Source organism: Salmo salar, chromosome ssa29 (assembly GCF_905237065.1).
Source record: "Salmo salar chromosome ssa29, Ssal_v3.1, whole genome shotgun sequence".
NCBI lineage: Eukaryota > Metazoa > Chordata > Actinopteri > Salmoniformes > Salmonidae > Salmo > Salmo salar.
The window spans coordinates 7,198,258-7,473,788 of NC_059470.1; the positions used below are offsets into that span (position 1 = coordinate 7,198,258).

Genomic DNA, 275,531 nt, shown 5'->3' on the forward strand with positions numbered 1-275,531 from the left:
TGAGATTTGACTTCAGTACAGGTACAGAGTGTGTTGAGAGGTAGTGTCCCGTCCTCTTAGGCCGTTGGCCTGGGGTAGGATCAGATAGGGTTACAGTAGTGGAATAAGGTGATGGGTTTTAATGAGTATAGAGTTAGTTGGTAGGGTAATTAAATATATGTATATTTTTATTTTATTTTTCATATTTCCCGGTTTCCCTTTCGTATCACAATGTGTAATAGAGCGATTGGGGGGCGGTAATGCAACAAATTGGATGCCTTCAAACCTCACAGATGAAGAAGATGAAGAAGAATTTTAAATCCTCTGCCATTCATAAAGTGTGTTCCTATAGGCAAATGTTATCATTACAATTAACCTCTTGGGGCTAGGTGGGACGCTAGCGTGCCACCCGTGGTGCACTCCATCAACAGCAGGTGCATTTCAAGAGCGGCAAATTTGAATCCAAATAAATGTCAAAATTCAAATTTTTCAAAAATACAACTATGTTACACCATTTGAAAGATAAACATCTCCTTAATCTAACCACGTTTTACGATTTCAAAAAGGTTTTACGGCGAAAGCATAAATTTAGAGTATGTTAGGACAGTACATTTACAAGAGTTGTGTGTAATGTTTTGTCAAGTCAAAGACAGGGTCACCAAAACCATAAAACCAGCTAAAATGATACACTAACCTTTTACAATCTCCATCAGATGACACTCCTAGGACATTATGTTAGACAATGCATGCATTTTTAGTTCTATCAAGTTGATATTTATATCCAAAAACAGCGTTTTACTATGGCATTGATGTTGAGGAAATCGTTTCCCTCCAATAACCGGCAGTCAAGTCAGCGTCACAAATTAAATAATTAAAATTAGAAAACATTGGTAAAATATTATATTGTCATTTAAAGAATTATAGATTTACATCTTTTGAACGCAATCAACTTGCCAGATTTAAAAATAACCTTACTGGGAAATCACACTTTGCAATAATCTGAGCACTGTGCCCAGAAAAATACGCGTTGCGATACAGACTAGACGTCATGTTGGGGAGATCTAAAATCGAAAATACTATGTAAATAATCCATTACCTTTGATTCTCTTCATCAGATGTCACTTCCAGGTATCACAGGTCCATAACGAATGTAGTTTTGTTCAAAAAAGCTCATCATTTATGTCCAAAAATCTCCGTCTCGTTAGCACATGATGTAAGCCAGCCGGACTTCTCGTCATGAACGAGGGGAAAAAATATATTTCCGTTCGTTCAAACATGTCAAACGTTGTATAGCATAAATCATTAGGGCCTTTTTAACCAGAACATGAATAATATTCAAGGTGGACGAATGCATACTCTTTTATAACGTATTGGAACGAGGGTACCCAACATGAAGTAGCGCGCCAGGTGTCTAATGGGACATCATCGTTCCATGGCTCTTGTTCGGTCAGATCTCCCTCCAGAAGACTCAAAACACTTTGTAAAGGCTGGTGACATCTAGTGGAAGCAATAGGAAGTGCCAAAATATTCCTAAACCCCTGTGTTTTTCAATGGGATAGGTTTAAAGTCAATACAACACATCAGGTATCCACTTCCTGTCAGAAAATGTCTCAGGGTTTTGCCTGCCAAATGAGTTCTGTTATACTCACAGACACCATTCAAACAGTTTTGGAAACTTTAGAGTGTTTTCTATCCATATATAATAAGTATATGCATATTGTAGTTACTGGGTAGGATTAGTAACCAGATTAAATCGGGTACATTTTTTTTATCCAGACGTGCAAATGCTGCCCCCTAGACCCAACAGGTTAAACTCTTTACGAAAATACATTGCATATCTCAAAGGCCTTATTTTGATGCCTAGTTTCACCATAATACAGTGGCCTGAAACTCATGGTTTACAGGCCACATCAGGCATCAATTCCAATGACTTTCCCCAAATTCCCAGATAAAAACAAAAAGGCGTTGTTTGCTTGAACATTTGCTTCATTGTGGAACGGTTTGTACTGAACGACACATTTCCCCAAAACATTCTTGTGCGTACCTGAACAGACTTTGAGGTACTTGGTGGGTGTGGCGAGGTGTGGCTTGAAGCAATGATTGCCTTATTTAAAGGATAGTGGCCATGCTGACAGAATTCCATAACCCAACCCCTCCCTGTTTTTGAACTGGTCGTTCAGTACAGCACCATTTCAAATCAAATCAAATTACATTTTAAAAACACATACACATATTTAGCAGATGTTATTGTGGGTTAGTGAAATGCTTGTGTTCTAGCTCCAACAGTGCAGTAGTATCTAACAATCCACATCAATACACACAAATCTAAAAGTAAAATAGCGGAATTAATAAATATATAAATATTAGGACGAGCAATGTCGGAGTGGCATTGACTAAAATACAGTAGAATAGAATACAGTATAAACATATCAACTGAGTAAAGCAGTATGTAAAGTGACCAGTGATTCCATGTCTCTGTATATGGGGAAGCAGCCTCTAAGGTGCAGAGTTAAGTAACTAGGAGGTAGCCGGCTAGTGATGGCTATTTAACTGTATGACGGCCTTGAGATAGAAGCTGTTTTTCAGTCTCTCAGTGCCAGCTTTGATGCACCTGTACTGACCTTGCCTTTTGGATGGTAGTGGGGTGAAAAGGTCGTGTCTTGGGTGGTTGATGTCCTTGATTATCTTTTTGGCCTGTAGGTATCCTGGAGGGGAGGCAGTGTACCCCCAGGGATGCGTTCGGCAGACCACACCACCCTCTGGAGAGCCCTGCAGTTGCGGGCGGTGCAGTTGCTGTACCACGAAGTGATACAGCCCGACAGGATGATCTCAATTGTGCATCTGTAAAAGTTTGTGAGGGTCTTAGAGGACAAGCGAAATTTCTTCAGACAGTGTGGGTGGACCATTTCAGTTTGTCAGTGATGTGTGCACCAAGGAACTTGAAGCTTCCACCTTCTCCACTGCGGTCCTGTCGATGTGGATAGAGACGTACTCCCTCTGCTGTTTCCTGAAGTCAACGATCAGCTCCTTTGTTTTGTTGACATTAAGGGGGAGGTTATTTTCCTGGCACCACTCCACCAGGACCCTCACCTGCTCCCTGTAGGCTGTCTCGTCATGTTGGTATGTCAGGCCTACTACTGTTGTGTCATCTGCAAACTTGATGATTGAGTGGGAGGTGTGTGTGGCCACGCGGTCATAGGTAAACAGGGAGAACAGGAGGGGGCTGAGCACACACCCCTGTGGGGCCCCTGTTTTGAGGATCACCAAAGTGGAGGTGTTGTTTCCTACCTCCACCACCTGGGGGTGGCCCGTCAGAAAGTCCAGGACCCAGTTGCACAGGGCAGGGTTCAGACCCAGGGCCCCGAGCTTAATGATGAGCTTGGAGGGTACTATGGTGTTGAAGGCTATAGTCAATGAACAGCATTCTTACATAGGTGTTCCTCTTGTCCAGATGGGATAGAGCAGCGTGCAGTGCAATGGTGATTGCATTGTCTGTGGATCCAGGGATGCCGTCTGGGCCGGGTGCATGGCGAGGGTTAACATGTTTAAATGTCTTACTCAAGTCGGCCATGGAGATCAAGAGCCCACAGTCCTTGAGAGCGGGCTGCGTCGGTGGCACTGTGTTATTCTCAAAGTGGGCGAAGAAGGTGTTCAGCTTATCCGGGAGCAAGATGTCGATGTCTGGCTGGTTTTCCCTTTGACATCCATGATTTTTTGTAGACCCTGCCATATATGTCTCGTGTCTAAGCCATTGAATTGCAACTCCACTTTGTCTCTGTACTGACGTTTATTCTATTTGATTGGCTTACGGAGGGAACAACTGCACTGTTTGTATTCTGACATATTCCCATTCACCTTGCCATGGTTAAATCTGGGTTGCGCTTTAAGGTTTGCGCTTTCAGTTTTGCACGAATGCTGCAATCTATCCACAGTTTCTGGTTTGGGTAGGTTTTAATAGTCACAGTGGGAAAAACTCAGTCACCGTGTCCGTGTATACTTCAATGTTAATTCTCCGAGGCTACTCGGAACATATCCCAGTCCGTGTGATCAAAACAATCTTGTAGCATGGATTCCGATTGGTCATACCAGCATTGAATAGACCTTAGCGCGGGTACTTCCTATTTGAGTTTCTGCATATAGGAAGGGAGGAGCAAAACGGAGTTTGCCGTGGGGATGGCCTTATAGGCATCCCGGAAGGGCTAGCAGCAGTGGTTGAGTGTTTTTCCAGCTTGAGTACTACAGTCAATATGTTAATAGAACTTTGGTAACATTTTCCTCAAATTAGCTTTGTTAAAATCCCCAGCACAAGAAATGCTTGTCTACTTTATAATATACTCGGAAGCAGTGGATGGTTTGCACGCCTACTGAGTCAGACTAGAAATCCACTCCGAATAACTCTTCTTGGAGCAGCCTCTGAGAAAAGGTCAATTGACCTGGGGGGTAAGAACAAAGGATCCAATTTGGTAAAATCGTATTCCTGGTCGTAATGCTGATGATTTACCATCGCTCTGATATCTGAAGGTTCTTTCTGGCTGTGTGTAATAACACAACAAACGTTCTGGGCTAATAATGTAAGAAATAACACACCAGAAAACCAAATACTACAAAGTTGCTTAGGAGCTAGAAGCAGAGCTGCCATGTCTGTCGACACCATCTGAACATTCAACTGAACGTTCCAGAACAATAATATTTACGGAACGCTGCTGTTTGAAGGATTTCCAAGAATCTTCCAACGGGATTTCTGGAAAACCTGGGATATTTACAAAAACAATTACAAACATTTTGCAACCCTACCAGAAAATCACATTATTCTGGCGTGCAAAGTGATGTGAAATTCCTATTGAAATCCAGCCAGAGTTAGGATATCCCACAGTTGAACTCTTTATTCACCTTCAACCAGCAGTCATAATGACTGTCAGGGTTTGGAATGGGGGTTGCTACTACCTAAGCCATTTAAACTGGAACAACCATTTCTGTGTCAGATGCAAGAAATCTAAATGGTTGTATTAATTTAGAAAAATGTAGGTCATTTATGTTTGTGTAGCATAAAATGTATCAACCAATCACTCAATGTGCATGCAAAATAGCTGATATTAAAAACAATTCCAAAAATTCTACTTGCGGTAGATCATGCAGGGAAAAAACTTAAAAGAAACTAGAGTTGATGTGACTTCTCATTTAGTTTTGAGTTAGTACCACAATAATGTTTTAAGTGCTAACTTATTTTTAAGTAATAATAAACGTACTAGACCTATTTGAGTAAAACATGCCTTGGGGTTTACAGTGTAGGGTTAGGTTTAGAGTCTTCCTGTCTGTCTGTGAGTGGATATGTCTGTCTTCCATGGAGAGGGAGAGAGAGGGAGTCAACAGACTATCTATCTATCTACATGTCTATCTACGTGTCTATCTACGTATCTATCTATCTATCTATCTATCTATCTATCTATCTATCTATCTATCTATCTATCTATCTATCTATCTATCTATCTATCTATCTATCTATCTATCTATCTATCTATCTATCTATCTATCTATCTATCTATCTATCTATCTATCTATCTATCTATCTATCTATCTATCTATCTATCTATCTATCTAAATCGTCATCATCGGTGCCCGAGGAGCAGTTGTTGTTGTTGGGGGTTAACTGCATTGCTCAAGGTCAGAACGACAGTTTTTTTCCACCTTGCTGGCTCAGGGATCGAGCCAGCAATAACTGCTAGGTTACCTGCCGCCTCGACAGGGAGAGAGAGAGAGAGAGGTGAGAGAAGTGGTAGGGTAGGAAAGAAGGAGGGAGAGACAATGGAGGGGGAAAGGGGCAAGAGAGCAAGGGAAAGGGTGAAGGAGGAAGTGGTAAGAGAAAGGGGGGAGGGAGACAAATTAATGAGGAGGTAGAATGAGAGAGCTAGAAGAGGGGGAGAGAAGGAAAGAGAGGGGGGAGATGGTAGAGGGGATGAAAGAAGGGGGCGGTAGAAAGAATAAAAGGAGGGAGCATAAAGCGGAGGCAGAGACAGAGGGAGAATGGGAGATATAAGGAGCGGGAGAAAGCGATAAAGAGGTGGGATTAGAGAATATATAGAGAGAAAGACATGTCTGTCTGACTGAGTTTATCTGTCCTGTCTGTCTGTCTGTCTGTCTGTCTGTCTGTCTGTCTGTCTGTCTGTCTGTCTGTCTGTCTGTCTGTCTGTCTGTCTGTCTGTCTGTCTGTCTGTCTGTCTGTCTGTCTGTCTGTCTGTCTTTCACCAATTTACCCATAGCATCTTTATCATTAACTTTATTGCCTTGAATGAATGCAATGTATTGAGTTATGTGTCAACTGCTTGAATTGAGTTATGCTTCAATGTGTTCAACCTTGACGTACATCTTTTCACATTGAATACAATGTGTTGACTCGTGATGCATATCTTTTTGCAAAAGCTTGACAGACTGCCGCTTATCATTTGATACCAGGCTGGCAGAGGAGGGAAATCCCAGAGTACCAATTTCATCGCAGAAGCCTAATCTTGATGGACAAAAACACAAATGTCAAAAACAGCACTGACATTGTATTGTGAAATTTATTGAAGTGTGTAAATCTAAATCATTGCTACAAGTGTGTCATCCCAGATTGAAATTAAGTGTATGGAGGACAATAACAGAGACTGAGAGGAGAGGGAAAACAGAGCAGAGGAAAGGAGAGGAAAGATGGGGGGTGGAGAAGAGAAGATAGGATAGGATAGGAGAGTGGAAAGGAGGAGAGGAGAGGGAAGGGTAGTATAGATGAGTGGAGCAGAGGAGGAGGGCTCAGCTGCTTCATTAGCAGTGACTCTCAAGCACAGCTGCATCTCACCTTGGCAAAACCTGCACCACAGAAACCTCCACCTCCTCCTTCTCGTCCTCCCCTTCGTCCTCCTCCTCTATCTCCTCAATGCTGTGAAATTTAAACATGGCTACTATGACCACAACCTGTGGGTTTACAAGTAGCCTACAGAGAATAGACAAACTTACATGCAATGGAGTGAAAAGGGGCAGAAAGATGGTGAAATGAAAAGTTGAAGTTTGGTTAATTTACTTTAGGTCTTACAGATGTAGATGCAATGAAGTACAACACTGGGCAAAAAAAATAAATACTGAGAATATTATGTTCGTTTCATTAAAAACCCAGCACGCTCAGACTGGTGAATATGAACAAACAGACATTGAAAATAATAAGGGACCCCACAGCCCTTAACAAATCCAAAGAGTAGACTACATGCAGATTGACTCGTTCATTATTTAAATACGCTCCATCCATGCACAGTAAAAACCAACCAGCCATCAGGTTTAGAACAAAAAACAGGATAGTGTCCCATATGGCACTCTATTCTCTATATACTGCACTACTTTTTACCAGAGCCCTATGGGTTCTGGTCAAAAGTAGTGCACTATAAAGGGAATAAAATGTAATTTGGGACAGAAACAATGAATCACAGTTTTCTGGGATTATTCATGGCTACAGACCAATTAGGCTGGTAGACAAGTAGGCCACATGTATTTTGCCTTTTGTGTCGGCTGCAAAACACTAACAGCCTTAGCAGCGGGATGTTGCAACAAAGGTGAACTAATCAGTTAATTAACCTGATCTTTTTCTCTGAACCACAGAAAAGCAAATATGTTTCAACAACTCGAAGGATAGGGGGATGAAAAGAAAATAGAAAAATAATAATAGTCTTTGTTAAAAATTCACTTTGATATCATTGCAAAGCAGTCAGCCTGCTTATTTAAATAAACATGTATTTAAGGTACAGAGCTATAACCTGTAATTCAATTTTACTCTTTCTAAATATGGTGCATTCAAAAAGGTTGAAATTATTCAGCTGACATTTCCTAATTAGAAATGCACCTGTAGAAGAAAAGAGTGAACAGGCATTCCCTCATGCAACTGTAGCATGTAGCCTCCCAATCCGGCCAGGTTTTAGTACCCCACTCACCATGAGCAAGTAATGGGATTGATTGTTTGAACCACAAAACCAAAGAATGCCGGCATCCATGGATCAGTGATGATAATGACTTCAAGTGTCAGGGAATGTCATTTTACAGAGTGAAGATACACTAGCTAAAACCAGCTCATCTAAACTAGTCCCATCTCCTTTTGACCCCCTCCTTCTTTTCGGCCAGACAGTTATGTCAACTGAGCTAACTAATGTGTATTTCTTAGCTAACATATAACTACAAGGGTTGAATATCAATATTTTGACATATTCTAATGATACCATGTTGCTGATAGACATCCTGGTTATTGCACCAATGTAACAAATACTTCTCCTCATGGGGGCACCATGAAGTAGTTAGAGCGACAATGTATCCAACATTGTCACGTTAGAATATGTTAAAATAGAGACATTTAACCTTTTTAGTTATACACTGAGAATGCCAAACATTAGATACACCTTCCTAATATTGAGTTGTGCTGAAAGGTGTCACTTTATCTGTTTTTTAAACCACAATTGCTGTTAATTTGAGCAATATGAGATGGAATGGAGTTCCATGCAAGAATGTCTCTATACTGTACACAGTGCTTTCGGAAAGTATTCAGACCCCTTCCCTTTTTCCACATTTTGTTGCGTTACAGCCTTAATCTAAAATTGATTATCAATCCACACAATAACATATCATGACAATGTGAAAAAATATATATATTTGTTTTGCAAACATAAAAAAACAAAAGCAGAAATACCTTATTTACGTACAGTAACAGTCAAAGTTTGGATACACCTACTCATTAAAGGGTTTTTCTTATTTTTTTAAAACTATTTTCTACATTTCAGAATAATAGTGAAGACTTCAAAACTATGAAATAACACATGTGGAATCATGTAGAAACCAAAAACATTAGCATGTGACGTTCAGAACTAGCATACCCCCCGCAAACTTCCGGGGAATTTGCTAACAATTTACTAAATTACTCACGATAAACGTTCACAAAAAGCATAACAATTATTTTAAGAATTATAGATACAGAACTCCTCTATGCACCCGATATGTCCGATTTTAAAATAGCTTTTTGGTGAAAGCACATTTTGCAATATTCTAAGTACATAGCCCAGCCATCACGGGCTAGCTATTTAGACACCCGGCAAGTTTAGCCTTCACCAAAATCAGATTTACTATTATAAAAGTTTGATTACCTTTTGTTGTCTTCGTCAGAATGCACTCCCAGGACTGCCACTTCAATAACAAATGTTGGTTTGGTCCAAAATAATCCATCGTTATATCCGAATAGCGCCGTTTTGTTCGTGCGTCCCAGACACTATCCGAAATGGTAAATAAGGGTCGTGCGCATGGCGCAATTCGTGACAAAAAAATTCTAAATATTCCATTACCGTACTTCGAAGCATGTCAACCGCTGTTTAAAATCAATTTTTATGCCATTTTTCTCGTAGAAAAGCGATAATATTCCGACCCGGGAATCTCCTTTTCGGCAAACAGAGGAAAAAATCACAAAGACGGGGAGGCCAGGTCACGCGCCTAAGCCCACAGTCCCTTGATCGGCCACTTGAGAAAGGCGATAATGTGTTTCAGCCTGGGGCTGGGATGACGACATTCAGGTTTTTCCCGGGCTCTGAGCGCCCATGGACGACGTAGGAAGTGTCACGTTAGAGCAGAGATCCTTTGTAAAAGATAGAGATGGCAAAGAAGTTCCAGAAATGGTCAGACAGGCCACTTCCTGTAAAGGAATCTCTCAGGTTTTGACCTGCCATTTGAGTTCTGTTATACTCACAGACACCATTCAAACAGTTTTAGAAACTTTAGGGTGTTGTCTATCCATATGTAATAAGTATATGCATATTCTAGTTACTGGGTAGGAGTGGTAACCAGATTAAATCGGGTATGTTTTTTATCCAGCCGTGTCAATACTGCACCCTAGCCCTAACAGGATAACATAATGTCCTAGGTGTGTCATCTGATGAAGATCATCAAAGGTTAGTGCTGCATTTAGCTGTCTTCTGGGTTTTTGTGACATTATATGCTAGCTTGAAAAATGGGTGTCTGATTATTTCTGGCTTGGTACTCTGCTGACATAATCTAATGTTTTGCTTTCGCTGTAAAGCCTTTTTGAAATCGGACAGTGTGGTTAGATAAAGGAGAGTCTTGTCTTTAAAATGCTGTGAAATAGTCATATGTTTGAAAAATTGAAGTTTTTGTATTTTTGAGGAATTTGTAATTCGCGCCACACCTATCATTGGATATTGGAGCAGGTGTTCTGCTAGCGGAACGTCTAGATGTAAGAGGTTAAATGACGAGCCTAGTTGTTTTAGCCAAAGAAAAAGACATGAACCTTCCCGCTACCCATGATTGGCTGAGATAATGAGTGGGCTGGACATGCCGAGAGATTAGTTTTAGATTGGTCTGCGGTGTAGCATCTTGTGTCTATAAAATTATCTGCTCGTTATGCGTAGATAATCTTTTCTATTACAGTTTCTTCAAAAGATATAACATTAGCGATGGAGAATTGCAAATGTGTTGCTATTGCTCTCAGTAACATTACTGCCCTGTATTTATCAGCGCTATCGACAATCATGGAGGACAATCATGCCTTGTTGACTTTTATTGACTCAGAAAATGAATCAGACGATTAGGAAATCCCTGATTTAGGTAAAAACATTTTCATTGAAGAAGTCATTGTAGGGTCTTCTGATGACAGTGATGGGGAAGAAATGGTGATCAACAGTGTTGTTGTCACAGAAGAAGTTGACCGAGTTTTGAAATCAGTGAAATATCTGGTAGAAGCAGAGTATGATAAGGAGATTGCAAAGGCATTGGGAGTCGAAAAGATAACACTGAAGGCTATTGTATAAAACAGCTGTCTCCGGATTACACCTTCAAAAAGATCTGATGATTTTTAGGGCATTGCACATGGTCAGTGTGAACCAGAGTGACTTGACACAATGGGACATGCAAGCTGCGCAAACAAAACAACACAGGACTTCTTATTTAATGAAAGGAGTTGCAGTCGTCCGTGAAGCTTTCATCCATGTATACAGGTAAGAGTCTCGCTCCAGTTTCAGATATTATACATTTCAAATTTTGTTAGAAAGTTGTTTTCATTGCAAGTTAAAGCTTGCTGATAGCTAGCTAGCTGACGTTAGATGGCTGGCTTGCTAGCTAACATTTAACCTATTTGGATAAATGTTGCTAGCTATGACAATTGGTTTGCATTGCTAGTACTCTATGGATTGGGATTATGGTTCATTGTTTAGCTAGCTAGCTAACGTTAATTTTACATGTCTAAACAAAAGACCCCAAGTTAAAGCTTGCTGTTAGCTAGCTAACATTAGCTTCCATTAGATGGCTGGCTTGCTAGCTAACATTACGTGTATGAGTTGTGTGTAACGTTAGTGATGTATTCTCAGAATGCCATTTCACATTGCTAGTTATAGCCTAATGTTAGCTAGCTAACGTTGAACCTACTTGCTTAACTTTAGCTAGCTATGACAATCGGTTTGTATTGCTAGTACTCTATGGATTGAGATTATGGTTCATTGTTGGCTGGCTAGCTAGCTACATGTCTAAAAAAAATACCACAAGAAAGCTTGCTGTTAGCTAGCTAGCCTCTTGAGGATACCCTAGGATAGGGGGGCGCCACAGCGCATTTTGAAAAAAAAATCGTTCCCATTTTCAACGGCCTACTAATCAAACTCAGAAGATAGGGCATGCATATACTTATTATATATGGATAGAAAACACTCTAAAGTTTCTAAAACTGTTTGAATGGTGTCTGTGAGTATAACAGAACTCATTTGGCAGGCAAAACCCTGAGACATTTTCTGACAGGAAGTGGATACCTGATGTGTTGTATTGAGTTCTAACCTATCCCATTGAAAAACACAGGGGTTTAGGAATATTTTGGCACTTCCTATTGCTTCCACTAGATGTCGCCAGTCCTTTCACAGTGGTTTGAGCCTTATAGAGTCAAAACTCAGTGAATGACAGGAGTTTGAAATTGGTCACAGGGGATGGGCCATCACCATTATGACGCCGGCGGCCATGTCTGCCCCCACCTTTGGAAACGGTTTTAAAGGCAGTGAAATCATCCCCCTCGAATCTTATTGGCTCTCTTGGTGTTAGTGGCCCTGAACATTTATTTTATACAACGTTTGACATGTTTGAACGAACCTACACGCGCGAGGATTGCTTTCAGTATGAAGTGCAGAGCTGCGTTTGGAGAGAGCCATAGGACGCGCTACCAACATCAGGCTAATGGAACGTGAAGTATGGACTTTTTGACCGAAAATACATCTGTTGTGGACCTGGGATGCTTTCTGATGAAGACAACTAAAGGTAGGCGATTATTGACAATATTATTGAAGATGAGATGGTTCATACTGTTGCATCCAAGATGGCGCCGAGCACTGTATATTAGCTGATTTTCTGAGTATCGCATCTCCTTTTATCGCAAAGTGTGATTACCCAGTAAAGTTAATTTAAAATCTGGTATGACGGGTGTTCTCAAGAGATATTCATCTATAAATGTTAGATTGACAATATACATTTAAAAAATCGTTATAGTATAGCAATTTATTGAAACGTAGCATTGTTTACCGGGACGCTTTTGAGGGGAAATTAGGTAGTCAACGTCAGACAGAGATGTAAAATGCTGTTTTTATATATAAATATGACCTTTATTGAACAAAAGAATGCATGCATTGTATAACATGATGTCCTAGGGGTGCCATCTGATGAAGTTTGTAAAAGGTTAGTGCTACATTTAGCTGTTTATTGATAATATGTGATGGAAGTGGTTGGTCGGGAAAATGGCTATGAAGCTGCTTTTTACGATGGACTCATCTAATATAATCTAATGATTTGCTTTTCCTGTAAAACCTTTTTGAAATCGGACGACGTGGGTCGATTCAGGAGAGGTGTATCTATAAAAAAAAAAAAAAAATATTTTTAATTTTTGTAAAAAATTATGATAATTTTTTAATGCTAATTGGCGATATGATTTTTCGCTGGATTTTGATCCCGCTAACGGGATCAGATGCTCAAGAGGCTAGCTGACGTTAGATGGCTGGCTTGCAATCTAACATTGCGTGTACGAACTGTGTGTAGTGATGTTATCTCAGAATGCCATTTCGCATCGAAAATATATGGTGGTGAACTTCATCAACAACTATGCAGAAGATAATGTAATTTTTGGTATTTAGTATTTTATTAGGATCCCCATTAGCTGTTGCAAAAGCAGCAGCTACTCTTCCTGGGGTCCACACAAAGCATGAAACATGACATAAAACAAAACATCAGTAGACAAGAACAGCTCAAGGACAGAACTACATACATTTAAATAGTATTACCGGGACACCACCCAGTACACACATTGGTGGACAGCTGCTGCCATCCCATGTGACAAAAGCAGCAGTGTGGCGTCTCTACAAGCACTCGATGACAACAATTGGTATGTAAATCATAAACACGTTTTGATTATTTAATTGACCTCCAACATGATTGGTACTACTTTTATTCATCTCACATTATTTCTGTATTTTCCAGAGGTACGTGTAGTCGGGCTGTCTTCCATCAGGTATCTGTGGAGAAAATTGCTGCCCCACATCTCAAGCACTAAGCCCAGGCCTGAAGATGGTTGCTGACTGCAAGACCACCTGTCAAGACCTGCAGTTGTCTCTGGGGGCCACTACTGAACCAGCAAGCAAACACATCCGGATGCATTACAGCTTTGATTTTTCTCAACAAGGAAGCAACATTTCCTCCTTTTATATTGATTAAGGAGATAGATAGATAGATAGATAGATAGATAGATAGATAGATAGATAGATAGATAGATAGATAGATAGATAAACACTCAAAAACGATTTATACATATAAACTCAGAAAAAAAAGAAACATTCTCTCACTGTCAACCTTGATTATTTTCAGCAAACTTAACATGTGTAAATATTTGTATAACATTGCAAGATTCAACAACTGAGACATAATCTGAACATGTTCCACAGACATGTGACTAACAGAAATGGAATAATGTGTCCCTGAACAAAGTAACAGTCAGTATCAGGTGTGGCCACCAGCTGCATTAAGTACTGCAGTGCATCTCCTCCTCATGGACTGCACCAGATTTGCCAGTTCTTGCAGTGAGATGTTACCCCACTCTTCCACCAAGGCACCTGCAAGGTCCCGGACATTTCTGGGGGGAATGGCACTAGCCCTCACCCGCCGATCCAACAGTTCCCAGGCGTGCTCAATGGGATTGAGATCTGGGCTCTTCGCTGGCCATGGCAGAACACTGACATTCCTGTCTTGCAGGAAATCACACACAGAACGAGCAGTATGGCTGGTGGCATTGTCAAGCTGGAGGGTCATGTCAGGATGAGCCTGCAGGAAGGGTACCATATGAGGGAGGAGGATGTCTTCCCTGTAACACACAGCATTGAGATTGCCTGCAATGACAACAAGCTCAGTCCGATGATTCTGTGACACACCGCCCCAGACCATGACGGACCCTCCACCTCCAAATCGATCCCGCTCCAGAGTACAGGCCTCGGTGTAACGCTCATTGCTTCGACGATAAACGCAAATACAACAATCACCGCTGGTGAGACAAAACCCCGACTCGTCAGTGAAGAGCACATTTTGTCAGTCCTGTCTGGTCCAGCGATGGTGGGTTTGTGCCCATAGGCGACGTTGTTGCTGTGATGTCTTGTGAGGACCTGCCTTACAACAGGCCTACAAGCCCTCAGTCCAGACTCTCTCAGCCTATTGCGGCAATTCTGAGCACTTAAGGAGGGATTGTGCGTTCCTGGTGTAACTCGGGCAGTTGTTGTTACCATCCTGTACCTGTCCCACAAGTGTGATGTTCGGATGTACCAATCCTGTGCAGTTGTTGTTACACGTGATCTGCCACTGCGAGGACGATCAGCTGTCCTTCCTGTCTCCTTGTAGCGCTGTCTTAGGCATCACACGGTACGGACATTGCAATGTATTGCCCTGGCCACATCTGCAGTCCTAATGCCTCCTTGCAGTATGCCTAAAGCACGTCCACGCAGATGAGCAGGGACCCTGGCCATCTTTCTTTTGGTGTTTTCAGAGTCAGTAGAAAGGCCTCTTTAGTGTCCTAAGGCAGGGTCCTGAAAAATTGACGTTTCTTTTTTTGCTGAGTTATATATATATATATATATATATATATATATATATATATATATATATATATATATATATATACACTCTTTTTAACATGCATACTATAGACCAAACTGATCTTGTCTGTGCTTATTATCTTTGGTTGATGCGAAAAAAAAACATGGCGGCGCTCACAAACTACTTATCGTCGGATTACTTTCGATTTCTAGAAAGTGTTTTATTGAATTATTTCGATCAATGGTGAGCTCACCCTTGATGTGATTCATTATAAATAGTAATTGCTATTAGCTAATTCATCTTCTAGTTTTTGTCAGCCAAGAGCTATAAAAATATGACCGCTTGTGTTGAGTCAATCTTTCCTCAGTTAGCGCAAGGACAAATGTAGCCTACATATTCTGGTTAGAATGATTGTGTTATGCTGTAGCTACTTCTTTGAATGTCTGAACATTGCATCCAAAAATATACTGGTCACATTCTGGACATAACTTTGTAAGGACTGTGTTCGTGCAAAATGTTTCTGTGAAAAAACAGTGTAGCCAGCTCAAATGCTGATTGTTGTGTCAATCGAAACTGGACGTTCTAAATAAGCGTTCTAATCACACCAGTTTGATCGTACGCTACAGGGACCACTGTTGAATGATCTCACCCGTTTGTTGGTACGTGTGAAAAAGTTAAGAGGTTAGTAACCCAAACTAGATTACTGCCACTGGTTACAGTGAGTAGCTTCCTTTAGCAGGCAGCTTGATGAAAAGCAGTCAATACTCAGGTCCACAAGAAAGTAGAACTCTATGTTTACATCACTTACACTATCAAGCATTTCACACTTGGTGGCCTATAGCAACACCCCAATAGAATAGGCTTCAGATGAGGCAGGTGATACTGCAACCACAGCATTTCAATCACATTGACATAAGATCTTCTCTAAGCATTACAGGGATATATATAGCAACACCTCCCCCATAAGCATGCATGTCTCTTCTATTGATGTTAAATCCTTGTATTGCTACTGCTGTATCATCAAAGGAATTATCTAAGTGAGTCTCAGAAATGGCTAGTATATGAATGTTATCTGATGTTAACAAGTTATTGATTTCATGAACTAAGGCTACATATATGAATATGGGCTATTTTCAGCCTTTTCCTGTTTAGCTTTTCAGACATAATATGAAAAAGAACAAATAAAGCAAGAGAAAAATAAAATTCAGCAGTCTATTAATCAGTTGGTGTGTGTAAGTGTGTGTATGCTTCAGGGTTGAAGCTACAAACCCATAGGCTTGGCTCTCTCATCCCTTCCTTGTCTGTCATAGCAGATGTAAGCAATGTCCCCATGCGCTCTGGCAGCTTTCAAAGGCACTTAAATCTTTTGTCTTGCCCATTCACCCTCTGAATGGCACACATGTTCCCAATTGTCTCAAGGCTTAAACATCCTTATTTACACTCTCATATCCCCTTCATCTACACTGATTCAAGTGGATTTAACAAGTGACATTAATAAGGGATCATAGCTTTCACCTGGACAGTCAGTCATGAAAAGAGCTCATAATGTTCATAATGTTTTGAATACTCAGTGTATGTCTCCTGAGCTGAGAAATTATATACAGTACACGTACATTTTCATGACATGTTTCTCCTCATAGGGGACAGCACGAAGTATTAACAGCATCAATGTAGCACACACTTTCTCAACAATGCCAGGATTCAATACAATGTGGTCACACTGGAACTCTGCTCTCACAATTCTACTGTTACTTCACCTGGTGACCGCTGCTGAAGATCTGGGAGAACTGTGCACAGGGGATCAGAAATTGGGATCTCAGGGTAAACCACACTTATTATTGATCAGCTGGACCCGCCTATGATCTGAGAGGTAGCGGGCACGGGTGAATACCAGATCTCGGACAGAGGACTGAGAGAGGTAGACTTGGACATTCTATCAATACGCGATGAAATTATAAAAAAGTCGGAAGTTTACATACACTTAGGTAGGAGTCATTAAAACTCGTTTTTCAACCTCTCCACAAATTTCTTGTTAACAAACTATAGTTTTGGCAAGTCTGTTAGGACATCTACTGTGTGCATGACACAAGTCATTTTTCCAACAATTGTTTACAGACATATTATTTCACTTATAATTCACTGTATCACAATTCCAGTGGGTCAGAAGTTTATATACACTAAATTGACTGTGCCTTTAACCTCTCTAGGCGATGTAGGACGCTACCGTCCCACCTGGCCAACATCTGGTGAAATTGCAGAGCGCCAAATTCAAAAACAGAAATACTTATAATAAAAATTCATAAAACATACAAGTGTTATACATCGGCTTAAAGATTAACTTCTTGTTAATCCAACCATTGTGACAGATTTCAAAAAGGCTTTACGGCGAAATCATGCGATTATCTGAGGACAGTGCCCAACACACAAAACATTACATACAGTTACCGGCCAAGTAGATTAGTCACAAAAATCAGAAATAGCAAAATAATGAATCACTTACCTTTGATGATCCTCATATGGTTGCACTCACAAGACTCCCAGTTACACAATAAATTTTGTTTTGTTCGATAAAGTTCCTCTTTATATAAAAAAAACTCTGTTTTGTTGGCGCGTTTTGTTCAGTAATCCAATGGCTCAAAGGCATGCACAACAGGCAGACGAAAAATCCAAATACTATCAGTAAAGTTCGTAGAAACATGTCAAACGATGTTTATAATCAAACCTCAGGTTGTTTTTAGTCATAACAATCGATCATATTTCAACCGGACAATAGCTTCGTCAACATAAAAGAAAGACAAGAAAGGCACACTCTCGGTTGCGCCCAGAGAACAGACTTCCCACTATCCACTGACTCAGAGTGGTCTTACTCCCTCATTTTTCAGAATACAAGCCTGAAACTATTTCTAAAGACTGTTGACATCTAGTGGAAGCCATAGGAACTGCAATCTAGGTCCCAACCATTGACATACTGTATAGACAGGCAAGAGAAAAGCACCCACATTAAAAATATCCCACTTCCTGGATGGATTTTACTCAGGTTTTCGCCTGCCATATCAGTTCTGTTATACTCACATACATTATTTTAACAGTTTTGGAAACTTTAGAGTGTTTTCTATCCAAATCTACCAATTATATGCCTGAGTAACAGGCAGTTTAGTTTGGGCACGCTTTTCATCCAGAGGTGAAAATAGTGCCCCCTACTCTAGTGAGGTTAAACAGCTTGGAAAATTCCAGAAAATGATGTCATGGCTTTAAAAGCTTCTGATAGGCTAATTGACATAATTTGAGTCAATTGGGGGTATCTATGTATTTCAAGGCCCACCTTCAAACTCAGTGCCTCTTTGCTTGAAATCATGGCAAAATCAAGCCAAGACCTCAGAAAAAAAGTATAGACGTCCACAAGTCTGGGTCATCCTTGGGAGCAATTTCCAAATGCCTGAAGGTAACACATTCATCTGTACAAACAACAGTACGCAAGTATAAACACCATGGGACCACGCAGCCATCATACCGCTCAGGAAGGAGACGAGTTCTGTCTACTAGAGATGAATGTACTGTGGTGCGAAAAGTGCAAATCAATCCCAGAACAACAGCAAAGGACCTTGTGAAGATGTTGGAGGAAACAAGTACAACAGTATCTATATCCACATTAAAACAAGTCCTATATCGACATAACCTGAAAGGCACTGCTCCAAAACCGCCATAAAAAAGCCAGACTACGATTTGCAACTGCAGATGGGAGAAATGTCCTCTGGTCTGATGAAACAAAAATAGAACTGTTTGGCCATAATGACCATCGTTATGTTTGGAGGAAAAAGGGGGATGCTTGCAAGCCGAAGAACACCATCCCAACCGTGAAGCACAGGGATGGCAGCATCATGTTGTGGGGCTGCTTTGCTGCAGGAGGGACTGGTGCACTTCACAAAATACATGGCATCATGAGGCAGGAAAATTATGTGGATATATTGAAACAACATCTCAAGACATCAGTCAGGGAGTTAAAGCTTGGTAGCAAATCGAATAGTCCCTGCGATATGTAACTTTTCAGGAAAGTCTGGAACCAATACGCACAGACAGTTAGGAAACAAAGGCTAGCTTTTTCAAACAGAAATTTGCAATCTTTAGCTCTAACTCCCAAAAGTTTTGGGACACTAAATCCAATGGAGGAAAAGCTCCTCCCAGCTGCCCATTGCATTGAGGCTAGGAAACACTGTCACCACCAACAAATCAATGTTTATCAAGAATTTCAATAAGCATTTCTCTACGGCTGGCCATGCTTTCCTCCTGGCTACCCCAACCCCTGCCAACAGCTCCGCAACCCCCGCAGCTACTTGCCCAAGCCTCCCCAGCTTCTCCTTCACCCAAATCCAGATAGCAGATGTTCTGAAAGAGCTGCAAAACCTGGACCCTTACAAATCTGCTGGGCTAGATAATTTTAGAAAGAGAGGGTCCAGATTATCTGCCGCCATTGTTGCAACCCCTATTACTAGTCTGTTCAACCTCTCTTTCGTATCATCCGAGATTCCTAAATATTGGAAAACTGCCGCGGTCATCCCCCTCTTCAAATAGGGTTTCGAGCTAGACTGTAAACTTTCCTTCCATACTCATATTAAGCATCTCCAATCCAAAATTAAATCTAGAATCGGCTTCCTATTTCGCAACAAAGCCTCCTTCACTCACGCTGCCAAACATACCCTCGTAAAACTGACTATGCTACTGATACTCGACTTCGACGATGTCATTTACAAAATAGCCTCCAACACTCTATTTAGCAAACTGGATGCAGTCTATCACAGTGCCATCCGTTTTGTCACCAAAGCCCCATATTCCACACACCACTGTGACCTGTATGCTCTCGTCGGCTGGCCCTCGCTACATATTCGTCGCCAAACCCACTGGCTCCAGGTCATTTATAAATCTTTGCTAGGTAAAGCTCCACCTTATCTCAGCTCACTGGTCACCATAACAACACCCAACCGTAGCACACGCTCCAGCAGGTATATCTCACTGGTCATCCCCAAAGCTAACACTTCCTTTGACCGCCTTTCCTTCCAGTTCTCTGCTGCCAATGACTGGAATGAATTGCAAAAATCACTGACATATCTCACTCACTAACTTTATTAAGCATCAGCTATCTGAGCAGCTTACCGATCACTGCAGCTGTACACACCCCATCTGTAAATAGCCCATTCAAATACCTACCTCATCTCCATATTGTTTTTATTTACTTTTTTTTGCTTTTTTGCACACCAGTATTTCTACTTGCACATCATCATCTGCACATCTATCACTCTAGTGTTAATTTGCTAAATAGTAATTACTTCGCTACTATGGCCTATTTATTGCCTTACCTCCTTACTCCATTTGCACTCACTCTATATAGATTTTTCTATTGTGTTATTGACTGTACTTTTGTTTATCCCACGTGTAACTCTGTGTTGTTGTTTTTTGTTGCACTGCTTTGCTTTATCTTGGCCAGGTCGCAGTTGTAAAGGAGAACCTGTTCTCAACTAGCCTACCTGGTTAAAATAAAGATGAAATAAAAAGTAAAATAAATAAAAAATGGGCCTTCCAAATGGACAGTGACCCCAAGCATACTTCCAAAGTTGTGGCAAAATAGTTTAATGACAACCAAGTCAAGGTATTGGAGTGGCCATCACAAAGCCCTGACCTCAATCCTATAGAATCTTTGTGGGCAGAACTGAAAAAGTGTGTGTGAGGAAGGAGGCCAACAAACCAGCTCTGTCAAGAGGAATGGGCCAGAATTCACCCAATGTATTGTGGGAAGCTTGTGGAAGGCTACCCGAAACATTTGACCCAAGTTAAACACTTTAAAGGCAATGCTACCAAATACTAATTGAGTGTATGTAAACTTCTGACCCACTGGGAATGTGATGAAAGAAATAAAAGTTGAAATCATTCTCATTCTCTGTACTATTATTCTGACATTTCACATTCTTAAAATAAAGTGGTGATCCTAAATGACCTAAGACAGAGCATTTTTACTAGGATTAAATGTCAGTAATTGTGAATAACTAAGTTTAAATGAATTTGGCTAAGGTGTATGTAAACTTCCGACTTCAACTGTATATGTTGGGTAGGCTCAGAGTGAGGTCTTCCTTAAGAGGGCCACAGCTGAGGTAACTAGCAGAACTGAGTTGAGTTGATAAGAGTGTTCTTAAGTGAGGTATCCTTGGGCATAATTGTAAATTAGCCAGTTGTGGGAAACCAAAAGTCCAATCCGTGGTACTGACTTGATCACAGTAGGATTGGTGAGGTTAATGTAGAGTGAAGGACAAGAGAGTGGGTAATCTTGCGATAAAACTCAGCTTGATGAAGCTCATTGAATGAAGGACTATAGTGCAGGTGACGCCTTGCGAGGACATGTGACTTGAAGTTCAAATTTGAATATTTATGTAATTGATTAAATGCTTTGTTATATGAGTTAAACAGGTATGCCCCTAACTATTGTTAGGTGTTATTGTAAGTGTTTTGTTATTCCTGATATTTAGAAAATACGAGGTGAGGTTGGATTTTTTGGGAACATGTTACGCAATTAGATAGTAGACATGGGTACACTGTTGATAGTTTTGCACATTTGGATAGACATAAGATAATCTACACCATAGTAATCACAGTAGGCAATATCCCAGTGTGGATACATAACCCTGTTGTGGGACCACTAATTAGGCAGTATTTTCATAATGGTATGGGTTTCCCTGTTCATATAGACAGGGTTTTGAAATCTAAAAACAGCGCTAACCAGTTTTCCTTGTCTGTCTAATACCCCTCAGTTCTCTTGTTTGTGTTTTCTGTGAATGTGAATGAGAGTGTGTGAGGGAATTATGTTTTGGGAGCAGTACTGTGTGAATGTGAATGAGAGTGTGTGAGGGTAGAAATAATTGTTAATCTTACATTTGGACAATAAGATATGAGGTCTTTTCAACACTGCCCATCATAGAATATCACAGAGAGGTATTATTAAGTGCTGGATGTTATTCTATAATTTCTTGAAGACTAGAGAACCGTTGAGCATTAATCCCATAGGGTAGCGTCCGAGAAACTAACATTTTGGGGTTCCGCTGGGAGTGTATGGATGAAGGGTCGTTGGAAATGGAGTGATTAATTAATGTGAGTACCTAAGATTTCCTACATTACATTCCTACATTACTTATTGATTCTGTGAAGACATGAAAAAATGAATGAGAAATTGTTTGTGTGTGTAATCGATTACTAGAGATTTGATAAAGTAATACTGGGAATATAACGAGATGCAACTTAAACAACCCATCCGTAGACATATGTAGGGTCTTTATGGATCATTTGAGGTTAAAGGTTAAAATCATATGACTGTCTAAATGCTTATGTGATTTTTTTCCATCAGGGTAATACATTTAGAGAAAACTGCCTCTAAGGCCTGAAAATGTGTTTTTTTGCAGTAAGAGATGAGTGGCTATATTTATAGAATAAATACCTTTTCCATGAAGTTAGAGCGAAATAAGGTGGAATTTACAAAGCGTAATTTAGGGTTTTTCATCAATATATTAATACCATGAGGAGAGAAGAGCAGAAATAAACATCATAGAAGATGTACACTAAAGCAAAGCCATAAAGACACCATAAAGACATGCACAAGCATTCTATCAATTTGGCTCGAATATGAAAAAATTTAATCATGGATAAAATTTGGATGCAATTGTGACTTGGCACAATGATATAAAAGAAGAATCATTAGCTCAATACACCAGCGTAATGATGTTAGCGGTTTATCAGCGTAATCACACTAACCATACTATTTGTGAAGTAATTTGAGTATGGACATTGTTAAATGGGGTACTTGGTAAATTCGCTCAGGCTATTTTGTTTGGATTTCAGAGCACTGGTTTGAATGTACCAAAGTGCAGAATAGCTGATGAATTCATGAATGCTCAATGCCGGTTGAATATTCCCGGTGTCAGTAGACGTTAGGGAAATAACATAATTTCAATTATAGCCAGTCACACAGTTAGTCACCAACGTTTTGAATAAACATGAAAAAAGCCTAACCAGCTCTGCTAGGTGAGTAGAATGGAGAGTGAAGATGTATTCTCTTGTTTGTGTCTGGAAGTAGCATTAGCTAGCAAGCTAGCCAACTTTAGCCAGTCAGCTTGGGTGTGAAGCAAGAAAAGTATTATATTTGGTAAGGTGAGATAGTTTCGATCAACCCTGCGCCTTAGCAGATTTTGGGGTTGAATAATCCTTGTGAGAATCAAGGACAGTGGATATTAGGTATCATATTAAAATTGGCAGTATTATGTACGAGAGTACAAATGATGTTGTTTGTGAATAGGCAAACTATGTTTCACACCGCATTTAAACAATCACTAAAGAGTCTAGATTTGAAGGTTTTGTGTTGATACAATATGTAGTGTAGTTGTTATTGGTGTGAAAAGACGAAGAAACTCATATACCAAACATCGCCACATTAGTAAACTATTTGGTAGAGCAGGGTCACAAGGAATTATATGGTAAAGTACAACTGGTGAAACAAGAGAACATATTGGGGGTTTCGAGAACAATACGACTCAGGAAAACCCTAGGAGTTTTAAACTCGTGAGACTTTATTTTGTTTTATTCTAAAATAGATTTATTGAAATGATGAAAGGGAAGGATAGGTAACAGTGTAATTAATGTGGTCTCGCTGATGTTTGTTTTGACTATAATAAAAAATTTGTTCACCTGGTAACATAACATTAGACGGAAAGACAGAGGTAGAGTATAGTTGTAGAGCGCTTTCTGAGTTTAAGGGAAGAGATGTAGACCAGTGAAGGTAACAAAGGAGAGTAAGTCAATTGGAAGGTTAGAATTTTGATTTTTGAATTGTTTGGGTTGATTAAGAATTGTCTGATGTATTTTCTACATTTGGCGCATTACAGGTTAATCTTAAAATAACAGATGTTTAATGAGTGTGAAGCAGAGGTTGGTATAAAAATAGAGTAACATTGTTAGGGTAGACTACATATAAACATTTTCTTTTTCTAGTAAGGAATGAATAAGCATAGTTTGGTTTATTTTATTTTCTAAACTTACGATGGGTGACAGTGACGAAGACATTGATAAGGAGGATGGATGTAAACTTAATTAGTCTTGACAGTATGTGAATGGTAATATGCTATTAGTGTTTTTTTTATAGCACTCTAATGATACAATATTTGAGTCATTTGAAAAGCTGAGGTTTCAATACAAGGTTAAATAATGAGTAGAGGGATTGAGCCTTGAAATTGTACAAAAGATTAGCTGCTGTTGAATGCGAGAAGGCAGTGGGACATTTGAAGTAGAGGTATGAGAAACATTCTTTGACAGTTTCTGATTATTGTTGATTGGTTTTATAGTTAGGTACACCAGTGAATTTGAGCAGGAAGTTAATATATTGTAAAATTATAATCTGTTTAAAGTAGATTCAAATGAATATTGAATATTAAGTCTGTATCACATCCAGCCATGATTGAGAGTCCCATAGGACGGCACACAATGGGCCCAGCGTCGTCGGGGTTTGGCCCGGTAGGCCGTCGTTGTAAATAAGAATTTGTTCTTTAACTGATTTGCCTAGTTAAATAAAGGTTAACAGGAACAATCTAAGGCGAAACAGCTATTACAGATGTTGTTGGACATTGGTCTAGTAACGATACCAGGATAATTTTACATGATTTTGGAAAAGAGAGACCAATCATATAATACGATAAGGGAGAGAATTATTAGACTTGGTGGCGAGATACATTTTGCTCTGTCTAAGGGTAGCACATGCTAAATTAAGCACACATAAATGTTGGGATAGATTAAAACAAACGATTCATGATTTAAGGGAGTAAAGTGGGCTTATTATTATCATTTGTTTGTAGTTAAAACCTTTGGGTTGCTGATTATGATATTAGTATAGTGAATGCAAAATAATTTGACACTTTCTCTTCCAAGAGAATTGGGGTAGTCATTTTCTCTCTCTTTGAAATGTTTCCTGAGGCTATGGTGAGAGGGGTTAGTGAAATTCAGCAATTCTACAGGTATAAAGGTATCCGGATGCGGTGGTAAAGTGGAGTTACCAAATTGTTTTTTCCATATGATTTAACACACACACCAGCACGCATACACAACTTACTGGTTATGAATATGGGTTAGTGCCTAGGTATCTTAAAGGGGCACACACACACACATTGAATTTTCTGAAGTTTTAATTGAACATGTGAATTATTCTGATAAAAATATTTGTAATAAACTTACTGTAGACCTGGGATACGAAATGTATGACATGTTACACTGTTTTTAGATAATTGGTTAACAGAAAGTAACACTTATTTGAAGGGTTTGAATGATCTCTGACCTGACTTTCTAGTGTTGTTTGATCACCCTCACTGGAATACCGAGTGACATTGTATGATGATTTAAAGGTCCTATTAAATACTGATTTGAAGGTCATTTGTAATACTGATAATTACGGAGAAGTTCTATAACCTGTCAAGGTATAGGGGGCAGTATTTTCGATTTCGGATGAAAAACGTGCCGAGAGTAAACTGCCTAATACTCGAGCCCAGAGTCAAATATTTGCATATTATTAGTAGATTTGGATAGAAAACACTCTGAAGTTTCTAAAACTGTTTGAATTATGTATGTGAGTATAACAGAACTCATATGGCAGGCAAAAACCTGAGAAAAATCCAACCAGGAAGTGGGAAATCTGATGCTTGTAGTCTTTTCAAGTAATTGCCTATCTAACACACAGTGACTTAGGGTTCATTTTGCACTTCCTAAGGCTTCCACTAGATGTCACCAGTCTTTAGAACCTTGTTTCAGGCTTTTGCGGTGAACACAGAGCGAACAAGAAGGCCGGGAAGTTGGTGACTCAGAAAATGGCATGAGTTTTGTGGCACGCATTCACGTGATGAGGTATCTGTGTTCCATAATGTTTTTCAAGACATTGGAATCATCCGGTTGGAATATTATTGAAGTTTAATGTTAAAAAGGCCCTAAATATTGATGCTATACAACGTTTGACATGTTTCAACGAACGTAAATATAATTTTTTTTTACTTTTCGTCGTGAAATTTGGGCGCGCTTCATACATTTGGAGTAGCTTACTGAACGCGCTAACAACAAGGAGGTATTTGGACATAAATTATGGACTTCATCAAACAAAACAACATTTATTGTGGACCTGGGATTCCTGGAACTGCCTTCTGATGAAGATCATCAAAGGCAAGTGAATATTTCTAATTCTATTTATGATTTTAGATGAATCCAAAATGGCGGGTATCTGTATTGCCTGTTGTATTTTTCTGAGCGCCGTACTCAGATTATTGCAAAGTGTGCTTTCCCCGTGAAGCTTTTTTGAAATCTGTCACAGTGGTTGCATTCAGGAGATGTTTATCTATAATGCTTTGAATAACAGTTTAATATTTTATCAACGTTTATGATGAGTATTTTTGTAAATTGTTGTGCTGATTAACCGGCAGTTTTGGAGTAAAAATATTTTATGAACATCACGCGCCAATGTAAAATGGGGTTTTTGGATATAAATATGAACTTTATCGAACAAAACATACATGTATTGTGTAACATTGAGTCCTGGGAGTGTCATCTGATGAAGATCGTCAAAGGTTAGTGCTTAATTTTAGCTGTATTTATGGTTTTTGTGACCCCTCTCCTGCTTGGAAAATGGCTGTGTGGTTTTTCTTGTGTTGGCACTGTCCTAACATAATCTAACTTTATGCTTTCGCCGTAAAGCCTTTTTGAAATCGGACCATGTGGTTGGATTAAGGAGAGGTTTATCTTTAAAATGGTGTAAAATAGTTCTGTTTGAGAACTTTGAATTATGACATTTTGTTGTTTTGAATTTGGCACTCTGATTTTTCACTGGCTGTTGAATAGTGTGAACCGTGGGTGGGATGGTAGTGTCCCACGTAGCCCTGAGAAGATAACTGATAGGACCACGAGAAGGATTGACCTGTCTCTAGTCTATTTTTCTATTTATTGAATCAAGTTATGGGTGCAATTTTTTCTTCATGGAGTTATTATGGGTAGTAATTCGATTTTGATTTGTAGTGTTGTTGTTTTTACACATTAGTCACTATATGAATTATGTGTCAAAATGAGGGAATTACCAGTCTTTTGATGTTTTTGGATTGAAGTTTACACACCTTGAGTGATATATAGAAATGTATTGAGTGATGTATGAAGGAGTGTATTGTTGCGTTGTTTGTTTTGTTTTGTTTTGATAAATCTCACCAGATTGGGTCTGCTGGATGATAATGATAACTTTTCTGTGCAATGAGGTTGACGGTGTGATAAGGGAGTATAAGCTAATTTGAAAAAAAAATCTACAGAATGTGATGTTATTTTTTTACATGTGTTTTAGAAATCTGCATTAACTACTTGCGGATTAGTGGGACGCTACCGTCCCATTTCGACAATTTGCGGTGAAATTGCAGAGCGCCAAATTAAAATTAAAATACTATAAATATTAAACTTTCATGAAATCACAAGTGCAATACATCAAAATAAAGCTTAACTTGTTGTTAATCCAGCTAAGGTGTCAGATTTCAAAAAGGCTTTACGGCGAAAGCAAACCATGCGATTATCTGAGGACAGCGCCCAGCACACAAATGCATAACAAATCATTGTCAACCAGGGAGATGCGACACGAAAGTCAGAAATAGCGATATAAAAAATGCCTTACCTTTGAAGATCTTCTTCTGTTGGCACTCCAAAAGGTCTCAGTTACATTACAAATGGTCCTTTTGTTCGATAATGTCCTTCTTTATATCCATAAAAACTCAGTTTAGCTGGCGTGCTTCAGTCAATAATCCACTCGGTTTCCCTCGTTCAAAATGCATACAAAATGAATCCCAAACGTTACCAATAAACTTATCCAAACAAGTCAATCAACGTTTATAATCAATCCTTAGGTACCCTAATATGCAAATAAACGATCAAATTTAAGACGGAGAATCATTATTGTCTTTACCTGAGAAAAATAGCAAAGAACGCGCTCTCAGTCACACGCTTGGAAACATTACAGCCAAAATGGGAGCCACCTAGAAAAACTGGCTCATTTTTCCAAAAACCAGCCTGAAACTCTTTCTAAAGAGTGTTGACATCTAGTGGAAGCCCTAGGAACTGCAATCGGGCAAGATTTCACCCTATTATAAAAGGGCCAGCCATTGAAATCAGTGGTAGGATGAATTTTTTTTTTGGGGGGGGGATTGTTTGTCGGGGTTTTGCCTGACATTTCAGTTCTGTTATACTCACAGACATTTTAACAGTTTTAGAAACTTTTGTGTGTTTTCTATCCAAATCTACCAATTATATGCATATCCTAGCTTATGGGCCTGAGTAGCAGGCAGTTTACTTTGGGCAGGCTTTTCATCCAGACGTGAAAATACTGCCCCCTATCCCAAAGAAGTTAAGAATATTGGTAGTAGTAATAATTTGTCATACAGTAGATTATTTTGGGGGATTTCTTGAAATGCTTGTCTGGATTTCTTGAACCAGAAATTAACTGAAGTGAATTGTTCCATTCTGTCCTTTCTCATGGTTATGGTGGAGATGGTATCTAGATGCATAGGAGGGATAATTTGACCAAACAGTGTGGACATCAAAACCCCCTCTAACCGGCTGAAGAAATGACATTCACTATGGCCCTGTCCTGCACCACTTCTGTCGAGAGACCTGAGTCTGAGCCAGCAACCGGTGTACAGCATCCAGTTGAAGTCATCAACTGCCTTTTCTCTCAGGGGGGAAACAGAAGTCCACGTGGAGTGAGCATGGAGAGAGAGATCCATTCCAAAATGTTTCTCATATCACTGGTAGGCAAATGGACAAGACATAATGTGTTGTGGTGGGGTTCAGGTGAGACATTGAAATTGGGACATTGTCATGGGCCATCTATTTTGAACTGTGAAGCTATCTGAAGAAGAAAAATGAAGAAATGCCAGAAGATTGAGTGCTGGAGAAGGGAGGGGGTTGGTCAACTGTGCCCTTGATTTAGACTTGTCTGACATTTTTATTTGGGGTGTCAGGTTGATGGGGAGGTCTACACTGCTAAATGTATGATTTATGCTAAGAATGCATTGGTATACTGATCTGTAATAATAACCCTGATGAGAGAGTTAATTATGAGATTAATATATTGTATGGGCAGGTTTGATTTTGGGTGATAAAACCATTGTGAATCACTGAGCAATGTCATTCCGGTTGGATAGTTAATTGGGTTTTAATTATGATTTGGAAACTGAATGACTTCCCTTACCTATTCCTGACTACATCTCTGATGAGGACTCCCATCCTGAGCATAAGGACCCAGATGTGGAGCCCACACTGTGTGTACAAGGTGCCCAGAGAGGGGTGTCTATCATTGGTGTAGGAGGGGTTAGTTCTAAATGGGGTGGACATTTTTATCATGCTGACCCCTACCTTTGTGTATGGTGCCAGTGTGATGATTTTCCTATTTGCTCTAATGAAATTTGTGCGATTTCATTTTCTGTTCCCGATTGACTGTGTTTAGATAAGGTCTAAATCTCAGCAAACCAAAGAAAGGTTGTTTACTATGGATGAAATGTCAGGCACCAGAAATATGTACGTTGTTTGTTTAACAATAATTATGTAATGCTTGTATCCTTACATTTATCCAGAAGAAGCGTAGCTTCTTGAGGGGAATGTGAAAGAAAAATTACATACTTACCTGATTTGTTGGATATTTATTAACAATTATTTACTTAACAGTAAGATATTTCTGTCCTGCTAATGCTGTGTTTTATGGCCTCCACTCTAGCACCCTGCAGCTAATCTGGGTTTATGGTTTTACTAGATAGCTTGAGATGGATAACTTAGCGATAAAAACCAACAGTCACATTCCATTCTATGATTAGTGGTGCATGTCTCCGGTCTGATTGAGCCTGCATTCCATAGACAAGATATGGTGTATGTTTAGCCGGGAAAAAGATAGCCTGGAGGAGCAGAACAAAGGCCTCCGTATTCCTAATTCTCCTGGCATCTGGGAAACTAACAAGTTGGGGTTAAAAAATAACACCAGAGGCAGATAACCAGGAGAAGAACCCAAAGTGGCTTATGGATAGCCCTTAGTCTGCATGGGAAGGGTGCAGCCAGCCATGATAGCATTTTTAGGTCTACTATATATACACACACAACTCTGCATTTTTGTAAAAGTTTAGCACTCGGTCCGACAGTCAAGGCTGTTGGATTGACGGCTTCATTATTGCAATAATTAATCGATATTAAATAAAGATGATTGTTTGAAGAAATGACCAAGTCTATCCCAGTACTGAATTACGATGACAGCGGTCAGTCACATATACTTTGTTTCCCTCAGTAAGACAATTGTTTCCTTTATTTTGGCAGTTACCTGTTTATGATGACTAGCCCTATGGGTAGTAATGCACTAGTGTATCAGGGATCAAGTTAAGACCCAGATGCAGACACTTTGAATAAACAATGATTTAATAGCCCAAGGGGCAGGCAAGAGATAGGACAAGGCAGGCAGGGGTCAATAATCCAGAGATGGGGCAAGGGTACAGGTCATCAGACAGGCTCAGGGGCAGGCAGAGTGGTCAGGCAGGCGGGTACAGAGATGGAGCAGGCGAAGGTCAAAACCAGGAGGGCAATAAAAAGAGGCTGGGAGAAAACAGGAGCTGACAGGACAAACACTGGTAAGCTTGACAAACAAGACGAACTGGCAAAAGACAAACAGAACACCGGTACATATACACACAGGGGATAAGCGGGAAGATGGTCTACACCTGGAGGGGGATGGAGACAAGCACAAAGACAGGTGAAACAGATCAGGATGTGACATAGTGGTCTTCACTGGTCCACCAGACCCAAAATTTCAAGATCACAATGTATTTATTTTCATAGTCATTATAATTTTTGAAATTGTTATTATACTATTGTATATCATTATTTTTATTGTACACCTATTCATTCATCTAAACCATTTTTTTAAATACACAAAAAGTGTTTTGTTTCATTCTGTTGAAACATTTATTGGCTAAATTGTGATTGATATGTATTTTTCATTTTGTGCTCTGTATTTAGTTGAAGATATTTATTTTACAGCAGGCCTACTTATAACTATCATTAGACTATTGCTGTAATTTGTTAGGCATGGTAGGCTTTAGCCTTTGTTCCTAATTGCTGCAGTATAATCTGTTCAAAACTTTTGTGAAGGTTTAACCAGTTATTTAAATATGCACATGTTTTTTATTCTATTGAGACATTTTCTTTGGTCAAATTAAGTTCCATGGTTCACTGACGCTCCAAATTATTCCAACTGTAATGGCTGTCATAGAGAGGGGACCAAAGCGCAGCATGTTGATTGCTCATGATGAATATTTATGTCACGTCCTGACCAGTAAAGGGGCTGTTTGTTATTGTAGTTTGGGCAGGGGGTGTTTGTTTAGGGTGTTTCGGGGTTGTTTGGGTTATGTTCTATGTTAGTGTATTTCTATGTTATTTCTAGTTGGTCTATTTCTATGTGGTGTTTATTGGGTTGACCTTCAATTGGAGGCAGCTGCTTCTCGTTGCCTCTGATTGAAGGTCCTATTTATAGGGGTGTTTGTTCTATGGGGGTTTGTGGGTAGTTATTTCCTGGTTTAGTGTTTGTTGCACCTGACGGGACTGTTTGGAGTCATTTGTTTTTTGTATACGTGTTTATTTAGTTTTTCCTTCTTCAAATAAAAAAAGATGAGTATACATTTTCTTGCTGCATTTTGGTCCACACCTTACGACAATCATGACATCTATTTTATTTTATTCGGCAATGTAAACATATGTTTCCTATGCCAATAAAGCCATTGAATTGAATTAAGATAAAGAGAGAGAGAGAGAAAGTAATTTATTTCCCATAGAAAAAATAGAGGTATAGCACTCCTCCATACCCCTCAAAAATACATACAAAAGACAATTGCCTAAGCAGTCTTCAGCTCTGAGGTGGGTAATTTCTACTTTCTAAAGGGGATTGGTTTCATAACAGAGTTGAAAACAAGCTGTACCTTCACCTGAATGGTGTCTGTCAATAGCATGTCTGCATCTCCAATTGCACACTGTTCCCTATATAGGGCACTACTTTTGACCGGAGCCAATAGAGGGCCCTGGTCAAAAGTAGTGCCACAGATAAGGTATCGGGTGCCATTTGGGATGCATGCTAAGTGTGTAAGACCATAACAGAGAGCCATCCATAAGGTCTTAGGCTAAAAAATACTTCTGATGTACTGTAACTATAGGAACCGGTCAAAAGAGCAAAATCACTGTGCAGGTGCCAAGAAATAACAACACCCTCAAGCCTCATAGAATATCATACTCTTACAATAACCTAGGGTGTTAGTAATGCAACTGGGAAGTGAAAAAATAAATAAATTGTGAAACATTAAAACATTTAACAACTCTTCTAAATATATTCACGTCACCAAATAATTGATTAAAACACACTGTTTTGCAATGAAGGTTTAACGAAGCCTAAACAGTACTCTGTAGGGTATTACCATGGTGTAGCCGGAGGACAGCTTCTTTCCGTCCACCTTAGGGTACATCGAATTTCAATACAAAACTTAAGAGGGTCATGATTCTCACCCCCTTCCACAGACATACACAGTAATTATGACAACTTCCAACCGATCAGAGCTCTTGCAGCATAAACTGACATGCTGTCCACCCAATCAAATTAACACTTTAGTTCTATTAGCTATGTTGACATGACGTTAGCTAATATGGTGACAACATTGTAGGCTGTGTGTAGTGGTTAGCGGTTATGATATGAAGGTTTGACTTGGAAAGGTTTATTCGCCTCGTCACAGACAGCTGATGTGTTATGCACTGAAGTCCACAAGCAAAGGGAAATGGTGAGAGGAGGAGAGTGCGCAAATGCGAGAAGGAATTATACAACGATCAAAGGGTTCATGCTATTTGTATGTGGCTCCTATGCGAAATATGTTTTTGTGTGATCAGCCATGTATTAATTACGACGATTCTGTTGAAAACATTTTCTTAACAGGAAGCAAACGGAACAAAACAAGGATAAACATTCCTGAATTTTTCCAATAGAAACTCTCGTTTGCAACTTTTGGACTAACGATTACATCATAGATCAGCTAGATGCAGGCAATTTTATGCAAGGCGGTATTGAAAGTTTCAATGTCTGTCACCTTGATTAGTAAAATGTATCTCGACCTATCACTCCGTGTGTAGCCAGTTGTGGGTTGACAGAAATAATTTCCCCAAAAGCCTCTCAATTAAATGTTAACTGCAAAGTAGGCTTACCCAGAAGAAGTACAGTGCATTCAGAAAGTATTGAGACCCCTTGACTTTTTTCACATTTTGTTACGTTACAGCCTTATTCTCAGTGGGGGAAAAAGTACCCAATTATTATACTTCAGTAAAAGTAAAGATACCTTAATAGAAATATTATACTCAAGTAAAAGTGAAAGTCACCCAGTAAAATACTACTTGAGTAAAAGTCTAAAAGTCTTTGGTTAAAAATTTACTTAAGTATCAAAAGTAAATGTAATCGCTAAAATATACTTAAGTGTAAAAATGTAAATCATTTCAAATTACTTACATTAAGCAAACCAGATGGCATGATTTTTCTTTTCTTTTTTTTGTAACAGATAGCCAGGGGCAAAATTCAACACTCAGACAGACACCATTTACAAACTAAGCATTTGTGTTTAGTGAGTCTGCCAAATCAGAGGCATTAGGGATGACCAGGCATTCTCTTGATAAGTGTGTGAAGTAGACAATTTTCCTGTCCTGCTAAGCATTCAATATGTAACTAGTACTTTTGGGTGTCAGGGACAATGTAAGGAGTAATAAGTACATTATTTCCTTTAGGAATGTAGTGAGGTAAAAGTTGTCAACAATATAAGTAGTAAAGTAAAGTACAGATACCCCAAAAAACTACTTAAGTAGTACTTTAAAATATTTTTACTTAAGTACTTTCCACCACTGCTTATTCTAAAGTGGATTAAATTGTTTTTTCCCCACCTCAATCAACACAATATACCCCATTATGACAAAGCAAAAACAGGTTTTTAGGAATATATAGCAAATCTATAAAAAAAAAAATATTTCAAAAAATATCACATTTACATAAGTATTCAGACCCTTTACTCAGTACTTTGTTGAAGCACCTTTGCCAGCAATTACAGCCTTGAGTCTTCTATGTCAGGTTGGATGGGGAGCATCGCTGCACTGCTATTTTCAGGTCTCTCCAGAGATGTTCGATCGGGTTCAAATCCGGGCTCTGGCTGGTCCACTCAAGGACATTCAGAGACTTGCCCCGAAGCCACTCCTGTGTTGTCTTGGCTATGGGCTTAGGGTTGTTGTCCTGTTGGAAGGTGAACCTTCGCCCCAGTCTGAGGTCCTAATCGCTCTGGATTTCTTCATGCAACTTTTTGGTCTGTCGTGTATTAATGTCTCAGCAGTGAGCATTGCTACTTTTCCATTGGTGTTGTCAGATAATCACACAATTATTGACTTGATTCTGGGAAATTTTAGCAGTGCAGAAATTTTTGCCATAAATCTCTGGCTACAGACCTGGTGGCGTAGCAGGAAATTGAGATTGCTGGCATCCCCTTACAGAAAAACCCATGATTTTACGTGGAAAATATGTGAAATCATGTGAAAACATGTGTTTTTTAAACACTTCACATTGTGACATTCCCATACACATTATTACCTATAATACACCTCTGCACATAGCAAAAGAGTGCCATCTGCACTCAGGGATTTACAAAATGCAATTACAAAATACAATGACAAAATACCATAAAGATCAATAGACAAAATTAAATGACAAAATACTTATATTTTGTAATATATCCAAGTAAAATACATGTTATTTGCTTTTTAAAATACAATAATACATTTACAAGGAGCCGGCCCAAACAGCAACACCAGTAATGATTACAGAAACGTTTTAAAGTACTTGCTATGAATGTGATATGTTGTTGTCACTCTGGATAAGACTGTGCTAAATTACCAAATTCTAAATGTATATGTGAAAATCAACATATCAACATATCAAAATTAACTATGCCTTTTTATTTGTCTTGTTTAGGGGCAGAGCTCATTAGCATTTTGCTTGACGCCCAGTGTTACAACCAATTATGAGATGGGCATAACCATACATATTTCAAATATATGTAAGAGAAATACTGACCATCTCTGTCTGCCCTGCTATCTTAGTTATCAATTAACTATTTTCTCATCATAGTGGATAAAATGGCGCCGGAAGAAATGGCAGCAGTTTTACGGGCGCCAAACCAATTGTGCTATTATGTGTTTTTTGTACATAATGCTTCTGCAACCGTATCTTACGGTAAACAAGAGCTTCTGGATATCAGGACAGCGGTCAAACCTCGGATTAGACAAATATTTTTTCTTCAAAAAGCAGGACGCACAGGACATTCTCCAAACATCCGACAAGGCCAACATCCCAGTTATTTGCAAGAGGAAGAGACGCAGGTACAGAGGACACAGAGCGGGATGCCTCGTAAGGATCCGCAGAAGGCGAGTGGGAAAGCTGCCGTCACAGTCAATATTACTCGCCAACGTGAAATCATTGGACAATAAATTAGACGAGGTACGATCACGAATATCCTACCAACGGGACATCAAAAACTGTAATATCTCATGTTTCACGGAATCGTGTCTGAATGTTGACATGGATATTCAGCAAGCGGGAAATACGCTCCACCAGCAAGATAGAACAGCACACTCCGGTAAGACGAGGGCAGGCCATCTATGTATATTTGTAAACAACAGCTGGTGCACGAAATCTAAGGAAGTCTCTAGATTTTGCTCGCCTGAGGTAGAGTATCCTGTGATAAATTGCTGACCACAATACTTGCCTAGAGCTTTTTCAGCTATACTTTTCGTGGCTGTTTATTTACCACCACAGACGGATGCTGGCACTAAGACCGCACTCAGTCAGCTGTATAAGGAAATAAACAAACAGGAAACCACTCACCCAGAGGTGGCGCTCCTATTGGCCGGAGACTTTAATGCAGGTAAACTTAAATCAGTTCTACCTAATTTCCATCAACATGTTAAATGTGCAACCAGAGGGAAATAAATTCGAGATCACCTGTACTCCATACACAGGGATGCATACAAAGCTCTCCCTCACCCTCCATTTGGTAAATCCAACCACAATTCTATCCTCATGATTCCTGCTTACAAGCAAAAATTAAAGCAGGAAGCACCAGTGACTCGGTCTATAAAAAAGTGGTCAGATGAAGCAGATGCTAAACTACAGGATTGTTTTGCTATCACAGACTGGAACATCTTCTGGGAATCTTCCGATGGCATTGAGGAGTACACCACATCAGTCACTGGCTTTATCAATACGTGCATCGAGGACGTCAACCCCACAGTGACTGTACAGACATACTCCAACCTGAAGACATGGATTACAGGCAACATTCGCACTGATCTAAAGGGTAGATCTGTTGCTTTCAAGGTGCGGGACTCTAACCCGGATGCTTATAAGAAATCCTGCTATGCCCTCCGACGAACCATAAAACAGGCAAAGCAGCAATACAGGGCTAAGATTGAATTGTACTACACCGGCTCCGACGATTGCCTTATGTGGCAGGGCTTGCAAACTATTACAGACTACAAAGGGAAGTCCAGCCGCGAGCTGCCCAGTGACACAAGCCTAACAGACGAGCTAAATCACTTCTGTGCTCGCTTCGAGGCAAGCAACACTGAGGCATGCATGAGAGCATCAGCTGTCCCGGACGACTGTGTGATCACGCTCTCCATAGCCGACGTGAGTAAGACCTTTAAACAGGTCAACATTCACAAGGCTGTGGGGCCAGACGGATTACCAGGACGTGTGCTCCGAGCATGTGCTGACCAACTGGCAGTTGTCTTCACTGACATTTTAAACATGTCCCTGATTGAGTCTGTAATACCAACATGTTTCAAGCAGACCACCATAGTCCCGGTGCCCAAGAACACAAAGGCAACCTGCCTAAATGACTACAGACCCGTAGCACTCACGTCCGTAGCCATGAAGTGCTTTGAAAGGCTGGTAATGGCTCACATCAATGCCATTGTCCCAGAAACCCTAGACCCACTCCAATTTGCATACCTCCCAAACAGATCCACAGATGATGCAATCTCTATTGCACTCCACCTGGACAAAAGGAACACCAATGTGAGAATGCTATTCATTGACTACAGCTCAGCGTTCAACACCACAGTACCCTCAAATCTCATCACTAGGCTAAGGATCCTGGGACTAAACACCTCCCTCTGCAACTGGATCCTGGACTTCCTGAAGGGCTGCCCCCAGGTGGTTAGGGTAGGTAGCAACACATCTGCCACGATTATCCTCAACACTGGAACCCCCCAGGGGTGCGTGCTTAGTCCCCTCCTGTACTCCCTGTTCACCCACGACTGCATGACCAGGCACGACTCCAACACCCTCATTAAGTTTGCAGACGACACAACAGTCGTAGGCCTGATCACCGACAATGACAAGACAGCCTATAGGGAGGAAGTCAGAGACCTGGCCAGGTGGTGCCAGAATAACAACCTATCCCTCAATGTAACCAAGACTAAGGAGATGATTGTGGACTACAGGAAAAGGAGGACTGAGCACACCCCCATTCTCATCGACGGGGCTGTAGTGGAGCAGGTTGAGATCTTCAAATTCCTTGGTGTCCACATCACCAACAAACTAGAATGGACTAAACACCAAGACAGTCGTGAAGAGGGCACTACAAAGCCAATTCCCCCTCAGGAAACGAAAAAGATTTGGCATGGGTCCTCAGATCCTCAAAAGGTTCTACAGCTGCAACACCGAGAGCATACTGACTGGTTGCATCACCGCCTGGTATGGCAACTGCTCTGTATCCGACCGTAAGACACTTCAGAGCGTAGTGCATATGGCCCAATACATCACTGGGGCCAAGCTTCCTGCCATCCAGGACCTATATACCAGGCGGTGCCAGAGAAAGGTCCAAAAACTTGTCAAAGACTCCAGTCACCCAAGTCATAGACTGTTCTCTCTGCTTCTGCACGGCAAGCGGTACTGGAGTCTAGGTCCAAAATACTCCTCAACAGCTTCTACACCCAAGCTATATGACTGCTGAACAATTAATCAAATGGCCACCCAGACTATTTACATTGACCCCCACCACCCTTTGTTTTTACACTGCTGCTACTACTGGTCTGTGGTTGTGAGGCCGGTTGGATGTTCTGCCATATTCTCTAAAATGATGTTGGAAGCAGCTTATGGTAGAGAAATTAACCTTCAATTCTCTGGCAACATTTCTAGTGGACATGTTTTAAGTCAGCTTGCCAATTGCACACTCCCTCAAAACTTGAGACATCTGTGGCATTGCTTGCATGACAAAACTGCACTTTAAGAGTGGCCTTTTATTGTCCCCAGCTCATGGTGCAACTGTGTAAAGATCATGCTGTTTAATAAGCTTATTGATATGCCACACTTGTCAGGTGAATGGATTATCTTTGCAAAGGAGAAATGCTCACTAACAGGGGTGTAAACTAATTTGAGCACATCATTTCAGAGAACTAAGGTTTTTGTGCATATGGAACATTTCTGGGATCTTTTATTTCAGTTTATGAAAAATGGGACCAACATTTTATGTTTTGCATTTATATTTTGTTTAGTATAAATAGTCAGTTCATAGAAAAATGTGAACTTCTTTCCAACAACTGATTATGTGCAGTGCATTTGTTTTGTTTTCTTCTCTACCTCAAGTGACTGGTTTATACAATTCAGGGGGCAATGGCATGAAATAAATTGCTTTTCTAAGAATGCAGTCAGTGTATTGAGAGGGTGTGTATGCTGAGGAGGTTGGTCCGCAACAACAATAATAGTGTGTATTCCAAATGGCTCCCTATTCCCTTTAAAGTGCACTCCTTTGCACCAGGGCCCAAAGGGGGAATAGGGTGCCATTTGGGACGTATTTACAATGTGTAAGATGGAGATGCTTTGCATTGTGCATTGGTCCAATGACTGTCTGCAGATTGGTCTTCTCAAGATGACCATGGCAATTTTTTTGCCAGAGACACGTCCATCTAGCTTGAGAAAATTGAAATATTCAAGTAATGTTGTATGTCTTCCAGTGATATAAGTCGTAAACAGATGGCTATAAGACTTTCTCCAACATACAATACCTTCTGGTAGTTTGGTTCTGATTTCTATTCAAACCAACTGATGGAGAATTGTGAATTAAAACAGCATGCAGTTCCTTTTTCTTAATTAAGCAAATTATGAAGAAATACAATACCTCAAACTATTAGTTTTTTTCTTTCCAGAAATAACGGCAGGATTATTTTCTGTTTTCAATACATTTTTCTCTAGTTGACATTCAATCCAACTGCTAATTTTTCCGCCACCCTTTCTTTCTACAAACGTTGCATGGCATCACAGTAAGACCCAAGCTCTGTCAATCTCCCACAATAGAGGAAGGAATACAATACATGCCGTGTTAGAGAGGAGGCAGGTAGCCTAGCGGTTAGAGCGTTGGACTAGTAACCAAAATGTTGCAAGATTGAATCCCCAAGCTGACAAGGTAAAAATCTGTTGTTCTGCCCCTGAACAAGGCAGTTAACCCACTGTTCCTAGGCTGACTTGCCTAGTAAAATAAATAAACAAGTGTTTACAAGTAATTCCTGGAGAGAAAAAAAGGTTTCCTCTGTCTTGGAAAAACCAAACACATCTCGGTCAGGCCGGATCCTACACAGGGCTGAAAAAAAACAACATAGACCAGCATAAATTTCAAGCTAGTCCATGCTGGTTGGACTATGCTGGTCAAACTGGTCTGACCAGCATGGTCTAGCTGGTTCTGCAGGCAGACCAGCCTTCATTGGGTCCTCTGTCCCATGCCCTCCTGCATACTTCCAACATCTTGGAATCTCCCTCCTACACACTGCTGCAACATGACCATAAACGTTACACCTGAAACAACACAGTGGATTTGACACAACAGCTCTAACAGGATAACTGATATATCCTAACATGACTTTTGTAGAGAGACTGTCTCAAAACTCACCACGCTCCCCACCGGGTCTACGTCGCACAAACGAAAGGCGTCACAAACACCAGGAATTTTGAACTTCAATTACTCCACCTCCACACTTAACGCTACCTCAAAAATCACTCCTTTCAATGGTTCCCTGCGCCTAAAAGCAAAGCAAGAAAAGAGATCTTGACCGAAGTTGCGTGACACGGAGCGCCTGCTCCCTCCGGTCAGAAGAAACACAAACAAATATCACAAGTCCACTATAGATTACCTTCACTGATTCAACTGCACCCAACTCTTTTCTCACCCACCCTGAAAGCATAAATGGATCCACCAAAAGTTGACCTAAACAACCATTTCAGCAACGGCTGCAGTAAGTCCAACTAACGGATTGGATAAGTTTAGAAAAATGTATGTTATTTATCTTTGTGTAGCATAAGTTAACTTAATTGATTAATTACATACACTATTTAAAAAAAAAAAACTGTAAACATGATAATGATGGGTGTGGTTTTGCAGACCCGCTGGACCATGTTGAACCAGAATACACAAAAGTCACAACATTTTTACAGCTGAATTAATGTGTTTTTGCTGTAAAATGACAACAAGCATGCACGCACCCCAGTCCCTAGTGAATGGGCAGTCTAAATCCTAAAACTAGAGCCTCCCTCCAGACGGTCTCTCTTGGGGATGGTGTGACTGCCAAATTGAGAAGCACAAACCCCACAATCCCCACCTCATCTTCCCCCACGTCCCCCAAAACCCCTCACTCTTACCTGGGGCCTACCTCAAGTCAAGCCAACCCTCCTCCGTTCCAAGTTCCAAACTCCATCTTGGGTAATAACAGTGGGGATGAACCATACCATTCACTGCTTTCCTCTCAATCCTATTGCAAAAGAGAAGGGTTGTTGGGGGGGTTCTCTGTAGAGGGAGATTGAGATTAGAATACTGTTGGTGTGTTAATGAGATCCTATAGTATGTTGGAGCCGAGAGAGAGATCTCATATTGGACCAGAATAGGGTAGTTTGTTTGTTATCCAGATGCAGTCCACTCGTTAGGGATGAGGAGGTTGGGTAGCAGCAGGAGGGATGGAGAAACTGTTCTGTGGCCACTGCCACCTAACATAGTCCCTGTGGAGGGAGGGAATGGAAGGGAAGGGAAGGGAGAGAGAGAAAAGAGAGGAAAGAGAGAGAGAGGGAGAGGGAGAGAGACAGAGAGAGGGTTCTGATCTCCAGCCTGGGTCCTGTGTGACCATGTGTCTCCCCACAAAGGGGGCAGCTGAGGAAGGCCAGCTGAGGGCTCTGTCCCCCCCCTCACTCTCCCTCTCCTGGGGCTTAGGGCTTAGTTCCACAACACGTGCGTACAGGGACAAGACTCACATTAGAGCCGCATCACACCCAACACCCCTCCCTCCCTCCTGCCCCAGCATGCTGAGAATCGCAACACCTCCCCACCCCCCTCATCTCTGTATCATGTCCGCTGAGCATTGCTTGTGAGCGATCCGTGTCGAGTGTCGTTCCCCATGGACTCAGAGATAGGACGGGAAAAACAACCCCAAACTCCAGTCAGTCCATATGGCTTTCACTGGGGATTTATTATCAGACACAACATTATGGAAGTGAAACAATCAATTTCCTGACTAATCCAAGAAAGGCCGTGGCCATTTTAATAGAAAGTACATGGAGCCAAGGGTCTCCCATGAAAGTCAGCCTGTCACAGGCACACACGCATAGACACTGACACAGTCTCCCACCCCTGGAACGCAGCATGGCTTTGTCGCAGGCCTGGTTCTCTGTAGCAGAGGACACACCAATCAATATCTGGTGAGCAAAGCCTGTCAAACAAGGCACAAAGAAATAGTTTGTATCTCACATGGCACCCTATCCCCTACATGATGTGTTGCTTTTGAATATTGCATGGGCTAGGGTCCAAAGTAGTGCACTATATAGGGAATAGGGTGCCATTTGGGATTTTTTTACCTTTATTTAACTAGGCAAGTCAGTTAAGAACAAATTCTTATTTTCAATGACGGCCTAGGAACAATGGGTTAACTGCCTTGTTCAGAGGCAGAACGACAGGTTTTGACCTTGTCAGCTCGGGGATTCAATCGTGCAACCTTTCGGTTACTAGTCCAACGCTTTAACCACTAGGCTACCTGCCGCGCCAATGATGATGAATCATTATAAGGACTGGGGCTGGGAAGGCAAGATTATTATCACTCCATTCAGTGGAAATAGATGAATATTATGTGGTCGAATTATTAAGATTGTGGAAGTGATGTGATTAGCTTTGAGGCGACATTGAAGGAAAGTTCCACTCAAAAACTATTTTGGTATTTGTTTCATTAGTCCAATGTTCTTACATGTTGTGTATGTCAGCAATCAACTTTTCAAGATATCTTTCAAAATACATAGTGTCACGGTATGATGTGTTTTCACAGTGGACTAATGAAAAAATGTCAAAATATAGCTTTTGAGTGGGACTTTTTCTTTAAGAAGAATTTGTGTACACTATAAAAAGAAACGTGCACGTTTGAACTAAATAAGGTTATTGAGAGCGATGCCATAGGCCAGGGGAAACCTTTTAGGGTCCCCCGAAGAACCATAAATGGGATGGTTCTTTGAAGAACCATGAAATGTTTCGGCCCTCCAGGAACACAATATAATAGCCCAGGTGTCACGTCCTGGCCAGTATAAGGTTAATTGTTTTTGTAGTTTGGTCAGGACGTGGCAGAGGGTATTTGTTTTATGTGGTTTGGGGTGGTGTGTTTGTGTAAAGGGTGTTTGATTTAGTATTTCCGGGTTGTTGGTTGATGGTCTATGTGTTTGTATTCTATGGTTAGTCTGGTGTGTGTGTTTCTATGTTTGGTTAATTGGGGTTGGGACTCTCAGTTGAAGGCAGGTGTTGTCTATCTGCCTTTGATTGAGAGTCCCATATATTAGGGTGTGTTTGTGTGTGTGTGTGATTTGTGGGTGATTGTTCCGTGTTCCGTGTATAGTGTAAGTATGCCTAACAGGACTGTCAGGTTATCGCGAGTTTTGTTTTGTTATCTTGTATACCCATTTTGAGTTTATTAAATGTTCAAAATGAACTACATCAACTCTGCTGCGTATTGGTCATCTTTTTCCGACGATGATTTCGTTATATCGTCCTCCGACGAAGAAATCCCTGACAGAATCACCCACCAAACCAAGACCAAGCAGCGGAGAAAGGAGCAGCACGCTCAGGATACGGACTATGTGGAGAGATGGACATGGGAGCAGGTTATGGCCGGAGAAGGCCCATGGAGTATGGCTGGTAAGGACCGGGAACGTTTCCGAGGATCAAGACTGGCGTTGAAGCACGAGAGGCACCCCCAATAATTTTTTTTGGGGGGGGCACACGGGTAGTTTGGCTAGGCATAAGAAGAGCCGGAAGCCAGCTACCCGTGGTTATATGGAGGAGCGTATGGGGTGGAGAGCACCATGTTTCGCTGAGGAGCGCACTATCTCACCCATACGCACGCACAGTCCGGTGCGCGTTGTTCCAGCCCCTCGCAGGTGCCGTGCTAGAGCGGGCATCCAGCCTGGTAGGAGGATGCCTGCGCAGCGCATCTGGTCGCCGGTACGCCTCCGAGGACCAGGCTACCCAACTCCCGCTCTACGCACGGCTACCATCAGGCCCCTGCACAGCCCAGTCTGCCCTGTACCAGCACCCCGCTCGTACAGGGCTACTAGTTCCATCCAGCCAAGACGGGTTGTGCAGGAGGTAAGATCTAGACCGACTGTGCGCCACCATGGCCCTGGGTTTCCAGCTCCTGTCTCTCGTACGGACCCGGAAGTGCGTCAACCCAGTCCGACTCGTCCTGTTCCTGCTCCCCGCACTAGCCTTCAAGTGCGTCAACCCAGCCACGCCAGTCAACAGTCACCAGAGCTGCCCGCCAGTCAACAGTCGTCACCAGAGCTGCCCGCCAGTCAACAGTCGTCGTCAGAGCTGCCCGCCAGTCAACAGTCGTCGTCAGAGCTGCCCGCCAGTCAACAGTCGTCGTCAGAGCTGCCCGCCAGTCAACAGTCGTCGTCAGAGCTGCCCGCCAGTCAACAGTCGTCGTCAGAGCTGCCCGCCAGTCAACAGTCGTCGTCAGAGCTGCCCGCCAGTCAACAGTCGTCGTCAGAGCTGCCCGCCAGTCAACAGTCGTCGTCAGAGCTGCCCGCCAGTCAACAGTCGTCGTCAGAGCTGCCCGCCAGTCAACAGTCGTCGTCAGAGCTGCCCGCCAGTCAACAGTCGTCGTCAGAGCTGCCCGCCAGTCAACAGTCGTCAGAGCTGCCCGCCAGTCAACAGTCGTCAGAGCTGCCCGCCAGTCAACAGTCGCCAGAGAGGTCAGACTGCGCTGAACTGCCGGAGTGGCCAGACTGCGCTGAACTGCCGGAGTGGCCAGACTGCGCTGAACTGCCGGAGTGGCCAGACTGCGCTGAACTGCCGGAGTGGTCAGACTGCGCTGAACTGCCGGAGTGGCCAGACTGCCCTGAACTGCCGGAGTGGCCAGACTGCCCTGAACTGCCGGAGTGGCCAGACTGCCCTGAACTGCCGGAGTGGCCAGACTGCCCAGACTGTCCCGAGTTGCCAGACTGTCCCGAGTTGCCGGAGTGGCCAGACTGCCCAGACTGTCCCGAGTTGCCAGACTGTCCCGAGTTGCCAGACTGTCCTGAGTTGCCAGACTGTCCCGAGTTGCCAGACGGCCCAGACTGTCCCGAGTTGCCAGACGGCCCAGACTGTCCCGAGTTGCCAGACTGCCCAGACTGTCCCGAGCTGCCAGACTGCCCAGACTGTCCCGAGCTGCCAGACTGCCCAGACTGTCCCGAGCTGCCAGACTGCCCCGACAGCCTGGAACGGCCTGAGCCGGAGCCACCTCCAGAAATAGGTGGGTTGGGGAGGGGGGGTGTAGCACAGTGCCGTCGTTGACGGCAGCCACCCTCCCTTCCCTCCCTTTAGAAAAGGGGAATTTTTTTTGGTGTTGCTTGGGGTTATTTTTTGTTAAGGTGCTTCTGGGGTAGCACCTTTAAGGGGGGGGTACTGTCACATCCTGGCCAGTATAAGGTTAATTGTTTTTGTAGTTTGGTCAGGACGTGGCAGAGGGTATTTGTTTTATGTGGGTCGGGGTGGTGTGTTTGTGTACAGGGTGTTTGATTTAGTATTTCCGGGTTGTTGGTTGATGGTCTATGTGTTTGTATTCTATGGTTAGTCTGGTGTGTGTGTTTCTATGTTTGGTTAATTGGGGTTGGGACTCTCAGTTGAAGGCAGGTGTTGTCTATCTGCCTTTGATTGAGAGTCCCATATATTAGGGTGTGTTTGTGTGTGTGATTTGTGGGTGATTGTTCCGTGTTCCGTGTATAGTGTAAGTATGCCTAACAGGACTGTCAGGTTATCGTGAGTTTTGTTTTGTTATCTTGTATACCCATTTTGAGTTTATTAAATGTTCAAAATGAACTACATCAACTCTGCTGCGTATTGGTCATCTTTTTCCGACGATGATTTCGTTATATCGTCCTCCGACGAAGAAATCCCTGACACCAGGGTGCCTTTCGAGTGAATTTTAGTGTTACCATACCACCCATGACTGTGTTTGCTAATGACAGAGACATGGTTGTTACATTCTTTCATTTCAGTCATGTGGCCATCACCAAGTGAGATCCTAAGTGAATATGTTGTCATTCAATTATTTAAGATAATACATGTTTCATAAAGCCTTCTTTTGAGGGCCTAGTTTTACCCTACTACAGTGGCCTGAAACTCATAGTTTACGGGACACATCAGTCCTGGAAGTTCCGTTATGCTAGCCTCTCTGGGCTAGGCGGGACGAATTCGTCCCACTTACGTAACAGCCACTTTAAGCCTGTGGCGCGATTTTCAAAACCTTAAAAATCCTATTACTACAATTTCTCAAACATATGACTATTTTACAGCTATTTAAAGACAAGACTCTCGTTAATCTAACCACACTGTCCGATTTCAAAAAGGCTTTACAACGAAAGCAAAACATTAGATTATGTCAGCAGAGTACCAAGCCAGAAATAATCAGACACCCATTTTTCAAGCTAGCATATAATGTCACATAAACCCAGAAGACAGCTAAATGCAGTACTAACCTTTGATGATCTTCATCAGATGACAACCCTAGGACATTATGTTATACAATACATGCATGTTTTGTTCAATCAAGTTCATATTTATATCAAAAACCAGCTTTTTACATTAGCATGTGACGTTCAGAACTAGCATACCCCCCGCAAACTTCCGGAGGAATTCGCTAACATTTTACTAAATTACTCACGATAAACGTTCACAAAAAGCATAACAATTATTTTAAGAATTATAGATACAGACCTCCTCTATGCACTCGATATGTCCGATTTTAAAATAGCTTTTTGGTGAAAGCACATTTTGCAATATTCTAAGTACATAGCCCAGGCATCACGGGCTAGCTATTTAGACACCCGGCAAGTTTAGCACTCACCATAATCATATTTACTATTATAAAAGTTTGATTACCTTTTGTTGTCTTCGTCAGAATGCACTCCCAGGACTGCTACTTCAATAACAAATGTTGGTTTGGTCCAAAATAATCCATCGTTATATCCGAATAGCGGCGTTTTGTTCGTGCGTCCCAGACACTATCTGAAATGGTAAATCAGGGTCGTGCGCATGGCGCAATTCGTGACAAAAAAAATCTAAATATTCCATTACCGTACTTCGAGGCATGTCAACCGCTGTTTAAAATCAATTTTTATGCCATTTTTCTCGTAAAAAGCGATAATATTCCGACCGGGAATGTCCATTTAGCTAAACTGAGGAAAGTAAACAAAGCTTTCGGTCGACGCGGGCACGCGCCTGAGTCTCACAGTACTGTAACCAGCCACTACCCAAACGCGCTACTTTGTTTCAGCCAGAGCCTGCAAAGCCACGATTCAGCTTTTTGCCGCCTTCTGAGACCCTATGGCAGCCGTAGGAAGTGTCACGGGACAGCTAAGATCCTCACTCTTCAATAAACAGAGACAAGAAGAACGACACCTTGTCAGACAGGCCACTTCCTGCCTGAAACCTTGTCAGGTTTTTGCCTGCCAAATGAGTTCTGTTATACTCACAGACACCATTCAAACAGTTTTAGAAACTTTAGGGTGTTTTCTATCCATATGTAATAAGTATATGCATATTCTAGTTACTGGGTAGGAGTGGTAACCAGATTAAATCGGGTACGTTTTTTATCCAGCCGTGTCAATACTGCCCCCTATCCTAAACAGGCTAGCCTGTAAAGTGATATGTAATTCCTATTGGATATCCACCATTTTAAATTTCTATTCACCTGCAACCTGCATTCACAATGACTGCCAGGATTGGGAAGACTAATATATTAGACTACCTTAAACTTCTAAACTGGAACAACCATTTCAGTAACATGTGCAATAAGTCCAAGTAATAGATTGGAATAGTTTAGAAAAATGTATGTTATATATTTGACTAGCAGATTAATCAATCAATGTGCATGCAAAAACATAGATATTGAAACAAACAATTAAAAACATCTCCCTGCAATAGAGCATGCTGTGAAATATGATAATAATCAACTTGGTTTTGGTTCAAAGTGATGAGTATGGGATTCAGGCACCTGTACTAGGGTAAAACTAAGCCCTCAAAATAAGGCCTTTTTTGAAATCGTACGGCATTGTGTTAAATAGTTCTATTTTTTACAATAACATATTCCCTTATCATCTCACTTGGTGAACCAAAAATGGATGAATGGAACAATGATGTCTCTGTCACTAACAAATGCAGTCATGGGTAGTAACTCTACAATTTACTCGAAAGGCAAGACACTCTGGGAAATAGTTGAATAAGGCTTTACACTAATCAGTGTGTTAATTTAACACTGTTCCGGTGTTTATATGGGTCCACACTGAATGTATTTATTTTTAACACTGGAGAATTTGCTGTATACCCAACAACACATGCCACCAGGGGTCTAAGTCACGGCAACGCACAGTATTATACAGAACCCTGATCGCATGAAACTCCCTTCCATCTCCAATTACTCAGGGAAAGAGCAGAATTACCTATAAAAAATTATAAAACAACATCTCATGGCACAATAGGGACTGTGAAATGACACGCACACAAACACAAGAACACAGACACACTATCACAGTTTAACACACACAATCTACACACACATTATTCTTTAGTTATATTGTTTGTATAGTGTTGTACTTGACATTTTTGTGACTGTTCTTGTCCATCAGTGTATCAATGTTTTGTTACTTGTCGTGTTTTATGTTTTAGTGTCGACCCCAGGAAGAATAGCTGCTGCTTTGGCAAAAGCTCATGGGGATCCCAATAAACCAACAAACCAATACAGCCATCTTCTACAAACTACTTTACCATCTACAGAGGCTTGTCATCTACAGCTTAGCTTCTACAATCATCACCGTCGCCTCATCTCTATAGATGGACATTTGACTGGTACATTATGGTAGGAACTGAACTGAGACAATTTAATGCACTCACACTTTATTTTTATTGGGAACCCAGTTTATTATTTTGTTATTACTGTATTGGACAAAACGGTATTGTTTTGTGAATGAATGGTCATTGCGTTTGTGATACTCTGTTGTTGTGTGTTGATCTTTGAACATAAAAAAGAGAAGAAACAAACGGTTTCAACAATAGATAAACTTCAACTTCAAATGTTTATCACTGAGTCCTTGCAGTATTCCTTCAGTAGATATTGAATGTTTTTCCTTGGCTTATTAGATGACATTGCTTTAGAGACCAGTTTTCTTTTCAGACCTAAATGGACTGTATGCCCATCGTACATAGTAGCTCTAGAGTAGTCTCTACAGTGTGTTACAGTGTGAGAAGACAGACATCCAGCCTACAGATAGAGATGGCTGAGAGACTTGCCCTTCGGTAACTGTCAAGACAAGAAACTCCTCTCTCAAATTCTGTTTTGCTTTCACTCCCGATACTACATGCAGCCTACACATTCTCTGTGATGATTGGACAAGTTGTCCGTCAATCTACTCCATTTGTACGTTTGTCACTTGAATAATTTGTGTGTTTTCTGTTGGTCGGACCACATAAATAAGTAATAAAGCAACTGATCTCTTTGCTATCAGGGATACTAGGAGTTCCTCTTTCTCCTCGGGCCTTACTGTGATACTGCCAATATTCTAGATGTAATGCCAGCATGCTCATAAGACATTGAGATAGAACTCCATAATGTAAAGCATGGCTCATAATTAGCCATTTTTTGTCAACTTTGGCTGACATTTTGGTGTGACTTTCCACTCTACTGTATATAATAAACAAGAATCTCAGAATTTTGGATTCCATCACCATAGTGATGGCAGTGAACCCTTGTCAAAATTACAAAATAAAGGAGGCCACACACTCTAAGTTGCTCCTAATAATGTAATAGTTGAACTAATGATTTTGGCACACTGTGCCTTCATCGGGATTTGATGTCTGTCAACAAATGACAATCTATCATTGACAGGTCGTGGATGTATCGCAAGTCACTCAAGTGTCTAGGTACAAAGTGTCAGAGGCTGTGTCACAAACGGCACCCTATTTCCCAGGGCTCTGGTCAAAGTAGAAGTAGTGAATAGGGTGGCATTTGGGACAAAGCAGAATCATCACTGAGACAGCTGGGAGATGGCTGGGCGCGGCATGAGTCCTTCAGAGGACCAATGACAAAGTTTGTTATGCAGTCTGCTAGATGAGCTCAGGCCAAACTGTCATGGCCAAATGGCCAACCAGTCAGTCACAAAAACAACTGTCACAAAAAGTAGGGATTGTTGATAATGCAATTTCAGAGCAATCATTATAATTCAAGCACACTCATTCACATATTACATTGACCATCGGGCCAGACTGGTCAATCACATGCGCAAGTTTATTCAATCGTAATCAGTTTAGATGGTTTTCTTGTATGTTTTGTCTTTCTGTTTTTCTCGTTATCTGTAAAATCTCCCGTTGGTTGATGCATCACAGAGACTTGGCACGCCTGTCAACTTCTGGCTGGCTATTTGGCCATCACCCGCATTGTGAGGGGTGCATCTGGTGTGTCCGACTAGCTCCCTATGACTTCCAGTAAAGCTGCTGGGTCCATTAGCAGAGAGCAAAACAAAGAGGGAGAGAGAAAATGAAGGGAAGCATGCTGGGGCGATTCAGTCATTTATACCGCGCATTTGGAAAGTATTACAACCCCTTGACTTTTTCAACATTTTGTTACATTACAGCCTTATAAAACTGCTTAAATATTTTTTCCTCGTCAATCTACACACAATAACCCATAATGACAAACTGAAAACAGGTTTTTAGAAATTTCTGCTAGTTTACATTTTTTTTTATTTACATACGTATTAAGACCCTTTGTTATGAGACTCGAAATTGAGTTCAGGTGCATCCTGTTTCCATTGATCATCCTTGAGATGTTGCCACAACTTGATTGGAGTCCACCTGTGGTAAATTCAATTGATTGGACAAGATTTGGAAAGGCACACACCTGTCTATACAGTGCCTTGCGAAAGTATTCGGCCCCCTTGAACTTTTCGAACTTTTGCCACATTTCAGGCTTCAAACATAAAGATATAAAACTGTAATTTTTTGTGAAGAATCAACAACAAGTGGGACACAATCATGAAGTGGAATGAAATTTATTGGATATTTCAAACTTTTTTAACAAATAAATAACTGAAAAATTGGGCGTGCAAAATTATTCAGCCCCCTTAAGTTAATACTTTGTAGCGCCACCTTTTGCTGCGATTACAGCTGTAAGTCGCTTGGGGTATGTCTCTATCAGTTTTGCACATCGAGAGACTGAAATTTTTGCCCATTCCTCCTTGCAAAACAGCTCGAGCTCAGTGAGGTTGGATGGAGAGCGTTTGTGAACAGCAGTTTTCAGTTCTTTCCACAGATTCTCGATTGGATTCAGGTCTGGACTTTGACTTGGCCATTCTAACACCTGGATATGTTTATTTGTGAACCATTCCATTGTAGATTTTGCTTTATGTTTTGGATCATTGTCTTGTTGGAAGACAAATCTCCGTCCCAGTCTCAGGTCTTTTGCAGACTCCATCAGGTTTTCTTCCAGAATGGTCCTGTATTTGGCTCCATCCATCTTCCCATCAATTTTAACCATCTTCCCTGCCCCTGCTGAAGAAAAGCAGGCCCAAACCATGATGCAGCCACCACCATGTTTGACAGTGGGGATGTTGTGTTCAGGGTGATGAGCTGTGTTGCTTTTACGCCAAACATAACATTTTGCATTGTTGCCAAAAAGTTCGATTTTGGTTTCATCTGACCAGAGCACCTTCTTCCACATGTTTGGTGTGTCTCCCAGGTGGCTAGTGGCAAACTTTAAACGACACTTTTTATGGATATCTTTAAGAAATGGCTTTCTTCTTGCCACTCTTCCATAAAGGCCAGATTTGTGCAGTATACGACTGATTGTTGTCCTATGGACAGAGTCTCCCACCTCAGCTGTAGATCTCTGCAGTTCATCCAGAGTGATCATGGGCCTCTTGGCTGCATCTCTGATCAGTCTTCTCCTTGTATGAGCTGAAAGTTTAGAGGGACGGCCGGGTCTTCGTAGATTTGCAGTGGTCTGATACTCCTTCTATTTCAATATTATCGCTTGCACAGTGCTCCTTGGGATGTTTAAAGCTTGGGAAATCTTTTTGTATCCAAATCCAGCTTTAAACTTCTCCACAACAGTATCTCGGACCTGCCTGGTGTGTTCCTTGTTCTTCATGATGCTCTCTGCACTTTAAACGGACCTCTGAGACTATCACAGAGCAGGTAAATTTATACGGAGACTTGATTACACACAGGTGGATTCTATTTATCATCATTAGTCATTTAGGTCAACATTGGATCATTCAGAGATCCTCACTGAACTTCTGGAGAGAGTTTGCTGCACTGAAAGTAAAGGGGCTGAATAATTTTGCACGGCCAATTTTTCAGTTTTTTATTTGTTAAAAAAGTTTGAAATATCCAATAAATTTCGTTCCACTTCATAATTGTGTCCCACTTGTTGTTGATTCTTCACAAAAAATTACAGTTTTATATCTTTATGTTTGAAGCCTGAAATGTGGCAAAAGGTCGAAAAGTTCAAGGGGGCCGAATACTTTCGCAAGGCACTGTATAAGGTCTCACAGTTGACAGTGGATGTCAGAGCAAAAACAAAGCCATGAGGTTGAATGAATTGTCCTTAGAGCTCCGAGACAGGATTGTGTTGCGGCACAGATCTGGGGAAGGGTGGCCAAAATATTCTGCAGCATTGAAGGCCCCCAAGAACACAGTGGCCTCCATCATTCTTATATGGAAGACGTTTAAAACCAACAAGAGTCTTACTAGAGCTGGCTGCCTGGCAAAACTGAGCAATTGGGGGAGAAGAGCCTTGGTCAGGTAGGTGACCAAGAACCCAATGGTCACTCTGACAGAGCTCCAAAGTTCCTCTGTAGAGATGGGAGAACCTTCCAGAAGGACAACCATCTCTGCAGCATTCCAACAATCTGGCCTTTATGGTGGAGTGGCCAAACTGAAACCACTCCTCAGTAAAAGGTACATGACAGTCGGCTTGGAGTTTTCCAAAAGGCACCTAACAAACAATATTCTCTGGTCTGATGAAACCAAGATTGAACTCTTTGGCCTGAATGCCAAGCGCCACATCTGGAGGAAACCTGGCACCATCCCTAAGGTGAAGCATGGTGGAGGCAGCATCATGTTGTGGCAATGTTTTTCAGCAGCAGGGACTGGGAGACTAGTCAGGATTGAGGGAAAGATGATGAGCAAGTGAGCAAGTCCAGAGTGTTCTTTGATCAAAACCTGCACCAGAGTGCTCAGGACGTCAGACAAGGGGGAAGGTTCACCTTCCAACAGGACAACGATCCTAAGCACACAGCCAAGACAATGCATTAGTGGCTTCAGGACAAGTCTGGATGTCCTTGAGTGGGCCAGCCAGAGCCCGGACTTGAACCCGATCGAACATCTTTAGAGAGACCTGAAAATAGCTGTGCAGCGACGCTCCACATCCAACCTGACAGAACTTGAGAGGATCTGCAGAGAAGAATATGAGAAACCCCCCAAGTACTGGTGTGCCAAGCTTGTAGCGTCATACCCAAGAAGACTCTAGGTTGTAATCACTGCCAAAGGTGTTTCAACAAAGTACTGAGTAAAGGGACTGAATACTTACGTAAATGTGATTTTTCAGTTTTATATTTTTAATAAACGCACAAACATTTCTAAAAAACTGTTTTTGCTTTGTTTTTATGAGGTATTGTGTGTAGATTGATGAGGATTTAAAAAAAAAAAAATTAGAATAAGGCTGTAACGTAAAGAAATATGGAAAAAGTAAACGGGTCTGAATACTTTCCGAATGCACTGTAAATCTTGATATTCTGGTAGTCGCCTGGAAGAACTCAAAGGAGAAACCCCAGAAATGTTGACCTGAAAAATCTGTAAATGTTTTGTTTGTTTACGACTGCATTTGCGTGTTGTCTGTCCACTATGTCTTGTAATAGGTTTTCTTTCAGACTTGGCTCTCATTTGTTTCCACAGAGTATTGGTAAAGAACTGGTTCAAATTACCCTTCAGACCGAAAGTGTCTCATCTGAGAGTTAGTATGGAGCTGGTTTTGGAGAAGTACACCTGCGCCTTGGTGACCAAGCAACTGATTAATACAACAAGTCGAGACTAGTTTAGATGTCTGTGTTTTGATCTCACTATTTCTCTCTGTGATGCTGCTGCTGCTGCTCCAGCCAGTCTCTCTCTCTCTCTCTCTCTCTCTCTCTCTCTCTCTCTCTCTCTCTCTCTCTCTCTCTCTCTCTCTTCCAAAGTCTGGCTTTCTATCTCTCTGTCCATCCATATGTCTATCTACCCCCCCACTCTCTCTCTCCCTACCTCCCCCCTTGTTCTCTCCTCCTATCTCTGCTGTGAAAAAGGTGGTGATAATTGTGTTCTCTTTGCTGTCTTGCAGGGCAGGGTACAGGCCAGGCTAACTGTAGGTGGAGGTGGAGGCAAGGTCTTATTTATACAGCCTGATCCCTGTGATTTATAGCATGCTCAAACTGTTTAGCCCCTGAAGCAGAATCAAAGAAATCAATCATGATACATTGTAAACCCCAAGGCATTTTAAATACATATACTTATAGTAAGTCGAACTCAAAGTCAATGAGAAGGAATTATTACTCAAAATGTTTACGTTGTACTGACTCATAAACTAAATGATGACAAATGTACCTTTTCCCGCTATCCTCTACTACAGGTAGGTTTTTTGGATTTGTTTTTAATATCTGTGTTTTTGCATGTACAGAAACAGTCAAAAGTTTGGACACATGTACTCATCCAAGGGTTTTTCTTTATTTTTGACTATTTTCTACATTGTAGAATAATAGTGAAGACTTCAAAATGCTGAAATAAGACATATTGAATCATGTAGTAACCAAAGAAAGTGTTAAACAAATAAAAATATATTTTAGATTTTAGATTCTTCAAAGCAGCCACCCTTTGCCTTTATGACAGCTTTGCACACTCTTGGCATTCTCTCAACCAGCTTCACCTGGAATGCTTGTCCAACATTCTTGAAGGAGTTCCCACATATGCTGAGCATTTGTTGGCTGCTTTCCTTCACTCTGCGGTCCAACTCATCCTGAACCATCTCAATTGGGTTGAGGTTGGGGATTGTGGAGGCCAGGTCATCTGATGCAGCACTCCATCACTCTCCTTCTTGGTCAAAAAGCCCTTACATAGCCTGGAGGTGTGTTAGGTCATTGTCCTGTTGAAAAACAAAGGATAGTTCCACTAAGCGCAAACCAGATGGGATGGCGTAAGGCTGCAGAATGCTGTGATAGCTATGTTGGTTAAGTGTGCCTTGAATTCTAAATAAATCACACAGTGTCACCAGCAATGCAACCACACACCATCACACCTCCTCCTCCATGCTTCACGGTAGGAACCACACATGCGGAGATCATCTGTTCACCTACTCTGTGTCTCATAAAGACATGGCATTGGGAACATAAATGTTTCTTGGCCCAAGCAAGTCTCTTCTTATTATTGGTGTCCTTCAGTAGTGGTTTCTTTGCAGCAATTTGACCATGAAGGCCTGATTCACACAGTCTCCTCTGAATGGTTGATGTTGAGATGTGTCTGTTACTTGAACTCTGTGAAGCATTTATTTGGGCTGCAATTTCTGAGGCTGGTAACTCTAATTAACTTATCATCTGCAGCAGAGGTAACTCCTGTGGCGGTCCTTCCTGTGGCGGTCCTCATGAGAGCCAGTTTCATCATAGCACTTGTGTCACGCCTTGACCATTAAAAGAGGTTGTTTGTTATTGTAGTTTGGTCAGGGCATGGCAGGGGGTGTTTGTTTAGAGTGTTTTGGGGTTTGTTGGGCTATGTTCTTGTTAGTCTATTTCTATGTTAGTTCTAGTATGTCTATTTCTATATGGTGTTTATTGGGTTGACCTTCAAGTGGAAGCAGCTGCTCCTCGTTGCTTCTAATTGAAGGTCTTATTTAAGAGGGGTGTTTTTTCTATGGGATTTGTGGGTAGTTATTTCCTGTTTTGTGTTTGTGCACCTGACAGGACTGTTTAGTGTCATTTGTTGTTTTTTGTATATGTGTTTCTTTTGTTTTCCTTCTTTAATAAAATAAGAATAAGAAGAAAATAATAAGAAGACGTTCCCGCTGCGTTTTGGTCCAATCCCTACGACACCCATGACAACTTGATTGTTTTTGAGACTGCACTTGAAGTTCTTGAAATGTTCCGCATTGACTGACCTTCATGTCTTAAAGTAATGATGGACTGTCGTTTCTCTTTGCTCATTTGAGCTGTTCTTACCATAATACGGACTTGGTATTTTACCAAATAGGGCTATCTTCTGTATACCACCCCTACCTTGTCACAACATAGCTGATTGGCTCAAACACATTAAGAAGGAAAGAAATTCCACAAACTAACTTTTAACAAGGCACACCTGTTAATTGAAATGCATTCCAGGTGACTACCTCATGAAGCTGGTTGAGAGAATGCCAAGAGTGTGCAAAGCTGTCATCAAGGCAAACTTTGAAGAATCTCAAGTATAAAATATGTTTCGATTTTTTTAACACTTTTTTGGTTACTACATGATTTCATATGTATTATTTCATGGTTTTGATGTATTCACTATTATTCTACAATGTAGAAAATAGTAAAAAATTATGAAAAACCGTTGAATGAGTAGGTGTGTTCAAAATTTTGACTCTGTATTTTATATTTAGTGATTGATTGATTAATCTTATGCTACACAAAGACAAATAACATACATTTTTCTAAACTAATCCAAGCATTTAGTTAGATTTTGTTGTTCCCATTACTAAAATGATTGTTCCAGTTTAAATGTTTTAGGCGGGATTGGTACCAGATCGAATCAGTTGTAAGGGCCTTGGATTTCAATAGGCAGATACGTTTTTGGGATCTCCTATATGTGTACGCGCTTGCGTATAAAAAAAATTAAAAACGGGTGTAATTGTTTAGACCATAGGCAGATCAGGAAATTCAAGTTTGGGGAAGCTTACAATTTATCCTACCGTTTCTACTGATCTGCGTGTCAGTTGTGATTATTTTTATACTCGCATTTTCGTGGAACAGTTTAATTTAAATAATAATGTTTTTTTTCCCTCAAAATCATTGTCACGTGAGCTAGGGAGCTAGGGAGCTAGGGACAATCATAAAAATCTGAAGTAAAATTATAAAATTTGAAAAGTTAAAATTCAACTATGGTGACAGCATCAGCCTCTGCCATATGGACACATTGATACACTGTGATCCATTGTTGGCTAGAGAAATTAGAGCATAGAACTCAGAGATAGCCTATAGGCTAATGCAGCAGTAGGCCTATAACTTCCATCATCAACTATGTAAAATACATACAGTAGGCCTTAGGCCGACAAATAAAAACAGTAGAAAATATCCTGATGAATATTCTGGTTCTTTCCATCACATTAATCTCTCTACTCCTTTGTATCTGTTTTGACTGAAGCTATTGCTAGTGAGGTGCAACATTGTACCAAATCATCACTGGGTCCAGGCAGGAAGTTGTCGCTAGTGAACTTGCAACATTGTATCAACTATTCTATTCCAGGCCTTCAGAGTTTCCTGCGTCAATGAGCTAGGGACAGACATGATTTTTATGACATGAGTTTTTGCTCTTTCACACCAAGGCAGGGAGTGTTGGAAAGATTTTTCAAATACTGAGGAACTATCATTCACAGTGGATGTTAAAAAACGGACTTTGTTGACTTGTGTGAGATGAAGAAAAAGTTACTCAGCTTATTATTAGTAGAGTAGAGCCACTGCAGAAGCAAACTCTATTCTCAGTGCTGCCATCTATTATTGTGTTCATATCACAATACTATTTCACCGACCCAGGCACATGCATAATCTCTGACCATAACCAGGCACACACGCACGCACGCACGCTCGCACACTAACACAAATACTCAGAGTCAATTTTTGCTCATTATTATTACTATCATTAATGTGTTTTTGTCAATATGCTGTGTAGTAATTTTCCATATTGCAGATGGTATGCCTGTTATTAATGTAATCAGTGTAGACTCTCGAGGACAGAAGGTCTACATAACTGTATGTGGTAATCGGCATTCAGATCCAGGCTGCGTCCCAAATGGCACCCTATCCCTTATGGGTCCTGGTCAAAAGTAGTAAGCTATGTAGGTTTAAGTGTGCAAATTGGGATGCAACCCCCCAACACTGTAAACCCCAATGTGCTACCATTACGCAAAACCTTTGATGAAACCTGTTGCACTTAATATATTTGAGTACAATTACTTAAAGGGATTTTGTTGTCATTACTCAAACAGACAGAGTCACAGTGACCCTGTAGGGCACGTGTCAAACTCATTCCACGGAGGGCTGAGTGTCTGCAGGTTTTCGCTCCAACCTTGTACTTGATTGATGAATTAAGGTCACTAATTAGTAAAGGAACTCCCCTCACCTGGTTTTCTAGGTCTTAAACTTTTACTGCAGTGGGCTAAATCAGGGTCACACAGAGTGTTTCTTGGTAGTCTTAAACAAATCTACTTTGAAATAAAAGTATACACCTCACAAGCTAGGTTTCCATCAATTTGCAACAGAATTTCATGCAAATATTCAAAAATGTGCATAAAACAAGAAGCACATTTTCCCATCGGAGATGTGCTTCCATCAAACAAACTTTTTGCTGATAAATAGCTGTGCGTGATGCCGTAGTGCACGTAAAACAAATGTTGCAGTTAAATTCCCATGTAGCGAATGAAAAATACACGTTCAATGGATTTGTCACGATCCTCGTCTTCTGACGATATCGCGAAATCACTGTTGGAGAAAGTGGACCAATACGCAGCGGATTGCGTGTTCAACATCATATTTATTAAAGACGTTGACCACGGAAAAACAAGAAATGCAGACAACACGACAGGAGACAGTTTCGCAGGCTATACCTAGCAGTGCAAAAAACAACTACCCACGAAATACAAAGACAAACACACCCTACTATATAGGACTCCCAATCAAAGGCAACTCAACACACCTGCCTTCAATTGGGAGTCCAACCCCAATTAACTAGACATAGAAACACAGACATAGACCAGTGACAAACCCCATAAACATACATCAACTCCCCTCTGCCACGTCCTGACCAAACTACAATAACCAAATATACTCTATACTGGTCAGGACGTGAAAGGATTTCCATCACTTTTCAACTCTACTGATGGTTTTGTCACAAAAACTGTTGGGCAAATGTGCCCACTCTTGGAACGTGCACTCTAGCCAGAAGCTCTCAGATACAGTGTGGGTAGGCTACCTACATTATGATATTATTATGGATAAGAGCGATATTATTTGTACACTAAACAAAAATATAAAACGCAACATGCAAAGTGTTGGTCCCATGTTTATGAGCTGAAATAAAAGATCCCAGAAATGTTCCATATGGACAAAAAGCTTATTTCTCTCAAATTTCATGCACAAATTTGTTTACATCCCTGTTAGTGAGCATTTCTCCTTTGCCAAAATAATCCATCCACCTGACAGGTGTGGCATATCAATAAACATATCAATAAACAGCATGATCATTACACAGGTGCACCTTGTGCTGGGTACAATGAATGGCCACTCTAAAATGTGCAGTTTTACCACAGATGTCTCAAGGGAGTGTGCAATTGGCATGCTGACTGCAGGAATGTCCATCAGAGCTGTTGACAGAAAATTTGAAATAAATGTTTCTACCATAAGCATCATCCAACATCGTTTTAGAGAATTTCGCAGTAAGTTCAACAGGCCTCACAAACACAGACCATGAGTCATGTGGGTGAGCGGTTTGCTGATGTCAACGTTGTGAACAGAGTATCCTGCGGTAGGCTTATGGTATGGGCAGGCGTAACCTATGGACAACAAACACAATTGCATTTTATTGTTGGCAATTTGAATGCACAGAGATACAGTGACGAGATCCTGAGGCCCATTGTCGTGCCGTTAATCTGCCCCGATCACCTCATGTTTCAGCATGATAATGCATGGCCCCATGTTGCAAGGATTTGTACACACTTCCTGGAAGCTGGAAATGTCCCAGTTCTTCAATGGCCTGCATAGTCATCAGACATGTCACCCATTGAGCATGTGTGGGATGCTCTGGATCCACGTCCACGACAGCGTGTTCCAGTTCGCGCCAAAGTCCACTATGCACAGCCGATGCACAAACTATGCATAGCCATTGAAGAGGAGTGGGACAACATTCCACAGGCCACAATCAACAGCCTGACCAACTCTATTGTAACGGCTGTCTTTGGAGACATGAATTTATTGAAGATAGAACTCTATAAACACAAAAAACAAGAAACCGACAGCCAAACGGTTCTGTCAGGTGCAAAACACTAAACAGAAAATATCTATCCACAAAACCCAAAGGAAAAACATGCTGCCTAAGTATGACTCCCAATCAGCGACAACGATGTACAGCTGTTCCTGATTGGGAGCCATACCCGGCCGAAACAAAGCAATCCCAACATAGAAATACAGACATAGAATGCCCACCCAAATCACACCCTGACTAGACATAAAAAGGCTCTCTCAGGTCAGGGCGTGACGGTACCCCCCCCAAAAGTGCGGACTCTGGTCGCAAAACCTGAACCTATAGGGGAGGGTCTGGGTGGGCATCTCTCCACGGTGGAGGCTCTGGAGCGGGACGCAGACCCCGCTCCACCACTGGCTCACCCCACTTCACTGGCGACCCTGGCTGCGCCGAAGGACTGGCGGGCGACTCTGGCTGCGCCCGGCTGGCGGGCGACTCTGGCTGCGCCCGGCTGGCGGGCGACTCTGGTGGCTCCGGACAGGCGGGCGGCTCCAGACAGGCGGGCGGCTCTGGACAGGCGGGCGGCTCTGGACAGGCGGGCGGCCCTGGACAGGCGGGCGGCTCCGGACAGGCGGGCGGCTCTGGACAGGCGGGCGGCCCTGGACAGGCGGGCGGCCCTGGCGGCTCCGGACAGGCGGGCGGCCCTGGCGGCTCCGGACAGGCGGGCGGCCCTGGCGGCTCCGGACAGAAGGGCGGCCCTGGCGGCTCCGGACTGGCGGGCAGCCCTGGCGGCTCCGGACTGGCGGGCGGCTCTGGCGGCTCCGGACTGGCGGGCTGCTCTGGCGGCTCCGGACTGGCTCTGGGCGCAGGCACAGGATTCACCAGGCTGGGGAGACATGCAGGAGGCCTGGCTCTGGGCGTAGGCACAGGACTCACCAGGCTGGGGAGACATGCAGGAGGCCTGGCTCTGGGCGCAGGCACAGGACTCGCCAGGCTAGGAAGACATGCAGGAGGCCTGGTTCTGGGCGCAAGCACAGGATTCCCCCAGCTGGGGAGACATGCAGGAGGCCTGGCTCTGGGCGTAGGCACAGGACTCACCAGGCTGGGGAGACATGCAGGAGGCCTGGTTCTGGGCGCAGGCACAGGATAGACGCACTGGAGGTCTGGAGCGCATGGCCTGCACAACCCATCCTGGCTCGATGCCCACTCTAGCATGGCACTTGCGGGGGGCTGGGATGTAGCGCAGCGGGCTATGAGCGCGCACTGGAGACACCATGTGCTTCATAGCATAACACGGTGTCTGACCAGTACCACGCTGCTTCCGGTAAGCACGGGGAGTTGGCTCAGGTCTCCAACCTGACTCTGCCACACTCCCCGTGTGCCCCCCCAAATAATTTTTGGGGCTGCCTCTTCACCTCCACCTGCTTCCCCGGCAGGTTGTCGCAATGGTCAAGTAGCTGTTTCCAAGTCCAGTCTATTCTTCCCTCCAATTCCTCCAGCGACCAGGATGCCATCACCTCCCGAGCACGCTGCTTCCTCCACTCCTGGTGCTGCTCCCCTCCACGTTGCTTGGTCCGTTTTTGGTGGGTAGATCTGTAACGGCTGTCTTTGGAGAGAGTGAACCAAGGTGCAGCGTGGTTAGTTCTCATCATGAATTTATTGAAGATAGAACACTATAAACACAAAAAATAAGAATCCGACAGCCAAACAGTTCTGTCAGGTGCAAAACACTAAACAGAAAATATCTACCCACAAAGCCCAAAGGAAACACATGCTGCCTAAGTATGACTCCCAATCAGCAACAACGATGTACAGCTGTTCCTGATTGGGAGCCATACCCGGCCGAAACAAAGCAATCCCCAACATAGAAATACAGACATAGAATGCCCACCCAAATCACACCCTGACCAAACCTAAATAGACATAAAAAGGCTCTCTCAGGTCAGGGCGTGACATCTATGCGAAGGAGATGTGTCGAGTTGCATGAGGCAAATTGTTTTCACACCAGATACTGACAGTTTTTTTTATCTACGCCCCTATCTTTTTTTAAGGTATCTGTGACCAACAGATGCATATCTGTATTCCCACTTATGTGAAATCCATAGATTAGGGCCTAATGAACTTATTTCAATTGACTGATTTCCTTAAACAAACTGTAACTCAGTAAAATCTGTTAAATTGTTGCATGTTGCATTTATATTTTTGTTCTGTATATTTGTCAAACGTGTCACCAGAATAAGAACCTCGATATTTATTGGAAAGGAGCATCAAGCTCATCACCTTGCACATTCACCACCTGTCACGTCCTGACCCTTGTAAGAGGTCATTTTCCATAGTAGAGTGGTTAGGGCGTGACAGGTGGGTGTTTTGGGTGGTTTTGGTTTTCTGTTTCTATGTGGGGTTTTCTAGATTTCTATTTCTATGTTTTTGTTTTCAATGTTTTGGCCAGGTATGGTTTCCAATCAGAGGCAGCTGTCTAACGTTGTCTCTGATTGGAAGCCATACTTAGGCAGCCTGTTTTTCATGTGTGGGTGGGGGAGGTTGTTTCCGTTTTGTCAAGTGTACCTTACGGAACTGTTGTCGGTCGTTTGTTGTTTTGTTGAAGTGTTTTTTCATTAAAGAAAAGAATGAGCGCTGCGCCTTGGTCTCCTTTAGACGACCCTTGTTACACCACCCTGTGAAGTTCATCATTTATTTCCTCTGTAGCCTAATAAACTGCATTCCTTCCTGAGTAGTAATGGTAAATATTGATGTAAATATTATTACATCAATATTTGCACATAAAGGGGATTCCACCACCATAATGACTTTTACCCACATAAAATGATACCACCATGCTGAAATAACTAATTGTCTCTCAGGATTTATAAAATTGTACCAGCATCATCAGAACCAGTTGTGACTTTTTCATGTGTCAGTCAAATCATCTGCATGAAATGGTTGGATGGAAACCTAATTATGCACATGGTTATGGGCTTATAAAAAAAGAAGACACCTGTACCATGTCAGATATAGAGTTGCAATGTATTCAGTTTTGAGTTTGCATCCCAATATTACACGTTACATACATCACAGAAAACTGAAATATAACACAACCATTTGATAAAAAAACACTGGATTTTCAGCTGTTTTTTTTAAATAATGGTTATTAATTATGAAATTGTAAATAATATTAATAACATTCCACCCATGAGGCCACTAGAGGGAGATTTGGCCATTTGATGTATTTATTTATTTCACCTTTATTTCAGGAAAGGGATACGTGAAAGGATAAAACAAAAACCCGCAGACACTCGGACTTCTGTGGAATGAGTTTGAGACCCCTGCCCATGACTGTATTTGTTAGTGACAGAGACATTGTTGAATGTGTTCATTTTCTGTCTTATGGCAATACATTACAAATCTCTAAAGGCCTTATTTTGAGTCCTAGCCTTACCCTAATACAGAGACCTGAAACTCATGCTTTAAAGGCCACATCAGGCCTGCATGTAGGGTTGCAACATTCCAGTAACACACACACACAGACAGCAATAGTTAGAAAGCAAATGAGAAGGATGTGGTGATATCTGACACCATTGGGTTAGTACAGTGTATTTCAGGTGCATTTGTCAGAATATTCATGTGGCTGGAGTAGGGATCGAGATAGAGAGAGGGAGAAATAGAGAGAGAAAGAGAGAGGCTGGCAGGAGCAGCAGCAGCAGCACAGCACTGGACGAAGGTAGAGTGAGGGAGAGGGACCCTCTGGACTTGGTCGTTCGTTCAGTGCAGCTCTAAGAGGAAAGCGATCAGGAGAGAGAGAGAGAGAGAGAGAGAGAGAGAGAGAGAGAGAGAGAGAGCGAGAGAGAGAGAGAGCAGGCAGGAGCGTAGAGGTAGAGCCAGCAGCTGAGCTGATCACGAGGTGTCAGTCTTATTCTTTCCATCCATCTCCTCTATTCCTTCACTCACTTCTTCTTCTTCTGAGTGCACCAGACCTTTTACCAGAGCTGTGCGATAAGCGGGAATCCCACGTTTTGAAAAAAGAACTCCAGACAGATAGATAGACAGACAAAAGAAGAATGTAAATGAATGGAACGACAGTGACAGAGAAAAATAAGTTAACTTCTGAAGACTCATCCAGTACTGGAGGGGCTGTGGTGTGCAACACCAGGTAGGAATTGTCTTTATTTGTCGTAGATGTATCTGGTGAAATGTAAACAAGCAACAAAAAGCAATTTTTCATTGATGCTCGACCAGTGAAAATAACAAAACTGTTCCTTAAACTCAACAATTTTAGAATTGTATGCTAACATTGACATAATATTTCGAACTGTATGGAACAAAAAAAGCTACCATATACAATTGAGATTTTTTCATTTATTAGCTGTGTATTACCTATTAAGGTGGGAAGCTCTATCAAACACATGGTAGTATCAATGTACAATATTAGCTGTATACTGTATTTGTGAATACTTTATTCTCTGTGTGGAGTGATGTTGATGGTGGTGTTGTTGTCAATGTGATTGATTGTATCACATGTAATGAGAGCGGGAGAGAAAAGAGAGATTTTAAAAGAATGGTGCTGTAGATGGATTGAGGGAGATAGAATACTGTTGGTTTTTTAATGAGATCCTGTCTACTTGGAGAAAATAATAGTATGTTGGAGCCAAGAGAGAGAGAGACAGAGAGAAAGAGACAGACAGACAGACAGACAGACAGACAGACAGACAGACAGACAGACAGACAGACAGACAGACAGACAGACAGACAGACACACAGACACACAGACACACAGACAGACATAGAAATACAGAGAAGGATAAAGAAAGACAGAGAGAGTGAGGGATAGAAGGGATGTTGGGGATAGAGGGAGACAGAGAGAGAAAAGAGGTGTTGGGGATAGAGGGATAGAAGAGAGAGAGAGTGAGAGGTAGCCAGAGAAAAAGAAGAGGGAGAGTGGGACTGAGCTGCAGTGCTGGGGCTTGCTGGCAGCTAACTCTGTAACCAAGGCAGCTGACATGAAGGAAAGCCAACTGTGGACACTGGGATTTTTATTTTTCACCCTCTCCGAAACACGACCGCTCTTTTCTCTGCCAAGCCCCCTGCCATCCCCCCTCATCTCCCCTGGATAAAGGTTTCATTATAGGGCGCTATGACCGAATGAATTAAGCAGCTACATGTACGCTCTCATGGCCTCTCTTTTTATGTCTCTCTCACGTCTTCAATTTTTATTTTTAACTCTTGCTCATTTCCTCTGTCCCACACAATCCCTTTCTTTATACATTGTTTTTGCTTTTATTTAACTAGGCAAGTCAGTTAAGAACAAATTCTTATTTTCAATGACGGCCTACCCCAACCAAACCCTAACCCAGACGACACCGGGCCAATTGTGCGCCGCCCTATGGGACTCCCAATCATGGCCGGTTGTGATAGAGCCTGGAATCAAACCAGGTTCTGTAGTGATGCTTCTAGCACTGAGATGCAGTGCCTTAGACCGCTGCGCCACTCGGGAGCTCAGAGTCAAAGGACACTCCTATCAGTCTTTTTCAGGAAACAGTTTTTAACCATCAATTAACACCAGCTACACACATGAAAAATACTACAGTTTACTATGTAATACTACAGTACAGTACTTACTATAGAATGCTGTAGTACACTGTATTATCCCTTGATCATGTGTAGTACTTACTATACAATTTGTGTAGTATACTGTAGAATACTATAGTAAATAGCACAATATTCTACAGACCACAAAACACTACAGTAATTACTATAGTATATACTACAGTATTTCATTTGCATATACCCTGCCCTTTCTGCTCCCCATAGCCCAATTTGTGCCACCCGTAAGTGAGAAACCTACATGTAACCAGTGGTGGAAAATGTACTCAATTGTCACACTTGAGTAAAAGTAAAAATACCTTAATAGTAAATTCCTACATGTCTAAAAGTATCTGGTTTGAAATGTGCTTAAGTACAATGGTGGAAAAGTGACCAATTGTCATACTTGAGTGAAATTAAATAGTATACATCAAATTCTCTATATTGAGAAAACCCGATGGCCAGATTTTCTTGTTTTTTTAATTTACGGACAGACATGGGCCCACTCCAACACTCAGAAATAATTTACAAATATTTGTATTTGTGTTTAGTGAGTCCGCCAGATCAAAGGCAGTAGGTATGACAGCGCATTATATTGACAGGTGTATGAATAGGACCATATTGCTGTCCTATCAGAGCATTTGGAATGTAATGAGTACTTTTGGGTGTCAGGGAAAATGTAATGGAGTAAAAAGTACATATTTTATTTAGGAATGCAGTGGAGTAAAATTAACTTGTCAAAAAGTAAAAACTAAAAAAGTAGTTCTTCAAGGTATTCTTACTTAAGTACTTTATACCACAGCATGCAACTGCCAAAATAAAGGAAACACTTGAGTAAATGAAGGATACAAATGATATAAAGCAGGTGCTTCCTCACAGGTGTGGTTTCTGAGTTAATTAAATAATTAACATCCCTCGTGCTTAGCGTCATATATAAAAATGCCCTGTTGCCCATTATTTTGGCTACCATGGTTAGAAGAAAAGATCTCAGAGACTTTGAAAGAAGGGTCTGAGACAATGTTTTCCATCACCGTTGTTAACAAAACACCAAATGATGGAATTTCACATGGAAGAATGGCATCGCATCCCTCCAAATAGAACTCCAGACACGTGTACAATGTTAGAAAAAAGGGTTCCAAAGGGGTTCTTTGGCTGTCCCCATAGGAGAACTCTCTTGGGTTCCAAGTAGAACCCTGTTTGGTTCCAGGTAGAACCCTCTGTGAAAAGGGTTCTGCCTGGAACCCAAAAGGGTTCTCTAAAGGGTTCTCCTATGAGGACAGCCGAATAACCCCTTTAGGTTCTAGATAGCACCTTTTTTTTAAGAGTGTAGAATCTATGCCAAGGTGCATTGAAGCTGTTCTTGCGACTCGTGGTGGCACAACGCCCCAAGACACTTGGTGGTATTTCCTTTATTTTGGCAGTTATATGTACATGCCAAGTGTAGACCATATATTGTTTTTGCTCTTTGAGTATTTTTTTCCCCAGTAGTTTTCCTCAAGGAGAAAACCCCACTGCTATGTCAATGATAATAAAACAAAAACACTATAGTAAATAGCACATTAATATCCGCAAAAACACTACAGTAAATACTACAGTACCCTACAGTACGCAAAAACACTACACTAATTATACTACCATTTTTTTGTACAGTATGTATACTGTAGTAAACTGTAAATATGACATAATACTACAGTCATATCCATAACACTAAAGTAAATACTAACGACAGTCCACAAAAACACTGCAGTGAATGCAACAGTAAAGTCAGCAAAAACACTACAGTGAATTCTATTGTATTCATACCATAGTTTACTATAGTATTTCCTTATGTGGGTATGGAGAGAGTTTTAACGTGAAAGCTGTGAGTGATTCAGTTTTTCCAGAGGTCAAAAGTGAGGTAGAGAAACAGCAACACAAAGGCAGGTTGATCTGATACAAATGCAAAGACAAACTCTGAGCTACTGAAGACTGTTTCCCCTCCTAGAATGCCCAACAAACTGAATTTTAATCTGTGCATTTTCTGATGTAAATCAGACCCACACTTAAACGCCACCTACGTTAACCCTCCTGTTGTGTTCGTTTCATGTTAATTAATTCTGTGTTCCCGGTCCAAAATGATCGCCCCATTGTAGCTGATTGTAAATCCATAATAATACATATAATATCACCTAATGTTGTTGTTAGATCGTTTCATCAGCTTAAGTTCTTGTGAACATTACACGTTTTGAACTTCTATTTGCTATTCATGGCCTGTAGGCCTCATTGACCTGAGCTCATACAACTCGTTTTTTAAGTAAAAAAAGCACAATATATGGATTATTTGGACTATAACAAATACTCAGATGAAACATACTGTGCTTTTTATCACAGACTACTTTGTGTCTAATTTTAACAAGGACTCTCTCCTCCTCACCAGTGTCATGATCAAGAGCCTCACATGCAGTATATCTTTTGGTCATTGTGCTGCCACAGAATGAGTTGAGCAAGGCCTCAAAAAATCTTTATATACTAGAGCTGCGAGAAAAGTGTGAGAATGACAACAGGTGTGGTTCCCGTGGGGGAAAGATTCTATTGTGGAAAGGTTCCCGTGGGGAAGCCAAGAAGGGGAGTGAGGTGTATGTGTTCAAACACACATGCATGTGGGGGTCTGGGAGAGGAAGTGTGTCCATCTGATGAATGGGCATGTGCCTGAACTTAGTTTTATACACTAATTGCAGTCTCACCCATTCATTTCTAATGAAAGGTCACTATTGACCGGGAAAACCACAGGTGTACAAAAGTTAAATAAAACACCCAAAATCTTATGAAAATCATCTAAATGTATTTTGTGTGTTCAGATGCCCTGTGTGGAGAAAGTCATGGAACCTTATGACAATCAGATTAAATTAACTACATTTTTCAGAGAGAAAACTTAAATTGGTCCAATTCGACCGGAACACAGCAGGAGGGTTAATTTATAAGGTGAGAAATCAAAGAGAATAGAAACGTGCAATAACAGAAAAATTAGGAGGAAAATAGTTGTACAGTACAGTGCATCTATGATAAATAACCATCAAGAGAGGGGAGTAGGAAGGAAGGCAGTGGAGAAGAGGAGGGCGGAGGCAGTTGGAGGAGAGGACGGGGAAGACAGTGAAAGAGAGGGGGTTTTGGTGAAGAGGATAGGAAAGGCATTGTGGGCCGAGGAGGAAACACTGAGAACTAAAAAGTGTTGAGTTTCTCTGCATGTTGTCCATCATCATCTCTCCATCATCTCTTCATGTTGCTGACCAATGGCTTTATCCTCTCAGGTACAGTTAAAAGGCTAATAAAAACTGCTCTGCATCGTGTCTGCAGAGTTCTGACGTATTTTGATTGTGTGGAAATCAATAGCGCTGTAAATTCTTAATTGAATGAATGCAGGAGTCCTGCGCCTAGTGTTTTATGGGGTACCAGACATACAGCTCCTTTGAAAGCGTGGCATGCTGAAAGATCTCTGTTGGCATATTTTTTTTCTTGTGTGTTTGTGTGTGTGTGCTTGCTTGTGTGGTTGCATTGCATGCGTGTGTGTGTGTGTGTGTGTGTGTGTGTGTGTGTGTGTGTGTGTGTGTGTGTGTGTGTGTGTGTGTGTGTGTGTGTGTGTGTGTGTGTGTGTGTGTAAGATTTCTGTTGGCATTGTTTTGGGCTGGTGGAAAAGCTCTCAGTTAATCACTCAAAGGGTGATAGTGTACACATGCTGTGTTCTACATTGTCAACAGCTGGTTTTTGGTACAATACAATATCAATACAACAGTGAAGAGTAACTTCACCACGTTATTTGACATATTGATATGAGAGTCTTTCATCATCAGAATGCCCAGTGCCCTAAATTCGTGTTTCACACACTGTAAAAAATGTCCTGTAGTTTTTACAGTAAATTACTGGCAACACAGTGGCCAGTAAATTACTGTAGATTTACAGGGCCTTTGCGTAAACACAAAACCTGAATACAGCAACATACTGTATTTCTAGAATGTACAGTGCATTACTGGAAGCACAGTGGTTAGTAAACTGTTGCAGATTTACAATGCACACAGCTAGTGTCAACAATAAGTAGTATTTATGTTACATGTATTTGATATATGTCTTTCAATAGTTTCAATAACTTTGTGTAATTTGTACTTCACTGGCCTGAAGTACAATTCATGTATTTAGTTACCATTAATAAGTATACATGTATTTTCTAATAGAAAAGTAAACCTGTAAGTAGCCCACTTAACTACAACAACCTTACCGGTAAAGGTAAAATAATCTTTTGAATTGCTATGACTGTGGTGTGTTTAAAGGTTATGAACAGATAAAATAAAATGTTTCATTCAATTTGATATTTGGATGAAACCAGATCAAAGTATGATGATTTACATTGAAAAAGTGTGATAATAAAGTTACTGGTCCCGCGCCCATGTCAGACAATTGGATTCAGGTGGCGGGATTATTAAGGGGATAGGGTAATATCACCCTAATGCTCATTTTAATACACCAACGGTAACATGATATTTTCTTCCCTAATTTAAATAAGTACTGCCTTGTAACCAACATTGGATAAGGCATGTTCACAGAGGGGCGTGGTTTATATTGCTATATATCTACTCTACTGGTGCCAATACTTGACTGTAGGGTGTCAGCAAATATAATTAAAAGTTTACACAATTCATCTATGGCAAATATACTTGTATGTTTCTCCTTTCATCTAGCTAGGGTTGTTCAAAACGCAGTGGTCAAGTCAACACATCCGTCAGAGCTGTTGTGAATCGCGTCACAAGAGACATGCCAAATGGGAGATTTCTGAGAGAATGTACATCATTAGCTAGGTTTCCAATTTGCGACAGATTTTCATGCAAATATTCTAAAATCTGCATAAAATAATAAAAACATTTGACCCACCAGAGATGTGCTTCCATCAAACTGACTTTTCGTGGATAAAAGGCTGTGCGTGATGACATACTGCATTTAAAAATAACTTTTGCCGTTTAATTCCCATGTAACAACTGATAAATACAAGTTAACCCTTGTGTTGTCTTAAGGGTAAAAAAATGACACCCCACCATGTTTAACAGCAGAGAAAAAACCCTAAATTATATTTTTTCAACTTGAAATTTGATGACTTTTCCTGGAGTGACCCCACATTAGAAAAAGTGAAACATTCCCTTTGTTCATATTTTCATGAAACCTGTACACCACCAGGGTACAAAGATTGTCTTAGGGTCATTTTTGACCCGGCAGTTACAAAAACCACAAAGACACACACACTCACAATGAGAAATTTAGATTGTGTGCTACTGAATGAACTCAGACAAAACTAAAACGTTATTGTGCATGTGCAGCATCTCCCCTCCACGACCCCACATGTGACTCAAGTTCACAGACAAAATAAAAACAATTTCAGACAAAATAAACAACATTTCTGACAAAATAAACATTTCTTGAAAGCATTGTTTACTCATGGGGAATGCAGTCAGAGGCTATAAAGGTGCTGCAGATGACAGTCCCCCCAGTTCTCTCTTTGCTGAAGCCATGAGTGCACGTTTCAGTGCCCAACAGGTCGTAGATCAGATTTTTTCAGATGTCCAGGAGGAACAAGAGAACAATGATTTAGAACAGGAGGAGGAGGTATCAGAAGAAGAAGACGGGGAAGAATACAACCCAGAGCACAATGCATCATCTTCAGATGAATAAGAAATCTCCCAAGCTGAAAGAGAGATGTTTTTGTCAAAGAACAGCAAAATAACATGGTCTTTGTCACCATATGACAACCAAGGCAGCACAAAATGTCATCAGAATGACCCCAGGGCCCACAAGACATGCAGTTGCCCATGCCCAGGACATCGCCTCAACATTACATGTTCATCACACCAGCCATCGAACAAATCATCCTGGAGATGACAAATTTGAATTGTTTCTGGAGACAACTGGAAAAGGATGTATGAGATTGACCTGCGTGCCTACATAGGGCTGCTAATCTTAGCGGGTGTGTATAAGTCACAGCAGAACCATTCCTCTTTCAAATACATTTTACTTATCTTTCACTGTGATGCTACTTAATGGAGATACTATGACTTATCCAGGCTTCTCTCAACCTTATTAATGTATTCTCTAAGGCTTTAGCTATAGGAAGCCATATGTCAATAAACAAAGCTACAATATATGTCAATGTGTCATGCGTCAGAACTATAGCAGGCAGAATCCTCACCTGTCAGCTCACCACTCTGTATCACTCTTATAAGAGGTGTTATTCTGCAATGCCAGCATATGTGCTTGTAGGAAGATGTTTTTAAGATAGATGGTTTGTAATGACATGAATTAAAGCATGCAACACAACACTAACAGAACTCAACAACCTTGGTCCATGGCTTTTAAGGATTTTTTGCTGAAACTTGGTTTCTGATGAATCTACTGCATCTAGATGTTCTCATGCAATACAACAGGAGCACCTGCAAATCATTACATTATGATTTTTGATCACTGTGTGGCTGTGTGTGTGTGTGTATGTCCATGTGTGCAACTAAGAACGCACACATACACACACACACACACACACACACACACACACACACACACACACACACACACACACACACACACACACACACACACACACACACACACACACACACGACTTCGCACAAATAGTATTCCGAGGGCCCACATCACGCACCAGCAGATTTAGCTTGCTATTTCAATACTCCACTTCTTTCTGCAACTCTGAGACACTGAATTATTTCATCCCCTCTAGGTATTATGAAAGCAATCCTGTTTTCTCTTTCTTTTTTTCCTGTCTAACTCTTAGGCAATGAATCTATTCAAAATGACAGTAGCTTAAAAGTAATAGACAGCAACACTTCTACGAAGACTGAAATTAACTTAAATTGATTCACCCAAGCTTTTTTCTTCTCTCTCATTCCGACTTTCCCTGAGAGAAGGCTCTTGAGGAGGATATTTCAAACATGTGAGGCCACATGCAGAAATCAATTTCCTAATGAAGTTGATTAGAGAGAGATGTGCTGGAGCTGTGGGCTGTCTTTCTGTTAAGAGCTCACATCAGGTCAGACAGGACAGGGCTGGGACGTAAGGCTGCGTGAGTGTGTGCGTCTGGGGCCGAGAGAGTGCTTCGTGGCATACCAAAGCTTATGTTAATTGTTGAATGCCTCAGTTTACAGTTCATTAGTTTTCAATGTGCGCAGGGGAGATGTCATGAAATGACAGCTTTAATCATATGCATCTGTGTGCGTGTGTGTGTGCGTTCGTGCATGCGTGACCACATAATGCAAATGTAATACAATCCAACGGTGACATACTGAAACACTGCACAACACACCTGGGTTCAAATAGCATTTGTTCTATTTCAAATACTTTAAGTGTTTGATTGAGGCTTCCTGCAATGCCAGATGGGCGGGGTTTGCACTTTGGGAATATGCCATTGCTTCCATTGTGCACCATGCAGGCAAGCTCTATCAAACACAGCTAAAGCTATGTGAAAGAAAACAAATATGGCTACTATTTACAGTAAACCAAGGTCTGGAGTGCTGTCTAGCTGTTAAACATCATATTAAACTCTTAGAAAAAAGGGTTCTATAAAGAACCCCAATTAACACTTTTTTCTAAGACTGTACTCTACAGCATTCAGTGCTCTAGCTGACTGGACAGTCCTTCTTCAACAGTGGCCTGTTAATACAATACACCTGTACTAGTGTAGTTAGGGCTAGGCGTCCCGTCAGCAGGACACCTGTCGACAACATCCCGTAAAATTGGAGGGGCGCAATTCAAATAAATAATCGTAATATTAAACATTTATGAACATACAAGTATCTTATATTGGTTAAAAGTTTAAATTATTGTTAATCTAACTGCATTGTCTGATTTATAATAGGCTTTACAGCGAAAGCATACCATGCAATTGTTTGCGGACAGCGCCCCACAACAACATATTTTCAACCAGCACAAGCTTCATAAAATCCCAAATAGCGATTAAATAATCCTCTGTTTGCAATCCCAAGGGTCCCAGCTACAACATGTATGGTCGTTTTGTTAGATAAAATCCTTCTTTATATCCCAAAAAGTTGGTTTAGTTGGCGCCATCGATTTCAGTAATCCACTCGTTCAACATGCAGACAAAGGAATCCAAAAAGCTACCACTAAACTTTGTTAAAACAAGTCAAACTACGTTTCTATGTAATCCTCAGGTACCCTAAAATGTAAATGAACTATAATATTTCATACGGAAAGAAGTATTTTCAATAGAAAAGTAAAATTAGTATGTATGGGTCCTCTTCTTTGCGCACCCACAGATTGATTTCCAACAGTGACTCCCGGTACCGAAACTCAAAATTCTTCCTTGTTTTGGAAGAAACAACCCTGAAACCATGAACAAAGACTGTTGACATCTAGTGGAAGCCATAGGAATTGCAATCTGGGAGCTGGAATTGCATAGGACTCATAGCTTTCCATTGAAATTAGCATGGGATCTCAACATTTTTTTTTATTCTGGTTGGTTTTTCTTTGGATTTTCAGCTACGATATCAATTGAGTTATAGTCTAATACATTGTTTTAACATTTATACAAACTTCAAAGTGTTTTCTATCCAGTGATACCAATTATATGCATATCCTGGCTTCTGGGCCGGAGTAACACGCAGTTTACTTTGGGCACATCAGTCAGGCGGAAATTCTGAAAAAAGCACCCTAGCCCTAAGAAACTCTAGCCCTTACCATTCAGCCAATGTATATTTAACTATCTGTCTATTGGGCCCACACGTACATAAACAGCCAATAGACCTTCAGCCGAGGCCAAAGTAATAATCAGGACTGCATGAGGGAGTACGGTTTGCCCTTGGTCCTGTTTGAAAGTGATTACATTTTATTACTCTCCTCCCCACTCATAGAAATAACCCAATATTAAACCGTCTACTACTCTTACCTCATGGTAGTTGGTAGTGGAAAATGAATCACTCTCTCTCTGTGGAGTCGGAGCCCTCAAGTCAACTTTTTTCTGTTGTAGAAATGGAGGGATGAGATGTCATAAATCTGTCACACAGATCCATTAGGTCCCTGTACTCTCTCCTACCTCACAGTATTAAAGGCTTTCTCTCTCTCTCACTCGATCGCTTGCTCGCTCTCTCTCTCATTTTTTCTCTCTCTCTCCTTTGGACTGTCTCCAGCGCTAACATCTTTTAGAGCTGCATGCCGTGCCTTCCACGGGAGTGTGTGTGTGTGCGTGTTTGTGTGCCTACGCACGTACCCGCCCGTACGTGTGCATGTCCCTGTCTGTGCCCCCTAAGTGTATGCGTGTTTAGATTCACAAGATTGCTTCTGAAATTTGACCTCTGGAAAAGTTTCCTGTGAGCAGCCTCCTCTTTGAACTCCAATCCATTATCAGTGAGTATCAGTTTCATCCCAACAGGTGTACTGTGTTAAATGATAGGGGCCTCTGGCAGCCTGCCACAGTCACATGCAGAGGATAAAAGGATGAGCTCTCAGTTGCAGAGCAATGGGGTACCGTTATGGCTCGCTGTAGACAGACACTCGAGCGCACACACACACGCAGGCCACACACACACATGCATGTTTGGGCTCCCGAGTGGCACAGCAGTCTAAGGCACTGCATCTCTGTGCTAGAGGCGTCACTACAGACCCTGGTTCGATTCCAGGCTGTATCACAAACGGCCGGGATTTGGAGTCCCATAGGGTGGTGCTCAATTGGCCCAGCGTCGTCCGGTTTGGCCGGGGTAGGCCGTCATTGTAAATAAAATTTGTTCTTAACTGACTTGCCTAGTTAAATACATGAAAAATGCACACACACGCAACCTACATTGCTGCTATCCACCACATAATCTACAACAGTGGGTGAAGTTGAAAGGTTGTACTGTCATGAAGGAAATCAGAGAGATATTTCCAAACCTTTCTCTACCCAGCCATAATATATTGTAACCCTCCGTATATGAACAAACGCAGACGTAGAAAGAAGTTCAGTATAGGATGTTGTTTTGGGTAAAAGAAACTCTACTAGACAGTTTCTAACTTTCTCCTTTTCTAACCATTTTTCTTTCATATTCTCTTTCTATTTCTGGATTCTTTCATATTCTCCTCTTAATATACCAGTCCATACCACAGTAGACTTATAGTTAGAGGGGAGATTGTAATGACTGACACGGTGGAAAACAAAAAGCTGTTGGATCCCGGCGAGGAGGGAGGAGTGGAGCAGCAGTGCAGGCTTCATGTCAGAACCCATCTCTCCCTTCACCCCATTCTGAATCCCTGGTGGAGCCCCACACCGTTTGATGGGATAGGTTGAGGAAGCATATGCGACTAAGTTCCAAATTGCACACTATTCCCTATAGTGTAGTTTACTACTTTTGTCCAGGACTCATAGGGCTCTGGTTAAAAGTAGAGCACTATGTAGGGAATAGCATGCAATTTGGGACATATCCTGGGCCTATCCTCTAGCTCCCCTCTCTGCTGGGTCTTTTGATCTATCTCTGCCCCCCCTTAAGCCCACTCTCTGAGAAAAAGATCCCCTTCAACACCTACAACCCCCCTACCGCTCCAACCCCACCCATTGAGATCCTATAACCTGCCTAGTGGATCTGAAAGATCTGACGGAATCACAAAGTTGAAAGGGCTGGGGGGTGGAGGGATAGAATGAGGGGAGGAAGGGTGGAACCAGCATGGGCTCCGTACATAGCTAGATCTGTCCATGAGAATCCATTATCAGACATAAGACAGGTGGTATCTACAGAGGTGCCCTCTAAAATGAGCCTCCCGACATCCAATAACCAAGGTTTGCTACCCAGGCTATCATGTTCAGGCCTGGCCTGATACCTTTTCGGATGGATTTGATGGTTTAGTGTCCTCCTGTGGGAGTAGGGCTATGTATGTACATGTTTCTCCAGCTTAAACAAACCATACTTTATTCAGCACCTGCTCCATGAACCAGAGGTTGAAAAACACAGCTTTACTCTACTATTGTACGTCATGAACAATACAATCAATAATGCAAAAGCAAACACCTCATGGCATGTCCTCATACATTTGCTCATGGAGTTGATAGTGTAGTGTCATCCTGTTGGAGTAGATGGGGTCATGTCTGAACATGTTTCTAGGTTGAAACACACTTTATACTGACCTTGCTATAGACCATGGAGTTCAAGTGCGCAATTGTTGTTAGTTCTGGCTTTAAATATTTGAACAACAATAACAAAACATAGTCTTTACCACAGAGCAAGGTGAAGAAAATCAAGAAATGGATGCATTATATATATATAAGTGAAGTGTTAAAGTTGCGACAGTTCGTTTCTGGTATCAGAACAAAATAGTCAGCACATAGTACCTTCTGATCTAGCTGTACTTTAATTAATGCAAACACGTGTGTGGTATATGTGTGGTTCGTATATGTACGGTCTCGCTGTTTTACCTCGCAGGGCAAACAGAGAAGAGAACGACACATCCTATTGTTCTCGCTTTTATACTCTGACAGAGATAGTTCCCGCTCAATGCTGGCCTGTCAGAGGGAGGAGGAGCGTGGTTTAAACTTGCTCCTCCTAACGTTGGCGTGCAGGCAGGTCCCAGCGTCGTGACGCACTTCCTGTTGCCGGTTGTAGTTCTTCTTGTCTTCAACAGTTGATTTACCCGTAGTTTATGTACTTAGCATAGCTTCCCCAGTATATTATATAAGTTATGCATACAAATAGCTAGTTCAACCCTAACAGAAGTTACATGAATAATACATAGGACTCAAATTATTTTTGTAAGTTAGGGACCCATCTCTCCCTTCACCCCAGTCTGAATCCCTGGTGGAGCCCTACACCGTTTGATGGGATAAGGGGAGCTGTGGTTAGGGGAAGCTGTTATTAAGTAAAATGGACTTGTTTGCAGAACAAACTATATGCTGTTCGTAGAGACAAATTCTAACCGTGGTCATCAAGTTTATTTTTCACAGTGGTGTAGGGATGGGATCTGAAAAGTATTTAGCACATTACCAATTATCACCTGAGCAGTCATCAGAGCAATGAACAGAGAATACACATTTGTTTTATTTATTTATTATTTCAACTTTATTTAACCAGGTAGGCCAGTTGAGAACAAGTTCTCATTTACAACTGCGACCTGGCCAAGATAAAGCAAAGCAGTGCGACAAAAACAACAACACAGAGTTACACATGGGATAAACAAACGTACAGTCAATAACACAATAGAAAAATCCATATACAGTGTGTGCAAATGGAGTAAGATTAGGGATTACAAATTACAATTGACCTCACCATATTATGTTGTATTATCAAATACAAGAATCGCATACATGTAAGAATTGTATACAAGTACGTTACACAAAATAATTCTGAGCTAAAGAATCTTGTTTTATTTGCTTAGTAGTTTAACCTGTCACTATAATGTTGAAAGCTTTACACATTTGGCATTCTGAACCTATGGCTTTTAATAGCTGAGTGTTTTGAGCGATATAAGTCAATTACTTCTCTAAGGAGTATAGAGCAGCAGCTACCGTAATTTCCGGACTATAAGCCGCAACTTTTTTCCCTCGCTTTGAACCTCGCGGCTTAAACAATGACGCGGCTAATATATGGATTTTTCCTGCTTTCAAATTTTTTTGAAAGGAGATGACTTCAGTGGTTTCAGTGCACAGGAGGAGGAAGATAGTGACCATTTTTTTTTTACAAGCCGTGTTTCGTTAAAGCCTATTTATTTTTGTTACAAGCCGTGTTTCGTTAACCTCTATGGGACCCCTTCCCGTTCTCATCCCGGTAACGGGATTGCTTGACAAGATAGCAAAAATCTAATAATTTATATTTATCAAACAATGAACTATTTTACACCATTTGAAAGATAAACATCTCCTTATTCCAACCACGTTGTTCGATTTCAAAGAGGCTTTACGGCAAAAGCATAAAGGTAGATTATGTTAGGACAGTACATTGACAAAACATTACACACAGCTATTTTCAATGCAAAGACAGGCGTCACCAAAAGCAGAAAACCAGCTAAAAATTAGCACTAACCTTTGACAATCTTCATCAGATGACACTCCTAGGACATTATGTTAGACAATCCATGCATTTTCTGTCCTATCAAGTTCATATTTATATCCAAAAACAGCATTTTACAATGGCGGTGATGTTCAGAAAATATTTAGCCTCCAAAACTCCCGGTGGACCTGCGCTACTATTTACAAAATTACTATTCGAAAACATTGGTAAAATGTAATATTGTCATTCAAAGAATTATAGATTAACATCTCGTGAATGCAACCGCATTGCCAGATTTTAAAATAACTTTACTGGGAATTCACACTTTGCAATAAACGAGGTACTATGCTCAGAAAAATAGGCTAGGCGATACAGACTAGCGCCATCTTGGAACCATCTAAAATCAAATATACTATTGTAAATATTCCCTTACCTTTGATTATCTTCATCAGAAGGCACTTCCAGGGATCCGAGGTCCACAACAAATGTTGATTTGTTCGAAGAAGTTCATAATTTATGTCCAAATAGCTCCTTCTTGTTAACCTCTATGGGCTAGGTGGGACGCTGCGGTGCCTTAAAAATCCTATTAGCATTCAATTTCTCAAACATACAACTATTTTACAGCCATTTGAAAGACAAAATTCTCGTTAATCTAACCACGCTGTACGATTTCAAAAAGGCTTTACAACGAAAGCAAAAATTTAGATTATGTCAGCAGAGTACCAAGCCAGTTGTGAATAATAGACACTTTTTCAAGCCAGCATACAGTGTCACCAAAACCCAGAAGACAGCTAAAATGAAGCACTAACCTTTGACGATCTTCATCAGATGACAATCCTAGGACATTATGTTAGACAATGCATGCATTTTTTGTTCAATCAAGTTCATATTTATATCAAAAACCAGCTTTTTACTTATGCATGTGACGTTCAGAACTAGCTTACCCCCGCAAAACTTCCGGGAAGTCGCGTAACAATTTTAATAAATTAAGATAAACGTTGGCAAAAAGCATAACAATTATTTTAAGAATTATAGATACATCCTCTAATGCACTCGATATGTCAGATTTTAAAATAGCTTTTGGTGAAATCACACTTTGCAATAATCTGAGTACATAGCCCAGAGCATCACGGGCTTGCTATTTAGACAGCCGGCAAGTTTAGAACTCACAAAATCGATATTTACTATGTATAAAAGTTTGATTACCTTTTGTTCTCTTCGTCAGAATGCACATCCAGGACGCTACTTCAATAACAAATGTTGGTTTGGTCCAAAAAGCTAATCCATCGTTATATCCGAATAGCGGCGTTTTGTTCGTGCTTTCCAGACACTATCCGAAATAGTAAAGAAGTGTCACGCGCATGGCGCAATTCGTGACAATAAAATTCTAAATATTCCATTACCGTACTTCAAGCATGTCAACCGTTGTTTAAAATCAATTTTTACGACATTTTTCTCGTAGAAAAGCGATAATATTCCGACAGGTGGCGAATACTCCTTTTCGGCAAACAGAGGAAGAAATCCCAAAGGCGGGGCGGTCGGGGTCATGCGCATAAGCCCAGTGTCCCTTGATCGGCCACTTGAGAAAGGCGATAATGTGTTTCAGCCTGGGGCTGGAATGACGACATTCTGTTTTTTCCCGGGCTCTGAGCGCCTATGGACGACGTGGGAAGTGTCACGTTAGACCAGAGATCCTTAGTAAATGATAGAGATGGAAAAGAAGTTCAAGAAATGGTCAGACAGGTACCACTTCCTGTAAAGGAATCTCTCAGGGTTTTGACCTGCCAAATGAGTTCTGTTATACTCACAGACACCATTCAAACAGTTTTAGAAAATTTAGGGTGTTTTCTATCCATATGTAATAAGTATATGCATATTCTAGTTACTGGGTAGGAGTGGTAACCAGATTAAATCGGGTAATGTTTTTTATCCAGCCGTGTCAAATGCTGCCCCCTAGCCCTAACAGGTTAACGCGTTCCGAAGGCTACTGACAAAATGTACGAAGCCCGCGGGACTTGTCGTCACGAATGTGCAAAAAAAATGTATTTATATTCGTTCAAACATGTCAAATGTTGTATAACATAAATCTTTAGGGCCTTTTTCAATCAGAACTTCAAAAATATTCAAGGCGGACGATTGCATTGTCTTACAAAACGTTTCGGAACGAAAGAGTACCCACGGGCACGCGCATCATAGTAGTAATGGCCCTCCCCCTATGACAAACTTTTCAGGCCTCTCGTTCGGTCAGTTTTTACAGGAGAAGACTCAAACCACTTTGTAAAGACTGTTGACATCTAGTGGAAGCCTGAGGAAGTGCTAAATGAATCCTAACTCACGGTATGTTTCATTGGCAAAGGCTTGAAAGTGATTCCACAAATCAGATTTCCACTTCCTGTATAGAATCTTCTCAGGTTTTGGCCTGCCATATGAGTTCTGTTATACTCACAGACACCATTCAAACAGTTTTAGAAACTTTAGAGTGTTTTCTATCCAAATATACTAATTATATGCATATTCTAGTTTCTGAGCAGGAGTAGTAACCAGATTAAATCAGGTATGTTTTTTATCCGTCCGTGAAAATACTGCCCCCTATCCCAAACAGGTTTTAATGGGCAGGTAGATAAGAAATGTGCCATAGCTCCACAATACAGACAGGTTTTGGTGTTTAGTCTGCGTAAGCACTCAGCAGGAGACAATCTATCTCTACGCAGTTGCATGGGCTCCGGAGGAGACGATTCGACAGCCCTCGGTGACTTACGAGAGAACTCGGGTGACATCGGATCCACTCGGAAATGTGGACTTCAGGGGTTTCCGGGATTCCTCGGAGGCGAGGTGGAAATTGAGGATGAGCGGCTTGTCTGACCATTTCTTGCCCTCCTTGATCATCTCTAACAAATACAGGGGATCTCTGGCATGACGTGACACTTCCTACGGCTCCCATGGGCTCTCAGAAGGCGGGAAAAAGCTGAACGATGTAATTCCATCCCCAGGCTGAAACACATTAGCGCGTTTGGCAAGTGCTCTATCAGAGGGCCATTAGACTGAGGCTCGTGCATGAGGGGATAGCATGCTTTGACTTTCATTCTCTTTGTAATAAAAAACGATTTCCCGGTCGGAATATTATCGCTTTTTTACGAGAAAAATGGCATAAAAATTGATTTTAAACAGCGGTTGACATGCTTCGAAGTACGGTAATGGAATATTTAGACATTTTTTGTCACGAAATGCGCCGTGCTCGTAACCCTTATTTACCCTTTCGGATAGTGTCTTGAACGCACGAACAAAACGCCGCTATTTGGATATAACAATGGATTATTTGGGACCAAACCAACATTTGTTATTGAAATAGAAGTCCTGGGAGTGCATTCTGACGAAGACAGCAAAGTTAATAACATTTTTCTTATAGTAAATCTGACTTTGGTGAATGCTAAACTTGCTGGGTGTCTAAATAGCTAGCCCTGTGATGCCGGGCTATCTACTTAGAATATTGCAAAATGTGCTTCCACCAAAAAGCTATTTTAAAATCAGACATATCGAGTGCATAGAGGAGTTCTGTATCTATAATTCTTAAAATAATTGTTATGTTTTTTGTGAACGTTTATCGTGAGTAATTTAGTAAATTCACCGGCAGTGTTCGGTGGGAATGCTAGTCACATGCTAGTCACATGCTAATGTAAAAAGCTGTATTTTGATATAAATATGAACTTGATTGAACAAAACATGCATGTATTGTATAACCTGTTAGGGCTAGGGGGCAGTATTTACAACGCCGGATAAAAAACGTACCCGATTTAATCTGGTTACCACTCCTACCCAGTAACTAGAATATGCATATACTTATTACATATGGATAGAAAACACCCTAAAGTTTCTAAAACTGTCTGAATGGTTTCTGTGAGTATAACAGAACTCATTTGGCAGGCAAAAACCTGAGAGATTCCTTTACAGGAAGTGGCCTGTCTGACAAGGTGTCGTTCTTCTTGTCTCTGTTTATTGAAGAGTGAGGATCTTAGCTGTCCCGTGACACTTCCTATGGCTGCCATAGGTTCTCAGAAGGCGGCAAAAAGCGGAATCGTGGCTTTGCAGGCTCTGGCTGAAACAAAGTAGCGCGTTTGGGTAGTGGCTGGTTACAGTACTGTGAGACTCAGGCTCGTCCCCGCGTCGACCGAAAGCCTTGTTTTCTTTCCTCTGTTTACCTAAAAGGAGATTCCCGGGTCGGAATATTATCGCTTTTTTACGAGAAAAATGGCATAAAAATTGATTTTAAACAGCGGTTGACATGCCTCGAAGTACGGTAATGGAATATTTAGATTTTTTTTGTCACGAATTGTGCCATGCTCGCGACCCTGATTTACCATTTCGGATAGTGTCTGGAACGCACAAACAAAACGCCGCGATTCGGATATAACGATGGATTATTTTGGACCAAACCAACATTTGTTATTGAAGTAGCAGTCCTGGGAGTGCATTCTGACGAAGACAACAAAAGGTAATCAAACTTTTGTAATAGTAAATCTGATTTTGGTGAAGGCTAAACTTGCTGGGTGTCTAAATAGCTAGCCCGTGATGGCTGGGCTATGTACTTAGAATATTGCAAAATGTGCTTTCACCAAAAAGCTATTTTAAAATCGGACATATCGAGTGCATAGAGGAGTTCTATATCTATAATTCTTAAAATAATTGTTATGCTTTTTGTGAACGTTTATCGTGAGTAATTTAGTAAATTGGTAGTAAATTCCCCGGAAGTTTGCTAGTTCTGAACGTCACATGCTAATGTAATAAGCTGGTTTTTGATATAAATATGAACTTGATTGAACAAAACATGCATGTATTGTATAACATAATGTCCTAGGGTTGTCATCTGATGAAGATCATCAAAGGTTAGTGCTGCATTTAGCTGTGGTTTGGGTTTTTGTGACATTATATGCTAGCTTGAAAAATGGGTGTCTGATTATTTCTGGCTTGGTACTCTGCTGACATAATCTAATGCAAGCGTCCCACCTAGCCCATAGAGGCTAGAGAAGGTAAGCGGGGTTCTTGGGAAGCGGGGGTAGATTGTGGCGAAGCGCCCCTGGTAGCAGGGTAACTGACAGTCTGGGGGGTTACTCTAGTGTTGGGCTGCCTAATAGATAATCCACAAAATTTCTCCAGCAATATATTGAAGGCATGGTCATGGTGTTCCGCCAAGGTCTGGAATCCGTAACACCTTGAAGTATCTCCTCGTGTCTTCCAATGGTGGCTCCTTGGGAAGAGACGGCGTTGCGGAGCTGGTACGAGTCTGCTTGGTTAGTCATGGCCAGTTCATACTTTCAGGACTCAGGCTAAGACCCAGATGCAGACACAGGAGGCGGATAGTACAAGTCTCAGAGTTTATTATAGTACAAGGGGCAGGCAAAAGGGTCGTAATCCAAATCAGAGTCAGGCAGGTACGGGACGGCGGGCAGGATCAGCAGAAAGGTCAGTACTGGGAAGTCTAAGAAAAACAAAAACTAGGGCACAGGAACCACTGGAACACGCTGGTAGGACTTAACGGGACAAGACTAACTGGCAACAGGCAAACTGAAAACGCAGGTATAAATTCACAGGAGATAATGGGGACAAATGGGAGACACATGTTGGGGGGTGGAGACAAGCACAAGACAGGTGAAACAGATCAGGGTGTGACACACACCACATCAGGCATTCTGTCCCCTCACCCTTCCTGGACACCCATAGCCCCATATCAGGAAGTGTATTATGTCCTGCTAACAGCACAGAAAGTAATTAGTCCCATATCTTGCCCCCTTCAGACAATGTTTATAGAATAACTCCCCCTATTCAGACTGCATACCAAATAGCAGCATATTCCCTACATGGTTAAAAGTACTGTACTATAGCCCGATGAGCCCTATGGGTCCTGGTCAAAAGTAGTGCACTACCCACATGAAAAATATTACAGTTTACTATAGAATACTACATTACTTACTATAGAATTTAAATACTACAATCTGCAAAAACACTACAGTTAATACTACAGTACACTTCAGTCCAAAAACACTACAGTAAATAATACAGTATACTACAATCCGCAAAAACTACATTACTTACTATAGTATATACTACATTTATTTTACCACAGTAATTATATGAATTATATTATATTATATAATTGTAAATACTACAGCATACTACAGTGAATACTATAGTGTTTATACTATAGTATAGTCTTTTTTCATGTGGGGAATAGGTTGCCATTTGGGATGTCAATTGTCAACATGATTTATGGAGAGGAGAGCTATCTCCAGGCTGGGGCTCCTCAATCTTCCTCTGTCTGAATTGGCAACGCATCACAGGAAGATGTGTCTGCCGTTTGTTTTCCTCCGCAGCCACACAAGGACACACGCACGCAAGAATGCGTACACACACACATTCCTCTGCAGACAAGCCAATCTTCACCTGGCTGAAATATTTTATCTGCCGCTTTTTCGGTAGCAGTGAAAACACTTTTTGTCTCCTCCCTTTTGACTATTGTCAAAGTTAGATTGACTACATGGAGGTTGGAGGTATATGGAGGTATATCCCAAATGGCACCCTATTCCCTATATGGTGCACTACATTTGAACAGGGACTTATGGGACCTGGTCAAACATAGTGCACTATATAGGAAATAGTGTGCCATTTGGGACTCAGCCATTGAGTGAAATACCAGATAGAAGCTTCACTTACAAAGACTCTCCAACTGTCTGGTTTGGGAGACTGAAATTAGCTGAGATGTTTGAAATTCAATTAAATCTGAATTCAAAGCAAGAGAAGAAGTTTGGGATGAATATCAAAGCAGGTATTATTTAATAACCTTGTTATAAAGGTATAAAGCTTAAATTTACAAGGCAGCACTGACATTGAACAAAGTATAATTCTAGACATAATAGATCCTAAGGTTAATTTACAAGACAATGCATGAACAAAGAGTTGCCTACTAGAATCCTAGGAAATGAGAATTGATCATAAACTTTCCTCCAATGTACAGGATATAGAATAAGAGAGAGAATAGACCTCCATTCCATTCATAACATCTGAAGGTGTAACCTTATCAACCCAAAACCAACCACCATTGACCAATCAAATGATACCAAGTTTACAGTAACCTAATCACTCAGGCCCAATCTCCGCAAGGTTTCACAGCATCTAAAGGCTTGTGTGCTTCATAGCTGGGACCGAGAGATTGAAAAACAGCTTCTATCTCAAGCCAATCAGACTTCTAAACAGCAATCACTAACTCAGAGAGGCTGCTGCGTATATTGAGACCCAATCACTGGACACTTTAATAAATGGATCACTATTCACTTAAAAATATTCAACTTTAAATAATGCCACTTTAATAATGTTTACATATCTTACATTACTCAGATCACATGTATATACTGTATTTTATACCATCCACTGCACCTTGCCTATGCCGCTCGGCCATCGCTCATCCATATACTTATATGTACATATTCTTTGGAATTTGGGTGATCCATATTTTAAACAACCAAGTTAACTATAGTGTATATAGCCACGTTTTGAGGATGAATCCTTCAGAATGTAATGTAAATATCTGTGCAATTCCCATCAAAAAATTAATAGAACTCCATAGGGGGGGGGACTATTAAATTCTATAGGATCCTACAGGATTCCAATACAATGATCTAAGTAGAATCCATTAGAAAAATCCTAGCAGATTTGGGAACCAGTCCTATTGGGAATTCTATGCTATATGGTTTTATCTTATAGCATCCGATACGATTCCAATACAAGAACCAGTCCTATTGGACTCCTATAGGACTTTTTATGTAAAAACAGAAGAAAAAGGATATTATACTGTATTCAAGAATCTAATAGAAAATTCATATCAGTGTGTCTGGTGTAGCCGTCTAAAATCCTGACTGCGGACCACATATGCCTCCTTGGCAGTGGGGGTTTGAGCCCCGGCTTGGACGACTGACTGCCTGTGCCCTTAAACCCTCTCTACATATGTCTCCCAATCTGTACTTACATCTGTCCTGTCAAATAACATAACCCTCTGATCTCATTTAAATAATGTTTTACCTTGGCAAAAAATCCTATATGATTCCAATAACAAAATCCTATTTGAATCCCCTGTTCTGATTTTGGAAACAGTCCTCTTGCACTTTAAGTGCTATCCTACAGGATAAAATCCTATAGGATAGGTTCCAAAATCTGATAGTATTTTGTTTTGGATTCTAACAGGATTTTGTTATTGGAATCCTATATAATTTTTTGACTAGGGACTAGAATATTATATTAAATACTACAGTAATGTCCACAAATACATTTTTATTTAACTATAGTACATACTACAGCATTTAAGGTGCATATACCCTGCCCATTCCCCTCTGCCATATCCCAATTTGTGCCACCCATAAGTGAGAACTCCCCCCCCCCCCCCAATTATCTCAAGACTTAAAACTCTTTTTTTAGCATTTTATCTCTTCATTTACACTGATTGAATCGGTGGCATCAATAAGGGATCATTCACCTGGTCAGTCTGTCATGTAAAGAGCAGGTGTCTTTAATGTTTTGTGTACTCAGTGTATATTGTGTTCCATACAGGTTATAGAAAAAAGCAGAAGTGCTGAACTATCCATTCAGAATTAATTGTTGTAGTTTTAAGAAAGAAATGTCCTTTTAATTTCTATTTAATGTTTACAATCATATTTCAATGATATTCTAATCATATTATGCTTTTCAATGATATTCTGATTGAATCTCTCTGTTGGAAAGGAAATTGTTGGAACTGAAGAATAAAAATATCCAATCAGGATTTTTCTTTGGTCTCTGGGGAGGTAATCTAATCTAGCTAGCTAAGACACCCATTGGCTAGGCCATCAGGAGCTAGACAGAAGGCATCTGCCATTGAGGGGATTTGATACATCTGGCCCGGGTGCCAGATTAGGTAGGCGTGTTTTGTAACGGGTGAAAGTTTATTGCATTCATTTTGGAACTGGGCTTCCTTCTAGGTTCTTGTGAGACAAGTGCCCAGTTAAAAGCCCATGGCGAACTCGGCTCAAAACGAAAGTAACGTACTGATGCACAAAGAGTAATGATGAAACGCTTCCCTTTTTGCTATCTTTGGTTACGTGGCCTGGCCTTTGCTTTCACTGCCTTTTTTGCATTTGCAAAGTTTTGGCATATTCATTCTGTAACGTACACACTAATAATCGGGAAGCAAGTAGTGGGAATGAATGAATTAAATAAATAAATAAACATAGACCGAAACAAGAAACACGAGTAACATACAGACATGAAACATATAAACAGAAACAATAACGCCTGAGGAAAGAACCAAAGGGAATGACAGATATTGGGGAGGTAATCAGGACGGTGATGGAGTCCAGGTGAGTCTCATGAGGCGCAGGTGCGTGTAACAATGGTGACAGGTGTGCGTAATAATGAGTAAACTGGCTACAAGGAGTGCCAGAGACGAGGAGCGGGAGTAGACAAGACACATTCCGTGTAGGCGGGGTTTAGAGAGGAGGCATCGATGACATGTCTCCATTGGCTAGCTAGCTGGCAATGCTAACAGGCAACAGTGTTTTCTGCTAACTAGCCAGCTAGTGTATAAAATAGCTTTTATTACATTTTTCCATTTCAGATAAAAAGGGTTCAGTGGCTACTAGTTAGCTAGCTAGCCCACTGGGACTGACTAGCCTAGCTAGCTAACATTAACTTTACAACAATGAGGACATCATGAAACACCCTAAGGTAAGTGCCTATTTGTGTCTTGTAATTTCACATTTAGAAGATGCATTGAAACAATTAACTAGCATGCTTATATGTATAATTTCTATCTTAACCAGAAAGCAAGATACTTGGAAGTTGCTCGAGTGGTATGTGGCTATTATAGAACAAGCACTTTTCATGACTCCAGTGCTGTTTGGCCTTGGGTTCTTGAGAGGTAGGACACTACTATCGGAAAGCTTTTCAATAAAGTATGCATTTGTAAAAGAAAATGTGGCCTGGCTCTCACACTGGCTGTGTGTGTGTCCATCCATCTGTCTGTCTGTCCTGTCTGCCTGTCTGTCCGTATCGGAGTTCCAGATATGGCTGGAAGAGAGTGGTGGCAGACAACAGTGGAGGGCATCTTCACTAAGTGGCGAGAACGTGTAGGAGATCATCCTCATGGAGTTCATCTATTTGAGCTGATTCAAGTAGGTATCCTATATTAGGTAGACCTACTAGTTCTTGGGTAGAAAAAGTGGCTTGTGAAAGTATTCACCCCCTTGGCATATTTTCTATTTTGCTGCCTTACAACCTGGAATTAAAATAGATTGTTTGGGGGGTTCGTATCATTTGATTTACACAACATGCCTAGCACTTTGAGATGCAAAACATGTTTTATTGTGAAACAAACAAGAAATAATACAAAAAAATCTGAAAACTTGAGCGTGCATAACTATTCATCCCCCCCAAAGTCAATACTTTGCAGAGCCACCTTTTGCAGCAATTACAGCTGCAAGTCTCTTGGGGCATGTCTCTATAAGCTTGGTACAACTAGCCACTGTGATTTTTAAGCAATCATACCGGAGATTCATACCGGAGATTCTCAATTGGATTGAGGTCTGGGCTTTGACTAGGCTATTCCAAGACATTTAAATGTTTCCCCTTAACCTGTTGGGTCTAGGGGGCAGCATTTGCACGTCTGGATAAAAAAAATGTACCCGATTTAATCTGGTTACTAATCCTACCCAGTAACTAGAATATGCATATACTTATTATATATGGATAGAAAACACTCTAAAGTTTCCAAAACTGTTTGAATGGTGTCTGTGAGTATAACAGAACTCATTTGGCAGGCAAAACCCTGAGACATTTTCTGACAGGAAGTGGATACCTGATGTGTTGTATTGACTTTAAACCTATCCCATTGAAAAACACAGGGGTTTAGGAATATTTTGGCACTTCCTATTGCTTCCACTAGATGTCACCAGCCTTTACAAAGTGTTTTGAGTCTTCTGGAGGGAGATCTGACCGAACAAGAGCCATGGAACGGTGATGTCCCATTAGACACCTGGCGCGCTACTTCATGTTGGGTACCCTCGTTCCAATACGTTATAAAAGACTATGCATTCGTCCACCTTGAATATTATTCATGTTCTGGTTAAAAAAGGCCCTAATGATTTATGCTATACAACGTTTGACATGTTTGAACGAACGGAAATATATTTTTTCCCCTCGTTCATGACGAGAAGTCCGGCTGGCTTACATCATGTGCTAACGAGACGGAGATTTTTGGACATAAATGATGAGCTTTTTTGAACAAAACTACATTCGTTATGGACCTGTGATACCTGGAAGTGACATCTGATGAAGAGAATCAAAGGTAATGGATTATTTACATAGTATTTTAGATTTTAGATCTCCCCAACATGACGTCTAGTCTGTATCGCAACGCGTATTTTTCTGGGCACAGTGCTCAGATTATTGCAAAGTGTGATTTCCCAGTAAGGTTATTTTTAAATCTGGCAAGTTGATTGCGTTCAAAAGATGTAAATCTATAATTCTTTAAATGACAATATAATATTTTACCAATGTTTTCTAATTTTAATTATTTAATTTGTGACGCTGACTTGACTGCCGGTTATTGGAGGGAAACGATTTCCTCAACATCAATGCCATAGTAAAACGCTGTTTTTGGATATAAATATCAACTTGATAGAACTAAAAATGCATGCATTGTCTAACATAATGTCCTAGGAGTGTCATCTGATGGAGATTGTAAAAGGTTAGTGTATCATTTTAGCTGGTTTTATGGTTTTGGTGACCCTGTCTTTGACTTGACAAAACATTACACACAACTCTTGTAAATGTACTGTCCTAACATACTCTAAATTTATGCTTTCGCCGTAAAACCTTTTTGAAATCGTAAAACGTGGTTAGATTAAGGAGATGTTTATCTTTCAAATGGTGTAACATAGTTGTATTTTTGAAAAATTTGAATTTTGACATTTATTTGGATTCAAATTTGCCGCTCTTGAAATGCACCTGCTGTTGATGGAGTGCACCACGGGTGGCACGCTAGCGTCCCACCTAGCCCCAAGAGGTTAAACCACTTGAGTGTTGCTTTAGCAGTATGCTTAGGGTCATTGTCCTGCTGGAAGGTGAACCTCCGTCCCAGTCTCAAATCTCTGGAAGACTGAAACAAGTTTCGCTCAAGAATTTCCCTGTATTTAGCGCCATCCATCATTCCTTCAATTCTGACCAGTTTCCCAGTTCCTGCCGATGAAGAACATCGCTACAGCATGATGCTGCCACTACCATGCTTCACTGTGGGGATGGTGCTCTTGGGATGATGAGAGGTGTTGGGTTTGTGCCAGACAGCATTTTCCTTGATGGCCAAAAAGCTACATTTTAGTCTCATCTGACCAGAGTACCTTCTTCCATATGTTTGGGTAGTCTCCCACATGCCTTTTGGCGAACACCAAATGTGTTTGCTTATTTTTTACTTTAAGCAATGTCTTTTTTTCTGGCCACTCTTCCGTAAAGCCCAGCTCTGTGGCTTAAATTGGTCCTATGGACAGATACTCCAATCTCTGTTGTGGAGCTTTTCAGCTCCTTCAGGGTTATCTTTGGTCTCTGTTGTCTCTCTGATTAGTGCCCTCCTTGCCTGGTCTGTGTGTTTTGGTGGGCGGCCCTCTCTTGGTAGGTTTGTTGTGGTGCCATATTCTTTCAATTTATTAATAATGGATTTAATGGTGCCCCGTGGGATGTTCAAAGTATCGGATATTTTTTTTATAACCCAAACCTGATCTGTACTTCTCCACAACTTTGTACCTGACCTGTTTGGAGAGCTCCTTGGTCTTCATGGTGCCGCTTGCTTGGTGGTGCCCCTTGCTTAGTGGTGTTGCAGACTCTGGGGCCTTTCAGAACAGGTGTATATATACTGAGATCATGTGACACTTAGATTGCACACAGGCTGACTTTATTTAACTAATTATGTGACTTCTGAAGGTAATTGGTTGCACCAGATCGTATTTAGGGGCTTCAGAGCAATGAGGGTGAATGCAAATGCACGTACCACTTTTCTGTTTTTTATTTTTAGAATTTTTGTAAACATTTATTTTTATTTCACTTCACCAATTTGGACTATTTTGTGTATGTCCAATACATGAAATCCAAATAAAAATCCATTTAAATTACAGGTTGTAATGCAACAAAATAGGAAAAATGTCAAGGGGGATGAATACTTTTGCAAGGCACTGTAGGTGGAATGGCTGTTTCTCCATATGCATACTACTGTGCTTCACACTCTCATGTTCGTGCATTCTCTGAGGACATTCTCTTGAGTACGTTGTTGTGAGAATGAGAGTGTGGAAAATGCATAAAACATTACATTTCAGAGGCACTCGCACTCCCCCTATTGTATTACCTCACGCTGCACTTCGTCATTCACTTAACCTTCTTCCAGCCAGGACAATGGCAACAGTAGAGACAAAACAATATATACACAAAGCAAATGTTTACTTCAAAATGATCAGCTAGCTATAGATTATTAAGATTCACATATCTAGCCAGCTAGTTACATTTACATTTACATTTAAGTCATTTAGCAGACGCTCTTATCCAGAGCGACTTACAAATTGGTGCATTCACCTTATGATATCCAGTGGAACAACCACTTTACAATAGTGCATCTAAATCTTTTAAGGGGGGGGTTAGAAGGATTACTTTCTCCTATCCTAGGTATTCCTTAAAGAGGTGGGGTTTCAGGTGTCTCCGGAAGGTGGTGATTGACTCCGCTGTCCTGGCGTCGTGAGGGAGCTTGTTCCACCATTGGGGTGCCAGAGCAGCGAACAGTTTTGACTGGGCTGAGCGGGAACTGTGCTTCCTCAGAGGTAGGGGGGCCAGCAGGCCAGAGGTGGATGAACGCAGTGCCCTTGTTTGGGTGTAGGGCCTGATCAGAGCCTGAAGGTATGGAGGTGCCGTTCCCTTCACAGCTCCGTAGGCAATCACCATGGTCTTGTAGCGGATGCGAGCTTCAACTGGAAGCCAGTGGAGAGAGCGGAGGAGCGGGGTGACGTGAGAGAACTTGGGAAGGTTGAACACCAGACGGGCTGGATGAGTTGTAGGGGTTTAATGGCACAGGCAGGGAGCCCAGCCAACAGCGAGTTGCAGTAATCCAGACGGGAGATGACAAGTGCCTGGATTAGGACCTGCGCCGCTTCCTGTGTGAGGCAGGGTCGTACTCTGCGAATGTTGTAGAGCATGAACCTACAGGATCGGGTCACCGCCTTGATGTTAGTGGAGAACGACAGGGTGTTGTCCAGGATCACGCCAAGGTTCTTAGCACTCTGGGAGGAGTGTTATTAGTTAGTTAGTTAAATAGGCAAAAATTAACTACAACTGTTATGCAAGGTAGATGTCAATTCTTTGTGGGTAGCTAGCTAGCTAACAATTCTTTGTGGCTATCTAGCTAACCCTAGTAGCTAGCCAGGTATCATAGTAAGACAATATGGCTATGCACACTACAATGAGTATTGTAGGCAGGTAAATATGCCAACAATATTAACATGGCATGTATTTATTAACGTATCGAGATAAAATATTGTAGTCAGGCAACATATGACGTTAATAGGCAGCATTTCATTCCGAAGTCAGTGTGTATTTTCTCTCACTTCAGCTCAAATAATTGCTGCCATTGATTTAAAGAAATGTGGCTTCATTTTTTGCTTGGTTGCGTCATATTTCTGTGCAAATTTTCCATTGATGCTTGCATAGATGCATGCTTCAACATATGTACAAAGGAGGTAAGCATTTGAGAAGTGCCCTCCTGTACTTGCACACTTTCTTGCATGGATTTAGCAATCCTGGAAACTCCCCCCTGCCTATGCTTACACACCTATCCTATACTTTTAAATCCATGATGAGGAGTGTGCAAGTGCACACTTCAGGAATAGGGTGAAGAAGTGGGACATAGCCCCTATGTGCTCTCTCAACCACCTCTACGCCTAACCCTGTAGCTGAAGCATACAGCAATATTCCGATTTAAGTTCTACTCTACGGCATGGTAGTGTTCAGGGTAGAGTTAAAATTTAATTATATTCTTATTGTAGTCACATCCTCTACCCCTTAGTTCTTGTAAGTAACATTTTGTTTGTTGCATGTCAGGTTTCTGTTTGAATACAGTAGTAAATATTGTCAATTGACATTAGTGAGTTATTATATCCCACAGGGGACATCTAACAGGGCCGATTATCTATGATATTAGCTGGAATCAATTTAGATTCTTGCATTCTGATGAAAAGCCTTTTCTATATTAACTTATTTGCTCCAGTCCAGAGCCTACATTGTGCCTTTCAACTAATCTATTTTGTGTTCTAATCCTTAGGAAACTATGAGAAGGGAGTGGTTCAGCTGACTAACGTCACTGCTGTGTGCAGGCACGCCCAGCAGCTCCTCCAGCAGACTGCCCACTCCTGTCTTCCAGATGCTGCTAACATCAGCAAGCTGAGGACGCTCTCCCATGGGAAGCAAGGGTTGGAGTGACAGCAAAATGTCTGAAAAATGACTTGATGCCCTTCATGGATTTAATGCAATGGATTGCTACAACCATGGTTGGGGGGAGTTCCACCATATTCCTTATACCACCAGTTAATTCCTTTTAAGCCTATGAGGGGGATTGTATGAATGCATACTTCAGCTTATGGGTAGAGCGTTGGCTTGTGTCCTGATTCTTCACCCTTCCTCCTAAAGTGTGCACTAGTTCAGTGTTCCTCATTCTGTTCATGTGCATGTGCATGTGAAACCAAAGAGCCATTAAATATTCCATACATAGCTAGTCACCATGTTATTATAATTCTCACTTACCTACCAGACCGTCAGGTTGGTGAGTGTAACAGATCAGCTACAGTAAGTTACAGTGAACTTTACAATAATTAACTTGCAAACCCAGCTGCTATTAAGCCTTTGAAAAAGTACAGTAATTTCTTAACCTCTTGGGGCTAGGTGGGACGCTAGCGTGCCACCCGTGGTGCACTCCATCAACAGCAGGTGCATTTCAAGAGCGGCAAATTTGAATCCAAATAAATGTCAAAATTCAAATTTTTCAAAAATACAACTATGTTACACCATTTGAAAGATAAACATCTCCTTAATCTAACCACGTTTTACGATTTCAAAAAGGTTTTACGGCGAAAGCATAAATTTAGAGTATGTTAGGACAGTACATTTACAAGAGTTGTGTGTAATGTTTTGTCAAGTCAAAGACAGGGTCACCAAAACCATAAAACCAGCTAAAATGATACACTAACCTTTTACAATCTCCATCAGATGACACTCCTAGGACATTATGTTAGACAATGCATGCATTTTTAGTTCTATCAAGTTGATATTTATATCCAAAAACAGCGTTTTACTATGGCATTGATGTTGAGGAAATCGTTTCCTCCAATAACCGGCAGTCAAGTCAGCGTCACAAATTAAATAATTAAAATTAGAAAACATTGGTAAAATATTATATTGTCATTTAAAGAATTATAGATTTACATCTTTTGAACGCAATCAACTTGCCAGATTTAAAAATAACCTTACTGGGAAATCACACTTTGCAATAATCTGAGCACTGTGCCCAGAAAAATACGCGTTGCGATACAGACTAGACGTCATGTTGGGGAGATCTAAAATCGAAAATACTATGTAAATAATCCATTACCTTTGATTCTCTTCATCAGATGTCACTTCCAGGTATCACAGGTCCATAACGAATGTAGTTTTGTTCAAAAAAGCTCATCATTTATGTCCAAAAATCTCCGTCTCGTTAGCACATGATGTAAGCCAGCCGGACTTCTCGTCATGAACGAGGGGAAAAAATATATTTCCGTTCGTTCAAACATGTCAAACGTTGTATAGCATAAATCATTAGGGCCTTTTTTAACCAGAACATGAATAATATTCAAGGTGGACGAATGCATAGTCTTTTATAACGTATTGGAACGAGGGTACCCAACATGAAGTAGCGCGCCAGGTGTCTAATGGGACATCACCGTTCCATGGCTCTTGTTCGGTCAGATCTCCCTCCAGAAGACTCAAAACACTTTGTAAAGGCTGGTGACATCTAGTGGAAGCAATAGGAAGTGCCAAAATATTCCTAAACCCCTGTGTTTTTCAATGGGATAGGTTTAAAGTCAATACAACACATCAGGTATCCACTTCCTGTCAGAAAATGTCTCAGGGTTTTGCCTGCCAAATGAGTTCTGTTATACTCACAGACACCATTCAAACAGTTTTGGAAACTTTAGAGTGTTTTCTATCCATATATAATAAGTATATGCATATTCTAGTTACTGGGTAGGATTAGTAACCAGATTAAATCGGGTACATTTTTTTTATCCAGACGTGCAAATGCTGCCCCCTAGACCCAACAGGTTAACAATTCAACTCTTGATTGTCACACGTTCTTCCAACAAGTGCAGAATTGACAGTGTCAAAACAGATGCTCAACTTTCATCAACATAATGATAAAACCACTTACTGGTACAACATTTCCACTGACTGTTGGCATAAATACTCCATATTGTAGACCATGTCCCCAAATATGCTAATGAGCTGCTGCCAGTACATTTCCCCCACCTACATTACAAAGTGCTGTAATGATTGTACCAAATCCTGCATTCGTAACCAAGGGAGAAGTGGGAATTTACCACATCCACTTAAACGGCCCTCCAAATGGTATCTACTAGTGGAAAATGTGTCTATGTCACAGGTGTAGCCGTGTTGTATTGACCAAAACGCAGCCGGGATATGTATGCCCATCTTTAATTATATTTGCATAAAGTGAACACGGGAAAACAATAAACAAGAACGACTAGTAACAGTTTTACAGGCTATACAGATACTTTAGCAGTGTAAAATAAAACAACCCACAACCAAGAGAAAAACACACACCTAATATATAACTCCCAATCAGGAACAACGATATCCAGCTGTTCCTGATCGGGAGTCACACAGACTAACACAGAAACAGAACAACTAGAAACTACATACAACACACAACTTCTGCCACGTCCTGACCAAATACTAAACAACTACTCCATCTGCTGGTCAGGACGTGACAGTCTATCATCCCTGAGCTCCGACTTCTCCCACATTCTGACATCATCTACTAAGGAAATTACCTTGATAACCGCATTTTCGACAGTTAATTGTAACAACAAAACATTATTTATAAAAAGCAATCTATTAATATGTTTACTTAACTCTATCATTTGTTTACAAGCATATTAGCTGTACTTTTAATTTATGGTTGACGTAGCTTGTTGGCCATTAGCAAATTTGGCAATTCTTAACCAATTCAAAGCACATGAATGAATCCAACTGGAATTTACGACTAAACAACTGGTAAAGCTATATAAAATTGTCTTAATAAGGTCATACCAAGGATCATTTAGCTGTTTGATTTTGAATTTTAAGACACATTTCTATTTGATGAAAAATGTTATAATATATATTACGGCCTAAAGGGACACTGACCTTTCTGCTGCACCACAAAGTCTAGCAGTTACATACACGTTCATTAGCTATGCTCTTCTGCAACATAGCACTGCTATTTTAGTTATCAGTTATTCTGACTATTCTCTAGTCATTGATTTAATTTACTTATTTGAACAATTTTAAGGTTTTCTGTATAGTTGTCTAATGTTGATGTGGCATATTATTCTGTTTTAATGTTCCTCCTGAATCACTATAATAAATATATTTTTTAAATTCTTGAGTGTTTTTTTAAACAAACACCAAACAAATTTTCCAAACATCACTTGGTTTCACATGGGAAGTGTTCCAAAGACATGATTTCACATGTGAAAATCCCCATCAATACATGTGAAGTGTTCTAAAAACACATTTCACATGATTTCACGTGCAAAATATGTGGAAATGTCACATGTGAAATTGTGATTTTTTTCCATAAGGGGTTATTGTGAACAATAAAAAACAGTAATTAAGTTGTGACTAGTGCGCTTGTGCACCTCATCCCCAATAATACTAATAACTGTATCCATTGTCGCTGAGCTGTCTTCAGTCAAGTTTACAGTGTCAATTTGTTAACAGCCACTAGTCACATGTTCCAAAATGTATTCTGCAAATAGAATTACAATACAGAAATGTTCTTCTTTCGTGAAGTTCTGCCAATCTTATGTTGGAAACTCTTCCACTTTGTGGAAATTGTAACCTGCTTTTCTTTTAAGGACAATAATAATAACTGTTACTTGTAGAACAATGTCTCTATTACAGGTCTCCAAGTGTAAAGTAAGGGGTATATCCTTAATAAAATAATTTATGATGGTTAATTGTGCAGAGTTATTGTTACGGCATGGACATGACAAATCAATGAACTAATTAAACACTGTTCTCTGATTTTCCAGTCAACAATAACAAGGAAAAACTCTATATGCAATAATGTCCATGTCTTGTATCTTTAACATATCTTGCAAGGAACAACTTTCTAAATAACGTCAAGGTTATGTCTATCTACTCTGTCTATTCAAAATTGGCAAATACACATAACTTGGAGCTATTGTTACTGGTCATACAAAATATGCACAGATCCATGTTTAGAAAAAGTAGTTTTTTCTTTGGTCATGTTATCAATGATATCAAGAAATGACCACAGTGATTCAAGTGAATCGACTTGCTAGCTAGCTTCGTAGCCTGTTAGCAAGCTAACATAGTTTGGTGCTGAAGATAATACTTCAGGGCGTACAATCGCATCTAACTTCTGGAAATAACAATCAAGATACTTTATACAGTTACAAACAAGTTTCTTGCACGGTAGCACCCGGGTTGGAGTCATTAAAACTTGTTTTTCAACCACTCCACAAATTTCATGCAAACTATAGTTTTGGCAAGTCGGTTAGGACAAATTCTTTGTGCATGACACAATTAATTTTTCAAACTATTGTTTACAGACAGATTATTTCACTTATAATTCACTGTATCACAATTGCAGTGTTGACTGTGCCTTTAAACAGCTTGAAAAATTCCAGAAAATGATGTCATGGCTTTAGAAGCTTCTGACATAATTTGAGTCAATTGGAGGTGTACCAACTACCAACTACCTCATCCCCATACTGTTATTTATTTTGCTCCTTTGCACCCCAGTATCTCAACTTGCACATCTATCACTCCAGTGTTTAATTGCTATATTGTAATTATTTCGCTATCACTACGGCCTATTCATTGCCTTACCTCCCTTACCCTACCTCATTTGCACACACTGTATATAGACTTTTTCTGTTGTATTATTGACTGTATGTTTGTTTATTCCATGTGTAACTCTGTGTTGCTGTTTGTGTCACACTGCTTAGCTTTATCTTGGCCAGGTTGCAGTTGTAAATGCGAACTTATTCTCAACTAGCCTACCTGGATAAAATAAAGGTGAAATACAAATTGTAAAATTAAACCTGTGGATGTATTTCAAGGCCTACCTTCAAACTCAGTGCCTCTAAGCTTGACATCATGGGAAAATCTAAAGAAATCAGCCAAGACCTCCGAAAAACATTGTAGGCCTCCACAAGTTTGGTTCATCCTTGGGAGCAATTTCAAAATGCCTGTAGGTACCACATTCATCTGTACAAACAATAGCACGCAAGTATGAACACCATGGGACCACGCAGCCGTCATACCACTCAGGAAGGAGACGAGTTCTGTCTCCAAGAGATGAACGTACATTGGCGCGAAAAGTGCAAATCAATCCCAGAACAACAGCAAAGGACCTTGTGAAGATGCTGGAGGAAACAGGTACAAAAGTATCTATATCTACAGTAAAATGAGTACTATATCGACATAACCTGAAAGGAAGCTCAGCAAGGAAGAAGCCACTGCTCCAAATCCGCCATAAAAAAAAGCCAGACTTCGGTTTGCAACTGCACATGGGGACGAAAATCGAACTTTTTGGAGAAATGTCCTCTGGTCTGATGAAACAAATATAGACCGGTTTGGCCATAATGACCATCGTTACATTTGGAGGAAAATGGGGGAGGCTTGCAAGCCAAAGTACACCATCCCAACCGTGAAGCACAGGGTGGCAGCATCATGTTGTGGGGGTACTTTGCTTCAGGAGGGTTGGTGCACTTCACAACATAGATGGAATCATGAGAAGGAAAATTATGTGGATATATTGAAACAACATCTCAAGACATCAGTCACAAAGTTAAAGCTTGGTCCAAATGGGTCTTCCAAATGGACAATAAACCCAAGCATACTTCCAAAATTGTGGAAAAATGGCTTAAGGATAACAAAGTCAAGGTATTGGAGTCGCCATCACAAAGCCCTGACCTCAATCCTATAGAAAATGTGTGGGCAGAACTGAAAAAGCATGTGCGAGCAAGGAGGCCTACAAACCTGACTCAGTTAGACCAGCTCTGTCAGGAGGAATGGGCCAAAATTCACCCAACTTATTGTGGGAAGCTTGTGGAAGGCTACCCGAAACGTTTGACCCAAGTTAAACAATTTAAAGGCAATGCTAACAAATACTAATTAAGTGTATGTAAAATTCTGACCCACTGGGAATGTGATGAAAGAAATAAAAGCTAAAATAATGCATTCTCTCTCCTATTATTCTGACATTTCACATTCTTAAAATAAAGTGGTGATCCTAACTGACCTAAGACAGGGAATTTTTATTAGGATTAAAGGTCAGGAATTTTGAAAAACTGAGTTTAAACGTATTTGGCTAAGGTGTATGTAAACTTCCGACTTCAACTGTACCTACATTTAACTAGGATGTAAACAAACTGGATCAATGGGTGAGGCTGACCTGTCACTCCATAACCGGTTGGCAAAATTAGAGATGCATCATCTTAGCTCCCTCTTAACCTCGCCTACATGAAATGAATGCGGCAAAACTTTGCAACTGCAAAAAACGGCAGCCAAGGCAAAGGGCATGACAATATAACTAAAGATAGAAAAAATTGCAGGCAAAGAGAGAAATATTTCATCGCAATCGTGCAATCATTGAAAAGGTTTCACAGACATTTATTTTTTACAATTCATTTGTTCTTGCCTTTCCTTGCAATAATATCTAATTTGCTGTCAATCATTTTGTGTTAATGTTTTGCTTTCAATATCATTATTTTTGTTTGCAATACTAAGAATTTGGTTCTTGAATTCAAAGGTTTGCCTGATATTGTAGGCACAAAAGTAATTCCATACAATAGCAAGAGGTGACTTTCCCATGGTCTAGCTAGCTAGCTTTTTTGTAGGCTAGTGTGCAGCGACTGCAGCAGATGTTATTGAAAAGGATATTGTCACAAATGTGTTTGCTTCGCCCTTTTCAAAATTAACTTTCAACAAGAAGTTACTTTAAAATTATCATCATCTGGTGAGTGGAACTGTGTTTTTCTCTTTGAAAATAACTTGTCTGAAATGTTAATCATTGTTGCATTGAATCTTTAGATAACCAGTTTATTTGTGTGCTGAATGTAAAAAATATGTTTGCAATGGGAAGTAATAGTTGTACTTTTCAATTCGGGAAATGCTAATGGTTGTGTTTTTGTATTCTTATGATTGGGACCTACTTGCTTATTATGTTTGAGTGAAGGGGCTTCTTTTTCTTTAACATTATGCTGTGTGTTATTGCTGTTTGTCTATTGGCTGTTTGTGTTTTACAAAAGTGTTCTCTCCTACATGGAGTGCGCTGCATATTACGGTCGCTGTTCTTTAACCATCACAGGCCTGTTACACTCACATCCTTTGATATGTCACTGTTGTCGCTTTTGGTGATAGTGTTATAGTGATGGCGTCAGGCTACCATTGGTTGTGTAAGCAATGTGGTTGTTGCTGGTAGCATTACTCATGCAGGTGCTGTCTCCGGGTGAGTGGCTGCCCAAAGCGTTAATCACCCTCAGGCCTGTGATTCAGTTGGGGGCATTAAGTGATGCTATGCTTCTGTTATTTTTTCTTGATTTGTTTTGTTTGGGGCAACGTCTTTGAAGATTGTTTACCCCACTGAAGGCATAGGTCCAATACCCACATGAAAAAATACTATGGTGTATACTGTGGTAGGAATACTATAGTACTCACTGAAGTCCGCAAAAACATTACAATGAATACTGTAGTATTTACTGTAGTATATTGTAGTATTTACTGATTACTATAGTATACATACTGCATTAAAAATATTTTAGTATATACTGTAGTATTTAGTGATTTCGCCGACTGTAGTATATTGTAGTATATACTGTAGTGTTTCTGCTGACTGTAGTATAGTATACTGTAGAATTTACTGTAATGTTTTTCTAGACTGTAGAACACTGTAGTATTTACTAAATTGTTTTTGTTGAATTACCTTTGACAAAGAAGTGAGGGGTTTCTCCTTGAGGAAACCTACTGGAGAAACACAACAGTTTTCCATAACCTGTAGGTTTATCGCTGCAGAATGATGTGGTAGCCATGCTGGTTAAGTGTGCCTTGAATTCTAAATAAATCACAGACAGTGTCACCAGCAAAGCACCCCCACACAATAACACCTCCTCCTCCTCCATGCTTCACAGTGGGAACCACACATGCAGAGATCATCTGTTCACCTACTCTGCGTCTCACGGAGACAGGGCGGCTGGAACCAAAAATCTCACATTTGGACTCATCAGACCAAAGGACAGATTTTCACCGGTCTAATGTCCATTGCTCGTGTTTCTTGGCCATAGCAGGTCTTTTGTTATTATTTGTGTCCTTTAGTAGTGGTTTCTTTGCAGCAATTTCACCATGAAGGCCTGATTCAGGCAGTCTCTTCTGAACAGTTGATGTTGAGATGTGTTTGTTACTTGCATATATATTTAGGATGAAATATCTGAGGCTGGTAACTCTAATGAAATTATCCTCTGCAGCAGAGGTAACTCTGGGTCTTCCTTTCCTGTGAGAACTGTCCTCATGAGAGCCAGTTTCATCATAGAGCTTAATGGTTTTTGCAACTGCACTTGAAAAAAATGTCAAAGTTCTTGAAATGTTCCGCATTGACTAACCATGTCATAAAGTAATGATGGACTGTCGTTTCTCTTTGCTTATTTGAGCTGTTCTTGCCATAATATTGACTTGGTATTTTACCAAATAGGCCTATCTTCTGTATACCACCCCTACCTTGTCACAACACAACTGATTGGCTCAAACGCATTAAGAAGGAAAGAAATTCCACTAATGAACAAGTCACACCTGTTAATTAAAATTCCAGGTGACTACCTCATGAAACTGGTTGAGAGAATGCCAAGAGTGTGCAAAGCTGTCATCAAGGCAAAGGGTAGCTACTGAAGAATCTCAATTTTGATTTGTTTAACCGTTTTTTGGTTACTACATGATTCCATGTGTGTTATTTCCAAGGATGGATGTTTTCACTATCATTCTACTGTACATCTACAATGTAGAAAATAGTAAAAATAAAGAAAAACCCGAATTCGTCCCACCTACGCAACAGCCAGTTGAATACCGTGGCGCGATTTTCAAATACCTTAGAAATACTATTACTTCAATTTCTCAAACATATGACTATTTTACACCATTTTAAAGAAAAGCCTCTCGTTAATCTAACCACACTGTCCGATTTCAAAAAGGCTTTACAACGAAAGCAAAACATTAGATTATGTCAGCAGAGTACCCAGCCAGAAATAATCAGACACCCATTTTTCAAGCTAGCATATAATGTCACAAAAACCCAGAAGACAGCTAAATGCAGCACTAACCTCTGATGATCTTCATCAGATGACAACCCTAGGACATTATGTTATACAATACATGCATGTTTTGTTCAATCAAGTTCATATTTATATCAAAAACCAGCTTTTTACATTAGCATGTGACGTTCAGAACTAGCATACCCCCCGCAAACTTCCGGGGAATTTACTAACAATTTACTAAATTACTCACGATAAACGTTCACAAAAAGCATAACAATTATTTTAAGAATTATAGATACAGAACTCCTCTATGCACTCGATATGTCCGATTTTAAAATAGCTTTTTGGTGAAAGCACATTTTGCAATATTCTAAGTACATAGCCCAGCCATCACGGGCTAGCTATTTAGACACCCAGCAAGTTTAGCCTTCACCAAAATCAGATTTACTATTACAAAAGTTTGATTACCTTTTGTTGGCTTCGTCAGAATGCACTCCCAGGACTGCTATTTCAATAACAAATGTTGGTTTGGTCCAAAATAATCCATCGTTATATCCGAATAGCGGCGTTTTGTTCGTGCGTTCCAGACACTATCCGAAATGGTAAATCAGGGTCGCGAGCATGGCCCAATTCGTGACAAAAAAAATCTAAATATTCCATTACCGTACTTCGAAGCATGTCAACCGCTGTTTAAAATCTGTTTTTATGCCCTTTTTCTCGTAAAAAAGCGATAATATTCCGACCGGGAATATCCTTTTAGTTAAACAGAGGAAAGAAAACAAGGCTTTCGGTCGACGCGGGCACGAGTTTGAGTCTCACAGTACTGTAACCAGCCACTACCCAAACGCACTACTTTGTTTCAGCCAGAGCCTGCAAAGCCACGATTCAGCTTTTTGCCGCCTTCTGAGAGCCCATGTGAGCCGTAGGAAGTGTCACGTTATAGCAGAGATCCTTTGTAATGGATAGAGATAATCAAGAAGGGGAAGAAATGGTCAGACAGGGTACTTCCTGTACAGAATCTTCTCAGGTTTTGACCTGCCATTTGAGTTCTGTTATACTCACAGACACCATTCAAACAGTTTTAGAAACTTTGGAGTGTTTTCTATCCAAAGCTAATAATTATATGCATATTCTAGTTACTGGGCAGGAGTAGTAACCAGATTAAATCGGGTACATTTTTTATCCAGCCGTGTCAATACTGCCCCCTAGCCCTAACAGGTTAAACACTGTTTCCCATGCTTGTTCAACGAACCATAAACAATTAATGACCATGCACCTGTGGAACGGTTGTTAAGACACTAACAGCTTACAGACGGTAAGCAATTAAGGTCACAGTTATGAAAACTTATGACACTAAAGAGGTCTTTCTACTGACTCTGAAAAACACCAAAACAAAGATGCCCAGGGTCCCTGCTCATCTGCGTGAACGTGCCTTTGGCGTGCTGCAAGGAGGCATGAGGACTGCAGATGTGGCCAGGGCAATACATTTCAATGTCCGTACTGTGAGACGCCTACGACAGCGGTACAGGGAGACAGGATGGACAGCTGATCGTCCTCGCAGTGGCAGACCAACAACACCTGCACCAGATCGGTACATCCGAACATCACACCTGCGGGACAGGTCTAGGATTGCAACAACAACTGCCCGAGTTACACCAGGAATGCACAATCCCTCCATCAGTGCTCAAACTGTCCGCAATATGCTGAGAGAGGCTGGACTTAGGACTTGTAAGCCTTTTGTAAGGCAGGTCCTCACCAGACATCACCGGCAACAACGTCGCCTATGGGCACAATCCCACCGTCGCTGGACCAGACCGGGATGGCAAAAAGTGCTCTTCACTAACGAGTCGCGGTTTTGTCTCACCTGGGGTGATGGTCGGATTCACGTTTATCGACGAAGCAATGAGCGTTACACTGAGGCCTGTATTCTGGAGCGAGATCGATTTGGGTGTCACAGCATCATCAGACTGAGCTTGTTGTCATTGCAGGCAATCTCAATGCTGTGCGTTACAGGGAAGACATCCTCCTCCCTCATGTGGTACCCTTCCTGCAGGCTCATCCTGACATGACCCTCCAGCATGACAATGCCACCAGCCATACTGCTCGTTCTGTGCGTGATTTCCTGCAAGACAAGAATGTCAGTGTTCTGCCATGGCCAGCGAAAAGCCCGCATCTCAATCCCATTGAGCACGTCTGGGACCTGTTGGATCGGACTGTGAGGGCTAGGGCCATTCCCCCTAGAAATGTCTGGGAACTTGCAGGTGCCTTGGTGGAAGAGTGGGGTAACATCTCACAGGAAGAACTGGCAAATCTGGTGGAATCCATGAGGAGGATATGCACTGCAGTACTTTATGCAGCTGGTGGCCATACCAGATACTGACTGTTACTTTTGATTTTGACCCCCCCCCCCTTCCTCTTTTGTTCAGGGACACATAATTCAATTTCTGTTAGTCACACTTCTGTGGAACTTGTTCAGTTTATGTCTCAGTTGTTGAATCTTGTTATGTTCATACAAATATTTACACAGTTAAGTTTGCTGAAAATGAACGCAGTTGCCAGTGAGCAGACATTTCTTTTTTGCTGAGTTTATATACACACACAGTATACACTAAGTATACAAACATTAAGAACACCTGTTCTTTACGGGAAACAGACTGACCAGGTTAATCCAGATAAAAGCCTATTGATGTCACTTGTTAAATCTTCTTCAATCAGTGTAGCTGAAGGGGGAGAGACAGTTTAAAGAAGGATTTTTAAGTCTTGAGACAATTGTGAGAATGACCAGAGGACATTTCTCCAAAACGTACGATCTTTGTCCCCAACCGTAGTCTGGCTTTTTTTATGGCGGTTTTGGAGCAGTGGCTTCTTCCTTGCTGAGCGGCCGTTCAGGTTATGTTGATATAGGACTTGGTTTACTATGGATATAGATTATTTTGTACCTGTTTCCTCCAGCATCTTCACAAGGTTCTTTGCTGGTGTTCTGGGATTGATTTGCACTTTTCGTACAAAAGTATGTTCATCTCTAGGAGACAGAATGCATCTCCTTCCTGAGCGGTATGACGGCTGCATAGTCCCATGGTGTTTATACTTGCGTACTATTGTTTGTATAGATGAACATGGTACCTTCAGGCGTTTGGAAATTGCTCCCAAGGATGAACCAGACTTGTGGAGGTCTACAATTTTTTCTGAGGTCTTGGCTGAATTCTTTTGATTTTCCCATGATGTCAAGCATAGAGGCACTGAGTTTGAAGGTAGGCCTTGAAATACATCCACAGGTACACCTCCAATTGACTCAAATTATGTCAATTAGCCTATCAGAAGCTTCTAAAGCCATGAGAACATTTTCTGGAATTTTACAAGCTGTTTAAAGGCACAGTCAACTAAGTGTATGTAAACTTCTGACCCACTGGAATTGTGATACAGTGAATTGTAAGTGAAATAATCTGTCTGTAAACAATTGTTGGAAAAATTACTTGTGTCATGCACAAAGTAGATGTCTTAACCGACTTGCCAAAACTATAGTTTGTTAACAAGAAATTTGTGGAGTGTTCGAAAAACGAGTGTTAATGACTCCAACCTAAGTGTATGTAAACTTCCAACTTTAACTGTATATAGTATATGTAGTAGTACTGTAGTATTCATGTATTCATGTCGTTGTCCTGCTGGAAGACTCACAACCTTCAATGAAGACCCAATTTTTATACAGTTGGTTGAACATTGAGCTAATCTGCTGATTTCATGATGCTTTGCACACGTTCACGTCCAACCAGAACCAGAGGCAGCAAAGCATTCTCACAGCTAGTCACGAAACGTTGTGATGTCTTAAAATTATGTAGACATCAACCATGCAAATTTACATAGAAAAATCTTAAACGTCACGAGTGTTGAATAAAATTATGTCGATTGTCTATAGTGTTGGTCCCTCAGCTGAACAAAAATGTCAGATAAAATATCCACAGAAAAGTATTATCAAACCGACTTTAAAATGTGGGTCTATGTGTGTGGCAATCAAGATGTGTTTTGATCATGACTGAAGTTATGCGAACCATGCATACTAGTTGAAGTCTTGCAGGAGTTAACATGGTTAACCAGGTGATCGAAATTTTAACTTTTCTACCGGTGCTCTAAAAAGTCAGCTAAACAATACTTTCCTGTGGATATTTTGTCTCAAATTTCGAGTAGCTGAAGGATCAACACCACGTACAATCGGCGGAGTAAGTTTAAACATACACGATCGATCAAAAGTTTGGGGTCACTTAGAAATGTCCTTGTTTTTGAAAGAAAAGCAATTTTTTGTCCATTAAATAACATCAAATTGATCAGAAATACAGTGTAGACATTATTAATGTTGTATATGACTATTGTAGCTGGAAACGGGTGATTTTTTTATGGAATATCTACGTAGGCGTACAGAGGCTCATTATCAGCAACCATCACTCCTGTGTTCCAATGACACATTGTGTTAGCTAATCCAAGTTTAGCATTTTAAAAGGCTAATTGATCATTAGAAAACCCTTTTGCAATTATGTTAGCACAGCTGAAAACTGTTGTTCTGATTAAAGAAGCAAATAAACTGGCCTTCTTTAGACTAGTTGAGTATCTGGAGCATCAGCATTTGTGGGTTCGATTACAGGCTCAAAATGGCCAGAAACAAAGAACTTTCTTCCGAAACTCATCAGTTTATTCTTGTTCTATTTATGGAATGCGAGAAATTGCCAAGAAACTGAAGATCTCGTTCAATGCTATGTACTACTCCGTTCACAGAACAGCACAAACTGGCTCTAACCAGAATAGAAAGAGGAGTGGGAGGCCTCGGTGCACAACTGAGCAAGAGGACAAGTACATTAGAGTGTCTAGTTTGAGAAACAGACGCCTCACAAGTCCTCAACTGGCAGCTTCATTAAATAGTACCCGCAAAACACCAGTCTCAACGTCAACAGTGAAGTGGCGACTCCAGGATGCTGGCCTTCTAGGCAGAGTTGCAAAACTCTGCCTAGAAGGCCAGCATCCCGGAGTCGCCTCTTCACTGTTGACGTTGAGACTGGTGTTTTGCGGGTACTATTTAATGAAGCTGCCAGTTGAGGACCCCAAATGTGACCCCAAACTTTTGAACAGTAGTGTAATTTTATTCAACATTCCGGCTTGTAGAGGACCTGAGAGGGCCATTTCCAGAATCAAACACTGTCATGTTGAAGACGATGTATTTAGAAATTCACTGTTTCGTCTCCAGGCAAGATCACAGCATTATCAAACCTCCCCCATCTTTTCATTGAAAGCTTAATTTTGTAATCCGTAAACACAGTGCAGATCTGTATTGCCAAAGAGCTCTAAATGTATTTAATTGGTCCACAGAACATTTCCCCCAGAATTTAGGCTTTTTTAGGTGGGTTTTTGAGAAACTTTGTTCTGTCTCCTTCAGCATTGGGGTCTTTCTATGTTTACCAATGAACAAATTGAGGGTTAAAAGAAAATAACATACTTCCTGCAATCAACTATGGGGGAGGTTCGATAATGCTGTTCGGTTGCTTTTCTACCTCTGGTACTGGTACTCAGGGCCTTGAATGTGTGCAAGACATCATGAAATAAGTTGATTATTAAGGTGTTTTGAAGCGCAATGTTCAACTCAGTGTTCAAAAACTGTGTCTCTGTTGAAGGTTGTGGGTCTCCCAGTAAGACAACAACCCCAAACACACATAACAAGTGCTTACTTGTATTTTTGTAGAGCAACATTTTTGTGGAAGGTACCACACAGTACACAGACCCCCTCACGAGATATGTTGATTTTCCTTGTAGGCTGGCTATTGGTCGAGGAAACTGTGAAGCCAGCTCTATAACCTATTGACTATTTATGAGTGTTTTATTAAAGAATGTGAAACAATGTTGTGTCTGTTTGCTCCTTTTCATTAAATCATGCATATTTATATAGTCTAAATGAAATGTGTTCATATGGGCAAAGTATTAGCTATAGGCTAAAGCATACCAAATTGTGATCAATTATGAAAACAGAACATTCCATGTAAAAAATGTATCTGGTATAAGGCTGATATTTGGACGTTTCAATTGAAAAAGACTGTCACATGACTAGAAATCGAAACATTGTGATTTTAGAGAGACAAAGTAACAATAGCCTATGATTAAAGGGTTAGGCTATACTGGGCTCTCACCATCATCATCATTATCATTATTCGCATCATTCCAATTTAATCAAGTTACTATTATCAACCTCAGTATTAACGTCAGTGTGCAGGCTATCGAGTGAGGAAAGACACAAGGGTTTGGCCAATGTCGTTTCATTTAGTTTCATTATGATACCGAACATTCTGGCTATATTAAAAGAACAGAATACCATATTTTAAGTTGACTCTACAGGATATTATATCTGAGATTCAACTTTATAGCCAGGTCATCTTTTAAAGCTATTTTGATACTAGCTTCATGTCTTGATAATATGAGTAAGAATGTCATCCATTTTGTTTTGAAATCAGTATTTGGCCATCTCTCCCATTGTTCCCATTTGCAAATAAAAGGTATGCATGAGAGATTCACGAGACTATAACATTGGAATGTTGTAAAGTGATGCCCTACCTTGGCTGGCGAGGACACAAAAAAACAGACAGACAGAGACATGAGAGACACAAGGGATATTACAATAATATTTTTTTCATACAACAAAAATGACCAAAATGACAAGATACTCCTAAATTAATCTGAGAAAAAATGTGCGCCTAGTCTTATTAGACACTTCTTTATGACACATCAATTTCAACCCTTTCAATGACTCCAAAATCCTTATGAGACCAGAACATTAAGCACATTCTTGAAATATATTTTTCCTGAAGTTCTTTTTAATTTGAATTCATTGTCATGTAGCTTACTCTTATTATTTTTAAAATATTTTTTGCCCCATAATTTTTTTGTATTTTGCTAAGCTTCTTTGTTAATACGTAAAGGTTTTATAGTGAATGGATGTTGTAAAAAATAGATAAAACAAAACTACATTGTAGAAACTAGATATTGGCTGTTTTTTGCCTTCAGCCTTTATATAACCATGTGAACTAATATACTGCTCAAAAAAATAAAGGGAACACTTAAACAACACAATGTAACTCCAAGTCAATCAAACTTCTGTGAAATCAAACTGTCCACTTAGGAAGCAACACTGATTGACAATACATGTCACATGCTGTTGTGCAAATGGAATAGACAACAGGTGGAAATTATAGGCAATAAGCAAGACACCCCCAATAAAGGAGTGGTTCTGCAGGTGGAGACCACAGACCACTTCTCAGTTCCTATGCTTCCTGGCTGATGTTTTGGTCACTTTTTAATGCTGGCGGTGCTTTCACTCTAGTGGTAGCATGAGACGGAGTCTACAACCCACACAAGTGGCTCAGGTAGTGCAGCTCATCCATCCATGGCACATCAATGCGAGCTGTGGCAAGAAGGTTTGCTGTGTCTGTCAGTGTAGTGTCCAGAGAATGGAGGCACTACCAGGAGACAGGCCAGTACATCAGGAGACGTGGAGGAGGCCGTAGGAGGGCAACAACCCAGCAGCAGGACCGCTACCTCAGCCTTTGTGCAAGGAGGAGCAGAAGGAGCACTGCCAGAGCCCTGCAAAATGACCTCCAGCAGGCCACAAATGTGCATGTGTCTGCTCAAACGGTCAGAAACAGACTTCATGAGGGTGGTATGAGGGCCCGACTGGCCCGCCCGATGCTATGGACTGGCCCGCCCGTTCTCCAGACCTGAATCCAATTGAGCACATCTGGGACATCATGTCTCGCTGCATCCACCAACGCCACGTTGCACCACAGACTGTCCAGGAGTTGGCGGATGCTTTAGTCCAGGTCTGGGAGGATATCCCTCAGGAGACCATCCGCCACCTCATCAGGAGCATGCCCAGGCGTTGTAGGGAGGTCATACAGGCACGTGGAGGCCACACACACTACTGAGCCTCATTTTGACTTGTTTTAAGGACATTACATCAAAGTTGGATCAGCCTGTAGTGTGGTTTTCCACTTTAATTTTGAGTGTGACTCCAAATCCAGACCTCCATGGGTTGATAAATTGGATTTCCATTGATCATTTTTGTGTGATTTTGTTGTCAGCACATTCAACTATGTTAAGAAAAAAGTATTTAATAAGATTATTTCTTTCATTCAGATCTAGGATGTGTTGTTTAAGTGTTCCCTTTATTTTTTTGAGCAGTGTATATATACACACAACATTCTACCCATATGAAGGAATGTATATACAATATTTGTAGGCATAATTGATTTAATGAAAAGCAGTAAACATTTAATAACAGACTCATGGACACAATCAGGCAATAGATAACATATACAACATTGTTTCATATTATTTTTATAACAGACTCATAAACACAATAATGCAATAGTCTCAGATGGCTTCACAGCTTCCCCAGTGGTTCAAAGCTTAGTGGGAAACGCAACTTATTGTAGCCTCACACAGATGAAAGAGTTGCGGAGGAAGGAGTTTGCTCCTGCTGCAGCGTTTGCTGTAAAATATTACACGTTGTGGTGGTGCTTCGTAAAAAGCACACTAGAATGGTTATAAAAGACACACGGGACTGTACTGGAGTGGCCAGTGAAGAGTGTAGATCTAAATCACATCCATAACCTATGGCTAGAGCTGAAAACAGCAGCTGGGTGAGGGCACCCCTCAAACATTCAAGAATTAGAGCAGTTTGCTGCTTAAGAGTGGGCCAAGTTGCCAGTAGAATGCTCATTGATGGCTACAAGAAGAATTTGCTGGCAGTTATGCCAAAGGCTGAGCAACCAAGTAGCTACTAGCGCCGGCGTGACAATAATGTTGTCCATGGCATTTGTCTTTTTTTTTCAAAACTTAAGATTACAATTGGTTCTGCAATGTTGAAAAGCCAACAACAAGGTGTGGAGACAAAAACTTATTTTAGCTTATTTTAGAAGAAATATGGAATTATTTAACCCTTGTGTGGTGTTCATGTTTTTGTTATTCACCCAATGTTCGCGGGGTCGGATGGTTTTTAAAACAATACAGCCATAACAATTTACATAAAAATACTTATTACTTAATCCTTAGATGTTGACTTATATCAATTACAAGCAATATAGACAGCACACAGTTAATATTTGTCATTTACCTCATTTACCTAGTTACAGAAGGCCAAGGTAGGAGAGTCAGACACACACACATGCAGCAACATCACTCACACTTACTATTGGAGTTGTTGGTGCTGTGGGTCCAGCATCCTCCTCCTGAATCCTCCTCATGATGGCTGCAGAAGCTGGGGTCCTTGGGATTTGTTGCCTCCTCTGGATTTGAGGTTTTTCCAATGCCTTGCCCAGCTCCTCAAGAAAGAGCCGCATCCTCTGGAGCTTCCCACTATTCCAATCTGGGTTCAATGCCATCCAGATGACAAACATGTTTTACGCTGAGATGTCGAAGATGTTGAAGAATATGACAAGTGGCCAGCATAGGGTTCTTCTTTTGCAGCTGCAGCCAGTCACCAGCTTCGTCTTCAGGAGCTCCTGTCCCAGCCTGTGCAAAGTAAAAAAGTTATTGCATGTGATGTTGACAACCCGCATCCCTTGGTTCTTCACAGGGGCTCCTCCATCTGGCTTCCCTGTATACACTTGCGAGTTCCACGCATATGATGAAGCAGCATCACAGCCAGCCCAGATCTTGATTCCATATTTTGCTGGTTTAGACAGTATGTACTTCCGGAAGTACATAAATGGCATAAACTGCTCATCAACAGTAACGTTGTGCCCAGGGTTGTCAAACAGGGGAAGGCGGTCCACTCACTTGTCCCACACTGACCTGATTGCAGTTAGCTTGCCTCTCTGCCACTGAGCTGGTCTGGTGCCTCGGTTATCAAAGTGGAAAATCCTGGAAATAATGTGGAAGTTTTTCAGAGACATTATTGCACGGAAAAGTTCTCTGCCATTGTCTGCATCCCACAGGGATTTTGTGGATTCGCCATTGGATCTGAAAACACCAGCAAGGATAAGAACCCCAAAGTATGTAAATGAGTTTGGTCCATCTCCTTCCATCTCTCTCCAAAAACGCGCCTTCCCTCCAAATTAGTGCAGTCCAGAATTATTTTCTGGATGGTGTCTGGGATAAACAGTTCAAAAGAAAAATGTATGTTCTGCACATGAGTAACCACCATCCGCTTCGGCCCTGGTTGCATCCTTATCACATTGGCAGCCATGCGGGTTGGCTCATTCCTTGGGCAAGAAGACCATTACATCCACATATTTCTCCTCCTGCAGGCTGCTGATGAGCTGGTTACTGACGGGCTGGTCCTGGGGCTGGCTGCTGATGGGCTGGTCCTGCGGCTGGCTGAGGGTCAATTTTATCCTCTTCTTCCAACTCACTGTCAGACTCCGAATTGACAGAGACATTCTTCATCTTCCAAAGTGGAAGACACTCCTTCCACACTAGCTTCTCTTGCTGCAAAAAAAATGTCTAAGGCCCTCTGAGCAGAGATTATTTTTGCCATACTGATTGATTGTGATAAGGAGCCACACATGCAAAGCTATTTATTTGTTGTGTCCCTCCCCCAATTTGCACCTGGCTGGAGTAGAGTGTGGGAAAATTCTGCATTTTTTTACAATAATGTATTGTAATAACATTGTGCAGGTTCCCGCAAGACATTGTGTAGTTTCACACACTACAAAGTGTAAAGAGTGTGAGAAAAGCGGGAGACAGTCAGGGAGGCAGGGAGACAAACAGGGTCTTGGTGCTATGTTGAAACAGCAGGCCCAGGGAGGAGAAAGACAGAGTGAAGGCACACAGCAAACAGTTTTGTTTCATTTTTACTTGTTTTCACCTACAAACACATACACTTGATTCACCCTCGGGTCCACATAGCGGGGTGCACTCAATTTAAATATGTTATTTTACATGTTCTTCACAGAAAACAAGCCAAGGAGTCTCAGGTTGAAAAAATAATTCATTGTATCATTTTTCTTTTAGTAAACATTGAAAATGGGTTCCACAGACCCGAACACCACACAAGGGTTAAGAGAAGTGACACGGTGCCAATATATTTGGCCGCAAATGTATTTCAACATGAGATGTACAGCTTCTTCTTTTTGTGAGTGCATAGCATAGTATGCATTTTTGTGACAGGTCAGCTGTCAAAGCAAGGAGAAAGAAAAGAATGGGCAGAGGATGTTGGTAACGGCGTAGTCATAGGTTAAAGGAGAAGGTACAAAAGGTGAATTATATTGACAGTCACATATTGAACATATCATACTCTAAAATACAAGGTTAAGTATGATGTTCATTTCAAAGTGACATCTTGTTCTTTCTTTGGAACGGAGATGTGTAGGCTGCAGATATAGGAAGACATGAGTCACAGTGGCCATTGCCGAAATCCAGCTTGCCTACTACTTACTTACATTAAACTTACTTACTTAAACTGCATACCGTGTACTAATCATACTATTTAGAATGTACATTTAGTACAAACATATGCAGTATGTAACAAATATCAACATACAAATCATCAATACTGAGGAGGTGTAATCACGCTTCTTGCCTGCCATTCGTTAATTTTTGTAGAGCGAATTCCCTATTGAGATTGTCAGAATACAATTCTCTTCCTCAATAGTGTGCAGCGAAATCTACTAGATGAAAAGCAGGGGCGGAAATCCCGGGGGGGACGGGGGGGACACGACCCCCCCATGCTGGAAAAAATATGATTTGTCCCCCCCAATATATCACTGAAACATAACTATGTAATTTAAATAATATTAATAATACGCAATGAAAGCAATTGTGCTGATTATAGACACTTAATAGAGCATTTTTAAGTTTCAAAAGATTGCGACCCCCCCACCCTTTGCCTCACAATGGTTTGATCCACTGCCAGTTCCTTAGCTTGCTAGGTAACAGAGAGGTCGTATCTACTGTCTGAAAGGCACTCAATGCACGTAACTGACGTGAGGTTAATCCAGTCAATCGCGCACACACACTAGCTGAATATGCAGAGCAAGCGCGCAAATATTAACTATTAAGCTAGCTAGTACCTATTCCATTTATGTGGCGTCGTCAAAGATGGAATCTTTGCTATCATCAATTTATTCCAAGATCAGCATGCAGATTATGTAAGTTAGTGCTTCAAAGTCCCTGTGATAAGGTTAGCGATAAACTGAAATCCAAACTGAACAGAACTACACTCTCCTCTACGATTGTCTTAAATATATTTAATGGTCTCGTTGCAAAAGCTAAATTGTCGCAAGGGAACTTTTATTTATTTATTTTATTTCACCTTTATTTAACCAAAGATTATAGCAAACACCACTGAAACTGAATTGGTGCTCGCTAGCTTTGCAAATTCAGCTATTGTTGGAAGCCAGCCAATATGAAACAAACTATTAAAATTACAAAAGGTTGCAGCATATGTTGTGTAAATGGTGAACTCATACAGCTGTCAACTCTTGTCATTTTAAGCCGTTTCACATTTGCTAGCTACCTTTTAGATCTAAACCCAAATTGAATGATTGAAGATGATAGAAGCCCATCTCCTACTGTAAATAACCTACACACTGTGTGTGTAGCCAGCCAGCCAGCCAGGTAGAAAAATGGCAGAAAAATAAAAGACGGACATCAGAGTATTTTTCAATACACCAAAATGCATAGTAAGAACCCTAGTAGCCTAATATCTCAAAGACTAGTTGATAAAATGTTCATAAGAAAGAAATGAAATTCTAATGGAAATGTTTCACAATGATGTCATTAGGCAGAGCAGGCAACAGATGGCACACAGACAGCAGAGTTGGGGACAGATATGCAGGGACAGACTGGCAGAGACAGGGAGTCTCAGGTAAGTTTGTTGAGTCTTTGTTTGGCAACATTATGAAAGGTTCTCCATTTTTTTGACTTGTAAAATAGGAACATAATTGGAAAATGCCATGGATACCCCCACTCTCAACTTAAACTGGTGACTGAACTAAGATTTGTTAAAGGCAATGGTATTGCTGTTGTGATTAGTTGTGTAGTTTTGGGTACCGGTAGTTAGGAGTACGGCAAACACCTTATTTCTTTGGTTCCTCAATATACATTTACCATATTACAATGTAGGCTATGTGTTACAGCACTACTTTTGGTGTCCCCCTCAGGAATTGCTCTTGAGAAAATTTCATGTAATTGTCCCCTCCAAAGTTGATATCAGATTTTCGCCCCTGATGAAAAGCCGAAATTAGTATGACATCCATGCATTTAAAAATGTCAAACACTTAAAACTAAATTTTTACGCATACCCAAAAAGTCTACCACACCCTACCAAAAATCGAATGAAACCAGTAGCAGTGTGGGTAAAACAACTGGGAAAGCCAAGCCAGGAAAACATTGCCATATTACCACCTATGTGTTGTGATAATTGCGTTGTTTGCTCTTGAACCTGTTAGTTCATCGAGCCTTGCCCCCGTGATATACTGTTTAGGCCTAAGGCTGAGACAATAAGAAGATACAGTGGCAGAACAAATTCAACCACACCTGTGTTTCATCACAAAACTATAGATCAACATCTGTCCGGTGAAGTCCATAAAGCATATTGTGTGTAACAAAAAGTTACATGACCTACAGCATGGTTAAAACATTTTCAGACTACTAAACAACTATTGATTTCGAACCATGGAGAGTTAGGCTACCGGAGGTTGCAAAGAAAACAGGAATTAACTCCACTATTAAAGCACAATTTCAACTTTAACATTTCAACATCATCAAATCACGTATGCTTAGTCAAATAGAGTGACAATTAAAAGATATCAAAAACAATTTAGTCCAATAAACCTAAGCTAAATATGATGTGGCTGTCCATGGCACTGATTTCTTTGTGTGTGTGTGTGTGTGTGTGTGTGTGTGTGTGTGTGTGTGTGTGTGTGTGTGTGTGTGTGTGCAAGTAGAAACATTTGTTGACACCCTACTTGTAGAGAAACACCAATGTCATCCTCATCTCTTTCATGTTGACGAAACGGTCTATGACTCTGTCATACAGTACACAATTTTACTTTTTTTGTCCCAGGCTTGCTCGCTAGCCTAACTTCCTTATAGGCAACGATGAAAGGGACAATTTTTGCTAGCTAGATGTTTTAAATGTTTTATCAAGGGAGGTCAAATTCTCGCTGGTTTCCCATTCATTCAATGCTACAGGCAACAACATCATACTCTTTTTGACTACGCAGCATCAGATAGAGGGGCTAAACATGCAGAGACAGAGGGCTGCTGTTTCGCTTGCTCTGATGCTTTCTATGGTGAGATACATTCAGCCTCTTGCGAATTGAAGGAAGATTATGAAACACAGGGAGACGAAAGGTATATTATTTTATGTTTTTTCTTTTGTTATTTTTTTGGGGAAGCCTGGCTTCTCTTGGCATCCATGAGTACACACAACCTTTAAACCTGAACATTTTTACATCACCAAATAACCTTCAATTCATTACGTTTTCATATCTTATGAAGATTAAAAGAAACCAATACATTCATTTCAAATGATCTTTCTCAAAAAGGTTTGTATATTGTCCCATACAATAATCTATACTCTTAATTTTTTGTTCCTACATTTTGGCGACCCCACTGAACTACTGTAGGAATACATCTTAAATGGCACCCTATTCCCTAGCTCTCCGCTCCGGCCCACCCCGTTGTCGTAGTATTATTTTCCTCCCTCTATAGTGGTTGCTCCACTAAAAGTTTTGCAATTATGCTGTGAGATTTAGAGGACATCTGTGGTTTAGTACGGTACCCTGCATCACCACTTCATTGCTCCAGACCAGCGCAAGGGGGAGTTAGAGCACTGGTTATACTTTTGGGTCCTACTGTGTCTCTAAATGACAATGAATGGGCGACATAAACCTAAATAGAAACGGATAATTGTGCACGACTTCAGTATTACTTACTAAAACTTTTATTACACTAAGGTTTTTATTATTTAATTTTGTTAGGATTATTTTGCTCTTACTGTAGCCCACTCCCGACCTGTCATGTTTTACAGCGCCTGAGTGGTGCAATGGTCTAAGACACTTCTTAGCAGTGCAAGCTGTGTTGCTACAGATGCTGGTTCAATGCCGGCCTCGACTGGGAGACCAATGAGATGACTGTAGGGTTTTGATTTCTCTCCCTCTAAAAACAGATATAAATCATTCTAAATAGCAAACTGGCTTTATTTACAAATTATTAACAATGTCTCAACCCATTCTCAAGAATGGTGTATTTCTCACTCATTTTACGTTATTTAAAAAATCATATCCAAAATATTGTTATTTTTTTTAAACAAAGCAGTTATTATTATTATTGATTTAGAATTATATAAAAGCACCTTGGAATTTCTCACAAATATATTATTAACAGTGTTATTATCAGGACAAAATATATTGGTCGTATTGGTCATGGCTCCCAAGTGGCGCGCAATGGGATTGCCTTGCAGTTCTCCAGTTGTATCCACTGAACACGTGCGAGGTTCAAGGCACGAGGACAGGGGGCACGGGATGGGCCCCAGAGCCATGCACAGAAGACAGACCTAGCCCATGGGGAAGAGAGAGCAACACTCTAAGGTGCATTGCACTAATAATGATGCTGCCAAGGGAAAAGTTCCTGCTGTACTTTGTGCCATCTGCACGTTCAAACTAAAACAATGTAACTAATAGTGGCATCTTTATGCTTTCATTAATAAAATAATGATAAAAATACTCTTTCAAAATGCCGATGTTTATTTAGTTATGGATCCATAACGATTTATTATGGGAATAAATATCACTGAATTACAGAAATATCCTCCAACCCTCCAATCCTCTATATGTAATTATTGGTGGAGAGTCACGTCATATTTTCTCGATATACTGTGGGCCTACCGTGGGCGACATGAGTCTCACTGGTGTTGAGTAATGTGCTGTTAAAAGTGAGCATATTGAAGTTAGAAGCGATAGGATTTGAAGCAATAGCCTACAGCTATTTTAGCACCATTGTACAGCGCCATATTTTAAATTCCATCCGAACGGAAATCCAGAGGGGTTTTGCTTGTCTTTAAATAGAAACACCATAATATTAATCAAATTAATTAAGCAAGTACTGGTCAAAAGTTTGGACACACCTACTCATTCCAAGGTTTTTCATTATTTTTACTATTTTATACATTGTAGAATAAGATTGAAGACATCACAACTATGAAATAACACATATGTAATCAGTTAAGAACAAATTCTTATTTACAAGGACAGCCTATCCTCCCCGTCTGGGAATTGAACCCCGGTCTCCCACATGCCCCCACGACATGGGGATTCGTCATGTTTTCCGTTCCATCCTAATGTGTTTTTTTCATTTTTCTTGAAATATAAACACCATAATATTAATCAAATGAATTAAGTAAAATTTCCTAAAATCAATCCCATATACTGTGTTCTTACAAAAAAAGGTTTTAAATTCTCCAGTACAGTCACTATTAAAGGCTATCAAATGCTTCTCAAAGATGCCCTCTGGTGGTCAAACTAGCACTAACTAGCATTAATGGCACCAGTGCAAGCTGCGCCGCAGTATGCTGCAACTTTTAAAGGACGAACCACTGTAGCTGGATGGCTGCTCTCCACTTTGTCCATTGATACCACTGATGTCTGAGGAAAAGGGGTAGGGGAAATGGAGAACTAAGTGTTTGCCAAAAACATTTTCCAAAATATTACAGTGCCTTCGGAAAGTATTCAGACCCTTTGACATTTTCCACATTTTGTTACGTTACAGCCTTACTCTAAAATTGATTAAATAAAATAAAATCCTCAGAATTCTACACACAATACCCCATAATGACATAAGGAAAACAAGTTTTAGAAATTTTTGCCAAAAAAATGTAATACCTTATTTAAAAAAGTATTCATGCCCTTTGCCATGACACTTGAAATTGAACTCAGGTGCATCCTGTTTCCATTGATCATCCTTGAGATGTTTCTACAACTTGATTGGAGTCCACCTGTGGTAAAGTCAATTGATTGGACATGATTTGGAAAGGCACACGCCTATCTATATAAGGTCCCACAGTTGACAGTGCATGTCATAGAAAAGTCCAAACCATGAGGTCGAAGGAATTGTCGTTAGATCTCTGAGACAGGACTGTGTAGAGGCACAGATCTGGGGAAGGTTGACAAAAATGTTTTGCAGCATTGAAGGTCTCCAAGAACACAGTGACCTCCATCATTCTTAAATAGAAGAAGTTTGGATCCACCAAGACTCTTCCTAGAGCTTGCCGCCCGGCCAAACTCAGCAATCGCGGGAGAAGGGCCTTGGTCAGGGAGGTGACCAAGAACCCGATGGTCACCCTGACAGAGCACTAGAGTCCCTTTGTGGTGATGGGAGAACCTTCCAGAAGGACTACTATCTCTGCAGCACTCCACCAATCAGACGGAAGCCACTCCTCAGTAAAAGGCACATAACAGCCTGCTTGTAGTTTGCCAAAAGGCACCTAAAGACTCTTAGACCACGAGAAACAAGATTATCTGGACTGATGAAACCAAGATTGAACTCTTTGGCCTGAATGCCAAGCAACACTTCTGGAGGAAACCTTGCCTCATCCCTACATTGAAGCATGGTGGTGGTAGCATCATGCTGTGGGGATGTTTTTTCACTAGACAGGATTGAGGCAAAGATAGCGGCAGGTAGCCTAGTGGTTAGAGCATTAGGCCAGTAACTGAAAGGTTGCTGGATCGAATCCCTGAGCTGACAAGGTGAACATCTGTCATTCTGCCCCTGAACAAGGCAGTTAACCCACTGTTCCCTGGTAGGATGTCATTGTAAATAAGAATTTGTTCTTAACTGACTTGCCTAGTTAAATAAAGGTAAAGAAGATGAACAAAGTACAGAGAGATACTTGGTGAAAACCTGCTCCAGAGTGCTCAGAACCTCACACTGGGGTGAAGGTTCACCTTCCAACAGGATAATGACCCTAAGCACACAGCCAAGACAACACGGGAGTGGCTTTGTGACAAGTCTCTGAATGTCCTTGAGTGGCCCAGCCAAAGCCCGGACTTGAACCTGATTGAACATCTCTGGAGAGACCTGAAAATAGCTGTGCAGCAATGCTTCCCATCTAACCTGACAGGGCTTGAGAGGATCTGCAGAGAAGAAATGCAGGGATGGATGACCTGGGACATTTTCAGCTTCCAGGAAATGTGTACAGATCCATGCAACATGGGTCTGTGGATTATCATGCTGAAACATGAGGTGATGGTGACAGATGAGTCTCAGGATCTCATCACGTTATCTCTGTGCATTCACAACACTGACATCAGCAAACCGCTCTCCCACACGACCCCATAAACACTGTCTGCCATCTGCCTGGTACAGTTGAAACCGGGATTCATCCATGAAGAGAACACTTCTCCAGCGTGCCAGTGGCCATTGAAGGTGAGAATTTGCTGAAGTCAGTTACGATGTCGTACTCCAGTCAGGTCAAGACCCTGGTGAGGTCAACGAGCACGCAGATGAGCTTCCTGAGACAGTTTGTCCAGAAATTCTTTGCTTGTGCAAACCCCCAATTTCATCAGCTGTCTTGGTAGCTGTTCTCAGATGATAGGCGAGTGAAGATTATCTGGCAACAGCTCTGGAGGACTTTGCTGTAGTGAGCATGCCAATTGCACGCTCCCTCAAAACTTGAGACATCTGTGGCATTGTGTTGTGTGACAAAACTGCACATTGTAGTGGCCTTTTATTGTCCCCAGGACAAGGTGCACCTGTGTAATGATCATGTTGTTTAATCATTTCTTGATATGTCACACCTGTCAGGTGGATGGATTATCTTGGCAAAGGAGAAATGCTCACTAACATGGATGTTAGTGAGCAAATTTGTGCACAAAATTTGAGAGAAATAAGCTTTTTGTGCGTATGAAACATTTCTTGGATCTTTTGTTTCTGCTCATGAGACATGATACATGGGACAAACACTTTACATGTTGCATTTATATTTGTGTTCAGTGTAAAAGATATTCCCCTGTACTTTTGTATATTTTTTAGCCAGTTACAGGTTTTTCAAAAATGCTAAATGCTCCAACTTCCTCAGTGGGGAGTTGACTGACCCTGTCTGGACCTCCCCCCTACCCAACCTTAGGCCTACATCAGCACTACCTTGTCAGAAGATCCTAGTGAGAGCCCTGATCGTACATTTAAATATATTTCCAGTTAGCTACTGAAGAGCATCCAATTACCAAGTACCAATAACAGTCTATAGCCTACCATTCCTTCTGATGCAACATCATCATTAGGCTAAAAAGCTGCATTTGCCTATGATTTGAGCAGTGTTGGTGTTGCAATCATGCCATTGTCGGGCCGGGGATATCACCGCCACGCTGAAGTGTTACTCTGTAAAATTCTTCAAGCTTGGCAGGTCTGCAGTAATTCTGAAAGTACTGACCAAGAGCCAAAAGTGGTTGCCAAAAATTGCGTAGTACGTCACAAATGTACAGATATGTGCACCACGTCAATGCTCTCTCTCGCTCTACTGTGTCTTGCTAGCTGTCACTCAAATGGCGAGGGTCTGAAACTCATTGGCTGAAACTCGAATTGCTAGGATGCTTGCCCACATTGGGGTAAATGTAGGGAAAATGAGGCTGCACAGCTTCCAGAAAACAGTCTCTTTCAAACTAGGAATTGTGTGGATAATTGATGGAAAACAGTAATTCTGCTCATAGATTATGCATGCACAATCTATGATTATTGATACATCCAGCACAAAGCGGGAGGTTTCATAATTACTTAAGTCGCCAAAGTACCAGAGCATGTCTATAAGCGATTGAGTGTATTGAATAAGTAATAATCCACCAGCTCTGAAGATAATAACAATAATTCAAGTAAACCGTCACTGTTATTTTATTTCACTGTCGGCTTCACCCTCCGACATATCTCACAGTGTGCATGTACAAGCATTACACATGAAGAGATTCTTGATATTATTAAAATACCTTTTAATTCTTAACATTTATCAGGAGCGTAGTTCAGCAGTAGCAAATCTTTTGGGCGACCCAACCAAATTCACAAAGAAATGTGACTTATAGATGTGTCATTCTCATTGAAAACAAATCTAAGAAGCATTAGATCTGTTTTATGTGCGGCATTTCTATGCTTCCCGTTCTTAAGTTTTGTTTTTGCATCTTTTACTTTCGGTTTTGTACATCAGCTTCAAACAGCTGAAAATACAAGGCTTTTCGTTATGGAAAATATATTTCACAGTGGTTTAATGATTCTCTACACTATAATTGCTTTTTTTTTTTTTTTTTTACACAATTTCATGTTATCCAATTGGTAGTTATGGTCTTGTCCCATTGCTGCAACTCCCGTACGGACTCGGGAGAGGCGAAGGTCGAGAGCCAACAAAACACAACCCAGGCAAGCCGCACTTCTTTTTGACACAATGCCCGCTTAACCCGGAAGCCAGCCGCACCAATGTGTTAGAGGAAACACTGTACACCTGGCAACCGTGTCAGCGTGCACTGCGCCCGGCCCGCCACAGGACTCGCTAGTGCGCGATGGGACAAGAACATTCCTGCCAACCAAACCCTCCCCTAACCTGGACAACGCTGGGCCAATTGTGCGCAACCCCATGGGTCTCCCGGTCGCTACAGAGCAGAGACTCAAACCAGGATCTCTAGTGGCACAGATAGCAGATAGCGGGAGGCCCAATATTTGCTTGTTTTGTCACATAAACTGAAATTAGGGAAACTATTAGAATTGTAGCAACCAGGAAATGTCTGAGCGATTTCTGCATACTGCATCTTGAAATAATTTAAATAATAACGTGAGAAAGAAAGAAAGAATCAAGCTAAAAAAAGTACCAATGATTCATAAGTGACAAGGTTTGAGAGATGCTCGACAGAAGCTTGAGGCTTTTAAGACATCTTGTGGTTGATTTCCTCTCCCCTCTCCAAGATGCCCTTCTACACCCAACCACAAACCCACCCACACGCACTCACACATATGCACACACTCTAACAATCACACAAACACACATGTGGATGCATGCACAAGCACACACACACACACACACACACACACACACACACACACACACACACACACACACACACACACACACACACACACACACACACACACACACACACAACACATAAAATGAAAGTGACAGATCAGGAACATGCAGAGAAAGAAACTTACCATGATGGATAATAATTTTGTCCACCCGCCCACCTACTCCCACACCTTACAACCTGCTCTCACTCTCTCTCACACACATACACCCACTCCCCTCAACACGTTTCACAGCTGCCAACTGGAGAACTATGGGCTTTGTCCCAAATCACACGCTGTGGGCCCAGGTCAAAAGCAGTGTACTAAATAGGGAATAGGGTGCCATTTGGGACACACACACAATCTCACCCTTTTACACAGGTCAGCACAGTCAACCTGTGCACATCTTTAGGAAAGAGAGGGAAAGAGAAAGGAGGAGAGATAAATAATTGTTTCCATAGCCTGTAGTTGTTAGGCTCTAAACTCAACTCACACTGGACCAGACTTCAGTTTCTGCTGTTAGTATTAGATGCTACTTCTATTACTTATATTTTTATGTATCTATTTAAGAGATGGTGAGGTAAAGTGTACCTATCAGAGCATGGCAGCCCTCAAATGCAACATGTTCACCTGACCAGATAACAAGAGAAGTGAGAGAGACACAGAGAGTGAGAGAGAGGAAAGACTGGCTGGAGCAGCGGCAACTCAGCACAAATAGGACAAAGGTAGAGTGAGATAGAGAATGACATTGAACTTCATTGTTCGTGCAGTGCAGCGCTAAGGGGAGAGCGGTCAGAATAAAGACAGAGAGAGAAAGAAATAGAGAGAGGAGAGGAGAGAGAAAGCGAGAGAGACAAAGACAAAGGAAGGCATAGAGAGGAGGAGGACGACAAGGCACAGAGCAACTGGAGGAGGTGTACTGTGGACCAACAAGCCCTATGTGCTATGTGTGGACCTGCGGGCCCTCAGATCTACGTTTGAAACTGGTTCGGCCTGTTTGGACCAGCTGCTAAACGGAGACCCAATCTGTCTCTAACTCCTCACCTCACCCCAACACCTTCTCCTCACCTTGCAGACTAAGCTAGTGTTGCGTTCCAAATGTCAACCTATTCCTTTTTTAATGCACTACTTTTGGCCAGGGCCTACACTCTTAGAAAAGAACGTGCTATCTAGAACCAAAAATGGTTATTTGGCTGTCCGTATAGGAGAAGCCTTTGAAGAACCGATTTTGGTTCCAGGTAGAACCCTTTTGGGTTCCATGTAGAACCATTACCACAGAGAGTTCTACATGGAACCCAAAAGAGTTCTACATGGAACCAAAAATGGTTTTACCCAGAACTAAAACGTGTTCTCCTATGGGGACAGCCACAGAACCCTTTTGGAACCCTTTTTTTCTAAGAGTGCAGAGCTCAAAAGTAGTGCACTATGTAGGGAATAGTGTGCCATGTGGGACTCATACGAAATATCCTGGTACCAGACCATTTGGCATTGTCCCCTGTTGTAATGATATGCAGTGCAGCAGTTGGTTCTAAGACCACTCTCTTGGTTTGTTGAAATGTCAGAGTGTGTCTGTAGACTACCGTACCTCCTGTTGTGTTTCTTTCCCTCTAAACTCTGAGCCTTGCTGTTTGGCCGTGTTGCCTCCAGGCGAGCCATTCCCTCCAATGTCCCCCAGGCATCTCTGTCTTTAATACTAAGCTCTGCCTGCTCTGCCTGCTATGTGTGCTCTACATGAGAATGAGAAATCTCCACCTCCAGGCAAGCCATTACTGCTGTGCAGGCAGGTCATGTGGTGTGTGTACTATCGGCTTTCGCTTTGTTGCTGTTGTAATATTGAATGTAATGTTGGCGATGTTTACCTGAAGTGACTTGAACAGACTCTTTAGGTATACGTTTTGTTTTATCGTTCATCTAAAAGTTTGACAGTTTTTCAGATCTGTGTAGTTCATGTAGAGACACACTCAGTGGCCAGTTTATTAGGTATATCCATCTAGCACCAGGTTGGAGCACCCTTAGCCTCCAGACCAGCCTGAATTATTTGGAGCATGGAAACATTGCTCAATTGGTATCAAGGGACCTAACGTGTGCCAGGAAAACATTCCCCACACCACTACACCACTGTCACCAGCCGGTACCATTGACACCAGGCAGGATGGGGCCACGGACTCATTCTGTTTACGCCAAATCCTGATTCTGCCATCAGCATGACGCAACAGGAACCGGGATTCGTTCGACCAGGCAATGTTTTTCCACTCCTCAATTGTCCAGTGTTGGTGATCACATGCCCACTGGCAGTCGCTTCTTCTTGTTTTTAGCTGATAGGAATGGAACCCAATGTGGTGATCTGCTACAATAGCCCATCCATGACAAGACAAAGTTGTAACGTTCATTTGAGAATCACCCAGTGTGTTGTGTGTCTGGCAATAGGGTTAGTGAGGAGAAGTGAAGAGGTGCTCTGTAGTATGTCTATCTGGCTATTTAAGGATAAAGACATGGGGTCAGTACAGAGACTGAGCAGCCATAATCATGTGCAATTTACCACTCAGCGGTGTATGGAGACTGCTCTGGCTGCTCTTTGTGCATAAAGAATAATGGTGTTAAGTTACATCGAACTACACAGAGGACACTCTCAGAGAGGACAATAGAAGGAGAAAGAAGGAGGGAGAGAGAGAGAGAGAGAGAGAGAAAGTGATAGAGGGAGAGGAAGAGAGAAAGAGGAAGAGATTAGATTAGGAGGAAACCATGAGTGTGCTCAGAGCAGGGTAGCAGTCAACAGTCATTATAACGATTCCAGGTCACAATAGTGGAGCGGTATTCCAACAAATTATCCCATCATGGCAGGTGGGTTAGGTAAAGGTAAAAAAAACAGAAAGTTGGCTTTGGCTAGAAGAGATGCGTCAGAGAGAATGCAGAAATCCTCCCATAGAACACACACACACACACACATCATCCCACAGAACCCAGACTGAGGCGGAGCTGATTGGTTTTGTTCTGCAAACTCCCTCCTTCTGTCTCTCTCTCTTTCTCTCCTTTTTCTCACTCTCCGGCTCAACCTCAAATCCAACTTCCCTCCCTTTCAATCTCTCTCCCTCGTTCTCTCCCTCTGGCTCAACCTCCAAATTCAACCGGGTTCTCGGTATGTGGCATAGCCAGCACACAAACACAATCCCTGTGTCGCCATGGAGGCAGGGAGTGAGGGGAGGAGCCGGGGGGCGCATGTTTAACATCTTGGTACTTCTTGCCTCCCGTCGGCCGCTGTGTGGAGGAGAGCCTTGGCGGGCTTGTCAGGCGCAGCGTTTCAAGATCAACATGAGGTGATGGCCATCTGGACCAGTGGAAAATAACAAATACCACACGCTGCTCTGGGTTCTGTCTATCTCCACCCGAAATGCTACCCTATTCCCTACATAGTGCACTACTTTTGACCAGAGCCCTATATAGGGAATAGGGTGTCATTTTGGATGCAGGCTCTTTCTCCATCCAACCAGTCCCCACTGGCCCAACACACAAACAATCCCACCATCATAACACCCAGATTATGTCAAATAAACAATCTCTCCTGGTTGTGTATGGAAGAGGTGCTGTGTCCTGAACGGTTGCCTTAAAAAGAGAGTTGATTGTCTTTGTCCTCTCGTATTTATAGCAGTGATTATCTGTACAAGGAATAAACTGTGTAAGGCCAGGCCATGCAGGGGGCTCAGTTATTCAGGGAAGAGAGTGTGAAAAAGTCAAGGCTCTGCTTCATTTTCCATACACTGTGGTAGGAACTAATATGCCTCTGTCATGACATATTGTTATTCCTTGCAAACATACCCTTCTCCCGATGATCTGTTAAGGCAAACTGAAATCTAATATGATCCAAGCTGAAGCGCCATCCTACACATTGGGAGAGAGTAGAACACATTGTCAGATGTTTGAACTCAGGTCTAGTCTATACGGTTACTGTCCTAAGGCATAAATCATGTGTCTCTGTTGACCTGTGTCTTTTTTCCTTAAGCACAACCTTGGCATAGGAAATGGCGCTAGGAAAGTATCTTGGTGGGGGTCTGAGTTGTGGGAGAAAAACTTTGAAATAGTATGAAATATGCCAGGTGACCATTCTCAAGAGTTCTATCTGTATACATTTGAGAACAGGAATCTGTTTGTCAAACAGAGACATACTGTAAAAGTCTGATTACCATCAGAAGTATGAGTGAGGAATTACTTTGTTTAGGGTCTGTGAAGTGTCATAATCTGCATACAAAATGGCACCCGATTCCTTACATAGTGCTCTATGGGCCGGGCCCTGGTCAAAAGTAGTGCACGACATAGGAAAAAGAGTGCCTTTTGGGAAGCAGAAATGGTGTAACGATGTGGCAAATACAGGGTGGCAAGCAGCCTTTCACCTCCATCCTGCACCTCCATCCTCCATCCTGCACCTCCATCCTCCATCCTGCACTCACTACCATTGTACATCACCTACTCACTCTCCTCTCCCTTTCTCTCTCTGTTTACTTTCTCTCTTCTTCACACCTGTCGATCTCTGTCTCTCTCTCTACATTTGCATTATTTTTTCACTCTGTCTCTCTCTGTCCATATACTGTCTCTCTTTTTTTCTCTCTCCATTAACTTTTTGTCTTTTTGAAATCCATCTGTCTATCTCTATCTGTCTCTGCTGTTAGCAGTTTGAAAGCAGTCTCATCGTAGATCAATTCCCTGTTTGCTTAACAAATTTACGGCGATTTTGAAGCTGTGTGTAATTTATCCCCAGGCCTGATCCATCACCCAATCGATCCCATAGACGTCTGAACACTTCCTCGTCCCGACACGGGTGTTTATCGCAGCGCCTCAGAGAACAACCGATACACGAGAGACGGGAGAGACGGGCTAGATATAACACTCAGGCCGCATCGCAAATGGCACCCTTTTCTATAGTGCGCTACCCTTGAACAGAGCTTTTTCTGTAGTGCACTATATAGAGAATAGGGTGCTATTTGGGGTGCGGCCTCAATCTCGATCATGGCCTCTCTCTCATACAATGTGTTTTTTAATCACAGACTGAATCTTTTTCTTACTAAATTGCTATTGTTTCGATGGTTTTAGTTGTTATATACGTTGTAAGCCTTGAAAGAAAACTAGGGACAACTTAACAACTTAACATCTGTAAATAGAAATTACAAAAAATATATAAAATACAAAACATGAAGTGTCCCTTACAATTACACACATATTAGTTATGTGTATAATTGTAAGAGACACTTCATGTTTTATCAGGTAGAACAGAAATCCAGTGGTAGTTCGTACCTCGTAGTGTATGATTTGAATACCCCAGGCAGAGACCATGCCCAGAAAGTGGGAAAAAATACCAAGGAAAGAAACAGTTTTGTAAGGACCTTTCAGGGGTGAATTTAATGAGAAAGTATCCATCCTTTAGCTGAGAGAGAAGGCCCTGACAGCAACACAAAGTAATCTCTTCTTTATTAAAAAGACTATTCACATTTGACTCTCTAGCCTGTAGTTTTCCATAATAGTATTCTCATAAGAACCAAAGGTAAGAACAATATTAAATTAGAACAAGGAGCTGTGGTATGAATGATGATTGGACTACATGAAATTCCCATCTCAAGGACTACTCTCATGAGGAAATTATATTTCAATGACTTAATCTCTGATCATGGTTGTGAAAAAGCTTGTGTGGACAACTTTCGCTGCTTCAAATGCAGCTCAAAGGACCATGACAAATAGAGGGCAAGCCAAGAGAAGTAGGTGCCTTTGGCAATTCAACTATTCACCAACACCAATAGTTATCGGCTAGTACATGCATCATGTTTTAGTAATCTCTGCAAAGCCAGTGTTCTCTTGCCAGACATTTCTAAATGGTCAAATATTGCACTCAGAGACCTACAGTCCAGTCAAATGTTTGGACACACCTACTCATTCAAGGGTTTTTCTTTATTTTCCTATTTTCTACATTGTGAAATAACACATATGGATGGAATCATGTAGTAAGCAAAAAAAGGTTTAAACAAATCAAAATCTATTTTTGATTTTAGATTCTTCAAAATAGCCACCATTTGCCTTGATGACAGCTTTGCACACTCTTGGTATTCTCTCAACCAGCTTCATGGGGAATGCTTTAGCAACAGTCTTGAAGGTGTTCCCACATATGCTGAGCACTTGTTGGCTGCTTTTCATTTACTCAGCGGTCCAACTCATCCCAAACTATCTTAATTTGGTTGAGGTCAGGTGATTGTGGAGGCCAGGTCATCTGACGCAGCACTCCGTCACTTTCCTTGGTCAAAAAGCCCTTACACAGCCTGGAGATGTGTTTTGGGTAGTTGTCCTGTTGAAAAACAAATGATAGTCACACTAAGCGCAAACCAGATGGGATGGTGTACTGCCTCAGAATGCTATGGTAGCCATGCTGGTTAAGTGTGCCTTAAATTCGAAATAAAACACAGACAGTGTCACCAGCATAGCACCCCCACACCATCAAACCTTCTCATCCATGCTTCATGGTAGGAACCACACATGCAGAGATCATCCATTCACCTACTCCGCGTGTCACAAAGACACGGCGGTTGGAACCAAAAATCTCAAATTTGGACTCAGATTTCCAATGGTCTAATGTCTATTTCTAATGTTTCTTGGCCCAAGCAAGCCTCTTCTTATTATTGGTGTCCTTTAGTAGTGGTTTCTTTGCAGCAATTCGACCATGACAGGCTGATTCTTGCAGTCTCCTCTGAACAGTTGATGTTGAGATGTGTCTGTTACTTCAACTCTGTGAAGCATTTATTGGGCTGCAATCTGAGTTGCAGTTAATTGCCAATTTCTGAAGTTGGTAACTCTAATGAACTTATCCTCTGCATGAGAGGTAACTCTGGGTCTTCCTTTCCTGTGGTCCTCATGATAGTCAGTTTCATCATAGCGCTTGATGGTTTTTGCAGCTGCAGTTGAAGAAACTTTAAAAGTTCTTGAAATGTTCCGGATTTACTGACCTTCATGTCTTAAAGTAATGATGGACTATCGTTTCATTACTGTTTTGAGCTGTTCTTGACATAATATGGACTTTGTCTTTTACCAAATAGGGCTATCTTCTGTAAAAATAAAGAAAGAACCCTTGAATGAGCAGGTGGGTCCAAACTTTTGACTGGTACTGTATATATTTACAAACAAATATATGGGGGGATATGATGCAGACAATTACATTGATGGAAGCAACAATCTATCTGCAAAATAAAGATCCCAATGGTCTCTCTGATAGAGCTCCAGATTTCCTCTCTGGAGATGGGAGAACCTTCCAGAAGGGCAATCATCTCTGCAGCACTCCACCAATCAGGCCTTTATGGTAGAGTGGCCAGACGGAAGCCACTCCTCAGTGAAAAGCACATGACTGCCTGCTTGGAGTTTGCCAAAAGGCACCTAAAGGACTCTCAAACCATGAGAAACAACATTCTCTGCTCTGATGAAACCAAGATTGAACTCTTTGGTCTGAATGGCAAGTGTCATGTCTGGAGGAAACCAGGCACCGCTCATCACCTGGCCCATACCATCCCTACGGTAAAGCATGGTGGAAGCAACATCATGCTGTGTGGATGTTTTTCAGTGGCAGGGACTGGGAGACTAGTCAGGATCGCGGGAAAGATGAATTTAGCAAAGTACAGAGAGTTACTTGATGTATGTGGCTTTCCAAATTATGTCCAATCAATTAAATTTACCACAGGTGGACTCTATTTAAGTTGTAGAAACATCTCAAGGATCATCAATGGAAACAGGATGCATCTGAGCTCAATTCTGAGTCTCATAGCAAAAGGTCTGAATACATTTGTAAGTATGGTATTTCTGTTTTTTATTTCGAATTAATTTGAAAAAAAATCTAAAAACCTGTTTTTGTTTTGTCATTATGGGGTATTGTGTGTAGATTGCTGAGGATGTTTTTAAAAATCTATTTTACAATAAGGCTGTAACATAGCAAAATATGGAAAAATTCAAGGGGTCAGAATACTTTCCAAAGGCACTGTATATTTGTCCTTGTATTTTAGGTAATTGTCCTGCTGAAAGGTTAATTTGTCTACCAGTGTCTGTTGGAAACCAGAATGAATCAAGTTTTCCTCAAGGATTTTGCCTGTGCTTAGCTAAATTTCAGTTTTTTTAATCCTAAATAACTCCCTCGTCCTTGCCAATGACAATCATAGACATGACATGATGCAGCCACCACCATGCTTGAAAATATGACTCGATGATGTGATGGATTTGCCCCAAACATGAAGCTTTGTATTGCGGACAAAAAAGTAAATTTCTTTGCCACATTCTTTGGTGTATTACTTTAGTGCCTTGTTGCGAACTGGATGCATGTTCTGGAATATTTTGTATTCTGTGCAGGCTTCCTTCTTTTCACTGTGTCATTTAGGTTAGTATTGTGCAGTAACAACAATGTTGTTGATCCATCCTCATTTGTCTCCTATCACAGCCATTATTCAATTCAGGCTGTAACACAGCAAAAAGTGGAAAAAGTCAAGGGGTGTGAATACTTTCTGAAGGCACTGTATGTGTGTGTGTGTGTGTGTGTGTGTGTTTTGTGTGTGTGTGTATATGTGTCTTGTGGTGCAGACAAACAGTGCTGAGAGAGTCCCATTAGCGTTTATTAACGACCTCACATTCTCTCAGAGACCATTAAAACCCTACGACTGACCCTACTGCCCCATCCACCCTCCGTCCATCCGTCAGAGTCAAGTGGGCAGCAATTACTCCACCGAGCTGCCACACATACACACACACGCGCACACACACACTCACTTAGGAAGATGGCGCCGATAGAGATAGCAGCTTCGTTTCAAGTCCTTAGGAAACTGTGCAGTATTTCGTTTTTTTAAGTGTTATTTCTTACATTGTTAGTCCAGAAAACCTTAAGTGTTATTACATACAGCCGGGAAGAACTATTGGATATCAGAGAGATGTCTACTTACCAGCACAACCAGCACTACGACCAGGAATATGACTTTCCCAAAGCGGATCCATTGTCTACACCTCCCAGGGCATTTGAACTGATTCCAGAGGCAGACCCAAAACAACGCCGTCGGCGGGCAGGGTGCCGGAGCAATCTTCTAGTGAGGCTTCAGATGCGCGCACACAACCCATCGCTTCCGAGTATATTACTCGCTAATGTCCAGTCCCTAACAAAGTCGACAAAATTAGGGCAAGAGTTGCTTTCCAAAGAGATATCCGGGATTGTAACATACTGTGTTTTTTTAGACATGGCTAGCTGGCGACATGCTGTCGTAGTCCATACGGCCAACGGGATTTACAGTGCATCGTGCCAACAGGAACAAACATCTTTCTGGTAAGAAGAAGGGCGGGGTGTATGTTTCATAATTAACGACTCGTGGTGTAATTGAAACAACATACAAGAACTCAAGTCCTTTTATTCACCTGACCTAGAATTCCTCGCAATTAAATGCCGACCGTATTATCTCCCAAGAGAACTCTCCTCGGTTAATGTCACCCGTGTATATCCCCCCGCAAGCGGATACACAAGACGGCCATCAAGGAACTTCATTGGACTTTATGCAAACTGGAAACCATATATCCTAAGGCTGCATTTATTGTAGCTGTGGATTTTAACAAAGCTAATCTGAGAACAAGGTGACGTAAATTCTATCAGCATATCGATTGCAGTACACGAGCGAATAACACACCCGACCACTGTTACTTTAACCTCTATGGGCTAGGTGGGACGCTAGCGTCCCCCCCGTGGTGCACTCCATCAACAGCAGGTGCATTTCAAGAGCGGCAAATTTGAATCCAAATAAATGTCAAAATTCAAATTTTTCAAACATACAACTATTTTACACCCTTTGAAAGATAAACATCTCCTTAATCTAACCACGTTTTACGATTTCAAAAAGGTTTTACGGCGAAAGCATAAATTTAGAGTATGTTAGGACAGTACATTTACAAGAGTTGTGTGTAATGTTTTGTCAATTCAAAGACAGGGTCACCAAAACCATAAAACCAGCTAAAATGATGCACTAACCTTTTACAATCTCCATCAGATGACACTCCTAGGACATTATGTTAGACAATGCATGCATTTTTAGTTCTATCAAGTTCATATTTATATCCAAAAACAGCGTTTTACTATGGCATTGATGTTGAGGAAATCGTTTCCCTCCAATAACCGGCAGTCAAGTCAGCATCACAAATTAAATAATTAAAATTAGAAAACATTGGTAAAATATTATATTGTCATTTAAAGAATTATAGATTTACATCTCTTGAACGCAATCAACTTGCCAGACTTAAAAATAACCTTACTGGGAAATCACACTTTGCAATAATCTGAGCACTGCGCCCAGAAAAATACGCGTTGCGATACAGACTAGTCGTCATGTTGGGGAGATCTAAAATCGAAAATACTATGTAAATAATCCATTACCTTTGATTCTCTTCATCAGATGTCACTTCCAGGTATCACAGGTCCATAACGAATGTAGTTTTGTTCAAAAAAGCTCATCATTTATGTCCAAAAATCTCCGTCTTGTTAGCACATGATCTAAGCCCGCCGGACTTCACTTCATGAACGAGGGGAAAAAATATATTTACGTTCGTTCAAACATGTCAAACGTTGTATAGCATAAATCATTAGGGCCTTTTTAACCAGAACATGAATAATATTCAAGGTGGACGAATGCATTCTCTTTTATAACGTATTGGAACGAGGGTACCCAACATGAACTCGCGCGCCAGGTGTCTAATGGGCCATCATCGTTCCATGGCTCTTTTTCGGTCAGATCTCCCTCCAGAAGACTCAAAACACTTTGTAAAGGCTGGTGACATCTAGTGGAAGCAATAGGAAGTGCCAAAATATTCCTCAGCCCCTGTGTTTTTCAATGGCATAGGTTTAAAGGTAATACAACACATCAGGTATCCACTTCCTGTCAGAAAATGTCTCAGGGTTTTGCCTGCCAAATGAGTTCTGTTATACTCACAGACACCATTCAAACAGTTTTAGAAACTTTAGAGTGTTTTCTATCCATATATAATAAGTATATGCATATTCTAGTTACTGGGTAGGATTAGTAACCAGATTAAATCGGGTACATTTTTTTTATCCAGCCGTGCAAATACTGCCCCCTAGCCCTAACAGGTTAAATTCCACAATGCATACAAGGCCCTCCCCTGCCCTCCTTCTGGCAAATCTGACCATGACTCGATCTTGTTGCTCCCCTCGTTGGCAGAAACTAAAACAGGAAGCGCTGTGCTTAGGTCTATCCAACTCTGGTCTGACCAATCGGATTCCACGCTTCAAGAGGTCTACAGACAATCACGTATTACAATAAGAAAACCAGCCCCGTCGCAGACATCGACGCCTTGCTCCCAGACAAATTAAACAACTTCTTTGCGCTCTTTGAGGACAATACAGTGCCACCGACACGGCCTGCTACCGAAGACTGTGGGCTCTCCTTCTTTAAAACTGTTAACCCTCGCAAGGATGCCATCTGGGCCGGCATCCCTAGCCAAGACCTCAGAGAATGCGCAGACCAGATGGCTGGTGTGTTACAGACATATTCAATCAATCCCTATCCCAGTCTGCTGTCCCCACAAGCTTCAAGATGGCCACCATTGTTCCTGTTCCCAAGAAAGCTAAGGGAGCTGAACTAAATGACAATCGCCCCGCAACACTCACTTCTGTCATCATGAAGTGCTTTGAGAGACTAGTCAAGGATCATATCACCTCCACCCTACCTGTCACCCTAGACCCACTCCAATTTTCTTACCAGCCCAAAAGGTCCACAGACGCTGCAATCCAAAAATGTGCTTTTTGGTCTTAATTTAAGGTTACGGTCAGACATAAGGTTAGCAGTGTGTTTAAGTTTAGGTTTAAGTTGAGGGTTAGGTTTAAAATCACATTTAAGAAGATAAATTGTAGAAATGGGAGTGGTCTATGACTTTGTGGCACAAGGTAGTGATGACCATGTATGAGGCGGTGAAATGAGCTGTTTATTTATTATGGAAAAGATGGATGGATAGACAATAGATACATGCAGAGATGAGGAGGGTATGTGATTGATTGAGTGTGTGTGTGTGTGTGTGTTTTTGCACATTACTTCTTGGATATTTGCGTGCTTGCTTACATGTGTGCATGCACGTGTGTGTGTGTGTGTGTGTGTTGCTGCCTGTGAATGTGTGTTTTTGAGAAAATCAGAGTACATCTGAGAAAAAGTACATCAGCGTTCTGTAGCAGGGCCAGTATCCCCAAAAGGCAGTCTTCTCTCTCCCACATGGGAAACAGAGGTGTTGAAACCAGAACAATGGCTCTATGATAGAGATTTGTGTCTCAGCATAAATCTTGGATGCATCCCAAATGGCACCCTATTCCCTATATAGTGCACTACTTTTGACCACGGCCTCTTTTGGACTAAGATCCTGCTGCATTGCCTCTACATCACAGGTTAGCGTTTTTCATCATGAATCTTGTTCTGGAGGTAGCTCTGCCGAGTGGTCAGTAGCTAGCACAGTCACAAAGTCATAAAATCTGATTTTAAACCTAACCTTAACCCTAACCACACTGCTAACCCTCATTTTTGTTTTAATGATTTTTGTTTACAATATTTCAATTTTGCAGCTGGCCTATCGAAGGGGACTCAGTTCTGCCTCCAAGACAAGACTCAAGACAATTAATGTCAACCTACCTCTACATCCTGCTTGCGTTCCCATGACAATCACCCACTGGAGCCAGCGGCACATCCACATATAGTTTCCCCCTGATTCATTCCCCCCTGTGTTTCCTGAATACACAGTTATCACACTACTCTACAGCACAGATGACCAGAATGCAGCGTAACACGTGTTATCTGGTCCTCGCTCTGTCTGTCTCGATCCCTCTCCCTCTGTCTCTCTCTCTCTCGCTCTCGTACTCTCTCTCAGTAGAGAGAGAGGCAGAGAGAGAAACAGAGAGAGAGAGAGAGAGAGAGAGAGAGAGAGAGCGCGAGGGTGAGTGAAATTGAAAGAGAGAAACAGACACAGAAAGAGAGAGAAGGAAAGAGAGAGAGAAATATAGCAACTCGGAGAGAAAGAGAGAGAGAGAGAGAGAGAGAGAGAGAGAGAGGGAGAGACACAGCCCATCTCAGTCCATGGACCCAGGCAGTGTGGAGGTGTCTGCCTATGTGGATAATTACATTTCCACCTTTCTCTCTGGTTTCTCATAGTCCTGTACCCTTAATGCAGATAATTCATTGCATTATTTTTGGCCCCAGGCTGTTTAGTCCAGATTACTGCTTTCTGAGTTGTGGGGATAAACAAGGCCTAATTGCTTATTACTCTCCCCAGCGCAGCATTAGATTTTACTACACCAAATAAATGAGAAAATAACAAATCACCTTTATGAAACATTCACACAAATCTTCTAGGTTGTTTTTATCTGAAAAAAGGGAGGATGAGCAGAACTGGCTCTTGTTCATAAGTGTTTCTGATAAGATGAACCTTAACAACAATACTGTTTTTTGTCCATTTACCGTGTTTGATACTCTGTGTGCCACAAACTTTTACTTAAGTAAGACACTTTGCTATGAGACTCGAAATTGAGCTCAGGTGGATCCTGTTTCCATTGATAATTCTTGAGATGTTTCTACAACTTGATTGGAGTCCACCTGTGGTAAATTCAATTGATTGGACATTATTTAGAAAGGCACACACCTGTCTATATAAGGTCCCACAGTTGACAGTGAATGTCAGAACAAAAACCAAGCAATGAGGTAAAGGAATTGTCTGTAGAGAACCTACACAGGATTGTGTCAAGGCACAAATCTGGGGAAGGCTACCAAAAAATGTCTGCAGCATTGAAGGTCCCCAAGAACACAATGGCCTCCATCATTCGTAACCTGAAGAAGTTTGGAACCACCGAAACTCTTCCTAGAGCTGGCCGCCAGGCCAAACTGAGCAATCTGGGAAGAAGGGCCTTGATTAGGAAGGTGACCAAGAACCCGAAGGTCACTCTGACAGAGCTCCAGAGTTCCTCTGTGGAGATGGGAGAACCTTCCAGAAGAGCAATCATCTCTGCAGCACTCCACCAATCAGGCCCTCATGATAGAGTGGCCATATGGAAGCCACTCCTCTGAAAAAGACACATGACAGCCCGCTTTGAGTTTGCCAAAAGGCACCTAAATACTCTCAGACCATGAGAAACAAGATTCTCTAGTCTGATGAAACCAAGATGGAGCTCTTTGGCCTGAATGCCAAGCGTCACGTAAGGAGGAAACCTGGCACCATCCCTACGGCGAAGCACGGTGGTAGCAGCAACATGCTGTAGGGATGTTTCTCAGCGGCACAGACTGGGAGACTAGTCAGGATCAAAGGAAAGATGAACGGAGCAAAGTACAGAGAGATACTCCAGAGAGCTCAGGACCTCACACTGGGGTGAATGTTCATTTTCCAACAGGACAATGACACTAAGCACACAGCCAAGACAACGCAGGAGTGGCTTCGGGACACGTCACTGAATGTCCTTGAGTGGCCCAGCCAGAGCCCGGAATTCAACCCGATTAAACATCTCTGGAGAGACCTGAAAATAGCTGTGCTGCGACTATCCCCATCCAACCTGACAGAGCTTGAGAGGATCTGCAGAGAAGAATGGGAGAAACTCCCCAAATACAGGTGTGCCAAGCTTGTAGCCTCATACCAGATCAGACTCAAGGCTGTAATCACTGCCAAATGTGTTTCAATAAAGTACTGTGTAAACGGTCTGAATACTATGTAAATGTGATTTGTCAGTTGTTGTTTTTTTTTATACATTTGCAAAAATGTCTAAAAACCTGATTTGCTTTGTAATTATGGGGTATTGTGTGTAAAAAAAAAACTATTTAATACATTTTAGAATAAGGCTGTAACATAACACAATGTGGAAAAAGTCAAGGGGTCTGAATACTTTCCGAATGCACTGTGTAGGCTTATCCAATTTTAGATATGTTGGTAAATTGGTTTTTGTTTATTAACATTACATGGAAAACACATATGAACATGAAACTTAGGAATGAGATTGGTATGTTTTTTCACTATATAATCATGGCATGGAGTTGTTGAATGACAAACATCTATTTGTCTGAAATCTATAACTTGATGGTTTCATTTCAGTTTTTTTAAACGCTATATTTTCGCCTCTCTCTCAAATAATTAGTACTGGTAGGTTTTACATAGTCAAATGTAACAAATAACTACATTTCTTTTTAGAAGAAATTGTATAAATTATACATTTGTGAAATCGATATATATATATACTTTGTTTTATGAATAAATACCGTAATATGAAATCTGTAATCTATTTAACACATTTACATTTTACATTTTAGTCATTTAGCAGAGACTCTTATCCAGTGCGACTTACAGTTTGTGCATTAATCTTAAAATAGCTAGGTGGGACAACCACATACCACAGTCAAATATACAGTATACAAACATGCCATCCCTTATGGAAAAAGCACACGAATTTCATGTGATTTCATGTGATCACATTTTATGTGAAGTTAATGTGATAATGTGACAACATGTGATAACATGAAACTACACGTGACCACATTCGAGCATGTGAAATCCCAGATGTCAAATGTCATTGAGAATATTTAACTTTAATCAACCTTAAATCAATGTTCCCTTGCAGGTTTTGTCTTGTTCCCGGTTTGTTCCAGGGACGGCCCCAAAAACGTTTTTAGGACATTCTTAGAAAGTTGTGTCATGGTTCCCTGGAGGTTTTCTCTAGTTGTGGTGAAAATACAGTACATTTAGTTACTGTATTTTTACAGCTAAATTAAAGGTTCCCCATAGTCAGATGAACATGTGGATACCATTTTTATGCCTCTGTGTCCAGTATTAAGGAAGTTTCACGAGCCAATGCTAACTAGTGTCAGCGAAATGACTGGATGTCTATGGGTATCTGCTAGCATGCAAACCAGAAAGGGCAGTATCGTTGTTTGGCAATGCATTTTCGTGTGTTACTTATGGTCTAGATTCCCAATGTTGGCTAGTTAGCTAACTACCTGTACTAATGTTGCTATTTTGTAGATAATAGATAATAGATAATCTTGTTTATACTAGCCAGATATCTACCTAGAAAAATGACGAAAATAACAATTTAATTCACCCTTCATAATCCCATACTACCACACATAGCCAAATATTTAGCTAGCTAGCTAAGGTTAGCATATTCACTAGCTAGCACAACATAGCTAGCTAAGGACACTGCACTAACTCAGCAGCTAACATGGGCAGCTGTTTCATGGAAACTAGCTAATCCATTGTGATTTAACCTGTCTGGGCTAGGGGGCAGTATTTTCACGGCCGGATGAAAAATGTACCCAATTTAAACAGGTTACTACTCTGGCCCAGAAACTAGAATATGCATATTATTAGTAGATTTGGATAGAAAACACTCTGAAGTTTCTAAAACAGTTTGAAAGGTGTCTGTGAGTATAACAGAACTCATATGGCAGGCAAAAACCTGAGAAAATTCCAAGCAGGAAGTGGAAAGTCTGAGAATTGTAGTTCTTCTTTTGATTCTCTATCGAAGCTACAGTGTCTGTGGGGAACGTTGCACTTCCTAAGGCTTCCATTGGCTGTCTAAAGCCTTCAGAAAGTGGTTTGAGCATTTTCCTGTCACTGGGCTGATAATAGGAGCTCAGTTACTGAGTGGTCTGCCTGGCAACAAAGGGATTGGATATGCGCGGTCACGCGAACACGCTGTTCCTTCTTTTTCTTTTTGAATGAATATGCTATTGTCCGGTTGGAATATTATTGCAATTTTACGTTAAAAATACCATAAAGATTGATTTTAAACAGCACTTGACATGCTTCTAAGTACGGTAATGGAACATTTTGACTTTTCGTCTCTCGTTCATCGCTCGCGCGTTATGCCTTTGGATAAGTGATCTGTACACACGAACAAAAGGGAGGTATTTGTACATAAATATGGATTATTTCCAACAAAAACAACATTTCTTGTGGAAGTAGCAGTCCTGGGAGTGCATTCTGACGAAGATCAGCAAAGATAAGAGAATATTTCTAATACTAATTCTGAGTTTAGGTTGCCCCGAACTTGGCGGGTGTCTGAATAGCTCACCGTGATGGCTGAGCTATGTACTCAGAATATTGAAAAATGGGCTTTCTTCATAAAACTATTTTAAAATCTGACACAGCGGTTGCATCCAGGGGTCTATCTATAATTCTTTAAATAATTGTTATATACACTGCTCCAAAAAATAAAGGGAACACTAAAATAACACATCCTAGATCTGAATGAATGAAATAATCTTATTAAATACTTTTTTCTTTACATAGTTGAATGTGCTGACAACAAAATCACACAAAAATAATCAATGGAAATCCAATTTATCAACCCATGGAGGTCTGGATTTGGAGTCACACTCAAAATTAAAGTGGAAAACCACATTACAGGCTGATCCAACTTTGATGTAATGTCCTTAAAACAAGTCAAAATGAGGCTCAGTGGTGTGTCTGGCCTCCACGTGCCTGTATGACCTCCCTACAACGCCTGGGCATGCTCCTGATGAGGTGGCGGATGGTCTCCTGAGGGATCTCCTCCCAGACCTGGACTAAAGCATCCGCCAACTCCTGGACAGTCTGTGGTGCAACGTGGCGTTGGTGGATGGAGCGAGACATGATGTCCCAGATGTGCTCAATTGGATTCAGGTCTGGGGAACGGGCGGGCCAGTCCATAGCATCAATGCCTTCCTCTTGCAGGAACTGCTGACACACTCCAGCCACATGAGGTCTAGCATTGTCTTGCATTAGGAGGAACCCAGGGCCAACCGCACCAGCATATGGTCTCACAAGGGGTCTGAGGATCTCATCTCGGTACCTAAGGGCAGTCAGGCTACCTCTGGCGAGCACATGGAGGACTGTGCGGACCCCAAAGAAATGCCACCCCACACCATGACTGACCCACCGCCAAACCGGTCATGATGGAGGATGATGCAGGCAGCAGAACGTTCTCCACGGCGTCTCCAGACTCTGTCACGTCTGTCACATGTGCTCAGTGTGAACCTGCTTTCATCTGTGAAGAGCACAGGGCGCCAGTGGCGAATTTGCCAATCTTGGTGTTCTCTGGCAAATGCCAAACATCCTGCACGGTGTTGGGCTGTAAACACAACCCCCACTTGTGGACGTCAGGCCCTCATACCACCCTCATGGAGTCTGTTTCTGACTGTTTGAGCAGACACATGCACATTTGTGACCTGCTGGAGGTCATTTTGCAGGGCTCTGGCAGTGCTCCTTCTGCTCCTCCTTGCACAAAGGCGGAGGTAGGGGGTCCTGCTGCTGGGTTGTTGCCCTCCTACGGCCTCCTCCACGTCTCCTGATGTACTGGCCTGTCTCCTGGTAGCGCCTCCATGCTCTGGACACTACGCTGACAGACACAGCAAACCTTCTTGCCACAGCTCGCATTGATGTGCCATCCTGGATGAGTTGCACTACCTGAGCCACTTGTGTGGGTTGTAGACTCCGTCTCATGCTACCACTAGAGTGAAAGCACCGCCAGCATTCAAAAGTGACCAAAACATCAGCCAGGAAGCATAGGAACTGAGAAGTGGTCTGTGGTCCCCACCTGCAGAACCACTCCTTTATTGGGGGTGTCTTGCTAATTGCCTATAATTTCCACCTGTTGTCTATTCCATTTGCACAACAGCATGTGAAATGTATTGTCAATCAGTGTTGCTTCCTAAGTGGACAGTTTGATTTCACAGAAGTGTGATTGACTTGGAGTTACATTGTTTTGTTTAAGTGTTCCCTTTATTTTTTGAGCAGTATATTTTGTCAACGTTTATGATATTTAGTATTTTTGTAAATTGATGTGCACATTCACCGGGCGTTTTGGTGGGAATACATTTTCTGAACATAACACGCCAATGTAAAATGCTATTTTTGGATATAAATATGAACTTTATCGAACAAAACATACGTATTTTGTAACATAATGTCCTAGGAGTGTTATCTGATGAAGATCGTCAAAGGTTAGTGCTTCATTTAGCTGTGTTTTGGGTTTTATTGACACATGTCCTTGCTTGGAAAATGCTGTGTGATGATTATTTTCTCCTAACATAATCTAATGTTTTGCTTTATCTGTAAAGCCTTTTTGAAATTGGACAATGTGGTTACATCAAGGAGAAGTGTATATTTAAAATGGTGTAAAATAGTTGTATGTTCGAGAAAGTTGAATTATGACATTTTGTTGTTTTTGAATATGCCGCCCGGATATTTCACTGGCTGTGTCCCGCTAGCGTCTCACCGAGCCCATTAAAGTTAATTATAACAGCAATTCTACCTACAGTGTTTAGCTAGCTTAAAGGAAGGATTGAGTGTTGTGTGCATTGCGTCTGTGCACTTAGTTAGCTACCATCCCATATCCTAGATTGCATATGAAGTGTGCCTGGCTCATCTGTGGATGTACAGAGAAAATGCCCTCTTTTTTAGTTTTTGTTGTCACTCCTGTTGGCTTCCCCACATGGGGGTTTCTGCTCTCTGATTGGCTCAAAGTCAAATTATTAGCCAGTGACGACAATTGCAATTCTAAAAGCAGAAACAGCAGGTTCGTCGGAACTGGGTCGGCACACAGCATGTACCGCTTTTGTTCTAGCAAGAGTAAAAACGTCCTCCCACTGTGATAAGAACCTATCGGCAGTCTATCGGCAGTGAGATTCTTAGTGTGTTTCATGCTTAAGATTTTCTCCAGACATTTGTTTTACCAGTCGTCAGGAGGTCACGTGATGGTCCCAAACCATCCTAAACCATTATAAGCAAAGTAATGGTATTGTGGGTTTAAAGTACAGTTGAAGTCGGAAGTTTACATACACCTTAGCCAAATACATTTAAAATACGTTTTTCACAATTCCTGACATATAATCCAAGTAAAAAGTGCCTGTCTTAGGTCAGTTAGGATCACCACTTTATTTTAAGAATGTGAAACGTCAGAATAATAGTAGAGAGAATGATTTATTTCAGCTTTTATTCCCAGTGGGTCAGAAGTTTACAAACACTCAAATAGTATTTGGTAGCATTGCCTTTAAATTGTTTAACTTGGGTCAAACATTTCGGGTAGCCTTCTACAAGCTTCACACAATAAATTGGGTGAATTTTGTCCCATTCCTCCTGACAGAACTGGTGTAATTGAGTCAGGTTTGTAGGCCTCCTTGCTCTCACACGCTTTTTCAGTTCTGCTCACACATTTTCTATGGGATTGAGGTCAGGGCTTTGTGATGGCCAATCCAATACCTTGACTTTGTTGTCCTTTTAGCCATTTTGCCACAACTTTGTAAGTGTGCTTGGGGTCATTGTCCATTAGGAAGACCCATTTGCGACCAAGCTTTAACTTCCTGACTGATGTCTTGAGATGTTGCTTCAATATATCCACGTAATTTTCCTCCTCATGATGCTATCTATTTAGTGAAGTGCCCCAGTCCCTCCTGCAGCAAAGCACCCCCACAACATGATGCTGCCAACCCTGTGCTTCACGGTTGGGATGGTGTTCTTTGGCTTGCAAGCCTCCCCCTTTTTCCTCCAAACATAACGATGGTCATTATGGCCAAACAGTTCTATTTTTGTTTCATCAGACCAGAGAATACTTCTCCAACAAGTACAATCTTTGTCCCCATGTGCAGTTGCAAACCATAGTCTGGCTTTGTATAGCGGTTTTGGGGCAGTGGCTTCTTCCTTGCTGAGTAGCCTTTCAGGTTATGTCGATATAGGACTCGTTTTACTGTGGATATAGATACTTTTGTACCTGTTTCCTCCAGCATCTTCACAAGGTCCTTTGCTGTTGTTCTGGGATTGATTTGCACTATTTTGCACCAAAGTATGTTCATCTCTAGGAGACAGAATGCGTCTCCTTCCTGAGCGGTATGACGGCTGAGTGGTCCATGGTGTTTATACTTGCGTGCTATTGTTTGTACAGATGAACATGGCACCTTCAGGCATTTGGAAATTGCTCCCAAGGATGAACCAGACAAGTGGAGGTCTACAATTTTTTTTCTGAGGTCTTGGCTGATTTACTTTGATTTTCCTATGATGTCAAGCAAAGAGGCTGTTTAAAGGCTCAGTCAAATTAGTGTATGTAAACTTCTGACCCAATGGATTTGTGAAACAGTGAATTATAAGTGAAATAATCTGTCTGTAAACAATTGTTGGAAAATTACTTGTGTCATGCACAAAGTAGATGTCCTAACCGACTTGCCAAAACTATAGTTGGTTAACCTCTAGAAGACCCCTTCCCGCTCTGATCCCGCTAACGGGATTTATTGACAAGATACCATGGCGGGAAATTCAAAACTGCAAGAATCTAATAATTTCAATTTCTCAAACAATCAACTATTTTTCACCATTTGAAAGATAAACATCTCCTAAATCCAACCACATTGTCCGATTTCAAAGAGGCTTTATGGCGAATGCATAAAGTTAGGTTATGTTAGGAGAGTACATTGAAAATAGCTGTGTGTAATGTTTTGTCAATTCAAAGACAGGCATCACCAAAAGCAGAAAACCAGCTAAAATTATGCACTAACCTTTGACAATCTTCATCAGATGACACTCCTAGGACATTATGTTATACAATACATGCATTTTTTGTTCCATCAAGTTCATATCTATATCCAAAAACAGCATTTTACAGTGGCGGTGAAATTCCAATTTTTTTTTCCCTCAAATGCTTTCGGTGAATCAGCGTTACAATTTACAAAATTACTATTCGAAAACATTGGTAAATTATAATATTGTCATTCAAAGAATTATAGATTAACATCTCGTAAATGCCAGATTTCAAAATAACTTTACTGGGAAATCACACTTTGCAATAAACCGTGGTGCTATGCTAAGAACAATAGTCTAGGATATACAGGTTAGCACCATCTTGGAACCATCTATTATCAATAATACTATTGTAAATAATCCCTTACCTTTGATTATCTTCATCAGAAGGCACTTCCAGGGATCCCAGGTCCACAACAAATGTGGTTTCTTTCGACAAAGTTCATAATTTATGTCCAAATAACTCAAAGTTGTTCCATGTTGTTAGCGCGTTTAGTAGGCTCCTCAAAATGTAGGGCGGGGGAGGGAAAAGTCACCACAAAAAGTTACAAAAAATCTATTTACGTTCGTTCAAACATGTCAAACGTTGTTTAGCATCAATCTTTAGGGCCATTTTTAACATGAAACATCAGTAATATTTCAACCCGACCTCTCCTGTGTCTTGAAAAAACGTTTTGAAAAATGTCTCGCCTCACATGAACGCGCATGTGCGCGCAATAATGAAGTGACGACATCCCAGGGACGTCAACTTCCCTTCCTTGTCATCCGGTCTCTGTTCATCATAGACGCTTCAAACAACTTTATAAAGATCGTTGACATCTAGTGGAAGCCGTAGGAAGTGCAAAATGATCCTTTGTCACTGTGTGATCTATTAGCAATGACTCGAAAATAGTACAGCCACAAAATTCTCATTTCCTGCTTGTATTTTTCTCAGGTTTTTGCCTGACATATGAGTTTTGTTATACTTACAGTTATACTTGTTTTCTATCCAAATCTGTTAATAATATGCATATCCTAGCTTCTGAGTTGGTGTAGGAGGCAGTTAAAAATGGGCACATATTTGTTTCAAAATTCTCAATACTGCCCCCTAGCCCCAACAGAAATTTGAGGAGTGGTTGAAAAACAAGTTAATTACTCCAACCTAAATGTATGTAAACTTCCGACTTCAACTGTATATAGTAGTTTCAGCTAAAGAATGACCCCAACTGCGATTTGAATTCACAATCTCAGGATTTAAGATCCGCTAATCTTTTGTGCTGCACTACAAAGTCTGTAATGTGTCCCTACATTGTCATTAACTATAGTCTCTGCACATAGAAAAAGTGCCATCTGCACTTCTATTTTAGTTATCAGTTTATTTGAATATTCTCTCTTCATTGATTTAATTGACATATTTCAGATTTTTTTTGTGTTTTCTGTAAAGTTGGTGGGGCAAAAAATTCTGTTTCAATGTTACTCCAGAATCACTAGTGTAGTCACTTAAGTCCAAAGTGTAGGAATACAGGTGAAATCAGTCATTGACACAGACGTGGTGGCGTAGAAGAAAGATTGTATTGCCGTGAGCCAAGAGGTTGTGAGTTACAGTGCCTTGCAAAGGTATTTGGCGTTTTTCCTATTTTGTTGCATTACAACCTGGAATTTAAATTGATTTTTATTTGGATTTCATGTAATGGACATACACAAAATAGTCCAAATTGGTGAAGTGAAATTAAAAAAAACATTTTTCAATAAATAAAAATTAAAAAAATTAAAAAACGGAAAAGTATATATACACCTGTTCTGAAAGGCCCCAGAGTCTGCAACACCACTAAGCAAGGGGAACCACCAAGCAAGCGGCACCATGAAGACCAAGGAGCTCTCCAAACAGGTCAGGGACAAAGTTGTGGAGAAATACAGATCATGGTTGGGTCATAAAAAAACATCAGAAACTTTGAACATGCCACGGAACACCATTAAATTCATTATTAAAAATGAAAATAATATGGCACCACAGCAAACCTGCCAAGAGAGGGCTGCCCACCAAAACTCACAGACCAGGCAAGGAGGGCATTAATAAGAGAGGCAACAAAGAGACCAAAGATAACCCTAAATACAGGGTAATTCTTGAGGGAAACCTGTTTCAGTCTTCCAGAGATTTGAGACTGGGACGGAGGTTCACCTTCCAGCAGTCATGACCCTACACATACCCTACACATACAATGACCCTACACATACCGCTAAAGCAACACTCAAGTGGTTTAAGGGGAAACATTTAAATGTCGTGGAATGGCCTAGTCAAAGCCCAAACCTCAATCCAATTGAGAGTCTGTGGTATGACTTAAAGATTGCTGTACACCAGCAGAACCCATCCAACTTGAAGGAGCTGGTGCAGTTTTGCCTTGAAGAATGTGCAAAAATCCTAGTGGCTAAATGTGCCAAGCTTAAAGAGACATACCACAAGAGACTTGCAGCTGTAATTGCTGCAAAAGGTGTCTCAACAAAGTATTGACTTTAGGGGGGGTGAATAGTTACGCACGCTCAAGTTTTCTGTTTGTCTAATTTCTTGTTTGTTTCACAATAAGTCATATTTTGCATCTTCAAAGTGGTAGGCATGTTGTGTAAATCAAATGATACAACCTCCCAAAAATCCAGGTTGTAAGGCAACAAAATAAGAAAAATGCCAAGGGGGGTGAATACTTTCGCAAGCCACTGTGGGCTCTCCTGCAACAAATGTAGCCCTACTTATCACATTACAAAAAGTTACACTGATGAGATGATAGGTCTATATGCATTGTGAGCTGTGCTCCATACTGAGATGCAGTCTCTGTCCCCACAGATGATTGATTCCTTTAACACTTTTCTGTTTACTACATGATTCCATACGTGTTATTTCATAGTTTTGATGTCTTCAATATTATCCTACAATGTAGAAAATAGTTAAAATAAGTATGTGTGTCCAAACATTTAACTGGACATACAGTACCAGTCAAAAGTTTGGACACACCTACAGTTGAAGTCGGAAGTATACATGCACTTAGGTTGGAGTCATTAAAACTCGTTTTTCAACCACTCCACAATTTTATTGTTAACAAACTATAGTTTTGGCAAGTCGGTAAGAACATCTACTTTGTGCATGACACAAGTAATTTTCCAACAATTGTTTACAGACAGATTATTTTACTTAAAGTTCACTGTATCACGATTACAGTGGGTCAGAAGTTTACATACACCAAGTTGACTGTGCCTTTAAACAGCTTGTAACATTCCATAAAATGATGTCATGGCTTTAGAAGCTTCTGATAGGCTAATTGACATCATTTGAGTCAATTGAAGGTGTTCCTGTGGATGTATTTCAAGGCCTACCTTCAAACTCAGTGCCTCTTTGCTTGACATCATGGGAAAATCAAAAGAAATCAGCCAATACCTCAGAAAATAAATTGTAGACCTCCACATGTCTGGTTCATCCTTGGGAGCAATTTCCAAATGCCTGAAGGTACCACGTTCATCTGTACAAACCATAGAATGCAAGTATAAACACCATGGGACCACGCAGCCTTCATACCGCTCAGAAAGAAGACGTGTTCTGTCTCCTTGTGATGAACGTGCGTTGTTGCAAAAAGTGCAAATCAATCCCAGAACAACAGCAAAGGACCTTGTGAAGATGCTGGAGGAAACCGGTACAAAAGTATCTATATCCACAGTAAAACGAGTCCTATATCGACATAACCTGAAAGGCCACTCAGCAAGGAAGAAGCCACTGCTCCAAAACTGCCATAAAATAGCCAGACTATGGATTGCAACTGCACATGGGGACAAAGATCGTACTTTTTGGAGAAAAGTCCTCTGTTCTGATGAAACAAAAATAGAACTGTTTGGCCATAATGACCATCGTTATGTTTGGAGGAAAAAGGGGGAGGCTTGCAAGCCGAAGAACACCATTCCAACCGTGAAGCACGGGGGTGGCAGCATCATGCTGTGGGGGTGCTTTACTGCAGGAGGGACTGGTGCACTTCATAAATTAGATAGCTTCATGAGAAAGGAAAATTACGTGGATATATTGAAGCAACATCTCAAGACATCAGTCAGGAAGTTAAAGGTTGGTCACAAATGGGTCTTCCAAATGGACAATGACCCCAAGCATACTTCCAAAGTTGTGGCAAAATGGCTTAAGGACAACAAAGTCAAGGTATTGGAGTGGCCATCACAAAGCCCTGACCTCAATCCTATGGAATATTTGTGGGCAGAACTGAAAAAGCGTGTGAGAGCAAGGAGGCCTACAAACCTGACTCAGTTACACCAGCTCTGTCAGGAGGAATGGGCCAAAATTCACCCAACTTATTGTGGGAAGCTTGTGGAAGGCTACCTGAAATGTTTGACCCAAGTTAAACCATTTAAAGGTAATGCTACCAAATACTAATTGAGTGTATGTCAACTTCTGACCAACTGGGAATGTGATTAACTTCTCTAGGGTAGGGGGCAGTATTTTGACGTCCGGATGAAAGGCGTGCCCAAATTAAACAGCCTGCTACTCAGGCTCAGATGGTCGGATATGCATATTATTAGTAGAGTATAACAGAACTCATATGGCAGGCAAAAACCTGAGAAAAATCCAACCAGGAAGTGTGGAAATCTGAGGTTTGTAGTTTTTCAAGTGATTGCCTATACAGTATACAGTGACTTAGGGTTCATTTTGCACTTCCTAAGGCTTCCACTAGATTTCAACAGTCTTTAGGTGCGGACTCCGGCCGCAAAACCTGAACCTATAGGGGAGGGTCTGGGTGGGCATTTCTCCATGGTGGCGGCTCTGGAGCGGGACGCAGACTGGCTCACCCCACTTTGGTGGCGCCTCTAGAGCAGGGTCCCTCGCCGCGGGCCCCGGACTGGATGGCGACTCTGGCTGCGCCGGACAGGTGGGCGGCTCTGGCTGTGCCGGACTGGCGGGCGGCTCTGGCTGCGCTGGACTGGCGGGCGGCTCTGGCTGCGCCGGACTGACGGGCGGCTCTGGCTGCGCCGGACTGACGGGCGGCTCTGGCTGCGCCGGACTGACGGGCGGCTCTGGCTGCGCCGGACTGGTGGAACTTGCAGTAGGCCTGGCTCTGGGCGCAAGCACAGGATTCACCAGGCTGGGGAGACATGCAGGAGGCCTGGCTCTGGGCGCAAGCACAGGATTCACCAGGCTGGGGAGACATGCAGGAGGCCTGGCTCTGGGAGCAGGCACAGGACTTACCAGGCTAGGGAGACTTGCAGGAGGCCTGGCTCTGGGCGCAGGCACAGGATCCACCAGGCTGGGGAGATATCTGTCGATCACCTGGCCCCAAGTCCAGTCTCTCCTCCCAATCCACTCCTGATGAGACCAGGTGTCCATCTCCTCCCGAGCACGCTGCTTGATCCAGTTGTGGTGGGTAGTTCTGTAACGATCGTCTGGAAGAGGGGACCAAGATGCAGCATGGTAAGTGGTCATAATTATATTTAATGAATCACTTTAAAACAAACAAGAAAATGAAAGCCAACAGTTCTGCCAGGTGAACACACACAAGAGAGAAAACAACTACCCACAAAACCCCAAAGGAAAACAGGCTGCCTAAGTATGACTCCCAATCAACGACAATGATGTACAGCTGTCCCTGATTGAGAGCCATACCAGGCCAAAGCAAAGAAATACAAAAACATAGAAAAAAGGACATAGAATGCCCACCCAAATCACAACCTGATCAAACCTAAATAGAGACATAAAAAGGCTCTCTCAGGTCAGGACGTGACAGCCTAATGGTGACTGAGGGAATTGGCTGGCAAAATCTATGAAATGTAGGCCTACCGCTTATTTCTTGAATTAGAAGAAATAGGTTCCAACAAAAATACCTCTTGTTGTTAGCCTGTTATGGCTAGGGGGCAGTATTTTCACGGCTGGATAAAAAACGTACCCGATTTAATCTGGTTACTACTCCTGCCCAGTAACTAGAATTTGCATATAATTATTGGCTTTGGATAGAAAACACTCCAAAGTTTCTAAAACTGTTTGAATGGTGTCTGTGAGTATAACAGAACTCAAATGGCAGGTCAAAACCTGAGAGATTCCTTTACAGGAAGTGGCCTGTCTGACCATTTCTTGAACTTCTTTGCCATCTCTATCTTTTACAAAGGATCTCTGCTCTAACGTGACACTTCCTACGTCTTCCATGGGCGCTCAGAGCCCGGGAAAAACCTGAATGTCGTCATCCCAGCCCCAGGCTGAAACACATTATCGCCTTTCTCAAGTGGCCGATCAAGGGACACTGGGCTTAGGCGCGTGCCCTGGCCGCCCCCGTCTTTGTGATTTTTCCTCTGTTTGCCGAAAAGGAGATTCCCGGTCGGAATATTATCTCTTTTTTACGAGATAAATTGCATAAAAATTGATTTTAAACAGCGGTTGACATGCTTCGAAGTACGGTAATGGAATATTTAGAATTTTTTTGTCACGAATTGCGCCATGCGCTCGACCCTGATTTACCATTTCGGATAGTGTCTGGGACGCACGAACAAAACGCCGCTATTCGGATATAACGATGGATTATTTTGGACCAAACCAACATTTGTTATTGAAGTAGCAGTCCTGGGAGTGCATTCTGACGAAGACAACAAAAGGTAATCAAACTTTTATAATAGGAAATCTGATTTTGGTGAAGGCTAAACTTGCCGGGTGTCTAAATAGCTAGCCCGTGATGGCTGGGCTATGTACTTAGAATATTGCAAAATGTGCTTTCACCAAAAAGCTATTTTAAAATCGGACATATCGAGTGCATAGAGGAGTTCTGTATCTATAATTCTTAAAATAATTGTTATGCTTTTTGTGAACGTTTATCGTGAGTAATTTAGTAAATTGTTAGCAAATTCCCCGGAAGTATGCTAGTTCTGAACGTCACATGCTAATGTAAAAGCTGTTTTTTTATATAAATATGAACTTGATTGAACAAAACATGCATGTATTGTATAACATAATGTCCTAGGTGTGTCATCTGATGAAGATCAAAGGTTAGTGCTGCATTTAGCTGTCTTCTGGGTTTTTGTGACATTATATGCTAGCTTGAAAAATGGGTGTCTGATTATTTCTGGCTGGGTACTCTGCTGACATAATCTAATGTTTTGCTTTCACTGTAAAGCCTTTTTGAAATCGGACAGTGTGGTTAGATAAAGGAGAGTCTTGTCTTTAAAATGCTGTGAAATAGTCATATGTTTGAAAAATTGAAGTTTTTGTATTTATGGAATTTGTAATTCGCGCCACGCCTATCATTGGATATTGGAGCAGGTGTTCCGCTAGCGGAACGTCTAGATGTAAGAGGTTAGTAGCCTAAAGTCAAATAAAAATGAAAACTGTTTAAATAAATTAGGCCTTCTTGAATTAGCCGACTTTCAGCACCCATGCGCTGTCCATCTTCACGGCTGCAGCTTCAAAGTAATGTAAGTTATGTAAATTATTTTAATATTAAAAATTGAGGTCAATAACTCAGACAAATAGCTTCATTATGGAAAACAAAACATATTGGTATAGCCTTAGCAAGCTAAACACCAGTCCTATTTCTCATCTTCATGCTCTCCCTCTCTGAACAGGACATCAATAGGCCTAGTCCATGCACACAGATATTGCTTTTTTTTTTTTACAAATTGACTCACCTCCTGATGTGCCACCATACACAGCACAGCCATTGGTTAGGCAGTTCAAAAGGGTTTACGTCGGCAAGAGCAGGGCAGGTCGGGGCTCATGACTGGGAACGCCTATCCATGGCATTGTGTAATGCATGGTAGCCCAGTTTATATACACCATTCCAGTCGGGCAAACCTCTGGAAATAACAACATTTTCTTAGAAATGTAACTTTTCCCTGTGCTTCTCCGAGCATGCTCTTCATATAGCCTAGGCCTATATCATATAGTATAGGCTATGGATCATTTTATTGAGACCACACTAGGCATATTTGATAGTGCTTGCCCAGCAGAGAATCAGGGATGAGGGGACATCATCGGGCACACGAGATACTATATTAAGCAACTAATTCTCAAACCCTGAGCAATATGACATTTAATCGATTAAAAATGACATGACCCTCCCCTGGACTAAAAAAAATAACAAAAATAAACCCTCACACTGACTGCCATTTTTAAAGAATGACCCTCCCCCATTTTCCATGTAACTATTGTGTTAATTTCAATTTCTTCCTAAGTGGTGTTAATTTAACACTCGTTCCAGTGTGTACTATACAGTGGTGGAAAAAGTACTCAATTGTCATACTTGAGTAAAAGTAAAGGTACCTTAATAGAAAATGGCTCAACTAAAAGTGAAAGTCACCCATTAAAATACGACTTGAGTAAAAGTCTAAAAGTATTTGGTTTTAAATATACTTAAGTATCAAAAGTAAAAGTAGAAATCATTTCAAACCAGAGAGCACCATTTTCTTGTTTTTTTTTATTTATGGATTGCCAGGGGTATGCTCCAACCCAAGATATAGTTTACAAACGAAGCATGTGTTTAGTGAGTCCGCTAGATCAGAGGCAGTAGGGAGGACCAGGGATGTTCTCTTGATAAGTTTGTGAACTAGACCATTTTCCTGTACTGCTAAGCATTCAAAATGTAACAAGCTCTTTTGGGTGTCAGGGAAAATGAGTAAAAAGTACATCATTTTCTTTAGGAATGTAGTGAAGTTAAAGTACGAAGTTGTTAAAAATATAAATAGTAAAGAGTACAGATACCCACAAAAACTACTTAAGTAGTACTTTCAAGTATTTTTATTTTAAGTACTGGTACTATATTTGGTCCCACTATTTCAGTATTCATTTAACACTCTCGGTGTTGATTTATTTTAACACTGGTTCCAGTGTGTATATGGCTCCACTCTTTTAGTGTTGATTTAACCATGGAGAATTTGCTGTATACTCATGTTGGTTGCTGGTACGGTTTATACAGTGGGGGGAAAAAGTATTTGATCCCCTGCTGATTTTGTACGTTTGCCCACTGACAAAGAAAGGATCAGTCTATAATTTTAATGGTAGGTTTATTTGAACAGTAAGAGACAGAATAACAACAAAAATATCCAGAAAAACACATGTCAAAAATGTTATAAATTGATTTGCATTTCAATGAGGGAAATAAGTATTTGACCCCCTCTCAATCAGAAAGATTTCTGGCTCCCAGGTGTCTTTTATACAGGTAACGAGCTGAGATTAGGAGCACACTCTTAAAGGGAGTGCTCCTAACCGCAGCTTGTTACCTTTAAAAAAGACACCTGTCCACAGAAGCAATCAATCAATCAGATTCCAAACTCTCCACCATGGCCAAGACCAAAGAGCTCTCTAAGGATGTCAGGGACAAGATTGTAGTCCTACACAAGGCTGGAATGGGCTACAAGACCATCGCTAAGCAGCTTGGTGAGAAGGTGACAACATTTGGTGCGATTATTCGCAAATGGAAGAAACACAAAAGAACTGTCAATATCCCTCGGCCTGGGGCTCCATGCAAGATCTCACCTCGTGGGGTTGCAATGATCATGAGAAAGGTGAGGAATCAGCCCAGAACTACACGGGAGGATCTTGTCAATGATCTCAAGGCAGCTGGGACCATAGTCACCAAGAAAACAATTGGTAACACACTACGCTGTGAAGGACTGAAATCCTGCAGCGCCCGCAAGGTCCCCCTGCTCAAGAATACATATACATGCCCGTCTGAAGTTTGCCAATGAACATCTGAATGATTCAGAGGACAACTGGTGAAAGTGTTGTGGTCAGATGAGACCAAAATGGAGCTCTTTGGCATCAACTCAACTCGCCATGTTTGGAGGAGGAGGAATGCTGCCTATGACCCCAAGAACACCATCTCCACCGACAAACATGGAGGTGGAAACATTATGCTTTGGGGGTGTTTTTCAGCTAAGGGGACAGGACAACTTCACCGCATCAAAGGGACGATGGACGGGGCCATGTACCGTCAAATCTTGGGTGAGAACATCCTTCCCTCAGCCAGGGCATTGAAAATGGGTCGTGGATGGGTATTCCAGCATGACAATGACCCAAAACACACGGCCAAGGCAACAAAGGAGCGGCTCAAGAAGAAGCACGTTAAGGTCCTGGAGTGGCCTAGCCAGTCTCCAGACCTTAATCCCATAGAAAATCTGTGGAGGGAGTTGAAGGTTCGAGTTGCCAGACGTCAGCCTCGAAACCTTAATGACTTGGAGATGATCTGCAAAGAGGAGTGGGACAAAATCCCTCCTGAGATGTGTGCAAACCTGGTGGCCAACTACAAGAAATGTCTAACCTCTGTGATTGCCAACAAGGGTTTTGCCACCAAGTACTAAGTCATGTTTTGCAGAGGGGTCAAATACTTATTTCCCTCATTAAAATACATTTTTGACATGCGTTTTTCTGTATTTTTTGTTGTTATTCTGTCTCTCACTGTTCAAATAAACCTACCATTAAAATTATAGACTGATCATTTCTTTGTCATTGGGCAAACGTACAAAATCAGCAGGGGATCAAATACTTTTTTCCCCCACTGTGTTTAGGTGCAGGAGCTTCACAATACTTTTGAGATAATATTCTGTAAGAGGTGCAGCAGCTATAGCAGAAGAAAAATTGAGGAGACAGTTCTCAATCAAGCGCTGCACTTACTGTATGTTGTAATAGGTCTAGGTTGACCCCAATTGCTCAGAAAATATGGTTTCTCTCTAGAAAGGGCAGCATGACCTACCGATATGGTACTATTTTGGTGACGGTTTTGCTTGTATTTTGACGCACCGAAACAGTAAAAATGTGCTTAAAAAATAACTACAATGAAACTTCCGGTCATACAGCTTTATGAGCAGAAAGTGGTTTTCCATCTTAAAGGACTGTGAAAGACATATCCAGTACATAGAGAGAGAGGTAGAGAGATATGTCAAGCTTTGTCCATCTTAAAGGATATGTGTCTTGTTGTGTCAGGTGACTCAGTCCAACCCTTCTTTTATATCTCTTCATACACAGGGACAGGTGTTCCCAAACTGTCAACATCCTGAAGTAATCTAATCTCTTATGGCAGACACCCTTCTTGCTCCCACCGCACCCCTCTAAGCATAGTAAGGATTTGATCATTACAGTTAGTAAGGAATCATGAGAGCATTAGACTGCTTCTTAAAATTTCACTCTATTCCCTAAGTAGTGTGCTACTTTTAAACAGGGCCCTACAGTAGGTAGAGAATAAGGTGCCATTGGGACACAGACTCAGATACATAGCAATGTGATTTGACTCAATGGAGTATATTCCTTTCTTCTTCTGGAGTCGAATGTCATAATAGGAAGATACAGAAGTCCCAGAAATGTCAAATTACCTTAAACTCATAGCCTCTGTTTGAAAGGGCCATAGAAACCTGAGCTATCTATAGACCCTAGGGTGCATCCCAAATGGAAACCTATTCACTACATAGTGCACTACTTTTGATCAGAGCCCTATTGGGCTACACACACGCCAAATAGCCTAGTGATAAATACCCCTAGAGAAGACCAGACAGGGAATTGCATCACCTCAGACAGGCAATTCACAAAACTCCCCAGTTCTCTGACTGCCTTACTAGTTCAGAAGCATCTCTCTTTGTGAAAGAATTTATAGTGACCGTTCCAGACTCGGAGCGACAGTCAGAGCGACATTTAGAGCACCAGTCTGTAGGATAATTATTGGGTCTGAACACGGTAGTGTGATTGTTACACACACAGTAGTGTGATTGTTACTGCAGTCTGTCATTGAGAAGATTTGACATGGTTCTGTCACCTGCCCAACGGGTTGTGATCCAGAATTGAGTGATTATGATACATAATTAAATCTGATGGAAAACAGGTGCCAAAGCGTATTTTTATCAAGCTGACACAGAGAGCATTGTTTTGTGTCTTCTTGTCTATCTGTTTTTGAACTTTCAACAAAAGAGCAGCTTACGTAATTTTTAAGTATTTTTTTTACACCACTTTATGTCCTTTTTTTATTCAGTCTCGCCACATACACACACAGGCACACACACATTCCCTGCTCCTTGTGGAAGCCAATTAGTCAACAATGGGTCAATCAATGTAATCACACAAAGAGGAGAAATGAACATGTCACAAGCTTTGGGATAAAGGGTTCGGATTCCTTCCCTTCTGCTGTCATTGTCTTTGCAGTAAAAAAAAATGCATCTGGATGGAAAGCTGCCGAGCTGGTGGGGTCAGTAGTACATGATATTTGCATCCCAAATGGCATCCTATTTCATACAAACAGATGTAGGATTTTAATTTGGTGACTCTTTAGTTGCTGAGAGGAAACGCAAACTTGTCGTTTGATAAAGACTTCTCAAGTTTGTAAGTTATCAGGATAAGGTAAAACCCAGATGCAGACCGTGTCGAAGTAACAATGTTTATTACATCAACAGAGGCAAAGGTACAGGACGGCAGGCAGGGTCAGGTCAGGCAGAGGTCGGAAATCAAGATAGGGGCAAAGGTACAGGACAGCAGGCAGGCTCAGGGGCAGGCAGAGTGGTAAGGCGGGCGGGATCAGGGTCAGGACAGGCAGGGGTCAAAAACCAGGAGGGCGAGAAAAAGAGAGGCTGGGAAAAGACAGGCCAAACGCTGGTAAGCTTGACAAACAAGACAAACTGGCAACAGACAAACAGAGAATACAGGTATAAATACACAGGGGATAATGGGGAAGATGGGCGACACCTGGAGGGGGTAGAGACAATCACAAAGACAGGTGAAACAGATCAGGGCGTGACAAAGTTCCACTTTGAACATTCATATGTATCAACCCCTACAAAAATGTCCATTCATTATAATCAACATAATAATTAAAATGTCCTGTTGCTGCAGGATTCTTTTCCTGCAGTAGCAAACTGGCTCAAATTAAGATCCTATATCTGTACCGCACAACTTTTGAGTCATTATTGAGACCAGCGACAGACAATGTTCAATAAATAAATAAAAAATGGGTCCACCCAAAAAAAGTCACGTGATGCTTGGAGTAGCTGAACTAAAGTTGAACAAGTTAAATGTGTTGGCATCCAGGACTCTAAACAACCCAGCTAGCATATGTTGTGGGATTGTATGTTTTTGGTTTCACATTGGATGTGGGAACAAAGCCATACATTTCCTGACCGGTAAACAGACATTTTTTTTAATGTTCTGAGACCAGAAGTGAAACTTTCACCTGTTCTAGGAACATTTATTTTTTAGGTTGCAGGGAGGTTCTGAAAATATTTTACTCTGGTTCGTTGAACGTTTTCCTGGGAGGTTTTATTAACGCTCTGAGTATCACTGAATCACTGAATGTTTCAATAAGACTTTTAATAACACTGCTAGTTTATTTTTTGTTAACTTTTGTAAACACCAAGCACAGATAGGACACATGGAAACTAATTTCCTTAGGCATTAATCATGCAAACACATTTCGTCAGTGAGATTCAAAACTCTTCTCTATCCATGGAATTAGTCCACTGTGCCACCCAGATGGAGCTAGCATGTCATGTATGTTTATGCATACAAGCTGTTCATTTTAGTGTATTCAAACAGGCACTCATCAGGTGTGGCCAAATTAGTGGGCGTGGCCAACACACCTGAACACACTTAACAAGATAGAGGATAGAGGGGGTTTTGTTGTTCCTGAGAACGGAATGTATGTTTTTAAATAACATTCTTAGAACATTCTCTGAACATTAATAACATTTTATAAAACTGGTTGTTTGGATCCTGGATGCTGATTGGACGAGCTGCGTTCCAAGCCGTGCTGTGTTGGCTGTTACAGATACAACTATGCCTACTAACAGTTCCATCTGAAAATGATTGCTGCTCCTCCATCTGAATATCATGTTCATGTTGCTGTCCGAATCATCTCTTGTATTTATCTCAACTCACACATTATTTCCCTTTGCTTCCAGCCTAGCATATAGTTTGGTACAGCGGGTGTTAATATAAGCTGTCCTACCGGAAAACAATGTTTCACTTTCGATCTCTGTAGTACCATACATAGATTGAACGGTGTCCAGACGAGACAAGACAACTTTTTCTGAGCAAATCGAAATCACTCATCATCTTCATTATCATGGACATATCCAAGTAAATGCCAACACAAAAAAATCTCAAACAAACAAAAATGTGTGCTGTGTACTGTCATTCCAGGATCAATATATGACCTGACTGAGTTAACTGAAGTTGGCTAGCTAGCTAGCATGTTGCAAGAGCGTTATCCAACCTGCATAGAAACCATTTTGTTTAAAATGGACGACTAGACCTTTTGCATAGCAACTATGTAAAAATTGACCAAAATTACTAACAACCAGATTTTTGTTGAATCTATATCTTTTGGTGGAAGAATGTAATTGTATGAATTGACTTATTATAAAAGTTTTAATGAAAATATATATATTTTTTTCATATGTTAGTAACAGTTTCATAAAAGCAATAAGGCACGCGAGACAGTGCTGTGCCTCTTGTGCCTTATTGGTTAATTATTGTGGTTTCTAAGTTGTCTTAACGTTCTGAGAACAGAATGTATGTTTTAAATACAATTCTTAGTATGTTCTCTGAACATTACTAACGTTTTTTCATGGTTTTCAGAAGAATTTGAGAACATGACTTTCAATAGAATCATGAGTAATCCTGTAGGAAACGTTATGCTGAACTATTGAAATTCCCACAGAAAATAGTTTTTTCTTAACGTTCTCTGAACTGTTTAATAACATTGCCAATGTCAAACCAGTTGAAGAACGTTCCTAGAACATTACCAAAATTGAAATAAAATCTAAACATGTTGGATCTTTTAGGAAACGTTCTGTTAAAGTAATGAAATACCAAGATAATAATGTTATTTTGTCAAGTTCCTTAAATGTGCTGAGAATGTTCCAAAGCCAAGCAACTATCCTGCACCATTCCCAGAAAGTTGTGGGAAGGTTGTATGCAAGATAATAATAGAACAACCACGCTCTCACCAAGCTCTAAGAAACATGGGTTTCCGAACGTTATATGCTAGTTGGGAAGCTAATGTTGAGATGTGAGTCTCACCAATGGATTATTAGCATACTTCCCTTGTCGTGTCATTGTGTCACGTCCTGGCCAGTATAAGGTTAATTGTTTTTGTAGTTTGGTCAGGACGTGGCAGAGGGTATTTGTTTTATGTGGTTCGGGGTGGTGTGTTTGTGTAAAGGGTGTTTGATTTAGTATTTCCGGGTTGATGGTCTATGTGTTTGTATTCTATGGTTAGTCTGGTGTGTGTGTTTCTATGTTTGGTTAATTGGGGTTGGGACTCTCAGTTGAAGGCAGGTGTTGTCTATCTGCCTTTGATTGAGAGTCCCATATATTAGGGTGTGTTTGTGTGTGATTTGTGGGTGATTATTCTGTGTATAGCCTTGTGCCTTACCAGACTGTTTTTTGTCGATTGTTCGTTCTTTGTTATTTTGGTGTTCATTTTGTATTTATTAAAAGAGCAAGATGAGCATACACATACCTGCTGCGTTTTGGTCCTCCATTTCCAACGACAAGCGTGACACATTGAAAACAATGAAACTCGTGGCCTCGGATGGTCCAGTGCCCTCAAGGTCAACTCTGGACCTCGAAGCCAGTGCCACTACTTTTTAAAAATTGTTCCCCTCTAATCAGGCACTGATTTAGACCTGTGACACCAGGTGAGTGTAATTAATTATCAGGTATAACAGAAAACCAGCAGGCTCTGGACCTCGTAGGGTAAGAGTTGAATACCCCTGATAGCAGTTAGGTCTGCTGTCTTCAGCGCATACAGTACATAAACTCTATAAAATGCTGGGTTGTTTGGATTACCCATTTGCTGGGTTGCAGGCGTTGGGTTATTTTCGTTAAAAATAGCAAGGTTGGGTTATTGATGTTATGTTATTGAGATATGACCCAGTTAGTGGTTTAAAGTGATCCGTGATTTACTGAATGAGTGGAATTACTTTTCTTCTGACAAATGGGCAAGGTGTTGCGGCTGTCCGAAAACTGTGAGTAAAAAGCTCATGTTTATCAATCTGGACAGCTACATGGAAACTTCATGACTGACTAGGGAAAAAAAACATTAATAACCACTTTTTCCATGGTGGTAAGCCAGGGTTGCATGCCAAATGGCACCCTATTCCCTATGGGTTGTGGTCAACTGAATAGGAAATAGGGTGCCATTTGGAACTCAGACCAGGTTTGTTTCCATCCAGACACAGTTTATCCTTCTGAAGTATCACTCCTCTCCTGGATCGTTGAAGATTCAATACAGTGTGAGCCAGTAAACACAGGACAAACAAGGGACTCATTCATCCTCTGTGTGTGTGGGTTTCCTTATGATGGTCATCATCAGTCCTTTAGGTCTGCACCTTTTAACCTCTTGACGGTCGCCTAGGATAGGGGGCGCTACAGCGATTAAAAAAAAAATGGTGCCCATTTTAAATGGCCTCCTACTCAAACTCAGAAGCTAGGATATGCATATAATTCATACTTGTGGATAGAAAACACCCTAAAGGTTCTAAAACTGTTTGAATGGTGTCTGTCAGTATAACAGAACTCATATGGCAGTCAAACCCCGAGAGAGATCGTAACAGGAAGTGGAATTCTGAATTGCGGACTCAACTTCATCACTTTGCCTATAAATCACACCGTGAGCAATGGTTCATTGAGCACTTCCTATTGCTTCCACTAGATGTCCCCAGTCTTTACAAAGTGATTTGAGCCTTCTACTGTGAAAACTGACAGAATGAGAGTCTGTGGAACGTGGTCACATGAGGAGGGCCATCACCATTATGACGCCGGCGCCCCTGGCTACCCTCCCCTTTCAAAATGTTTTGAAAGACAATGCAATCGTCCCCCTTGAATGTTATTGGATCTCTGGTTGAAAAAGGCCCTAAAGATTTATGGTATACAATGTTTGACATATTTGAACGAACTTAAATTTGAAAAAAAAATGCATTTTGTTGAGAGAGAAGTCCCGCGGCCGATGGAACTTTTGGTGCAGCCTTCAGAACGCGCTAACAACATCAAGCTATTGGGACATAAAGGATTAACTTTTTCGAACGAAAATATATTTGTTGTGGACCTGGGATTCCTGGAAGTGCTTTCTGATGAAGATAATCAAAGGTAAGGGATTATTGACAATAGTATACAAGACTAGATTTGATATGCGATTGTTCCAAGATGGAGCTGACCTGTATTGCTAGCCTATTTTTCTGAGTATCGCATCCCCTTTTATCGCAAAGTGTGATTACCCAGTAAAGTTATTTTTAAATCTGGCATTGCAGGTGCTTTCAAGAGATGCTAATCTATAAATCTTAGAATGACAATATTACATTTTAAAAATGTTTTCGAATAGTAATTTAGTAAATTGTAGCGCTGTTTCACCGGATGCATTGGAGGGAAAATAGTTAGTCAACGTTACACGCCGATGTAAAATGCTGTTTTTATATATAAATATGAACTTTATCGAACAAAAGAATGCATATATTGTGTAACATGATGTTCTAGGAGTGTCATCTGATGAAGATTGTCAAAGGTTAGTGCTGCATTTAGCTGTTTTTTGGTTATTTGTGATGCATGTGGTTGGTCGGAAAATGGCTATGTGGCTACTTTTACGATATACTCCTCTAACATAATCGAATGTTTTGCTTTTGCTGTAAAGCCTTTTTGAAATCGGACAACGTGGTTCGATTCAGGAGAGGTGTATCTATAAAACGATATAACATAGTTCTATATTTGAAAAAAATAAAATTAAATGTTGTTATGCTAATGGCGATAGGATTTTTCTCGTAAAAAAGCGATAATATTCCGACCGGGAATCTCCGTTTAGGTAAACGGAGGAAAGAAAACAAAGCATTCAGTCGACGCGGGCACGCGCCTGAGTCTCACAGTACTGTAACCAGCCACTACCCAAACGCGCTACTTTTTTTCAGCCAGAGCCTGCAAAGCCACGATTCAGCTTTTTGCCGCCTTCTGAGAGACCATGTGAGCCGTAGGAAGTGTCACGTAACAGCAGAGATCCTTTGTAATGGATAGAGATGGCAAAGAAGGCCAAGAAATGGTCAGACAGGGTACTTCCTGTACAGAATCTTCTCAGGTTTTGACCTGCCATTTGAGTTCTGTTATACTCACAGACACCATTCAAACAGTTTTAGAAACTTTGGAGTGTTTTCTATCCAAAGCCAATAAGTATATGCATATTCTAGTTACTGGGCAGGAGTAGTAACCAGATTAAATCGGGTACGTTTTTTATTCAGCCGTGTCAATACTGCCCCCTAGCCCTAACAGGATAACATAATGTCCTAGGTGTGTCATCTGATGAAGATCATCAAAGGTTAGTGCTGCATTTAGCTGTCTTCTGGGTTTTTGTGACATTATATGCTAGCTTGAAAAATGGGTGTCTGATTATTTCTGGCTGGGTACTCTGCTGACATAATCTAATGTTTTGCTTTCGTTGTAAAGCCTTTTTGAAATCGGACAGTGTGGTTAGATTAACGAGAGTCTTGTCTTTAAAATGCTGTAAAATAGTCATATGTTTGAGAAATTGAAGTAATAGCATTTCTAAGGTATTTGAAAATCGCGCCACGGGATTCAACTGGCTGTTGCGTAGGTGGGACGAATTCGTCCCGCCTAGCCCAGAGAGGTTAAGTCAGCTTCCATGGTTCCTCTTTTCGTTCTCTGATTTTGCTGCATAATGGCGCAGCATATTACAGCAGCAGAGACAAGGACAGGGTCATAGAGAGTAGGGGTTACAGGAAGGGGGAGAAGATGAGTGGGGGTGCTAAATCAGTACAGAGAGACATGCTTTCCCCAGTCTCCCTGACACACACACATGTTCCCAAAGTTTGCAGTGGACGCCGTTGTTCTGAAATCTGCTGGTTGTGCTGTCTCTTCGGCTCTTGTCAGTGTATCAGGGTCAACTAGCGCCCTATTCCCAGCGGAATTCAGCATCAAACAGCAGAGGAGAAGCCTTTTATCCCGAACGAGAACGCCACAGCTACGTGTCACAGGGAAGAATCAAACGAAGCCTCGACAATGAGCTAGGCGCAGCGTGGATGGGAAGTTGGGGAAGAGTGAAAGTCAATGGTTGCGTCCCAAATGGCAGCCTATTCCCTATAGTGCAGTACTTTTGACCTGAGCTCTATTGGCCCTGGTAAAAAGTAGTGCGCTACATAGGGAATAGGGTACCAGTTAGAACGTCGTAGTGAATGCCAATAGTCTAGCGAGGTTGTAGTGTTTAGAGACTGGAGGGGAAATGTGGAAAGTTCACATTTACATTTAAACGAAATAGGAAGTAGGAAGACCCAGCTAGCTAGCTTCAAGACAGAGCACATTGAACTACTGTAGTCAAGTACTAAATGTTCACTCAAATGAACCCTGTGCTTAATCTTGCTGTCTTAATTATATAAAATATTGATTACATCCCAAATGTCACTGTATTCCGAATATAGTGTTCTACTTCTGACCAGAGTCCACCTTTTCCCTACATAGTGCACTACTTTTGATCAGAGCCCCATGGGCCCTGATCCAAAGTAGTAGGGAAGAGTTGCCATAAATTGAGCCGAAGGGTTAGTTGAGCCACCCCTTGTTTCTAAAACCATACACAGTTTATCATGTGACCAAATATTTAGGAAGAGGTCATCATTTCATGGAGTGTGTGAAGGAAGAAAGCATATGGAAAAAGTGGTAAGCAAGTTTAGTCTAAAAAACGGATTTCACAAAGTAAAATGAATTCATTGTGTTACAGGTTTCATGATGCTTGTATCTAAACCAAAGCAAATAGTTTTGTACATCAGTTGGAGTCTTTATAAGCTACCTTATGAGGTCCTAAACCTAGTATGAATTTGCATCCTTGAAGCTGTGGGCTAATATAGTCCAAATGTTTGCGTTGGTGTAAGTTGAGCCAAGACATTTAAATGTTTCCCCTTAACCTGTTGGGTCTAGGGGGCAGCATTTGCACGTCTGGATAAAAAAAATGTACCCGATTTAATCTGGTTACTAATCCTACCCAGTAACTAGAATATGCATATACTTATTATATATGGATAGAAAACACTCTAAAGTTTCTAAAACTGTTTGAATGGTGTCTGTGAGTATAACAGAACTCATTTGGCAGGCAAAACCCTGAGACATTTTCTGACAGGAAGTGGATACCTGATGTGTTGTATTGACTTTAAACCTATCCCATTGAAAAACACAGGGGCTTAGGAATATTTTGGCACTTCCTATTGCTTCCACTAGATGTCACCAGCCTTTACAAAGTGTTTTGAGTCTTCTGGAGGGAGATCTGACCGAACAAGAGCCATGGAACGATGATGTCCCATTAGACACCTGGCGCGCTAGTTCATGTTGGGTACCCTCGTTCCAATACGTTATAAAAGAGTATGCATTCGTCCACCTTGAATATTATTCATGTTCTGGTTAAAAAGGCCCTAATGATTTATGCTATACAACGTTTGACATGTTTGAACGAACGGAAATATATTTTTTCCCCTCGTTCATGACGAGAAGTCCGGCTGGCTTACATCATGTGCTAACGAGACGGAGATTTTTGGACATAAATGATGAGCTTTTTTGAACAAAACTACATTCGTTATGGACCTGTGATACCTGGAAGTGACATCTGATGAAGAGAATCAAAGGTAATGGATTATTTACATAGTATTTTCGATTTTAGATCTCCCCAACATGACGTCTAGTCTGTATCGCAACGCGTATTTTTCTGGGCGCAGTGCTCAGATTATTGCAAAGTGTGATTTCCCAGTAAGGTTATTTTTAAATCTGGCAAGTTGATTGAGTTCAAGAGATGTAAATCTATAATTCTTTAAATGACAATATAATATTTTACCAATGTTTTCTAATTTTAATTATTTAATTTGTGACGCTGACTTGACTGCCGGTTATTGGAGGGAAACGATTTCCTCAACATCAATGCCATAGTAAAACGCTGTTTTTGGATATAAATATGAACTTGATAGAACTAAAAATGCATGCATTGTCTAACATAATGTCCTAGGAGTGTCATCTGATGGAGATTGTAAAAGGTTAGTGCATCATTTTAGCTGGTTTTATGGTTTTGGTGACCCTGTCTTTGACTTGACAAAACATTACACACAACTCTTGTAAATGTACTGTCCTAACATACTCTAAATGTATGCTTTCGCCGTAAAACCTTTTTGAAATCGTAAAACGTGGTTAGATTAAGGAGATGTTTATCTTTCAAATGGTGTAAAATAGTCGTATTTTTGAAAAATGTGAATTTTGACATTTATTTGGATTCAAATTTGCCGCTCTTGAAATGCACCTGCTGTTGATGGAGTGCACCACGGGTGGCACGCTAGCGTCCCACCTAGCCCCAAGAGGTTAAACCACTTGAGTGTTGGTTTAGCAGTATGCTTAGGGTCATTGTCCTGCTGGAAGGTGAACCTCCGTCCCAGTCTCAAATCTCTGGTAGACTGAAACAGGTTTCCCTCAAGAATTTTCCTATATTTAGCGCCTTCCATCATTCCTTTAATTCTGAGCAGTTTCCCAGTCCCTGCCGATGAAAAACATCCCCACAGCATGATGCTGGGGATGGTGTTCTTGGAGTGATGAGAGGAGTTGGGTTTGCGCCAGACATAGCGTTTTCCTTGATGGCCAAATAGCTCAATTTTTGTGTCATCTGACCAGAGTACCTTCTTCCATATGTTTGGGGAGTCTCCCACATGCCTTTTGGTGAACACCAAATGTGTTTGCTTGTTTTTGTCTTCAAGCAATGGCTTTTTTCTGGCCACTCTTCCGTAAAGCCCAGCTCTGTGGAGTGTATGGCTTAAAGTGGTCCTATGGATAGATACTCCAATTTCCCTTCAGGGTTATCTTTGGTCTCTTTGTTGTCTCTCTGATTAATGCTCTCCTTGCCTGGTCTGTGAGTTTTGGTGGGCGGCCCTCTCATGGCAGGTTTGTTGTGTTGCCTGACCTGTTTGGAGAGCTCCTTGGTCTTCCTGGTGCCGATTGCTTGGTGGTGCCCCTTGCTTAGTGGTGTTGCAGACTCTGGGGCCTTTCAGAACAGGTGTATATATATGGAGATCATGTGACAGATCATGTGACACTTAAATAAAGTCCACCTGTGTGCAATCTAACTAATTATATGACTTTTGAAGGTAATTGGTTGCACCAGATCTTATTTAGGGGCTTCATAGCAAAGGGGGTGAATACACATGCACGCACCACTTTTCCGTAATTTCTTTTTTTTTAATTTTTGGAAACATTTTATTTTTTGAATTTCACTTCACCATGTTGGACTATTTTGTGTATGTCCATTACATGAATTCCGAATAAAAATACATTTAAAATACAGGTTGTAATGCAACAAAATAGGAAAAACGCCAAGGGGGATGAATACTTTTGCAAGGCACTGTATATTGCAGTGTATGTATGAAATCAAGATGCATTTTTATTGTTACAGAGCAGACATCATCATGCCCCTTGTATACAAATGTAAAACAAGCTGGTGTCTAGCCCCCCATGAGGTTCTTCAGAGAGCAGCCAAGGAAGTAAGAGAAGGGAAGAAGTCAATTTGAGCAGCAGCAAGGGATGAACAAATTACTGAATGACAATGAAGAGGTACCACGACAAAAAAAAGAAAATGAACATGTTCGTGCTGTTAGGTTCTAATTTTCAGAGTAAATAACTCACAGACACTAGAGAAGCTTAACCAAGTTGAATTCTTCCCAAAGGCTCGACACAGCTGGATTCAGACAAAAACATGTTTCCACCACCACAAGTATATATACTCCATTTTAGGCCCTCCTCCTTCTCTCCAAACCTTACATCTTATGGTTCGACAGGAAAAGGGTGATAGGATAATGAACCATAATTTCTCCCCTCAGGGGATCTGACCTGACCTCAACCCCTCCTTCGCCCAATCCACAGATGTCCATCCGCTTCCCCTATAGCAATCCTGTGACTTCCTCCTGTCCACCCAACACATTCCAAAGCCATATGTCTCCTAAAGATAACCATTAACTTCTGATGTAAAAACCAGTCTCTTTCACTCCTATATATACTATGCTTCTGCGTATGACAATGGTCCAAGTTTCACCCAGAATCTAACAGTGCGCAAAAGAGAGGCTATGATAGAGTAGCAGAGGCACACAAGGTCTTATTGCATGACATGAAGTCTGAGCTTGCTAAACTTATCAAGAATCTTGTGGACCAGTTTAATGGGCTAAGTAGCCTCAAATTGGCACATCGAAACGATAACCCTGTTCCAGACAACTGGTCAAGAAATGGAAGGGTAAGTGATATTGAACAGAGAGATCCACTGTTTTTCTGAATGTAGGCATACATTTAAGATATACAATATACCTCACCCCCATTCCATTAATTAAACTTTGATCTACCAGTACCATCACCCACTGTCACAGGACACCATCACCCCCTACCCCATTGCGGCTCAACTTACCCTGTCCCTATGTGCTCAACTTAACCCATACCCGGAGAGACTTCTTATCTTTTGAAGTTGATTTCAAAACGATTATGTTTACATGTATGCTGATTATTTCTGTAGATATCTTTGTTAGAAATAAAACTATATTCCCCTTGACGTAGTGATGCTGAATGTAAAAAATGTCTGAACATGCCCAACTCTCCCCTACACTATATAGGGAATAGGGTGCCATTTGGGACACAGTCATAGTGCACTTTAGTTTACCCAGTGCTAAATCCTGATGTGTTATAATTATACAAAACAGTCTGTATTTTGTTCTTATGGCTCTGGTCAAAAGTAGCGTATAAACTATGTAGGGAATAGGGCGCCATTTGAGACACAACCAGGTAGTATTTATCTCTGGTACATTGGTAATGACCCTGCTGTACACAACTCACCACAATCACAGACAAACAGATGCATCTATCTGATCTGCTGTGCTAGGAGTCAACACTTCCTCTCTTAATGTTCCTTTGTTTCTACCTCTAAGTGGAGATAGACATGAAAAGCTTTGGCTGCGTGCCCCAAAGACATGAGGGATCACTTTGCCGTTTTTTTGGTCTCTGCCACTTTTAATCTTGTGCAGAAGACTGCTTTCTTTTCTTTCCTCTTTCATCTCAGTCAGACAACATGGAGGATTTGCGCTCTCTCCTTTTGTCTTTTCTTTTGATTCTCTCCCTCTTTCTCTCCCTCTACCAGTGGTAGTGACATTAATCCTCATACTTAATACTTTATTCAGCCCAGGCCACATCAAATGTTTAACTGAGTTAAGGTTCCAAATTAGTGCCATAATCTCTCTATGTCAGTTTAAATTAGTTATCTGTCATATTCAGCTGTAAATGCAGTCGGGCGAGGCGTAACTGAAAGGTTACAAATCTTTTAGTCTTATAGTTCTACCGTATCATGACCAATTTGTTCATGTAACTACCAGGTCACAGGAACAAGTTGTTTCTTCCTTGGCCAATCGACAACTCTAAACCTTTTGAGTGGGCAGAGATAATCCATAAGGCATGACAACACACCGTGTCCCTATAATGTTCTGCATATCACACCAACCTATGTCCAGATTAGCAGAACAACCAGAACACAACTGTATCCAATCTATTTCTACGCTGTATCTATAACTATTGTGGTGGACCCCTTCTGGAGTCTTGTTTCCCTGTTTCCCCAGACTTCCTCCACCCCTAGAACACTGAAAATACCCCAAAAAGAGACCTTGCTTTCAATAAGCCGATACGTTCAATTTGTTCTGCCAATTACGATCTGCCAGCGCCAGAATGATGGAGGCCGCTGCTCAATGGGGTAGAATGCCACCCTGTCGTACCTCACCCCTCTCCTCCTATCGCACCCCACCCGACAAAGCAGGACCAAGAGGGACTGAGAGGGGCCGAGACCCCATGCCTTTTCTGGGGGCCCAGTCAAGAATTGTCTGACAGATTGGCTGAGGCACTAACCAGTCAGGTCTTCAAAGAAACAAAGAGGTCGGGGGAGACCGGGAGAAGAAGAATGGGCTGGCAAATGAGAAAGAGATATATTGAAAGGGACAAGAGAGGAGTTGAAGGAGGTAGAGGGAAAAAAACATATTGAACTGATAGCGAGAGCAACCTTTTGACCATCTGTTCTGTGGAGGATGACAACAGCCCTCATCTGTATTTTTAGTACCATACAACAGACTAAATGATGCTCTTTTCCGCTATGCTACCTGCTGCCGCGGTTATGTTTGGAGTATTCCAATATCAAAATAGATTGGAACAGTTGATAATAAGACCCACCATTATAATATGCTACTAATGAGATACTAATGATAAAGCATTTTATTTGGTATAGCACATTTCATAAACCCAGAGTGCTTGAACAAAGCCACGCCACATCACACTTCCTTCCTGTAGCTAATATATTTACATTTTCTGTCTAAGCATGGTTGAGTAATTCCTCTCCCACTTTGTTCTGAAGTGGAAAGAAATTAAAAAACAACATGCACAAATCTGCATCTCAAATCGCATCCTATTCCCGATACTGTATAGTGCACTACTTTTGAGCAAGGCCCATATTGGGGGACACACTTTAAACACTCAACACTTCACTATTTTAATTTCATGGTTGCTTTAAATTAAATATAGTTTTTTCCTCCCTCTCCTCTTTCCAGATGATCATTTTTCTCTCTTCTAACAGGGATCAGATTTTTTGTGACCATGTTTAATGGAGGCTTTGTAGGTACTGGCATGCATCTAATTTCCCAAATCTTGATGGCAATTTGAAAAACAAATAGCTTTGTCTCTGACTGGGCAAGGCAGGGAAATTTAGTTTTAAGTCTCATCTGTTGTGCCTATAAATCCTTGTAAAGACCAGTTTGTGTAGGACATACACAAACAGAGAAAAATAGATACTTTTTTATCTTCCTTTTCTCTCTCTTCCTCTGTTTTCTACTTCGCTGTTCAAGGAAATAAGTCACCCCTCTCTGCCTCCACCTAAGGTACTTTATTCACTTGCAAATACTGAAAGATAAAATTAGTGGCTTTTGTGGCTCAAAAACCCATCCCTGCCCACCCTGTATAACAATATAATTTCATTTTGTCCTTTTCTCTCATGTTCATTGTTGTAAGGGCTGTCTTCAGGAAAGGACCAAAATGCAGCAGAGTTAGTATTCATCCTTCAATTTAATTGGAAAGAACACTATACAAAACAAAAACAAGGAAACTGACAGCCAATAGTCCTGTCAGGTGCAACCACACTAAACAAGAAACAATTACCCACAAACCCCAGTGACAAACAACTCCTACATATGTGACTCCCAATCAGGAACAACGATTCCCAGCTGTTCCTGATCAGGAGTCACAAGACACACACCAGACTGCCACGTCCTGACCCCCAAACTACTACACCAGCTCCATCTGCTGGTCAGGACGTGACAGTACCCCCCCTCAAGGTGCAGACCCCGGAATGCACCTAACCACAACAAAAAACCACCAACAAACAAAATCCCCATCAAAACCCTAAAACAGTAACCCTAAACAATAAGGGAGGGAAGGGAGGGTGGCTGCCGTCAACGACGGCACTGTGCTACACCCTCCCTCCCCAACCCACCTATCCTCAGGCTCTGGCCGTTCCAGGCAGTCTGGGTAGTCTGGCAGCTCGGGGCAGTCGGGGCAGCTCTGGGCAGTCGGGGCAGCTCTGGGCAGTCGGGGCAGTCTGGGCAGTCTGGCAGCTCGGGACAGTCTGGCAGCTCGGGACAGTCTGGGCAGTCTGGCAGCTCGGGACAGTCTGGGCAGTCTGGCAGCTCCGGACAGTCTGGGCAGTCTGGCAGCTCCGGACAGTCTGGGCAGTCTGGCAGCTCCGGACAGTCTGGGCAGTCTGGCAGCTCCGGACAGTCTGGGCAGTCTGGCAGCTCCGGACAGTCTGGGCAGTCTGGCAGCTCCGGCAGTTCAGGGCAGTCTGGCCGCTCCGGACAGTTCAGGGCAGTCTGGCAGCTCCGGACAGTTCAGGGCAGTCTGGCCGCTCCGGACAGTTCAGGGCAGTCTGGCCGCTCCGGACAGTTCAGCGCAGTCTGGCCGCTCCGGCAGTTCAGCGCAGTCTGGCCGCTCCGGCAGTTCAGGGCAGTCTGGCCGCTCCGGCAGTTCAGGGCAGTCTGGCCGCTCCGGCAGTTCAGGGCAGTCTGGCCGCTCCGGCAGTTCAGGGCAGTCTGGCCGCTCCGGCAGTTCAGGGCAGTCTGGCCGCTCCGGCAGTTCAGGGAAGTCTGGCCGCTCCGGCAGTTCAGGGAAGTCTGGCCGCTCCGGCAGTTCAGGGCAGTCTGGCCGCTCCGGCAGTTCAGGGCAGTCTGGCCGCTCCGGCAGTTCAGGGCAGTCTGGCCGCTCCGGCAGTTCAGGGCAGTCTGGCCGCTCCGGCAGTTCAGGGCAGTCTGGCCGCTCCGGCAGTTCAGGGAAGTCTGGCCGCTCCGGCAGTTCAGGGAAGTCTGGCCGCTCCGGCAGTTCAGGGCAGTCTGGCCGCTCCGGCAGTTCAGGGCAGTCTGGCCGCTCCGGCAGTTCAGGGCAGTCTGGCCGCTCCGGCAGTTCAGGGCAGTCTGGCCGCTCCGGCAGTTCAGGGCAGTCTGGCCACTCCGGCAGTTCAGGGCAGTCTGGCCACTCCGGCAGTTCAGGGCAGTCTGGCCACTCCGGCAGTTCAGGGCAGTCTGGCCACTCCGGCAGTTCAGGGCAGTCTGGCCACTCCGGCAGTTCAGCGCAGTCTGGCCACTACGGCAGTTCAGCGCAGTCTGGCCACTACGGCAGTTCAGCGCAGTCTGGCCTCTCTGGCGACTGTTGACTGGCGGGCAGCTCTGGCGACTGTTGACTGGCGGGCAGCTCTGATGACGACTGTTGACTGGCGGGCAGCTCTGATGACGACTGTTGACTGGCGGGCAGCTCTGATGACGACTGTTGACTGGCGGGCAGCTCTGATGACGACTGTTGACTGGCGGGCAGCTCTGATGACGACTGTTGACTGGCGGGCAGCTCTGATGACGACTGTTGACTGGCGGGCAGCTCTGATGACGACTGTTGACTAGCGGGCAGCTCTGATGACGACTGTTGACTGGTGGGCAGCTCTGATGACGACTGTTGACTGGCGGGCAGTTCTGATGACTGTTGACTGGCGGGCAGCTCTGATGACTGTTGACTGGCGAGGCTGGGTTGACACACTAGACTCCTGATGCGCGGGGCTGGTATAGGACGTGCCAGCCCGGAGACACGCACCTCCATGCTAGTGCATCTGGCGGGAAACACCGGACTGAAAGGGCGCACTGGCGGTCTTGAGTGCAGGGTTGGCATCACCCCTTCCGGCTCGATGCTCCCCTTGCCCTGGCACCTGCGGGGCGCTGGTACTGGGCGAACTGGGCTGTGCGTCCGTATAGGCGAGATGGTGCGCACCTCAGCGTAACATGGCGCCCTCCACCTCGTACGCACCTCCCTGTAGTCACGGGTAGCTGGCTTACGGCTCTTCCCTGGCCTGGCCAAGCTACCCGTGTGCCCCCCCCCAAAAAAATCTTGGGGTTGCCTCTCGGGTTTCCTAGCCAACCGTGTTCCAGCGTAACTTTCCCGATGGTTCCTCTGTCCAGCTGCCTCCACTCTCCTGAGTGCCTCCACCTGTTCCCATGGGAGGCGATCCCTTCCGGCCAGGATCTCTTCCCAGGTGTAGACTCCCTTGCCGTCCAGGACGTCCTCCCATGTCCATTCCTCCCTTTTTCTCTCCTGTCGCTGCTCCTTCCTCTTCCGCTGCTTGGTCCTTGTTTGGTGGGTAATTCTGTAAGGGCTGTCTTCAGGAAAGGACCAAAATGCAGCAGAGTTAGTATTCATCCTTCAATTTAATTGGAAAGAACACTATACAAAACAAAAACAAGGAAACTGACAGCCAATAGTCCTGTCAGGTGCAACCACACTAAACAAGAAACAATTACCCACAAACCCCAGTGACAAACAACTCCTACATATGTGACTCCCAATCAGGAACAACGATTCCCAGCTGTTCCTGATCAGGAGTCACAAGACACACACCAGACTGCCACGTCCTGACCCCCAAACTACTACACCAGCTCCATCTGCTGGTCAGGACGTGACAATTGTTTTATTCCAGCTCTCTTGCACTTTCTCTGTCTTTCAATCGCCTCTCTCTCTCTCTCTCTCTCTCTCTCTCTCTCAGGGATTTATTGGCATGGGAAACATGTTAACATCTCTCTCTCTCTCTCTCTCTCTCTCTCTCCTCTTACATCCCTCTTCTCTGAGAAGCATTCCTATCCCCTGCCTAAGGTTGCATATTTCTGGTTGTGGACCCCTGATTGTACACAGCAGCCAATGGTCCTTTAGTCTGATTGGCTCCTGGGCAAGATGACACAGTGGATGAAAGCGTGGAGACAGAAAGAGAGAAAGAGCTTGTGGAAAGCAAAAGGGAGAGAGCTTGGAGAGAGAGAGTGTGGAGAGAAAGAGAGAGAGAGAAAGAGAGAGAGAGAGAGACAATGAGTGATAGAAGTAGAAACTTTACAAAGGACACCCAGTGTGGTTTAAGATGGAGCATGGACCCAAAGTAACTTTAGGGGAACTGATGCATTGCAGGCAGTTACTTCCACAACTTTACCAAGTGCAATTTAGTGAGAGTGGAGAGAAAAGAAGAGACAGATAAGAGAAGAAGAAAAAATAGCAAAAACTCTGAGAAGGGCAGAGAAAGAAGGTAAGGTCTGGAATTTTAAATTATTCTGACTTCTTGCTAGAATGCCTTTCTACATGATCATCAATGAGAGATTTCAATTAAATTCTTCAATGGGTGTTACTGTTGGGAAATTGCAGTCAATGACAATGGTTTCTCATTTCCTTTCTGCATGTTTAAAATGTTTAGTCATTGTCTTGATGTTTTCCTTTGACATTTTTTTAAATATATATAAATGGAAATGAGAAACCTGTGCAAAGTGAGACTAGCTAACTGAAGCTGTAACCTGTTTATAATGTATGTTCATATTGTACATAATTTTTATTTGTCAAGAATGGACTTGAGTAATATGAGGAGAGAGTATTGGTCTGTGAGAATTCTTCTGGCAAAGTACAAACTTGTATAACTTGAATATAAACCTGGGCTCAAAACTGTATGGGGTCATTCAGTACACGTCTAGCCCTGGCGGCAGTTCAAACACGCTGTATTTAAAGTCTGGACTTTAGTTTAGTATTCAAACCTCAATCAGAGTGAAGGCTTTCATTTTTCAACATGACGAGGACTTTTTTCACTCTTCTTCAAAACCATTAAGCTGTCTCCTTGTAAACCGAAGCTGGGAAATAAACCGGATTGACAAGTGTGCACAAAGACACAAAGACATTGTAGCTATTATCCGTGTCAGAAGTTGGGACGAATTAACGCTCATTCACGGAACTGAGTGGCGCACATTATGCTGATGTGTTGCTGTGTAGTCTCTGTAATAACTAACAACAGCTTCAAAGGGTTCCTAGATGATTTTAGGCTACATCCCAAAAGGCACCCTATTCCCTATATAGTGCACTACTTTTGACCAGTCCTATGGGCCCTAGTCAAAAGTAGTGCACTACATAAGGAATAGGGTGACATTTGAGATGCATACCCAGACGTTCCGATGCTCTACTCTTCCAGTCATGAAGTCATGTTTTTAAACAACATTCCGACACAGACGGACAGGATAATAGAAAAGGAATCTCTGAATCGCTAAATGCTCAAGCGTTTATGCAGCAGAGAATAAATACATAACCTCTCTATCTCAACAACAACCTATCCCAATTTCTCCATCTGCAGAGATTTTTGGAGTGATTATGAAGGGATATTCGAGTACTGAATAGGCCCTCTGCTGTCTGCAGGGTCGCATCCCAAAGGCACCCTATTCCCTATATATAGTGCAGTACTTTTGACCAGGGCCCTGGTCAGAAGTAATGCACTATGCAGGGAATAGGATGCCTTTGGGACGCAACCCAGGACTCTGTTGGTTAATTTGTGGTGCAGTGACATGGATTGCAAACTTTCCCGATGACACTCATGCCCCGTGACATAATTTCCATGCACCAGTGGTCGGGATGAATGCCAATTTGTGTGATTTAATTTCTCCATAAATCACAAGGTTCCTTTTTATATACGTGCAGGGGGAAAGAAAGAAAGAGAGAAAGAAAAAAAAAGAGAGAGAGAGAGAGAGAGAGAGAGCAGCACCAGCGATGGAAAGAGAAGTTGGCAAGATAGTTGGAATAAGACAATGAGCTTGAGAGAAAAGAAGGAGAAAATTATATTGTTATAGAAAAGAATAGGACAAAGGAGCAGGTAGGAAAAAAATGTGGTAATAACTTTTGCCCTTCCCATGGCACTAAGGGTGCTAACGCATTGCTACAGACAGAGACAGCAACACTACCTGATTCACAGCACATAATGTACTGTACATCCTATAATTTTCAGAGGCTCACACATGGCCCCCAGAACACATAGAGGCTAAATGGAGAGGAAGGAGAGAAGGAGAGAGGGAGAGAGAGAGGGATATAGAGAAGGTAGGGCATAATTAGGAGCACCACATTAAACAACCCATAGGGAGGGAAGGAGATGCACCCTGACTTCGCAGCAGCAGTACAGACAGCGGCTGGGGTTACAGCTACACAGAGAGAGGCTGGGGGTTGGGAGTGCCAGCTACAATTAGGGAGTGTGGCAGAGGCAGGTTCAGAGCCTGCCCCATGCCAGCTCTTCCTCCAGTCCTGGAGGGTGGAGGTGGGAGGTGAGGGATGAGGGGTTAGGAATGGGGATAAGAGGGGTGCAGGCACACACACGCTTGCTTGCATACATACGACGCACACACACATACACAAACATCTGCGAGATCTGAGAGTGATAGCATAGAGAAAACACAAATCCTATTGCTCCAAACAGCATTTGAAGATTGCTGCCTCGCTCTGTGAACTGTCTGTGATATCACCGTACCATAGACCCTTTGCTGCTGAGAAAATCACACAACCTGGTAAATTTCTTCTCTCATATAAAAAAATATACAGAATACAAGAAATCATTGGAATAGGCTTTACGACAAGGTACATGCAGGCTAAGGTACCGCAAAGTACTGAGGTTCAATCCAAAATTAACCTACTTTGAATAGTTTATGGAAATCTATAATTCTATGACTTTTCTTTGAAAATGAAAATGGCTTCAGTTTTCTCAGTCTACCATAGGTGGGAATCTGGCCACCTACACCAGGATGTTACCCATCAATGCTGCCCTAAATAACCCAGATACTGTGCATCCATCTTTCTCTGGGGGTCCCAGATATGAAGTGTCAGTGATGGCTACTTTCTCCACCATGCAAAATCAATTGTGGTTAACAAATTAGCCATGACATATCTCCCTGTGGTTTTATGATGCTGGAGCCCCAACTCCGCCCCTCTTTCACGGTGACTCCGTCCTTAATGGTCCATTTAGGAACGGGGGTCCTCTTCGATAGGGGTGAATGGAGGATACGGACATGCCCACTGTGAAATCAAGCCTTATGAATGACCTTAAAGGTGGACCTGCATAGGGGCCTACATAGGAAATAGGACAACACTGTCACACCGCACACAAAGTTGGGAGAAAGTCTGAATGTTATCTCTTCAATAGGTAAGCCTACATTGTCACATATCTGTTCAACGACACACTGCCTCACCACATTAAATTATATATCTGAAAGTTATCTATTCAACAGATATGTTGTTTACCACACTGTTGTTACCACACACAAAGTTGAGAGAAAGTCAAAGTTATCTGTTCAGTGTTCAATGGCTACATTGTTGGAGTGTCATTGTTGATGGTTTGGTAAGCAGTGTATAACTCTGTTTTAGACAAGTACACCGCAGCTCCTGAGAAGGAAGTGCTCTCTCGATAGGAAGTAGGCAACCATCATATAAGATTGACTTTGTGAAAAAAATATTAATAATTTTCACATGATCTGCAGCAGAGCACAAAAGTCAGGCTGAGTTCACAGAGCCGGAGTGACTAAAGGCAAAGGGTTTTTGTACAGTTCTGTTAGTTGTGATAGCCTTGTTTCATGTGTGTTGTTTTCCTCTTTAGTAGGCCTAAGGGAATGGGAGAGGGAAAGTAGTGGTTTTGAAGGTATTTTTTCGGCAAATATTAGTGCATGGTCTTTAATGGCACCCTATGGTAGGTCAAAAGTAGTGCACTATATAGGGAAAAGAGTGCCATGCTGACAGACTGACTGAGAGTATGATGACTCAACAATATGGTCCTTTAATTCCTCGAACACCAGCTGTTAGTGCTGTTGATTGTTACATCCCCTCCTTGATTGACACACACATTAAATACACAAGCACACACTCAAACATGCATGCACAAACATACACATAGATACAAACATACACGTGCAACAGGATGCTTTGAGAACGTAACACATTTTTATAAGGCACGCTGTTCTCTTTGAAAGTTAAACTGTCTTTTACCGTTTCCCTCCGAAATCCTCAAGTCAGTAGAAATTGTCATTGTGGTGGGAAAATACCTCCTCTTAAGCTTTCTCATATGATGTCTCCTCCACCCTTCATCCCTCCACCCTCCTCCTTCCTTCCTTCCTTCCTTCCTTCCTTCCTTCCTTCCTTCCTTCCTTCCTTCCTTCCTTCCTTCCTTCCTTCCTTCCTTCCTTCCTTCCTTCCTTCCTTCCATCCTTCCTTCCATCCTTCCTTCCTTCCTTCCATCCATCCATCCATCCATCCATCCATCCATCCATCCATTCCTCTGTTCTTGACAGGGGCATCTTGTGTGGTAGGTCGTAAAGGCAGGAGCAACAAGAGCAGCTGCTAATCTGAAGAGCCATCAGATTAGTCTGAGGGAGATATGTGGAATGTTTAGCCAGCACAATTATGTAGCATGTCACCTCATTAGACACAACAAAAAAAAAGGTAGAATGCAATGAGTGCATGCCCTGACCTCTGCCGGGAGCAGCACACACACACACAAACACACAGTCGTGAACCCTGAGAAGGAAGGGCTGGGGGTGGAGGGTTTAGCGAGGAGATAATTTGTGGGGGGGTGTGTGGAGGGTTTAGCGAGGAGATAATTTGACTTCATAATGAACAACATGGCGAATTGAATAGAAAGAATGGAGAGAATAGAAACAGACAGAATAGGGTAGGACCAGGAGGGGCCAGGAGGGGCCCATGGGGGTCAGGGCTCACCCAGCCTGCAAGGGGCCCTCGTGGGGCTCTAAGTTCAAGATTTAATCCCAAATGGCACCCTATTCCCTAAATAGTGCACTACTTTTTAACCGGGCCCATAGGGAATAGGTGCCATTTGGGACATATCCCCTGAGTTGGAGGGCCAGGGTGGCTAGTAGCCATATACCCCCTTCTATCAGGGGCTCTGTAACAATACCACCACGCTCAGAACCCTCCCCTAGCCACCAGTCTCTTTGTGACTCTTCAATAATGATTAACTGTGTTTGGAGATTCGGAGTGTCCACTGCGGCACAATGAGCTCTCTCTTACACTATATAATAGAGCTCAACATAGTCTCCCTTTCTCTGCTCTCTCTCTTTCTCCACGCCCACTGCTAGCATTCTTTTCTTTCCATTTATCTCTTTTCCCTTTCCCCTCTCTGCATTATCACGACACAGCTGTCCGTTTTCTGTCCCTTGCAGCTTGTTAAAAGAGAGGGAATATATTGTGGTGGAGGCAAACAGATGTTACCACCTCACTGATAAATGGAAAGAAAAACAAGTGATAGTCATAAAGGCACAGTTTGAGTAGAGCACATGAAAGACATTGATTAAATGTAAAACATTACTTGAAATCAATACAAAACATAAAAAAATCCACAGCACCATGAAATAATGATTGACCTTGCTTGCTCTGATTATTGTGGGCAGTTCGAGTGCAGGAAAAATAACTTTGGCAAATAAACTTGACATTTGGAAATCAGTTATCAAGTCAGTGCCTACACCCGATAAATGGTGGAAATACTCTTCCTCCGTCTCTCCATTTCTCTACCGCTCTCAACTCTTTCCGCTCTCTCCACTTTCTCTTTGCCGAACTCTACTTTGTGGAACGGTGCGCCACTTGTTGCATGTTGTCCTATCAGGCAGTAGCATGTAGCATGTACAATAGTTCACGGTGTGAGTAGCGTTTAGTACACAAAGTGAATGCTATTCAGACACAAACACTCCAACCTCATGACATCACACCCTGAGGCCATTAGCAGAAGGCAGACAGCGTACCTCTCTCCTCCTCTACTAAGGCAGCAGAAAGAGAGAGGGGAGAGGGGGAAATGGAGAAAGATGAGAGAGTGAGAGGAGAGAGGGAGATAAATGGGGGAGAGAGAGAGAGGGAGTGAGAGAGGAGGAGAGGGGGAGAAGGCGGCAGGAAGAAACAGCAGCGCATCTCTCACTTCCTCTATGACAGGCAGAGGAAATAGAGAGGGAGAAAAGGAGAGAGGGAGAGAGAGGGGAGAGGGAGAGAAGCAACTACACGCTTAGAGAAGGCAGCCAGAGAGAAATGAAAGAAGTTACTGTTGTTCTTAGAAACTGCAAATAGAGGGGGAAGCATAAATCACCAACAATGCAGAAAGAAGAGAGAGAGAGAGGTAGGGGTTGAGGGTGGTTGCTACAGTCCAAGCCAGGGGACTACAATATTTTTTAGTATAAGAGGTACTTTAAAAAAAAAATATCCAGCTACAAATTTATTTTGCGTTGAAATAGGCATGTTCTTTTCTTCCCTGCAACTCTTCACCAGGTTTTTGCTGTAAAATAGATTTTATAATGGTAAAAATTACAATTATTTATAGAGAAACAACAGTTGCATGTTCAGCGTGCATGTAAATGTGTACATCACATACCATTGTCTGGGGGAAGAAAAATATTATAATTTACCTTTAATTGAGGACTGTGTCTGGCTAGCAATATTTCTGTACTGCACACATCATGGTATAGTTCGCAAAACAAATGTGAACTTGCTTAATACAAATAATAATGAGAACATTCTGTCAGGTAAGCCTATTTTGTAGTTAACATCTTATTGTGTAGATTCAGGGGAAAGCCTTTCTGTCTACCCAGAAGATGGTTGTCATTAGCATCAATAACTGGCTAAACTAAGGGATACACAAATGCACGCACCACACAGACAGATGGGTAATATAGCTGTAAATGAAATGGCAGATATTGTGTTACGTTTGGCTTTTTAAGCCAATAGTGTCTAACCAGTGGTGGGATAATGTCAATGTGGCTTTGATGGGATAGTAAAAAATAAAATAAAATAAAATGTTATTGGTCTTGTACACATATTTTGCACATGTAATCGCAGGTGCAATTAAGTGCTTATGTTTCTATCTCCAACAATACAGTAATACCTAACAATACACACAAATACAAAACATAGAAAGAAAGGAAGTAAGAAATATCAGAACGTGCAATATCCATAATATATATATCTATATCTACATACTACCGGTCAAACGTTTTAAAACACCGACTCATCCAAGGCTTTTTCTTTATTTTTACTATTTTCAACATTGTGAATAAAAGTGAAGACATCAAAACTACGAAATAACACATATGGAATCATGTAGTAACCAAAACAGTGTAACTTCTTATGGGCAGGTGGGACTGTAGCGTCCCACCTGGCCAACATCCGGTGAAATTGCAGAGCTCGAAATTCAAACTACAGAATTATCAATATTTAACTTTCATAAAATAAGTGTAATACATCAAAATAAAGCTTAACTTCTTGTTAATCCAGCCACTGTGTCAAATTTCAAAAAGGCTTTACGGCGAAAGCACACCATGCGATTATCTGAGGATAGCGCCCCGCATACAAAACCATGAAAAACATATTTCAACCCAGCAGGTGCGACACGAAAGTCAGAAATAGCGATATAAAAAATGCCTTACCTTTGATGATCTTCTTCTGTTGGCACTCCAAAAGGTCCCAGTTACATCACAAATGGTCCTTTTGTTCGATAATGTCCTTCTTTATATCCATAAAAACTCAGTTAACTGGCGCGCTTCAGTCAATAATCCACCCAGTTTCCCTCCATCAAAATGCATACAAAATGAATCCCAAACGTTACTAATAAACTTTTCAAAAACAAGTCAAACCTTAAGTACCCTAATACGTAAATAAACGATACAATTGAAATTGTAATTGTCTTTACCGGAGAAAAATACCAAAGAACGCGCTCTCTTCCACGCGCTTGGAAACACTACAGCCAAAATGGGAGCCACCTAGAATAACTACAATTTCTGGCAAATTTTTCCAAAAACCAGCCTGAAATTCTTTCTAAAGACTGTTGACATCTAGTGGGAGCCCTAGGAACTGCAATCTGGGAGGATTTTGCCTTATAATAAAAGTGAGAGCCATTGAAAATAGTGGTAGGCTGACATTTTTTTTTGGGGGGGGGGGTTGGTTTGTCCTTGGGGTTTTGCCTGCCATATCAGTTCTGTTATACTCACAGACATTACTTTAACAGTTTTAGAAACTTTTGAGTGTTTTCTATCCAAATCTACCAATTATATGCACATCGTAGCTTCTGGGCCTGAGTAACAGGCAGTTTACTTTGGGCACGCTTTTCATCCGGATGTGAAAATACTGCCCCCTACACAGAGAGGTTAAACAAATCAAAATATATTTTATATTTGAGATTCTTCAAATAGCCACCCTTTGCCTTGATGACAGCTTTGCACACTCTTGGCATTCAAGGCATTCACACTCTTGGCATTCACTCTAGCACACTCTTGGCTTAAAGTGGTCCTATGGACAGATGCTCCAATCTTTGCTTTGCAGCTCCTTCAGGGTTATCTTTGGTCTCTTTGTTGCCTCTCTGATAAGGCCCTCCTTGCCTGGTCTGTGAGTTTTGGTGGGCGGCCCTCTCTTGGCAGGTTTGTTGTGGTGCCATATTCTTTAAATGTTTTAATAATGGATTTAATGGTGCTCTGTGGGATGTTCAAAGTTTCAGATATTTTTTATAACCCAACCCTGATCTGTACTTCTCCACAACTTTGTCCCTGACCTGTTTGGAGAGCTCCTTGGTCTTCATGGTGCCGCTTTCTTGGTGGGGCCCCTTGCTTAGTAGTGTTGCGGTCTCTGGGGCCTTTCAGAACAGGTGTATATATACTGAGATCATGTGACAGATCCTGTCCATTACATGAACTCCAAATAAAAATCCAATTAAATTACAGGTTGTAATGCAACAAAATAGGAAAAATTCCTGGGGGGATGAATACTTTTGCAAGGCACTGTATGTGCTTTCAGAATTGTTTGGGGAGCTACTCATGGGTTAAGACCTACTGGTAGCTCGCAATCTACCTGTTGGAGCCCCTTGGTCTAAGCACAACACAAGAAATGGGGAAGGAAAAAGCTAAATGGAGAAGGGTTTTGTGCTCAAGCTGGTATCAGAGTTTAACAACATGCCTGGTCCCTCTCAGGTTAACCCGCAGCCCCTAGCGGACATACCTCTCCCCAATCTCTCCCTCTCCGCTCCTACTCTAAATGAACCTCATCAGCAGTGTGAGAGGCCCCACTAACTGAGTTTTAATACAGCTCTTTATCTTTCTACCACACACACGCACATGCACGCACTTCCACATCAAACACGCACACACATACAGACGTAAGCACGCATACACACACACACACATTAAATATCACTCACCAAATAGTAGAAAAGAAGAGGAATCGGTGGTTATACACAATAGGCTGGGGTCATTGTCATCCCTCCATCTTTCCATCCTTTCATTCAACCATACTTTCTCCCTTTCCTCCTTAGTTTCAGAGAAGAACGAAACAGCAAGGAGCTTATAGGCCAAGGACGATAGTGTCATGACACAACAATGACAGCTACATTTGAAGGGTTTTGAAATTCATTTCTGCTGTCTCTTTTCTCTAGCCATTTGAGGACCTTCCCAGGACGCAAGAGATAAAGGCACGACATCGGTGGGTCATTGGATCCCTAAAGAAAACACAAAACAATTTGCTTTGTGGTTGAGTATCCATCATGGGAGATCGACTTCACCACTATCTTGGGGGTGGTAGGCCTGTCTACACCCTACTACTCCCACTAGCTCTAGCCCTGCTGACCCTGTTGTCTGAGGCCCAGGGCCGTATGGATAAAGCCAGGTCAGAGGAGGAAAGTGGAGCAGGGCTGTTGAGGAGGGTGAAAAGAGGCTGGGTATGGAACCAGTTCTTTGTGCTGGAGGAGTACACTGGACTGGAGCCGCTATACATTGGAAAGGTGAGTCGACACACACAGATATGCATGAACACACACATACAAACACACACACACGCGTGCGCAAACGCACACACAAACACACCCACACACAAACAAACAAATACACAGAATAAATAAATTGTCACACCCTGCTCTGTTTCACCTGTCTTGTGCTTGTCTCCACCCCCCACCAGGTGTCTCCTATTTTCCCCATTATTCACTGTGTATTTATACCTGCGCTTTCTCAAATCAAATCAAATCAAATGTATTTATATAGCCCTTCGTACATCAGCTGATATCTCAAAGTGCTGTACAGAAACCCAGCCTAAAACCCCAAACAGCAAGCAAAGCATGTGAAAGAAGCACGGTGGCTAGGAAAAACTCCCTAGGAAAAACTCCCTAGAAAGGCCAAAAACCTAGGAAGAAACCTAGAGAGGAACCAGGCTATGAGGGGTGGCCAGTCCTCTTCTGGCTGTGCAGGGTGGATATTATAACAGAACATGGTCAAGATTAAAATGTTCATAAATGACCAGCATGGTCAAATAATAATAATCATAGTAGTTGTCGAGGGTGCAACAAGCACGTCCGGTGAACAGGTCAGGGTTCCATAGCCGCAGGCAGAACAGTTGAAGCTGGAGCAGCAGCACGGCCGGGTGGACTGGGGACAGCAAGGAGTCATCATACCAGGTAGTCCTGAGGCATGGTCCTAGGGCTCAGGTCCTCCGAGAGAAAGACAGAAAGAGAGAATTAGAGAGAGCATATTTAAATTCACACAGGACACCGGATAAGACAAGAGAAATACTCCAGATGTAACAGACTGACCCTAGCCCCCCGACACATAAACTACTGCAGCATAAATACTGGAGGCTGAGACAGGAGGGATCAGAAGACACTGTGGCCCCATCCGATGATACCCCCGGACAGGGCCAAACAGGCAGGATATAACCCCACCCACTTTGCCAAAGCACAGCCCCCACACCACTAGAGGGATGTCTCCAACCACCAACTTACCGTCCTAAGACAAGGCCGAGTATAGCCCACAACGATCTCCGCCATGGCACAACCCAAGGGGGGGCGCCAACCCAGACAGGAAGACCACGTCAGTGACTCAACCCACTCAAGTGACGCACCCCTCCCATGGACGGCATGGAAAAACACCAGTAAGCCAGTGACTCAGCCCCTGTAAAAGGGTTAGAGGCAGAGAATCCCAGTGGAAAGTGGGGAACCGGCAAAGCAGAGACAGCAAGGGCGGTTCGTTGCTCCAGCCTTTCCGTTCACCTTCACACTCCTGGGCCAGACTATACTTAATCATAGGACCTACTGAAGAAAGTCTTCAGTAAAGACTTAACCTCTATGGGACCGGCGGGACGAATTCGTCCCACCTACGTAACAGCCACTGCCATCCTGTGGCGCGATTTTCAAAATCTTCAAAATCATATTACTTCAATTTCTCAAACATATGACTATTTTACAGCCATTTAAAGATAAGACTCTCGTTAATCTAACCACACTGTCCGATTTCAAAAAGGCTTTACAACGAAAGCAAAACATTAGATTATGTCAGCAGAGTACCAAGCCAGAAATAATCAGACACCCATTTTTCAAGCCAGCATATAATGTCACCAAAACCCAGAAGACAGCTAAATGCAGCACTCACCTTTGATGATCTTCATCAGATGACAACCCTAGGACATTATGTTATACAATACATGCATGTTTTGTTCAATCAAGTTCATATTTATATCAAAAACCAGCTTTTTACATTAGCATGTGACGTTCAGAACTAGCATACCCCCGCAAACTTACGGGGAATTCGCTAACATTTTACTAAATTACTCACGATAAACGTTCACAAAAAGCATAACAATTATTTTAAGAATTATAGATACAGACCTCCTCTATGCACTCGATATGTCCGATTTTAAAATAGCTTTTTGGTGAAAGCACATTTTGCAATATTCTAAGTACATAGCCCAAGCATCACGGGCTAGCTATTTAGACACCCGGCAAGTTTAGCACTCACCATAATCATATTTACTATTATAAAAATGTCATTACCTTTTGTTGTCTTCGTCAGAATGCACACCCAGGACGTCTACTTCAATAACAAATGTTGGTTTGGTCCAAAATAATCCATCGTTATATCCGAATAGCGGCGTTTTGTTCGTGCGTTCCAGACACTATCCGAAATAGTAAAGAAGTGTCGCGCATGGCGCAATTCCTGACAATAAAATTCAAAGTATTCCATTGCCGTACGTCGAAGCATGTCAACCGCTGTTTAAAATCAATTTTTACGTCATTTTTCTCGTAGAAAAGCGATAAAATTCCGACAGGGAATCTCCTTTTCGGCAAACAGAGGAAAAAATCCCAAAGGCGGGGCGGTCGGGGTCACGCGCATAAGCTAGTGTCTCTTGATGGGCCACTTGAGAAAGGCGATAATGTGTTTCAGCCTGGGGCTGGAATGACGACATTCTCTTTTTCCCGGGCTCTGAGAGCCTATGGACGACGTGGGAAGTGTCACGTTAGAGCAGAGATCCTTAGTAAATGATAGAGATGGCAAAGAAGTTCCAGAAATGGTCAGACAGGCCACTTCCTGTAAAGGAATCTCTCAGGTTTTGACCTGCCATTTGAGTTCTGTTATACTCACAGACACCATTCAAACAGTTTTAGAAAATTTAGGGTGTTTTCTATCCATATGTAATAAGTATATGCATATTCTAGTTACTGAGTAGGAGTGGTAACCAGATTAAATCGGGTATGTTTTTTATCCAGCCGTGTCAATGCTGCCCCCTAGCCCTAACAGGTTAAAGGTTGAGACTGAGTCTGCGTCTCTCACATTGGTAGGCAGACCATTCCATAAAAATGGAGCTCTATAGGAGAAAGCCCTACCTCCAGCCGTTTGCTTAGAAATTCTAGGGACAATTAGGAGGCCTGCGTCTTGTGACCGTAGCGTACGTGTAGGTATGTACGGCAGGACCAAATCGGAAAGATAGGTAGGAGCAAGCCCATGTAATGCTTTGTAGGTTAGCAGTAAAACCTTGAAATCAGCCCTTGTCTTAACAGGAAGCCAGTGTAGGGAGGCTAGCACTGGAGTAATATGATAAAAATTTTTGGTTCTAGTCAGGATTCTAGCAGCCGTATTTAGCACTAACTGAAGTTTGTTTAGTGCTTTATCCGGGTAGCCGGAAAGTAGAGCATTGCAGTAGTCCAGCCTAGAAGTAACAAAAGCATGGATTAATTTTTCTGCGTCATTTTTGGACAGAAAATTTCTGATTTTTGCAATGTTACGTAGATGGAAAAAAGCTGTCCTTGAAACAGTCTTGATATGTTCTTCAAAAGAGAGATCAGGGTCCAGAGTAACGCCGAGGTCCTTCACAGTTTTATTTGAGACGACTGTACAACCATCCAGATTAATTGTCAGATTCAACAGAAGATCTCTTTGTTTCTTGGGACCTAGAACAAGCATCTCTGTTTTGTCCGAGTTTAAAAGTAGAAAGTTTGCAGCCATCCACTTCTTTATGTCTGAAACACAGGTTTCTAGTGAGGGCAATTTTGGGGCTTCACCATGTTTCATTGAAATGTACAGCTGTGTGTCGTCTGCATAGCAGTGAAATTGAACATTATGTTTTCGAATGACATCCCCAAGAGGTAAAATATATAGTGAAAACAATAGTGGTCCTAAAACGGAACCTTGAGGAACACCGAAATTTACAATTGATTTGTCAGAGGACAAACCATTCACAGAGACAAACTGATATCTTTCCGACAGATAAGATCTAAACCAGGCCAGAACTTGTCCATGTAGACCGCTTTCTGTTTGTCTATTGCCAGTTCGTCTTGTTTTGTCAGGTTTTACCAGCAAGTTTCCAGTTTCACCAGTTCTCAAGTTCTTGTTTTCCAGTCTTCCTGGTTCCGACCTTTCTGCCTGCCCTGACCCTGATCCTGCCTGCCGTTCTGGCCCTTTTTGACTCTGCCTTGGATTACGAACCTCTGCCTGCTCTTGTTCTGCCCCTTTTCCTGCCCCTTTGTTATAAAAAGTATTCTGAGAACCGATATATCCGCCTCCTGTGTCTGAATCTGGGTCATATCCTGAGTCGGGATAGTACGAACTGCCCATGACTGACCCAGCACACCCGGACCAGCTCCGCCACACTGTTTCCCCCCAAGGAGCTACCATTGGAGGACACGAGGAGTTACTGCTTAATCTTTTGGATGGACTCCATACCTTGGTGGAACGCCATGACCATACCTTCAATGCATTGTTGGAACAATTCAGCGGACTATCTACTAGGAAGCAAGCCACCACGATATCCTTTCAGACTCGCAGTAACCCCGCTACCAGAGGTGCATCTCCCCAGCCTACCCGGCTTCCCGAGAACCCCGCTTACCTCCTCCAGAGCACTACGCTGGGGATCCTGGGACATGCCGGGCATTTCTTTTCCAGTGTTCCCTTATCTTCGAGATACAGCCCTCCTTGTTTCCTTCAGATCGTTCGAAGATAGAGTATCTTATAATGCTGATGAGGCGCTCGCCTGGGCTATAGCTGTGTGGGAGCAACAATCAAGCGTTTGCCTTAGTCTGGAGGATTTCATGGCGGAGGTAAGGATGGTGTTCGATTCTCCGGTGTCCAGGAGAACGGTAGCTCCGAAGCCACTTCCGCTGCGTCAAGACTCCCGTAATGTGGCAGACTATACAGTAGATTTTCGCACTTTGGCCACCGAAAGTGCCTGTAACCCGGAGTCCCTGTTTGACACTTTCCTTCAAAGATTATTGGAGGGAATTAAAGATGAGCTCGCAGCCCGGGAGCTGCCCATGGACCTCAACTCCCTCATAGTCCTGACAATAAGGATTGATGGGCGGTTACGGGAATGGAGCAGGGAGAGGAGGTCTGTTCCCAGCCACATGCGCTCATCCATGGGTTCCACATTGCCTCCAAAGAATCCCGGAAGTCCCCAATGCATGCATTCCTGAGAGAATCCGATGTCACCCGAGTTCTCCCAGGATTCATTGAGGACTGTCGCCTCCTCCTGAGCCCATGCAACTGGGCAGGGCTAGATTGTCACCTGGGGAACGTTTATGCAGACTGAACTCCAAAAGTTGTCTGTATTGTGGTACTTCAGGACATTACATATCCACCTATTGAGTAAAAGACCAGGCTCATCAGTAGGTACGAGGACGCCGGTGGTCCATACAGGGAGTCTCCCATCTCCCATTACTCACACTCCTCTCCATGCTATCCTACTGTGGGGAGACCGGTCTTAATCTCTCCGGGTGCTCAGGGACTCTGCAACCGACGTAAGCTTTATGGATGCTAACCTGGTGTCAGAACTGGGCCTCTCTACACAACCCCTCTCCATTCCCATGGATGCCAGAGCATTGGACGGAAGCTGTATTGGCAGGGTCACTCGGAGTATGGTTCCCATCAACCTGCGAGTGTCAGGTAACTACAGTGAGTCCATGCAGTTTCTGCTCATTGAGTCTCCTCATGTGCCTGTGGTTTTGGGATTGTCATGGCTCCAGACGCACATCCCCTTGATCGACTGGGCTACGGATTCTATTTTGGGTTGGAGCCCGTTCTGTCATGCACATTGCCTCAAGGCGGCACAGCCCGTCCCTGGGCGTCCTTCTGCGGGCTTGGGGAAAGCCTCAGACCTCCCAGCCATTCCCACTGAGTACCAGGACTGGGAGATTTTCAACAAGGCCTGCACCACAACTCTTCCACTTTATCAAACCATGCTGCGCCATTGACCTCGTCACGGGCACTACACCACATTGGGGGCGGCATTATTCCCTGTCTGGTCCAGAGACCAAGACTATGGAAATGTGCATTGAGGACTCACTGCAGGGTTAATTGCAGGGTTAATTCATCCTTAATTCATCCTCCTAGCTGCAGGGTTAATTCATCCTTCTGCCTCCCCGGCCACCCTGCGCCCGTGTATCGACTACCGGGACCTTAATGACATCACAGTAAAAAAATGCTAAAAAAACTCTACCACTCTTCTCCTCGGTTTTCGAGCCTCTCCAGGGGGCAAATTTTTTTGAAGTTGGACCTTCGGAATGCCTACCATCTGGTTCGGAGACAAGTGGAAGACAGCCTTTAACCTGTTAGGGCTAGGGGGCAGTATTGACACGGCCGGATAAAAAACGTACCCGATTTAATCTGGTTACTACTACTGCCCAGTAACTAGAATATGCATATAATTATTGGCTTTGGATAGAAAACACCCTACATTTTCTAAAACTGTTTGAATGGTGTCTGTGAGTATAACAGAACTCAAATGGCAGGCCAAAACCTGAGAAGATTCCATGCAAGAAGTGGCCTGTCTGACAACTTCTGTTTCATCTTGGCTCTTTTTATTGAAGACTGAGGATCTTTGCAATAACGTGACACTTCCTACGGCTCCCATAGGCTCTCAGAGCCCGGGAAAAAGCTGAACGATATCGAGGCAGCCTCTGGCTGAAACACATTATCGCTTTTGGCAAGTGGCCGATCAGAGTACTCTGGGCTTAGGCGCGTGCCCGAGTCGACCGAATGCTTTATTTTCTTTCGTCTGTTTACCTAAACGCAGATTCCCGGTCGGAATATTATCGCTTTTTTATGAGAAAAATTGCATAAAAATTGATTTTAAACAGCGGTTGACATGCTTCGAAGTAAGGTAATGGAATATTTAGAATTTTTTTGTCACGAATTGCGCCATGCTCGTCACCCTTATTTACCCTTTCGGATAGTGTCTTGAACGCACAAACAAAACGCCGCTGTTTGGATATAACTATGGATTATTTTGAACCAAACCAACATTTGTTATTGAAGTAGAAGTCCTGGGAGTGCATTCTGACGAATACAGCAAAGGTAATAACATTTTTCTTATAGTAAATGTGACTTTGTTGAGTGCTAAACTTGCTCGGTGTCTAAATAGGTAGCCCTGTGATGCCGGGCTATCTACTGAGAATATTGCAAAATGTGCTTTCACCGAAAAGCTATTTTAAAATCGGACATATCGAGTGCATAGAGGAGTTCTGTATCTAGAATTCTTAAAATAATTGTTATGCTTTTTGTGAACGATTATCGTGAGTAATTTAGTAAATTCATCGGCAGTGTTCGGTGGGAATGCTAGTCACATGCTAGTCACATGCTAATGTAAAAAGCTGGTTTTTGATATAAATATGAACTTGATTGAACAAAACATGCATGTATTGTATAACATAATGTCCTAGGGTTGTCATCTGATGAAGATTATCAAAGGTTAGTGCTACATTTAGCTGTGGTTTGGGTTTATGTGACATTATATGCTAGCTTGAAAAATGGGTGTCTGACTATTTCTGGCTGGGTACTCTGCTGACATAATCTAATGTTTTGCTTTCGTTGTAAAGCCTTTTTGAAATCGGACAGTGTGGTTAGATTAACGAGAGTTTTGTCTTTAAATAGCTGTAAAATAGTCATATGTTTGAAAAATTGAAGTTTTTGCATTTTTGAGGTTTTTGAATAACGCGCCACGGGATTACACTGGCTGTTACGTAGGTGGGACGATTTGGTGCCACCTACCCTAGAGAGGTTAACACGGTTAGCGGGCACTATGAGTACCTGGTTATGCTATTTGGACTGACCAACGATCCCGCGGTGTTCCAAGCCCAGGTCAACAACGTGCTCTTGTGACATGTTGAACAGTGTTCGTGTTTGTCTTGTGCTTGTCTCCACCCCCACCAAGTGTTTTCCTATTTTTCCCCATTATCCCATTTGTATTTATACCTGTGTTTTCTGTTTGTCTGTGGCCAGTTCGTCTTGTTTTGTCAGGTCTTACCAGCATTTTCCCATTTCTCAAGTTCAAGTCTTCCAGGTTCCGACCCTGTTTCTGGCTCTGCCTTGGATTACGAACCTCTGCCTGCCCTCGACCTGCCCTTTTTCTGCCCCTTTGTTATAATAAATAGTCGGAGAACCGAACTATCCGTCTCCTGTCTTTGCATCTGGGTCATATCCTGTGTCACGATATAAATGTGTTAACTGCATGTCACTTTGGATAAAAGCATCTGCTAAATGCCCACCATCATTACTATTGAACTGTTTGATGACAGTTCTCAACTTTTCAATCAATGTTGTCGTGGTCGGCTGGATGTGGTCTCTGATTAGCTGCAGGGTTTATCATCATTGATCAAATGTTCAATCCACTTCAACGCTTGAGTGATCAAGGTATCTTCTTGTGCCAATGAATCTATTTCTGCCTCCCAAATGGTACCCTATTCCCTAGTGCACTACTTTTGACCAGGACCCATAGGGTTCCCATATGGCCATGGTCAAGAGTAATGCACTATATAGGGAACAGGGTGCCATTTGGGACACAACCTCTTATCAAGGCACAAGGCGAGACCCAGATGCAAACACAGGAGGCAGATGGTTGGAGTCTTACACTGTTTATTAATCCAAAAAGTGGTAGGCAAGAGAATGGTCGTGTACAGGAAGACTAGCAAAAGAGAATAGAAAAGGAGTATGGGGAAAAAACACGCTGGTTGACTTAACTAAACATACAAGACAAACTGGCACAGAGAGACAGGAAACACAGGGATAAATACACTGAGAAAAATAAGCGACACCTGGAGGGGGTGGAGACAATCACAGGGACAGGTGAAACAGATCAGGGCGTGACACCTCTGCATATACAGTACATTCCACACTAATTTATATGGAGCACTAGTGTGGATGAGTGTCTAGAATATCTTTCGTTCCATTTACTTAACACTTTCCTTTTTGTCTGAGCCTATATAACAAAGCAGAGGAGACCCTCTCAGTGTGACAGGTGTCGAGCCAGGAGTTAAACTTTAGATCTGTAGATAGTGGAACTGTCCCAAAAAAGGACTATATTCCATGTTCTATTCATTTCTTGTACAGAAATCTTCTGAACCACCATCTTGTGACGTGAAACAATGAAGTAGTGAAATGTCACAGATTCAGTGAAGTCAAATAATAGCATCACATATTAGAATTCAGGCTGCGTCTCAAATGGAACCCTAGTGCACTACTTTTGACCAGGGCCCTACAACAAAGCTGTACTTTCTAACCTCCCTTGACCTCTAACCTCTGACCCCTAACCCCTAACCTCTGACCTGTGACCCCCACAGCTCCACTCAGACATGGACCTAGGGGATGGCTCAATCAAGTACATACTATCAGGAGACGGTGCTGGCACCACCTTCACCATTGATGACAGTACAGGAGACATCCATGCCATCAAGAGGCTGGACCGCGAGGTCAAGGCCCAGTACCTGCTGCAAGCCCAGGCCTGGAACAGACAGACAGACCGACCCCTAGAGCCCGAATCTGAGTTTATCGTTAAGATCCAGGACATCAATGATAATGAACCTAAGTTCCTGGATGGGCCCTACCAAGCCTGCATACCTGAGATGTCAACCATCGGTGAGTCAGTAGAGATTGTGGTGGTCGGAGACCTTGAATGGATTTTACAATAGTGGAAACTCCCTCAAGCCAATGGTTACACCAATGTTTTTAAATCCATGACAGAAAGTGTGTAAGCGCACATTTTGGGAGAACTGTGGAGAATCGGCATATAAAGCCACAGTGTGCATCCAAAATGGCAGCCTATTCCCTATACAGTGCACTACTTTTGACCAGGACAATTTCAGAAACACAGCTAGAGAGTGTAGCTGGACGCCATGCTGCTGCCTCTAAACGTTCCATTCATCCATTCATCAACAGTCTTTGCTTAGTTTTAATTCTACTAGTTCAGTTAGCAAACTCTGTTTCTCTATTATATAGTATGTCTCTGTTGTGCTGGTTATTCACAGCAGTGTGTTTCTGTGAGTAGTGTACGCTGGGAAGGAGATGAGGATGTTTGGTTATGTGCACACAATAGCCAAAATAATTATGTCTCTGCAGTATCGCCATAATGCCATCACAATTCTGTCTCTGCTTACACACTGCACCAGTGGGATACAATATTTATAAATCCACAAGTGAGTGCATATACTTTTAGGTGGAAAATAACTACACAGTTACCTCTAATAGCCTACACCTATCGTCAACATTGGAGCAGTTTTATGCAGATGGACCAATCCATTTTGTAAACAGGCCTTGTTGAAATAACCATATAGAAACAGAATGAGTCATTCCAGTTGTTTGGAAATATTTTTGCTCACCAAGTCACTCTATTTCTACACCTCCCTCCCTCCCTCCCCAGGCACTGAGGTGATTCGGCTGACCGCGACAGACGCTGATGACCCTACATATGGTAACAGTGCCAGAGTGGTCTACAGCATTCTGCAAGGACAGCCATACTTCTCTGTGGAGCCCAAGACTGGTATGTAAGCACAGAGGAAACCAAAACCAAAAGTGTCAAAACATTGTCAGACCTGCATTATTTAAATATATATATATATCACCTTTATTTAATCTAACCACACTGTCCGATTTCAAAAAGGCTTTACAACGAAAGCAAAACATTAGATTATGTCAGCAGAGTACCCAGCCAGAAATAATCAGACACCCATTTTTCAAGCTAGCATATAATGTCACAAAAACCCAGAAGACAGCTAAATGCAGCACTAACCTTTGATGATCTTCATCAGATGACAACCCTAGGACATTATGTTATACAATACATGCATGTTTTGTTCAATCAAGTTCATATTTATATCAAAAACCAGCTTTTTACATTAGCATGTGACGTTCAGTACTAGCATACCCCCCGCAAACTTCCGGGGAATTTACTAACAATTTACTAAATTTCTCACGATAAACGTTCACAAAAAGCATAACAATTATTTTAAGAATTATAGATACAGAACTCCTCTATGCACTCGATATGTCCGATTTTAAAATAGCTTTTTGGTGAAAGCACATTTTGCAATATTCTAAGTACATAGCCCAGCCATCACGGGCTAGCTATTTAGACACCCGGCAAGTTTAGCCTTCACCAAAATCAGATTTACTATAACAAAAATGTTATTACCTTTGTTGTCTTCGTCAGAACGCACTCCCAGGACTTCTACTTCAATAACAAATGTTGGTTTGGTCCCAAATAATCCATCGTTATATCCAAATAGCGGCGTTTTGTTCGTGCGTTCCAGACACTATCCTAAAGGGTAAATCAGGGTTACGAGCATGGCGCAATTCGTGACAAAAAAATTCTAAATATTCCATTACCGTACTTCGAAGCATGTCAACCGCTGTTTAAAATACATTTTTATGCAATTTATCTCGTAAAAAAGCGATAATATTCCGACCGGGAATCTCCTTTTCGGTAAACAGAGGAAAAAACACAAAGACGGGGGCGGCCAGTGCACGCGCCTAAGCCCACTGTCCCTGGATCGGCCACTTGAGAAAGGCGATGATGTGTTTCAGCCTGGGGCTGGAATGACGACATTCAGGTTTTTCCCGGGCTCTGAGAGCCTATTGGAGCCGTGGGAAGTGTCACGTTACCGCAGAGATCCTAAGTTTTGGAAAGAGATGTCAAAGAAAGACAATAAATGGTCAGACAGGCCACTTCCTGTAAAGGAATCTCTCAGGTTTTGACCTGCCATTTGAGTTCTGTTATACTCACAGACACCATTCAAACAGTTTTAGAAACTTTGGAGTGTTTTCTATCCAAAGCCAATAATTATATGCATATTCTAGTTACTGGGCAGGAGTAGTAACCAGATTAAATCGGGTAAATTTTTTATCCAGCCGTGTCAATACTGCCCCCTACCCTCAACAGGTTAACCTCTATGGGCTAGGTGGGACGCTAGCGTGCCACCCGTGGTGCACTCCATCAACAGCAGGTGCATTTCAAGAGCGGCAAATTTGAATCCAAATAAATGTCAAAATTCAAATTTTTCAAACATACAACTATTTTACACCCTTTGAAAGATAAACATCTCCTTAATCTAACCACGTTTTACGATTTCAAAAAGGTTTTACGGCGAAAGCATAAATTTAGAGTATGTTAGGACAGTACATTTACAAGAGTTGTGTGTAATGTTTTGTCAAGTCAAAGACAGGGTCACCAAAACCATAAAACCAGCTAAAATGATGCACTAACCTTTTACAATCTCCATCAGATGACACTCCTAGGACATTATGTTAGACAATGCATGCATTTTTAGTTCTATCAAGTTCATATTTATATCCAAAAACAGCGTTTTACTATGGCATTGATGTTGAGGAAATCGTTTCCCTCCAATAACCGGCAGTCAAGTCAGCGTCACAAATTAAATTATTAAAATTAGAAAACATTGGTAAAATATTATATTGTCATTTAAAGAATTATAGATTTACATCTCTTGAACGCAATCAACTTGCCAGATTTAAAAATAACCTTACTGGGAAATCACACTTTGCAATAATCTGAGCACTGCGCCCAGAAAAATACGCGTTGCGATACAGACTAGACGTCATGTTGGGGAGATCTAAAATCGAAAATACTATGTAAATAATCCATTACCTTTGATTCTCTTCATCAGATGTCACTTCCAGGTATCACAGGTCCATAACGAATGTAGTTTTGTTCAAAAAAGCTCATCATTTATGTCCAAAAATCTCCGTCTTGTTAGCACATGATGTAAGCCAGCCGGACTTCTCGTCATGAACGAGGGGAAAAAATATATTTACGTTCGTTCAAACATGTCAAACGTTGTATAGCATAAATCATTAGGGCCTTTTTTAACCAGAACATGAATAATATTCAAGGTGGACGAATGCATACTCTTTTATAACGTATTGGAACGAGGGTACCCAACATGAACTCGCGCCAGGTGTCTAATGGGACATCATCTGTCTCACTCAAAACACTTTAAAGTCTGGTGACATCTAGTGGAAGCAATAGGAAGTGCCAAAATATTCCTCAGCCCCTGTGTTTTTCAATGGGATAGGTTTAAAGGAAATACAACACATCAGGTATCCACTTCCTGTCAGAAAATGTCTCAGGGTTTTGCCTGCCAAATGAGTTCTGTTATACTCACAGACACCATTCAAACAGTTTTAGAAACTTTAGAGTGTTTTCTATCCATATATAATAAGTATATGCATATTCTAGTTACTGGGCAGGAGTAGTAACCAGATTAAATCGGGTACGTTTTTTATACGGCCGTGCAAATACTGCCCCCTAGCCCCAACAGGTTTTAATGTCAATATGCCTTGTCCATTGCTGTTCTGGTCAGTGTTTATTGGCTTATTTCACTGTAGAGCCTCTAGCCCTGCTCATTATACCTTATCCAACCTTTCAGTTCCACCACCCACACATGCGAAAACATCTTCTGGTTTCAATGATGTTTCTAGAGACAATATCTCTCTCATCATCACTCAATGCCTAGGTTTACCTCCACTGTATTCACATCCTACCATACCTTTGTCTGTACATTATACCTTGAAGCTATTTATCGCCCCCAGAAACCTGCTCCTTTTACTCTCTATTCCGGACGTCATAGACGACCAATTCACATAGCTTTTAGCCGTACCCTTATCCTATTCCTCCTCTGTTCCTCTGGTGATGTAGAGGTGAATCCAGGCCCTGCAGTGCCAAGCTCCACTCCTATTCCCCAGGCGCTCTTTTGATGACTTCTGTAACAGCAATAGCATTGGTTTCATGCATGTTAACCTGTTAGGGCTAGGGGGCAGTATTGACACGGCTGGATAAAAAACATACCCGATTTAATCTGGTTACCACTCCTACCCAGTAACTAGAATATGCATATACTTATTACATATGGATAGAAAACACCCTAAATTTTCTAAAACTGTTTGAATGGTGTCTGTGAGTATAACAGAACTCAAATGGCAGGTCAAAACCTGAGAGATTCCTTTACAGGAAGTGGCCTGTCTGACCATTTCTTGAACTTCTTTTCCATCTCTATCATTTACTAAGGATCTCTGCTCTAACGTGACACTTCCCACGTCGTCCATAGGCGCTCAGAGCCCGGGAAAAAACAGAATGTCGTCATTCCAGCCCCAGGCTGAAACACATTATCGCCTTTCTCAAGTGGCCGATCAAGGGACACTGGGCTTATGCGCGTGACCCGACCGCCCCCGCCTTTGGGATTTTTTCCTCTGTTTGCCGAAAAGGAGATTCCCTGTCGGAATATTATCGCTTTTCTACGAGAAAAATGTCGTAAAAATTGATTTTAAACAGCGGTTGACATGCTTCGAAGTACGGTAATGGAATATTTAGAATTTTATTGTCACGAATTGCGCCATGCGCGCGACACTTCTTTACTATTTCGGATAGTGTCTGGAACGCACGAACAAAACGCCGCTATTCGGATATAACGATGGATTATTTTGGACCAAACCAACATTTGTTATTGAAGTAGCAGTCCTGGGTGTGCATTCTGACGAAGACAACAAAAGGTTGTTTGAATGGTGTCTGTGAGTATAACAGAATTCATATGGCAGGCCAAAACCTGAGAAGATTCCATGCAGGAAGTGGAAATCTGATTTGTGGAATCACCTTCAACACTTTGCCTATGAAACACACCGTGAGTTAGGATTCATTTAGCACTTCCTAAGGCTTCCACTAGATGTCAACAGTCTTTACAAAGTGGTTTGAGTCTTCTCCGGTAGAAACTGACCGAAAGAGAGGCCTGGAAAGTTGGTCATAAGGGGAGTGGCATTACTACTATGACGCGGGCGCCCATGGGTACCCTCTCCTTCTGAAACGTTTAGTAAGACAATGCAATCGTCGGCCTTGAATATTATTGAAGCTCTGATTGAAAATGGCCCTGAAGATTTATGTTATACAACGTTTGACATGTTTGAACCAACGTAAATATATATTTTTTTGCACATTCGTGACGACAAGTCCCGCGCGCCTCGTACATTATGAGTAGCCTTCGGAACGCGCTAACAAGAAGGAGCTATTGGGACATAAAATATTAACTTTTTCGAACAAAACTACATTTCTTGTGGACCTGGGATGCCTGGAAGTGCCTTCTGATGAAGATAATCAAAGGTAAGGGAATATTTACAATAGTATATTTGATTTTAGATGGTTCCAAGATGGCGCTAACCTGTATCGCCTAGCCTATTTTTCTGAGCATAGCACCTTGTTTATTGCAAAGTGTGATTTCCCAGTAAAGTTATTTTTAAATCTGGCAATGCGGTTGCATTCACGAGATGTTAATCTATAATTCTTTGAATGACAATATTAGATATGACCAATGTTTTCGAATAGTAACTTTGTAAATTGTAGCGCTGATTCACAGGAAGCATTTGAGGGAAAATATTTTCTGAACATCACGCGCCGATGTAAAATGCTGTTTCTATATATAAATATGAACTTTATCGAACAAAGGAATGCATGTATTGTGTAACATGATGTCCTCGGAGTGTCATCTGATGAAGATTGTCAAAGGTTAGTGCATAATTTTAGCTGGTTTTCTGCTTTTGGTGACGCCTGTCTTTGCATTGAAAATAGCTGTGTGTAATGTTTTGTCAATGTACTCTCCTAACATAATCTAACTTTATGCTTTTGCCATAAAACCTCTTTGAAATCGGACGACGTGGCTGGATTAAGGAGGTGTTTATCTTTCAAATGGTGTAAAATAGTTGATTGTTTGAGAAATTGAAATTATTAGATTTTTGCTATCTTGTCAAGCAATCCCATTACCGGGATGAGAACGGGAAGGGGTCCCATAGAGGTTAAGGAGAGGCATGCTTAGCCGAGTGATCATAAGGGTCCAGTGAGATTCAGACAGTTAGCCGGGCCATAGGTAGCATGCTGGCAGAAGATGGAGGGAGGTCTGTTTTTAGCCACCTCGTGCGTTTTGTGTGTAGATTAGTGGGGTTCTGTGTGGTAGGGGGGACCAGTCCAATTGGCAAAATAGTTATAGTTATAGTGGCCCAAGAAAATTGTCCGATAGACCTATTCAGATAGCAGCCGATAAGACAGCTAACGATTAGCGGGCCGCAGATGGGTGTTCAGGTTATGTCGCGATGGAGGGGCCAGTTGGATAACTCCCTCGGGCAGATAACGACGTTAGCCAATAGTCCGACGTTAGCCAATAGTCACTCGGGTAGCAGCTAGCTAGCTGCAAGATCCAGGTGTAAATGTCCAGAGCCTGCGGTAGAAATCTGGGGATATGGAGAGAAAATAGGTCCGGTATGCTCTGGTCTGAGTCGCGCTGTAAAAACTGGCGATAGCTTTTCGAGCTAAGGGATAGCTGATGACCGCCAACCGTGGCTAGCTGAACTCCAACGTTAGCCAGTGAACTGGCCAACCTCTGGCTAACCTCTGGCTAGCTTCTGTTGTGGATTTCAGATTTGAGGTAAATAATACTTTTTTTTTATTGGTGAGGCAGTTTGGAGGAGAGTGTTTTGAGGTTGAGTTTTTAGAAAAAAATATGCGAAGAAAATATGTAAATATATATATATATACACGGGACACGACAAGAGGAGGACAAAGGACGTCTGACTGCTATGCCATCTTGGAATAAACAATAGTAGTTACAATGGATGTGCTTTAGTTATGTTAGTAGACTTCCATGTTTTGGCACATAACTGAGGCACCCCCATCTGCTACTCCAGGAAACACACACACACACACATACAGGCTGAACGTAATACAGTTTGAACGTAAACACATACGGCACATATCAACAGGGTTAAGAATGCACTCTTGTGGCTGCCAATGGTAACAACTGGCAAATCCAAAATGAATAAGCAAATACAGTCGCTACAGCGGAGTTCCCCAACTGGTGGCCTGCAAGTCGAACTCGGCCCGCAGTTGATTTTATTTGGTCCCCCAAGTTTTCTGAGCAAAAAATAAGTATATATATATATATATATATATATATAGTACCAGTCAAAAGTTTGGACACACCTACTCATTCAAGGGTTTTTCTTTATTTTTACTATTTCCAGTGTTGGAAAATGTACCCAATTTTCATAAAATTACTCAAGTAAAAGTGAAAGTCACCCAGTAAAATAATACTTGAGTAAAAGTCAAAAAGTATTTGGTTTTAAATGTGCTTAAGTTTCAAAAGTGAAAGTATAAATAATTTAAAATGTCTTATATTAAGCAAAGCAGACAACACGATTTAGGTGAACGGATGATCAACGCATGTGTGGTTCCCACCGTGAAGCATGGAAGAGGAGGTGTGATGGTGTGGGGGTGCTTTGCTGGTGACACTGTCTCTGATTTATTTAGAATTCAAGGCACACCTAACCAGCATGGCTACCACAGCATTCTGCAGCAATACGCTATCCCATCTGATTTGCGCTTAGTGGGACTATCATTTGTTTTTCAACAGGACAATGACCCAACACACCTCCAGGCTATTTGACCAAGGAGAGTGATGAATTGTTGCATCAGATGACCTGGCTTCCACAATCACTCAACCCAATTGAGATGGTTTGGGATGAGTTGGACCGCAGAGTGAAGGAAAAGCTCAGCATATGTGGGAACTCCTTCAAGACTGTTGAAAAAGCATTCCAGGTTAAGCTGGTTGAGAGAATGTCAAGAGTGTGCAAAGCTGTCATCAAGGAAAAGGGTTGCTTCTTTGAAGAATCTCAAATCTCAAATATATTTTGATTTGTTTAATACTTTTTTGGTTAACACATGATTCTATGTGTTATAAAATAAAGAAAAACCCTTGAATGAGTAGATGTGTCCAAACTTTTGACTGACACATTTGCAAAAACAATTATGTGTAATGTGTGTAGATTGATGGGGGACAAAAATATTTTAATTAATTTAAGAATAAGCCTGTAACGTAACAAAATATGGAAAAAGTGAAGGGGTCTGAATACTTTCCGAATGCACTGTATATGTGATCGTATACAAATGTAAGCAAGGTTTGAAATTATGTTTTAGTCTAATGTTATATTTGTTTGGGCTTCTTGCGATAAATTTGCGCTCTCCAAATTATTGGTAATTATGTTCTGGCTACATGAGCATCTGCTCAAGAAAAAATTCCCCTGCAGCTGAATCAAGTGGAAGATCCCTGAACTACAGTATAACATTCTGACTTCATTCGTGAAAAGAAGACATTGGCTGCTACCGAAATGGCACTCCCCTATTCCCTTTTGCACTATAGGGCTCCGCTAAAAACAAATTGCACTACATTTTTAATACTGTGCTATTTGGTGCCCAGTCTAAGACATGTCCCTAATCTGCCTGACGACCAGTCATCTACTACACCGCTAACCCTCCCATCACACCATTTCAAACTGTGACCTCTCTCTCCTCTCCCCCCGCACCCCTCTCTCTCTCTCTCTCTCTCTCATTGTCCTCCCACTCTCTCTCTCTCCCCCTGTCCCCCCAGGCGTGGTGCGTGTGTCTCTGGCGGGCATGGACCGAGAGGTCAGAGAGATCTACTCCATCATCATCCAGGCCAAGGACATGGGAGGCCAGCTAGGAGGTCTGGCTGGAACCACTGTCGTCAACATCACCCTCAGCGACGTCAACGATAACCCACCCGTGTTTGATCAGAGTAAGAAGCAGAGCCTCCTGTCTTCTCCTGTGGCTTTTTGTTTATTTGGATTCCATTCTTCATTTTATCTTCACAACTGTTGAATTCCTTGTCATCATTCTCATTAACCATCCCTCTCCACTCCTCTTGTTCTTGCTCTTCTGTCTTCAAAGGTGGTGGATAAATGAAGATGTCCCACTCAGGCCGATTACCACTCAGGCCATTTTCATTTTTACATTTCAGGTCTACTTAAAGGGGTGGCTCTCCCATAGACACCAATGTGACAGCAGCTGGGTCTCGTCTACTTAGTTCATTGACTGTACATGAGTCAGAAAAAAATGGGAGTGGGATGTCTCGCTTCCTGTTCCGTCTCTGCTGTCCTCTCCTCTTGCTCTTTCTCTCCAGCCCTCTCCACCACTTAATCAACAGTGTATCCCCTCGCTTGTCCCTCTCCTTCAGACCATGCTCTCTCTCTCTCCTTCCTCCTCATCATCTACTTTGGCCACCAGTCTGTCACCAGCCCATTAACCCTTCCCACTCTCACATTATTCTTTCTATCCTCATCATCCCTCCCTCTACCCCCCTCCCCCACCCTCTCACTACTCGCCCTCTTTCCATCCCTCTTCGGCCACCAGTCGACCCATGCCCCCACCTCTCTTTCTCTCTTTCTCTTTACCCGGCCACCAGTCCCATTCCGGCCCCAATGCTGTCTCTTTGATTGGCCCCATTCCTGATCTCCACATTACCGTCCAATGAGAGATCAGCAGTTCATCTCTCTCTATCATCTGTCTATCCTCAGCCATCCCCTAGCTTTCTGCCTGACTGGCGGTCTCGTCTTTTCCCCTTTCTCCTCCCTTATTTCCCCCACGTCCCCCTCTCTTCTCTCAAATTAGTCACATCGCTTAAGTGAGACTTTAATATGTTGTGAGGAGCTTCGGGTACACTTGTCTGACAACCATAATGTGTGACCGTTTCAGTTCAGACAGAGGGAGCACGGCAAATTGAGAACCGCTGTCAGCCCTGTTTTTGAAATTAGGTTAAATTGTTGAAATTAATTCTCGTTGACCCATAAGACAATACAACCCAATTTACGAACCGTCTCTCAGACTGAACCAATTTGTGCTCAACGGTCTGTGGTTTATCCTTCTAATGTCCTGGTGTAATTACATAAATGTGGCACCCTCTAGAGGAACAATGAGCAAACACATGTTATTACATAATACCTCATCAACTAAAGAAATGTATTTAACTCTCTCCTCTCTCCTTCCCATTCTCAGAGCTGTATCAGATGAGTGTTCTGGAGTCGGCTCCCGTGGGGTCTGTTGTGGGTCGTATCCGGGCGAAGGATCGTGACATTGGCATCAACGCGGAGATGAGGTACAGCATCATCGACGGAGACGGGAGAGACACCTTCGACATCAGCACAGACCCCACCAATCTGTTTGGCATCATCACCATCAAAAAGGTACAGAGGGTAGACATCAATGAAAGGTTACACCAATGAAAACACACACACAGGGTAGACTTCAATGAAAGGTAATGACATGCTTTGAGTGTCCTCTGACAGAGGACAGAGAAGTCGACACAGCAGTAAATGACTAAAATGTAAATGCAATAAGTCACATTGAACTCAATTTAATTTAGAATCATTATTTGATTGATAAACAGTTGATTCACTCCTAGTGGATCCTTCTCAACCTACCTGTAAACCTTTTTTTTGTGGAGGTGCCTAAGTGCACAGAAACCTCCGCAACCTCTTTATTTAAATATTTATATTAATTGTCCCTATGATACAACGTACCTACTAATGCGGTAAACATGTCTCTCTCCCCTTTAGCCTCTGAACTTTGAGAGCAAAGCAAGCTACACTCTGAAGATAGAAGGAGCCAACACACACCTGGACCACCGTTTTCTGGACAAGGGCCCGTTCAGCCATGTTACCATTGTTCACGTCAGCGTAGAGGATATAGACGAGCCCCCAGAGTTTAGCTCTGCTGCGTACTACATAGAGGTCTCTGAAGAAGCAGAGATCGGCACAGTGTTCAAGACAGTCTCTGCCAGAGACCCTGATTCTTCCAATAACTCCATCAGGTGAGGACAGGGTTAACAATAAAATAACACCCAAAATGTTTTAACCAATGTCATGTAATGTCATCTTGTGGCCAGATGGTGTCAGTATGGTATTGGAGTGTACAAGGCTGTGTTTAAAAAAAAACATTGAGCTGATGTGACAGCTCTGAGTGATATAGACAATAGGCTATGCGATTTTAGTTAATTGGAAATGAGGATGGTGTTAATGATGATGATCTGGCATTTTTAAGGACCCTAATCAGTCAAAGCATACTGGATTGTGTGGTATTAGGAGACTTTCCCATTGTTTTAAATTATGCAGTGTGTTTACCTCACTCACAGAGCAGATGTTGAGTTAGAGTGGAGCGTAGTTTCACTGTGCATCCCAAATGGCACCCTATTCCTTATATAGTGCATTACTTTCAGTCAAATGTTATATGTTTGGGCTTCTTGAGGTCAATTTGCAGCAATGTATAATATCCCAGCCCTATATCTAGAGGATATAGGGCTGGGAAATTCACTAAGGGTCAGGGGCTCATCTGACACTGCTACTTATCAACATTCACATGATAACTTGAGGCTAAACATTTTTGGATTGTTAGATTTGAAAATCTTTCAATATGCACATTTCAGCTGGAGCCACATACACTACATGACCTGGACACCTGCCTGTCGAACAGCTCATTCCAAAATCATGGAATGGTCCCCCCTTTGCTGCTATAACAGCCTCCACTCTTTTGGGAAGGCTTTCCACTATGTTGGGACATTGCTGCGGGGACTTGCTTCCATTCTGCTACAAAAGCATTAGTGAGGTCGGGCACTTATGTTGGGCGATCAGGCATTACTCGCAGTCGGATTACTCGCAGTTCCAATTCATCCCAAAGGTGTTCGATGGGGTTGGGGTCAGAGCTCTGTGCAGGCCAGTCAAGTTCTTCCACACCGATTTCGACAAACAGTTTCAAACAGTATGGACCTTGCTTTGTGCATGGGGGCATTGTCATGCTGAAAAAGGAAAGGGCCTTCCCCAAAATGTTGCCACAAAGTTGGAAGTGCAGAATCGTCTAGAATGTCATTGTATGCTGTAGCGTTACTAAGGGGCCTAGTCCCAGACCATTATTCCTCTTCCACTAAACTTAACAGTTGGAACTATGCATTGCAACAGGTAGCGTACTCCTGGCTTCTGCCAAACCCAGATTTGTCAGTTGGACTGCCAGATTGTGAAGCGTGATTCATAACTCCAGAAAACGCGTTTCCACTGCACCAGAATCCAATGGTGGCGAGCTTTACACCACTCCAGCCAACACTTGGCATTGCACATGGTGAGCTTAGGCTTGTGTGTGCGCTGCTGGGCCATGGAAATCCATTTCATGAAGCTACCGACAAAGTTATTGCGTGGATGTTGCTTCCAGAGGCAGTTTGGAACTCGGTAGTGAGTGTTGCAACTGGAGGACAGACCATTTTTACACGGTATTCGCTTCAGCACTCAGTGATCCCATTCTGTGTGCTTGTGTGGCCTACCACTTCACGGCTGAGCCGTTGTTGCTCCTAGAAGTTTCCAATTCACAATAACAGCACTTACAGTTGACCGGGGCAGTTCTAGCAGTGTAGAAATTTGACGAACTGACTTGTTGGAAAGATGACATCCTATGACGGTGCCACGTTGAAAGTCACTGATCTCTTCAGTAAGGACATTCTAGTGCCAGTGTTTGTCTATGGAGATTGCATGGCTGTGTGCTCAATTTTATACAGCTGTCAGCAACGGGTGTGGCTGAAAATAGCCGAATCCACTGATTTGAAGGGGTGTTTACATACTTTGTATATATAGTGTATTTGTATGGGATCTAAGTACAAATCATTTCTCGCCATTAAAATGAACTGCTATTTCAGAATGCTGGTATTCCAATGTTATCCCTCTTCGTAAAGCTGTGTTGGGAGTGTCTGTTAGATAATGTGGCTTTAGTGAATACACTACAACCCCTCTCAGAAAGTGTCCCAAATGGTACTCTATTCCCTGTTTAGTGCAATAGGGAATAGGGTGCCATTTGGGGGACACGCTTGAAGCAGATAGCGAAAGCTCTGGGAATGATGTGTGTGAGGATGCAAATCAAACCAGCCCTGTGAGCATGGCTACAGTAAGAGCATCAACCTTGAACTGCAATTGTTTCACCGGGGCCAAATGGTGTGGCTAACATTACTATATGACAGACAGCGTATGCGTCCCAAATTGCACCTTTTTCCCTATGTAGCACATTACTTTTGACCAAGTCCCATTGGGAATAAGGTTGACCTTAAATGGGGGAATCAATACAACAGGAGAGAGGAGGCCTTTCTCTCTCCCTCTTTCTCTCAACACTTGCTGTCTCAAACTGTCACTGGCAAACACACACACACACACACAAACACACACACCATAGAGTGATATTAATAGTACTCCTTTAGGGGGATCTTCCCCTGCCATCGTCTATGCTGGGCATGTTCCCTGCCCTCGGCATCATGGTTCCCAAAACACATGCAAACACACGCTGGCACACACACACACAAACGCACACACACACACCCTGACATACACACAGTCAAATCAGTAAAGGAGGGTACATAGAGTGCTGCTGATGCTGGGTCTGCCTTAAACATTGACAGCTTGCCATTCCACATCTACTGGTGTGTGTGTGTGTGTGTGTGTGTGTGTGTGTGTGTGTGTGTGTGTGTGTGTGTGTGTGTGTGTGTGTGTGTGTGTGTGTGTGTGTGTGTGTGTGTGTGTGTGTAGGGTCTAAACCAGTCTGACAGACCAGGCGATTCTGCCAAGGACTCTCTCTGTGTATAGCTGAGAACTCTCTCCATTTTCTCTGTGTGTACTGCTGCACAATGATGGGTCAGGAAGCCTGCCATTGGGAGTTTAGTTCACACTGAGTTTAGTTCACACTGAGACAGAAAGGAGGGAGGGAGGGAGGGAGGGAGGGAGGGAGGGAGGAGGGAGGGAGGGAGGGAGGGAGGGAGGGAGGGAGGGAAAGAGATAGATCACTATACACTTAACATAGGTGTGTTCTTTCAGGTCTTTCCCAGTAGGATCCTAAATCGACTTAATTTCCTTCTTTGAGACGCTATGAATATGGGATTAAACTGTGTCCTGAAGTAGTGCTCCCCCCCAATCATCTGGCTTCATCGCTGAGTGTCTGTCTGTTTACTCATTGTTGCGTGATGTTCTCTGAGGAGTGCTTTGGAAAGTGGCCCGTGGTGGCAGGAGATGAGCCAGCCTGTGCAGCACAGCACAGTAAAGCCCATCGCAGGTACACACACACACCAGCTCTGTGCTGCAGCTCAATTTGGCAGAATGCAGAGATATTGCTGATTCGATCACAACTGAGACGGTTTGAGGGGCAGTTTGTCGTACCTCCAACCTTTACCGCAATGCCTTATTAAATAAAGCGTAATTTCCATTGGCACTTTGAATTCAACCCGGGTTGGGCTGGCATTGGTGGGCTAGCTCGAATTGCATTTCAGTTTTGAAACTGCAGTAAAAGTGTAGTAACTGCATTCGACTGTGGTATTTGGACGCAGTAATTGCAGAATACCTGCAGTGTACTGCAGTTATACAGCTGTTGTAGCATTTGCTGTCATTACATGTGAAGACTGTTAAATAATCAAATAAATTCTCTATGTGTAATTATTCCATGATTAACCTCTATGGGCTAGGTGGGACGCTTGCCACCTACACCAACGCGCCACCTACTCAACAGCCAGTTGAATCCTGTGGCGCGTTATTCAAATACCTTAGAAATGCTATTACTTCAATTTTTCGAAAATATGACTATTTTACACCATTTTAAAGATAAGACTCTCGTTAATCTAACCACACTGTCCGATTTCAAAAAGGCTTTACAACGAAAGCAAAACATTAGATTATGTCAGCAGAGTACCCAGCCAGAAAAAATCAGACACCCATTTTTCAAGCTAGCATATAATGTCACATAAACCCAAACCACAGCTAAATGTAGCACTAACCTTTGATGATCTTCATCAGATGACAACCCTAGGACATTATGTTATACAATACATGCATGTTTTGTTCAATCAAGTTCATATTTATATCAAAAACCAGCTTTTTACATTAGCATGTGACTAGCATGTGACTAGCATTCCCACCGAACACTGCCGGTGAATTTACTAAATTACTCACGATAAACGTTCACAAAAAGCATAACAATTATTTTAAGAATTATAGATACAGAACTCCTCTATGCACTCGATATGTCCGATTTTAAAATAGCTTTTCGGTGAAAGCACATTTTGCAATATTCTCAGTAGATAGCCCGGCATCACAGGGCTAGCTATTTAGACACCCAGCAAGTTTAGCACTCATCAAAGTCAGATTTACTATAAGAAAATTGTTATTACCTTTGTTGTCTTCGTCAGAATGCACTACCAGGACCTCTACTTCAATAACAAATGTTGGTTTGGTCCAAAATAATCCATCGTTATATCCAAATAGCGGCGTTTTGTTCGTGCGTTCAAGACACTATCCTAAAGGGTAAATAAGGGTGGCGAGCATGGCGCAATTCGTGACCAAAAAAATCTAAATATTCCATTACCGTACTTCGAAGCATGTCAACCGCTGTTTAAAATCAATTTTTATGCAATTTTTCTCATAAAAAAGCGATAATATTCCGACCGGGAATCTGCGTTTAGGTAAACAGACAAAGGAAAAGAAAGCATTCGGTCGACGCGGGCACGCGCCTAAGCCCATAGTACTCTGAGTGGCCACTTGCCAAAAGCGATAAAGTGTTTCAGCCAGAGCCTGCCTCGATATCGTTCAGCTTTTTCCCGGGCTCTGATAGCCTATGGAAGCCGTAGGAAGTGTCACGTTATTGCACAGATCCTGAGTCTTCAATAAAAAGAGCCAAGATGAAACACTACTTCTCAGACAGGCCACTTCCTGCTTGAAATCTTCTCAGGTTTTGGCCTGCCATATGAGTTCTGTTATACTCACAGACACCATTCAAACAGTTTTAGAAACTTTGGGTGTTTTCTATCCAAAGCCAATAATTATATGCATATTCTAGTTACTGGGCAGGAGTAGTAACCAGATTAAATCGGGTATGTTTTTTATCCGGCTGTGTCAATACTGCCCCCTAGCCCTAACAGGTTAAATGAATCACAGAATAGTAATTAACTAGGAAGTCGAGGCACCACGGGAAAATGTTGTTAATAGAGTTACGATTTCCCGAATATAACTCTTCAGATATTTTATTATCTTATTGATTACAGTCTTCTATTAATGTATTATTACCTCATCAGTCTCATTCCTGAATGTCGCAAACCCTTGGATATCTGCACGAACCCTAACATTAATCATGAATCAGCGATATACAAATTGGCTTAACTATGTATTTACTAACTAGCTAATCAATCACATAATTACATAAACACACACACAGTAGGTTATACATTGGTTATTAACATGACACAAAGAAAAGTCCCTAGTGGACGAAACCAATATGACAGATTGGTAGACAAAGGAAAGGGGTGGGGACAGCTCAAGAGGGTGAAATTCCGAGTCGATAACTACATTCATGGAAATGCTAATTCTTTGAACATGAACAACCGCTGATTTGAAAATAAATTTCAATTTCAATATTTACAAGTTTATGTCTTTGTTGTCCCTTTCTGCGATCGCCGGTCCGTCTGCTGGACAGATATTCGACAGAAAGTCTCTGGTTTGTCTACCAGAGATCAAACTATTTCGTAGTTGTAGCTTGTTATAATGGATATGTCAGAGTACCATTCGGTCGTTCAAACCGGTTGCTTTTACCAAACTAAAGTACTTAAACAGCTGCAGCCTGAATAATTGTTCTTTAGTTTGTAGATTTCTTAGCCATTTCAACGTGGGATTCATCTCCAATTTCTCTGGTCTTGTCCATTGGTAGAGTTGCCAACCATTTCAACTGGTCTGATGTACATTTTGTCAGAAGTGGGTTTTATACTTTTAGTAGAAAAGGAGGCATTCCATGACACCATGTAATATCTGTGCTCACAGGGGCGTGGCAACTGACTGATCATAAGTCACTATGAAAAACAATTCTCATTTAGAAGACTAAGATCACATTGTTATCTTTCCGAAAGCATTCCTATGATTAATAATTTATTTTATACAACATTCAGATGCACACCTCATAATTGACAAGTGTATACAAACGAAGATACAGTAATGTGTGTCTCCTGTCCTTCATGAGGTCACCAAATGAAACAAACTCGACAAGACTTTTCCTTAAGTGTCCACGGACCACTAAAACTGCTTGGAATACAGAGTAGGATAGAGAGGACGCTGTAGAGCTGATCCTTCAGATCTTCACAGGAGAGTTATGACACTGCACTCTGACTGCAGTTACACTGAAAAATTACTGCAGTAAAAAAAAACGGTGTTATTTTGGACGCAGTGTACTGCAGTTATACTGCACTCTGAATGCAAACTTTTTTCATAAGGGTGCCCACAGAATTTAGAAACTTTGTCATGTCTGTCATGTGGCTCAGTTGGTAGAGCATGGTGTTTGCATGGTGTTTGCATGGTGTTTGCAACACCAGGATTGTGGGTTCAATTCCCACGGGGGGCCAGTATGGAGAAAAAAATGTATGAAATGTATGCATTCACTACTGTAAATTGCTCTGGATGAGAGCGTCTGCTAAAATGTAAATGTAATGTCATGAGAGTGCATGAACACACACGACCCTTCCCCTAAAAATGTCACTTTTAAAAGTGTAGTAATTGCGGTTGACTGTGGTATTTTGGATGTAGTTGTTACAGCTGAACTGCAGTTATTCTGCAATCTAACTGCAGTTACACTGCAGTAAAAAAACTGTAATTTTGGTATACTGCAGTTAGAGTGCAGTATAACTGCAGTTCAACTGCAGTAATTGTGTAATTACTGCGTCCAAAATGCCAAGCTCAGTGGGACAATGTATGTGATGCCACGTGACCACGTGCAGTTGGAGCGCAGGAGATTCCAGTTCAATGCACTCACTATACTTTACGGCTCCGGTTAACTAGAATAAAGAAGAACTCATGTTAAAAAGAACAATAATTTTCTTTAGTATTTCTTGAACAAGAAGATGCCACAGCTCATGCAATAGATAAAGGTATGTGCATGCTTTATATTCACACCCCTTGACCTTTTCCACATTTTGTTGTATAACAAATTGCATTTAAATGTATTTACTTGAGATTTTTTGGTCACTGGCCAACAAACAATACCCCATAATGTCAAAGTGGAGTTATGTTAAAAATATATATATATATTAATAATGAAAAGCTGAAATGTCTTTGATTCAATAATTATTCAACCTCTTTGTTATGGCAACCCTAAACAATTTTTGCATGGACATTTCAAACACAGATACAACCACAAAGACTAGGGATGATTTCCAATGCCTCGCAAAGAAGGGCACCTATTGGTAGATTGCAGACACTGAATATACCTTTGAGCATGGTGAAGTTATTAATTACACTTTGGATGGTGTATCAATACACCCAGTCTTTACAAATATACAGGTGTCCTTCCAAACTCAGTTGCCAGAGAGGAAGGAAACAGCTCAGGGATTTCACCATGAGGCTAATGGTGGCTTTAAAACAGTTACAGGGCTTAATGGCTGTGATAGGAGAAAACTGTCGATGGATCAACAACATTGTAGTTACTCAACAATAATAGCCTAAATGACAGAGTGAAAAGAAGGGAGACTTTATAGAATAAAAGTATTCCAAAACAAGTCACTAAAGTAATACTGCAAAAAATGTGGATAAGCAATTCACTTTTGACCTGAATACACAGTGTGATATTTCTGGTAAATCCAATACAACACATTAATGATAACCACTCACCATATGTTCAAGCATAGTGGTGGCTGTAATCATTATGGATTGGGGAGTTTTTCAGGATAAAAAAAAGAAACTGAGTGGAAAAAAACACATTCATTGTTGGACATAAGACTGTAAAAACATTAGGAAATCAGCTCCAAGCAATTTTAAGTTAAGAAATCTGTTCCCAAGTATTCCCATGCATAATGGAGAGACACATGATCCTATTCAAATGTAAGCAACATTTGAAATTATTATGTTTTAGTCAAAAATGATATCTGTTTGGGCATGTTGCAGTCAATTTGCAGTCCACAAAATATTTGTAATTATGATCCGGCAACCCAACCATCCGTTCCAGAAAAAAACGGCCCGAGGCTGAATCTAGTTGATGATCCCTGTCCTACATGCTGACCAGACTAACTCTGAACCAACTACATTAATTTGAGGACAGGTTGAAAAGTATTAAACATGAATAGATTCCTGTTGCTAGCTAATTTGATCTGGGATATAAACATTGGGTTGTTAAATTACCTGAAATGCACAAGGTCCTCTACTCTGACAATTAATCCACAGATTTTATTCATGTCATATTCATCGTAATGATGGGACCAAAACGCAGTGGGTGCAGTGCCCATCTTCTTCTTCTTTTATTTTACTAAACGTGAACACTTAACAAAAATAACAAACAACGACGAAACAGTTCTATAAGGCTTACCAGCTATACAGAAAAGAACTACCCACAAACACAGTGACAAGGCCTACGACCTGACTTAGCCATACTACCCGTGTGCCCCCCCAAAAAAAACAATGTGGGGGCTGCCTCTCGCACTTGCCAATCTCTGCATATAATGCCTCGTAATGGCGCCGCTCCACGTTGGCTGCCTCCAGCTCCTCCTTAGGGCGCCGGTACACCCCAGCCTTGTGCCAAGGTCCTGCCCCATCCAGGATCTCCCAGGTCCATGACTCCATATAGCTCCTCTGCTGCTCCTTCCTCCGCTGCTTGGTCCTGTTTTGGTGGGTAGTTCTGTCATATTCGTCTTAATGATGGGACCAAAACGCAGCGGGTGCAGTGCTCATCTTCTTCTTCGTTTATTTTACTAAACGTGAACACTTAACAAAAATAACGAACAACGACGAAACAGTTCTATAAGGCTTACCAGCTATACAGAAAATAACTACCCACAAACACAGTGACAAAAACCCCCTACTTAAATATGGCCTCCAATTAGAAGCAACGAAGAACAGCTGCTTCCAATTGAAGGCCAAACTAAACCTGAACATAGAAATAGACATTCAAACATAGAAATAGACAACATAGAACATTACCCAAAAACTCAAGACACATAAATCAAACACACCCCTGCCACGTCCTGACCATACTATAATAACAAAATGACCCCTTACTGGTCAGGACGAGACAGTACCCCCCCCCCCCAAAGGTGCAGACCCCGAATGCACCTTAACCAAAAGACCCCAACAATAACCCACAACAACAAAACAAAAAAATAAAGGGAGGGAAGGGAGGGTGGCCACCGTCACCGACGGTTCCTGTGCAAACACCTCCCCCTTCCCCAAACTCCCCCCTACGGAGGTGGCTCTGGCCCTAGTCTCCAACCTAACCTGTCTGCTGAAGGCTCTGGGCTGAGGAGCGACTCTGGCTGCGCCGGACTGGCGGGCGACTCTGGCTGCGCCGGACTGGCGGGCGACTCTGTCTGCGCCGGACTGGCGGGCGACTCTGTCGGTTCCGGATTGTGGGACGTCTCTGTCGGTTCCGGACTGTGGGATGTCTCTGTCGGTTCCGGACTGTGGGAGGTCGCCGGAAGCTCTAGACGGGGCACTGTTGCCGGAAGCTCTAGACGGGGCACTGTCGCCGGAAGCTCTAGACGGGGACTGCGCACTAAAGGCCTGGTGCGTGGGGCTGGCTTTGGAGGCGCCAGACTAGGGACGTGCACCACAGGGCTAGTGCGAGGAGCAGGAACAGGACGTACTGGACTGGGCAAGCGCACTAAAGGCCTGATGTGTGGGGCTGGCTTTGGAGGCGCCAGCCTAGTAACACGCACATCAAGGCTAGTGCGAGGAGCAGGAACAGGGTAAACTGGACCCTGGAGATGCACTGGAGGTCTGGAGCATACGGCCTGCACAACCCTTCTTGGCTGAGTGCTCACCATAGCCTGGCCAAACTGAGGAGCTTTCACCGTTTGCACCGGCCTTTGAATGCGTCTGGGCAATACAGTGCGCATTTCCGCATAGCTCGATGCTTTCTCGATCCGTCGCTCCCCGTAATAAGCACGGGGAGTTGGCTCAGGTCTACGACCTGACTTAGCCATACTGCCCGTGTCCCCCCCCAAAAAAATGTGGGGGCTGCCTCTCGCACTTGCCAATCTCTGCATATAACGCCTCGTAATGGCGCCGCTCCGCGTTGGCTGCCTCCAGCTCCTCCTTAGGGCGTCGGTACTCCCCAGCCTGGTGCCAAGGTCCTGCCCCATCCAGGATCTCCTCCCAGGTCCATGACTCCATATAGCTCCTCCGCTGCTCCTTCCTCTGCTGCTTGGTCCTGTTTTGGTGGATAGTTCTGTCATATTCGTCGTAATGATGGGACCAAAACGCAGTGGGTGCAGTGCTCATGTTCTTCTTCTTTTATTTTACTAAACATGAACACTTAAAAAAAATAACAAACAACGACGAAACAGTTCTATAAGGCTTACCAGCTATACAGAAAATAACTACCCACAAACACAGTGACAAAAACCCCCTTCTTAAATATGGCCTCCAATTAGAAGCAACGAAGAACAGCTGCTTCCAATTGAAACCAAACATGAACATAGAAATAGACTAAATAGACATTCAAACATAGAAAAGGACAACATAGAACATTACACAAAAACCAAAGACACATAAATCAAACACACCCCTGCCACGTCCTGACCATACTATGATAACAAAATGACCCCTTACTGGTCAGTACGTGACAATATATTTATTTTTGTTTCTAGTAATCTCTCCTCCTTCAGGCTTCTTCTTCTTCTTCTTCGGACTTACGTGGGTACAGTGCCTTGCAAAAGTATTTTTCCTATTTTGTTGCATTACAACCTGTAATTTAAACAAATTTTAATTTGGATTTCATGTAATGGACATATACACGAAATTAATAAAATAACTTGTTTCAGAAAATTCAAAAAATAAATAAATGGAAAAGTGATGGGTGCATATGTATTCACCCCCTTTGCTATGAAGCCCCTAAATAAGATCTGGTGTAATCAGTTACCTTCAGAAGTTACATAATTTGTTAAATAACGTCCACCTGTGTGCAATCTAAGTGTCACATGATCTCAGTATATATACACCTGTTCTGAAAGGCCCCAGAGTCTGCAACATCACTAAGCAAGGGGCACCACCAAGCAAGCAGCACCACGAAGACCAAGGAGCTCTCCAAACAGGTCATGGACAAAGTTGTGGAGAAGTACATATCAGGGTTGGGTTATAAAAAAATATCTGAAACTTTGAACATCCCACGGAGCACCATTAAATCCATTATTAAGAAATGGAAAGAATATGGCACCACAACAAGCCTGCCAAGAGAGGGCCGCCCACCAAAACTCACAGACCAGTCATGGAGGGCATTAATCAGAGAGGCAACAAAGAGACCCAAGATAATCCTGAAGGAGCTGCAAAGTTCCACAGTGGAGATTGGAGTATCTGTCCAAAGGACCATTTTAAGCCACAGAGCTGGCCTTTACAGAAGACTGGCCCAAAGAAATACATTGCTTAAAGAAAGAAATAAGCAAACACATTTGGTGTTTGCCTAATGGTATGTGGGAGGCTCCACAAACATATGGAAGAAGGTACTCTGGTCAGATGAGACTAAAATGTAGCTTTTTGGCCATCAAGGAAAATGCTATGTCTGGCGCAAACCCAACACCTCTCATCACCCCGACAATGCCATCCAGTGAAGCATGGTGGTGGCAGCGTCATGCTGTGGGGATGTTTTTTTGTCAGCAGGAACTGGGAAACTGGTTAGAATTGAAGGAATGATGGATGGCACTAAATACAGGAAAATTCTTGAGGGAAACCTGTTTCAGTCTTCCAGAGATTTGAGACTGGGACGGAGGTTCACCTTCCAGCAGGACAATGGCCCTAAGCATACTGCTAAAGCAACACTCAAGTGGTTTAAGGGGAAACATTTAAATGTCTTGGAATGGCCTAGTCAAAGCCCAGACCTCAATCCAATTGAGAATCTGTGGTACAACTTAAAGGTTGCTGTACACCAGCAGAACCGATCCAACTTGAAGGAGCTGGAGCAGTTTTGCCTTGAAGAATAGGCCAAAATCCCAGTGGCTAGATGTGCCAAGCTTATAGAGACATACCCCAAGAGGCTTGCAGCTATAATTGCTGCAAAAGGTGGCTCAACAAAGTACTGACTTTGGGGGGGTGAATAGATATGCACGCTCAAGTTTTCATTTTTTCTGTCTTATCTGTTTCACAAAAAAAAAAATTGCATCTTCAAAGTGGTAGGCATGTTGTGTAAATCAAATGATACAAACCCCCCAAAAATCTATTTTAATTCCAGATTGTAAGGCAACAAAATAGTAAAAATGCCAAGGGGGTGAATACTTTCGCAAGCCACTGTGTATGCTCCTAAAAACCAGTCAGAAGAGGGCACGTGGGTATATGCTCCTAAAAACCAATGAGGAGATTGGAGCGGCGGAACTTGCAGCGCGTCACTTGCAGCTACGCAGACTCTTGTTGACACGTGCTAGCAGAGTGGGTGCAATGATTGAGTAACATTTATGTGTACATTTATTTTGCAACGCTCGCGCACATGACACGAGCGTTGTGGTTGGCATGTTAGAGACTTACCCAGAAAGACTCACAGCTATAATCACTGCCAAAGGTGATTCTAACACGTATTGAGTCGGGGTTGAATCTAATCAAGGTATAGTCGTGTTTTATTTTTCATAGATTTTGTACAATTGTTCAAATTTTTCTTCCACTTTCACATTACAGAGTATTTTGTGTAGATCTTGGAGAAAAAAAAAGACAATTAAATCCATTGTAATAACACTTCGTAACAAAACAAAATGTGGAAGAAGTCAAGGGGTGTGAATACTTTCTGAAGGCAATGTATATAAATACCAGGTAAGTGTTACTCAACATTGGTTACCCCTGTCACCAGGTATTCCATAGAGATGACCACTGACCTGGGGAAATATTTCTACATTGACATCACTTCCGGGGCGTTGATGACGGTGCTGGCGCTAGACAGAGAAGAGTTATCCTGGCATAACATCACCGTCCTGGCAATGGAGATGAGTACGTCACACACACACACACGTACACACACACACGTACACACACACACGTACACACACACACGTACACACACACACACGTACACACACACACTGATACCGTTTACACACATCTATAGGGTGAGTCCCAAATGACACCCTATTGTCTACATAGTACAAAAGAAGTGCACTATATAGGGAACATGGTGCCATTTGGGACGAAGCCACGTACGGTATGCTACATACACATATATCTGGTTTATTTTCAATAAGGCCACATTATTATATTATATTGTGTGACAATATAAAACAGACTTGTACACAGCGGGAGTATTCAGGACCCAGGAGAGTCACCTTCAGTCCTCTTGTTTTGTTTTTGTTTGTTTGGAATGCACACTAACGAGGGGAGCTTTGTTTTAATTAACGGCTTCATTGAATAAAACACACCTTAATTGGGTCAAATTGGCACATATGAATCAATTGGTTATCAGAAGGAGGGGGGGTGGAGAGGGACAGGGACAAAAGAAGACAGCAGAGGAATAGAAATTATCCAGTGTGGTGGGAGGGCTGTGTTGTAGCTGTAGGCCCCAGGGAGAGATGGAGGGGGAGAGAGAGAGAGAGAGTTGTTACTTGGAGTCTACACACACACCCACACACACACACACACATGCAGCGCAGAGAGCCAGTCACCCTCAACTGGAGAGTGCCAAAGTCAAGCTATTGATTGATCAATTGTTTGATGAAAGCTGAGAAAGTAGTTACTGCCTGCTAGCATTTCCATTGCCAAGTACACATTTCCACTGCTAGCATTTCCAGTGATTAAGGTATGCAAATGGCCATTTAGGATAATAACTGAATTGTAATCTTATTCTAAGCAACCATTTCGAGTATTTCATCCTAGTCTGTCTTTCGGCATTGGCTAGTGTGTGTGTGTGTGTCTTGTACACTAACTTGTGTGTGTGTGTATATGTGTGTGTTTTCTTCCAGGTAATCCCAGTATGATCGGGAGTGTGTCTGTAGCTGTGAAGATTCTGGACGTGAATGATAACCCTCCATCGCTGACACAGTACTTTGAAGCGTTCGTCTGTGAGAGCGCCAAGGCTGGACAGGTACAGAGGCATACATACACACACACATACACATACACATGGAAGATACACATGCAAGACCTGAACAGAGGCAGACCAATAACCAGCATTTGCAAACCTGTGATTTTATCGTATGAAGAATTATTCAAAATGATGGAATACTGTAAATAAATATCTGCATAATAATATCTGTCAGTTTCACTCACAACTTGTCTCAGGTCGGTGATCCTAACTGTCTCTCTCTCCCATCTCCTGGCTGTTGTCTTGTTGTCTGGTGACCTAAGCTGATTCAGACAGTGACGGCAATAGACCCAGATGATCCTCTGGGAGGTCAGCACTTCTACTACAGCCTGGCACCAGAGGCTGCTAACAACCCCAACTTCACCCTCAGAGACAACCAAGGTAAATAAAGGCTTTATTATACAGCAGTAAAACCCACATCACTACCTGCACGTGAATTTTTTTGTAACACTCCACCATTTTCTGTTGACATAATTTCCCTTTTGTGCTTAATTCTTTAGAGTCTAAGGTGTGGGCTTGATTTTGAATTTTAGGACCCCTTTAGGTATCAGAAACAATAAAAAAAATGTATGCAGGTATATTTGATAAAATATTGATTTTGGCCTTTAAAGCCCATGGAAACGAAAGGCATTACAAATTCATAAATTGCAAAAAGGGACAGTCAAAAAATAAATAATAAGAAAAACGGTTTTGAAGTGCCTGTCCGAAATCTAGGAGATATATAAAGGTGAAAAACTTTTTTTTTAACCGGTACTGATTACCTTCAGACGAGTCATGTGACACTTGTGGGGGTCATAGAACAAACGGAGAACACCATCGTGTTCGTGAGAATCTCCATTTTCCATAGAGGCGTGTTCGTGAGAATCTCCATTTTCCACATTAGTTTGTAGCCCAAACAGTTCAGATGCTACCAAACAGAGGTTGGCACATCGACAGTACCGTCTTCAGACGAGTCTGAAGGGGGTCGTAGAGGGGCGTGGAGCAAAGCCATAGAGTTGTCATAATAGTTTGTAGGTCAAACATTTCAGATGCTACAGACGTTTACTTGAAAAAACTGATTTTTGGGATGACTCATGGTCTGACAAACACCGCTCTTGGTAATGATGTTACATACACTGAGTGTACATACATTAGGAACACCTTCCTAATATTAACCTGTTAGGGCTTGACACGGCTGGATAAAAAACGTACCCTATTTAATCTGGTTACTACTCCTGCCCAGTAACTAGAATATGCATATAATTATTGGCTTTAGATAGAAAACACCCTAAAGTTTCTAAAACTGTTTGAATGGAGTCTGTGAGTATAACAGAACTCGTATGGCAGGCCAAAACCTGAGAAGATTCCATGCAGGAAGTGGCCTGTCTGACAATTTCTTCCCCTTCTTGAATATCTCTATCCATTACAGAGGATCTCTGCTGTTACGTGACACTTCCTACGGCTCCCATGGGCTCTCAGAAGGCGGCAAAAAGCTGAATCGTGGCTTTGCAGGCTCTGGCTGAAAAAAAGTAGCGCGTTTGGGTAGTGGCTGGTTACAGTACTGTGAGACTCAGGCGTGTGCCCGCGTCGATCGAATGCTTTGTTTTCTTTCCTCTGTTTACCTAAACGCAGATTCCCGGTCGGAATATTATCGCTTTTTTACGAGAAAAATGGCATAAAAATGGATTTTAAACAGCGGTTGACATGCTTCGAAGTACGGTAATGGAATATTTAGACATTTTTTGTCACGAATTGCGCCATGCTCGTGACCCTTATTTACACTTCGGATAGTGTCTTGAACGCACGAACAAAACGTCACTATTTGGATATAACGATGGATTATTTTGGACCAAACCAACATTTGTTATTGAAGTAGGAGTCCTGGGAGTGCATTCTGACGAAGAACATCAAAGGTAATCAAACTTTTGTAATATTAAATCGGCATTTGGTCAGGGCTAAACTTGGTGGGTGTCTAAATGGCTAGCCGTGATGGCTGGGCTATCTACTCAGAACATTGCAAAATGTGCTTTCACCGAAAAGCTATTTTAAAATCGGACACCTCAATTGCACAAAGGAGTTCTGTATCTATAATTCTTAAAATAATTGTTATGTTTTTTGTGAACGTTTATCGTGAGTAATTTAGTAAATTCACCGGAGGTTTGCGGGGGGTATGCTAGTTCTGAACGGCACATGCTAATGTAAAAAGCTGTTTTTTGATATAAATATGAACTTGATTGAACAAAACATGCATGTATTGTATAACATAATGTCCTAGGTGTGTCATCTGATGAAGATCATCAAAGGTTAGTGCTGCATTTAGCTGTCTTCTGTGTTTTTGTGACATTATATGCAAGCTTGAAAAATGGGTGTCTGATTATGTCTGGCTGGGTACTCTGCTGACATAATCTAATGTTTTGCTTTCGTTGTAAAGCCTTTTTGAAATCGGACAGTGTGGTTAGATTAACGAGAGTCTTGTCTTTAAAATGGTGTAAAATAGTCATATGTTTGAGAAATTTAAGTAATAGCATTTCTAAGGTATTTGAAAATCACGCCACGGGATTACACTGGCTGTTGCGTAGGTGGGACGATTTCGTCCCGCCTAGCCCAGAGAGGTTAACCTGTTATGGCTAGGGGGCAGTATTTTCACTGCTGGATAAAAAACGTACCCGATTTAAGGTAGAGACTTCATATTCAGGATTCTGTTTAAGTCTACCCCAAAGACAACGTGTGTGGAGCAAGAGCTTCTTGTGACAACCGGAAGTTGTTAAAAACAGCCTAGAGCTATTGTCATATAAAACGCACATAGTGAAAATCACGCAACTCAACCATCTGTCATTCAGTCAATTCTTAAGGTAGAGACTTCATATTCAGGATTCCTTCTATGCCTACCCCAAAGACAACGTGTGTCTATTATTTTTGCAAAAAAACTAAAACACACACACACAATTTGGCCATAGGGACGTAGTGTGGGGCTTAGAGGCTTATACCGCTTTCAATAGTTACTTTCGTTGAAACCGTCAGACCTAGAGCTCCGAAATTTTAGAAACCTGTTCTAGAGCTCAAGTCGATAGTGCACGGTGATTTATGTGGCTCTAGAAGGTTCTCAGACCGAGAAACCGCCTCGTGCATTTGCAATATGTTCAATTCATTTTGTATATCACGGACATGGCGACATGTAGAAATGCTCCAGAGTCGCAAGACTAGGTGCATTGAAACCGCCTCGGCCCATAGAGACGGACCCCAATGTATCTGTCCGATAGCTCATTCAGGGACCCCGTAGTAACGCCCTGAAAAAGTGAATTTGCAGCACCAATTAAGGCCATTGCTCGGGCACCGAATGACCTATCAAGCCGAAACTTGGGATTCGGGGTCGCCTCACATAGGCCTACACATATTGTTAGAGCTGGACCCGCAGCTGTAACGTAACTATGTGTTTTATGTTTTTTTTTATGGTTAAAATTGAAAGCACTGTGAATTATAAGCCTTCTCTGACATATGTGATAGTTGGCTTCTATACGAGTTGGAAAAAGTGGATTTGGTGTCAGATGGTATCAGTTTGGTGTCAGAATGACATCTAATTGACTGATGGACGCTGACTTCTGGGTGACGAGCAATGGAGAGGAACCACAGTCACTGCCCGGCCATCCCGAGTTCATCGGGCCAGTCAATTATGCATTTCTGCAGTATTTTTGAGCATGCCTAAATTCGTGATGCTAAATGCCCATTGAATCATATTGCAAACGTAACGAGCAATATTGCAAACGTAATGCGCATTTGCAATATGATTCAACAGCAAAAAATATCACCAAAGTTGACATGATGAATCATATTGCGAACGTAACGCGTAATATTGCAAACGTAACGTGCATTTGCAATATGATTCAACAGCAAAAAATATCACCAAAGTTGACATGATGAAATCAACACAATGAGCGATAGAGAGGAACCACAGTCACTGCACGGCCATCCCCAGTTCATTGGGACAGTCAATTATGCATTTCTGCAGGGTTTTTGAGCATGCCAAATTTGTGATGTTGAGGCCCATTGAAACATATTGCAAATGCGCATCCGTGCACATGGTGACCCGAAATGGGTTACCAGGATACATTTTTTCGAAGGGTTTTAAATGCCTTTAGGAGGGTGCAAGGGGTCCACGGTTGGGTAGGGAGCACCTTCCATCAGTGCCCATCCAGAATGGGGCGCCCCTAGTCATTTTGGACATTTTTCAAAAAATCGCTAAAAAACGACAGTCCCACTTCTCTCATGTCACCATCAAGCCATGGAGAGGAACCACAGTCACTGCACGGCCATCCCCAGTTCATCGGGACAGTCGATTATGCATTTTTGCAGTGTTGTTGAGCATGCCAAATTCGTGATGTTGAGGCCCATTGAAACATATTGCAAATGCGCATCCGTGCACATGGTGACCCGAAATGGGTTACAAGGATTAATTTTTTAGAAGGGTTTTAAATGCCTTTAGGGGGGTGCAAGGGGTCCACGGTTGGGTAGGGAGCACCTTCCATCAGTGCCCATCCAATATGGTGCGCCCCTAGTCATTTTGGACATTTTTCAAAAAAAATCGCTAAAAAACAGCAGTCCCACTTCTCTCATGTCACCATCAAGCCATGGAGAGGAACCACAGTCACTGTCCGGCCATACCGAGATCATCGGGACAGTCAATTATGCATTTCTGTAGTATTTTTGAGCATGCCTAAATTCGTGATGCTAAATGCCCATTGAATCATATTGCAAACGTAACGCGCATTTGCAATATGATTCATCAGCAAAAAATATCACCAAAGTTGACATGATGAAATCAACACAACGAGCGATGGAGAGGAACCACAGTCACTGCACGGCCATCCCGAGATCATCGGGCCAGTCAATTATGCATTCTGAGCATGTCAAATTCGTATTTTTTTTTAAAGCAACAGAGTCCCACTTCTCCCTCATCATACATGACAAGTAGACTGTCTGCGTTGATTCATGGCTTAACATAGGGCTATATATCATTTGGGCAGTATAAATGCCATTTGGTCCATGGTTCACTGACTTTTGGGTTTGGAAACCGACTTCCTATGATCTTACATGGCAAACGGACAAACATCCTGATTTGGCACATTCAATACTTTCATACATGTATAATTGACAAAAAAAGAATTGGACATTTCATTTGCACATTTCTAATGGCATTTGGCAAAAAAAAGAAAAAAATATGTTACTTTTGACCTATGAAATCATATTCCAAATGCACAAATCATATGCCTTATGCACAAGCAAATATGTCACTTTTGACTTCCTATGAAATCATATTCCAAATGCACAAAACATATGCCTTATGCACAAGCAAATATGTCACTTTTAACTTCCTATGAAATCATATTCCAAATGCACAAAACATATGCCTTATGCACAAGCAAAAACAACCCAAAAAATTATGTCAATAAAATATGTCAAATGTATGTCCATACAGCTCTTATACATGTGTAATTTACATAAAAATCGGGCCAGAAACCACTCTTTAACCTCTCTAGGCTAGGCGGGACGAATTCGTCCCACCTACGTAACAGCCACTGCTATCCTGTGGCGCGATTTTCAAAACCTTAAAAATCCTATTACTTCAATTTCTCAAACATATGACTATTTTACAGCCATTTAAAGACAAGACTCTCGTTAATCTAACCACACTGTCCGATTTCAAAAAGGCTTTACAACGAAAGCAAAACATTAGATTATGTCAGCAGAGTACCAAGCCAGAAATAATCAGACACCCATTTTTCAAGCCAGCATATAATGTCACCAAAACCCAGAAGACAGCTAAATGCAGCACTCACCTTTGATGATCTTCATCAGATGACAACCCTAGGACATTATGTTATACAATACATGCATGTTTTGTTCAATCAAGTTCATATTTATATCAAAAACCAGCTTTTTACATTAGCATGTGACGTTCAGAACTAGCATACCCCCCGCAAACTTCCGGGGAATTCGCTAACATTTTACTAAATTACTCACGATAAACGTTCACAAAAAGCATAACAATTATTTTAAGAATTATAGATACAGACCTCCTCTATGCACTCGATATGTCCGATTTTAAAATAGCTTTTTGGTGAAAGCACATTTTGCAATATTCTAAGTACATAGCCCAGGCATCACGGGCTCGCTATTTAGACACCCGGCAAGTTTAGCACTCACCATAATCATATTTACTATTATAAAAGTTTCATTACCTTTTGTTGTCTTCGTCAGAATACACACCCAGGACTGCTACTTCAATAACAAATGTTGGTTTGGTCCAAAATAATCCATCGTTATATCCGAATAGCGGCGTTTTGTTCGTGCGTTCCAGACACTATCCGAAATAGTAAAGAAGTGTAACGCGCATGGCGCAATTCGTGACAATAAAATTCTAAGTATTCCATTACCGTACTTCGAAGCATGTCAACCGCTGTTTAAAATCAATTTTTACGACATTTTTCTCGTAGAAAAGCGATAATATTCCGACAGGGAATCTCCTTTTCGGCAAACAGAGGAAAAAATCCCAAAGGCGGGGGCGGTCGGGGTCACGCGCATAAGCTAGTGTCTCTTGATCGGCCACTTGAGAAAGGCGATAATGTGTTTCAGCCTGGGGCTGGAATGACGACATTCTGTTTTTTCCCGGGCTCTGAGCGCCTATGGACGATGTGGGAAGTGTCACGTTAGAGCAGAGATCCTTAGTAAATGATAGAGATGGAAAAGAAGTTCAACAAATGGTCAGACAGGCCACTTCCTGTAAAGGAATCTCTCAGGTTTTGACCTGCCATTTGAGTTCTGTTATACTCACAGACACCATTCAAACAGTTTTAGAAACTTTGGAGTGTTTTCTATCCAAAGCCAATAATTATATGCATATTCCAGTTACTGGGCAGGAGTAGTAACCAGATTAAATCGGGTACGTTTTTTATCCAGCCGTGAAAATACTGCCTCCTAGCCATAACAGGTTAAGAATTGACTGAATGACAGATGGTTGAGTTGCGTGATTTTCACTATCTGTTGGTTGGCCATATGACAATAGCTCTTGGGTGTTTTTAACAACTTCCGGTTGTCACAGGAAGTTCTTACTCAACACACGTTGTCTTTGGGGTAGACATAAACAGAATCCTGAATAAGAAGTCTCTACCTTAAGAATTGACTGAATGACACATGGTTGAGTTGCGTGATTTTCACTATGTGCAGGTTATATGACAATAACTCTAGGCTGTTTTTAACCACTTCCGGTTGTCACAGGAAGCTCTTGCTCAACACACGTTGTCTTTGGGGTAGACATAAACAGAATCCTGAATATGAAGTCTCTACCTTAAGAATTGACTGAATGACACATGGTTGAGTTGCGTGATTTTCACAATGTGCAGTTATATGACAATAGCTCTAGGGTGTTTTTAACAACTTCCGGTTGCTCCAGGAACCTTAGAATCGACACAGGTAGACCTCACAGTAGCCTGATGGATTGTTATAGAAGACAGGTTCATAAGGCATTCATAACCCACATAGGCTTAGGTTGAATTTTGGAGAATAGTCTATGTGTTCCTATGGGGAGAGAAGTCATTGCACACAGTTTGATCTAAACACCTTCTTTTCATTGTGAAGGGTTAATGCCACATGGTCAAGGTTAGGCTTGCACAGATCGGGAGGACCTCAGAAACGCTCCTGAGGTTGAATTGTGCTTCTAACCCTAACGGTTCTCTCACTGTCACCCAAAAGCACTTGACATATTGGTGCAGGCATCATTTTGGGCCTAGTTTTCTCACGGTCACTGCGCTCAGACCGAGCGAGCTACGGTCAAGCGGGGCGTCTCATTGAACTCGGCACAGCCTAGAGATAATGGTAATGCCATTGCAGGCTCTTTGTGTCTTTAAGCACCGCACTGTGTCACTCCGTCCTTGCTGTGTGTGTGTGAGAGAGCTTTTCTTTGACATCTGATGGGATAAATGACTGATTTACAGTTCATGAGGGTTGCCTAGTCACACATATGAAGTTGTGGAAAGATCTGACCTTTTTAACCCTTCAAAACAGCCCCTATAACACCATTTTAAGGCACTTCTGGTTGACACAGGAAGCTGAACGTTAGGCTCTTATAGAATATTGAGTTTGAGGTCTTTCTGTTAAGAACTGACTTATTTACAGAGGGTTGAACAAGTGTGTGTTGTTTCAGAAAATCACAGAAAATCACAGAAATCTCGCAGAGCTCCGAAACCCGCCTTAACGGACTCATCTGAACACGCTGCAACTGGATATGCAACTTTTTTGAAAAAAAACCCTCCTATTGTTGAACATCACCAATGTGTCATTGTACAATTTCTCTGAAATGAACATTGGTAAATGCATGGTTCCTTTTCTCCTGACACCGTAGGCTCGTGTAGTTTGATGTGAAGCAGTCAAATCAGCACTCTATTTTCCTGTTTGACTTTCAATCCCAGAAAAATAGCCTTAACTCGAAAAGCGTCGAGGCCTCGACTCCATCCTGTTCTGGGCCAACTGCCCATTATGCCAAACCCACACAGACCGAGTTTCGTCTTCGAATTCTTTTCCGTTTAGGAGAAAAAGCCGTGTCGTGATTGGTGATATATGTTACGTTTGCAATATGATTCCATTCGCCCTCCCGTGGAATAATCCGGAACTGCAAAGAAATGACCAAAATGTGAAAATTTTATTAAACGGAAACGGAAGGTCCGAGAGACTCCGTTCGATGACTTCCTGGAAGATCCGGCCCCTGTGAGCGGCCCGACGCCGTCCGCGGATTTATCGGACGTAGTCGGACGTCTAGTAAGGGAGCGTACATTTGCAATATGGACTTTCTCACTAACCATACGGCTAGCGCACATGAGTTCCCTTCATGTATGGCATGGACTCTACAAGGTGTTCGAAAGCATTTCACAAGGATTCTGGCCCATATTGACTCCAATGCTTCCCAAATTATGTCAATTTGGCTGGATGTCCTTTGGGTGGTGGACGATTCTTCATATGGGAAACTGTTGAGCATGAAAAACCCAGCAGCATTGCAGTTCTTGACACACTCAAACCGGTGTGCCTGGCATCCATGTTTCAATTGACTCAAGGTTTAAAAATCCTTCTTTAACCTGTCTTCCCCCCCTTCATCTACACTGATTGATGTGGATTTAACAGGTGACATCAATAAGTGATCATAGCCTTCACCTGGAATCACCTGGTCAGTCTATGACATGCAAAGAGCATGTTCCTAATGTTTTGTACACTCAGTGTATATACTGAATCTAACCAGGCTCCTCTCTCTCCGTCGCCGATGTAGACAACACAGCATGGATCCTGACGCGGCGTGGGGGCTGGTCTCAGCAGGACAAGTCAGTCTACTACCTTCCTATCTTGATCTCAGACAGAGAGCTGCCGGTCCAGACCAGCACCAGCACCCTGACCATCCGTGTGTGTAGCTGCGATGTGGAGGGCAACATTATGTCCTGTAATGCTGAGGCCTACCACCTACCGGCTAGTCTGAGCAGAGGGGCACTCATCGCCATACTGGCATGTATCTTTGTGATGCTCGGTAGGTCATGATCTGGTTCTTTGAAGTGATTTTCGCCACTTCTGATCTGCTTTATACGTACTTATTAAGCTAAAGTATATTAGTATTGTCTTTGTATACGATAACATTATATTGCACTCTATACAAACCCTATTTTACCAAATCTATGCTTCTTCTATTGTATGTCTTAGTATAGTACACTAACTCACCAAACTCACTGAAGTAACCATTAATAATCTTCCATATTTGGGGTTCATGTTGTATCTGACCATGTCTCTTTTTTCTCCACTAGTGATGATCCTGCTCATGTTGTCCCTCCGGAGCCACCGTAAGAAGCCCTACCTGCACGATGAGGAAGACAACGTCCACGAGAACATTGTCCGCTATGATGACGAGGGGGGCGGAGAGGAGGACACCGAGGCCTTCGACATCGCTGCCATGTGGAACCCTCATAAGGCCCACCTAGTGGGGAAGCAACGTCAGGACATGCTGCCCGAAATCGAGAGCCTTTCACGCTATGTTCCCCTTGCATGTGTGGGCTGGCCAGGGAGCGTTTGTGTTGGTGGAGACAGCAACGTGCAGGGGTATGTGCTATCCAAGCTCCTGGAGGCGGATTTGGACCCCTGCGCCCCACCTTACGACTCCCTACAGACCTACGCCTACGAGGGTGAGGGTTCGGTGGCTGAGTCCCTGAGCTCGCTGCAGTCTGGGTGCTCCAATACTGATCACGAGTATGATTATCTCAATGACTGGGGGCCCAGGTTTAAGAAACTGGCAGAGATGTACGGGGTTCTGGAGACAAACAACCCTCCCATGTGGTAGAGGGGAGGAAGGAACGAGAGACTCACCCCTATATACACACATCTTATAGGAAAGAAGAGACTGAAACATAGAGAGACTATGACTGAAACGGAGACATGTACAGAGACAGGAACAGAGAGAGAGAGAAATAGAGAGAATGGATTTGAAAGGTGTGCTCGCCATAGAACTGCAGAATTTGCAATAGCACCACTGAGCATCGCCTATTCTCTATAGCCTTAGAGCTGGGTTGCCTCAACCCTGAGCTGGGTTGCTTCCTAACTGTGTAGCTGCCATCACCACCCTTCCCCATCTCCAGGAGAGGCTTGAGAGTAGCCTGGACTGACTGACTGACAGACAGCTAGCGCCACAAGGCCCTCAAAGCAAAGGGCTTCAAAGCACACGTTAGTTAACTCTGTTGGCCGACCCAGGCCCTAGCTACAGGCACCAGCAGCTCTTTGGTCCAAAGGGTCCCATTCCCCTCAGATGAACACAAGAGAGGGGAACGAGGGGAAAACAAGGGACTCAACATACTTAGCCTTACCTTCCTGCACACACTTACGCAGGACACAAACAAACTCTGAGATGCTGACATCTTTTTTGTTGGTTTGTTTTGACAATATTTTGTTTAAGACTTTGCTTTTTGTATTCCAAGCCACTATGACACAAGAAAAAAATGAAGAGTAAGATAAATGTTTTGATGACCTGTTTGTCATTATTGTTGCAACCATTTTGATGAGAACTGCAATATTTTCCATTAAGGGTAACTTCATTATGTGGCCGTCTCTTATTAATTAATTTATTTTTTCATGTGCTGTATTTATATTTCTTATAACTTATTTTTGGGAATCAAACAAACACTGGACTAGTGTTTGATGTTATCCAAGGTTGTGGGATCGGCATTAAAATATGTTCAAATATGTTCAAGAGTTATGATGTAACATAAATGTTTCAATGGCGTCTAATTGCAATTCTGTGTTTCAAAGACAATGTTTCTCCCAGCATTTCTCAGTGTCTTGTTTCAGACATAGTAGGGGAGATGGAAACTCTGTAATCATATTTGGATTTTAAGATTATTTGTTAAATGTATCAATTCATATTTTGTTAGTTTGAACCCTTTGTTGTTTTGCTGCTGGTTAGGAGGATAAAGCATGATCATGCATTCATCAGGAAATGTGTGTCCCCCAAATTGCACCCTATGCAAAGTAGTGCACTATATAGGAAATAGGGTGCCACTTGGGACGTAAACACAATCTTTAAACTCTTGTTTTGAAATAAACTGTCCATGATACCACAGCGAGACTGAGGGACATTACAGTATCTGTATCTGAAATGAAGGATGGCCAGTTACCGTAAATGTTTTACTCATCATCACAAACATAGCTGGATGAGTAAATCCAGGGGATGTACGATATGGTAAAACACATTTCATCAGGGTATCAGCCATGATTAGGGGTGTAGTCCAACTCTGCCATACACTGTTGCTTGATCTCAACCCTCGCATCCCGTCCAATAGACTTTGATAATCTGCTTCTTCAAATGCCAAATGTAAAGAAGAAGAAAATATATTTCAGCAAAACGACGCCAAATAAACAAAGGGACTTCTTTTTCAAAGATGATGTGAAATAATAGGAAGACATTTTGATCATTTTTGATTGGGTGGACTCTACTTGAAATATGTGTGGTGTCAGTTATGCTACAGTATGTGGTGTTTGAATGTAGATATTTGTTGTATACTTGGTAATAAAATAAGAAAATTTAACATTTTGCTGTCGTCAAGTCAAGTTGCCAAGTTTTCAAGCACTGCACACAATGCACCTTTTTTCAGACATTCGCGGAGATCACAATAATGGTAAATGCTGCAGATGTTAGCTCAAAGGGAAATTACTTTAAATGTCAAGTGCTGTGTACTTGTCTGCAGCGTGGCTTTGATTAACCGCTTTTGAGAGCAAAAAATAAAGGTGTTTAGTTACTTTTAGTACTTCAGGTATTTTAGCAATAACTTTGGAGAGAGAGCGTACTTTGGAAAAATAAATCACTTCTCTCCCCTGCAAGGAACATTAGGCGGCATTTCCCTGAAGCATGACAGAAGTGTAAGCCTTTCATAAGATAAAGCAGCTATTTAAATGTGCAATCATATATGCTAAATTGTTCTCCAGTGTTATTGCATATGACTCCATTTCCATTGCATTTCCCTCTTAAAGTACTTAATTTGCTTGACTTATTTTGTTTGGAGGCAATTGGGTTTAAAACGTTGATTAAAATCTCATTCCCCCTGTTGTCCTCATATCAGTACCTGTGCCTAAAGCATAACAGGCAACTCAGGGAGGCTTCCATTCCATTATTTCCACAACAACAATTATACAGACAAGCTTCCCAGGTGAAACTAAGAACATCCATTTCAGCCATAATGGTGTAATGATAAAAACATTTTTTTAGATTAATTCCATATTCTAATTAAAAGCATTAATATGTCCCTGTTGGAATTCAAAAAGTTAACCTTGGATATATGGTGTTTGTGTCTATGTGTTTCTCTCTAACATTGCAAACGACCACCCATTACAATGAGCCCATCCTGCCCACCAGCCAACCCTGCAACAGACAGACTTAGCCTACAAACAGACAATGATCCACTACTATGTTCTGTGATGCTAGGTAAGCACATCTAGCCTCAAATGACCTCAATTAATTAATGATACCTTTTTTTTCAGAGAGGAAGGGAAGAGAGGAAAGGAGGGAGAAATGGAACATTGTTCTCAAAATGTTCTACTGCTTATTGTTCATAGCCATTGAGAAGCATATACAACACAGTGGAACATTCAAATTACAAGCCAACGGTTTTGTTTTGTCTGTACATTCAGCTCTATTCTATGAGAACTGTTGTAGACATTCATGTATTATAATCACATCATATTGTCCTGCATGTCATTTATCCTGTCATTTAGTGCATGACATTTTCCATTTTGCAAAGAACACGTCCAGCCACTATATCCTATGAAGTATATGATACATGTATACTAGAAAGAACAAGGAACACATGGAAGTTGTAGCCAACCAGTAAAATACAGTGCACCCAATATGATTAATCAGGTAATGTAAGGATTATGCAAATTGTCAATCAGTTTAAACAAGAAGTGGTTAATTAGTATGACTGAGAAAAACCTTGCAGACATTAAAACTCTGTAACTTCACATTTCCCCTGAATCCTCTCTATTCTAAATCACAAATATTAATGATGTGCTGTGATTAACCTCCTTATTAATCATTATTTCTACAGGCCTAAATCCCTTCTACAGAGCATATAGAGCATGTGTCATTATATTAAAAAAAACATCTCTGTCTCTAACATCCTCCCAATACCCTTTACTGTAGTTCCCTGCTCCTTCCTACCCCTCCATCACTACCGCCACCACCTTTCACGCACACAGGCATGCACACACATGCGCACACACACACACACACTCTCTCTTTCTCGTTTTCTCTCTCTCTCTCTCTCTCTCTCTCTCTTTCACTCACTCACACACGCACACACACACTCCTGTCCCAGTGTTATGCAGAGGTGTCAAGGGTAATTTGTCTTAAGCCTCGGTGCTCTGTCTCCCATAAGAGGGTTTCAAACTGCAGCACAAGTTAATAAGACTCCGGCTGGCTCCCTTCACTAATCCTGCCCATGGTAAACTCACAGCAGCGCAGAAGCCACTCAATCATCCTCTAATAACATGCTGTACAAAAAAGATTCACTCCCTCGATCAGCTGAAACTGGAGGCAAGGCAAACTAACTTGCACCAGACAGAGAGCGAGAGATCTGTGCAGCGTGATGGGTTATTTCAACTTTATCCCTCCAAGCTACAGTGGAGCTTGTGTTTTTTGCTGTTTGGGAAATCCGTTTAACTGTGTTGTGTGCTCTCTGTGTATCCAGTATAACACCAAACATTTTAAAGGCCTGGACGGATGAATGTGTCATGGATGGACTCATACTGTACCTAGCTGCTGGTTAAAGGACTGAGGCTATATCCCAAATGTCTGCCTAATCCCTATACTATGTAGGGAATCGGGTACCATTTAGGATGCAGCCTTACTGTATAAGTAGTAATGGCTGTGTAAGAGGAGAACACCTTTTCATCAGGCATTAATCCAATGAAACCTTTCCCTCTATGCATTCAGATAAATGACTGCATAACAAACACAACAAACAGTCCTAATCCTGATAGCTACCAGTTCTGAACTTTTATTATTAATGCTGCCAACAGACACCTTTATCTTGCCACCGCATACTGTAGGTGCATGGAAAGATGGAGCAGAGGATTGGAGAAGGGGAGGGGAGTGGGAGAAAGAGAGATATATGTGAGGTGTTAACTGCATTTATCAGAGGCTATGGGTTATGTCAGAGAAGGGTAAGTAAAAATGATATCAAACTGTCCCCTGACCCTCCTCTATAGCTCCCTCCATCTCTCCATTCCTCCATCTCCTCTTCGTCCCATGCCCACCACCTCTCCAAAATGACGCATTTTTGTTGCAGGTTTCAAACAAACCATAGATGAACCCAGAGTTGCTCTCAGTGCTGTTAGAAAACTGTCCAAGCTGACAGAAGCCAGATCTGACAAATTGGACTTGGCATGGAGTGTATTATCCCAATACCCCCAACGACTAAATGCTACTTTCCTGCAAAGAGAAAATGAGTGGAGGAAAACTGCAAAAAATAGAGAGATCTGGAGCGTTGGGAGGATTTGCTAGGAAGTTTTATCAGTGGCAGTGTGTTAGATTAGGATATGGTTCAGTGTTCAGTTTGGGGTATGTATGCAGCACACACCGATAACATTTGTATTGAGCTGCCAATCTCACAAAGCCCTCTGGCATTTTTGGGGTTGGTGCTTCTTGATTTTGCCAGTCCGTCCATCATGGCAGAGGCAGCGGCTTGTGGAGGTGGGCCTGTATGTATTCCTGTCTGATCATTATCTAGAAGAGTGAAATAAACATGTCCGTCTCTGTGAGGTTGTTGTTGCAGGCTCCTCTACTCATCTCCCTTCCAATTCTCTCCTCTGCTCTCATCTATTTTCCTCTCCTTTCTCCTTCTCCTCTTTCTCCCGTTTCTTGGCCTGCTTGTTTTCCAGAGAACTGAATGACTATCTTTCTTCCTGAGGCAATATTCAATACCAGCTGGAGTTATGCAAACATCTGGCCCCAGGAAGGTGGTAATTTAATAATGTATTGTTGTGAATGTTGTTTATTCTGTCCTCACGTTATTTAGCTATAATACAGATCAAATCAAATGTAATTTGTCACATGGACCGAATACAACAGGTGTAGACCTTACAGTGAAATGCTTACTTACAAGCCAATGCAGTTTTAAGAAAATACCTAAAAAAAGCAAGAGATAAAAAAATAACAAAAAATTAAAGAGCAGCAGTAAAATAACAGCAGCGGGGCTATATACAGGGGATACCGGTACAGAGTAAATGTGCGGGGGCACAAGTGTCAAGGTAATTGAGGTAATATATACATGTAGGTAGAGTTATTAAAGTGACTATGCATAGATAATAATAGAGAGTAGCAGCAGTGTAGAAGAGGTTCCCCGCAATGCAAATAGTCTGGGTAGCGATTTGATTAAATGTTCAAGAGTCTTATGGCTTGGGGGTAGAAGCTGTTTAGAAGCCTCTTGGACCGTGACTTTGGGCTCCGGTACTGCTTGCCGTGCGGTAGCAAAGAGAACAGTCGAAGACTAGGGTGGCTGGAGTCTTTGACAATTTTTGGCCTTCCTCTGACACTGCCTGGTTTAGAGGTCCTGGATGGCAGGAAGCTTGACCCAGTGATGTACTGAGCCGTACGCACTACCCTCTGTATAGCCTTGCGGTCGAAGGCTGAGCAGTTGCCATACCAGGCAGTGATGCAACCTGTCAGGATGCTCTCGATGGTGCAGCTGTAAAACCTTTTGAGGATCTGAGGACCCATGCCAAATCTTTTCAGTCTCCTGAGGGGGAATAGGTTTTGTCGTGCCCTCTTCACGACTGTCTTGGTGTGCATGGACCATTTTAGTTTGTTGTTGATGTGGACGCCAAGGAACTTGAAGCTCTCAACCTGCTCCACTACAACCCCGTCGATGAGAATGGGGGCATGCTCAGTCCTCCTCTTTGTGTAGACCACAATCATCTCCTTTGTATTGATCACGTTGAGGGAGAGGTTGTTGACCTTGCACCACACGGTCAGGTCTCTGATCTCCTCCCCCACATGGTCAGGTCTCATCGTTGTCGGTGATCAGGCCTACTACTGTTGTGTCATCGGCAAACTTAATGATGGTGTTGAAGTCGTGCCTGGCCGTGCAGTCATGAGTGAACAGGGAGTACAGGAGGGGACTGAGCACCAACCCCTGAGGGGCCCCCGTGTTGAGGATTAGTGTGGCGGATGTGTTGTTACCTAACCTTACAACCTAGGGGCGGCCCGTCAGGAAATCCAGGATCCAGTTGCAGAGGGAGGTGTTTAGTCCCAGGGTCCTTATCCTCTTACATCTAGACGTTCCGCTAGCGGAACACCTGCTCCAATATCCAGTGATAGGCGTGTCGCGAATTACAAATTCCTCAAAAATCCCCAAACTTCCAGTTTTCAAACATATGACTATTTTACACCATTTTAAAGACAAGACTCTCCTTTATCTAACCACACTGTCCGATTTCAAAAAGGCTTTACAGCGAAAGCAAAACATTAGATTATGTCAGCAGAGTACCCAGCCAGAAATAATCAGACACCCATTTTTCAAGCTAGCAATTAATGTCACAAAAAACAAAACCACAGCTAAATGCAGCACTAACCTTTGATGATCTTCATCAGATGACACGCCTAGGACATTATGTTATACAATACATGCATGTTTTGTTCAATCAAGTTCATATTTATATCAAAAACCAGCTTTTTACATTAGCATGTGACGTTCAGAACTAGCATTCCCACCGAACACTTCCGGTGAATTTACTAAATTACTCACGATAAACGTTCACAAAAAACATAAGAATTATTTTAAGAATTATAGATACAGAACTCCTTTATGCAATCGAGGTGTCCGATTTTAAAATAGCTTTTCGGTGAAAGCACATTTTGCAATATTCTGAGTAGATAGCTCGCCATCACAGGCTAGCTATTTTGACACCCACCAAGTTTGACCCTCACCAAACTCAGATTTACTATAAGAAAAATTGGATTACCTTTGCTGTTCTTCGTCAGAATGCACTCCCAGGACTTCTACTTCAATAACAAATGTTGGTTTGGTTAAAAATAATCCATAGTTATATCCAAATAGCGGCGTTTTGTTCGTGCGTTCAAGACACTATCCGAAGGGTGACGAAGGGTTACGCGCCCGATGCGTTTCGTGACAAAAAAAATCTAAATATTCCATTACCGTACTTCGAAGCATGTCAACCGCTGTTTAAAATCAATTTCTATGCTATTTTTCTCGTAAAAAAGCGATAATATTCCGACCGGGAGTCGTTGTTTTCGTTCAAAGACGAAAGAATAAAAACATGGTGTCGCCTCGTGCACGCGCCTCCAGTCTCTGTTCTCTGATCGACCACTTACCAAATGCGCTAGTGTTTTTCAGCCAGGGCCTGCAAAGACATCATTCAGCTTTTTGCCGCCTTCTGAGAGCCTATGGGAGCCGTAGGAAGTGTCACGTTACAGCAGAGATCCTCAGTTTTGGATAGAGATGATCAAGAAGGCCAAGAAATGGTCAGAGAGGGCGCTTCCTGTTTGGAATTTTCTCAGGTTTTGGCCTGCCAAATGAGTTCTGTTATACTCACAGACACCATTCAAACAGTTTTAGAAACTTTGGAATGTTTTCTATCCAAAGCTAATAATTATATGCATATTCTAGTTTCTGGGCAGGAGTAATAATCAGATTAAATCGGGTACGTTTTTTATCCGGCCGTGAAAATACTGCCCCCTATCCATAACAGGTTATCTTAGTGATGAGCTTTGATAGCACTATGGTGTTGAACGCTGAGCTGTAGTCAATGAATAGCATTCTCACATAGGTGTTCCTTTTGTCCAGGTGTGAAAGGGCAGTGTGGAGTGCAATAGAGATTGCATCATCTGATGTGGTGTACTCCTCAAAGCCATCGGAAGAATCCCGGAACATATTCCAGTCTGTGCTAGCAAAACAGTCCTGTAGTTTAGCATCTGCTTCATCTGACTTTTTTATAGACCGATTCACTGGTGCTTCCTGCTTGGGGCTACAGGTTAGCAATGAACCCCGAGTCGGGATTGCTAACAAGGCTGGAAATTCAAAACATCAAAAATCTAATAATTTCAATTTCTCAAACAATCAACTATTTTACACAATTTAAAAGGTAAACATCTCCTTAATCTAACCACATTGTTCGATTTTCAAAGAGGCTTTACGGCAAAAGCATAAAGTTAGATTATGTTAGGACAGTACATAGCCACAAAAGTACAAACATCCATTTTCAATTCAAGGTCAGGCTTCACCAAAAGCAGAAACCAGCTAGAATTATGCACTAACCTTTGTCAATCTCCATCAGATGACACTCCTAGGACATTATGTTATACAATACATGCATTTTTTGTTCCATCAAGTTCATATTTATATCCAAAAACAGCATTTTACAGTAGCGTGAAATTCAGATTTTTTCTTCTCTGAAATGCTTCCGGTGAACATAACAAAATTACTATTCGAAAACATTGGTAAATTATAATATTGTCATTCAAAGAATAATATATTATCATCTCGTAATTGCTACCGAACGGCCAGATCTCAAAATAACTTTACTGGGAAATCACATTTTGCAATAAACGGGGTGCTATGCTAAGAACAATAAGCTATGCTATACAGTTAGCATCATCTAATATCGATAATAACATTGTAAATATCCCCTTACCTTTGATTATCTCCATCAGAAGGCACTGCCAGGAATCCCAGGTCCGGAACAAATGTGGTTTCTTTTGACAAAGTTCATAATTTATGTCCAAATAACAACAAGTAGTTAGCGTTCATTATGCTCCCACAAAACGTGGTGGGGGGGGTGTAAAATCACGCCGAAAAGCTAAAAAAAACTAGTAAATAATCTATTTACGTTCGTTCAAACATGTCAAACGTTGCTTAGCATTAATCTTTTGGTCCATTTTTAACGTTAAACATCAGTAATATTTTCACACAACCTATCCTATGTCTAGATAAACAATGATGACAAACTCACGCTTCTCAGATTTATGCGCAGGCGCAAAAAAATGAAGTGATGACATGTCAACTTCCTTGCATTCTAATTTGCTCTCTGTTTATCATAGACGCTTCAAACAACTTTATAAAGATCGTTGACATCTAGTGGAAGCCGTAGGTGTTGCGAAATGAATCCTTTCTCACTATGGTATCTATAAAACAATGACACTAAATAGTACAGTCACAAAATTCACATTTTTTTGGATCTATTTTTCACAGGTTTTTGCCTGCAATATGAGTTTTATTATACTTACAGACACCATTCAAACTGTTTTAGAAAATTCAGAGTGTTTTCTATCCGAATGTGTTAATAATATGCATATCCTAGCTTCTGAGTTGGTGTAGGAGGCAGTTAAAAATGGGCACATATTTTTTTCAAAATTTCTCAATACTGCCCCCGAGCCCCAACAGGTTAAGGATTCCAGCTTTAAATGTGTCAGAATGAGTCAGAGTTTCATTTCTTACAGGCTAAGATGACATTCAGGACTTGAGTGTGAGTATTAATTTGTCTCAAGTAGATCCGACACACATTAGCAATGGGGGGGTTAAGAAGCTGAATGCGTCCCAAATTGCACCATATTCCTTATACAATGCACTACTTTTAACTGGGGCCTATAGGGAATAGGGTGCCATTTGTGACCTCAGACTATAATTTCCCCCTGCTTTGGAGCAGCAGAGGTTATTTCCTGACAAGATCCTCTTCATTCTTGGGGGTTTAGTCAGCTGGGTGGTGGAGTGGTGAGGCGGTTGAGGAAGGGGTAAGGGGGAGGTCAGGACATAGGGCTCACCTCGGGCTCAGAAGGCACTGGGGTGTTAGAGAGTCTTGTCATGATGACACCAGGATTGTTTCTGAGAAAGCATGGCCTGGAGTATTCACTCCAGACTGGAGGAGATGACCATGCCAGTACTATGAGTACACATCACAGGGTTCAGCTTATGAGACAGGATAAAAGACCATAAATATCATCACACTTCAGTTCTCAAAGAACACATTTTAATTTGTTCCTGAATTTACTATTATTAGATATTCTTCTGTAATGATAACAGTCCACTTTCAGTTTCTCCTCAAAATGTTGACAAGTCAATTCTACATTCTACCCTTTTCACCCACAGTTCCATAATCATGTGTTGAATATTCATATGCTAAGTCAATGTGTGCAGCCATTGTGTAAACACACAGCATCTAATTGGCAATTATTTTTACAGAGAAACCATATGATTTCACATGTGGAATCATGTGAAAACATGTATTTTTGGAACACTTCACGTGATCACGTCTTCACATGTATAGTTTATTTGATCACATGTTGGTTTACATGTTGTCACATTAACTTCACATAAGATCAGGTGATCTCATGAAAACATGTGTTTTTGGAACACTTCATGTCTTCACGTGAAATGAATGTTGTTTTTGCATAAGGGTAATTCATATAATAGCCACACTTTATCAAGCTGAATTACCTCGCCAGACTATTCCAATAAGTGTCTTTTATCTGGAGAGTCAGAGCTGAACACTGACGTATGGACCTCGATAGAATAACTAATTTGCTGAACTGAACAGGTAAGAAGAGCAACACACAAATGCATGCACTCATGCGCACGTGCACACGCATGCACTCATGCGCACGCGCACACGCACACACACACACACAGACACACATAGTGTCAAAGACATAGCATCCTGTCAGGACCGAGTACACAATACAATGTGTATTCCCAGGGTTCGTTACATTTGTTATGAGCGTGACCTCCTTTAATCCACCGTGGCTCGCTCGCCAGCCTCTCCTGTGCATTAATTAACGCTCCGTTCTGAAGGCGTAAACAGATCGATGGGCATCCATTGGCACAGGTAGAAATAGACACAGCAAACAAGGTGGCCAACAGGGTCAAAAGCATCTCATACTTACATGCAAGACACAACAACTTTGATCGAGAAACAACACTACTGATGTGGAAGGCTGACACCTACGTTTTCATGCACTCTCAAACCTTCTCTAGCCTTCCCATGTCGATGCGCTCTCTCTGATTCTCTCTTTCCTCTCTCTCTTTCTCTCTCTCTAGCTCTCAGTCTCTTTCTCTCTCAATTCCTGTCTCTCATAGAAAACAACAGGCCTTCTCAGCCCACCACAGGAGTTCGTGGCACCTGAATTGTGGAGGACGGGCTCGTGGAATGGTATAAAATACATCAGACACATAGGTTTCCATGTGTTTGATGCCATTCCATTCGCTCTATTCCAGCCATTATTATGAGCTGTCCTCCACTCAGCAGCCTCCACTGCAGCCCACATATGCCAAACATACTGTATAAAGTCATCCATGCATTAGTTAGGCCCAAGCCCACCTGAGTTCACATAGGAGTGTGACAGGGCAGGGGAGGCATGTCATGCCATGCAACCGCCATTTACTACATGTTCGCCAGCTAGGCATTTGTCACGGTACGACTGGGCAGAAGGATGCAGATATTATAAGGACCGTGACTCATATGCTCACATGCAGGCGCACACACACACATATACACACACACACACACACATGCAGGCGCACACGCACACACATACACACTGACACACACACACTCTTGTACCACATACACCCAAAGACAGGAAATGCCCCCCCCCCACCCCACACAAACACACAATTTCCTGCATTCCAGGAGTGAGGGCAGCGATGGACTCTGCAGGATAGGACAGGGATACAGACAGAGACAGGAACACATTGAAAGTTCCTCCTCAACCTTTGCTTATCCTATTAATAAACCAATGCTTTGCTCAGAGCTCCTCACAAGCATACACATAAGAAAACACACACACTCAAACCTAAACAGGTAACCTCTCTCACACACAGAAGCAGACAGGCTGTCAGCATGTGGTTTCCTAACGACTTATCTCATCCTCAGCCGGATCAGCTAGATCGGATTAGATGAGTCGTGACAGGGGCTGTTGACAGTGTGTGTGAAATGTTAAACCTGCGAGCTGAGGCAGACAGGGGGCAGGATATGTGTATCAAATGGCACCCTATTCCCTATATGTCCTGGTCAAAAGTAGGTCACCAAATAGGTAATAGTGTGCCATTTGGGACGTAGGTAGAGACAGAGGTGGGAACAGGCAGGCAGGTTGACGACTTTGATGGAGGGGGATTTAGTGAAAATGCCTCGTCTAGCACTTTCTCCGCAGTGTGTGTGCTTGTGTGTGTGTGTGTGTACATGTGGTGTGTGTGTACATGTGGTGTGTGTGTATGTCTGCTTGCTTGCTTTCTCCACACTCCGATGGATTAGACATGCTGAAGGCAGCAAGAAGGGCTGAGCTGAGAAAGAATGGTCTCATAGACTAGACGTAACATAATAAATGTAAATCCAGAACACTTAAATTAGTATGATATGTTACTTTTGGTATGGTTACATAAGATATAAAGTAACTTAAGGCACCTCTTAAGGATCCAACCCTTTTTTTCAATTTTCAGCTAAAATGACATAACCAAATCTAACTGCCTGTAGCTCAGGACCTGAAGGAAGGATATGCAAATTCTTGATACCATTAGAAAGAAAATAAGTTTGTGGAAATGTGAAATGAATGTAGGAGAATATAACACATTAGATCTGGTAAAAGGTAAGACAAAGAAAAACAATTATTTAAAATAAATAAATGTACCACCATCTTTGAAATGCAAGAGAAAGGCCATAATGTATTATTCCAGCCCAGGCACAATTTAGATTTTGGCCACTAGATGGCAGCAGTGTATGTGCAAAGTTATAGACTGATCCAATGAACCATTGCATATCTGTTCAAAATGTTGTATCAAGACAGCCCAAATGTGCCTAATTGGTTTATTAATACCTTTTCAAGTTCATAATTGTGCATTCTCCTCAAACAATTGCATGGTATTCTTTCACTGTAATAGCTACTGTAAATTGGACTATGCAGGTAGATTAACAAAAATGTAAGCTTTCTGCCCATATCAGATATGTCTACGTCCTAGGAAATGTTCATGTTACTTACAACCTCATGCTAATCATATTAGCCTATGTTAGCTTAACCATCCCATGGGGGGGACACTGATCCTGTAGAGGTTTTAAGGCAAGAAGAGAGGGAGGGAGGCCAGGCATATAATACAGATGTCTAGTAACCCAAAGGTTGTGTGCTTGAATCTCATCACGGACAACTTTAGCATGGTAGCTAATTAGTAACAATGTAACTAGGCTATATATAACTTTTTAGCTACTTAGCATGTTAGCTAAACCTTCCCATACACCTAACCTTATCCCTTTAACCTAACTCCTAACCTTAACCCTAACCCTAAAGCTAGCAAATGTTAGCGTTAGCCACCTAGCTACCTAGCTAACGTTAGTCACAACAAATTGGAATTCGTAACATATCATACGTTTTGCATATTTGTAAAATATTGTACATTTGGCTAATTCATAACATATTGTACGAATTGCAATTCGTAACATATCATACCAAATGAGTGATGGACAGCCACAAATTAATACATATCATACAAAACTTAACATATCAAACTAAATATTCCAGATTTACATACATAATAATACGAAATGATCTGAGTCCCCGCTGCATGACAAGGAACAGGTCTCATTCCACACTGCACTCCTCTACACACCTCATTTTTAAATGTGTATAAGTGTAAAAAATGCATTGTATGCAGAAAAGGGTTTACTGGCTTATGTGATGATGGCACAATAAAGGTCTATAAAGTCAATACTCTGAAGTATAGGCCAATAATTTGCTGCAAGGCATGCATGGCAATAAATAACTGAATCAATAATAGAGTAAATAAATGAAATGGGTGATGGGACAGTCCCTCCCTCCCTCCCTCTTTCTCTCTCCCTTTCTCTCTCTATCTCTCCCTCTCTCACTGCCAACCTCCCTTATGGAAAAAACACATGCTATGAAGGAAACTAGTTTTTTTGGAACACCTCACTTCAACACGTGTTTTTGGAACACTTCACATAGGAAAACAACAATTAGTCGTTATGATACACAAAGAGCTTTTAACATACTCAACTGCATATGTTTATTTATACAGCAGTCATTAATCAACGTGTCCTCATCTGGGATTTGAACTCACAAGCTCTTGGTTAACAGCATCTCGATCTTTCTGCTATGCCACCACGCCTGTGTTAATAACTGATTTCACCTGTATTCTTACACTTTGGACTTCAAAGTGAGTCTCAGATTTGATAAAAAATAAACTCAAGAAAAACTATATATGTAGTAGTGGTAGTGATTCAAGTGATTCAGGAGTAACATTAAAACAGAACAATATGCCCCACCAACATTAGACAACAATACAGAAAAGACTCAAATTGCTGAAATAAGTCAATTAAATCAATGATGAGATAATAGTCAGATTAATTGAGAACTAAAATACCTGTGCAGATGGCACTTTTTTGCTAAGTGTAGAGATGTATTATATGTTATGTCCTGACGACTGGTAAAACCAGGTCACGATGGGTAAAATACATTTCTTGAGAAACTCTTGCAAATATCCTAACATAGTCCTCACCTTTACGGAAAAACATGTCACATGTAAAGTGTTCCAAAAATACATGCTTTCACTTGTGAAATGTCACACGAAGGGTTCCAAAAACACATTTTCACATGTGAAAAAACACATTTTTACATTTTACATTTTAGTAATTTAGCAGACGCTCTTATCCAGAGCGACTTACAGTAGTGAATGCATACATTTCATACATTTTTTTTTTTTTTTTTCTGTGCTGGCCCCCCGTGGGAATCGAACTCACAACCCTGGTGTTGCAAACACCATGCTCTACCAACTGAGCTACAGGGAAGCCCCACACGTTTTCATGTGTAAAATGCCACGTGAATTGTTCCAAAAACACGTTTTCACATGTGAAGAGCCCAATTCATACGGTGCCATTTTTACCACATTCTTGCTAGGATAAGCCTTTGATATCTCCCGTGCACATGCCGGCAAGTTTAGGAGTAGACGTGGGCACAAAAAAACACCATCACAATAAAAAGTATTATTATCTCATTGTAATCAGGTCCTAAGAAACACCATAAGACTAATAAAATGTATTTTCAAAAGAATAGAATGGTATATTTTGAGTTTAAATATGTCACTGGCCTGTGCAGCCTAAATGCGACATGGCTGCGCCATGTACAGTGCCTTGCAAAGGTATTCATCCCCCTTCACGTTTTTCCTATTTTGTTGCATTACAACCTGTAATTTAAATGGATTTTTATTTGGATTTCATGTAATGGACATACACAAAATAGTCCAAATTGGTGAAGTGAAATGAAAAAAATTCAATGATTGCAAAATTTTCAAAGGATTAAAAAAACTGGAAAGTGGTGTGTGCATATGCATTCATATGAATCCCCTAAATAAGATCTGATGCAACCAATTACCTTCAGAAGTCACATAATTAGTTAAATATAGTCCACCTGTGTGCAATCTGAGTGTCACATGATCTGTCACATGATCTCAGTATATATACACCTGTTCTGAAAGGCCCCAGAGTCTGCAACACCACTAAGCAAGGGGCACCACCAAGCAAGCGGCACCATGAAGACCAAGGAGCTCTCCAAACAGGTCAGGGACAAAGTTGTGGAAAAGTACAGATTAGGGTTGGGTCATAAAAGAATATCAGAAACTTTGAATATCCCACGAAGCACCATTAAATCCATTATTAATTAGTCAGAGAGGCAACAAAGAGACCAAAGATAACCCTGAAGGAGATGCAAAGCTCCACAGCGGAGATTGGAGTATCTGTCTATAGGACCACTTTTAGCCGTACACTCCACAGAGCTGGGCTTTACGGAAGAGTGGCGAGAAAAAAAGCCATTGCTTAAAGAAAAAAATAAGAAAACACGTTTGGTGTTTGCCAGAAGACATGTGGGAGACTCCCCAAACATACGGAAGAAGGTACTCTCGTCAGATGAGACTACAATTTAGCTTTTTGGCCATCAAAGAAAATGCTATGTCTGGCGCAAACCCAACACCTCTCATCACCCTGAGAACACCATCCCCACAGGGAAGCATGGTGGTGGCAGCATCATGCTGTGGGGATATTTTTCATTGGCAGGGACTGGGAAACTGGTCAGAATTGAAGGAATGATGGATGGCGCTAAATACAGGGAAATTCTTGAGGGAAACCTGTTTCAGTCTTCCAGAGATTTAAGACTGGGATGGAGGTTCACCTTCCAGCAGGACAATGACACTAAGCCTACTGCTAAAGCAACACTCAAGTGGTTTAAAGGGAAACATTTACATGTCTTGGAATGTTCTAGTCAAATCCCAGACCTCAATCCAATTAAGAATCTGTTGTATGACTTAAAGATTGCAGTACACCAGCGGAAGCCATCCTACTTGAAATGGCTGGAGCAGTTTTGCCTTGAAGGATGGGCATAAATCTCAGTGGCTAGATGTACCAAGCTTATAGAGACATACCCCAAGAGACTTGCAGCTGTAATTGCTGCAAAAGGTTGCACTACAAAGTATTGACTTTGGGGGGGGAATAGTTATGCATGCTCAAGTTTTCTGTTTTTTTTGTCTTATTTCTTGTTTGTTTCACAATAAAAAATATTTAGCATCTTCAAAGTGATAGGCATGTTGTGTAAATCAAATGATACAAACCCCCCAAAAAATCTATTTTATTTCCAGGTTGTAAGGCAACAAAATAGGAAAAAATACTTTCACAAGCCACTGTACATGAAATCAGTGATTTTTTTCATTAAACAGACAAGACAAACTTAGGCTACCCTGACCACAGTCAACACACATATATTTTATATCTGGCTAACAATATAATGAAACATAACAGAATAAAATACAAATAATATTTTTCCCACACAACTTGCATCACAGCATCATGTGAACAGCTGTCATAAAAAAAGTGATATTTTGAAACAGAGCCCAAGGCAAGCCCATGCTTTTTTGATGCACATTTAATCTCTTTCCAACAGTGGTTCTCCTTTAAAAGTTGCGTCATACTGCAGCACACCGTGCGGGCTGCTGCAGAATTCTATGGCACGTTATTTAATTGCCAGCCATTTTTACCATATGCTAGTTAGTGCAAGTTTGACCACCAGAGGGCATTTTTGAGAAGCATTTGATAGTCTTCCATTTTGGCATTACCAGAGAATTTAAACCCTTTTTTTATAATAACATAATATATGGGATTGATTTAAGAAATGTTGTTTAACCTGTTAGGGCTAGGGGGCAGTATTGACACGGCTGGATAAAAAACATACCCGATTTAATCTGGTTACCACTCCTACCCAGTAACTAGAATATGCATATACTTATTACATATGGATAGAAAACACCCTAAATTTTCTAAAACTGTTTGAATGGTGTCTGTGAGTATAACAGAACTCAAATGGCAGGTCAAAACCTGAGAGATTCCTTTACAGGAAGTGGCCTGTCTGACCATTTCTTGAACTTCTTTTCCATCTCTATCATTTACTAAGGATCTCTGCTCTAACGTGACACTTCCCACGTCGTCCATAGGCGCTCAGAGCCCGGGAAAAAACAGAATGTCGTCATTCCAGCCCCAGGCTGAAACACATTATCGCCTTTCTCAAGTGGCCGATCAAGGGACACGGGCTTATGCGCGTGACCCCGACCGCCCCGCCTTTGGGATTTTTTCCTCTGTTTGCCGAAAAGGAGATTCCCTGTCGGAATATTATCGCTTTTCTACGAGAAAAATGTCGTAAAAATTTATTTTAAACAGCGGTTGACATGCTTCGAAGTACGGTAATGGAATATTTAGAATTTTATTGTCACGAATTGCGCCATGCGCGTGACACTTCTTTACTATTTCGGATAGTGTCTGGAACGCATACGAACAAAACGCCGCTATTCGGATATAACGATGGATTATTTTGGACCAAACCAACATTTGTTATTGAAGTAGCAGTCCTGGGTGTGCATTCTGACGAAGACAACAAAAGGTAATCAAACTTTTATAATAGTAAATATGATTATGGTGAGTGCTAAACTTGCCGGGTGTCTAAATAGCGAGCCCGTGATGCCTGGGCTATGTACTTAGAATATTGCAAAATGTGCTTTCACCAAAAGCTATTTTAAAATCGGACATATCGAGTGCATAGAGGAGGTCTGTATCTATAATTCTTAAAATAATTGTTATGCTTTTTGTGAACGTTTATCGTGAGTAATTTAGTAAAATGTTAGCGAATTCCCGGAAGTTTGCGGGGGGTTTGCTAGTTCTGAACGTCACATGCTAATGTAAAAAGCTGGTTTTTGATATAAATATGAACTTGATTGAACAAAACATGCATGTATTGTATAACATAATGTCCTAGGGTTGTCATCTGATGAAGATCATCAAAGGTGAGTGCTGCATTTAGCTGTCTTCTGGGTTTTGGTGACATTATATGCTGGCTTGAAAAATGGGTGTCTGATTATTTCTGGCTTGGTACTCTGCTGACATAATCTAATGTTTTGCTTTCGTTGTAAAGCCTTTTTGAAATCGGACAGTGTGGTTAGATTAACGAGAGTCTTGTCTTTAAATGGCTGTAAAATAGTCATATGTTTGAGAAATTGAAGTAATAGGATTTTTAAGGTTTTGAAAATCGCGCCACAGGCTGGCAGTGGCTGTTACGTAGGTGGGACGCAAGCGTCCCACCTAGCCCATAGAGGTTAATTAATTTTGATTAATATTATGGTGTTTCCATTTCAAGAATTACAAAAAACAAATCCCTCACAGTTTCTGTTAGGATGGAAAGGAAAATATGGAGCTGTACAACGTGACTGTCGGGAGTAGGCTACAGTACTAAGAGCATAAGAGGATTGGCGGATTCTAAATTAATATATAAGGGGCATTTTTCGTTAGGGCAAATCTGATCTGTGAGAATATGTAAGGGGCTTTTATATCATTCTAAATTAATTCATAATAATAATAATCGCTTTGTTTAAAAATGAACGATATTTTGGAGATTATTTAGTTTTCATTTAACCTAGAGTGAGCGAGAAAAAGACCATTGTTGAACATGGGGTGAGACATTCTCACAAATGTATAAATAAAGCCAGTTTGTTATTTAGAGTTATTTATTTCTGTTTTTAGAGGGAGAGAAACCAAAAGCCACCTTATGGGTCTCCCGGTGGCGGCTGGCACAGGTATCGAACCAGCATCTGTGGCAACGCAATGCAGTGTCTTAGACTGCTACGCAACTCGGGGGGCCCCATCCACAAAATGTTTAACGCTGATCAATTGCCTTGCACAAAGTATCAAAATACAGAGATGTGTTGGTAAAGGTATATTGTCCTGCTAATAGCCCATAATGGGCTATTATAATGCTGTACATGGTGTCCAGGTCAGGATAACCAAAACATTTCTTTATTATAGACTATCAGAAAGAATGTTGGTACTTATATATTTTGATCCAAAGCCGTGAATGAGTGAGTCACTCAGCTTTATGTAGGTGCCAGGGCTATATGACTGTGCCATCAGCTTGATCGTATACTGTATAACAATATTTTGGAGATTATTTTGTTTTCAAAAAAAGAAAGTGAGCGATTGCAATCTGAATAAAGGCCAAAATAATATTTGTAAAGGCCAAAACATTTATTTCTGGTTTTAGAGGGAGAGAAATGCTGGGCCAATTGTGCGCAGCTCTATGGGACTCCCAATCAGTGTCAGACGTGATACATAATAATAATAATACTTTTTCCCCCTTCCACATGTTAAAGGTTCCAATTCACAATTTTTTTATCAATTAGGATATTTGAGTTTAACCACAATATTTGTTGAATTACTTGTCTTTTCTGGTTGATTAAACTGAAATTGCAACCAATCACGGCCGGTTGTGATACAGCCAACCTAACAAAGAAATACATTTGACGAATTCTCCCCCTACCCTCCTTCTAGGCAACTCTATTGTCCTGCTAATAGTCCTGCTAATAGCCATAATCAAATCAACTTAAAATGAATTTATAAAGCCCTTCTTACATCAGCTGATATCTCAAAGTGCTGTACAGAAACCCAGCCAAAAACCCCAAACAACAAGCAATGAAGGTGTAGAAGCACGGTGGCTAGGAAAAACTCCCTAGAAAGGCCAGAACCTAGGAAGAAACCTAGAGAGGAACCAGGCTATGAGAGGTGGCCAGTCCTCTTCTGGCTGTGCCGGGTGGAGATTATAACAGAACATGGCCAAGATGTTCAAATGTTCATAGATGACCAGCAGGGTCAAATAATAATAATCACAGTGGTTGTCGAGGGTGCAACAGGTCAGCACCTCAGGAGTGAATGTCAGTTGGCTTTTCATAGCTGATCATTCAGAGTATCTCTACCGCTCCTGCTGTCTCTAGAGAGTTGAAAACAGCAGGTCTGGGACAGGTAGCACGTTCGGTGAACAGGTCAGGGTTCCATAGCCACAGGCAGAACAGTGTCTCCTGACCCCTCCTGTCTCAGCCTCCAGTGTTTATGCTGCAGTAGTTTATGTGTCGGGGGGCTAGGGTCAGTCTGTCACATCTGGAGTATTTCTCTTGTCTTTTCCGGTGTCCTGTGTGAATTTAAATATGCTCTCTCTAATTCTCTCTTTCTCTTTCTTTCTTTCTCTCTCTTGGAGGACCTGAGCCCTAGGACCATGCCTCAGGACTACCTGGCTTGATGACTCCTTGCTGTCCCCAGTTCACCTGGCCGTGCTGCTGCTCCAGTTCCAACTGTTCTGCTTGCAGCTATGGAACCCTGACCTGTTCACTGGACGTGCTACCTGTCCCAGACCTGTTGTCCCAGACCTGCTGGAACCCTGACCTATTCACCGGACGTGCTACCTGTCTCAGACCTGCTGTTTTCAACTCTCTAGAGACAGCAGGAGCGGTAGAGATACTCTCAAAGATCGGCTATGAAAAAGCCAACTGACACTTACTCTTGTGTTACTGACTTGTTGCACCCTCGACAACTACTATGATTATTATTATTATTTGACAATGCTGGTCATTTATGAACATTTGAACATCTAGGCCATGTGCTGTTATAATCTCCACCCGGCACAGCCAGAAGAGGACTGGCCACCCCTCATAGCCTGGTTCCTCTCTAGGTTTCTTCCTAGCCACCGTGCTTCTACACCTGAATTGCTTGCTGTTTGGGGTTTTAGGCTGGGTTTCTGTATAGCACTTTGTGATATCAGCTGATGTAAGAAGGGCTATATAAATACATTTGATTTGATTTGATTCGAAACTGGAGCAGCAGCACAGCCAGGTGGACTGGGGACAGCAAGGAGTCATCAGGCCAGGTAGTCCTGAGGCATGGTCCTAGGGCTCAGATCCTCAGAGAGAGAGAAAGAAAGAATTAGACAGAGCATACTTAAATTCACACAGGACACCGGATAAGACAGGAGAAATAATCCAGATATAACAGACTGACCCTAGCCCCCCGACACATAAACTACTGCAGCATAAACACTGGAGGCTGAGACAGGAGGGGTCAGGAGACATTGTGGCCCCGTCCGACGATACCCCTGGACAGGGCCAAACAGGCAGGATATAACCCCACCCACTTTGCCAAAGCACATCCCCCACACCACTAGGGAGATATCTTCAACCAGCAACTTACCATCCTGAGACAAGGCCGAGTATAGCCCACAAAGATCTCCGCCACGACACAACCAAAGGGGGGCGCCAACCCAGACAGGAAGATCACGTCAGTGACTCAACCCACTCAAGTGACGCACCCCTCCTAGGGACGGCATGGAAGAGCACCAGTAAGCCAGTGACTCAGCCCCTGTAATAGGGTTAGAGGCAGAGAATCCCATTGGAGAGAGGGGAACCGGCCAGGCAGAGACAGCAAGTGCGGTTCGTTGCTCTTGTGCCTTTCCGTTCACCTTCACACTCCTGGGCCAGACTACACTCAATCATAAGACCTACTGAAGAGATAAGTCTTCAATAAAGACTTAAAAGTTGAGACCGAGTCTACGTCTCTCACATGGGTAGGCAGACCATTCCATAAAAATAGTACTCTATAGGAGAAAGCCCTGCCTCCAGCTGTTTGCTTAGAAACTCTAGGGACAGTTAGGAGGCCTGCGTCTTGTGAATGTACCGTACGTGTAGGTATGTACAGCAGGACCAAATCGGAAAGATAGGTAGGAGCAAGCCCATGTAATGCTTTGTAGGTTAGCAGTAAAACCTTCAAATCAGCCCTTGCCTTAATAACAGGAAGCCAGTGTAAAGAGGCTAACACTGGTGTAATATGATCAAATATTTTGGTTCTAGTCAAGATTCTAGCAGCCGTGTTTAGCACTAACTGAAGTTTATTTAGTGCTTCATCCGGGTAGCCGGAAAGTAGAGCATTGCAGTAGTCTAACCTTGTCATGAGCGGAATGAACAGTTTAAGGAGTGAGTCAAACGCAGGAGACTGAGGTCCGTTGGAACAATCTTAATTTAATAAATCCACGGGTAAGTTTCACATACGGCTGGGAGCATAACAGTCAGAAAAAATGACAAAAAGATGCTCCGCTCAAAAGGCAGACGGGGCGCAGCCCGGCAACCCTAATGCCTATATAATATAAGTAACACCACACGTAACAACGAACAATCCCGCACAAAATCCTAGCTAAACACAGACAGACTAAATAACCCCCCCACTAATGACAAAACACAAAATAGGTGCAAACAAAAACCAGACATAACTAATAGACACTGAAACACAGATCGGTGGCACCTAGTAGGCCGGCGACGACGACGACGACCGCCGAGCGCCGCTCGACCGAGGAGAGGCGCCCCCTTCTGTGGATGTTGTGACAAACCTAGAAGTGACAAAAGCATGGATACATTTTTTCGGCATAAATTTTGGACAGAAAGTTTCAGATTTTTGCAATGTTACGTAGATGGAAAAAACAGTCCTTGAAACAGTCTTGATATGTTCGTCAAAAGAGAGATCAGGGTCCAGAGTAACGCCGAGGTCCTTCTCAGTTTTATTTGAGATGACTGTACAACCATCAAGATTAATTGTCAGATTCAACAGAAGATCTCTTTGTTTCTTGGGACCTAGAAGAAGCATCTCTGTTTTGTCCAAGTTTAAAAGTAGAACATTTGCAGCCATCCACTTCCTTATGTCTGAAACACAGGCATCCAGCTAGGGCAATTTTGGGGCTTTACCATGTTTCATCGAAATGTACAGCTGCGTGTCATCTGCATAGCAGTGAAAGTTAACATTATGTTTCCGAATGACATCAGCAAGAGGTAAAATATATAGTGAAAACAATAGTGGTCCTAAAACGGAACCTTGAGGAACACCGAAACTGACAGTTGACTTGTCAGAGGACAAATCATCCACAGAGACAAACTGATATCTTTCCGACAGATAAGATCTAAACCAGGCCAGAACTTATCCGTGTAGACCAATTTGGGTTTCCAATCTCTCCAAAAGAATGTGGTGATCGATGGTATCAAAAGCAGCACTAAGGTCTAGGAGCACGAGGACAGATGCAGAGCCTCGGTCTGACGCCATTAAAAGGTCATTTACCACCTTCACAAGTGCAGTCTCAGTGCTATGATGGGGTCTAAAACCAGACTGAAGCGTTTCGTATACATTCTTTGTCTTCAGGAAGGCAGTTACATTGTTTTAGTTTGAACGTGCAGACAGGCACTAAGAACAGCGGGAATGTTTCCCTAGTCAGCGTTTCTCTAGTCAGTGGATAAAGCTGGAGAACGGCAAGGCAATCCCATTATGCGCCACTCGGGAGCCATGATCAACAACACCAATATATATTGTCCTGCTAGAAATGTTGTTTGTGGAATTCACAGCCTGCTACGATTATGAAAAACAGGGTTAATAATATATCTGTGAGAATATCTAAGGGGCTTTTATATAATTCTAAATGAATAAATAAAAATAATATTTTTTAAATAACGTAGAGTTAGAAAAAGGCCATTCTTGAACATGGGGTGAAACATTGTTACTGATATGTAAATAAAGCCTGTTTGTTATTTGAATTATTTATTTCTGGTTTTAGAGGGAGAGAAATCAAAAGCCTACATTGGTTCCTCCTTTAAAAGTTGCGAGCTTACAACGCGGGACTTAGCCTGTTAGGGCTAGGGGGCAGCATTGACACGGCTGGATAAAAAACATACCCGATTTAATCTGGTTACCACTCCTACTCAGTAACTAGAATATGCATATACTTATTACATATGGATAGAAAACACCCTAAATTTTCTAAAACTGTTTGAATGGTGTCTGTGAGTATAACAGAACTCAAATGGCAGGTCAAAACCTGAGAGATTCCTTTACAGGAAGTGGCCTGTCTGACCATTTCTGGAACTTCTTTGCCATCTCTATCATTTACTAAGGATCTCTGCTCTAACGTGACACTTCCCACGTCGTCCATAGGCTCTCAGAGCCCGGGAAAAAAGAGAATGTCGTCATTCCAGCCCCAGGCTGAAACACATTATCGCCTTTCTCAAGTGGCCCATCAAGAGACACTAGCTTATGCGCGTGACCCCGACCGCCCCGCCTTTGGGATTTTTTCCTCTGTTTGCCGAAAAGGAGATTCCCTGTCGGAATATTATCGCTTTTCTACGAGAAAAATGACGTAAAAATTTATTTTAAACAGCGGTTGACATGCTTCGACGTACGGCAATGGAATACTTAGAATTTTATTGTCAGGAATTGCGCCAAGCGCGCGACACTTCTTTACTATTTCGGATAGTGTCTGGAACGCACGAACAAAACGCCGCTATTCGGATATAACGATGGATTATTTTGGACCAAACCAACATTTGTTATTGAAGTAGACGTCCTGGGTGTGCATTCTGACGAAGACAACAAAAGGTAATGACATTTTTATAATAGTAAATATGATTATGGTGAGTGCTAAACTTGCCGGGTGTCTAAATAGCGAGCCTGTGATGCCTGGGCTATGTACTTAGAATATTGCAAAATGTGCTTTCACCAAAAAGCTATTTTAAAATCGGACATATCGAGTGCATAGTGGAGGTCTGTATCTATAATTCTTAAAATAATTGTTATGCTTTTTGTGAACGTTTATCGTGAGTAATTTAGTAAAATGTTAGCGAATTCCCCGTAAGTTTGCGGGGGGTATGCTAGTTCTGAACGTCACATGCTAATGTAAAAAGCTGGTTTTTGATATAAATATGAACTTGATTGAACAAAACATGCATGTATTGTATAACATAATGTCCTAGGGTTGTCATCTGATGAAGATCATCAAAGGTGAGTGCTGCATTTAGCTGTCTTCTGGGTTTTGGTGACATTATATGCTGGCTTGAAAAATGGGTGTCTGATTATTTCTGGCTTGGTACTCTGCTGACATAATCTAATGTTTTGCTTTCGTTGTAAAGCCTTTTTGAAATCGGACAGTGTGGTTAGATTAACGAGAGTCTTATCTTTAAATGGCTGTAAAATAGTCATATGTTTGAGAAATTGAAGTAATAGGATTTTGAAGATTTTGAAAATCGCGCCACAGGCTGGCAGTGGCTGTTACGTAGGTGGGACGAATTCGTCCCGCCGGTCCCATAGAGGTTAACCTCTCTGGGCTAGGCGGGACGAATTCGTCCCACCTACGCAACAGCCAGTTGAATCCCGTGGCGCGATTTTCAAATACCTTAGAAATGCTATTACTTCAATTTCTCAAACATATGACTATTTTACAGCATTTTAAAGACAAGACTCTCGTTAATCTAACCACACTGTCCGATTTCAAAAAGGCTTTACAACGAAAACAAAACATTAGATTATGTCAGCAGAGTACCCAGCCAGAAATAATCAGACACCCATTTTTCAAGCTAGCATATAATGTCACATAAACCCAAACCACAGCTAAATGCAGCACTAACCTTTGATGATCTTCATCAGATGATACACCTAGGACATTATGTTATACAATACATGCATGTTTTGTTCAATCAAGTTCATATTTATATAAAAAAACAGCTTTTTACATTAGCATGTGACGTTCAGAACTAGCATACCCCCCGCAAACTTCCGGGGAATTTACTAACAATTTACTAAATTACTCACGATAAACGTTCACAAAAAACATAACAATTATTTTAAGAATTATAGATACAGAACTCCTTTGTGCAATCGAGGTGTCCGATTTTAAAATAGCTTTTCGGTGAAAGCACATTTTGCAATATTCTGAGTAGATAGCCCAGCCATCACGGCTAGCCATTTAGACACCCACCAAGTTTAGCCCTGACCAAAGTCAGATTTACTATTACAAAAGTTTGATTACCTTTGTTGTCTTCGTCAGAATGCACTCCCAGGACAGCTACTTCAATAACAAATGTTGGTTTGGTCCAAAATAATCCATCGTTATATCCAAATAGCGGCGTTTTGTTTGTGCGTTCCAGACACTATCCGAAATGGTAAATCAGGGTTACGAGCATGGCGCAATTCGTGACAAAAAATTCTAAATATTCCATTACCGTACTTCGAAGCATGTCAACCGCTGTTTAAAATCAATTTTTATGCAATTTTTCTCGTAAAAAAGCGATAATATTCCGACCGGGAATCTCCGTTTAGGTAAACAGAGGAAAGAAAACAAAGCATTCGGTCGACGCGGGCACGCGCCTGAGTCTCACAGTACTGTAACCAGCCACTACCCAAACGCGCTACTTTTTTTCAGCCAGAGCCTGCAAAGCCACGATTCAGCTTTTTGCCGCCTTCTGAGAGCCCATGTGAGCCGTAGGAAGTGTCACGTAACAGCAGAGATCCTTTGTAATGGATAGAGATGGCAAAGAAGGCCAAGAAATGGTCAGACAGGGTACTTCCTGTACAGAATCTTCTCAGGTTTTGACCTGCCATTTGAGTTCTGTTATACTCACAGACACCATTCAAACAGTTTTAGAAACTTTGGAGTGTTTTCTATCCAAAGCCAATAATTATATGCATATTCTAGTTACTGGGCAGGAGTAGTAACCAGATTAAATCGGGTACGTTTTTTATCCAGCCGTGTCAATACTGCCCCCTAGCCCTAACAGGTTAATGTAGAGACAAACGATTGTGCATATTTGTTTGTCAAAAAGTTAATTTATGAAAATCGCTATTTAGTAAATTGGCTGATTAGCTAATATTAGCCAGCTAGCTAGCTAGTGTTATGACATGAGTATGAAATTGTAATTCATGTTGTTTCATGTTTTAACGACTCCTGAGAAAACTAGCAAACCAGGCTGCCGTCTTGTGAAACAGTGGATGTAAAGAATCTAGCTAGCTAAAGCATTTACTGCAAATTGAATGTACAATTGTGTTAGCTTGCCTTGCTTATATTTGCCATGCAATGCAGCTGAAGTAACATAGCTAGCTAACTATGTATTTGCTTATTGTGTAGTGGTGGTTAAAAATAACTGTTTTCCTATGGATGTGTAGCTAACTACAGTATGTAGCCGATCTGTGTATGGACCCTAAAACGTTTGTTGTGAATATTAGTTCAGAACCTATGAACCTCAGTTATCATAATTGTTGTATCGACTTCAAGTCTGAATGGCATTAATGAAGCCTATGGATTGAGTAGAATATAATAACTTTATTGTGCCAAGGATGCAAGTCCTATATACATGTACTGTAGTTATTACTACGCATGAGATCCCCACAGTGTAGCCTGTACATTGAATATATTCACTGATCATGTACTCTTCCCTGGCAAATAAAGGTGCAGTTCAAGTATGAATCTCTGTGAGACATTCTTTTTCAGTGATATCCAATACCAGGTGTATCAAACTCCATTCTTTGAATTATGCTGTGTATGCATGCGTGTATTACAATTACGCACTTAAACAGTGTTTACCACTCCTGCTCCTGGGACATCAATGATTACACATTGTAACTATGCAATAGACTAGAAACATGAATCAAATCAAATCAAAGTTTATTTGTCACATGTGCCGAATACAACAGGTGTAGACCTTACAGTGAAATGCTTACTTACAGGCTCTAACCAACAGTGCAAAAAAGGTATTAGGTGAACAATAGGTAAGTAAAGAGATAAAAACAACAGTAACAAGACAGTGAAAAATAACAGTAGCGAGGCTATATACAGTAGCGAGGCTATAACAGTAGCGAGACTACATACAGGCACCAGTTAGTCGGGCTGATTGAGGTAGTATGTACATGTAGATATGGTTAAAGTGACTATGCATATATGATGAACAGAGAGTAACAGTAGCTTAAAAGAGGGGTTGGCGGGTGGTGGGACACAATGCAGATAGCCCATTTAGCCAATGTGCGTGGGCACTGGTTGGTCGGGCCAAATGAGGTAGTATGTACATGAATGTATAGTTAAAGTGACTATGCATCTATGATAAACAGAGAGTAGCAGCAGAGTAAAAGAGGGGTTGGTGGGGGGGGGGCACACAATGCAAATAGTCCAGGTAGCCATTTGATTACCTGTTCAGGAGTCTTATGGCTTGGGGGTAAAAATTGTTGAGAAGCCTTTTTGTCCTAGACTTGGCACCGTTTGCCATGCGGTAGTAAAGAGAACAGTCTATGACTGGGGTGGCTGGGGTCTTTGACAATTTTTAGGGCCTTCCACTGACACCGTCTGGTGTAGAGGTCTTGGATGGCAGGCAGCTTAGCCCCAGTGATGTACTGAGCCATACGCTCTACCCTCTGTAGTGCCTTGCGGCCGGAGACCGAGCAATTGCCGTACCAGGCAGTGATGCAACCAGTCAGGATGCTCTCGATGTTGCAGCTGTAAAATATTTTGAGGATTAGAGGACCCATGCCAAATATTTTTTGTTTCCTGGGGGGGGGGGGGAATAGGCTTTGTCGTGCCCTCTTCACGACTGTCTTGCTGTGTTTGGACCATTCTAGTTTGTTGGTGACGTGGACACCAAGGAACTTGAAGCTCTCAACCTGCTCCACTACAGCCCCGTCAATGAGAATGGGGGCGTGCTCGGTCCTCCTTTTTCTGTAGTCCACAATAATCTCCTTAGTCTTGGTTACGTTGAGGGATAGGTTGTTATTCTGGCACCACCCGGCCAGGTCTCTGACCTCCCTATAGGCTGTCTCGTCATTGTCGGTGATCAGGCCTACCACTGTTGTGTCGTCTGCAAACTTAATGGTGTTGGAGTCGTGCCTGGCCATTCAATCGTGGGTGAACAGGGAGTACAGGAGGGGACTGAGCACCAACCCCTATGGTGTTGAACGCTGAGCTGTAGTCAATGAATAGCATTCTCACATAGGTGTTCCTTAGGGATTGCATCATCTGTGGATCTGTTGGGGAGGTTTGCAAATTGGATAGGGTCTAGGGTTTCTGGGATAATGGTGTTGATGTGAGCCATTATCATATATACATACACACTACACTTCCTACGCATATCTAACTCCCTTTATCTGCATTAACCTGTTAGGGCTAGGGGGCAGCATTTGCACGTCTGGATATTTTTTTTTTACCTGATTTAATCTGGTTACTAATCCTACCCAGTAACTAGAATATGCATATACTTATTATATATGGATAGAAAACACCCTAAAGTTTCTAAAACTGTTTGAATGGTGTCTGTGAGTATAACAGAACTCATTTGGCAGGCAAAACCCTGAGACAGATTCTGACAGGAAGTGGATATCTGATGTGTTGTATTACCTTTAAACCTATGCCATTGAAAAACACAGGGGCTGAGGAATATTTTGGCACTTCCTATTGCTTCCACTAGATGTCACCAGCCTTTACAAAGTGTTTTGAGTCTTCTGGAGGGAGATCTGACCGAACAAGAGCCATGGAACGATGATGTCCCATTAGACACCTGGCGCGCGAGTTCATGTTGGGTACCCTCGTTCCAATACGTTATAAAAGAGTATGCATTCGTCCACCTTGAATATTATTCATGTTCTGGTTAAAAAAGGCCCTAATGATTTATGCTATACAACGTTTGACATGTTTGAACGAACGGAAATATATTTTTTCCCCTCGTTCATGACGAGAAGTCCGGCTGGCTTAGATCATGTGCTAACAAGACGGAGATTTTTGGACATAAATGATGAGCTTTTTTGAACAAAACTACATTCGTTATGGACCTGTGATACCTGGAAGTGACATCTGATGAAGAGAATCAAAGGTAATGGATTATTTACATAGTATTTTCGATTTTAGATCTCCCCAACATGACGTCTAGTCTGTATCGCAACGCGTATTTTTCTGGGCGCAGTGCTCAGATTATTGCAAAGTGTGATTTCCCAGTAAGGTTATTTTTAAATCTGGCAAGTTGATTGCGTTCAAGAGATGTAAATCTATAATTCTTTAAATGACAATATAATATTTTACCAATGTTTTCTAATTTTAATAATTTAATTTGTGACGCTGACTTGACTGCCGGTTATTGGAGGGAAACGATTTCCCCAATATCAATGCCATAGTAAAACGCTGTTTTTGGATATAAATATGAACTTGATAGAACTAAAAATGCATGCATTGTCTAACATAATGTCCTAGGAGTGTCATCTGATGGAGATTGTAAAAGGTTAGTGCATCATTTTAGCTGGTTTTATGGTTTTGGTGACCCTGTCTTTGACTTGACAAAACATTACACACAACTCTTGTAAATGTACTGTCCTAACATACTCTAAATTTATGCTTTCGCCGTAAAACCTTTTTGAAATCGTAAAACGTGGTTAGATTAAGTAGATGTTTATCTTTCAAAGGGTGTAAAATAGTTGTATGTTTGGAAAAATTTGAATTTTGACATTTATTTGGATTCAAATTTGCCGCTCTTGAAATGCACCTGCTGTTGATGGAGTGCACCACGGGTGGCACGCTAGCGTCCCACCTAGCCCCAAGAGGTTAAGAAGTTAATCATCCTCTCTCTCTATCCATCTGTCTCATCTGCAGGTATGTTTTGATGTGAGAGAGGAAGCCAGTCCTGTCATCACGTCCTGATTTAAGATCTTAAGATACCCTTCGGTCCAACTGAGAGCCCAAGGCTGGTTAAGAGACACCACTAGAGACACTATGTAATTGTGATGAACTGAGAGAATAATAGGGTAGCACTGTAATTCATGAATCATATACTGTCTTCCCTGCTCCTCTGTTTTACCTCTTTCCTTTTCTGTCTTCTACACCTCTCTCCCCACCTCATTGCTCCTCTTTTTATAATGCACACCATATGTGCATTGAAGTACAGATTGAACTTGTATTTATAATATGACAGTTATATATTTATATTGCATGTATTTATAACACCTGGATAATGAACTTTCAATAAAGCGTTTCACATTCTCCACTGGTTGAAATTAAATATCTCATTGAAATACTACACCTATTCTGTGTCCTCAGATTAAAGCACTGATTATGGTTTTGAGTCCCAATGCACTACTGTGTCTCTAACTGACAATGAATGGGCAATATAATCCAAATAATACACTGATAATTGTGCACGGCGTAAAATGAAACAAACAGGGAGCAACCTTCTTGGTCCTATCGACTGTGCACCAAAAGCATGCTCAAGCCGCAGAGTCGATAGAGCGTGTCCTCACAGTAGCTTGCTACTCAATGTAATCAATTAATGACTTTTCAAATAAGTTACCTTACACGTTATGTTGGCTGACAATTTGTTACAAACCACATAGTATATCCTTAAAGCAGTATGTACCAGTATGTTAGCTATCTACCTAACATTAGTAGTTATACATCAAACTTGACAGTATATTAACTATAGGCTAACTACCCAATGTTTATTGACTTGATTATTCCCGTCATTCTTAGCTTAGCTAAATGGTATACTCGTTGTGCATTCTCAATGGACATTCAGGTGTTTTCGTAAATTCGCTCTGGCTGTCACGATCGTCTAAAGGAGTAGACCAAGGCGCAGCGTACTTAGAGTTCCACATGTTTAATAAATATAAAACTCACCAAAACAATACAGATGAAACCGAAGCATGCCGTTCTGGGCTGCTCACAGGCAGCTACACAAACACAAGATCCCACAAAGCACAGGTGGGAAAAGGCTGCCTAAGTATGATTCCTAATCAGAGACAACGATAGACAGCTGCCTCTGATTAGGAACCATACTCGGCCTAAAACAAAGAAATACAAAAACATAGAAAAAAGAACATAGAACGCCCACCCTAGTCACACCCTGGCCTAACCAAAATAGAGAACAAAACTCTCTCTATGGCCAGGGCGTGACACTGACTATCTACTCCGATTTCAGAGCACTCTCATCTGAGTGTACCAGAGCGAAGAATAATGCATTTACGAGTGCTCAACACCCATTGAATATGGCTGGTGTCAGGAAACGTCGGCAAAAAAGCTTAATTAAATTGTTTCCAGCAGCACAGTTACAGTCACCAAAGCTCTGGTTAACACGAAAACTACCTAACCAGCTCTGCTAGGGCGAGTAAAATGGTCAGTGGTCTCATTTGTGTCTGGAAGTAGCTAGCAAGCTAGCCAACGTTAACTTTGGTGCTTGACTGCCGTTGTAAGGCCAGCACACTCAAATCAACCCTACTCCTCAGCCAGAACGTCCAGTGTGCGCTCCGAGAGCAAAACAGTCTGAATTTACAAACTGACAATGCTCTGAATTTATGAGCGCAGGCACTCCAGATTGAATTTAACTAGGCAATTCAGTTAAGAACAAATTCTTATTTACAAGGACAGCCTACTCCTTCCTCCCCATCAGGGAATTGAACCCCAGTCTCCCACATGCCCTGCCCGCATGACACAGGGATTCTTTAGCTAAATATCCCAAGACTGTACTGCCAACCGTCACGTTGTACAGAGCCATATTTTCCGTTCGATCCTAACGGAAACCCAGAGGATTTTTCGTATTCATGGAATAGAAACACCATGATACTAATCGAATTAATTAAGCAAGTACCAGTCAAAAGTTTGGACACACCTACTCATTCCAGGATTTTTTGTAGAATAATTGTAGAATAATAGTGAAGACATCACAACTATGAAAAAACACATATGGAATCAGTTTTACAAGGACAGCCTACTCCTTCCTCCCCATTGGGAATTGAATCCTGGTGTCCCGAACGGCCAAATTCTGTATTACAGACATGGCCTGCTCTCCCTTATCTAAGGAATTTGTCACTTTCCCATGTTTACTACAGTATGTATTGTAGACTGCACAGTAGCCTAATAAACAAATGCAGGTGGCTTAAATCTTCAAAATGCTTTAAATGCTTTATTATCCAAATGTAAAAGCACATACTGTACAGTACTGTATTTCTTCATCAGCATCTTTATGCTTTTGTTAATAAAATAATGATTAAAATGGCATCAGACAGGAGACGCGTCCAACCATAATGTATACTGGTAAGATTTTCAGATATTACACGTTTCTAAGTTTGACAGAAAGGGGTTTCATATTAAGTGTACTGTTAGCTAGCTAATGTTAGCTGGCTGGGTTGCTAGGTAACGTTATGTGTATATTCTTACATTTGCTTGACTAGTTATAGCCATAGAACCTGGTTGGTTAGCGACCTGCAGATTCATGCAGGGTAGTAACGTCATGAATTGTGATTAAGGTCCATTGTTTAGCTAGCTAAATGCCTTAACAGAAGACTCCACTCTAATTTTGACAAAGTATTTTCATTTCAAGTTAAAGTGTACTGTTAGTTAGCTATCTAACGTTAGCTGGCTGGCTCGCTAACTAACGTTACATCATGCGTTGGGATTCATTGTTTACCTAGCTAGCTATTTAGCTACATTTCTTAACAAAATACTCTCGTCTCTCGTCTGCGCTCTGGCGCAGAATAACTAATTAATTTTTGAATGCTCAACACCCATTGAATATGTCAGGTGTCAGTAAACATTGGCAAACAAAGCGTCATTCATTTGTTGCCAGCAGCACAGTTACAGTCACCAACGCTCACCAACAGATAACATGAAAAAAGCCTAACCAGCTCTGCTAGGGCAAGTAAAATGGTCAGAGTGGGGTGTTCTCACATTATGTGTCTGGAAGTAGCTAGCCAATGTTAGACAGTTAGCTTGGGTGCTTTACTAAAGTGGTGACGTCAGAGCTTTCGGGAACAACCATACTTATTGGCCAGAGCATCCAGTGCTCGCTCTGAACGCGAAACGCTATGAATTTACTAATGGACAATCTGACAGCACAGTTGTAGTCACCAACACTCTTGATAAAATAACAGCCTAACCAGCTCTGCTAGGGCAAGTAATGTTCAGTGAGCTGTTCTCTCTCTCTTAGATGTATGGAAGTAGCTGGCAAGTTAGTACAGAACGGTTGGATCAACCCTTAAAGAGATGGGTGGGGCTAAGGCTTAACCTCTATGGGCTAGGTGGGACGCTAGCGTCCCCCCGTGGTGCACTCCATCAACAGCAGGTGCATTTCAAGAGCGGCAAATTTGAAACCAAATAAATGTCAAAATTCAAATTTTTCAAACATACAACTATCTTACACCCTTTGAAAGATAAACATCTCCTTAATCTAACCACGTTGTCCGATTTCAAAAAGGTTTTACGGCGAAAGCATAAAGTTAGATTATGTTAGGAGAGTACATTGACAATAGCTGTGTGTAATGTTTTGTCAATTCAAAGACAGGGTCACCAAAACCATAAAACCAGCTAAAATGATGCACTAACCTTTTACAATCTCCATCAGATGACACTCCTAGGACATTATGTTAGACAATGCATGCATTTTTAGTTCTATCAAGTTCATATTTATATCCAAAAACAGCGTTTTACTATGGCATTGATGTTGAGGAAATCGTTTCCCTCCAATAACCGGCAGTCAAGTCAGCACCACAAATTAAATAATTAAAATTAGAAAACATTGGTAAAATATTATATTGTCATTTAAAGAATTATAGATTTACATCTCTTGAACGCAATCAACTTGCCAGATTTAAAAATAACCTTACTGGGAAATCACACTTTGCAATAATCTGAGCACTGCGCCCAGAAAAATACGCGTTGCGATACAGACTAGCCGCCATGTTGGGGAGATCTAAAATCGAAAATACTATGTAAATAATCCATTACCTTTGATTCTCATCATCAGATGTCACTTCCAGGTATCACAGGTCCATAACGAATGTAGTTTTGTTCAAAAAAGCTCATCATTTATGTCCAAAAATCTCCGTCTTGTTAGCACATGATCTAAGCCCGCCGGACTTCACTTCATGAACGAGGGGAAGAAATATATTTACGTTCGTTCAAACATGTCAAACGTTGTATAGCATAAATCATTAGGGCCTTTTTTAACCAGAACATGAATAATATTCAAGGTGGACGAATGCATTCTCTTTTATAACGTATTGGAACGAGGGTACCCAACATGAACTCGCGCGCCAGAGTTTAATCGGCCATCACCGTTCCATGGCTCTTGTTCGGTCAGATCACACAGTAAAAGACTCAAAACACTTTGTAAAGGCTGGTGACATCTAGTGGAAGCAATAGGAAGTGCCAAAATATTCCTCAGCCCCTGTGTTTTTCAATGGCATAGGTTTAAAGGTAATACAACACATCAGATATCCACTTCCTGTCAGAATCTGTCTCAGGGTTTTGCCTGCCAAATGAGTTCTGTTATACTCACAGACACCATTCAAACAGTTTTAGAAACTTTAGGGTGTTTTCTATCCATATATAATAAGTATATGCATATTCTAGTTACTGGGTAGGATTAGTAACCAGATTAAATCGGGTACGTTTTTTTATCCAGCCGTGAAAATACTGCCCCCTAGCCCCAACAGGTTAAGAGGGTGTGAATAATGCTGAACGGGTTTAGACAACGAAGGGCTCTCCAATAGTAGTACCAAAACATTGAAAGATGGTTTTCTCAAAAGTGAGTTTAAAGGTTGATCAACTTTCAAAGCGGAATTACTTTCCCATTGTTTCCTCAAATGCAGTGTATGACATACCATTTTGTAGTTCTGAGTCTACTTTTATCCAATGTAAAAAACAGAAATTCAAATGTTGCTACATAAGACCGAATCCAGGTGGTGAGTCACATATACTAGGGGTACCGTTACAGAGTCAATGTGCGGGGGCACCGGTGTCGAGGTAATTGAGGTAATATGTACATGTAGTTAGAGTTATTAAAGTGACTATCAGGCTTGCAAACTGGTCACCTTTCGGCAAAATTAGCCATTTTGAATTCAAAATAGGTGACATACGTGATTTGTGTAGATCCGATTAGAAAAATTTGGGTGGGGAGGGGGATTGGACAAATTGACAAATTGAAAATTGAAAACCCTAGTCATTGGCGACTCCATTACCCGCAGTATTAGACTTAAAACTAATCATCCAGCGATCATAGACTGTTTACCAGGGGGCAGGGCTACCGACGTTAAGGCTAATCTAAAGACGGTGCTGGCTAAAGCTAAAACTGGCGAGTGTAGAGAGTATAGAGATATTGTTATCCACGTCGGCACCAACGATGTTAGGATGAAACAGTCAGAGGTCACCAAGCGCAACATAGCTTCAGCGTGTAAATCAGCTAGAAAGATGTGTCGGCATCGATTAATTGCCTCTGGCCCCCTCCCAGTTAGGTGGAGTGATGAGCTCTACAGCAGAGTCTCACAACTCAATCGCTGGTTGAAAACTGTTTTCTGCCCCTCCCAAAAGATAGAATTTGTAGATAATTGGCCCTCTTTCTGGGACTCACCCACAAACAGGACCAAGCCTGGCCTGTTGAGGAGTGACGGACTCCATCCTAGCTGGAGGGGTGCTCTCATCTTATCTACGAACATAGACAGGGCTCTAACTCCTCTAGCTCCACAATGAAATAGGGTGCAGGCCAGGCAGCAGGCTGTTAGCCAGCCTGCCAGCTTAGTGGAGTCTGCCACTAGCACAGTCAGCGTAGTCAGCTCAGCTTTCCCCATTGAGACCGTGTCTGTGCCTCGATCTAGGTTGGGCAAAATTAAAAATGGCGGTGTTCGCTTTAGCAATCTCACTAGTATAAAGACCTCCTCCATTCCTGCCATTATTGAAAGAGATTGTGATACCTCACATCTCAAAATTGGGTTACTTAATGTTAGATCCCTCACTTCCAAGGCAGTTATAGTCAATGAACTAATCACTGATAATAATCTTGATGTGATTGGCCTGACTGAAACATGGCTTAAGCCTGATGAATTTACTGTGTTAAATGAGGCCTCACCCCCTGGTTACACTAGTGACCATACCCCCCGTGCATCCGGCAAAGGCGGAGGTGTTGCTAAAATTACGATAGCAAATTTCAATTTACAAAAAAAATAACAATGACGTTTTCGTCTTTTGAGCTTCTAGTCATGAAATCTATGCAGCCTACTCACTCACTTTTTATAGCTACTGTTTACAGGCCTCCTGGGCCATATGCAGTGTTCCTCACTGAGTTCCCTGAATTCTTATCGGATCTTGTAGTCATAGCAGATAATATTCTAATTTTTGGTGACTTTAACATTCACATGGAAAAGTCCACAGACCCACTCCAAAAGGCTTTCGGAGCCATCATCGACTCAGTGGGTTTTGTCCAACATGTCTCTGGACCTACTCACTGCCACAGTCATACTTTGGACCTAGTTTTGTCCCATGGAATAAATGTTGTGGATCTAAATGTTTTTCCTCATAATCCTGGACTATCGGACCACCATTTTATTACGTTTGCAATTGCAACAAATAATCTGCTCAGACCCCAACCAAGGAGCATTAAAAGTCGTGCTATAAATTCTCAGACAACCCAAAGATTCCTTGATGCCCTTCCAGACTGCCTATGCCTACCCAAGGATGTCAGAGGACAAAAATCAGTTAACCACCTAACCGAGGAACTCAATTTAACCTAGATGCAGTTGCACCCCTAAAAACTAAAAACATCTGTCATAAGAAACTAGCTCCCTGGTATACAGAAAATACACGAGCTCTGAAGCAAGCTTCCAGACAATTGGAATGGAAATGGCGCCACACCAAACTGGAAGTCTTCCGACTAGCTTGGAAAGACAGTACCGTGCAGTATCGAAGAGCCCTTACTGCTGCTCGATCATCCTATTTTTCCAACTTAATTGAGGAAAATAAGAACAATCCGAAATTTATTTTTGATACTGTCGCAAAGCTAACTAAAAAGCAGCCTTCGCAAATGGAGGATGGCTTTCACTTCAGCAGTAATACATTTATGAACTTCTTTGAGGAAAAGATCATGATCATTAGAAAGCAAATTACAGACTCCTCTTTAAATCTGGGTATTCCTCCAAAGCTCCATTGTCCTGAGTCTACACAACTCTGCCAGGACCTAGGATCAAGGGAGATACTAAAGTGTTTTAGTACTATATCTCTTGATGCAATGATGAAAATAATCATTGCCTCCAAACCCTCAAGCTGCATACTGGACCCTATTCCAACTAAACTACTGAAAGAGCTGCTTCCTGTGCTTGGCCCTCCTATGTTGAACATAATAAACGGCTCTCTATCCACCGGATGTGTACCAAGCTCACTAAAAGTGGCAGTAATAAAGCCTCTCTTGAAAAAGCCGAATCTTGATCCAGAAATTATAAAAAACTATCGGCCTATATCGAATCTTCCATTCCTCTCAAAAATTTTAGAAAAAGCTGTTGCTCACTGCCTTCCTGAAGACAAACAATGTATACGAAACGCTTCAGTCTGGTTGTAGACCCCATCATAGCACTGAAACTGCACTTGTGAAGGTGGTAAATGACCTTGTAATGACGTCAGACCGAGGCTCTGCATCTGTCCTCGTGCTCCTAGATCTTAGTGCCGCTTTTGATACCATCGATCACCACATTCTTTTGGAGAGATTGGAAACCCAAATTGGTCTACATGGACAAGTTCTGGCCTGGTTTAGATCTTATCTGTCGGAAAGATATCAGTTTGTCTCTGTGAATGGTTTGTCCTCTGACAAATCAATTGTAAATTTCGGTGATCCTCAAGGTTCTGTTTTAGGACCACTATTGTTTTCACTATATATTTTACCTCTTGGGGATGTCATTCGAAAACATAATGTTAAATTTCACTGCTATGCGGACGACACACAGCTGTACATTTCAATGAAACATGGTGAAGCCCCAAAATTGCCCTCGCTAGAAGCCTGTGTTTCATACATAAAGAAGTGGATGGCTGCAAACTTTCTACTTTTAAACTCGGACAAAACAGAGATGCTTGTTCTAGGTCCCAAGAAACAAAGAGATCTTCTGTTGAATCTGACAATTAATCTGGATGGTTGTACAGTCGTCTCAAATAAAACTGTGAAGGACCTCGGCGTTACTCTGGACCCTGATCTCTCTTTTGAAGAACATATCAAGACTGTTTCAAGGACAGCTTTTTTCCATCTACGTAACATTGCAAAAATCCGAAACTTTCTGTCCAAAAATGACGCAGAAAAATTAATCCATGCTTTTGTTACTTCTAGGCTGGACTACTGCAATGCTCTACTTTCCGGCTACCCGGATAAAGCACTAAATAAACTTCAGTTAGTGCTAAATACGGCTGCTAGAATCCTGACTAGAACCCAAAAATTTGATCATATTACTCCAGTGCTAGCCTCCCTACACTGGCTTCCAGTTAAGGCAAGGGCTGATTTCAAGGTTTTACTGCTAACCTACAAAGCATTACTTGGGCTTTCTCCTACCTATCTTTCCGATTTGGTCCTGCCGTACATACCTACACGTATGCTACGGTCACAAGACGCAGGCCTCCTAATTGTCCCTAGAATTTCTAAGCAAACGGCTGGAGGTAGGGCTTTCTCCTATAGAGCTCCATTTTTATGGAATGGTCTGCCTACCCATGTGAGAGACGCAGACTCAGTCTCAACCTTTAAGTCTTTACTGAAGACTTATCTCTTCAGTAGGTCCTATGATTAAGTATAGTCTGGCCCAGGAGTGTGAAGGTGAACGGAAAGGCTGGAGCAACGAACCGCCCTTGCTGTCTCTGCCTTGCCGGTTCCCCTCTTTCCACTGGGATTCTCTGCCTCTAACCCTTTTACAGGGGCTGAGTCACTGGCTTACTGGTGTTCTTCCATGCCGTCCATGGGAGGGGTGCACCACTTGAGTGGGTTGAGTCACTGACGTGGTCTTCCTGTCTGGGTTGGCGCCCCCCCCCCCCCTTGGGTTGTGCCATGGTGGAGATCGTTGTGGGCTATACTCGGCCTTGTCTTAGGACGGTAAGTTGGTGGTTGGAGACATCCCTCTAGTGGTGTGGGGGCTGTGCTTTGGCAAAGTGGGTGGGGTTATATCCTGCCTGTTTGGCCCTGTCCGGGGGGTATCATCGGATGGGGCCACAGTGTCTTCTGATCCCTCCTGTCTCAGCCTCCAGTATTTATGCTGCAGTAGTTTATGTGTCGGGGGGCTAGGGTCAGTCTGTTACATCTGGAGTATTTCTCTTGTCTTATCCGGTGTCCTGTGTGAATTTAAATATGCTCTCTCTAATTCTCTCTTTCTCTCTTTCTGTCTTTCTCTCAGAGGACCTGAGCCCTAGGACCATGCCTCAGGACTACCTGGTATGATGACTCCTTGCTGTCCCCAGTCCACCTGGCCGTGCTGCTGCTCCAGTTTCAACTGTTCTGCCGCGGCTATGGAACCCTGACCTGTTCACCGGACGTGCTTGTTGCACCCTCGACAACTACTATGATTATTATTATTTGACCATGCTGGTCATTTATGAACATTTTAACATTTTAACATCTTGACCATGTTCTGTTATAATATCCACCCTGCACAGCCAGAAGAGGACTGGCCACCCCTCATAGCCTGGTTCCTCTCTAGGTTTCTTCCTAGGTTTTTGGCCTTTCTAGGGAGTTTTTCCTAGGGAGTTTTTCCTAGCCACCGTGCTTCTTTCACATGCTTTGCTTGCTGTTTGGGGTTTTAGGCTGGGTTTCTGTACAGCACTTTGAGAATATCAGCTGATGTACGAAGGGCTATGTAAAAATAAATTTGATTTGATTTGAGAGAGAAACCCCCCTGTCCATATCCTCTGTCCTATCCTCTACTCTCTCTTTCCTCAGTGTTTAGGAGGGGATGAGAGGGGGGTGCTGTGGCATTATTTAACCTCACTAGGGTAGGGGGCATTATTTTCACCTCCGGATGAAAAGCGGGCCCAAAGTAAACTGCCTGTTACTCAGGCCCAGAAGCTAGGATATGCATATAATTGGTAGATTTGGATAGAAAACACTCTAACGTTTCCAAAACTGTTAGAATAATGTCTGTGTGTATAACATAACTGATATGGCAGGCAAAAACCTGAGAAAAAATCCATCCAGGAAGTGGGATTTTTTTTATCTTTGTAGTTTTCCATTGACTGCCTATACAGATTCCATTGACTTAGGACTCAAATTGCACTTCCTATGGCTTCCACTAGATGTCAACAGTCTTTAGAAATTGTTTCAGGCTTGTATTCTGAAAAATGGGGGAGTAAGAACACTCTGAATGAGTGGACACTGCAGTGTCCCAGAGGTTTTTCATGCGCATGACCGAGAGCGCACCTTTCTTGTTTTCCTTTTATATTGACGAAGCTTTTGTCCGGTTGAAATATTATTGATTATTATGACTAAAAACAACCTGGGGATTGATTATAAACATCGTTTGACATGTTTCTACGAACTTTACTGATACTTTTCGGATTTTTCGTCTGCCTGTTGTGGCTGCCTTTGAGCCTATGGATTACTGAACAAAACTGAGGTTTTTGGATATAAAGAGGGACTTTATCGAACAAAACGAACATTTATTGAGAAATGGGAGTCTTGTGAGTGCAACCATATGAAGATCATCAAAGTTAAGTGATTAATTTTATTGCTATTTCTGACTTGTGTAACTCCTCTACTTGGCTGGTAACTGTTTGTAATGATTTGTCTGCTGGGCGCTGTTCTCAGATAATCGCATGGTATGCATTGCATAACACTTGTATGTTTTATGAATTTTTATAATGATTATTTCTGTTTTTGAATTTGGCGCTCTGCAATTTCACTGGATGTTGGCCAGGTGGGATGCTACCGTCCCACACCCCCCTAGAGAGTTTAAGAAACTCTTTAAAGAGTTGGGTTTCAGATGTTTTTGGAAGATGGGCAGGGACTATGCTCTCCTAGCTTCAGGGGGAAGCTGGTTCCACCATTGGGTGCCAGGACAGAGAAGAGCTTGGACCGGGCTGAGCGGGAGCTGCCCTTCCATAGGGGTGGGAGGGCCAAGAGACCAGAGGTGACAGAATGGGATGCTTGGGTTGGGGTGTAAGGTTTGAGCATAGCCTGAAGGTAGGGAGGGGCAGTTCCTCTTGCAGCTCCATAGGCAAGTACCATGGTCTTGTTGTAGAATCGAGCTTTGACTGGAAGCCAGTGAAGTGTGCGGCGGAGTAGGGTGTCATTGAAGAACTTGGGAAGGGTGAAGACCAGGTGGGCTGCAGTGTTGTGGATGAGTTGCAAGGTTTTGATGACACAAGTGGGAAGCTCAGCCAACAGCGAGTTGCAGTAGTCCAGACGGGAGATGGCAATTTCCTGTGTGAGGTAGGGTCATACTCTATGGATGTTGTAGAGCATGAACCTGCAGGAGTGATTCACTGCTTTGAATGACATGGTGTTGTTCAGGGTCAAGCCAAGGTCATTTGCACTCTGGGAGGGGGACACCGTGGAGTTGTCAACCGTGAAGGAGAGGTTTTGGAGCTTTCCCTGACAGGCTTTCCCTGAGAGGAAGAGCAGCTCAGTCTTGTCGAGGTTGAGCTTGAGGTGGTGGGCCTACATTCAAGCTGATATATTTGCTAGGCACGCAGAGATGCATGTTGCCACCTGGGTGTCAGAGGGAGGGAAGGAGAAATTTTGTTGAGTGTCATCTGCACAGCAATGATAGGAGAGACCATGCGAGTATATGATGGAGCTGAGTGACTTGGTGTATAGAGAAAAGAGGAAAATAACCGAGCCCTGCGGGAACCCAGTAGTATGAGTACATGATGCAGACACAGATCCTCTCCATGTCACCTGGTAGGAGCGGCCTGCCAGCTAGGATGCAATCCAAGTGTGCAGAGCCTGAGACGCCCAGCCCTGAGAGGGTGGAGAGGAGGACATGATGGTTCACACTGTCAAAGGAAGTGGATAGATCTATGAGGATGAGAACAGAGGAGAGAGAGTAAGCTTTGGCAGTACAGAGAGCCTTCGTGACACAGAGAAGAGCAGTCTCGGTTTACTGAACGGTCTTGAAGCTTGACTGGTTAGGTTCAAGAAGATCATTCTGAGAGAGATAGCGAGAGAGTTGGTCAGAGACAACACAATCAAGTGTTTTGGAAAGAAAAGAAAGAAGGGATAATGGTCTATAATGTTTTAATGTTTTGTAAGTCGCTCTGGATAAGAGCGTCTGCTAAATGACTTAAATGTAAATGTAAATGTAAAATGTAATGTAAATGTTTTACCTCAGATAGGAGTCGAGTGTTGGTTCCTTGAGGAAGGGAGCAACTCGGGCTGTTTTGAAAACAGAACTCAGCCAGTGGTTAGGGATGAGTTGATGAGGAAAGTGAGGAATGGTGATTGGTCGAGTGGGCAGGTTGTTGGGTAGCCGGACCTCACTAGTCACAGGATTTCATCTGGAGAGAGAGGGGAGAAAAAGGTCAAGGCGTAGGGTAGTTCTGTGTGAGTGGGACCAGTGGACTCAATTGCCTGAGTGAATGAGGAGTGGATGTCATCAACCTTCTTTTCAAAAGTGGTTGACAAAGTCGTCTGCAGGGAGGGAGGGGGAGGGGTGGAGAATTAAGGAGGGAGGAGAAGGTAGAAAATAGTTTCCTAGGGTTATAGCCAGAAGGTTGAAATGAAGAGTCATAGAAAGTGGCTTTAGCAGAGGATAGGAAGAGAAGGTAGAGAGGAGGGAGTGAAAAGATGATAGGTCCTCTGGAAGTTTAGTTTTTCTTCATTTTCGTTCAGCTGCCCGCAGCCCTGTTCTGTAAGCCCACAATGAGTGGGCTAGGAGGAAAGGGGACAGTGTGAGTCATAGGATGCAGAATGTGAGGAGAGTAGGGTCGAAGAGGCAGAATCAGGAGACAGGAGGGGAAATTATTTAGCAGAGAGTTCGGATTGTGACAGTGCATGACCGTCTGGTTAAGGGCTGAGTGGCTACTGTTGGAGGAAAGGGAGACAGAAAAGGAAACAAATTAATGATCAAAGACCTGGAATGGGGTTGCAGTGAGATTAGTAGTAAAGATGAGGTAAAGCGTATTGCCTGCCTTATGAGTTGGAGGGGATTGGGAAAGGGTGAGGTCAAAAGATGCAAGGAGGGGAAAGAGAGAGTTGCAAAGAAATTAATCGAAGGCAGACGTCGGGAGGTTGATGTTACCAAGTACAAAGAGCAGTGAGTTATTGTCAGGAAATTAGCTTTACAAGGTGTCAAGCTCATTGAGGAACTCTCTAAGGGCACCTTGTGGACAATAGATGACAACAATGTTAAGCTTGAGTGGCAAAGTTAGTGACAGCATGGAATTCAAATGAAGAGATTGACAGGTGAGTGAGGGAGAAATAGAACATCTAAATTTAGGAGGAATGAGTAGCGCTGTGCAACCACCGCGATGACCAGATGCTCTCGGACTATGAGAGAAAATGTAGTCGGATGAAGAGAGAGCAGCTGAAGTAGCAGGGTTCTCTGGGGTGATCCATGTCGCTGTCAAGGCCAAAAGTCAATTGACTAAAGGGCAGCATAGGGTGAGATGAACGTTGCGATCTTGATACAGATCGGCAGTTCCAACCGCTGCCAGAGACCAGACCAGGAATTCCACATGGGTTGTGTGCGCCTTGTACACTAAATTAGAAGGGTTGCAGCCAAGGGGTGGGGAGAATCTGTAAAGCCTAGAGGGAGAGGAGCGAACAGAAATAGAAAACACACACATAGTTGCCAAAGCTAAAAAAGAGCATAATGAGAATCTGAAAATAACTAAGATACTCAAGTGAAAGAGTGTGGAGCCTTTCCTCTCCTCGAATAACTCGGCAGAACCGTCTTTGTTTCAGCGACGGTCTTAGTTTTACTACGAGACCATCGCTGACACAACTGCCTCTTACAGCTGCCGCTGAGCAAACAGGGAAGATTGGAGTACTGAGACTAATTGCTAATTGCCTTTGCAGAGGCGAAGAGCATACCTCCTGGTAATAATTGCGGGTACTAATTGCTGATTGCCTAAAATACAACCGCTGATTACCAAAACAACAACAGTCACAAATTGCCCTGCTCCTTTATCCTGGTTGATGTGTCAACAATCATCTGCAAGTTATGAGCAGTCAGCAGTTCACACACTAAGTAGGCTACTGGGAAGACAGCCAGCACTTAAAGTAGATGGCCCTAGCTATCACTCCTGGAGATATCAGGAGTCCTGTAGCTATAGAATGAAGCAAAGAATGAAGAACACTCTCCTCTCCCTCTCCTCATATATCACATTAACAGTCCTGTGAAGACTGACAGAAAACTCTACTGGGGGCTTCTTCAGACAGAGTTGTGAGTCTAAAGTAAAGCCCTAATTAACCCTCCTCTAACAGGCATACGTTCCTCCACCCACCCAGACACACACAGTCCTCGACACCCGTCCTCCAAGATAAGAGGA

General features: G+C 41.9%; 1 protein-coding gene across 2 annotated transcripts; it reads left to right on the forward strand.

Annotated features, from left to right (window-relative positions):
• Positions 1-63,863: 63,863 nt before the first annotated feature.
• On the forward strand, positions 63,864-231,662 carry LOC106590058 (cadherin-20). 2 transcript variants are annotated; one of them, XM_014180571.2, is made up of 12 exons: positions 63,864-64,146; positions 184,551-184,895; positions 193,986-194,280; positions 195,062-195,181; positions 203,121-203,288; positions 204,545-204,732; positions 205,105-205,358; positions 218,354-218,490; positions 219,456-219,577; positions 219,841-219,958; positions 228,867-229,118; positions 229,390-231,662. In XM_014180571.2, exons 2-12 carry the CDS (start codon positions 184,659-184,661, stop codon positions 229,917-229,919), a joined length of 2,421 nt encoding a protein of 806 aa, XP_014036046.2. In that variant the 5' UTR covers positions 63,864-64,146; positions 184,551-184,658; the 3' UTR covers positions 229,920-231,662. The 2 variants fall into 2 exon arrangements, with proteins under 2 accessions (XP_014036046.2, XP_014036045.2); XM_014180570.2 differs by lacking the exon at positions 63,864-64,146 and adding an exon at positions 175,012-175,376.
• The last annotated feature ends 43,869 nt before the right edge of the window (positions 231,663-275,531 follow it).

Excerpts from the sequence above, each read along its gene's own strand:
- LOC106590058 (XM_014180571.2), top strand. The coding sequence starts at position 184,659 with ATGGGAGATCGACTTCACCACTATCTTGGGGGTGGTAGGCCTGTCTAC. Across the intron at positions 218,491-219,455 it reads CGTCCTGGCAATGGAGATGA|GTAATCCCAGTATGATCGGG; the intron begins GTACGTCACACA and ends GTTTTCTTCCAG. Across the intron at positions 219,959-228,866 it reads CACCCTCAGAGACAACCAAG|ACAACACAGCATGGATCCTG; the intron begins GTAAATAAAGGC and ends TCGCCGATGTAG.